The sequence below is a fragment of the Pinus tabuliformis genome, chromosome J (genome assembly GCF_031772625.1).
Source record: "Pinus tabuliformis cultivar Carrire ecotype Pingquan chromosome J, CPIR1, whole genome shotgun sequence".
Taxonomy (NCBI): domain Eukaryota; kingdom Viridiplantae; phylum Streptophyta; class Pinopsida; order Pinales; family Pinaceae; genus Pinus; species Pinus tabuliformis.
This window is the reverse complement of record NC_142295.1, coordinates 1,543,094,117-1,543,382,474: the sequence shown is the minus strand read 5'-3', so window position 1 is coordinate 1,543,382,474 and position 288,358 is coordinate 1,543,094,117. Positions and strand designations below refer to the sequence as shown.

Here is a 288,358-nt window from a genome sequence, read left to right as displayed (position 1 = left end):
GATGATAGGAGAATAAGAAGAAAATACTTGAAAAACAAAGTTTTTTTTTTTCAATTCTTGAATATATATATATATATTCATTTTCAAAGATCATAAGAATTGTATATATCAATTAATCCTAATATCCTTGTACTACAATTCTAAATGGTTTGATAAAAATGGAAATTCCTTCTAAGACTTCTGAAGAAAGCATTATCTTTGGCCAAGGACAATAATAGCAACAAGCCATATCTTCTACACTTAATGAGATCTCCACTTTTGACGAAATCTTAGGAAAGATTCCAAAAGAGTACAAGGAGAAAAACAATGTTTTAGCTTAGCAAAGCTTGGATTTTCTCAAAGCAATTAAGAAACTAAAGGAGGAAAATGAAAAAATAAAAAACCAAAACCAATATATCCCCCAACAAACGAAGACTCTCTAACTCAAAAATAGAAAGTTAAAGACACTCTTTAAGAAGATTTGACAGTTTAAAGGGGCCTAACAACTTGTTTTCATTTTTAGAGGGACCTATTACTTTCATCTTATCAGCTGCAAAGATCATTTGGTAGTGGCAGCATCAACTTCTAAATAAGAAAATTTTAAAATTGCCTTATCTCATGGTCAAAATCAACATTATTTTTTAATTTTGGACAGTTACAAGGGACTTGAAAATTACAATTTAAAGAGGGACATGAATCATTGAATACTTCATCTTTGAAGCACTTGCAATCAAAATTAGGTATCAAAATACAACATCTACAAAAATAACAATATCATCAACAATTCCAAGCTGTGAAATGGTTTGAGGTTCATATTTACAATGTCACTTTTAATTAAGATTTAATAAAAATTACCTTATGCTCTGGGATTTCAGATAATACTAAATTTCATGGCAATAGACCTAAGATTTTGCAAAAACCTTAAATATATCCCTTTTTTCCTTTCTTTCTTTAAATATATCCCTTCTTTCCTGACCATTATCATTCATAGATTTTATGGCTTACTTCACTTTACAGTTTTTAAGCCATAAACCTTTTTACCACTCTACCCTACCATATGCAAGATTTGGTCAACAAAATGTATGAAGTCACAAAGTTCCAAGAAAGTTCAAAAGAGGTTTTTGTAACAATATAAGGTTCAAATGAACGTAAAGATTACTCTTTGAAAATGGAAGGATTTAGTAATTATACAAGAAAAAAACATTTGGTTTCAATCCTATAATGAAAAGATAAAACCACTTACTTGCAATTATGAGAAGGTAGTAGAGTGAGAAGATAGTTTAATCAACCTCATAATATAGCGAAAAGGAAATCAGTTCAATAATGAGATGTCAAAACAACCAACTTTGATCATGACACAAGGAGAAGGTGATCATTAGAAAATATGACAATTGTAATAATAGAATATCATCCTATAAGTACAAATCAAATTCAATCAAGGAAGTTTTCTATACTCTATCTTCCAAGAACTCCATACTATGCATTCCTCTTAGCCCCATTCTAATTCATTTTTTGAGTTATGTGCTGCCAGAATTTGAGACCACATTTTAATATGGCTAATCAAAATTTGAAGTGATGGTTGAGACAAACAGAGTTCATACAAAGACTAGTGGTGCCGCTTTGTTTCTTCAAGGTAAAAGTCATAATAGCTGGTCGTTAAAGAGCATATAGATGACCATTGAATTAAGAAATAAGAGTGGTTTAAAAAATGTGGTAAGCTCAGTCAAACAAAGAATTGCTTCCACGTAGATGCTCTAGCATGCAAGTGTGATCAGGCTTTGGTTTCAACTCAAAAATACATGAGGTATATGTAAGTATTGCATTGAGGAAAAGGCAACATTTCAGTATGCTATAGAACTTAAAAAGAAAAAACTCCAATACAACCATTGAAAAACCAAGTGAAAAACCAAGTTACGAGTCAATATTTGCGTGTCCAGAATCGAATCATCAACATCACTCAATGAGGTAGGGAAACATTGTGAGAATAGGGTTTAACGTTTGGTGAAAATTGTTAGTCACCAAAACACTTAGGAACTTTTAAAGAAAGAATACTTTTATATTTCAGAGCATTTGTGTCAGAATTCGTTGATGTTAAAAGTAAACAAAAAAAATCCACAACTAAATTTTGTTCATGAAAACTGATTGACAAAGAATGCAGTGAAAAATACCTACAGGAGTAAACTGAAGTAGTGATCAGTAAGTAAGGGGGATCCATATCGATTTTTAGTCAGTAAATATAATCCAGATACTATCAAAATCTTGGAGGAGAAGTAGTGGTTGCATTTTCTTCTCAAGTTTAGGGGATAAAACAGAAATGTGTCTAAGGCATTCACATTTACTTTTTATGCCCATTGTGCTTGTGTTGGGATCACTTTATTCATCTATTACAGTATACATTGAACCATATTTAGGACCTCAATAGCAAGGTAACAAATTTTTCAATACCTAACATGCCTTAGATTGTCTATGGACCTATTTTATTAAAAGGAGCATAACTCATCTAGATTTGATAATGGAAATGCCTACTTCTTTTCATACATCATCCATGAGATGAAATTGCAATTATAATCTAGAAATACATTACATGTGATGGAAGGTACATTGTGGCCTTTCTTTATCATGTCAAAATTATGCATTTAAGAGGGAAATTTACTATCAATTTCCCTCATTACTTTCCTAGAAGCTTAACAAAACTGGCCAAAAGAGCCCAAAAAAATACAAATTCTGATAAAATTATATATCATTATGGGTTCATGATTTTTGTTTTGAATGGGAACTCATGAATATAAATGAAACATGGTCATCCTTGTTAAAAGGACTTAGTTTTGTCAGTGGAAAACAATGTGGAACAAGTACAAATAGATGTGGACTAGTACAAGAAATATGGGATAGGTATAAGAAGATGTTGAACAAGTATAAGAAGAGCAATGGGTACATATGGAACAAAAATCACAAATGCAAAGAAGGGTAACTAGATCCATGACAAAATAGTTGAACATAAAACAAGAGGTAGTTCTACCTCTAGGGAGGATCAAGAAGCAGAAAATCCAAAACCCTCTTGCCATTCCAATAGAGGATAATCACATTATTGATGAGGACCCACAAACCTTACATGATTATATCAAATCACTGGAGTTTAAAGAACATGAGAAAAGAAAAGCTAAAGGAAAAGAAAAATTCTAAGCAATATGCATATGTGAGTGAAGAAGAGGAATATACAGTAACCAAAGAATAAGTAAGGGAGTTCCTTAAGAACCAATCATCAAAATAGGTAAAAATACTTAATGTTCCTTTATCATAGAAGGTGATCTCCCCACAGTTGCAAGCTCTTGATAAAAAGAAGAAAATGATAAAGAAGTTGAAGAAGAGCTTAAGTGAAATGAGGGTCCTAGAGGGTTATTTAAACTAACAAAATGATTTATTAACCAAACAAAATCATTCACTTCTCTTAGAAAATCAGAATCTATAGCAACAAATAAGAAATTCCAAGAACAAAATAACATTCTCTTAACTCATGCATACAAAGGGTATACAAAGAAGCAAGAACTTAAGGTAAAATTTCTTTGAAAAAGTCAAAACAGAAGGGGCAGACATTCCAACCGCCAAAAGACAACCTGGACATCCTCCTACAAGCAACAAAGTTAGTTTGAAATATTTTTTGATAAGTAAGACAGTATGAGGACATACCTTATCTTCAATTCATGTGAGTGTTAGTGTTCTTTTTAGACCATGAATCTTGCTATGGTTTTCCCTCGATTTCTTGTTTTTAGAACTTCTTTTTATGGTTATCAACCATATTTCCCCATGTTTTACCCATTAGAGGTGTTTTTGTTCAATTTTATTTTTAAAAATTTATTGAAAATAAAGAGTGTTTAATAGGAAATTGCAAATTGCAGGAGATCTTGCAAATCGACATTCGTTTTCATGGTTACAAATGATGTGAGTAGAAATTGCGACACTGCTTTTCTTAGAGATGTATCGAGATGGAAAACAACCTATCAGTTCATGCAAAAACAGTTCCATAATGGCCGGCCAACACACAGTCAACTCAGCGAGCTGAATTTCTAAAAATAGAAAATGCCCATATTTTCTCAATTCGTATTAGAGCCATGATTTTTGAGATGAAGGAGGATTTCTAGATGATATTTTTCTATTAAGATAGATTATATTTAACGGTGAACAATTTTTGAGTGAGTTTGTTTGAAAACTTTCCTATAAAAGCAAGCATTATGACTTAATAAACATATGTTATGTTAGGTTAATTCCATTTTTGCTATGAATTTAGAATTCAACCTAAGAAATTATGAGTTTATTTTTCGATTTGTGGTGATCATTTTTATCAGTCAATGGTGTTGTGATTAAATATTTAGCTTATGGTTCTTCTTTGGTGTACTTACTTGAGCATGGAGGGACCCTAAATTTCAAGTATGTGCACTGTACTTTATTTTCTCTCATTTAACAAGTATAAGCTTGTAATTTTGTTATTGACTTTATCCTCATATTCATGTCTATATATCTAACTCATGTTATTGTACAATTGTGTTTTCATTGATATATAAATCAATTCACAAGATAGTGTAAAAACAAGTTTTTTTTTTCCAAGCTAGTGTTGATATATTATTGATGTGTTTCTTTCCTTTATTTATTTGGTGTAGCTTTTGATTTTTACAGTTAAAGAATAATTCATTTAGCTAGTAGTTCAAATAGATTAATCACATAAATAATTTAGGGATTTCTAGTTTTAGATAAGCAACCATATATGCTATATTCTAATTTAATGGAATTCATTATTTGTTATAATCAAATGTGTTCAAGGTGTGCAACTCGTGTGACTAGCAATTCATTGAATGTTCCATACTAGTTCTTGCATCTAAGTCACAATTAAACTAGTTTTATTATCTTTTGGTTTTTATTTTTAAGATCTATTGATAGGTTTTTGAGTTTTCATTAGACCTTATTTGAATCTTGATTTTCAAAAGATTAAACATATCTCAAAAATGAAATTATTAATAGACTAGTCCACTAGTTACTATTCCTTGATCTTTTGGAATTATGAGTTCAAAACAAAAAGTAGGCATCAAATTTCTTGCATAAATATATTTGTGAAATATTCCTAAATTATATTGCACAAACAGGACCAAAGTATCAATAAATTAATGAAGTTTTGATTTTCATAAAAACGTCTTGTAATCAAATAATTCCATACCATTAGTATTACATTGCTTCTCATAGATTTAAATTTTCCTGCATTTATTTTATTTTTTCCTAGGGTACTTGACATTATAAGTATCTATGTGTAGATAACTTGGATTTGTGAAAACAATCGGAGTATATGTGAGTTTGAAGTATTTTTAAAGTCAAGTAATAGTAATTTTATTTCAAGCCACTGTGCATAGTTTAAGCATGAACTTATCACTATGTACAGAACCTAGATTTGTGACAAAAATCCAATATATGCTAGTTTAAATTATTTGTAAAGCCGAGTAATACTGGTTTTATTTCAATTTTGAGTGCAAATTTAAGAGTTTTCCATAATTTAGTAGCTAATTTTAACTTAGGAAGTGACAAAAAATCTAATTTAGCCCATTTTACATATTGTACTGTGCTCCAAAGTTTACAAACACCAGATTGATATAAAAGTATGTCCTAGTTTAGAAGTTATAAATTAGACTTGACAAATTGCTCCATGAAATACTTTAAAATGATAGCATATAGGCCTTCCTCATTGCATTATGACTGCTCCCATAACATTACCACTCATATATCTCTACACTTGAAAGGTTGCAAGTTTGGTAATGCTAAAATGAGTGTTTGACTGACCTTGTTCTTTAACTCCTTAAAGGCCCTCTATTGACCCTTCCCCACTAGAACCTCTTTCCACTCACTGTTATGGCATGGACTGGTGTTGCTACTTTTGAAAACAGGGCTATGAATTTCCTTAGTAACTATGCTACCCCAACAAAACTCCTTACCTTAGAAATATTAGTAGGTAATGATAACTTGATGATGGCCTCCATCTTACATTCATCTCTCATTCACCTATCACATATCTCAAATACACCAAATATTGTTGTGCAAACTCACTTTTCTTGATATTTTCCAGCAGATATAACTTCTTAAATGTCTCTAGCACTTGCATTAGACGTGGGATGTGCTTCTCCTAGGTAGAATCGTATACTAATATATCATCCAAATAAACAATAATAAATGAATCTATAAAAGGGCATAATATATCATTCATTAACCTCATGAATGTAGTTGGTGCATTGCATAGGCCAAATGGCATAACTAACCACTCATACAAACCTTGTATGGTTTTCAAGGTGGTCTTCCTGGTATCCTCTTCTCCAAATTGAACTTGGTGATACCCTAAATTTAAGTCTAACTTGGTGAATTATTTTTCTTTTTGCAACTAGTCTAACAAATCATCTATCATGGGCAAAGGGTAACTATTCATGAGTGCAATTTTTTTCAACGCCCTATAATCAATGCACACCATCCAAATACCACACTTCTTTGCAACAATTATGATGGGTGACCTGAATAGTGAGGTACTTGGTCGAACAACACACTCTTCTAGTTGCTTCTGCACCTACTTCTTCACCTTGTTCTCGTATAGAGTAAATTTGTGATGCAACACAATGTTTGGCAACACAAATTCTAACAATAAGTAGAGCTTGTGCTTCACTTCCCTCATGGGTGGTACCCATTTAGGCTCCTTGACCACACACTTGTATGCCTAGAGAAACTCTTCTAGTTGTTTTTTTTTGTTCCTTAGTGCATCTCTCTAGGGATGACTAAGATCGCATGGTTTTTTCTGTTCCTTAGTGCATCTCTCTAGGGATGACTAAGATCTCATGGACTCTTTTACAGACTAATTTTCTCTTAAAAATAACAAAGCATACTTCTTTTGACATCTAATCAACTTTTTTGCCTAGTTGGAACTTACGAGCAAGACATTTGACTTGTCATTATGTGCATTGATGATGAAGGATTTTCTATCCTTGATGAGACAGTACTAGTTATCTCTCTACATGAAATTCACATCCTACATGTACATATAATGACTCTTAGATACAACTCCACATACATCAAGTGGAACTACATCCAACTCTACTTCATTAATAAAATCAACATTGGTAACAAATTTGATTCTAGATTGTTTGGTTACTTTTTATGTGGGCATCCTTGTTGATGCACCCCAATGGATATGGGCTAGGATGGTCTTGAATCTCTAGTCCTAGTTTCCTAACAAGAACTACAACTATGATATCTATGACCTTGAGTTGAACAAAGCATCGATTTTTGTCTTCTTGATTTATATCTTTATATGGAAGAGTCTAGCTATTCCTTCTCTTCCTATTGTTTGAAGACTAATCATATTCACCCATTCTGCACTGATGTACAAACAATCTTCTCATACGTCCCAACTATTTTCCATCTGATTACTTGAATCGGTGGCCATGATATTTTTCTTCTTGGTATCTTTCTTTTGGTTCTTCACATTGAGATTTGAATGTAACTTCCAACAACTCTCCTTTATATGACCATCACTATTACAATGGTTGTAGTAGTTGCCAGGATATTTGCACCAGTGTGTTGTGGCTGTTGTATTTTTTTTTTCCCCCTTTACACTTTTTCTTCCCCTCATTGGAAACTTCTTGGTGCTCCTTCTACTTTGACCCACTTGATTTCCCTTTTTTCTCTCCTATGTTCTACAGGTATTGTTCCCACACATAAGCCTCACCCACCATTATGGGTTTGAATAACATCATTTTATTACGTAGATTGTTGTATAGACCCCTTAGATAGTTAAGGAGTACATCTAGGTTCTTTGGGGGAGTTCCCAACGTTGTTACCATCTTCCTAAATTTGGTGGTGTACTCCTTTACACATTACCCTTGTCTCTACCTGAATTAATGCCACCAGATCTGTTGGTCCTCAACATACCCAAGGGGGTAGAACTATGAATTTATGAGAGTTTCGAAATCCTCTCACTAGTATGAGGGTTTTCGTGTGACATTCCCACTAGGTCAAGGCATGGCCCTCTAATTTGAGATGTGCAAACAATTTTTTTTTTTTTTGTTCTATGTGGTGAACACTAAAGTAAAATTTTGACTGTTGCAATTAGTGATTTAAATTCAAAGCATCAATCTCACCTTAGATGGCTTGATGTCAACCTTCACTTACATATTGAACATTAACTATGAATGGTTCACAACACATGAATTGGTTTGTTCCTTTTTAGTTTCTTTCTTAGGTTTCCTATCTGGTTATTTTGGATCCCTTAATCTCCCCTCTAATATACCCTCTATGTTAGAAGCTCCATCTTTTTTGAATATCCTAATCTCATTCATTAGGGCCTCCATGAGAAGGCTTACATTATGGTTTATATCTATGACTTGTGCTTCTAATTGTACAAACCTCTCCTCTCTGGGATCTTGAGGGTTACTAATAGATTCATTGATCATGGCTAGGGTTTTTTGGCTTTCAGCTACTAATCTAGATCATTTGAAACTCCCCACATTACACCAAAGAATCTTTCTCTAATACCAATATGGTCCATAAACTATTGTGGATATTCCTCTAGATAGTTTGTCACAAAAAATATACTAAAATATATTTGAAGATATGAAACCTACACTATGAGGGTTAATTTCTCCTTACATTTATGAATTCATTAACTATTATGTTATGCATATAGATAAAATATGGCAAATAGAGAACAATGAAATAAAGTCAGAAAACACAATGAACACAATATATGATTTGGGAAACATGCAAGTACAAAGGAATGAAACCTATGCCTTGTGGGATACTACAATGCAAAAAAACTCTTTCTTTTCTCTCTCTCTATCAACTCTCAGCTACTCTTCTCATCTATGGGACAAAATGAACTTGAATAAAACAGAACCCCTTTTCCTCCCAGTGGCCCAATTATAACACAACACAATAGCCTAATAATAGTTAAGTTTGACTCCTTCAACTCTTAACTAGAATTACAATATTGAATCTTCTAGAGTCATATTCATCATCATGACATGGATATCCTATTTTCCATGAATAATATGGGTTTATGTGGAATCATCTTGAATCATGGTGGTCAAAAAGGAAGGTCAATTTCTAGACGACATAACTTTTGCATATAGACTCCATTTGAGGTATTTACTTTTCCTTTGGAAATGTATCTAAGTGTAAAATAGCATTGTGACGTGTGACACTTATAAAAATATTTTTACCCCATAAAATTCCATTTGATGTATCAAACTCATTCTAGAAGGCTTTAGACTCCAATTCACCAAAATGGGAGCCACCAATAAAAATGGTCATGTGAGGTGATTCCTTCATTTTTTTCACTCCAAAAGCATCAACATGAATGAAAAATAATAGAATGATCCAATCTAGATCAAAATTCCTTGACATGAATGTTGGGCAATATAATTGCTTAAATTGACAACATTAAAATGTCAACTTAGGGTCTATAGACTTCGAAGTGGAAACACAAGAAATGCATGATTAAATCCCTAATATATCATAGTCTAAAGTTAGTAATCAAATAATCAAACTTGACACTTGTGAGAAATTAACACTAGAGGAATCTATCACTGGAATGAAAAACAACTAATGTTATGAAGGTTTTGGATCATGGTTTTTGTGATCTTTCTTAGATATCTTATTAGTTATTTATATACTCCAATGTTTTTTCTTGTAGTGGCTATAGAAAATTAAAGCAATGAAAGGCACTATGAAAATGCACTCCTAAATAAAAAATAAATTACATTCTGAAAACCAACTACTAATCATTGCCCTAAATCCCATTACAAAATATAGGATGCAATCTTTCAATTTATGAGATAGTGTTCATGCTACCAAAACAAGGTTGGATTGAAGAATCAAAGGATTCTAGTAATTGTGCTTAATCACACAAAACCAAGCGCTGGAAATTCAAATCAGGGAATTGAAAATATGTGGCAAGGTATCTACATTAAGATAATCAGCACTCAAATAGAGTATCGAACCTAGGTGTAAAGACTATGAACGAAGTTGATGCTAAACAAATACTATGTAATTAGCGTATTGAAATCCCATTGAAATCGATGTTGTTTCCTCTCATAGAGATTTAGAGCATACTCTTTATTTCGAAGCACCATTGTACCAAGGTAATTGATCTTAATCTCAAAGGTTAGTTATCTTCGTTCAAATCTCGTAATGGACTAAAATGAATTAAACCCAAACGAAAGGGAAAAGCACTACACAACACATAACTCAATACAATATGTAACTAATTTCAAGCTTCAGTATAAGCATCAACGTTTCTCATATATAAAATTACACAGCTTCACTTCATCAAACATTTCGCATACACAATTATAAACGTATCATATTATAACACAAATCAAAGAAATGTAGTGAGGGGCCCTTCCCACTATATAGGGTGCTACTTGAGTTCAATCTTGGAGAATAATTCATGATGAAACCATGAATACCAAAGCTAGATATGTATTAATAAAATCCTGATACATTAAGTATATTAATGCATAACACAAAGAAATATAATTGTGTAAAGTTTGCAAGGGAATTCTAAACATTTTCTAACCATTGTCTAACTTCTCGGACTATTGTATAGTCTTTACTTATATGCATGAATTCTTATCTAGAGAGATCGGTTACACAAATAAGCGTGGCTCACATTTTTCAAGAAACAAAGAAACTTGAAACAACTAGAGTATCAAAGAACAAAATCTCCATGCTCTTTGTAGTTTTCACTAGGATGAACATAGGGGTGTATGCATGACTGTATCTAGTTGTATGCAATGTTCTGATGGATATGGTTTGGCTTATCAAGTGATTCTCATTACTGTTATACATACAAGGAAAATGACCACATTTTGACTCCATCCTGCACTTGCTTGGAGAAGTCTAGGTGCTAACCAAAGGAGGTACACCATACTGCCACCTAGGTCTTCAATACCCATGTGGTGGTTCTTGTTTGGGCAGTCACATATGTGTTGCATACATGTTGAACAATGACCTTGGGTACTAGAAGCCCTATGTAGGTACCAAAAATATACTGAATATTCCATCATTATTAATATTTCCTTGAAACCCAATTAAATCTACTAAGAACTTAGGAATTTAACAAGATAAGAAGCCAGTACCTATTTATTCTTGTTAGGGGTAGGGGTATTTTTGCTCAAGAATATAGGTTTTTAGGTCAAGATGAACATAGAAACTATGATAATAATGGAAAAAGGGATAGTTGGTGATGTCAAATTGAAAGACCAACAATGGAGGAGGTGGGGAGGTTCACATGGAGGCTTGCATGCAAATGGCTTGAGCATAGTCTTCATCTTGACTCTTTCATTTGCAAAATTTACCAGAGATCCAATAGGAATTGTGGGAGGCAGACAAAATCATCACAAACCAAAATTTCCTTCTAATTCTGAGGTTATTTTGATCATAGTTGATTGCATGCATGATATAAGCCATATGAGGGTGCATCAAAATTAGTATTTACACATTGTGGATATCTATTAATAGTGAGAGTCACTCTAGGGTGAGGTCTTCCTAGAAATAAATGACCCCAATGATGAAATGCTCTTGAGGTTGGATGAGCTCCCACTGTAATTCAAGGCCATGGGAAACACATGGCAAAGATGGAAGTTGTGATCACATGTAGAAAAGGACTTGCTCTTGATAGTCTAATTGACTCGGTACCCATTGAGGTGGATGTCTCCACCTCATCTTAATCATTTGAATGTTTGGAGCTCTTTTATATGCGTGGTTTTCTAGTTTGTGTAGGCCTATGAAGGAAAATATTTTTTTTGTTTGCATATCTGCGTAGACTCCTTGGTTGGTAAGCCTTAGGAAACCACATGGAAAGGATGGAGATTGTTGTCACATATGGAAAATAACCTACTCTTGATATGTATTGTATCTATTGTATCTATTGTTCTTGGGACAAAATATCTCTTATTTTGCCCATGCTTTGGTTGCCCTAGGTGCTCCCAAAGGCACACAAGGAGTTAGACAATTTGTAATTTCTTAGTGTGAATAGGGGACTCTTATATATATATATATATATATATATATATATATATATATATATATATATATATATATATATATATATATATATCATGTTTATTGGTAAATTAATTTTAAATCACTTAGATGTTAAAATTTGATTTTTAATTAAATAGTAATTAAGTTTACAGGCTCTCCCTATGGGAGATAAATGTCTGTTTTAATCAAAATATTTATCTTATGCCTATAGATAAAAGATGTTGGCATATTCTAGTGGTCTCCACATCAATGGAAGGAATTTCAAATATTAACTAGCTTGTATCTCTAAATCTATGTTTACATTTCACATTTATCTAATATAATTATGAAATTACCATGCAAATTATCAAATAACAAATGACATCATGTGAATATGTAGATTTATATAACACATATTGATTTTACTTGACCCATTAATTTTAAAATGGAGAAAATGGTAATGTATATCAACCACATTTACTAATGACATCGTACTAGTTTATACTAACAACTAATTTCAATTAAAATTATGTTAACACAGCCACTTTTATGTTTTTACTACATATTTTCTAGTTATTTTTTACAAAAATATAATATGAATTTGTGAGAATTGTAAACATGCACTGTGAAATTTACATAAACAAAATATTTCAAAATTTTCCAAAACTCATACTATTTATATATTTAAATATATATTTTAAATAATAAAAAAAATACAACCTTACCAATAATTATATTACTCAATAAAGTGGAAATGAGAATAAATAATATTGCATGCAATGATTTAGTGGGCAAATAAATATAGATGCTAATTATGAACAAATTATACCAAATGTAAATATAATTGGATTTTTTAATTGCTTAAATTCATGGTCACTGCAACAGGATCAAACTCATTCTTACGAAAAGCTCATGCTTGAGCTCATTCGAAAAGTAAATATCAGTGAAAACTAGCTTTCCTATATCTCCTTCAGATTTTTCCTTTCGCAATTTCCAATAATGGAAGCTTCTTTGATCTCTTCAAAGGCTTCAGTGAAACACTTGGACAGCATATGTGCATCGATATAAGGTTTTGTCCCCATCACTTGAATCTTGATGGTGCCCATATAACTCAGAATAGATACATACAGAGACTGCAAAAAAATATTTCAACCGTAAACTATGTTTAATTTCAAAATATTTAAACTTCGAATACCCTACTGTAAATCTCCTACATTAATTGCATACCAACAAAGGGAACTTTAGTGTATTTACTCACCATAGGTGCGCCAGATACAAAGAAGGAAAAGTCTTTTACTGCATTTCCCTCAATTGCAATCTTTTCCATTGGACCGATCATATTTGATATCATCATCGTTGAATTGGCAATAGTATTGTACAGAGATATGGAAGTCACCTGGATTGTGTCATAAATTACAGAATTAATAATCATTTTAATCTATTTAATTTTTTTTAAATTCGGAAGGAAAAAAATGAACTATACCTGGGGTCCTTTTAACTTCGCTAAATATCTCAAGATTTTTGCATTGATGAAGACTCCTAGAGACATTTTATGTCTATCTATAATACACTTTGCCCTTCTGACAAACTCCAGAGGATTGTCCACTTTTCCTGTTAGAGGTACTGGCACCTGCAAGAAACCAAAGTAATTTCCCCATGGCGCTTGAGTTTTTGGGTTTAGCATCTCATCTATGCTCTGCACGAATACAAGTTGTCAGCAGATTTCTCAAAACATCCTCCTCTTATTACCTAACAATAATTATTATAATAAATGAATTTGAAAAGAACTAAACAATCTAATGAGTAAGAGGAGTAAAGTCAAACAATCTAATGAGTAAGAGGAGTAAAGTGAAACAAATTGATGTAGTTCTTTTCATTCGGAAATATTTTTAGAATTTATAATTTAATTAAATTCAGGATTTAAAAAGCTATAGATAAATTAAATAGTTTAATAAGTTATAGATAAATTGTTTAATGTATATAACCTGTAATCCAGCCATGACTCTTGTGTTTAACAAACATAATGCTGTGACTCTTGTTTTCTTCATTTGATTAATAACAATGTCTTTCAGAGGCTCAAATCTCTTTTCATAAGCATCTTGCAAGCTTTGTTCACCAACTGCAGTAGCCAAAAATCAATGATTAGCTCATCACTTTTGAATGAATTAGTAATCCGAAATCAAAGCTGACATTGTTTTCAAAAAAAAAAGTAATCTCTACTAAATTATGATGAGTCATTTTTATTTAGATTGTAGATTTTGAGAATATCTTAAAAAATTAACCTCATTTTCATGATTTCAAATTTTATTTTATTATTGAGCTGGAGGCTCTACAACCCAAGTATGATAGGTTAGGGTGTCCATCCTTCATCAAAGTTGAAATTTTGCTCATATCAATCAAAATAAAAAATTTAAAACATCTATAAAAAAAATTAAATAACTATACAAAACATTTAAATAATACCAGCTCATAACAAAATTTGTACATGAAAAAATTAAATCCCTCAGACTAAATTTATGTTAAATCCTTATTTAAAATAGATCTATACTGGTGAAATATTCAAAAATCAAATTAAGTTAGAAAATAAAAATTGCAATAAGACCATTATTACTAATACCTAAAATCGGAAATCAAATTAAGTTAGATAATAGAAAGTGATTACCAGCTGACAACCGAATCTGCAAGTAACGTTGCATACCATAGAAAATTACTCCAGTTATCACATCATTCACTGTCTGTGTCGAACATAGCAAAGCTATTAGTATACATGTAACCAGACAATATGAATCAGTACTGCGAGCATATGGCTGTGATCACATACCCCTCCTAAATTATTCTTTATCTGTCTGATGTCCTCCAAGTGAATTGTAGCAGAAGAAAGAGCAGTGGGCATGTGTTCGACTCCAGGAGGTCCTCGAATAGGCAGCTGGCTATCGTCAATCCATCCGGTCGTTCTCAGCAAAGAGCTTATTACATCAACAATCGTGTACCATACTAAAAGTATGAAATACCAGAGTGTCTGATAAAAAATAGCTGCAATGGATTGCTTCGCGGAAGCCATGGATGTAGTATAACTACGCCTGATACTAGGAAATGTCGGTGGAAGATCGGGATTGTCGGCTCTGCTGGCCATAGTAAACAATGTGGACATGAAAGAGATGCCATCTCCGAGGGAATGGTGGATCTTGACAATCAGAGTGGCTCCGGCCTTGCTCGTTTTATAATTCAGAAGGTGGAATTCCCAGAGAGGTCGCGACTGATCGAGAGGCTTGAGGGCCAATTTAGAGATATAATCATCCACCCAGTCGTCGTATGATTCCTCGCCAGCAGGGAACTCTGGAACAAATACGTGGTCATCGACGTTCACTGTCGTCCTCTGCCATCTCAACACTCCCTTATTGTCCTCCTTCTGCAAAGCAAATACACAAACAAAAGTAAAAGTATATAAGTGCAGACTTTCTTTGGGTGAAGTTTTGGTGAAGTTACCCTTTGGTAATGAGCAATTCAATTTACAAGGGGATATTAATAGAGATTCAACGCTAATCTAATCTATATCTTATAATTTATTTTTATTATTATCTAATTTTAAGGTCGAGGTTCAGCCTAACACTTTAAAGTAGTAATTTGATTGTTAAATTTACAAAGATATATATACTATATATTTTTTTGAAACTTGTTATTTATATATATATATATATATATATTAGATCTATTTATACTGTATCTTAAAACAATATAAAATAAAATGTCACAAAATAATATAAAAACGAAATTGTATTCTTTCTTTTTGCTTTTCAGTACTGAGGCAACCGAGCTTATGCATATAAAACTTTTTTCAGAATTTTTCATCATATCCTATCATGCTACTAGAACCCAGATAAAAAAAATTATCATTAAACATCCCAACCTCCAGAAATATACATTATTCACCAGAAAGAAAAAATATATCTTAAAACAATATAAGATGAGATGTCACAAAATATACTGAAACACAAGTTATGAAGAAACGGACTATTGATCCTGCAATTTATAACAATAACAAGAGGAGAGCAACTGACCACTATACAAGAGAAAAGGGGGTTCCTTGGCAAGAGCGCATCGGTCATGTTTTTCTTGGCGCGAGAGATTTCTGTAATGGTTTCTTCAAATTCGAATAGGACATTTATGCAGGCAGCCATGGGCGGTAGATACCATGACTGGCTGATTGGCTGTACTGGCTGCCCTTCCCTTTCCAATTCATGGTCATCTCCCCGCAGCTTCGTGTACGACTTGAAAGCCATAATGTGAATTTAGACTTCTTACAAATAAACACAAAACAGAGTGACAGAATTCAGCTGATCACCACTGCAAGGCGTTTTTAGCAGTGCAGGGCTGAAAATGTCATTATATAGGTTTGAACAGTTGGATATCGTCTGTGGTAGTTGACAAGTCATTTAATGATACATGTTCATAGTTTAGGCTGGAGTTAACCAGTCATATATTGGGTATTTAATGTCCTCAAAGCAGCAAGCCACTTACCTCGATAATACTGGAGCGGGCAAATATTATTTAATGCCGAATTTGCCCCACGACATTAAATACTCAATATATGACTGATTAGCGATTTTCCATAGTTTATACAAACCAAAAAAACTGTCACAGTCTTCACCTGATTATTACTATAAAATCATTTTTTTTAGCGGGCTATGGTTGAAACAAGCTTTTATAGGTACGAGCAATTGAATAGCATCCGTTGCAGTTATACATATAATGGCTTTTTATTTTTAATTTGGTAGAAATTTATTGAAGTTGTAAGTTTGAATGAGATTTTTTTTGTTTTTAATGGGTAGAAATTTATTGAATTTGTAAGTTTGATAGAGTTGTTGGGAATTTATTCATATAATTTAAATAAAAATAGTAATTTAAATAAAATTTAATTATAAATTTATAAAAGTAATAGTTATATTATAAAAAGTTTAATTAATAAATAAAATAAATATAATTTTAAATAAGATTGTGAATTATTGTTATTTGAAATGTATATTTGGATCTATAAATATATTGAGTATTGTTTCAAAATAAAATAATTTCGGTGAAATCACATTCAGAAATATGTGGTTGACAAGGTTGATGTTTTTGGAATCACTCACTGTGGTTAGTCTTTAGGATTAAGATGAACCACAGTGGATGATTCCAAAATGCATCCACTATATGTTTCTGAACATGATTTTACCCTGAAATTTCTTTCTTGAAACAATATGATCACAAAACACTGAATTCAGAGATTGAGCATTATGAAAAACTCATGAGACAGTCAAACTCTACGAATTAAGGTGTTGTCTAACTATTTTACTTTTTAGGTCCAAATTGCCTAATTAAATTGTAAAACAAACTCTAAGCTCTAATTTTTTAAAATATATTTTTGACAGCATAAAAAAATTCAACATCCTCAAAATTCAACACCCTCAAAGTATATAAATTACCCATTAAACAACTCAAACATATAATTTTAATAAACATCTACAAAATTAACCCTAAACAATCTTTAAAAAATCAGATAATTAAACTATTTTCCAATTAAAACTTAAAAAACTAAACTAAAAACACTATAGAAACCCTTAAAAAAAATTACTGCGACAAAAAACTACGCTATGCTATAAACACTTCAATTCAAATAAGTACGACCAGTTCAATAACCTAAATAGCGTCTCTATCTTTGTTATTGTAACTCGAAATCAGGAATACTCGCAAACCATGATTAGTCATATTCCATGATCAGTCAGATTCCACTGTCAGAGCGAGATCACGTTTTCCCATAAATTCGAATAAGTACGACCAGTTCAATAACCTAAATAGCGTCTGTCTCTTTATTATTGTAACTCGAAATCAGAAATACTCGCAAACCATGATTAGTCATATTCCATGATCAGTCAGATTCCACTGTCAGAGCGAGATCACGTTAAATTCGAATAAGTACGACCAGTTCAATAACCTAAATAGCGTCTCTCTCTTTATTATTGTAACTCGAAATCAGAAATACTCGCAAACCGATGCCATGATCAGTCAGCTTCCACTGTCAGAGCGAGATCACGTTTTGCCATAAATTCATACATTACTATCTACAATACACCTAACCACTCAGCGGCCCTTTAATCCATACTTTACTATCTACACCGGAGCACAGGCCATCCCCAAATGGGAGTAGTCTAACAAGGCTGAGGAATTGCCGGCGGCCGAGCTGAGGTTTTTTTCTACTCCTACTTTTATTAGTAGACTCATATTTAATTAAAATGATGTGGGCGTTTACCAGTGAATTTGTTTTCATCCATAAAATTGCCTAGCATATGTGACAATCATTTTCGTGTAAGTTATATGTGTTTCTTTACCATCATTTTAAGGTTTACGATCGAAGTAAATATCAATTATTTTTGACAAGAGTTTTTGGTTGTACTATGAGAAACCTATTTTATTTAATAGTAGCAGTTTAAGTTTAATTTAATAAAAATTGTTTTTTAATAAGAATTTTGTAAGCACTGTTTTTTTTTTTAAATAATGGAAATTTCCGTAATATTTTGATAGAATTTGTTAAGATTTTTTGTAAATTCATGTTACAGCATTCAAATTTCAAAATTTTTGGTGCTGGAGAGGTTTTTGATGAGGCTGAATGCATTTCTACCATTTTTTTATTGTTTATAATTAATATATAAATAGATTTGATACTATTTAAACTTTGCAAATTTAATAACATAAATGTATGATCTTAAAAAAATTCTACTAAATTGTCATCAAAGTTAAGTTTAAACATCTATCAAGTAAAATATGTCTAATTTCAATATAACAATTTAGCTATATATCTTATAAAAATATACATATTTTGCTTCTTCAAAATATTTTAAATTTAAGTTAATCTAAATTTTTAAATATATAATAAATATATAATATATATAGCTTTGTTTTTTTTTGGTAAGTAAGGTAGTTCCATTCTTTCTATTCAAACTAAACATAAAGACCACATACATAGTTATGGTGGCTTCAACCTGCCCCGAGGGGAAACCACGTCTCTTGGCCACCTAAGTTTACTGTATGCATTCCAAAACCAAAATTTAATAATTCTGTCCATACTGGCTATATATACCGAACAGCTAAAATACCCATTAAGCTTCTATTCAACATAAGACTCTAAAAGTAGAAAAACAAAAAGAGGCCTTTCTAGTTCCATTATCCTTGTCTGTCTCCATGGGGAAATTCGCCTGATCTTCCTGTTTGGGAGCAAGCCTGCCATCTTGGATAAAGTCGTCTCGGACATCTCCTCCAGCTTATTGTTCTGGTTGATCATAATCACTTGGAAATTTTTCATTTCCTTTTGTAAGTTTGGCAAACCATTGGCAATGTATGCCATTTCTTTTGCAACTTGTTCCAAGGCCTTTGCCAAAAGACTCTTGAGGGTTCAATAAATGTGCAAAGACCTTTGATAGAGAGTGTGTCTACCCCTTGTGTAGCCTGGGTCACTTAACATAGCAGCCCACTCTTCAGTTTCTGAACCCGACTCTTCTTCCAAGACTCTGGACTCTAGGTTTTGAATTATACGACGAATGCCTTCATCAGTTTCTTCCTGATAAGCGCGGGCTCCCTCTTGGGCAATAGTTTGGGTGGACCTCCTCCCTCTGCGTTAGTTCCCTAGTTCCTCCACCGGCCTATCACCCTCGTTATTTTTCCTCAGACGACCTCTACCTTAGTGACCACGCCTCCGGCCGTGTCGAGTCGTCATGTCTTCTATCTTTTCCTGTTCATAGGTATCAATCACAGATGTTAGTTTGTCACCATTTTCATCCCCGTCTTCGCTAACCTCTTGACCTCTCGAGACTTCCCTACCCCTACTGCACTCCCCTTCCATCTTTTTACTCACGTCGTGATAACCCTTCCCCGAATTCAAGAGATGAAGAACTCCCTCGGTCATGCAGGTCAGATACAAAGTTAAAGGATCCAACGTCGGCCTTTCGCTCCTTATCTTCCCCTTTGTTTCAGCCATGGGTGTCGGCATTGGTTTCCCTCATTGCTCCTAAGACTTTGCCCCCAACTGCAATTTCGTTTCTCTTCAGGGTACCCACGCTGGGACCCCTCCACGTGACCCTCGCAATGAGAAACTGTTGGCATTATGATTCTGGTATGGCTTTATGATACATATGTTGTACTTGATGGCAACCCACTCATCTCAGATAATAAATTATAGTGTAGAGAAAAGTTCACACATTTTTATGCAGAGAAAAGTTTATTTCATGTAGAGAAAAAGTTCACGCACTTTCATGCAAGGAAAAGCGTGTATATGTTGGAGAACTTACCTTTGGTCCATGGTAGTTAGTCCTTGGTATTTGAACCTATGAGGAAAATCACGTATATGTTGGAGAACTTACCTTTGGTCCATGGTAGTTAGTCCTTGGTATTTGAACTTATGAGGAAAAGCGCGTATATGTTGGAGAACTTACCTTTGGTCCATGGTAGTTAGTCCTTGGTATTTGAACCTATGGTTTTGGACCATGGTACCTCGTCAAAAGTGTTGATTTCACGTCTTTCATGGTTGGTTCATGGTATTAGTCCAACAGTTTTTTGATCCTATGGTTTTGGCCCGTGGTATTGTGAAAGGCCTAAGACTATATAAAGCAAAGGAGATCACTTGGCTAATTCATTCTTGCAAATCGAATATCTTAAGATCTGAAATATTGGGTTATTGTTTTAAAAGTTTGATCTATGAAAGGGAAGTTGAAAGCGAATCTGTGAAGGGTGATCTCTCAAGCGCTGCAGCTGCGGAAGTGCAGAGGCACCACAGAAGGCGCAGTGCGGAGGCGCCACAGAAGGCGCAGTGCGGAGACGCCACAGAAGGTGCAGTGCGGAGACACCACAGAGGCGCCACAAAAGGCGCAGTGCGGAGGCGCCACAGAAGGCGCAGTGCGGAGGCGCCACAGAAGGCGCAGTGCAGAGGCGCCACAGAAGGCGCAGTGCGGAGGTGCCACAGAAGGAGCAGTGCAAAGGCGCAGTGCGGAGACGCCACAGAGGCGCCACAGAAGGCGCAGTGCGGAGGCGCCACAGAAGGCGCAGTGCAGAGGCGCCATAGAAGGCGCAGTGCAAAGACGCCACAGAGGCGCCATAGAAGGCGCAGTGCGGAGGCGCCACAGAAGGGAGAGGTGCGGTGGTCGCGGCGCCACAGAAGGCGCAGGTGCGGAGGTAGTACAGATATCCGCAAATCTATACCAGTGAAGTTGCGATCCCTGCTTAAAATTTGTTTTAACTGCCTTTGACTATTCTGCAGGGTTTTGGGTGCATAACTGATGTTTAGTTACTGGTATTGAGTTCAGATAACAACATGATTAATGACTTATCTTTATGTACTAGATCTGGTTGATAACTCTCATAATATCATTGTATATGTATGGATCTGGTGATTGGGTGATTCAGAAGGTTGTTTGATTATGAGCTTCAATGTTGTTGTTGGGTCCAGTATGAAAATTGGATGAAAAGTGGCCTTTCACATTATGTGTTGTGCTTCAGTGTATCCAGTCTAAAAATTGATGAAACGTGGTACTTGGAGGAGAGAAGATTGTAGGCCAGTGCCTATGTACTAGTATCTAAGCTAGTACAAAAGCTAAGGGAGATCTTTGGAGCATTGTAGCAGGTAGCAGCCTGCGTACTAGTAAATGGATCGGCTAGTACAAGAGCAAAGGGGGTGGTAGCTCCCGTACTGGTATAAGACTGCACCAGTACAAATATTGTAAAAGGATTTTCTTATTAAGAAGAAGATTGAGATGACTTGCAGCAGGTGGTTTTTCTCCCGCATTGGGTTTCCACCTTATATCATGGTGTTCATGTGTGTGCCTTATGTGTGATGATCTATTCTCTATTACGGCATCTGTTATCTCATAATATGGTTGATAATGTTCTAATGCACTCATTGAAGATCAATTAACTTAATCATAAGAAGTTGTGGAAGTAGCATATATGAATCTGATTATGGAAATGAAAAAGTTTTATTAATGTGATAATACTGATTCACCCCCCCCCCTCAGTATTATTTCCAACAATTGGTATCAGAGCAGGTCCTTTGATAGAAGCTTGATCGCTTGAAGGAGATCCGTGGAACAATGGGAAAGAAGCTTAAGAAGAAAGCACCTAAGAAAAAGAAGTCATCTCAGAAGAACTATGACAGTGGGAGAATCGATTGGGGATTAGGTATAAGAAGCTCTTCAGATTCAGAATCATTATCAGGTATGAATATATTATCCTCTGATGTTCCAGCTATCTTTCCTTTTGGAAGATATGAAAGTGATAGCGAAACTACTGAATTTGCTCTTATGGGTGAACAAGAAAGATATCAAATAGAGGTAGAATTTAAAAGGCTGACAGACAAAATTAGAGATCAACAAGATCTATTGAACAAAAGGGAATGTGATTTCAAAGAAGAAGCTACCAAACTAAAGGCCCAACTAGAAGAAGGAAACAAGGTAAGAAAGCTACTCAAGGACAAGGAAGACTAATGTCAAAAATTGCAGCATGAAGTGACATCATTAAGAAAAGAAGTCAACGAAAGAAGCACAACCATCAAGAAACTCAAAGATAGATCCAGCTACTATGAAAATCTTGAAGCTACAATCCTCTCACTAAAAGGAGATCTTGAAGAATCAAAGAAGCAGAATACAGATCTACTCCAAGCTATTGCAAAACAAGAAAACGAAGTCACCAGCTTAAAATCTCAACTATAATGTGCCTTCCGAGTTCGTCAAATGCAGCAGGATCTGAATGAAGAACAAGAAAAGGAGATTCTCAAACTAAGGGAACAAATGGAAGAAGGAAGGAAAGCTGAAGAAGATTTGAAAAAGCAATCTCTTGAAAAGGAAGAATAGCTTCAGGTTGAGGTAAATATCTTGAAAGGTAAACTAGAAGAAAAGGATAAGCTTTTACGATTTCAAGATAGTTCTAAAGTCATGGATGATATTCTTAGTAGTCAAAGGTCTCCTGCTATAAAGACTGGTCTTGGTTTCCATGAATCTGTTGAAGGTGAATCTAGTTCACAAGGTGAGGAAAGGAACTCTAAAGAGAAATCTAAAGTGATCAACGGAGAAATGAAAGATCAATCTCATCATCAACCAAGAAAAGAGATTCCTCAAAGAAAATCCTTTACTCCTCCTATGAATAATGTTGAATGTTATGTATGTCATAATCTTGGACATGTTGCAACTAGATGTAGAAGAAGAAGGGTTCAAGACCATTATGTAGAAAGATCATCACATTCAAGGTACTTTTATGGATATTGCTTTGCTTGCAATATGTTTGGTCACAAAGCTGCTGATTGTTACAGGAGGAATATGAAACATGTAAGATGTTATGCATGTAACAAGCTTGGACATATAGCTAAGGAATGCAGGAACAAAGTGTGGGCACCATATCAAAAGGAGAAAATGTCATCATCACACTTGAAGATATGGAGGAAAAAGGAAGTACAGTCAGAGAAAGGCGGCACTGCACAACGTACAGACATACCAGAATCAGAGGGAGCTGAAAGTACAAAACTTCAGTGTCCTGAATCTCATATGCAAACTCCATAAAGGAAAGTTGCATATATACGTGAGTTAGTTACTGCACAGTCGCGTATATGATTGTTTGAAGAAAGGCAGTAGGGACAGATTCAAGAGAAGGATCAGTTTTGCTCTAGTTAATAATAATGATGTGTGGATATGATGGTTAGAAGTGTTTTGGTTCTAACTTGATATTGATGATGTCTTGATACTTCTTATTGATATGCATGATCAGACAGATGGCACAGGTTTAGAGGGAGCATATGGACTTAATGCATTATTGGCATTATGGTTAATAGTCCTTGGTGATGATACTTATATGGATAAATGATTCATCTTGCTATGGTTATGAGTTGTTCACATGGTTCTTGGATCAAATTTATGGTTGATTCTCTAATGATGCTTGCATGGGAAGCACTTAGCTTGAATTCACATCTTCTTGATGTTGAGTCACTCATATGCTGCTGTCGTCATATGCATAAAGATCATATATTACAGTTATGATTCCTTTCATTCTTGGCACAAATGGATGAGGATTGCTGGCTGGATACAGGGATGATTATTCAAAGTTGCATTGTTGGAGACATGATGATAATGAGCTCTTATCTATATGATGATAGGATTGTTTCATACATATGTTGATTAATGCAGATATTCCCAATTGATGATACTTGATTCATGTAGATCTGGATGGCTATGATGTTTCTCACATAGAATGTGAAATTCTGTTGATGCGGACATACCTTGATGATTCATGCAAGTTGCTAGTCTAGTTGCTGTTGACAGATACTATGGAGCAGATCATAAAGTGTTTTTGCTGATGTTCATCTTATTTAGGTGATGTCATATCAAGACTCATGATGTAATAGTGTCATCTCTTCAGGTCATGTAACGACCTATGTTGGTTTCCCCACTATGCCTGGGATGAAGATGTAATGTATTTGGTTTTCATTTTCTGATATATCCCCACTTGGTTGGGTGATGGATGTATGTATTGAATCTTTTAGGAAGGTCATTTGTGATGTAGAACATCCTTTTGCAGACCTTGCTTACAGTCAGGGGAGCCTGAGCATGAACAACACTATATAGCAGAGCAGACATTTCAGCTTGTTCTCAGAAAGAGCATGATCAGATTGGTGCACCATGACATATACAAAGGGGGAGCTCATTCAGAGATTTCAACAGGTACTTAGGGGGAGCTTATAATGCATTGTTGGCATTATGGAGGACGTACAGAAGGAGATCTTGGATGCTGGTCTGATTATTGCTGCAATCTATCTCTTTCATGGTCATTTATGGTGTTTGGTGGATTATGTTTCTTCTTTACAGATCTGGTTCATATTCAGGGGGAGCATGCTCTTAGGGGGAGCATAACCCTTTGCCCTTGATGTCAAAGGGGGAGAATGAGCTGAAGATTTTGAGGTTGCCATCAAGTCCAAAGGGGGAGATTGTTGGCATTATGATTCTAGTATGGCTTTATGATACATATGTTGTACTTGATGGCAACCCACTCATCTCAGATAATAAATTATAGTGTAGAGAAAAGTTCACGCACTTTTATGCAGAGAAAAGTTTATTTCATGTAGAGAAAAAGTTCACGCACTTTCATGCAAGGAAAAGCGTGTATATGTTGGAGAACTTACCTTTGGTCCATGGTAGTTAGTCCTCGGTATTTGAACCTATGAGGAAAAGCGCGTATATGTTGGAGAACTTACCTTTGGTCCATGGTAGTTAGTCCTTGGTATTTGAACTTATGAGGAAAAGCGCGTATATGTTGGAGAACTTACCTTTGGTCCATGGTAGTTAGTCCTTAGTATTTGAACCTATGGTTTTGGACCATGATACCTCGTCAAAAGTGTTGATCTCACGTACTTTCATGGTTGGTTCATGGTATTAGTCCAACAGTTTTTTGATCCTATGGTTTTGGCCCGTGGTATTGTGAAAGGCCTAAGACTATATAAAGCAAAGGAGATCACTTGGCTAATTCATTCTTTCAAATCGAATATCTTAAGATATGAAATATTGGGTTATTGTTTTAAAAGTTTGATCTATGAAAGGGAAGTTGAAAGCGAATCTGTGAAGGGTGATATCTCGAGCGCTGCAGCTGCGGAAGTGCAGAGGTGCCACAGAAGGCGCAGTGCGGAGGCGCCACAGAAGGCGCAGTGCGGAGACGCCACAGAAGGCGCAGTGCGGAGATGCCACAGAGGCGCCACAGAAGGCGCAGTGCGAAGGCGCCACAGAAGGCGCAGTGCGGAGGCGCCACAGAAGGCGCAGTGCAGAGGCGCCACAGAAGGCGCAGCGTGGAGGCGCCACAGAAGGCGTAGTGCAGAGGCGCCACAGAAGGCGCAGTGCGGAGGTGCCATAGAAGGCGCAGCGCAGAGGCGCCACAAAAGGCGCAGTGCGGAGACGCCACAGAGGCGCCACAGAAGGCGCAGTGCGGAGGCGCCACAGAAGGCACAGTGCGGAGGCGCCACAGAAGGCGCAGTGCGGAGACGCCACAGAGGCGCCATAGAAGGCGCAGTGCAGAGGCGCCACAGAAGGCGCAGGTGCGGTGGTCGCGGCGCCATAGAAGGTGCAGGTGCGGAGGTAGTACAGATATCCGCAGATCTATACCAGTGAAGTTGCGATCCCTGCTTAAAATTTGTTTTAACTGCCTTTGACTATTCTGCAGGGTTTTGGGTGCATAACTGATGTTTGGTTATTGGTATTGAGTTCAGATAACAACATGATTAATGACTTATCTTTATGTACTAGATCTGGTTGATAACTCTCGTAATATCATTGTATATGTATGGATCTGGTGATTGGGTGATTCAGAAGGTTGTTTGATTATGAGCTTCAATGTTGTTGTTGGGTCCAGTATGAAAATTGGATGAAAAGTGGCCTTTCACATTATGTGTTGTGCTTCAGTGTATCCAGTCTGAAAATTGATGAAACGTGGTACCTGGAGGAGAGAAGATTGTAGGCCAGCGCCTATGTAGTAGTATCTAAGCTAGTACAAAAGCTAAGGGAGATCTTTAGAGCATTGTAGCAAGTAGCAGCCTGCGTACTAGTAAATGGATCGGCTAGTACAAGAGCAAAGGGGGTTGTAGCTCCCGTACTGGTATAAGACTGCACCAGTACAAATATTGTAAAAGGATTTTCTTATTAAGAAGAAGATTGAGATGACTTGCAGCAGGTGGTTTTTCTCCCGCATTGGGTTTCCACCTTATATCATGGTGTTCATGTGTGTGCCTTATGTGTGATGATCTATTCTCTATTACGGCATCTGTTATCTCATAATATGGTTGATAATGTTCTAATGCACTTATTGAAGATCAATTAACTTAATCATAAGAAGTTGTGGAAGTAGAATATATGAATCTGATTATGGAAATGAAAAAGTTTTATTAATGTGACAATACTGATTCACCCCCCCCTCTCAGTATTATTTCCAACAGAAACATGGGATCTGACCAACTTTCTAGACTCTTTTCTACCCCCAGATCCTCCCAATACTGACGGTTGTCCATTCTACTCATAAAAACGGAAACAAGTAAGGTGGATAAAGCAGTATTCACATACCCAAGCTCGCAAATCTCCCTGGTAATGTTTCCAGCCTACTCCTCGATTCATTCCTCCTTCCCTTTGTCCGCATTATCCTTTCCTTTGCCCCACGCCACCTTTATATTATGCCTTCTCTTCATCCTTTACTCCCTTCCATTATCACCGCCATTTTTCCTAATCATCTGCAGTCCTCCATTCCCACTCCTGCCACTTGAACCTTGATCTGACCGACTACTCATTTCTTTTGTTGGGAAGGTAACCTGATCTCTACGGTCTCATCTGACTGTCCTGTCCTTATGATAAATGCACCTGCCCCTCTCACCTCCACGTTTCCTCATCCCGTTCGGGAGAATATATATAGCTTTGTTATTCTTTGCCCTAGTCACAATTGATTTCGATTATGATACTTCCACTCTTATGTGTGTATGCATAGTTATTGGATTCGATGTTGTATGCACTACCTTATTGGGTAAGACCATAAAATCTCTTTACAAATTCAATTTCAATTCATTTTCTATTTGTTTTTGTATTTTAATCTTGCACAACCATATTCGAGATTAATCTCGCATAACCATATCATTAGTTTGGTTGCAAATTTTTATATTCATCTCAATATCGAATATTGAGAGTTGTATTTAAGGATTCTCTAAATTCATGACTTAGTTTTTAAAAATTAGATATTCACATTGGTCACTTTTAAATGTTTTGTATTTTTTATATGATATTTATAAGAGTATCATATTTATTATATATGGTTATTTATTTTTAAATATTTTATCACTCTCTATATCTCATTTGTCACTCTCTCTCTCTCCCCCTTTAACTCCATCTTTCTCTCCCTTCCTCATTCTTCTCCTTCCCCCCCCCTCTCTCTCTTCCAGTCTCTCTCTTTCTACCCTACATATTTGTCACTATATCCGTCCCTCCCTCTCTACCCTCCATATTTGTCACTATATCCCTCCCTTTCTCTCTTCATTCCTTTCTCTCCCTCTCTCTTACACCTCCCTCTCTCTCTCTCCTCCCCGTCACTCTCTCTCTCTTCACCCTCCATCTCTGTCACTATTTCCCTCTCTCTCCCCTCCCCATCACTCTCTCTCTCTCCACCTTCCATCCCTATCACTCTTTCCCTCCCTCTCTTCTACTCCCTCCTCTTTCCCCCCTCCATCCATATGAAGGAGAATTTTCACTCTTTGTAATCGATGTTATATGTTATATTTCAATTTTTGTGTGCCCTTGTAAGAATATTTTTAGGTTAGGGTGCTTATGTGATTTTTGGTTGTATGTTTTGAGGTTAGAGTGCCTAATTTTAGGCGGGTGAGCCTATGTGTTAAAAGGCCAATGAACCTAACTACATAAATATGTAATCAGAGTGAATGCAATCACAATAAAATTATTAAAATACATCGTTCCAATCAAGTGATGGGCTTAGCCTAAAGAAAAATGTGTACATGCTTTTATCAAGTCCTTAAAGCGACTTCCTTAAGTGCAACTTGTCATTTTTGGCTAATGCACATAAATGTGGGAGCTTTAGTGTTATTCCATTACTTTATTCCTATCATTCTAGGGATTATTCTCATTTATTTTTTTCATTGTGATTAGGTAATTTGTTATACAAATTTGGATATTGATGATATTGTTACCTCATTTTCCACTCTCTTTAGGTTGCCTTGGGTTAAGCTAGAGCAATAGAGGGAGAAGTGTAAGAATAAGTTCCCATGGTATGAGGCATATAGGGTATTGTTGTAGCTGCTGCAACAACCCCTCCAAAAATCTAAGAACCTTGAAATTTTCGGAGCCCCTTCACTAGGCCAAGCCACTAGCCCCACTTAGTTCTACTCAAATAGTTCAGCAGTCTCAAGGAGCCTAAGGAAGAATCTAATTTTTCTGCTAAGTAAAAGAAAGTTGCTAGTCCCTGCCTTAGTAGGTCAGTCACAGCATCAGAAGGCGACCAAAACTGATCCTTGCAACCATTGCGATTATTGTGACCTGCCAGGTCGCATAGGTCGCAAAGTCACGTACCAACCCCTCGCAACCTCACATGTGGCACCATCTCTACAAATATGAAGTCACCCTAGTTGCATTTATAAACGCTCCTTTGGTCACACAAATAACTAGGAGGCCCTCTGACTTGAGTTTGCGCGCGCGTCCAGCTCCAGGTAAGTAACCATCCACTATCCTGCAATCATTTTTTTCTTCCAAGTGTCAGTGTCTACTCCCCCAACCTTTGGCATTCCCTCACCTTAGGGTTTATCTCTTTTACTTAAGTTTTCTTTCTCATTTTGTGCCTGAAAGGTTGCCCTAGCTACTTCTCCCTTACCTTGACTCAGATAATGTGTTTGTCCTCGACCCAACTCCCCTTACTTTACTAGTAGGCCTCGATTCAATCATCAAAGGGAGACCCTGACCTCCTAAAGTCATTCAGTAGCTTCCCTGATCTTTTCTAAGCCTAAGTCGCACATCTTGAAGCCGTGATACCCCTTCCCTCGCGACTTTGCGACCCCGCGACCTCCATCTTGCTGCGACCTGTGACCATATCTCGTAATCTGTGACCTTGCGACCCTTTTTTCCACGACCTATGTTACTAGTCGCTTAGTCGCATCCCTATAGCTACGACCGTGCGACTTGTCACCTACTGCCCCCTTTCTATTTTGCAGTTTTAATTGATTTTCATGTCGTCTCTCTCATTGTGGGACTGTTTTTGACATGCCAGGTGACGTCGATCTAGAGTGCATATCCATTTCTTCTTTTGAGGATGAGATGGCTCCCCCTACCACTAAAGCTGCTCAAGGGGCCTTGGGAAGTGGGTCATGGGAAGCCAACCTAGAAGAGGAGCCACCTATCTTCGGGGACACTACTTGCAATATAAGAAAAACCACCAGGCTCTCCTGGTACACCATCTACGAGGAGTTTGCTAATAAAGATATTCTAGAGACCCAGGAGGACTTCCAGGTGTACATAAACGTCAAGAGATCGAAGTTACACAAGGTGGCAGCACACCCCCCAGTCTTCCCATGCTCAGAAACCATTGAGTGGATCTTGCAATGCACAGACACAGAGTCCTGGTTGATCAGAGGCCACGATGGAGCACCCATAGCCACTATCTCCCCAACAGACATCAGTGCTTACTACAGGCTCCCCGAGAGATAGGAGGTCTTCAATACCAAGTGGCTCGCTGGGTTCTCGACTCCCACAAAAGACATCCTCAGGGAATGGTGGCAAGACCCTGCAAAGTTCTGGGTCAAGACAGATCAAGCTTACAAAACAGAGGGATTGCGGAAAGTGTATCAATTAATTGCTGCAATGATGTGTTGGTTGTATGGCAAGCCAAACTGTGACATTTTCTATGGCACCTGGGTCCCCCTCATGTACGTCGTTGCCACCTGAGGGACCATTTTTAATTGGGCAAGCATCCTATGCTCATCATTGAAAACAAACATAATGGCTGCCAAGCTCCCACAACCAGAACAACCTCCAGAATTCTATATGTCATACCTCCTCGATGTTGTTTGCTCGAGATGCTACTTCGAAAACTGGAGTTGCAACTGGGACTCGTCGGCAGCCAACCCTGTGCATAGCCATTATAAAGTTTTTTGGGACACAGGTTACAGAGGCATGCTAGATATCATCTCTGAAACTTTCATCAGCCCATTGTACCAATTACTTTTTGGTGAGGAACCACCATGCATGTCTAAGAGGGCCATGAAGACACTCATCAAGGTAGCACATTGGTTCCCCATTGAAGAGGGGACATTCATTAGGGTGTTTAGTACCCATAAGCCTTTGCATGCCCTACCCAGGTTTGCCACAGATAGGATGCTCCTACGAGAGGTTTTTTACCAGATGACGCAAGGTTTTCAAAGATACTAAACAAAGGAAAAAGGAAACCCTGGCCTACCTTCCCCTCACCATCGGGGCGTACTTGGAAAAAAATTTCAAACAGGTAGAGGCAGAGGTCGATGCATTGAAAGGAAGCCTTTTTTGTAATGCTCAACTACTGAACTTAAATAGTAGCCATCCATTACAAGAAGGGAAAATTCAGTGGGTCATATTCTCATACCCAAAAGGACATTGAAGGCAAGGTGAGGAAATGGTGTAATGCTACAAGGAAATTCAGCCCAAGCGAAGAACATGATGTAGAGGATGAGCCCCAAGACAATTCCTAGGAAGATATAAGCCTCAAAGAAAGATCTTCTGCCATAAAGAAAAAGCAGCTCGGAGCACCAACAGGCACTGGGGAGGCTGAGTAGCGCAAAGGGAAGGAGGTTGAAGACCCCGTGAGCGACAACAAGGAGGAGGATATAATGCTAGAAAAAAGAAATGCCCGCTTGGTAAGAAAAAAGTGAGAGCTCAAGAGGCAAAGGGAGCTGGAGAACAAACAACCTCCAGATTCCAGCAACCAGAGCCAGAACGAGAAAAGGAGAAGGCAGGAGGAACAAGAGAAGGAGAAACAGTTGCAAGAAAAACAATGGGAACAAGAAGAGGCGGAGAGGAAAAAGCAGGAAGAAGAAGAGAGGAAAAGGCAGGAAGAGGAGGAGCAAAAAAAATGGGAAGAAGAAGAAGCCGAGAAGAGAAGGAAAGAAGAAAACAGGAGGTTGGAACAAGAGTTGAAGAACATGGAGGATGAACTAGAGAGCAAATGGGCATTAGTAGAGGAAGAAAAAAGGCAACGGGAAGAAGAGCTTAGGATGGATAAGGAAAAGGAAGCCGAAGAAAGCGAACAAGGGGAGACCAACAAAACAATAGGCTTCAACATGGAGAAAAATGAGCTTCCTCCACTAGACATACTCCCTGCTACTCCCCTCACTAGAAGAAATCTTCCACTCCAAGAGCTGGGCATTGCAGAGGATCAAGATGAGGAGGTCCTAGATCTCACTCAACTCACTTTCGATGAGATAAACCTCAAGATCGTACAGGAAAGGAAGAAGTTTTGTAGTAGGAACCCATAAACCAAATGAGGTAGAAGAACGCAAGGCCTCTACTGGTAGTGGTTTAAATGTAGCCACCAGCCCTAGAACTAAATCTTGAAGTAGTTCCTTAAACAATTCCGAATATCGCTAGAATTTGAAGTCTTCTACTGGTGGAATTGCTCCCTAATGAGGGTTTAAAGATAACCAAAAGTGTTGAAAATGGTGGTTTTAAGTTGACAAAAAATTATGGAACTTGTCTCCAAGGCTGAGTAGTTCCCAAAATTTTTCCTAATATGGAAAGGAGTTATTGTTTTCTATTCATTGGAAGTACTCATAGATGGAAATTTGATGATAAACATGAACTAATGTCAATGTGAAGATGAATGCAAACTGAATGACACTCATCACCTTGATTTTGGCTACAACTTTGATATTGGTTCAGGATTGAGGCTCTAGGTTTGGCTGTTGCTCCTCTTCGAAACTAGTAGTTGATCATCAATTCCCCCCTATTAGATACAAGGAGAGAAGATGATATCACTAATGCTCAGGATCTCTTTTACATTCTTTATTAATAGGGTTTGAAAACTAGAAGCCTCATAGTCAATTCCCTCTTATTCCATACAAAGTGAGAAGATGAATATGTTTCTTGAATGCTCACATGGATGAAGATAAAAAACTATGTTCCTCCTTGTCAAAAACTTGAGAAGGGTATTGGAGGAGCTAGTTGAGTGAGTCAACTAGCCTGGTCGAGTCAGACAACATATAATGTAAAGATAACTATTAAGTTAACTAAAGTCATATTAGTTAAGAGTCTGATCAGACTATTAGACTATTATAATTGTCCTGACATGTTATATATACGTGTCTATGTATCAATGTATTGGTTATACTTAGATTTTAAGAGACATAATATAAAGTGTGCTTCCATTGGTTCTCCACTACTTGTATCTCTTCTCTTTCTCTATGTTATGTGCTTTGCTATGTCAATACTTAATTTCAATGATATTGTTAACTATGTGCACTTTTCCCTAGATTACAATAGTGGTTCCATTTCCAGTAGCTTGGACTCGAGTCATGAAAATGCAAGAATAAACGTTAACATTAGAAGAGATATAATCTTGGTGGGAGACAAAAATAAATAACTACATGAAGAACTATGCGTGAAGGAATTGACTCTTTTTAGTAGAAGCAAGAGCCAATTTTCCACTGAAGTGCATGAGCGGTTCATCGAAGGTGCCTCGACAAAAATCAAGAAATTCCTTGATTGATTCGCTCATGAAAAAACCACAAAATGAATTATATGCTCGAATCTTATTAAATATCTCAAAATATGGTCAGACGAATGTACATGAGTGGGTCAAGTAGATTTTGGATGATTTTTGTGAAGAAAGAGCAATAGAAGAACAAACATCTATTGACCATGTCAAAGCTAGATTCTATGATGACTTGCCCGAAGACTTATTTTGCTCAATTCCCACCCTTTTACATAAGTTCCTCCTCAATAAGGATTTAGGTCATATCATCGAATACCGACCTCCATTGCAGACTCCAATAAATACCGATCGACAAAAGTGACAAACCAATTGGTAGTACTTCCTCGATGCCCATTGTAAAAATACAAAAGCAGCTTGGGATTACTTTTTAAGCAAATAAATATGGTTTTTATGGACTCCCTCTCTCACTGAAACTAAGTTGGGATGGGATGGGGGTGGGTAACGATTCATGAGAAATAAAAGAAAAGAGAAAGAAAGAAGTAAATTTGGAGAAGTAGCTGAGAGTTATAAAGATGAAAGGAAGACAGTGGGCTATTAGAAAACAACAACAAGAGAGTATTTGATGGAAATATATTCAACAATACAAGAAATTGACTAATATCCATAAAATAGCAAGTGACACATGACAACAACGATGGGGACAAATAAGAGAAGAACACTAGGGAATGAGAATACAAAATCATGAGTGTGTGAGTGAAGATGCACTGGACTCCTTAAACGAGTTGAGAAGCATTGCACCACCGGCTCCAATAGATAAGAATGGTCTACTCGTAAGTCTTAGAGGGCAAGTAGACATAATGGAGGTTGATGACTTTGGTCCCTCTATCTGTCAAATTTTGACTGTATCAATAGCAAGTCCCACTGTAATAGAATTCCTTCAGCAAACATTGCAACACTATTCAAATATACCCATTGTTTGGCATAATGGATGTGATCAAAGAATCATCGAGAAGTTATAAACTATGATGAAAATCAACCAAACAGTGAGAATCAGGAAATTGAACAAGTACTTCTCCAAACCACTAATCTCATGATCGTGTCTCCCTGCCACAATCACTATCTCTCGAAGAAGTTAAAAGTAAAAATTTTGTCGGAAAAGAGGCGAGATCTAGAGCTAGTTAGTTTTTACCACATACCTCAATAAAGTGTGCTAGACCAGAAAGTCATTGTAGGGAGACTGTTGGTAAGCAGCAAAGTAGCACGCTCGAGAGAAGTCAACCCACCATCTATCCTACCATAAATGACCAATCAAGTAATAGTGGGACACTTAAACCTTCAATGATAAAATGGAATTAAATCATATTCCCCTTTATGAGGGCAATGAAGATCCAAGAAAACAATGGTTCATTTGTGAAAACATTTGGTCTACAAATGATATTACTGATGAAAATAATAAAATGGCTCAATTCACAACTTCCTTGAGGAAGCGAGCATTAACATGGTTCATGAATCTTACCAAGAAAAAACTAAAATCAAAGGATGAAATCAAGAATAAATTTCTCACCTTCTTCAAGGCTTGGGATGTCAAACACCTTATGGCACAAAAACTAAAAGAAATTAAACAATGACCAAACGAAATAGTGAGAGAATACGATAAAATATTCAAATATCTTTTGAGCCAGATCCCATATGTTATTAATTAAAACTTATTAGTAAAGTGGCATGGGGTTGGTATCCTCTTGAATATCAACAACCCATTGAGAATGTATAGAGTCACACCTTGTGAAGAAGCTCTTAAGTTGGCACAACTCATTGAAACAAATGATGAAGGTCAGTCGACCATCCCATCGACTGATAATAAAATTGAAGATAAAATTGAGCAACTGAAAAATTCGTTGATGGAATTGACACTCCAAAAGAACAACTTGTGGTGCATCAACTATCAAACTGAATGAAATATTAAGGAAAATTGTAAATATGACGATTATTTTGACCAAGATGTCCAATGAATACAGTCTGATATATAGTGTTACATATGTCATGTCACTTCTAATCATACAATTAAAGACTTCCAGTATAATCTTCGAAATGATAAGCCTAAGTGGTGCGCCATTTGTGAAGATAACACACATTCAATGCAAGAATGTTTTCTGAATAGAAAAACAATCCAAATTATCAAGCTGTGTACCACACACAAGTCGTTGATCAGTTAAATGAACCACCATCATATGGTGGATAAGGAAATGGTTGAGGAGGTTATGGTGGTCAACAAGGGGGATACAACGATATAGGTCGAGGCCATGGTTGAGGTCATGGAAGGTTTTATTGTTTTACCTATTATATGGAATGACATACAACCCCTAACAGTCCACTAAAATATAAGACTAACCTGCACCTCTACAACATGTGTGGTCTCGGTGATCATTCATTAGAATATTTCCCCAAAATTATCAAAAATGTTTTAAATAAAAGAACTGTCAATCTCCTGCAAACCATTATGAAATAAGATATATTGAATTCGAAGTATCTTCATGTTGTCACATGGTCAGGCAGCGAAAGAGATAATAATCAACAAGTTATTCGACCAACCAAAAATGTGACTATATACCCATATATGTAGGCACAAAACTATGCAATGGAAAAAACAATTGATTTATTTTCTAAAGAAGTTGACTCACAGAAGCTACTGAAAGATGTCATATTAGAAGAATTTTTAGAAATTTTAAAGAAGAGCATTCAGTCATTCGTCTGGTAGAACTTCTAAACATGTTGAAGGATTTCAATGAAAGTCGAGAAAAATATAAAAATGGCCGACAAAACTCACAAGGAAAATGATTTGAAGACCATGATCCACAAGTTGACCTTGAAATAAATGGATATATGATAAAACAAGTTGTCGTTGAATTTCGATCTCAATTCAATATACTCTCGAGCAGTGATCAAATTTGAAGGGTTGACTTTAATTTCAATTAGAAATATATATATATATATATATATATATATATATATATATCCATACATCCTTTCCATAATGAAAAGTTAAAAAAAAATGCATTTCAATTGACAACAATATATTATCTTTACATTTCATTTTCAATCAAAATTAATCGCACAAAAATTGCTAACACACAGATGCATCACATCTACAAATATATAATCATTCTATATTTTATATATTTTCTCTTTTTTTATATTCTTAGAAGACCGCTACCATGTTGAAAGAGATAAATTAAATGTTCATATTCATTTGAGTATGGTGCACATAGAAAGCATGGATTCTTTCATTAGTCATTATTGTAGCACTTTATTTTGTTCCTAGACTTTGAGTTGTCATAGTGGTAAGCATCTTTGTCTACAAATGCGCCACAATCGGACAAAATATCAATTTCTTAAGGTTAAAACATAATAAATTTGAATAAAATTATTGAAAGTTGCCAAAACATGAAGTAGCTTCGGACCTACTTTTAAAATTGTAAGTATAAACATAAATTAGCTCTAGACCTACCTTAATAAAATTGTGTCGAAAGGTATTAAACCAATCACATAGGTATATTTAATTTAATTTAATTCAAATTATTAGCCACTTTTAAGGATCTTTATTATAAACATCCTTATTATTCTTATATTTTGAAGAATCACTTAATTCTATTGAACAATATAACAAGAATTTCCACCATATGGATATTTTGACACCAAACATTAAGGTGATTACAAGCTGTGCTATGAATTTCATCTCAATAACGTGTTGCCCAATTTCCCATTGCAATAATTATTTTGATGCGTCCATTGTGCTTTACTCTCCTTTTTTCTAATGCTTTGATTGCACTAAACTCTTTTTTATTTAAAATTCTTCCATTACACTTAGCTTATCTACATAAAATGATGTTTCCTTGCAACATATAATTTGTGAAAATAAAATTGGAATGAAGCATAACAAAGCTCCACTTTAACCTCCCAGGCCATTTTGTTTGTTAAAGTGCTCCAAATCCAAATAAAAAACAATTCACCCCTATCCACATAATATTCCAACTAATTCAGTTGAAAAATATACTAGCTAATTCAATTGAAAAATATACTAGCAATTTAGCTTTTGGAATTTTCTTGATATGATCGTTTTTCATTTTATATTAAAGTAATCTGAGTAATTTGCTGGTTAATTTCACTAGGCAACACTTTTTGATTTAATGCTTTCATCGCATATGCTAATGTATGAAACTAGTGGGATTAAGAACATTTTTAACTAAGTGATTTTATGGGCAAAAATGTTGAAAAAGCTTCACCATGTAGACATATTGCACTTAAATCAATTAAGAAATATAAAATCTGGGGAAAACTTAAACATAAATCAATTGAACAATACAAAACTAGAAGAGGCTTAAAAAAAACAGGGCTTTTTCAAGTGCAGAGTAAGGAACCATGTTATTCATTTCATGATGATCAGAGCCCATGTCATGACTTTTGTCTTGAAAAATTCTCAGTATGAATATTTCCTAGCCTTTTTACACTTGGAATGTGCCCATGAGTCAAATTTTAGATCCATTAATAACATGTTTGTTCATGTAGTCATAAGTATATTTTGACTCTCACGATCCCAATCTAATTTTTAATAGTACATTTCTTATTATGCACAGAACCTGCATTTAATTCCAAAATTATGCATTTGGTTCTCATGAATTTTTTATGTCATTAGTTTCATTTTTTAGGAAAAAAAAAAAAGATTAAAACCCATTTCAAACCCCATGAAGCTCATGAACAGGTGACTCATTGCACGCAACTTTAGAAGGTTGATATCTTCAAATCGCTGGAGTAGTGGGTAGGAAACAATATATTGATTCATTTAAAGCATGATGACCAAGTCTGAGAAGCCATAAGACCTTTTTCCTTATCCATCTTCTAAGGGCTTGAATAACCAAGTTATAAAATTTCCGAAGGAGTCCCATGAGTTTTTGGATGACTATTTAGTTTCCTAGTAGGAAACATGACTATAGAGGAGGAATTTCCTACTTACTGAACTCAGCTTAACACATATAATGGTGTAAGAGACGAGACTCGTGCCAATCCCACTTCATGGGAAACATGGACACATATGTAGACAGTTGAGGATAATAGACATGGTGATCTTCATAATATATTTACTTGTCTGGTCGAGTGGACATGAGACAGATTGAATGGGTTTGGAATGGTACAGTCTCTTAATGTTACAAGCATTTTTCAAAGTATTTTCATATTTTTAATATTTTTGCAGCAAGATGTGGGATTCCATTATATTTGTTTACTAGACATAATGCATCCTCGAAGCTTTTTGTAGGATATTTTAGATTTTTAATGATTTTTTTTTTTACTTTAACCTTTTTGACTATTTAGTATTTGGGCATAGAAAATAGTTGCTATCTTGGATTTTTATACACTTCCTTCCAGGAAAGAGAAACATTCATTTACTCTGAGTTGGGGTAATTCAAGGAGTTGACAAAAACTTTCAATCTAAGTTTTCCATTTCTGTCAAAATACACACAACGCGAACTATTTTTAAAACATTAAAGCAGTCGTGTGTCCATCTCTATTATGAAGGGACCAATTTCAATGTACAAAGCTTTCAGCGAAATACTTGATCATCTTCCAGTTTGGCTTCTCTCCAATGGAAGCCCTGATATTTTGAATTCGAGCAAGATGCAATACTAGATCTTCAGGAGTCAGGAGCACGACACAAGTTACACTGCTACATAATACAACCCTCCTCTAGCTTTCCCTTTATACCTGCAAGGATGTAATGGTGTCCATTATGCTATCAATGAAATTTGGCCTCCATTACAATTTATGCTTTATTTATTGCCTCTAGGCTCCATTATATTTGAGAGTGACAACTACTGCAATCAACCCCAGCTTTTATGTCACAATCACTTGAACGTGAAATTATATGAAGATATTTGGAAATCAAAGCTAGCTGAGTGTTTCAATGACAATATGGGAAAGACAATGCTTTCTTATTTGAAACATTCGATTATGGGACTTGTCCTTCCAAATGTTGTTGCTTTCTTCTCACAAATGAAATAAGAAATCTATTTTTTCAATTTTGAAAATAGTATATCTCCAAAAGCCCCTGGATAAATCACGGATCAGTAATAGATTTTCCATTTGGTGGCACCCTACTTATCCCTTCATATAATTCGCTAATACATCCCCAAAATTGCAGAAAACCCCTCGAGGGTTTCAATCCTAATGTCCACAACGCTACAATGGGCTTGTTTTGATGAAACTCATGAGTCTGTTATAACCTCGGATCTGTCAATCACATTCAAAATACATATCGATTCTCGCAATCAATGAAATGTAATGGCGAGTCTATAATCACTGTGTATACGCTTGTCGTATATCAGATGTGTACATGCATATCATGGCTAGATGATTCAATTGTCCCATTCTCAAAATTAGATGGTGTCGAGTCTTTGTATATCTACTTTATAATATTTAGTAATGGCTTTTGTGTGTTCAACGATTACTTTATTTTATAGACCCAACCTGCCAACTTGAAATGATGGCTACATAATTAGCAGTTTAAGTTACAACCACGTGGCATCATGGCAGGATCCAGTCGTCCAAGATATCCACAATCTGGAAACTTATTAGGCAAGTTGCAAACCTTCACTAGCCATTTTATTAAATTATTTGAATTTTTTGAAAAATTAGTAGAAACAAAAATTCACATTTTTTTAAGCATAATTTTATCTTAGCATTGCTTAGATGTGCTAGAGGCCTCTTGACAGGAGCCTGTGAAAGCTAAAAGTTTGAACCATGCTGACGAGGGAGATATGTATAAGCATGGGCAGACCAAATCTACATAAGACGAATAACCATCTTAAACTTGCTAATCACATATTCATAGAAACTATTGGGATGTTAAGGCAAGTGAAAAATTCAATTATTGGCATCCCAATGACAACTCATTTTCAAGTCATTGATTTAGTTGACATAATACCTACATATCATGTTCTAGTCGAAAGTTCATGGGGTCAGAGGATGAAAATAACTATATCATTAGAGAAAGACATAATTAAGCTTAAAGGAAATAACAAGAAAAATATTATTCTTTGAACTTACGTGGAGGAAATTCGTGGATCGAACCTGGCAAAGAGGAAGCATAAATGAAAAGGTTGTACCAAGTACTACATGAATATTGTGATAATGTAGAGCCAAATTCCTTTAGTGACATTTTGACAGAATCACCTCTCTCTATTGGCCAAAATTCTAGCACAAAGCTCTATAAGAGGAAAGTCAAGAACTATGAATCAAAAGATAAAAAGTGTTGGATGATAGAAGCGATTATGACGACGAAAATTTGACCTTGTTACTCCATCAAACCAATGCATATTCTGAAAGAGAATAATTATAGAGAAACACCGTCACTACTTCTGATAGATTAAATGCAAGATTCCAACAATATGATTCACTTTAGCAAACATGCTTCACCTATAAACCACATTGAACAAGTAATAAAATCCATTAGTGAATAGGGAAGGATGGAGAGTTTGGTGCAAACCTTTATGGGTCAACCAACGAGATGGTGGGACACCCACTCATCTCAACTTCAAACATGGACAATAGTGACAACATATTTTATTGAATGTTTTGGAGGTTGGAAAATTTATGAATACGCATATATAACCATTTTCAGCCCGAGACACGATCCCATTTGTCACATACAAAACTATGAGTTGGAATGGTGAAGGCTTAGATACAAAGATGAAAGAGTCTGGCCTCATATGTTCCTGAACACTTTGGATGACTTTCCGAACAAGTGGTATAAAATAGAAGAAGCTTGAGGGGAATCATTGCAATGGAAAGAATTGAGAGAGAACTTCATTAAATATTTTGAATTTAAACTAGAGGAACGAGAATTGAATGACGCGGTTAAAAAAATAAAAGAATTTATAAAAATAAAAATCGATTGAAAATAAAAGTTACGCAATTGATAAATCATTGACCTATAATTTCACATCATATACATTAGAACTGATAATGGCCAACGGACTAGAAATGGAAGAAGAACTTATCCCAGGTCAATTTTTTTACTAGAAGAAAGATCATCTAGAGAATCACAAAAGAATCACCTTAGTGTACAAACTTGATAAACAAGAAATTTAGAAACTAGAAAAACCAGATTTTGCACCTGTCTACCAATAAATAAAATTCGAGCACCAATGACTCGACGTGTTGAAGGCACCTGACTGGATGGATGTGGAAGTGAAAATATGAGAAATGACATATCTAATGACGATTGACCAAAGATCACCCAACTTAGAGACTATTGGTCTGACAAATAGATAGTGGAGTTCATCGACTTGCTCAAGAAGTATGAAGATGTATTTTCCCACGATTACAAAGACTTAAAGGGGCTCATGAAAGAAATGGGGGATATGTAAATAAAACTCTTTCTAGAAGCTTAGCCAATAAAAAAGAGACCATATAAGCTTTCTTATAAGTATTAGGCCATCGTATAAAAGGAAATTGAGGGGATGCTTGTCATCGGTATCATCCACCTAATAGACACATCTGAATGGGAAAGTTCCATGGTTATGCAACCCAAAAGACATGACCCAAATAAGTTACACATATGCTCAAGTATCGTGTGTCAAATAAATTAAGAGTGATCGATTCATTTCCTACTTCGTTTGCAGATGAAATTATAAATGAAGTCAGAGGTAACAAAAGTTATTCTTTTACATAGGGTTTCTTAGGGTACAACCAAGTACATATTGCAGAAGAATTCAGATAAAAGACAATGATCGTCACTAAGTTTGGTTCTTTTCCCTATCAAATAATGCTTTTTGGACTAAAAAATGCACCAATAGTATTTTCATGGATTATCATCAAATCTTTCCAAGAGTATATTTATAAAACAATGGCAATCTATTTTGACGACTAGATGGTCTAAATGTTGCTCAAAGATCACATACAATGGTTAAGACTAATGTTGGAAAGATGCAGACATATTCACTTATCAATGAACATCAAGAAATGTATTTTTGTAACACCCATTAGAATACTACTTGATCATGTGGTTTCAAAGGATGGAATCAAAGTCGATATGGAAAAGATTAAAGTGATCCTAGATTTAAAACCCCGTATAAACCAAAATAAAATTAAAATATTTTTGGGACACACTGTCTATTACAGACAATTCATCGGGAATTACTCAAATATAAAGTTCCCCATAGATGAAATTTTAAAGAAAGATGTGCCATTCATCTAGTCAAAAGAGTGCGACAAATCATTCCAATTACTAAAAAAGAAGTTAGTCGGAGCACCTGTTCTCAAGTTTCTTAATTGGTGAAAACAGTTTCACGTGCATGTCAATGCATTGAATGTGGCAGTCAGAGCAGTTCTGGTGCAAGTTGATCTGATGAAAAGATAGATTATCCTAATGCCTATGCCAGTCATAAAATCAACAAATCCAAGATAAATTATTCAATGGCTAAAAGAGAAGCCTTAGTTATGATCTTCACTTTGTAGAAGTTATTACATTACCATCTAGAAAACCCATTTATATTTTATACGAATTATCAAGAATTAAAGTACCTCGTTAATAAGCCAGTTCGTCAAGGGCATATTTGTTATTTCTTATTACTATTTCAAGAATTTTAATTTGAAGTTATTGTCTGACCAGGAAAGAAGAACATCAGTCCTGATTATTTATCCCAACTAGAATATGGAGAAGAGCCGATGGATATAGAGGATGACCTCCCAAATGCATACTGATGCAGGAGAATTCATCTCAACAATATAATTATATTTTAGTAGACATAGGGGGTCTCATGTTTTCAAGGAAGTTGGTTTCCTCTGTTTTGAATTAATGTAATTATTAAGGTTTTGAGTGATTTTAATGAGAGAAGCTAGAATAGGGATTTAATTAAGTATAGTGAGGCATATTTGTAAATGTTCTCGAATGTAGAAGAACATGAGAGATAGTTGAGATATTGAGAGAATTGAGAATTAATTGTAAAACTTAGATTAGGAGTTAGTTCATGATTTTGTGGTTTAGAAAGGATCCTTAGAGATAAGGAAGAGATTTTAGGATTTTGTTGAGAATGTTATGGATCTAAACTAGGAATTGGTTGTAGAATTCTTTTGTATAAATGTAAGCCTAAAAGGCATAGTCAGGGGTTAGCTGGTTAGTTAGTCATGTCAAGAGTTAGATAGGTTTGATTGTAAGCCTACGGGCAGGTAGGAAAACACAGGCCACTGATTAGAAAATCAGGTTAGAGAGACAGAGAGTCTCATTATGTAATCATTTGTTTATATATATATATATATATATATATATATATCTATATATACAGAGATTCAATTCCTAAATTGTGTAAGTGTGTGGATTGAGTAATTGAATGATAAATTGTGTGTGAATTAGAGTTTTTGCATAGTATATGTATGCAGGTGGAGTTCGGGCAGAACACAGAGAAGAAGTGAGGATGAAGGATCGTGGTTTGATCGTTGAATCCGATCAAAGGATCCAAGTGAAGTTCAGGGATGACAATGATTAAGAGTATAGGGAGTTAAGTCCAAGAGGGAGTTGTATTGCAAAACAACTAAAGACCAGAACCCTCGAAGACACCTGAAACCACAAAAGAACACTAAAGAAATGGCATAAAAAATTGTAAAGGGAAGGACAAAGAAATAAGGTGACAATGCACAGGAGTTGTTGGATCTATAAGATCAACGAATGAGGCTGAAGGCGATGGGTGATCAAGATTAAGTCGCGCAACATAAAGTAAAAGAAATGAACGATAGAGATTAAATTTAAGTGTTGGCGGAAGAAGAATGGCGGCGGAATAGATCTGGATCATCCAACTGACAGATCCATAGATCTACAGTCATCACATGGGTAAAATGCGTGAGCGTTAATGCGCGAGAAAAGTAGTTTCATAATAAGAAATGGTTTATTGCACAGGCTCTAAGTGATACGTGGTAATTCGGGGTGATCACTCGATTCCATTTATCAGTCGACACATAGCACGCCGCAGGAGAGAGAAAACCACTTTATCGGACGGGTAATCCTCGTGTAAGTGGCTCGTCTGATATCGTTGTTAACAATTGGATCAAATGGGTTGATCAACAGTGGAGGATCGCCAATTAGTTCTATTGATCGGGTAATCCAACAACCGTCATATTGAAAGGTAATATCAACGGTGAATATTGAAGCTGATAAGGCTTGGGAAAAAGCGGACCCAATGTGTTATCAATGCCGGTTAAGTTCATTTGAGTTTCTGCAGGTGAATGGATCAAAGTTGGGATACAACGTAACAACCATTGATATGATGGAGTGAAGTCAACGGTGGAGGTTGAACATAATGAGAGAGTATCGATAAATGTACAAAGGCCGAGGAAAGGTGAAAAGGTAAGGTTAAGTGTGGTTTATGTAATATTTCTATTATACGAGTGGATAGTAAAATCAACCAGAGGGTTAAGTTTTAAGGTATAAGAATTAACCAAAGTTTACGAACGTTGGATAAAGTTTCGCTCAAGGGTTAATTAAGGGGTCAGACTATGTATAGTCAAATATAATGTTTCTTGCATGAGATTTAAATTAAGAAGCCTTAAACCTTTATTTGTGAAGTTTTTCACCATGGATCAGGTGATTAAGGCTTGGACCAGTAACATGCAATTTTATTTGCATAATGTGGGTATTGCCAGCTTAGGCTAGCATCATTTTTGGAATTAGAGCAGCACAAAGAAATTTTGTGTGAAAATTTCTTTGAGAAAATTTAGAACAGAATTATGTTTTGAAGGTGTGTATATAGGTGAATGGTGATGAAAGCAAGCAAGAAGAGATCAGATTTTAAATCTGACATACAGACAAGCACAGAGAGATAAAGTATAGAAAAATATTGGGAGAATTGCAGATGCAAGAAATAGAGAACAATCCATTAAAAGTGCAGGAGAATGATAGAAAAATATCATGCAGAGGTCCTGATGATACCAGGTGAGAAAATTGCAGCAACCTAGAGCAAGGAGTGCTCAATTTGTTCTAGAGGAAAGAACCAGAGAGATGCCAAAATATTGAGCTCAGAGGAGAGAAGCTTACTGAGGCATATGTAGCAAGAAGGATACTTGTTACTACAAAGGTATTTTGAAGATCACGAGAAGATCATAAGGGAAATTCCACAAAGTATGTGGGTAGAATTGCTAAGGGATGAAGAAAGCTAGTAAGAGTTTCCGAATGAAATCAGAATGTGGCAGAACCTTGAAGAATTCCAATAGAGATTGGATAAAGAGGACAATTGTGTTCTCAAAAGGTGTAGATGAGTTGAAGCCTAGAAGGAGTAGAGAGAAGTGCTCAAAAGAGGTTCGAGAGATAGAGAACCAAGGGCTTGCCAAAAGTCCAAGTATAGAGGAAAGCTTGGTGACGTAAGTGGTAGCAGGGAGGAGTTGCTATTACAGAGGCTTTAGTTTAGCTCATATTGAGTGAGTGAAGAACTCATAGAGATGGAGAAGCAGATGACTATGAATAGTCATAGTAGAGGTTCTGAGGAAGACCACAACAGAAGAAAAGTAAAGAAGGAGGATGCCAAGGCAAATGGAAAGAGAATGAGTCAAGAGGAGCTTGACAAGGAAATTGCAGAGTTAAAAGAACAACTCGATGTATTAAGGAGGATACTGGAGGAAAGCCAGAGACAAGGTTGGGTCTTAAGGAAAAGGGCAGTAAAGTGGCATAAGTTATAGAGAAAGATACAATAGAGGCAAGTGAAGTGGCTGGTGGAACAACTCAGAGAAGTTGAGTTGTAAATGGAAGTTTCTATTTGTGAAGATGAAGAATGGAGATCAATGAACTATTGGGATAGTTCAAAGAAACATACTGAAATGTTGCCAAAGGAAGAAGAGGCACTAAGGCCTTATGTTTTTAATTATAGTAATTGTTTTGTGTTTGCAGGTTTTGTAGAGGATTGGCCGCCTTATGAAGCTATCATAAAACTTGACAAAAATTACTAGAGTTCAGAGGAGAACTTGGATCAGCATACTGATGTACTGATAGAGGATGAAGAGTACCTTTAAGAGGATAAGTATTCTAGAGCAGAGTATGATGGAGAATGCCTCTTGAATGAGGAAAATATTGAATTGTTTTAGCAGAAAGAAATTATTGATGAATTGATATTTGGAACTGTTACAAAACAAGGACAATTCCTTGTGGAAGAAGGAGATGAATATCAACCTGAATACTGATGAAACATTAGTTGAGGCTATTGAGCCTTACATTTTTTGAACTGACAATTGTTGTGTGAATACAGGGATTATAAGTGTTGAACATGAACTTATTTCTATGGAGATGAATGAGACAGAATTGTCTATGGAAGGCAGTCTAATTGAATCATTGGGCAATAGTGACCATGTAAAGGATGAAGCTGGAAATAAAGAGCATTGTGATAAAACACTTGCTAAATGTAAGGAGGAAATTGAATTGCTGGAGAAGTTGCTAGGAGGAAATGGAAATAGAAAAGAAATGGTTACAATAGTACTTAACAGTAGCAGAGGGTCTTTAAAAGACATGGAGATAGAAGAGTGTTTTGATTCACAAACCAATAGTTTGTTTGCAGGAACAATGCATAGAATGATTGAGTGTGATGTTGTGATCGAAGAAATTGAACAAAGATTATTTGGAGATGAAATGGAAGTTCAGAAGCAACAAGAGGGTAAGGATGTAAGGGTGGCAGTAAGGAACCAACAACTACAAAGTGAAGGTGACCAACAGAATATTAAAGGAAAATTTAAAGAAGAGACTATGTTAGCTAAAAACATAGTAAAGGATCATCATACCATCACGATGATAGGCACAATGGAGATAACCAAGGAATCTGTTGAAGCATTCAATAAAGAAGAAGTACTAAACTCTCATCAAAGGATCAGTGAATGGGAGAAAGAATTGGAGCTACTAGAGAAATGGTTGAAAGCACCAGTAGGGAAGAAAGAACCTGATGAAGATTGCAAAGGATATGCAAGAGAGGAAGAGGAAAGAGTCCAGCAAAGAAATGAGTTGGAAATAGAAATTGAATTGATGATGGATTTGATGAGAAAATTGTCTCAAAGGGAGAAGACAATAGTAAGAAAGCAAAGCAACAACAAGAAAAAGACAACAGCAGATTTTGAGAGCATAGCTAGTGGGGCAATGCATAATAAAGTGTGGAGACTTGGAGAACAACAAAAAAAAACAACAGTAACCAAGGACAGACTACAGAACAAAGTATGGGATCTAGGAGGACATAGATCAGAAGCACATGATCAGGAGATCATGATTATTTTCAACCTTGAGAGTCTGATGCAAGAGCATTCAGCTCAACAATATCATTGTATTTTAGTAGACATAGGGGGTCTTGTGTTTTCAAGGAAGTTGGTTTCCTATGTTTTGAATTAATGTAATTATTAAGGTTTTGACTGATTTTAATGGGAGAAGCTAGAATAGGGATTTAATTAAGTATAGTGAGGCATATTTGTAAATGTTCTTGAATGTAGGAGAACATGAGAGAATCAAGATAGTTGAGAGATTGAGAGAATTGAGAAATAATTGTAAAACTTAGATTAGGAGTTAGTTCATGATTTTTTGGATTATAGAGGATCCTTAGAGATAAGGAAGAGATTTTAGGATTTTTTTGAGAAGGTTATGGATCTAAACCAGGAATTGGTTGTAGAATCCTTTTGTATAAATGTAAGCCTAAAAGACATAGTCAGGGGTTAGCTGGTTAGTCAGTCAGGTCGAGGGTTAGATAGGTTTGATTATAAGCCTGCGAGAAGGTAGGAAAACAGAGGCTACTGATTAGAAATTCAGGCCAGAGATACAGAGAGTCTCATTATGTAATCATTTGTTTATATATATATATATATATATATATATATATATATATATATATATATATATATAGAGAGAGAGAGAGAGAGAGAGAGAGAGAGAGAGAGAGAGATTCAATTCCTAAATTGTGTAAGTGCATGGATTGAGTAATTGAATGATATATTGTGTGAATTAGAGTTTCTGCATAGTATATGTATGCAAGTGGAGTTCAGGTAGAACACAGAGAAGAAGTGAGGATGAAGGATCGTAGTTTGATTGTTGAATCAGATCAAAGGATCCAAGTGAAGTTTAGGGATGACAGTGATTAAGAGTACAGCGAGTTAAGTCCAAGAGGGAGTTGTATTGCAAAACAACTAAAGACTAGAACCTTGGGAGAAACCCGAAACCACAGAAGAACACTGAAGAAATGGCATAAAATCAAAGTAAAGGGAAGGGCGAAGAAATGAGGTGACGATGCATAAGATTCATTGGATCTATAAGATCAACAAACAAGGCTGAAGGCAATGGGCGATCGAGATTAAGTCGCGCAACATAAAGTAAAAGAAATGAATGGCGAAGATTAAAATTAAGTGTTGGCAGAAGAAGAATGGCAATAGAATATATCTAGATCGTCCAACCAACAGATCCATAGATATACAGTCATCACGTGGGTAAAATGCGTGAGCGTTAATGTGCAAGAAAATTAGTTTCATAACAGGAAATGGTTTATTGCACGGGCTCTAAGTGGTAAGTGGTAATTCGAGGTGATCACCTGATTCTATTTATCAGTCAGCACGTAACACACCACATGAGAGAGAAAACAACTTTATCGGCCGAGTAATCCTTGTGCAAGTGGCTTGTCTGATATCATTGTTAACCGTTGGATCAAATGGATTTTGATCAACGATGGAGGATCATCGATTAGTTCTGTTGATTGGGTAATGCAACAACCATCGGATTGAAAGGTAAGATCAATGGTGGTGATTGAAGTTGATAAGGCTTGGTGAAAAGCGAACTCGATATGTTATCAACGCGGGTTAAGTTCATTTGAGTTTTGGTAGGTGAATGGATCAAAGTTGTGATATGATGCAACAACCGTTGATCTAATGGAGTGAAATCAACGGTGGAGGCTGAACACGATGAGAGAGCACCGATAAATGTGCAAATATCGAGGAAACGTGAAAAGGTAAGGTTAAGTGCGGTTCATCTAATATTTATATTATACGAGAGTTATAATAGAAATAACAAAGTTAAAGGTATTTTGGGTTAAGTCGGGTTTAACCAAAGTCTAACCATGGTATGACTAAGACGAGTGGATAGTGAAATCAATGAGAAGGTTAAGTTCTAAGGTATAAGAATTAACCAAAGTTTATGAACATTGGGTAAAGTTTCGCTCAAGGGTTAATTAAGGGGTCAATCTATGTATAGTCAAATATAATGTTTCCGCATGAGATTTAAATTAAGAAGCCTTAAACCTTTATTTGTGAATTTTTTCACCATGGATCAGGTGATTAAGGCCTGGGAATAGTGACATGCAATTTTATTTGCATAATGTGGGTATTGTTGGCTTAGGTTGGCATCACATACCTATTTAGAATCGAATCAGTCCCTGTAGATTTGGTTGAAATAACGGAATTTTTACACATAGGAAAAGCACCTAAGGGACTATGTGAAAAGAAGAAAAATACTCTTACAATCAAAGCAACACCATTTACTTTTATAAATGGACAATCATAAAAACTGCGTATTGACGAGCTATTGCAAATATGTGCCTTGGAACATGAAAGGAATGATATTATTGATGAGGGATATAAAGGGGTAGCAGGAGTTTATTATCAGTTTGACACAACCACGAGAAAAATATTGCAAGTAGGTTTATGGTGGCCAACAATATTCCGAGACTATCAACTGCATGTACAAAAATGTGATATATGCCAAATATTTGGTCATCCAATACCCCAACACCACATGCCACTCCATTCAATTGTCTCATCATCACCCTTTAAGATATCGAAAATCAACTTTGTGGGACCATTTCCCAAAAGAGCTATATGGAAAGGAGAAAAATATATCATAACAATAATGGAATATCTGAAAAAGTGAGCAGAGGTAGAACCGATCGGATCATGTATCAAACAAGTAGTAGCAAAATTCATATATGAAAATAAAGTAACACAGTTTGACTATCCTTCGGTCATCATTAGTGATAGATGGACTCATTTTGTGAATGCTACATTCCAAATACTAATGAAGAACTTCGTGATTGCACAGTAAAAGATGACTACCTATCACCCAAAAGAAAATGGAACTGTCGAATATTGTAATAAAACATTTCACAAGGGATTACAAAATTTGGCAACTTAGATAGAGATGATTGGGATGGTAAGGTAGTAGCCATCCTCTAAGCATATTGCTCTATGTACAAGTAGTTGACATGATCGACACCTTTCAAACTAGTCTATGGATAGGAAGAAGTAGTTCAACTCCAGTGTTTGGAAAAAGAAATAAGTGTATCAACTATTTTGAAGTAAATGCTAAGTTGCATAAGGAATGGCTCCAACAATTACAACAACTAGAGGAAGACTGACACCATGCACTTGTTCACCACCAAACTAGTAAATATCAATAAAAGGAAAGCCATGATAGAAATTTGCAAACAAATAAATTTAAGGTCCATGATTTAGTCTTGTTATACAACACTTGGGTGAATGGTAAACCAAGGAAACTAGAAATGGCATGGCTGGGACCCTTCATGATTGAAGGCATAAGACATTTAGGAGCTATACAGCTGAAGACATTGCAAGGACATATATTCAAGTCACTTTTCAATGGTGCCTGACTCAAGAAGTATTTATCCTAATAACATTGCCATGTTCTTGGTGAAAACCTTTCTAAGGCATCAGGTACATGGGTTAGCTTGAACACCTCTCTATGGCAGGATAATCGACCAAATAATTTTTAAAATTAGTACTTTTTCTTAACCAAAATTTAGCAAGTTATTACAGAAAGAAGTTAAAGATTAGGAATAAAGTAACTGACACGACAGTTGAGGATCTAATAAAAAGAGAAAAGAAAAATCAAGCAGACAATTTTAATAGAAATATGGAACAAGAAAAGGATTTTTGTAATCTCTTAAATAGCAAGGTTGAAAAGAACATGGATCAACATCATTCCAAGGATGATAGATGATAACAACACGAATAAAATTTATAGAACACTCTAAAGAATTTGATTCAATAGAAAAATCAAGAAACTAACTTGAAGAGAAAAAGAATCATTGACAGATCATTGACATAAAGAAAATATCGACAAGATAGATAACCATGATAAAGGCTTCAACCATGTATTGAATGGAAGCTTCATAAAACTAGTTGTAAATAAATTCCAGGCACAGGAGTCTAACAACGTGGTAGACAAGAGACAAAAACGAGAATAAAAAATCAAAATATTTGAACACATAAATTCAATCATGACATGTCACATACCTCGCAAGTCCCATCATTTTCATATATAAGCCATAAATAATTTCAAATCACTCTAAAATCATATACCACTCCATGAAAAAGGTGGAGATTAGGTGGCATGAACGCACTATGTGATGTTGGAGGATCAAATCAAAATTTGACATGATAATTCATGAAAGAGGAAGAAAGCGAAAATGATGGTGCATTAAAATCTAATTCCATAAAAGTCAATAACATGTCGAGTGTGCTTAACATTTTTACATAAATGTCGTTAAGTGTCGATTGCAACCTTGGAAATATTCCAAACATCCTGAGCCCTGTGATTTATGATTTTGAGTTGTTGGATTTCTTAAGGAATGCATAATTCCAAAGTGATTTTGCAATGGCAAAAAGAAAGGTTCTCTTTGAAGATGACGATGTTACAATTGAGCCACGAACGAAAGCAAGGTCTGATATTGCAAGTAAAATAGAGTTGCAAGTCCTTATGAATTACATAAAGCATGCAAAGGTAGAAGAACCTTCTTGGGAGAAGCACTATAAGTCATTTCTTCATTGGGCTAATCCGGATAACCAGTGGAATTCAGACTATGAGCGGTTAGGGAAGGAAGGAATATGTGACATTCTTGGTGCCTTGTTCATGGAAGATATGAACGACATGAAGGAAGAAGCTACCAAATTTTTTATAAGAAGACACCACAATGAGAAGCTTTGGCTTTCCCAACCACAGTCAATTTGTTGGACCACCATCCATTTAATTGCAGGACTGTCATATAAAGGAGAGAAGGTTCCCAATACTGCCGACTATAACAAGTGTCTCACAAAATTGGCTAGTGGAACATTTGCAAAGAATTTATGAGGGTTAGTAATTAGTCAAGTCTAGGAACCTTTGGTTAGATGGACTTGTATGGTTGTTCCCTCTATCTCACACCTGCTAGTTGGGTTTATGATGTCAAATTAAATATGTTATAAGAAAGTGGTGAGATTGTGGCCTCCGAGAAGACGTATAATTGGGCAGAATACCTAGTGGACCTCATAAAGACCAACTATCAGGACTTCTAGAACTTGGGTAAACATATTCATTTCCATTCTTTTCTTATTTGGTTAGCAATGAAATCTAGTTTGCCAATTAGGGAGATAGACTTCACTAGAAAGGATATGGCACCTAGGCATAATTTTAATATTTTTTCATATGGTTGGTCGAGGAAATCCCAGTCTCTAGGCTCCATGAGTTATTCATAAATTGGTTGTTGCATATCAAGACATATTCAAATAAGTGGAGAGTTCCATAATGTGTCACCTCCTTATTCCCACATAGAGTTATGTCTGGATGTCACAAAAGTCTGGTACAATAATACTACTAAGGTGAACCCTCGGGAATTGCCTTATCATCCCATTGTCAAGCAAATATTTGATGAATTACACCGACATCCTAATAAAATTTTTCCTATCCCTCCTAGAGTCCTAGAAGCATCTAAGGAAATTATTATCCCACTCTTTGACATAAAGTAGGAAGAGGAGACAAAAGCTACATTGTATTTGCATCCCTTTAAGGTCGGCTTGTCAGTTTTGTTGGCCAAATCATCACAGAAATCTAGTCAAAAGGAGTCTCAGATTCCTAAGGCCACGAACTCCACCCTTGAAGGAATTTAGTGGGAGGAGGTTTTATCATAAATTTGGCTACATAACCCTCAGTAGCAAAAATAGTTTGACAAAGTTGTTTGACAAGTGGTTGAGTCTACCAAAGCAAAACTCAACGCAGTCAAAAGGCCCCACAAGACAAAAACAACAATGTCATGTGTCGAAGCAGACATACAACAAGTAGTATGGAATGTTAATGATAATTTTGTGGATAATATTCAACAGAAAATGCAATAATTTATAAAGCTTCATTAAATCATAATCATATGCAAAATGGTTCCCCTAACAATAGGAAAAACAACAACTCTAGTAAAAAACACAATGATAATTTTGGCTAGCAACGAGACTAGTCAAAGTGAGTTGCAGGTACACAGATGAAGACTCAAGTGACTAAAACTGATTTAACTAAGGATACCTCACCTAATTCCTTGATTCATATTAAATAAGAGCAACATCATTCAGATGAAAATATGTCAGATCAACAGAATTCTTAGAATAATTCATTAGAGTGCACTCATTCAAATGAAATAGTCTGAACCCAAAATGCACAGACTCAACAAATTTTGATTGTGCCAATAGACCAACATCAAGCAATACCGACTGATATCCCATCAACTAATCCATCAACCACTCAACCTTCTTTTACTGACATAATTTCATCGGAGCTGATCTCAACAAGCACATAGGGAACTCTAGTGAAGAAATAACTTATTGATATCTGCACTAAGTATGCTGACCTAAAGCTTGCTAGTGATAATAAGATTCTTGAAGTCATGGAGCACTCCGTAAAAGTAGCCAAATTTATTTGAAAAAGAGAAAGAAACACAACACTATGCTTCAATAGAAATAAGAGTAATAAAGAGAGATTTGGCTAGAACATTAGCACCACGCAACATAAAAAGTTAATATTGGCATTCCACTCAAAGTTGATGATCATCTCATCACCTTCCAAAAGTTGGTACATTAGTTGATTGGAAAAAAAGAGTAGTTTAGTGGATAGATAATAGACTTACAGATTAGACCAACAGTGGCAGGAAGTGAGAAATTTACTGAAATAATTCAGAAAGCTGATCATGAATTCCTAGTGGTTAAATAAACATTGAAGCAATCACTTGACAAAGGAGCTTCTTTAAAGACTACGCTTAATACATATCCATCGTATTTTTCATCGAATCAAATTCACATCAGAATATAGGAAATAATTGTTTGATATTTACTGTAAGGGAAGTAACAGATGCAAGAGCTAAGTAGGCGTTGGACAGGAATTTAGAACAAGAAAGGGAGCTCTAGGCCCAACTAATGCAACATGAGTGTTGGTGGCTCAAAGAAGGTAACAAATCTATGATTTAAGCCAATAATGCTTCTGGATTAATGCAGGGTATCCTTAATCAAGTCTAGTAGATTGAACAAGCCGAGTTGTTTGAACAAAGGGTATCAAAGGAGAATCCATTGGAAGAAAGAGTTAGGTTCTTTGCATACCTCAAGGAATCAAGTGCTCAAGAAAGGTTAACAATATGGTAATGGTCAATATTCGACAAGAAACTGCATATTTTTGCACCAGTCATTTATCAAACTACATTACCAAACCTACCACCACCACCACTAGTTCATTCTTTGTCTCCGAAATTGTTGCAACCCACTCATCAATTTTATGCACCTAGTACCTCGACTTGTGATGCAGGTTCAGAACAATAATCGCATGAATTCGAAGTGGATCAAGCAGTGCACCAGCCTACAAATTCAGTTCACGAAGATCTGCATGAGCCTTCAGATGCAACTCTCAAAGAAACAACAAAAAAATTGCCTTGATATATATTCTATTTCTTCAATGTATTTTGTACTAAAATTTTGTAAAATTTGCAGCTCGTAGAGAGCTAACAATGAATTGTATAAGTCATATTTTCTAATTTTCAATCACTCCAAATCTCCCCTTCTTTGGGATGAAGAAGGCTTTAGGGATGGGGGAGATATTGGAGGAGCTATTCAACTAAGATCAGACAACATTTAATGTGAATACAACTGTTAAGTTAACTAAAGTTGGATTAGTTAAGAGTCTTTGGAAAATTATACTGTTGTCACTATCCTGACATGTTATATATCTATCTATGTATCAATGTATGGGTTCTACTTGCCTTTTAAGAAACATAATATAAAGTGTGCTTCCGTTGGTTCTCCACTACTTGTATCTCTTCTCTTTTTTATGTTATGTGCTTTTCTATGTGAATACTAAATGTCTATGCTATTGGTAACTATGGCACTTTTCCCTAGATTACAACAAGGGGTGTCAGCTTCTACCGCAATTTCACCCTTTTACAAAGAATTTCATTAATAACCTTGTACAACCAGAAGTACACTTTGCCTTGCCTCTATGGGTTGAAAATCATGCGGAATGGAAACCAAAAGACTAATAAGAGAATAAATAAGGGGCAGTTAAATAAGTACCACATGCATTTTACCTTATGCCTTTTTTTTTGTCTAGGAGGAGGACATGGTTTCAAGCGGGGAACATCACTTGTCAAGCCAAAATCATAATGTAAAAGAGTATCCACTATATAAATACTCTTACGAGAACCAAATATATTAGAAGGTAATGTGATAGGTGGAATTAATGTATTTTTCACCATGTTAACTATCACTTTGCTACAAAGAACATGAAACTTTATAATTTTATGTCCCTTTACCCCATCATATTTGTACCACTTCACTAGCAAATAACACTATCCGACTTCATTCATCTTTCTAAAAATTGTTGTAAAAATCCCTTCACCTGCGTACTTGAATTTTTATTGTAATTCAAGTTCATTCCAATAAACCAAAAATATTCTCACTTAACATCAAATTTTAAATAATTTACAACTGATGGTAAGTTCCATGGAGGAGCCCTACAAAAGGGCCAAACAATCGTTACAATCTCACCACAATACAATCACACCAACATTAGATACATGCTATACTCTTGATTGCTTTGACATTCCCCATGACTTCAACAATAGTGCTCACCAAACCACTAAAGGAACCTTCTTGATCTTTCATAACTTCTCATCCCTACCACACTGTTCAACAGAGAATGTGACAAAGTACTAATTCACGGCCCTCTTTTCCTGAGTGAGAACCATTTTCAATAACAAATGATAATGTTGTTATATGGTCCATAAAACCATTCCCCTAGGTTGACTCAATAGTCACAAAATAGGGAAACGTATAACAAATCTTGAAAAAGAGAGTTTGAACAATGGAAAGCAAGATAAGATGGTAGACGGGAACAAAGATGGGTGTGAGTTTCCTTTTCCATCGAAAATTGTGCCATGAAGCATCCCATCGATTAATTGCAAGAAAAGTTGGTGCTCTACAACATGGAAAAGTACATGTAGGTGAAGCACACAAATGTTACATAAAAACATAACATGGGCACTTACAAATGACCACAAAGGTAAATTCAAGCAAACCCATGGTATTATAAACAAAGTATTCCTTTGCACTTATAAAATTAAACTGTTGGTGCAACATCATCAACACTGATGGAATGTGGGTTGGAAATATATGTTGTTGGTAAATGGAAGCCATGAGTTTACATAACATAGACCATCCTCAAGTTGGAATAGCATTGATGAGGTACTTTGACTAAAATTGTAATGGAGAGCTCTTATCATACATAGGCCAAAGTATACAAGTGCTTAGCAAAACCATAAACCAAAATGGGACTATGTTAGAGTAATGCTAGGATTTTTGAGTAGTAGAGAGTCATTTCTATACAAAGATTTGGTGAGCTGAGAAATATGGGTCAAGAAGAGAAATAGAAGAAAATGGATAAGTAAATTTCAGAGAGAATGCTAGAAATGGCCAAGAGTTCCAATACTTCTTAGAGTGTAAAATCTCACAAATTTAGAGAGGTAGATCTGACATGTTTATGAAAAATACCTTCTCTAATACCACTATTGGAATGAAAAATAAGCATGAATTGCATTTATTAAAGATGATACACATATAAATACAAAATATTGACTATTGGATTCAACTTCCAAGGTTTCTTGGACTTCCAATAATTGTTCACATTCCATCATAACCCTAATGGATTAGGTTTTCAACCGTTATGAATAGATTTTTCGGCCATGGCTACAGTTTCATGACTTTCATCTTAACTGAACTGGATCACATGAAACTCCACGTAATATATTGAGAGAAACTTTCTCTGATACCAATATTATCTATAAACTATTGTGGATATTCCACTAGAGAATTTGTCTGTAACAATTTTATTAAAATATATTTGAAAATTTGAAACCTACACTACGAGGGTTAATTTCTCCTTAGATTTATGAATTAGTTAACTATTGTATTATGCTTATGCATGAAATAGATAAAATATGCAAAATAGAGAACAAAGAAGTAAAAGTCATAAACCAAAATGAAAACAAGATATAATTTGGGAAAACTTTATGGTAGAAAACCCAAGTCGAAGGTGAGGTTTCTCTGCTCTGTCTCTCTTTGAATGGAAATGGTTGCAACTATAACAAAGTGAGACCTATGTCCCATGGGTTTCTACAATGAACACACCATCTCTTTTTACTCTCTCTTTATCCACTCTTAGCAACTATACTCATCTATGAAACAAAATGCACTCGAATATAATGGAACCCATTTTCCTCCTAGTGGAATGGCTATAACATAGATCGATAGCCTACTCATGCTTCATTTTGTACTTATTTAACTCTTAATTAGAGTTACAATATTAAATCTTCTAGATTACTCTTAATCATGATCAGGTGGCTATCCCCTTCTCCATGAATACTGGGAGTTGACATGGAATTCGTCTGAATCATGGTTGTCAAAATGCGAAGGTCAACTTCTAGGTGGACTAAATTTTGCATGCAAACATCATTTGATGTTTCTCTTGCATTGTTGGAAATATGTATAAGTTTATAATAGTGTTAGGAGGTGCATGATAGGGTAGAAAGTTTTAACCCCCAAAAAATTACCATTTTATGCATCAAACTACTTTTGGAAGGTTTTAGACCCCAATTCACCAAATTGGGGCCCACTGATAAAAATGGTCATATTAGCTTATTCATCTATTTTTTTCGCTTCTAAAAGCATCAATATAGATGAAAAATAATATCATTATCCAATTCAAATCATACCCCCCCATTTTTGGAGGATTTTGGTTCCCAAAATATTTTATTGAATGAGGTGAGGGAATTTTTCCTCTACCTTCTCCCTGGAGTACCATTAGCATTTCTTGGAAGATGTCTTATCAACCCAATTTTCCAAAGGTCATGCTACCCCTATCCTGTATTTCTAGACCTATTCTGAAAAATTGTGTCCTCTATCAACTTTTTTTGAGCTTTTGATGTCAAATCATCTACAGAAGGTAGGACCCATTCCTCTCCTTTATCCAGCATGGAAGGCTCATAGAATGCACATGTATAGGTGTAGATTTAGTTTATAGGAATTATACCCCACATACTCTAGTCACTCAAAGAGACCATATAATAGAGCTTTGATTTTATTGCAAGGAAAATGAAGTCTCTCCTTGTTCAACTATAACCATACTATGTCTCCTATCTTAAATGACTTCTCTATTTTGTGTTGATCATACTTGGAATTGTGTTTTTCCTGTCACTTCTATAGGATCTCATGTACCTATAGATGGATTAATATGATCTTCTCCACATTTCTTTTTTCCATTAAGGAATCCCCAGTGAGATCATTTTTTACCCCTCGTTTTATATATGAAATATCCAAATCTGAAGGTGAAAAATCTCTATAATAGGTTTCAAATGAGGATTTACCAGTAGAAGTGTGGATTGACCTATTATAAGAGTGCTCTATATGTACCATATTTTCATTCCAATACTGTGGATGCGTCGATTATAACCCCTCAAATTCTACACCAAAGTCTCGTTGACTACTTTTTTTTTCTCATATGCATATGGATGGAATGTCATAGACTATTCAACTTTGTGTCCATCTTCTCCCACAATTTATTCCAAAATGCATTGATAAATATTGTGTTTCTATTTGAAACAATGCTCCTTGGGATTCCAAAGTGAACCCAAACTTGTATAAAGAATAATTTTGTTACTTTGTTCCCACAAATGGTCATTTTATAAGGCATGAGAGAAAACATTTTACTGAACTTGTCAACTACAATGAGCATGTAGTCATGCCTTTCTGGTTTTCAGTAAACCTCACACAAAGTCCATGAAAATTATTTTTGAAGGAAGAGTGGATATAGGTAAAGGATGGCATAGACCATGTTTCCTTTTGTTTTGTTGAAGCAAGAGTCATGTCTTCTATTCAAATTAAACAAAAAGGATTAATTACATAAATTACAACCAACCCTAAGGAATTGGGGGACATAGAATTAACTATCCCTCCTAGGGTATGGGCCAACAAGCCCAAGGCTAAACAGTTGTGCCATGGGCTCCCCCCCTACGTTCTTCAAAATATAGATGCAATTTGATCTGTAACAACAGAGCGAAAAAAGGCATACAAGTTGGAACTAAAACCGGACCCGAAAAGGAATTAAAAACCAAACTATTCAGATTTCGGGTCCGAAAAGGGGCATAAACATTGCGTATGTGGTCTACCTGAAATTCATTGCTACCCGCCACGAAGCTGAACAAGCATGGATGATAACAATAAGGCATAACTTTGACCTGGACCCACCAACATGCAAAATGATCTTGGGTCATTGATCCGCCTCACAAGATCCAACGGTTGATAAACATATCGAATGGAAAAGAAGCTTGGAGAATACCCACCCGATGAGGGCGGTATTCTCTCTCCTACTAGAGCCACATGTTGCATGTTGGGTGGCATCGAGCTCAAATATTTGAAACCACTTTCTAGAGTTGAGAGCTTCTGATAAGCCAAAAACCACCTTGAGGGTAGTATTGAAACTAAAGGTAGTTATGAGTAAGGTTTCGAGTCCACTGTGGAAGCAAAGACTCTAACCTGAACCAATCAATCTGCAATTTGAATCTCCACCCTTCATCCTTAGCTGTTTGATCCAACGTATGAGAGGAATCTCCATTTGAAGAAAAGCAAGAGCGATTCCCGCCATCCGAGCATCTGAAAACTTGTAGACCAACCCCACTGGTTCATTGTATCCATTGCCAACAGTTATATACCTATGGTGGGGTGTTGTTGTTCCTTCTAACTAAAGACTCTTCACCCCCTCTTCCCACCGAGTAAAACTGAGTTGATCTATGTTAGGAGAAAGTTTTGAAAAAATCCTCAATCTACAGATCATCTCCCACCCAAGAACTTTGTGTCTGAGTTATTCTGGACTGATAAAGCTAACAAAGGCCTGCGTGCCATTTTCAAAATTACCTCTGGAAAACCCCTTCATGTTGATTGTGTATCTACAAACCCAACCTCTGCTACTACTAACATTCTATATTCTGATGTATCTCTCGGTCCTCATTCGCCTGGTTGAGACAGTCATCCCTCAATCTACCCCAAGGAACCTCTTGCCATCTGTACTTATTACTGCTTTTAGTGCAGAGAGCACCTTTGTTGGCAAGTATGTCCGCCAATTTATTGGCCATCCTACGCACATGTGTGAAGCTTAAGGTTCTCATGTTTTGAAGGTAGAGATGGATTCTTTGATAGAACTAAAGAAGCCTCTAGTGTCTCGAGACCTTTTCTGGAGCCGAACCACACCAAATTCACTTGATGATTAGCTCAAAATCTACTTTAATTATGATATTCTGAAGATTGTCATTCTTCAGGATTTCTAAACATTGCTCTAGTGCCATTAGCTCCGCCATATTGTTTGTGGCTCTTCCCAGATTGAAATGAAAAATGTATTGTATGTAGCCCTTTTCATCCCTTATTACACCACCTTAACCAACCATACTTGAATTTCCTTTTGAGGCCCCATCTATGTTACATTTCATAAATCCCTAAGGGGGAGGATCCCAGAAATCTTTATTGGTGACCAGTTGCTTTACCAACCTGTTATTGCCCTGAGGAATAAGCCCCTGCATACCCAACTGAAGAAGTATCTGCACATCAGCATTTGAAGGGAGATTTGTAGGGGGTGTTTGCATTAAAGTTCCAACCGTCTCCTTGAGCTGTCTTAAAATTTGTTCCATGATGGTCTAGGAGGAACTTTTTTTATTTTTGAAAATTCTATTGTTGCGTTCTTTCCACATGTCCCATATTAGGAATCTTGGAGTTAAAACCCAAGCTTTTTTTATCATTTCATAATCAGAGAAGTTCCTCCTCTAGTTTCTTAGGGTATGGGTAATCTGAATATTAAGGCAATACCATCCCACAACCCGGAGGTAAATATGCAGGTGTTGAGAAGGTGCTCCATTGTTTCCTCTTGTGATTCACATAGCTGGCATCTGGATGGGCCCAAAATGCCCCTTTTCCAAATATTCTCCCATGTTAGAATTTTCTTATGATGTACAAGCCACATGAACAGTTTGGTTTTCATCTATCCTTGGTTCTTCCAGAGATTCTTCCAAACCCAATTTAGTTTTGTGGAATCAAGCTCAAGGGCTATGCGTTTTGCCTCTTTAAGGATAAAAGTTCCTTTATTGTTATTTCCCCATCTAAGTTGGTCAGGGTCAGCTGATATCAGTATCTTTCTTTGATCCAGAATGGCCATTAGAGCATCAGCCTTTACTTTCAAGGGGCTATTATCCCTGTATTCCATTTTCTTCTAGGTTCTCCATTTTCCTTCACTATTTGCCTGATCCCAAAAATCATTTACCTAGAGTAACCCTTTGTTATCAGTATCATTCTTGAGATCCACAAAGTCCTCTCTTAACAGCTTAGGTTCCTATTGCCATTTATACTCCCAAAACCATGTCAGGTCTCCTGCTCTAATCTCCTAGAAGCTATTCTTTTGAGCTATGTCTAGATTTTCCCAAGATTTATTCCAGATGTGGGAGCCTTTTATGATGCCAGACATTCTTATGTGGTCCTTGTTTTGCCAATTGCTTGCATATTTCTGGTTCCAAATTTGAGCCGAAGGAGCATCTGAATCTTTTTTCCATCTCCCCCATAATTTTCCCCCAAAACTTTATTTAGCACTTCAGGATCATCTAGTCCTAAACCTCTGTGGTTTTTAGGTTTACAAATCTGTTCCCAGGCTACCAAGGCCCATTTCTTCTTTTCCTCTCTTTTACTCCAAAGGAAATCTCTTTGGATATTTTTGCATTGTTGCATAACTCCTTTTGGAGTTGGAAGGGCTGAAAACATGAAGATGGGGATTGTTCACAGGATAGCTTTTGTAAGCACCAATCAGCCTGCCAAGTTCAAAGATCTGTTAGTCCATATTCGAGTCTTGTCCTACAACTTATTAATCACATACTCCCAAACAGTCTTGTTCAGAGGTTTGTTTATGAGCGGTACTCCCAAATATTTGGAAGGTAGCATATCTCTTTGAAAGCCCAACATCCTAGACATATTTCACTGAATAGTAATGTTAGTATTGAAAAAGAAAATGTTTGATCTAGAGAGGCTTACCTTTGTGCCCACCACCATCACGAAGTCACTTAGGATTTGTTTGTAAGCTAGTGCTTCTTTGACCGTGGGAATTCCCTGTAGGATGGTATCATCTACAAATTGTTGATGGGTCAAAGCCTATCCATTCCCGGATAGTTTGAGATCCTGGATCTTACCTGCTTCTTTAGCGGACTTTATGGCTCGACCTAGTCCTTCCATCATAAGAATAAAGAGAAAGGGGGATAGAGGATCTCCCTACCTCTAAAGGTCTTAGATGGAGAAACATTTACCAGAATTGAAAAACTAGAGGCAGTCACCAGGGCCATTACCCATCTTACCCAATTGTGGTCAAATCCAAAAGCTTGCAGGACCTTCCTGATGTGGGTCCAATTTAACTTATCATACACCCTTTCTAGGTCTAATTGCATAATCATTCCTACCTGCCTTTTACTCATCAATGAGTGAACCACCTCATGTGCTTGAATGATATTATTGAGAATTTGTCTGCCCTCCACATATCCCATTTGCTCCACAAAAGCTAGAGTATGAAGAAGGGGTTTGAGTCTGTTGGTAATAATTTTGGATATTATCTTATACACCACATTGCATAAAGCTATAGGTCTAAATCTGTCTGGTGTCATAGCATTGTCCTGTTTAGGAATCAAGGAGATGAAGGATGTATTGAGTGCCTTCAATATAGTTCTATTTTTCCTAGAGTCCTCCACCACATTCATAATATCTTGCTTGACAATACACCAACATGCTTTAAAGAAATCTACATTGAAACCATCCGGACCTGGCACTTTTCCATTCTGCATTTCTTTGATGACCTCACTAACCTCCTCTTCATTCACCGACCTATTAAGATTATAATTATCTTCTCTTGTTACTATCATAAGGATGTGATTTGTGAAGTCCCTCATAAATTGTGATCTATCTAAGAGAGGTTCCTCTGATATGCTTTGAAAATGTTGAACCAACACAACTTCTATTTCTTTATGGGTATTGAGATGTTGGCATCTGAAGTCCTTGATCATGGAGATTCTGTTGTGAGACCTGTGTTCCATTGTAGATCTATGGAAAAACCTTGTGTTTCTTTCCCCTTCTTTTAGCCATTGTACTCTTGATTTTTGTCTCCAAAATATTTCCTCTAGTTTGCATAAGTCCTCCCAATCCTGTTGATGTTTGTTGGCTTGTTCATTTCTTTCCCCATCAAAGCCATCTGTGATAAGGGTTTGATTAATTTCCCACATTTTTCTTTCATCAACTTTTTTCACTTCAAAAATATTGCCAAACTCATTCTTATTCCAATATTTGAGCCTGAGTTTGATATGTTTCAATCTTTTGTGTAATAGAAACATCCTCATTCCTTGGATCTGCAGATCTTATTTCCACCATTTTTCAATGTTGCCAATAAATTCTGGATGGGTGAGCCAGATGTTTTCAAACCTAAAAGGTCTATTCTTTGGGGTTCCAATGCCGGTTGCCTCAAATTGAACAGGCCAATGGTCCGAGCCACCAAAGGGGAGAATTCTCGCTGTCATATCAAGGCCTGTGAGCATGAGGTCCTATGAGATAATGAATATATCCAACTTTGAGGCTACTTGAGACTCTCCTCCTCTTTTGTTGGTAAAGAGGCCATTACTTGTAACTGTGTCAACTAGCTTCATGTTGTCTATAAAATTTTGAAATACTATAGAGTCTCTGCTTAGTGTTCTAGTCCCACCTTTCTTTTCTAATAGGGTTTTGATCATGTTAAAGTCCCTGCCTAGAATCAATGGTATTCCTAAATGTCTATCTCTTAGATCCTCTAGAGAAGTGACTAGTCTAAGTTTGTCATTAGGTCTCTGAGGGCCATAAACGTTTGTGATTAAATCAGTCTCCCTGTCTCCCACAGGCTGAATAACCATTGATAAATAATTCCTAGATGCCTCAGCATCCATTATGCCAATCTTTTGAGGGTTCCAAAGTGTGAGAATACCTCCTGCTGTTTTGTCTGCCTTGACTTCTAGAAATTCATATCTCTTGAGCCATTTGTTGTGTGTTTCTCTTATTTTTTGAATTGAACATTTAGTTTCCTGGATGAAAATCATATCTAGAGTTTCTTGTTTCATTCTATTGTTAAGGTTTCTTTGCTTCCTTTTACTTCCTAGACCTCTAATATTCCAAGATGTGAGCTTCATTAAGAAAGATTTGTAAAGGAGTAGATGGTTAGATCTTTCATCTTACCTGAATCTATCATCATTTTTCCACATTATATTAGTAACTCATTTTGTTTCTTTCTGCCCCTTTTCCTTCCTAGGTTTTTGGGAGCGAGTCCTGATGTGGTTTTCAAGGTTTTCACCCCTTCGTTGTCCTATCTTTCGAGGTTTATTTTCCCTCTCAGCCCTTTAGCCTGAGTTCTCCATAGAAACAACTATTGCACTCTATTAAACTCATCTTGAGGTAATGAATCCATACCTTCCGTGGTCCCTTGTTTCAGGAATCTTTCCAGATCTAGATGTTCTCTTTCGAGAATATCCTGTAGTTCATGATCCTCTATTTCCACCTCACTCGGGATCATTTCTTGGTCCATTTCAAGTTCCATGTTGCTCAACATAGTCTCATTTTGCTGGTTTTTGTCCTGTATCTTCTCCCTATTTTCTTCCTTTTCCTTCTCCCCTGGGTTGTCCTCTATGGCCTGATTTGCCTTTGTTACCTCTTCCTCTTCTTCTAGTATCTTGTACCTGTTCTGACTTGCCTATTTTTACTCGGTGTGGTTTTTCTTTTGCAACCTTTTCCCTCCATTACCTCTATTTCCCACTTTATGAAAGCTTTCAGTTTCTTTCCCTATTGTAACTTTACTTCTGCTCTTTGTCTTGTTGAGAGGGCAGTCTCTGAATAGATGCCCATGTTCATGGCCTTTGCGACATATAAAAGGAACATGTTCATAATCCACTGTTTGCACCCATTCTTCATCAAAAACTTCCAAGATCACCTCATCCGGTAGAGATCTAGAGAGATCCATCTCCACACATATACGGGAAAATGAGGTGTACTTCCCCCTTCTCATTGCCTTAGATATTTTAACAAAACACCGTAATTTATTTCCTATTGCTGATAAAGATTTTGGTTGCTAGTAATCTAGTGGTAAGGAGTAGAGTCGTACCCAAATTGGGACCGAAGTGAAGGTCTCACGCTCCAGGATAAAATTCATCATCCAAGGCCGCATATAGAGGCCTGCAACATCATAGAAGTAAGGCCCTCCTTCAAACACCCTATCTTTATCCTCGATGTTAGTAAAGACTACAGTAAAGAAACCCTTTGACCCAAGATGTAGGTCTATATCCCCTTTAGGTTTCCAGTGATATTTAATCCACACCTGTAGTGCCTTCTCTGTGGGCCATAACCCCATGAATTTACAAATGATAGCATAAGTCCTCATGTGATCCCTATGCGCCTACAGTCCTGGATCACTTAACACCACTCTCGGTGTGACAGTGGTCTTAGGTTTACATGGAACATTTTATATTTTGTTTTCTACTTGTTGTTTCTTGTCCTCTTCTTCTTTATCTTTTTTTTTGTCTTCCTCCCTCCTATTATTCTACTCCTATGTGTCATCGTTGTCTCGTTTCCCTCCTCCTGAAAGACCTTTTTCAACCTCCAGCAGTTTCTTGCCTCGGCTAGAGACTGCCTGACTGTAGGAGGGAGTTGAGCTCCCCCCTTTACGCCCCTCCATGGCATTCAACGCCTGATTAATTTTTGTAAACCCTAGCTCTTACTAATTGTCGCTCCTTTGCTCGCCTTCCCGGATTCACATAGAACCTGTTTCCTATTACTAGGCTTATTGGTACAATAAAGCATACATCCTCCTATGAACCTAGCTACATCTTCTTATATCTTGGGCTAGGACACATAACTCTACAAGTTGGCCACTATCTTCCCTACATAAAAAATCCCTGTAACCTTGGAGGCATGGGTCTCTATGATTAGTTATAGTTTCTCACATTTAGGAACACATAACCTATCCAACCTATATAGTAATCCATTCTAGAGATAATATTCAACTGTGTTGTCACCATCCTGCACATGACTATGGCTCTACAACTGCTAAAGCACCTCCTTGAATTCCTCATCCTATGTCTATGCCTCTCTATATGCATCATAGATGAAAGGCTCCATATGCATCATAGATCCCAAAGTTGTGATATTTAATGTGGGTCGCCTTGAAATCATGTCAACAACTTGTTTGTGCTACCCTTCATGTACATGACCACCAAATGAAAATGTTGTAAAAACTCCATCCATTTGTAATTCTTGGACTATTGTAGCTTATTTTGGGCATGTAGGTACCGTAATGGCTAGTGACCTGTGTATATTTCTCTCTCCTTTCCCATAAGATATTATGTCCACTTCTTCACAGCTTGCACCAAGATATAGAGCTCCTTGTCATAGGTGAGGTAGTTGACAATTGTGTTAGTGTTCTTTTTAGACTATGAATCTTGCTATGATTTTCCCTCCATTTCTTGTTTTTAGAACTTATTTAATCATTATCAACCATATTTCCCCATGTTTTACCCATTATAGCATTCTTATGAGTTTTTTTTTTAGAATTCTATTGAAAATAAAGAGTATTGTAACAGAAAATTGCAAATTGTAGGAGATATGTCAAATCACCATTCGTTTTCATGGTTACAGGTGATCTAGGAGGAAATGGTGACATGATTTTTAGAGATGTTCGGAGATGGAAAATGACCTATCCGTTCGTGCAAAAACGGTTCCAAACTAGCTGGTCAATGCATAGTAAACTTAGCGAGCTGAACTACTAAAAACATGGAGAACCATCTAGAAAATGCCTAGATTTTCTCAATTCGTGTTAAAGCTGAAATTTTTATATTTATGAGGATTTGTGAATAATATTTTTCTAGTAGGATAGATTACATATAATGTTGAACAATATTTGATTGAGTTTGTTTGAAAACTTGCTTATAAAAGCAAGCATTATGACTTAAGAAACATATGTTATGTTATGTTACTACCTTTTTTGCTATGAATTGAGAATGTGACTTGAGAAATTAGAAGTTAATTTTCATATTTTTGGTGCTCATTTTTATTATTCAATGGTGTTGTGATTAAAGATTTAGCTTTTGGTTTCTTCTTTGGTGTGCTTACTTGAGGTTGGAGGCCCCCCAAACTTCAAGTTTGTGCATTGTACTCTATTTTATATCGTTTAATAAGCATAAGATTGTAATTTTGTTGTTGAATTTTCTCGAATTCATATCCATAAATTATTCATGTTTATATATCTAACTCATTCTATTGTACAATTGTGTTTTCGTTGAGATACAAATTAGTTCACGGGATAGCATAAAAATAAGTTTTTTCTTTTCTCCAAGCTACTGTTGACATATTATTATTATGTGTTTCTCTTCTTTATTTATTTCTGTAGCTTTTTATTTTCATAATCTTAAAGCATAGTTCATTTGGCTATGATTTCAAATAGATTAATCAGAGAAGTAATTTAGGGATTTTTAGTTTTAGATAAGTATCCATATATGCTATATTATAATTTAATGGAATTCATTATTTTCTATAATCATATGTGTTCAAGGAGTGCATATGTTTGTTAGATAGTGAATGCATATTCAATTGGTGTGCATAGAAATTCATTGAATGCTCCATAATGGTTCTTCCATCTAAGTCACAATTAAATTAGTTTTATTATCTGTTGGTTTTTATTTTTTAAGATCTATTTATAAGTATCTAAGTTTTCATTAGCCAGTATTTAAATCTCTATTTTCAAAAGATTTCATCTAATATATATAAAATACAAAATTATTAATATACTAGTCCACTAGTTTCTATTCCTTGATCTTTTAGAATTCTAAGCTCAAAACAAAGAGTAGGCATTAGATTTATTGTATAAATATACATATGAAGTTTTCCTAAATTGGATTGCACAAACATGAGAAGAGTATCAATAAATTAATGAAGTTTTGATTTTCATAAACAAATTTTGTAATAATAAAAAAATTGTATCATTAGCATTACATTGTTTCCCTTATATTTAAACTTCCCTGCATTTATTTATTGTTTTCCTAAGATACTTGACATTACAAGTATCTTTGTGTAGAGAACTTGGATTTGTGACAGAAATCCCAGTATATGCTAGTTTGAAGTATTTGTAAAGTTAAGTAATAGTAATTTTATTTCAAACCCATGTGCATAGTTTAAGAGTGAACACTTGACAGTATAAGTATCTTTGTGTAGAGAACTTGAAATTGTGATGGAAATCCGAGTATATGCCTAGTCAAAGTACTTGTGAATCCAAGTAATAGTGATTTTATTTCAAGCTTTAATGCAAATTTAAGAGTTTTCCAGAATTTAATAGCTAATATTAACTTTGGAAGTGACAAAACATCTAATTTAGCTCATTTGACATATTGTAGTGTTCTTCAAAGTTTACCAACACTCAACTGATATAAAAGTATGTCCTAGTTTAGATGTTCTAAATTAGACTTGACATTTTTGGCATCATCGTTAGGGAAATAGACTATGAGTTAACTAGATTTAAAATTTTCTTATCGAGCTTATTACTAATATATAAATGTTTAGGGTTTGAAGGAGTGGAGGTAGTAAGATGAGATGTAAGAACCTGCTCATTCACTTTAGTTGAATATCCAAAAGTCCAAATCATTTTTATATTTTCTTAATTGCTTTAGAAATAATGTTCATTTATGGATAGACCTAGAGATGAAAAAGGTAGGTATGTTAGATAAAAACCCCCCACTACTAACCAACCCTCAATGGTAGCTGGAACATCAAAAATTCAAAAATAAGGTGAACAAGTTACACTAGTTGTTGGAAAATTTGTTATTGAACAAATTGAACAAAAAGCATCTCAAGTAAAAAGATTAACACTTGTAGAAAGACAGGTACTATTAACTCATCAAACCAAACAAAAAGAACAAGGAACATTCTCAACATAGATATTAAGAAAAGAAAATCCCCAATCAACAATAAAAGTTCAAAGAGATGAAAAACATAAAATTACTAAACCAAATCCTCAACCAATCTTTGAAGAAGTTAAAAAAAAACTGAGTTAACTAGTGAATTAATAGAAGGATATTATGAGAATTTGTCAATTTTGTTTGAAAAAAATATGGCAGATAGAGAATGATAGCAAAGAGAAAAGGAAATGGAGAAAATGAAAACACATTAACAACAAATACTTGAACCAGAAAGAAAAAGAAAAGAAGAATGGGAAATAATTGAAAGAGAAATAAAAACCAAAGCATAACATGATAAAGGTGGAGCATCAAATTCAAGAGGAAGAAGACTTACCGCTGAAAGAGAAGATCAAGAAAAATAAGTCACCATCGGATTCCCTATTTTAGATACACAAAAAATTCAAGGAACAAAGGTAAAAATGAAAAATATTCCTCCATCTGTTCTACCAATATTTTATGGTATGCCTACTGAAGACCTTAACTTTTTCCTATTTGAATTTGATATATTATGTTGTACATATGGATACACACAGTATGCTAAAAAAACTTCATCTTTCTCCTAATATATTAAAAGGATTTGCATTAAAACAGTTTATAAGGCTAGGAGAGTCAACAATTTTGTATCGGGAAGATATAAGAAAAACATTTTTAAGGCAATATCAACCTTATTTTCAATCACAGATTGTTGAAGAAGATATCTTTAAAATGGGTTAGCAAGAGGACGAAACATTGGAAGAATAATTATAAAGATTCACTTATAATTTGTAAAAAACTATGCATGACCTAGAAATATTGAACTTATTTGAACACTCTTCTTAAGAATTTGATATGAATATACATGTCCTCAATCTTATGGAGGCAAAGGATATTTCTCAATTACCTTATGACAAAATTATTGAATTGTGCAAGAAATACTCCGTAGGAAGAGAAAATTCTAGTAAGGGACAAAGAGATGCACTCTCAAAAGTAACTAAGTCAGTTTCTAGAGGAATCGCTAGATTTGAACTTGGCAACCTTTTAGAAAAATTCGAAATTTATCTTCTAAGTACTCTTGGTTCTCAAACAAATACACTTAAAGCTAGAAAGAGACAAGAATAACAAAATGAATCATTTTTTATGTTTTTCCTAAAATTTAGAAAGAAATATCCCTTACGAGAATATCCTTTGGATAATATTGACGTTTGTGGGATTTGTGAAGAAAGACACTTAACATAGAAGTTCCCAACAATAACAGAGCTAGAGAAAACAATCAAGAAATAAGGTGAATCATCATAATCACTTTAGTATGTTGCACCTCAAAGAAGACCTTGGAAACCTCGACAATCATGTATGTCTTCATATCTAAACCCACAATTTCAATGTTATCAAATTTTATACATATATTGTTCCTATTCCATAGCAAGCTTGGCTACCTCAACAACCTCCAATCCAACCTTTTCAATAAGGTTGGTGAGGACAAGCATATGGAAATCAACCCCCATACTAGCAACCATACCCACAGCCATACCAACATCCTTATCAGTAGTGTTTTCAAAAACCATATCCATCATATTTCCGACCATGATTCTGACAACCACCCTTTCAATAATTTCAAAATTTTCAATAACAACCTCCAATACCACAAATAACCCAACCTCAACAACCTCATCTTCCCCCTAATACTCCTAAGCCTAGACGTACTCAATCACCAACCGAGCTAGTGGAAAATCCTAATCTAAAAGTTGATAAACATGTTTATAATTTAGGGGAAACACTTTCCATGTATGCAATTGTTTATATTGATGACATTCACTTAAGTTTAGGCAACGTATTAAAAAGAGAACCCCCTGTAATTATTGAAGAACAAGAAGAGATTGAGGAAATTCCAAAAGAAACTTGCACATTAACAATAGTCATAGAAAATTCTAGAAACATATAAGCTCATAAGAGTCAATATTTAATGATTAAAATATTTCGCTTTCCAGAAAGGTTAATTGTAGAAAAATCAATGCTTCCTATTGAGCAAGATTCTTAGATCAGTTGAAAAAAATAATTTTCAAAATTCCTTTATTGCAAGATATTAAAGAAATTCCAATTTACACTAGAACAATTCAGGAATCTTGTTTTAAATCTAATAAAAGAAAGAAAGATTCGTCTACAATACATGTCATTCACCATTAGCTAGCCTAATGTCAAAGTCAATTGGTACTAAAAAATATTTGGATCCAAGGATCCCTAAGGTTACTATTACAACTGATAATTTCTTAATTCCAAACACTTTAATTGATTTAGGCACAATAATAAATTTTATGACAATGTACACAATGCAAAGTTTAAATCTAAATAATATTTGATCTACACCAACAATAATTAAACTAGTTAATAGATCAAGAATCAAATTGGGAGGTATAATCAAAGATTTAATGGTCTCCCCAAATTCTTTGGAATATCTGGTAGACATTTTAGTTCTACAACCTAAGTCAAACTTGGGTGGATATCCCCTTATCCTTGGAATACCATGGTTGGCTATAATCGATGCATTCATTGGCTGTAGATTACGAAAAATGACAATCTCTAAAGGAAATTAAAAATAAACAAATAATACTATATCCCCCACCTAAATCTTTGAATGAATTAGAGAAATTATCATGGCCTCATAATACAGATCCAAAAAAAAAAAAAAAATTAATAATAATTAAACATAAAAAATAAAATAAAATAATATATATATAGATATATATATAATATATATATATATATATATATATATATATATATATATATATATATATATATATATAAAAGATTCAACTTCTATTTACTATTAATCAAACAATTTCTTTTGGGGAAAAATCAAATGAAACTGTGTTAGATTACTTCATTTCTAATCTTGACATTGTACAAAAATTAAGGGAAATTCAATATGATGCAACAAACAACTTATTATAACAATATTTTCAAGAGAATTGCACGATAAAGTCTTTACAATATTCTTTTGAACAATTTTTTCCTATAAATTCAATGGTCAATTCAAATTCTAAAACTATCAAACTTTAACCAGGAAAAATTGTATTTACTACTTCCACACTAGAAGCATCACAAGAAGATCAATTAAATCAAGTTCTAAAAAGGTATTCCAAGGAATTTTCTAGGGATTGCACTGATATGCAAGGTGTTCACACTAATACATGTATTCACCATATCTATTTGGAAGAAAATACTAGACCTATAATGCAGTGTCAATGAAGGCTGAATCCAATTATGAAAGAGATAGTGAAAAATGAACTTAAAAAATTATTGAAGGTGGATTTTATTTACCCTATCTCTAATAGTTAACGGGTTTCACCCTTAGTTTTAGTGCCTAATAAAACTATAAAATGGAAAGTATGTGTAGATTACATAAAATTAAATAATGTCACTCTTTAAGGTCACTTTCCATTCCCATTCATAGCTCAAGTTTTAGATATTTTGGTAGGAAATAAATATATCTAGTTTTTAGATGGATTTAGTGGCTATAATCAAATAAAGGTAGCTGAAGAGGATGGTGAAAACACTAATTTCACATGTCCTTGGGAAACATATTCCTATGAGATATTACCCTTTGGCTTGTGTAATGCACTAGCCACATTCCAAAGAGTAGTCTTTGTTTTGGAGAATTTAGCATCTACGGATAAACACTAATTCACTAGAAAAGTAGTTGTGCCTAGAACAACAACATAAAGTGTTTTAGAATTTTCCTATAAACAATAGATAAGAAGAGGGGATAGAAGGCCTACTTGTAGTTCTTCTTTCCTCTCGTCTCCCTTGTATCAATTCTGCCACTCCTTCTCGTACTTAATCCGCTTGAGAAGTACCTTGTAAACACAACAGAAGACAAAAACCGATCAAAGCATATGATCCATTGAATATAAATGAAAGGAATCAAAAGCAATTCATACATATAAGCATTATGAAAGAACACAACATATGGAAAAAGGTTCAAACACTTTATTAGATAGAGGAAGGAATTACAACCATTAGTGTCTCATTCAAAGTCATTCCTTCATCTTGGATCCCATCCACATCACATCAAAAGCAAGACAAGCTTGTGGCATCACATCATTTTCTCCAAAGTCAAGTCTCATAGCAGCATTATCTCCTTACAATTCAACATAATCTAGCCCCTGATTTCTTAGATGAGTGGTCAATTTCTAAGAAGATGAAGGAGGTTTTGTCATTAATGGTGATGTTGAATGGCCTTCCATACTTATAATTAGTTCCATGGAGGAAGGGACGAGAGGATAGGATGCTCCTTAACTCATTCCTCATCCATTTTCGAGCTCATAGGAGTTGATAAGATACGGAAACTTCTAGATGACTCCAAAAGATAAGAATATTCCCCAAACCCTATGTGAATTTTCCTCATTCTCGCCCAGTGTAGGTGAAAGGAAGCCTAAGTGCCCTGCAGAGCACGCTAGCAGTGGACTTAATTGCTCTGCAGTGCACCTTCATAAGGGCTTACCTGCACTGGTCCCTCTAGAGGCAATTTCTGGATGTCTTCAAGTCATGAAACTGTCTGGGAAGGAGGCATTCAAAGGGGTGACTTGTTTAGGGCATGAAGTAACTAAAATTAGGGTTGGTGAGCCCTAAAACACTGATCTGGATGTTGAGATTTGATGTTCCCAGATGGATCTGTAACAACTGCCCCCTAAAGCATGAAGTCGGAAAAATGCCAATGTCGAATGAAATGCTTTACAATGTGATGAGGAGGTATCGAAGTGGAAGGTGACCTGCATCAATTACAATACATATATCATTATATTTGATTTTACATGAATTGTTGAGGAATGCATACCCATGCTCAACTATTAAAATTTCATTACATGTACATAAACAGTCGTCTACAAATATAAACCCATGATCGGAATGACCATCAATGTAAAGCCATTGTACATATCATTTAGTGCTCCTGATATCACAACCCGGATGGATGAAACTAGATCCGATGTCTTCAATCTCGTTCAACTGTTCACTCAAGTATGAGTCTAACCATGTAAATATGTGATTGAAGTTGAACATGGGAAGACACCATCTGATTACTAGCCAATGATGTAAGTTGTTAACAGATGCGAGAGAAATCACCGATAATGATAATGATCCTCAAGGTACTGTAGCACATTCTACATGGTGTGAATGGATGATTTCATGTTGAACACCATACAAAGTATTTTGGTCGAAGGCCATTGATGTATGCCTATCGCCGTAAGCGAGAAACCTGCCATTGATGCATGCAAGCCTCAAGGTACTGAATGGGTGTTTCTAAGTCAACTTCTTAGATAATGAGTTGATGTCAAAAAGAAGTGACTCATCTCAGGAGGGCCTTGATGTATCCCACATCAACGACACGAAACAAGTGTAGTGATTTTGGAGATGGAATTTCACTGACGATACAAGGTTCAGGAATGGTGGTCATGAAAATCAAGGTTTATAATACTTGTTATAGCTCCAAATCTCACTCTTATGGTTTGTGATGCTGTACTCATGGCCTAGGGCAACCCCTCCTTCCAAACCTGGTCCTAAAATTTAAAAAACAGTGTTTTATCCCTTATACGCCACATTTCCCTGAGTTAAAGGCGTGTATATGCGGGTATGTGTATAGCCAACCTGCGTGTATGTATTAAAACACTTAAAAAAATATAAAACTCCTCATTTTTGGGCGGAGATCACGGGTTTTACCTGCTGATCACCTGTTAGTTCCCGTGGCCCAACTGTTCCCAACCAACTCCTAACTAAAAAACTACTTTGGAGATGGTATAAAAAGACCTCAAAGGGAAGGCCTAAGGGAGGAGAGAATAGAGAGAAAGGTTATTATGCTGAGATTTTTCCCTTGACCAAGTCTGAAGTTCGTTGTGCCTTCTGCACTTCCCCCATTTTGTACAGGAAACCTTTGTTTCCTTGTGTGTTGATGTTCATCCACCATTTATGACATCATGGAGAGAGGCATGGAAGGAATTTTGTTAGAGGCTTGAGGCTGGAACGGATCCGGAAGGAAGCTTTGCTTGGAGCCTGCTGAAGGTGATTCAGGTGAACATATTCCTTTTTATGTACTTTATTTGTCTATAATAAAAGAAACACATGTCTTGGTTCCCGAAATGAATATTCTTTATGTTAATGATAGTCATGTTTAGAATTCATATGTAAATGGTTGTTTGGATTTCATAACTAACTACCTTTCTTTATAACATGAAGATGGTTTCTTTATAAGTTCTGTCCATGTACTGCTGTGTTCTTTGAATTGGTTGTTTTGCACAACAAAAGAGAAGAAGGGAACTCCAAGAAGGGTTTGGACCCTAAAGGGCTTCTCAAACGTAGGACCAAAGGTACATACCCTTATCATAGAATTTGCTTACTATAGCATAATGGCTATATGAATGTATGTTTCTTTGAATAGATAACTTTCAGTCTGCTAGGGTTTCAACCAAAAAAGCCCTAGGGTAGTAATTCCCTCTATCAGAATTGGCGACTCCGCTGGGCACAACACTCTTGTTGTTCCTAGTTTGGGTATTTTTCAAGCCAATCAGGGCTCGGCTGCCTTGTCTGCTTGTTGTTACTGTCTGGTCTGTTCTTGAACTTTAAGCTTTGCCAGTTTCTTCAGTTTGTTTTTTATTTTTCTTGAAGCTTTTCATACACACTGTTTTTCTTAGATACAGAGGCGTATATACGCTTGTTTCTTTGAGTGAACCTGCATATACACAGGTTTCCTCAAACACAGTCGCGTATACACGCAATTTGTACTTAAGTATAGTCGCGTATATATTGCAATTTTCGAGATTTATAAATCTTTTTAGTCTCTGAAGGCTTGTCTGGTGGTTTGAGTGAGTCTGAAACAGTCATTTTCCAGTATCAGTTATTTGTTTTACAACGAGCATCTCATTTTGAATTCTCTCTGATTATAAGGAGTATTGGTCTTGCTTTTTGTTGATTGCAAGCGTCATCGTTTTTGGCTAAAGCACACAATATTTCTTGTTAGGAATCATGGCTGCTCTGTTTCATCAGGATGGGGAGATTGAATTCAATCTTTGTGTTAATCTTGCTTTTGGTGACTTTTTGTTTGCTTGACAAGATCGCTTTTTGTGACCATCCACTTCTTTGTTTCACGAAAGTTGTTGTTTGGCACTTTCTTGGATTTTGTCTTTTTGATCTTTTTGGTTTTCATTGCCAAGGCTTTCATTGCTACTTTTGATTGTTAAGAGAGATTTCAAACACATTTATTTTTGTTGGGTTTTCATCCATTGAGTGGTGTTGATTCGCAAAAGTGTTTAATTGCCTATTCTTCAATCACAAGTTTCATTGTTATTGAGAGCATTTTTGAAAATACTTTTTTTCTTGTTGCTTTGAAGAAAATCTTTTGAAAATCCTAGTTTTGCTTTCTTGAACTTGATTTTCATTTGGTTTCCTTTTAGTGAAGTGAAAGTGCTTTATGTTTGTCTTAGAACTTGTTTTTAGTGTTTAGACGAAATGAATGGTAACATCCCATATTCCATCTAGACATTGTAAGTGGCAAGATAGAGATTGATAAGCAAGCAACTTTCATTTTTTGTTGCCTCAGCATATAGTTGTTGCATTAGGATAGATTTGCATCCCCTTTTTAGGCATATATAGTTTTGTTCACTTTTGTGAGTGTGTAGTTTGAAAAGAAAAAGAAAAATTTGTTTATTTGAAGTTCCTTTGAACCCTATAGAAATTTCTCTTCATTGAAAAACGAAAAAGTGCATGTGCATGTAGTTAAGTTTTATTATTTTCTTTTGCGTCAAAAAAACACCACTAGTTTCACTTCCCTTACCTTGTGACTTAAAGAACAGCCTAATAAAATCAAGCGCTAACTAAAATTCACTAGAACTTTTTGTTTTATTCAGTTACACCAAGAAGATTAGGATTTTAGGGCCTTGGATTAGGCGAGTGGAGAGTTAACTCTCCAAAGCCATATAAACGTCAAACGTAGGAGTCTGAATAACGAGAGAAAATCCAATAGCGTTAGGAAGACCAGGAAAGCTCCGGATCTGGGAGTTAAGCACGAGGGTCTGTGAAGACAGGGAAGAGAGATAACCCCTCTCCTACTTGTCTGAATTTACCTCACGACTGTTCCGCCTGGCTTCTGCGACGAGTTGGTATCCATAGTTGCTACTCCTAGCGAACTACACAGGTGGCTGCGGAGGGGAATCTCGTGGCACCTAAGGTTGACGTTGCATCACTCTCGACAGTACTACTGGAGGGCACCCTTGTGAAGCTTGGGGGCTTGCACCGGCGCAAGCTGTTGTTAGGAGGTCAGCGTAACTTCCTCTGATACCTTCGCTGATAGGACTGGGCCTTCATTATCCCAGACTATCTTCGGAAGGCCCCTTACTCCACTTTCTTGTATTTTGGTGTCCGGTCCTCATCACCCGGAGCAGAAATAACTGGAAGTTGTTTGACTGGCTGTTATCTTTAGGGACTTTCTAGTGTGTGCTCTTTGTTCCTTGTATATAGTTGGCTTTAGGTATTTTAGTCTAGTCATGTTTGGACTTTGTGTTCTGAGTGACCGGCTTACCACTCTACCGATCTTGAAAGGCTTTTGGTCATTATTTCAAAAGTTGTGGAGTTGCCTCCTCAAGGGCAAAGGTTTTGATTGCTTATCCATATTCCTTGAAAAGTTATTTCTATATTCCCCTAGAGGAAGGGTCTTTGGAACAGTTAGATATGGCCAATATTCCTGTGGAAACCAGCCAAGGTGCCCTCCCAAAAGGGGATCCTTGTGTTTTTCCTTTCTTTGGAAACGTTGGTACTCCCTTGATGGCCACTTTGAATATTCCTGGGTTGAATGTTGGACTACCCGTTTGGCTGTGGTCCACTCTGAATATTCCAAATGCTCTTGAAGCTTCTCAATTGAATGCTTTATTTCAAGGGCATCACATGGGTGCTAATTGTTCATCTTCTTTCAAAGAGAAATCTGTGATTCCTTCTTCTCCTCCTTCTTGTAACACGAAATCTAAAAAGAGGAGAAAGAGGACGTCAAAGAAGAAGAATAATTCTATCCTTTCATCTTCAACCTCTGCAAGTCATGTTGGAGATGAGCCTTCAGCCACTGCTAGTCATGCTGGGGGCACAAGTCTAGTCACTGCGAGTCACACTAGCACTTCATCATCAACCTCTGTGAGTCATGTTGACGATGAGTCTTCAGCCACTGCAAGTCATGTTGGGGGCACAGGTCTAGTCACTGCGAGTCATACTAGCAAAGAGTCACCGACCTCTGCAAGTCATGTTCAGGACTCTCTGCAACCCACTGCTAGTCATGTTAGCGGAATGGAGGTTGATAAGGAACCTGGACATAGAAGTTTTAAACCTAAGTTCCCTTGTAAGATATGCAAGGGAGACCATCTTACTCATTTATGCCCTAGTATTCCAGAGGTTCAAAAGATATGGTCCGAGTCTGAAGGTACTTCTACTCCTAGACCAGATATGGTTTCTCATCAATCCCATCAACCATTGGTTGATAATGTGGTTGAGCCAGTACAATCGCTGGCTGATTACACTCCTCTTTTGGGGGGTGATGTGCCTAACAAACGAGTCTATTTGATCTCTAGTACAGAGTCTTATGGTATAGGGGGCATTCTGATTTCTTCAAATGTTCCCCCTCCAAGTTCTAAGAGTGTTTCCTTTGACTGGGACAATCTTGTTGAGCCTCGTCTTCCTTCCGCTGTACCTTTCCAAATAAAGGTCAGAGTTAATTCCACAAATGTCTATCGATGTATGGTGGATGAAGGATCCTCTACAAGCATTATATCCTCTTTAACTTGGAAAGCTTTGGGTTCCCCAAAGTTGTTGACAACTCAGAGTCAGTTGTTATCCTATGATAGAAAACCTAGTGAATCTATGGGTGTTCTTCCTTAATTGCCTATCACTTTAGGTGGGAATACTGTCTTAATCGATATGATGGTGGTTGATAGCCCTTTAGACTTTAGTATGCTACTTGGGCATGATTATGTCTATGCTATGAATGCTGTGGTGTCTTCACTCTTTCGAGTAATGTGCTTTCCACATAACGGGAATATTGTCACTATTGATTAGCTTGCATCTGATAATCACCACCCTAATTCGACTTTACTACAGAATGCCCCTTGGTTTGTTCCAAGTGTTCAAGTAGACTCTACCCCGCCACGGGTCAATTATGTGGCATTGAATCCTCAATGTTCAATCGCTTCTAAGAAGGATCCTTTGACCTATTATTCTCCTTCTTGGGACTTGGTCCCAGCAGTTGACCGAGAGATTCTTCCTATAGGGACATGGGACCCTTTAATTCCCTCTTTTAATCCTTGTAGTTCTCATGATTTCTCAGATCTTGTTTTGCCTTCACAGGAGGAACTCTTTGAAGCCATGAGTTATGACTACAAAAGGAGTCCTTGGCCTGAGCCCTGCAAGGGGTATGTTCAGCAGAACTATTATGCGTAAGCCGCAAGGCTGCGTGGTTCCCTGTACCATATTGTATATATGAGGTACACATTTTCAAGTTTTGTATTCTATAACACAAAATTTTATATGAATTTTATAAGTGGGATGTATTAACTTCGTGTCTAGTGTTACTATTTATGTTTACAGAACTTGGAAGATTTCTCCTTTGGAAGTTTATGGTTGGTCCGTTCTGACAGGTATTGGTTCTCGAAACTGGCATATAGGTTAGGTTTTTCCACCTGCATTGTGCACTTATGAGTTTCCTTTCCCATTTGGCCTTAGGATCGACCCCACCAAGTTATGGTGCGGAACCTTCTCATTGCTTAGAAGTATCATGACTTGTGTGGTAGAGCCTACCTTATCATGGGTGCCCTAGTTAGTACCTTTTTGTCGCTCGGCACTCATGCTGATTTTTCATCCCTAGGCTCGGGAGTCCTCTGTAGTTCCGCCATGACTTATGCGTTGAAGACTCATTCTTCTTATCTTCTTTGCTTCGTTCTGGCCATATACCCTAGAGGCTCCTTTGTGTTGAGTTGTACTATTGCATTGCATGTTGACCACTTGCACCTTTTGGCCTAGAGCCAGCTTCACTTGGACTCGTATTTAAGCCAACTTTTGACCATGACATCTGCAAAATCAACCTTGCATACCCTTGACTTCTGCAGCTTGACACACCTTGACCCATGGAAGGAACATACCTTTGAGTGTCACTGACCAGTTTTCACCTCCCTGCATTGAGCATAGGAATGTTCCTTTCCTAGGAACTAGATCATCTGTTTCACCGACACTCATTCTTTCCACTGTACCATAGCATTCTTTCATTCTTTTTCCGGCTTAACAGAAAAAGACAAAAAAATTAAATATTCCAAAAAGAGCGGGAACGAGATATTATTTCCATTTATTGTTGGCAGCTAGAGTCAGTCGTGTCGCCCTTGAACAAAGCACTCAAAGCAAAGTCTCCTCCACATGGGTGGGATTTAGTTTGACTTAGGTACGCCATAACCTTGTTGTTGAGTTTGTTCTCCACCGATTGGTTATCTCTTCCAATCATATGGAGGGTTCGTTCGTGCCTCCTGCATGGCAAACTTATACAGAGTCATCATATGTTGCCACATAGTCACATTGAGTCATGCTTTTGTTCAAGGGAAGTTAGCCTGAGTCGGCCTCTCTGCGGTGTCCCTTGACTCATTTTTCAATCGGCCATCCCTGGTTGTCAGTGTCATGTCTATCATCACAACAATTATATTGGTCCTTTACTCGTGCCAGTTTGAGAAGGTCTCCATTGACTTCTTGCTGGCGGGTCTTGTCCTTATCGACGACGACATCTTGCTCTGAGGACAGGCCTAGAGCTGCACCCTGGCCCTATTTTCATTATTGATAGGTTACCTTGTGCTCAGCATCGATCAGTATCATGGGTCTTTGACTGAGTGGTTTCCCTTGTGTTCGACATCAGCATACATTATCACACATTGGGATTTGTGCACTACCTTGGTTTCCATTTGACCCTATTGGTGGATACCTCGCCTCTGTGTCAGTTTTCATTATTGGTTGGTTCAGAGGGTTTCTACCGTGCGCTAGCCACATCTTGTGTACGCCGGAAATGTACTTCAGTTGGGTTACTACATCTTTTTTCGTCCGATTCCTTCCACATTATTGGCCTACGGGTTACACTCGCGCTAGATTGATGAAGGATGCCTTAATGCCTTCCTTATAGCGGATCTTTCCCTATCGACTCTGACTCATTGCTCTGGGGCAAAGATCTAGAGTCCATTTGGCAGTACCTTGGGGTTTGCAGTCATTAGTGGCAGATCCTTCGCTATCGACAGTGGGAAACCATCATTGTCTCCTGATCGATAGATTCTTACAGGTATTCGACTCCAGCTCATCTATTCACACTTGTTAGATTGTACTGGGTACCTTGACGCTCGTTATCATTATCAGTGAGTAGTCTCGCGTTTGTTAACAGTATACATTAATAACCGGTAATCAAACGATTTCTCACATGGTCAACTTCAGATCATTTATTCCCATGTTGTAGAAATATACCATGGCGGTCGGTGAAGACCTCAGGTTGTATCAGCATTCATTGGTTCACTTGACAGTTGCTCCTGTTGCTGCTAGTTGATACCACTCCACTTTATATGTTGCAGTCAGTCATGGCGACATTCTATATGCAGGCACCTGAGTTTGCAGTGTAGTACCATCCTATTCCATCATGTTCAGTTGGTACCTTTTTGGGATCAGTCTTTGATATCAGTGATCTGTTGCATCTTTCAGCATCATTGACAGTCTTATATGTGATATTCAGACATGTACTTGTTCATTATGATGAGATGATCCATTATGTATCTTTCAGTTATCTATACTTGTATACTTAGTGGATCCGCTTGTACTTGATATGCGGACATGCTTCACTTTTTTCTGAGCATGGGTATGCCCGCCTCAGACAGTGTTTCTTTTTGATCTCCTTTGGTGGCTTGGTAGGCTGAATTCTGGTGAATTCCTCCTCGGTTTTTGACAGACTTCCTTTCCATGTACTCGCGTAATATATTTCGGCCATCATGTACCCCTTCTAACCTCATATATTAGGGGGCATCTGTTATAGCTCCAAATCTCACTCTTATGGTTTGTGATGCTGTACTCATGGCCTAGGGCAACCCCTCCTTCCAGACCTGGTCCTAAAATTTAAAAAACAGTGTTTTATCCCTTATATGCGACATTGCCCTGAGTTAAACGCGTCTATACGCGGGTATGTGTATAGCCAACCCGCGTGTATGTATTAAAACACTTAAAAAAATATAAAACTCCTCATTTTCGGGCAGAGATCGCGGGTTTTACCTGCTGATCACCTATTAGTGCCCGTGGCCCAACTGTTCCCAACCAACTCCTAACTAAAAAACTACTTTGGAGATGGTATAAAAAGACCTCAAAGGGAAGGCCTAAGGGAGGAGAAAATAGAGAGAAAGGTTATTATGCTGAGATTTTTCCCTTGACCAGGTCTGAAGTGCCTTGTGCCTTCTGCACTTCCCCCATTTTGTACAGGAAACCTTTGTTTCCTTGTGTGTTGATGTTCATCCACCATTTATGACATCATGGAGAGAGGCATGGAAAGAGTTTTGTTAGAGGCTTGAGGCTGGAACGGATCTGGAAGGAAGCTTTTCTTGGAGCCTTCTGAAGGTGATTCAGGTGAACATATTCCTTTTTATGTACTTTATTTGTCTATAATAAAAGAAACACATGTCTTGGTTCCCGAAATGAATCTTCTTTATGTTAATGGTAGTCATGTTTAGAATTCATATGTAAATGGTTGTTTGGATTTCATAACTAACTACCTTTCTTTATAACATGAAGATGGTTTCTTTATAAGTTTTGTCCATGTATTGTTGTGTTCTTTGAATTGGTTGTTTTGCAGGACAAAAGAGAAGAAGGGAACTCCAAGAAGGGTTTGGACCCTAAAGGCCTTCTCAAACGTAGGACCAAAGGTACGTACCCTTATCATAGAATTTTCTTACTATAGCATAATGGTTGTATGAATGTATGTTTCTTTGAATAGATAACTTTGAGTCTGCTAGGGTTTCAACCCAAAAAGCCCTAGGGGAGTAATTCCCTCTATCAATACTGTAAAGGATGACTTCTCTTGAACATATCAGCGACATTGAATGAATTGGCAGCATTGACCCAAAACCATTGTAATGGATGGTGTGATAGACCATAGGTATGATAACCATCAAGCAGATAACCCAACCCAGATAGTCACGGTGATGAAGTGAAAGTGTCATGTTCAAGAGAGACTTGCTACCATAAAGTGGTTTTCCATTTTTTCCATTTTCCCCAGTTATTGCTGAGCAATACCTCTTTATTTTTATCAAGATTGAGGAGGATAACATATGCTTGTTTTATAATTCCACCCTTTGGGTGAATCCATCACTATTTGATGTTTTAACGAGTCTAGCAAAGGCGAAACTCGGTCTTGTCTAGATGAACAAGTTTGTCGCTATTTGATGTTTTAATGAGTTTAATGACAAAGATAACACGGTCCTTTTAATGTTTAGAGAGTTTGAAAAGGTACAAAAAGAAAACTCCACAATTTATTTTTCATAAATTAATCTCTCAAGCCCAAAAAAGTGTAAAGCTATACAAGAGAGATGTCGTTTCCAATCCGTTAAATGGACGAAAAGGACAAGCGCTCGATAATATTTTCATATTTAGAGAGTCTGAAAGGAGCTTAAATAGGACTCCACTTTGAGGAACGAGTGGTGTCTAGGGTAGCAATTGGTTCTAGTGATGTTGGAACTTCTCAAAACATATTGATTTATGTGAAGAGGCTAGCTAATAAGACCACTCATTGCAACTGTTCCTCAAAAAGGGTAAAACAACCAAGTGAAAGCATATGATTTGCCAAGGAACTATTCTCATAGGAGCTGTATCATTTTTTAATGAGGTTGACATAAGACAAGGAACTGTCCTTGTATTCCTTGATCACGACTCATAAGATGTCATGAAGGAGAGATTTGGTTCCAGTTCCCCCAGTACATGATGTACAACATCACTGAATTGATCGTAAGTTGATGTAGGTATGGAAAGGGTTGCCACATAATTAACCCATGGCGGGGATGATATCATTAGTACAAAAGGACCATTTAGGGAATATGGTTTACTTGAAACCATATTTGGACCAAGAAATGAAAGCTGGTCAATGGTGACAATTCAACCTTCATGCCGGAAACAAATCACTCGAAAGAGTATTGAAACAATAGCTCCCATGTCATAAACATAGTCATGTCCAAGAAGTAAATTGTAATCTAAAGGTCCTGGGACTACCATCACATTCAGAAAAATGATTTTTCCTCCCAAAGTAATAGGTAACTGAGGGAGGATCCCTAATGGTTGAGTGGTTCTTGATGAGCCCCAAAAATGGACAATTATTTGGGCTCATTCAACCTCCTAATTTGACTTAATCCACCATTCTCATTAGTTTATTGCATGTTTTTGATTATATTTATGTTAATAGAGTGAATTTGGTTAGTCATTATGCCAACAAGTCTAATGGGTGCTTTGTGTAGCCTTTTTGGTCAACTTGGAGACAAAATTGAAGGTCTTAATGAGCACTTGGCAGCCAAATTCGTGGGAGAACAAGCTAGAGGATTTGTAGGAAGGTGTCCCCTTCATTTATGGGCCCTTACCTCGAATTCTCCACCATCAGCTCGGAGTTCAAAGGCCACCAAATCAATGAGCACAAGGGCAGCCAAGCAAGTCAAGTAGGACTGCTGTTAACTACAAGTCTTGGGCAACCAAGTCCCTAAATTTTAGGAGGACTGTTGGGTCCTCAAATTGTATAAATAAGAAGGCTTAGGGCCTCATTTGGGTTAGCTAGTGGTTAGTCATTTTGTAGCTAGTAGTTAGCCAATGGTTAGTCATTTTTGTAGGCAGAAGTTAGCTAGTTTGTATTTCTATTTTGAGGCAATAGATTAGCTTTTCTTTCAGCTCATTTTCAAGTTCTCCTTGTGGACAGTTTTGATGTAACTCTTCATTTCTTGATCAATAAAGATGAATCCAGCTTTGCACCAGCTCTAAATCTCTCTTAGGAGGCTGTAGCTCTTGGGGTTGGGCCCATCTCAAGCGCCCAATACCTCCTTTGATTATCTTTATGTGTTCTGCTGCATTCTTAGAATAAACTCTGTTATTTAGAGCTAAATCTCGTTTTGTTATTTAGTTTGTTTTTCTTGATGAGTAAAATAGCTTTTCATGCTCAGATTTAGTTGATAGGTTGTTAACAGAAAAAGCTTCAAGAAAAGGGCCAACAAACATCTGTGGTTTCACCTCTCCCTCAGTGGGATCAGGAGCTGTGACTAGGATGACTTTGCTGCCCACAAAAACACTGATTTTGCTTTGGCATGCAATCACTAGTGTTTGATTTTCATGTGTAGAAGTTGGTTACAAGTTCAAACTTTCATTTTCTTATTTGCATGAGTTAAAATACATGGTTTCATTGCAGGTCACACTTCTATTCATTCTCTTTACTAACAGCTAGCAAATTAGGTCAACGTAACTAGGTCTTTGAATTCATAAGTCTTTGTTGGTTCAGATTGGAAAAACGACTTGCAGAGTGCCTGTACCACTCCTTCATCTGCTTATTCTCCATCAGCACCATCCACTTCACCCTCTACTTAGAACCCTTGCTTCACGTTTGCCATTCGCTCCCAAAACCCTAATTTTTGTGCAACATTGCTTCACTCTCCCTTGAACAAATTGAACCATCCTCGCCATTCCTTAGCTCCATCCATCAGTTCCTAGGCCACTTCAGACCCCTATCCTACCTCCATATCCACTCATGCATCTTCCCTCACTCACCCATGCTCCAAAATCCCATTTCAGAACATCCTGTAGAAATCTCTGAACATCCCGTAGGATCCCCTACAGACATCCTGTAGAAGCTCATAAACGCGGTTTCTTGGCAACCAAACTTTGTGAAACTCTCTGGAAGGGTGCTAGGGACCCCTTAGACCCTCTCTGAACCTTCCCAACCTTTCCCAAGAATTTCTCCTCCTTGATCCACCTCTGCACAGTGGAAAACTAGTTAGAAGCACAGGCATGATAATTTCAACAACTTAAGCAAAAATACAAAAAGATGTTTTCTTCAGATAGTGATAACTTAGACACATGCATTTTACCTTCCTAGAAGTAATGGCATCTCTTTTCGTAGTTTGCATTCTTTCCTTTGCATCAGTAGGACTAGTTGGTAGAATTAGGGTTTTCTAGGGTTTGCGTTTCTTTTTGGCTTTCAGTTTCTTTCCGCAAGTAGATTAGCTTCCTTTGAGTTAGCTTTTGTCCATTAGTTAAAAAGCTTCTTCTAAGAGCTCATAGAAGTTGGCTTGAGCCCCTAGCGGACTTGTGCCAGCTGACCAAGTGACAGCTGCGACAAGAGCTAGTACTTGTGCATACAGCACCGTCGCTTCCATGTTTGTTACGAACTACCGGGTTGATAAAATTAAAGAAGGGAGTTCTAGGAGTTGTAGCATTATTGCTACAATACTGGGGCTCACCATCTTTTTGGCGCCGTTGCCGGGGAAGCGTCAGAGTATTGGTGATTGTCGCTTTTCTTCTATTTTCCACTACAATCTTCTGCTAAGTAGTTTATTTCATTTCCATTATGCAATTTCGTTTATGCAAAAGTAGATTAGCATTTCCCACTTTCATAGATTAGCATTTCAATTCCGCAATTTCATTTCTGCAAGCGTAGATTAGCATTTCAATTCTGCAAGCGTAAATTAGCATTTCATTCCTGCAATTTCATTTGAGCAAAATAGATTAGTCCTTTCCTGCTTTCATTTCAATTCCACATTTTCATTTTAGCAAGATAGTTAGTTGCAGTTCAATCTATTTCAGTTTTGCAAGTAGAAGTAGAAAAAAGCAAAAATCAACCAAAAAGATTTCATTTCATGCCTTGTAGGAGTAGAGATAAGTTAGAAAAATGATTGCACAACACCCCCACTGCTTCACACAGCCAAGATTCTCTCTTCTTCGATGGTTGTGATTGAAGGACCCCTGGGTGGACATCAAGGCATATTTAAAGAACCTCTAGGGGAGAAGAAGAAGAAAACATTTCTCTAAGCGAATGGCTACAAGCAGAAATGTTGGGAGCAACATCTTGTCCAAAGATGAATTTGAAAATCACATCAAAGATTTCAAGAGTGATATGAGGCAGTTTCTTGCCATGCAACTGGATACCTTGCGGATCCAACAGAAGCAAGAGGAAGCCAAGAGGGCTTTGGTCATTTTTTGTCCTAGGTGCACTAGAAAGCATCCTAGGAACGAATGTCCATTGTACTCCATAGAAGTGTGTTTTGTCTGTGAAGAATACCATCCTACAAATCAGTGCCCTTCCTTACCCAGATTCAAAGCTGCATATCAGAGAGCCAAAGGAGCCACTGAATCACTCTATTACATGAACCATAGTTGGCCGCATGGACCTAGATCTTACCAGCAGGAACTGCAAGGGACACCCGAGACCTATTATGACCCCTATCAAGCCACTTTCATGCCTTCTTGGGGTCCCCCTGCTCATCCTTCCTGGTCTACACCTCCTCCTTGGTCATATCCTCCTTGTTCCTTCACAGATCCATATTATGCCCTACCAGTTGCTCATTCATTTCACTCTTATGCTCAGCCACAGCCTCAGTGGAATGCACCTTATCAGGAGTGGAGGCCCCAGTACAATTCTCATCCCGCTCATTTTCCTCCACCACCTGCTCATCCACAACCATCGCCTCCTCCTCCACCAAGGCAACCCCAAATGCCTACCCAACCACAATTCCATCCATCTCCATCTCAATTTCACACCTCCACTCAACTACCCGTACCATTTCCAAAGCCATACAATGGAGCAGCTCAACCCCATTGCAAATCTGAGGCACAACATGTGCAAATGACTCCTTTTGAGCTCAATGATGTTCACCAAAGCTCAGGAAGAGTGTTACAAAACAGAGATTATATTGACAACCTTGAAGGACCAAAGGAAAAAGAAAATTCCAAAGAGGAGATCAAAGAACCATGGGCTGCACTTGATGAAGAGAAGAGATCAGAATCATAGATCGAGAGAGTTCCCTCATGGTTACCATCAAATCTTCCATGTATTCAAGAGAAAGATCAGCAAAAAGAGGAAGATGAGAAAATCATGATAGAAGGTGACGTGAAGAATGATCCAGATCAGCAAAAGGACCAAGGATATCAAAGCTATATTGAGACATGGTTCCAAATAGTCACTAAGTTGCAGGAGTACTCTCTTCCTTAGCTATGTTTGATCCATTCAAAGTCAGATCATTTTGTCTCTGAAATCTGGATCGTTGTCAAAGCATGTATTTCGAGCCTTCACATCATCTTGTCTCTAATCTTGATGTGCACATGGATCCATTGGAAGTATTCTTATACTTGAAAATGATTTTGTTCTTCAAGTATGGTAGGGTAGAAAAAAAAAAAAAAAAAAAAGAGAAAAAAAGAAAAAGAAAAAGTGAAAAAAGAAGAAAATAGAAATCTAAGGTGAAAACCTCCTCGGAGGCGCCTTAGATTGGCTCATTGATTGAAAACCTCCATGAGGCGGTCAATGGGTTGGAAAAAAAAAAAGAGAAAAGAGAATAAGATCTTTGGGTGAAAACCTCCCTTGGAGGTGCCCAAGGCAGGCAATTAGGCTGAAAACCTCTATGAGGCGCCCTAGTTGTTTTTCAAAAAAAAAAAAAGAGAAAAAGAAAAAGAAAAATAAAGCTAATCTCCATTGAATAATTTCATGTTGCAGCAATGACATTGCAGGTTGCAAGAAGGACGTTTCATGACAGGAGGAGCACTCAAATCAAGATCAAAGGAATTTTTCTTGTGCCTTCTAAAAGAAGCTCTGTATGAACCTTTGGACGAGCCAAATCCAATTTCAAAAGTGAATCTAATGGTGGGAATCTGTTGATTAGGCCTACAAGAACTTGTGTGTCCATCCCTTGCCTTTCTCCATCATTTTTTCCACCTCAGTGTGCTTCTCATTGTGCCTCTACAGGAACTTCCTGTAGAAATTGTGGGAAACTAGACATGGATCTCAAAAAGTGGTTTGGCGAACATGGTAGCTTCCTCAAGGGTTCAGAAGTCCTCATGCAATCTTCCAACTCCTCCTCCATCATCTCCATACCTGCATCACAGCCCAAGCTCAGTTTTCCCTTCCATGCAAACACATGCAAAGTGCCTTGAAGCAAAAACACATAGAACATAATTTGTTTTTGCCATAACTTGAAAACCATGCATCCATTTGACAAACTATTTTATGGGGAATTGTACAAGGGTGACGACAACACGCCTGTGCAGTTTTAGCCAATTCCGGTGAACAGTTTCCAAGAAATCAACCTCCATCACCATCAGCCATTTTTGCATTTTCTCCATAACCGTGCATCTGTTTCAAAACCTGCTTCATGGGGATATGCATATGAGTGATGGTAACCTACCCAAGCAGTTTCAGCCGATTCCGATGCATGGTTTCCGAGAAATCGATCTCTGAAATCTTCATCCATTTTCCATTTTTCTCGAAATCCGTGCATCCATTGATCACGATTTTGCTATGGGAGATGCATAATGATGATAGGAACATGCTCACCGAGTTTCAGCTCAATCTGGGTTATCGTTTGAGAGCACTGGCGAAAACAAGTTCTGATTTTGTGACCATGCAGCAGCAGCAACTTGAAGGTGCAGATCTGACCGTGAAAACAATTGCATGCAGCTTAGATCCGGCCAGAGGACACCTGCACAAGGAAAAGCAATCAAGATCATCAGCCAAGCCTCATGCAATGAAAGGATCCAAGCATGCAGCAGCAAAATCAGAGCATGCAGCAGCAAAAAGCTTCGCAAGCAGCCAGTTGACTTCAGGTACGTGACTAAACCTTGTTCATCTATTGCATGAATCTAGTCTAAGCATTGCATGAACGAATGGAATGGTGAAATTAAGCCATGAATGTAGCAAGACACTCAGTTCTCTAGCACTCACGAGAAAATCACGCAGCATGCGTGGATAGTCATTCACGTGGAAGTTGAGAAACGCAGGCAATGGAAGATTTGTTGAACTTCAGTGCACAGGGCATCAATTGATTAACAAATAGAAGAAGACATGCAGTTCATGATAGCACAGCAGTTCATCCGGGCCAGCACACGTTTTGCCACCTCACTCCAAAAATCACGCAGAAATCTGAGCGCTCAGCTGAAACTCATAGACTGCTGTTAACTTGCACTTGCATCCTGTTCAACTCGAAGTATACATCCTCTGCTTCCACAATCGGCTTAACCTATCGTCCTCCGCTGAGTTTCCTACCTGTTCTCGAATTTCACTCGTGCATCGGGCTCACTCAAAGGCAGAATCACACTCTACAGGAAACAGGTGGGGTCTTCTACAGGAAAGTGCAGCAGAGACTTCCAGAGCAGAGAAGCCTAAGGTTCTTCATCAAGTTTGGAGCTTGAAGAAAGAGAGATCTGTGGACTGAAGAAGAAGAAAAATTATTGGTGAAGGCTCACGCAGAAGTGGGGAATAAGTGGGCAGAAATTGCCAAACGTCTTCCGGGCAGAACGGAGAATGCCATAAAAAACCACTGGAATGCAAGTAAACGCAGGCAAACTGCTCGCAGAAGATCAAGGAGAACTCTGGATGGCTCTATAGATGACAGGAAACACAGAAGTTCGATTTTAACAGACTACATAAGGAATTTGAAAGAAGCCGAGAAGAAGGAATTAGTGCCCTGCAATGAGGATAGGAAAGAGGTACCAATATCAGATGCAATGTCATCTAATTCAGATCAAGGGGATCGGCAGCGACATGAGCAGCTGCTACAGGTTCAGGTTCAACTGCAGCAAGAAAACTACAATGCGTTTCATTGCCTGGCCTCTTCTCCCAACAACTGCAATAAGGTAAGTATCCCTGTATGGAAACCCTGGGACGTAGAAAATGTTCATACAACTTCCTCCTATTCCTGCAATTCTTTGTTTTTCAATATGCAGAAAATGGAAAGAGGTGAACTCATCATGAACATGCAAACTGAAGAACAAAAGGATCACCATCATGGGGATATGCAGAAAATTGAAAGAGGTGATTCCATCATGAATATGCAAACTCAAGAAGAACTGCATCACCATCATGGAGATCCTAGATCAACTATCTCAAGTACCCTGCATTTGATTCAGGATGATGGATCTCCACAAAGAGATGATGGGCCATTTACATTCAACCCAGAAAACTATCCTAACCCTTTTCCCATGAACAACAACCATAGCATTCCTCTATGGGAATTTGTAATGAATGGTACTGGTAATGGAAAGGGTTCTGGATCTGCCAATGCAGTCACATCTCCAGACAAGACTGACTACTCTGAGGTAGTAGTAGCAGGAGGTGGAGCTTTTCAAATGGAGTCTGATGCTGACATCAACTTCCCATTTCTGTTAGATGGTGATTCATCTAATCAAAATATTGACCTTGATATGTTATTGGGTTGTAACATAGATGATAATATGAGTGATAATTCTATTAATTCTAACCAGGCTGAGATCAAAAGGGAGATTGACCTCATTGAGATGGTTTTTTTGGATCCCAAAGTCCACCAAGCTCCATCGAGAATAATAACTATGAGGATCAAACCAGAAGCACAGTTCAAGGAGAAAACACCCCCAGCCAAGCAAGCAAAATCAGAGAAAATTGGTTCAGCAGGAAGTTAGCAGACTGTTTCTACAGGAAGACAGAGAACTGTTTCTACAGGAAGTTTGGAGAAAGGGAAAAAGAAGGAGAAATTGGTCGAGGTTTTAGCCAAGGAGGCCACCAGGGCCATCAAAGATGAGGAGAGAGATTGGTTGCTTACAGGATGAGCAACACTTTCAGTAGGGGGTGATGATGAGCCCCAAAAATGGACAATTATTTGGGCTCATTCAACCTCCTAATTTGACTTAATCCACCATTCTCATTAGTTTATTGCATGTTTTTTATTATATTTATGTTAATAGAGTGAATTTGGTTAGTCATTATGCCAACAAGTCTAATGGGTGCTTTGTGTAGCCTTTTTGGTCAACTTGGAGACAAAATTGAAGGTCTTAATGAGCACTTGGCAGCCAAATTCGTGGGAGAACAAGCTAGAGGATTTGTAGGAAGGTGTCCCCTTCATTTATGGGCCCTTACATCGAATTCTCCACCATCAGCTCGGAGTTCAAAGGCCACCAAATCAATGAGCACAAGGGCAGCCAAGCAAGTCAAGTAGGACTGATGTTAACTACAAGTCTTGGGCAGCCAAGTCCCTAAATTTTAGGAGGACTGTTGGGTCCTCAAATTGTATAAATAAGAAGGCTTAGGGCCTCATTTGGGTTAGCTAGTGGTTAGTCATTTTGTAGCTAGTAGTTAGCCAATGGTTAGTCATTTTTGTAGGCAGAAGTTAGCTAGTTTGTATTTCGATTTTGAGGCAATAAATTAGCTTTTCTTTCAGCTCATTTTCAAGTTCTCCTTGTGGACAGTTTTGATGTAACTCTTCATTTCTTGATCAATAAAGATGAATCCAGCTTTGCACCAGCTCTAAATCTCTCTTAGGAGGCTGTAGCTCTTGGGGTTGGGCCCATCTCAAGCGCCCAATACCTCCTTTGATTATCTTTATGTGTTCTGCTGCATTCTTAGAATAAACTCTGTTATTTAGAGCTAAATCTCGTTTTGTTATTTAGTTTGTTTTCTTGATGAGTAAAATAGCTTTTCATGCTCAGATTTAGTTGATAGGTTGTTAACAGAAAAAGCTTCAAGAAAAGGGCCAACAAACATCTGTGGTTTCACCTCTCCCTCAGTGGGATCAGGAGCTGTGACTAGGATGACTTTGTTGCCCACAAAAACACTTATTTTGCTTTGCCATGCAATCACTAGTGTTTGATTTTCATGTGTAGAAGTTGGTTACAAGTTCAAACTTTCATTTTCTTATTTGCATGAGTTAAAATACATGGTTTCATTGCAGGTCACACTTCTGTTCATTCTCTTTACTAACAGCTAGCAAATTAGGTCAACGTAACTAGGTCTTTGAATTCATAAGTCTTTGTTGGTTCAGATTGGAAAAACGACTTGCAGAGCGCCTGTACCACTCCTTCATCTGCTTATTCTCCATCAGCACCATCCACTCCACCCTCTACTTAGAACCCTTGCTTCACGTTTGCCATTCGCTCCCAAAACCCTAATTTTTGTGCAACATTGCTTCACTCTCCCTTGAACAAATTGAACCATCCTCGCCATTCCTTAGCTCCATCCATCAGTTCCTAGGCCACTTCAGACCCCTATCCTACCTCCATATCCACTCATGCATCTTCCCTAACTCACCCATGCTCCAAAATCCCATTTCAGAACATCCTGTAGAAATCTCTGAACATCCTGTAGGATCCCCTGCATACATCCTGTAGAAGCTCATAAACGCGGTTTCTTGGCAACCAAACTTTGTGAAACTCTCTAGAAGGGTGCTAGGGACCCCTTAGACCCTCTCTGAACCTTCCCAACCTTTCCCAAGAATTTCTCCTCCTTGATCCACCTCTGCACAGTGGAAAACTAGTTAGAAGCACAGGCATGATAATTTCAACAACTTAAGCAAAAATACAAAAAGATGTTTTCTTCAGATAGTGATAACTTAGACACATGCATTTTACCTTCCTAGAAGTAATGGCATCTCTTTTCGTAGTTTGCATTCTTTCCTTTGCATCAGTAGGACTAGTTGGTAGAATTAGGGTTTTCTAGGGTTTGCGTTTCTTTTTGGCTTTCAGTTTCTTTCCGCAAGTAGATTAGCTTCCTTTGCGTTAGCTTTCGTCCATCAGTTAAAAAGCTTCTTCTAAGAGCTCATAGAAGTTGGCTTGAGCCCCTAGCGGACTTGTGCCAGCTGACCAAGTGACAGCTGCAGCAAGAGCTAGTACTTGTGCATACAACACCGTTGCTTCCAAGTTTGTTACGAACTACCGGGTTGATAAAATTAAAGAAGGGAGTTCTAAGAGTTGTAGCATTATTGCTACAATACTGGGGCTCACCAGTTCCTCTGTTGAAAGCCAACAGATTCTGGGTAACAGGGACAAGCGGCGGGGAACCGAGCGCTTGCCAACATGGAAAATTTTTGGGGCAAATGTTCGCCCTTTGGCGAAATTAAGGGGTTTTAAATTTTTAGTGGGTGAATATTTTGTATCATAGTACATTTTTACAAATTGCTTCAAATATCCCACCTTATTTTAAGGGAGAGGCTAAAAAAGGTAAATTTAATGAGGTAGAAGAACACAAGGCCTCTACCAGTAATGGTTTAAGTCTAGCCACCAACCCTAGAACCAAATCTTGAAGTAGTTCCTTAAACAATTCCGAATCTCGCTAGAATTTGAAGTCTTCTATTGGTGGAATTGCTCCCTAATGAGGGTTTAAAGATAAAAAAAAGTGTTGGAAATGGTGGTTTGAAGTTGACAAAAAATTATGGAACTTGTCTCCAAGGCTTAGTAGTTCCCAAAATTTTTCCAAATATGGAAAGGAGTTATTATTTTCTATTCATTGGAAGTACTCACAGATGGAAATTTGATGATAAACATGAACTAATGTCAATGTGAAGATGAATGCAAACTGAATCACACTCATCACTTTGATTTTGGCTACAACTTTGATATTGGTTAAGGATTGAGGCTCTAGGTTTGGCTATTGCTCCTCTTCGAAACTAGTAGGTGATTATCAATTCCCCCCTATTATATACAAGGAGAGACGATGATATCACTAATGCTCAGGATCTCTTTTACATGCTTTATTAATAGGGCTTAAAAACTAGAAGCCTCATAGTCAGTTCCCTCTTATTCCATACAAAGTGAGAAGATGAATATGTTTGTTGAATGTTCACGTGGATGAAGATAAAAAACTATGTTCCTCCATGTGAAAAACTTGAGAAGGGTGTTGGAGGAGCTAGTTGACTGAGTTGACTAGCTTGGTCGAGTCAGACAACATATAATGTAAAGATAACTATTAAGTTAACTAAACTAATATTAGTTAAGAGTCTGATCAGACTGTTAGACTATTATAATTGTCCTGACATGTTATATATACGTGTCTATGTATCAATGTATTGGTTCTACTTAGATTTTAAGAGACATAATATAAAGTGTGCTTCCATTGGTTCTCCGCTACTTGTATCTCTTCTCTTTCTCTATGTTATGTGCTTTGCTATGTGAATACTCAATTTCAATGATATTGGTAACTATGTGCACTTTTCTCTAGATTACAACAGTGGTTCCATTTCCAGTAGCTTAGACTTGAGTCATGAAAATGCAAGAATAAATGTTAACATTAGAAGAGATATAATCTTGGTGGGAGATGAAAATAAATAACTACATGAAGAACTATGCGTGAAGGAATTGACTCTTTTTAGTAGAAGCAAGAGCCAATTTTCCACTGAAGCGCATGAGCAGTTCATTGAAGGTGCCTCAACAAAAATCAATAAATTCCTTGATTGATTCGCTCATGAAAAAACCTCAAAATGAACTATATGCTCAAATTTTATTAAATCTCTCAAAATGTGGTCAGACGAATCTACATGAGTGGGTCAAGTAGATTTTGGATGATTTTTGTGAAGAAAGAGTAATGAAGAACAAATATCTATTGACCGTGTTAAAGCTAGATTCTATGACGACTTGCATGAAGAATTATTTTGCTCGATTCCCACCCTTTTACATAAGTTCCTCCTCAATAAGGATTTAGGTCATATCATTGAATACCGACCTCCATTGCAGACTCCAATAAATACCGATCGACAAAATTGACAAACTGATTGGTAGTACTTCCTCGATGCCCATTGTAAAAATACAAAAGCAGCTTGGGATTACTTTTTAAGCAAATAAATATGGTTTTTATGGACTTCCTCGCTCACCGAAACTACGTTGGGATGGGATGGGGGTGGGTAACGAGTCATGAGAAATAAAAGAAAAGAGAAAGAAAGAAGTAAATTTGGAGAGGTAGCTGAGAGTCATAAAGATGAAAGGAAGACAGTCGGCTATTAGAAAACAACAACAAGAGAGTATTTGATGGAAATATATTCAAAAATACAAGAAATTGACTAATATCCATAAAATAGCAAGTGACACAAGACAACGACGATGGGGAAAATAAGAGAAGAACACTAGGGAATGAGAATACAAAATCATGAGTGTGTGAGTGAAGATGCACTGGACTCAGACGAGTTGAGAAGCATTGCACCACCGACTCCAATAGATAACAATGGTCTACTCGTAAGTATTAGAGGGCAAGTAGACACAATGGAGGTTGATGACTTTGGTCCCTCTATCTATAAAATTTTGACTGTATCAATAGCAAGTCCCACTGTAATAGAATTCCTTCAGCAAACATTGCAACACTATTCAAATATACCCATTGTTTGGCATAATGGATGTGATTAAAGAATCATCGAGAAGTTATAAACTATGATGAAAATCAACCAAATAGTGATAATCAAGAAATTGAACAAGTACTTCTCCAAATCACTAATCTCATGATCGTGTCTCCCTGCCACAATCACTATTTGTCGAAGAAGTTTAAAGTAGAAATTTGGTCGGAAAAGAGGTGAGATCTAGAGCGAGTTAGTTTTTACCAAATACCTCAATAAAGCGTGCTAGACCAGAAAGTCATTGTAGGGAGACTATTGGTAAGCAACAAAGTAGCATGCCCGAGAGTAGTCAACCCACCATCTATCCTACCATAAATGACCAATCAAGTAATAGTAGGACACTTAAACCTTCAATGATAAAAATGGAATTAAATCATATTCCCCTTTATGAGGGCAATGAAGATCCAAGAAAACATTGGTTCATTTATGAAAAAATTTGGTCTAAAAATGATATTACTAATGAAAATAATAAAATGACTCAGTTCACAACTTCCTTGAGGAAGCAAGCATTAACATGGTTCATGAATCTTACCAAGAAACAACTAAAATCAAAGGATGAAATCAAGAATAACTTTCTCACCTTCTTCAAGGCTTGGGATGTCAAACACCTTATGGCACAAAAACTAAAAGAAATTAAACAATGACCAAACAAAATAGTGAGAGAATACGATAAAATTTTCAAAGATTTGTTGAGCCAGATCCCATATGTTATTTATTGAAACTTATTAGTAAAATGGCATGGGGTTGGTCTCCTCTTGAATATCCACAACCCATTGAGAATGCATAGAGTCACACCTTGTGAAGAAGCTCTTAGGTTGGGACAACACATTGAAACAAATGATGAAGGTCAGTCGACCATTCCATCGATTGATAATAAAATTGAAGATAAAATTGAGCAACTGCAAAATTCGTTGATGGAATTGACACTCCAAAAGAACAACTTATGGTGCATCAACTGTCAAACTGAAGGAAATATTAAGGAAACTTGTAAATATGTCGATTATTTTGACCAAGATGTCCAATGAATACAGTCTGATATATAGTGTTATGTTAGGTCACCTCTAATCATACAATTGAAGACTTCCAGTATAATCTTCGAAATGATAAGCCTATGTGGTGCCCCATTTGTGAAGATAACACACATTCAATGCAAGAATGTTTTCTGAATAGAAAAAACAATCCAAATTATCAAGTTGTGTACCACACACAAGTCGTTGATGAGTTAAACGAACCACCATCATATGGTGGATAAGGAAATGGTTGAGGAGGCTATGGTGGTCAACAAGGGGGATACAACGATAGAGGTTGAGGCCATGGTTGAAGTCATGGAAGGTTTTATTGTTTTACCTATTCTATGGAATGACATACAACCCCTAAGAGTCCACTAAAAGATAACACTAACCTGCACCTCTGCAACATGTGTGGTCTGGGCGATCACTCATTAGAATATTGCCCCAAAATTATCAAAAATGTTTTAAATAAAAGAACTGTCAATCTGTTGCAAACCATTATGAAATAAGATATATTGAATTCGAATTATCTTCATGTTGTCACAAGGTCGGGCAGCGAAAGAGATAATTATCAACAAGTTATTCGACCAACCAAAAATGTGACTATATACCCATATATGTAGGCACAAAATGATGCAATGGAAACAGAAATTGATTTATTTTCTAAAGAAGTTGACTCACAGAAACTATTGAAAGATGTCATATTAGAAGAATTTTTAGAACTTTTAAAAGAAAAGCATTCAGTCATTCGCCTGGTAGAACTTCTAAACATGTTGAAGGATTTCAATGAAAGTCGAGAAAAATATAAAAATGGCTGACAAAACTCACAAGGAAAATTATTTGAAGACCATGATCCACAAGTTGACCTTGAAATACATGGATATATGATAAAACAAGTTGTCGTTGAATTTAGATCTCAATTCAATATACTCTCGAGTAGTGATCAAATTTGAAGGGTTGACTTTAATTTCAATTAGTAATATATATCCATACATCCTTTCCATAATGAAAAGTAAAAAAAAAATACATTTCAATTGACAACAATATATTATCTTTACATTTCATTTTCAATCAAAATTCATCGCACAAAAATTCCTAACACACAGATGCATCACATCTACAAATATATAATCATTCTATATTTTATATTTTTGTTCTTTTTTGATATTCTTAGAAGACCACTACCATGTTGCAAGAGATAAATTATATGTTCATATTCATTTGAGTATGGTGCACATAGAAAGCATGGATTCTTTCATTAGTCATTATTGTAGCACTTTATTTTGTTCCTAGACTTTCAGTTGTCATAGTGGTAAGCATCTTTGTCTCAAATGCACCACAATCAGACAAACTATCAATTTCTTGAGGTTAAAACATAATAAATTTGAATAAAATTATTGAAAGTTTCGAAAACATGAAGTAGCTTCGGACCTACTTTTAAAATTGCAAGTATAAACATAAATTAGCTCCAGACCTACTTTAATAAAATTGTGTCGAAAGGTATTAAACCAATCACATAGGTATATTTAATTTAATTTAATTCAAATTATTAGCCACTTTTAAGGATCCTTATTATTCTTATATTTTGAACAATCACTTAATTCTATTGAACAATATAACAAGAATTTCCACCATATGGCTATTTTGACACCAAACATTAAGGTGACTACAAGCTGTGCTATGAATTTCATCTCAATAACGTGTTACCCAATTTCCCATTGCAATAATTATTTTGATGCGTCCATTGTGCTTTACTCTCCTTTTTTCTAATGCTTTGATTGCACTAAACTCTTTTTTATTTAAAATGCTTCCATTACACATAGCTTATCTACATAAAATGATGTTTCCTTGCAACATATCATTTGTGAAAATAAAATTGGAATGAAGAATAACAAAAATCCACTTTAACCTCCCAGGCCATTTTGTTTGTTAAAGTGCTCCAAATCCAAATAAAAAATAAGTCACCCCTATCCACATAATATTCCAACTAATTCAGTTGAAAAATATACTAGCTAATTCAATTGAAAAATATACTAGCAAATTAGCTTTTGGAATTTTCTTGATATGATCGTTTTTCATTTTATATTAAATTAATCAGAGTAATTTGTTGGTTAATTTCACTAGGCAACACTTTTTGATTTAATTCTTTCATCGCATATGCTAATGTATGAAACTAGTGGGATTAAGAACATTTTTAACTAAGTGATTTTATGAGCAAAAATGTTGAAAAAGCTTCACCGTGTAGACATATTTCACTTAAATCAATTAAGAAATATAAAATCTGGGGAAAACTTAAACATAAATCAATTGAACAATACAAAACTAGAGGAGGCTTAAAACAAAAACAGGGCTTTTTCAAGTGCAGAGTAAGGAACCATGTTATTCATTTCATGATGATCAGGGCCCATGTCATGACTTTTGTCTTGAAAAATTCTCAGTGTGAATATTTCCTATCCTTTTTACACTTGGAATGTGCCCATGAGTCAAATTTTAGATCCGTTAATAACATGTTTGTTCATGTAGTCATAAGTATATTTTGACTCTCACGATCCCAATCTAATTTTTAATAGTACATTTCTTATTGTGCAGAGAACCTGCATTTAATTCCCAAATTATGCATTTGGTACTCATGAATTTTTTATGTCATTACTTTCATTTTTTAGGGAAAAAAAAAAGATTAAAACCCATTTCCAACCCCATTGAGCTCGTGAACAGGTGACTCATTCCACGCCACTTTAGAAGGTTGAGATCTTCAAATCACTGGAGTGGTAGGAAACAATATATATTGATTCATTTAAAGCATGATGACCAAGTCTGAGAAGCCATAAGACCTTTTTCCTTATCCATCTTCTGAGGGCTTGAATAACCAAGTTATAAAATTTCCGAAGGAGTCCCATGAGTTTCTGGATGACTATTTAGTTTCCTAGTAGGAAACATGGCTATAGAGGAGGCATTTCCTACTTACTGAACTCAACTTAACACATATAATGGTGTAAGAGATGAGACTAGTTCCAATCCAACTTCATGGGAAACATGGACACATATGTAGACAATTGAGGATAATAGACATGGTGATCTTCATAATATCTTTACTTGTCTGGTCAAGTGGACATGAGACAGATTGAATGGGTTTGGAATGGTACAATCTCTTAATGTTACAAGCATTTTTCAAAGTACTTTCTTATTTTTAATATTGTTGCAGCAAGATGTGGGATTCCACTATATTTGTTTACTGGACATAATGCATGCTGGAAGCTTTCTGTAGGATATAATAGATTTTTAATGATTTTTTTTTTACTTTAACCTTTTTGACTGTTTAGTATCTGGGCATAGAAAATAGTCACTATCTTGGATTTTTATACACTTCCTTCTAGGAAAGAGAAACATTCATTTACTCTGAGTTGGGGTAATTCAAGGAGTTGACAAAAAATTTCAATCTAAGTTTTCCATTTCTGTCAAAATACTCACAACGCAGACAATTTTTAAAACATTAAAGCAGTCGTGTGTCCATCTCTATTATGAAGGGACCAATTTCAATGTACAAAGCTTTTAGCAAAATACTTGATCATCTTCTAGTTTGGCTTCTCTCCGATGGAAGGCTTGATATTTTGAATTTGAGCAAGATGCAATACTAGAGCTTCAGGAGTCAGGAGCACGACACAAGTTACACTGCTACATAATACAACCCTCCTCTAGCTTTCCCTTTACACCTGCAAGGATGTAATGGTGTCCATTATGATATCAATGAAATTTGGCCTCCATTACAATTTACGCTTTATTTATTGCCTCTAGGCTCCATTATATTTGAGAGTGACAACTACTGCAATGAACCCCAGCTTTTATGTCACAACCATTTGAACATGAAATTATACAAAGATATTTGGAAATCAAAGCTAGTCGAGTGTTTCAATGACAATATGGGAAAGACAATGCTTTCTTATTTGAAACATTCAATTATGGGACTTGTCCTTCCAAATGTTGTTGCTTTCTTATCGCAAATGAAATAAGAAATCTATTTTTTCAATTTTGAAAATAGTATATCTCCAAAAGCCCCTAGATAAAGCATGGATCAGTAATAGATTTTCCATTTGGTGGCACCCTATTTATCCCTTCATATAATTCACTAAGACACCCCCAAAATTGCAGAAAATCCCTCGAGGGTTTCAATCCTAATGTCTGCAATGCTACAATGGGCTTGTTTTGATGAAACTCGTGAGTCTGTTATAACCTCAGATTTGTCAATCACATTCAAAATACATATTGATTCTCCCAATCAATGGAATGTAATGGTGAGTCTATAATCACTGTGTATACGCTTGTCGTATATCAGATGTGTACATGCATATCATGGCTAGATGATTCAACTGTCCCATTCTCAAAATCAGATGGTGTCGAGTCTTTGTATATCTACTTAATAATATTTAGTAAATGCTTCTGTGTGTTCAACGATTACTTAATTTTATAGACCCAACCTGCCAACTTGAAATGATGGCTACATAATTAGCAGTTTAAGTTACAACCACGTGGCACCATGGTAGGATCCAATCGTCCAAGATATCCACAATCTGGAAATTTATTAGGCAGGTTGCAAACCTTCACTCGCCATTTTATTAAATTATTTGATTTTTTTGAAAAATTAGTAGAAACAAAAATTCACATTTTTTTAAGCATAATTTTATCTTAGCACTTTTGAGATGTGCTAGAGGCCTCTTGACGGGCTGTGAAAGCTAAAATTTTGAACCATGCTCATGAGAGAGATATGTATAAGCATGGGCAGAACAAATCTACATAAGACGAATAACCATCTTAAAATTTCTAATCACATATTCATAGAAACTATTGGGATGTTAAGGGAAGTCAAAACTTCAATTATTGGCATCCCAATGACAACTCATTTTCAAGTCATTGATTTAGTTGACATAATACGTACATATCATGTTCTAGTCAAAAGTTCATGGGGTCAGAGGATGAAAACAACTATATCATTAGAGAAAGACATAATTAAGATTAAAGGAAATAACAAGAAAAATATTATACCTTTGAACCTATGTGGAGGAAATTCGTGGATCGAACCTGGCGAAGAGGAAGCATAAATGAAAAGGTTGTACCAAGTACTACATGAATATTGTGATAACATAGAGCCGAATTCTTTTAGTGACATTTTGATAGGATCGCCTCTCTCTATTCGCCAAAATTCTAGCATGAAGCTCTATAAGTGGAAAGTTGAGAACTATGAATCAAAAGATAAAAAGTGTTGGATGATAGAAGCGATTATGACGACGAAAATCTGACCCTGTTACTCCATCAAAGCAATGCATATTCTGAAAGAGAATAATTATAGAGAAACACCACCTCTACTTCTGATAGATTAAATGCAAGATTCCAACAGTATGATTCACTTTAGCAAACATGCTTCACCTGTAAACCACATTGAACAAGTAATAAAATCCATTAGTGAATAGGGAAGGATGGAGAGTTTGGTGCAAACCTTTATGGGTCAACCAACGAGATGGTGGGACACCCACTCATCTCAACTTCAAACATGGACAATAGTAACAACGTATTTTATTGAATGTTTTGGAGGTTGGAAAATTTATGAATACACATATATAACCATTTTCAGCCCCAGACACGATCCCATTCGTCACATACAAAACTATGAGTTGGAATGGTGAAGGATTATATACAAAGATGAAAGAGTCTAGCCTCATATGTTCCTGAACACCTTGGATGACTTTCCGAACAAGTGATATAAAATAGAAGAAGCTTGAGGGGAATCACTGCAATGGAAAGAATTGAGAGAGAACTTCTTTAAATATTTTGAATTTAAACTAGAGGAATGAGAATTGAATGATGTGGTTAAAAAAATAAAAAAATTTATAAAAATAAAAACCAACCGAAAATAAAAGTTACGCAGTTGATAACTCATTGACCTATAATTTCGTGTCATATACATCAAAACTGATAATGGCCAATGGACTAGAAATGGAAGAAGAACTTATCCCTGGTCAATTTTATTACTAGAAGAAAGATCATCTAGAGAATCACAAAAGAATCACATCAGTGTACAAACTTGACAAACAAGAAATTTAGAAACCAGAAAAACCAGATTTTGCACATGTCTACTCGAGCACCAATGACTCGACGTATTGAAGGCACCTGACTAGATGGATGTGGACGTGAAAATATGAGAAATGACATATCTAATTACGATTGACCAAATATCACCCAACTTAGAGACTATTGGTCTGACAAATAGATAGTGGAGTTCGTCGACTTGCTCAAGAAGTATCAATATTTATTTTCCCATTATTACAAAGACTTAAAGGGGCTTATGAAAGAAATGGGGGATATGTAAAGAAACCTCATTCTAGAAGATTAGCCAATAAAAAATAGACCATATAAGCTTTCTCATAAGTATTAGGCCATCATATAAAAGGAAATTGAGGGGATGCTTGTCGTCGGGATCATCCACCTAATAGAGACATCCGAATGGGAAAGTTCCATGGTTGTGCAACCCAAAAAGCATGACCCAAATAAATTATGCATATGCTCAAGTATCGTGGGTTAAATAAATTAAGAGTGATCGATTCATTTCCTACTTCATTTGCAGATGAAATTATAAATGAAGTCGGAGGTAACAAATGTTATTCTTTTACATAGGGTTTCTCAGGGTACAACCAAGTACATATTGCAGAAGAAGTCAGATAAAAGACAATGATCGTCACTAAGTTTGGTTCTTTTCCCTATTGAATAATGCTTTTTGGACTAAAAAATGCACCAATAGTATTTTCATGGATTATCATCAAATCTTTCCAAGAGTATATTTATAAAACAATGGCAATCTACTTTGACGAGTAGATGGTCTAAACGTTGCTCAAAGATCACATAAAATGGTTAAGACTAATGTTGGAAAGATGCAGACATATTCACTTATCAATGAACATGAAGAAATGTATTTTTGTAACACCCATTAGAATACTACTTGATCATGTGGTTTCAAAGGATGGAATCAAAGTCGATATGGCAAAGATTAAAGTGATCCTAGATTTAAAACTCCCTATAAACCAAAAGAAAATTAAAATATTTTTGGGACACACTGTTCCCCTCTCACTCTGGCCCTTACCCCCTCAAATTTTTTACCCAGGGTATTTGTTAACCTAACATCCCCCTATCACCTAGGTCTAGCCCAAAGTTTACCATTGATTTCCCAGGGGTACGCATGCCTTACCAAGTGTTACAGCAAAATGCCCATTTACATAAAATTTGACTCCATTGTAATAATTTTGTTGTTGTTGTTATTGTTGTTTTTGCTAAATTAACTTTCATCATCTCACCATTGCAATCTCTTGGTTAAAAATTATAATCTCATAGGCCATTTTCAACTATCTCGGAGCCTAACACCTAACACCATGATCTCATGGTCATCATCTCTATTGTATTTGAGGCTCTAAGGCTGACATGGGCAGTCGTTGCACTAATTTATGGTTTCTAAGTGATTTTACAACTTCATCGTTGCTTAATGCATAAACTGATAACTACCACCACAACCTTCACAACCACAAACTCATATCGTTTAGAGCTTGTTGGGAATGGGATCCCCCAAAGGACAGTTTTGGGGTTAAAAGCCCATGTTTTGGTCAAATTTTGTAATAAACTTGTAAAGACTCCACATTTTGTGGTCGCGGAGCATGAAGGTGTCATAAGTCATAAAGGGTTGTCTGCCCTTAGTTTTGTTAAGTAAAGTCAGTTGTAAGAGATCTACCCACGGTCTGCAGACCATGGGATTATATAAAAAGAGCTAAGCTCTAGGTAGTTTAGAATGGCCGATAGGTAAGAGGGTCATAGCTCTGAAGTAAGAAGTCTAAGTTTCAGGTCGTAGCTTAGGTAAAGGCTCTGCAGCTGAGTGCGCAAAGGCCTAGGGTGGAAGTCTGCAGCTAAGTGTGTGGACCCCTGCAACTATGTGCGCAAGGTGAATAGAGTTTGTAATCACTTGGAAGATATCAATAAAGAGAAGTATTTTACAATTTTTGTGTCTTTGTTCTGATTAATGCATCTTATCAATTTCTGTATGAATTTCATTTATAATGGTTATGTGATGCATGAATGTGTATGATTATGTTGGATAACTGAATGCATATAAGAATATATGTTTGCATGGTGTTAACTGTGAGTATCAAATAAGCTATGTAAGACACTTAGATTAGCTTAGGAATCTACACGGTATGCTGCTTTAGCAGCACAAAAGTGTCTAGATCGAGGGTTAGGGCTACACGAAGGTCAGCCGTACCCTTTTGTGGAGGTATTGAAGGATGAAATAGAGGGCTCATCTAGCAAGCCCTAGAGCGAAGTGACCTGCACAAAGGAAAGAATAAAGGGAATAAAACGACATCACGACCATCTCAGGGTGTAGAAATTTGGTTCCAACATCCTCCCATACTACTTCAAGTGAGACTTCGGTCCGCGCTCCACGGGCTAATGCCGAAAGGGCCAATAGTGTAGGGATTTGTTTGGCTAATTAATGCTGAACCTGGGTTAGGCCCCCTCAAGCCAACAAATGGTTTCGTTACTAAGACCAGAATTTGCATAGGAGATATGTGATGTCGTATCACTGGAATCCAACTAAGAAAGAGATTGGAGATTGGTTGGATAGGAAGATCCATGAATTCACGGCGTAGGAGAATAGAAACCCATGACTAACAAAGGAACAATGGCTAGATAAGTACATGTATACAAAGATCCGTGAAATATTTTTCTGCTCCTTTCTGGTTGAGCTATATGAGTGGATGGCGAAGCTGGCAGATAGCCAAGGAAGGTGGATACTTGACAGTCCTATTGTGTGGACCCCAGAGCTAGTGCGAAGGTTGGAAGCATTGGAGGATAAGATCGCCCGCGTTATCGATCATTGTCTTGATCGTGTCATAGGAGGATTTTTAACTGAATTTGTGATCAACACCTCAGTCAGCTACAACGAGGTAGAGCGACACTTTTTCAAAGGACCATGATGTAAGTACGTGAATCTTTGAATACCAGGATTAAAATATTATGGTACAAAAAATAGGTTATGCAGCTACCTTGATGTTTGGGGCTATGTGAAGTGGAAAAGATTATAGAAATTAAGGAAAAAAGGGTCCTGAATATAGTCTGTTGATTTCACCTTCGCGAGGTGACGAAGAGGGAATAGTGCAGGTTTCTCCACAAAGTGCTACTCAGTTAATAAGGCAAGGATTCCTATGAATACCAGCTCCACCCACACCACCTCCAACTTCACCACCATCGCTTACAACTTAACCCGTACCACTTCCACCTCCACGGCAGTTCAATATGGTGAATTAAGTGAAGCTGCCTTTGTTCAAAGGCTTGGGGAATGATGACTCAGACAAAATCTAGTTCATTGTAAGAGTTGTAAGGGAAGCACAATGCATTACAAATGATAACATAAGGAAGGAAACCCTGTTTAGTGCTTTGCAGGATCACACGCTAACCTGGTACATCAAGTACTCTAATGATAACCCAAATGCTAGAGTGGCAAACATCCAGACAGCACTCAACAAAGAATTCAGTAGGCCTAAATCTGAAGCATAGTCTATTGTGGGGTTCAAGGAAATCATGATGCAGCGAGGTGAGAAAACTTGGGAATTAGATCAAAGATTGAAGTGTAATATCTGCGAAGCCAATATGAATTTAACAAACAAACAACATCGTGAATGTTTTATGGCTTCGCTACTGCCACACTTGATGGTTTTGTTGTCACAACAGAAGATAACGACTTGAGCAGAGGCTTTGGACATTGAATTGAGACTGCATGAACCCTGATGTAAGATCCAAATATGGGGGTTCAACAGGTCCATGCGCAGTTGAAAAATCTTTGCCTTGAGATGCAAAGTCTAGAGTAGAACAAAATGGTTCGACCAGAGGTGCGTGAAGACGTATGGCATCCAAAATGCAAGAGCCAAGGGCATGAAAAATACCATTTTCTGATCTTTGTGAACTACCTTACAGGAGGAGGAACACTGCCTTTGAGGCCAGAAGCTCAAGAAGGACCAAGCGCGGGGCCTGCATTGTGGTGCATGAAAACATGCCATAGATAACTATCATCTATTGCAAAATCTTTTATAGACACAACAATAATTGTTTTGCAACTTTTGTAGGTCAGTAGGGCATGATGAGCATAATTGCAGGAGTTATGAATTTGATGGATAGAACTCCCACCTATAGGGTTCAAACTGAAACGCATCACCCTGAACAAAGCGCAGGGATGGTGCAAACATGATTTCAAGGGCGCAGACGAGGTCAAGGCGAAGAAGGACCTGGTATCTGCTACGATTGCAGAGGAACAAGACATTATTATTGCAATTTTACTAATCCAACACATCTGTCGTGCAAGTATTGTGCCTTGTTTGATCATGAAATGGAAGACTAACCTATGCTAATAGTAAGGATACATGACAAAGGGGCACTACCACCGCAGTGTTATCAGGAAATCTAGTGTCTATGCAGAGCTTCTAGTCCCACTAAGACTGGTAGCTATCTTAGAAACAAACAAACTAAAACTACTTTCGTTTTCCTTTATGAGAAGTAGATAAGAGGGGAACAAAGGAGACCAACCTCTGTCTTGCGCTTGGTTCCTTACTTGATTCCTCTCCCTTCTGACAGATCTTTACCACTCACTTCCTCGTCTACCCAGCTTCAAAGAGCACCTGTGGAATCAAAGCAGCATAATACTATCCAAGAATAGAGATCTACTATCATAAACAATATAGGACCAGATATATATTGACCACACAAATGCATATATCAATAATCATATAAGAATGTGGAGGAAAAATTGAATAGATTTATTAATAATCAAGAATAGCAAAGAGGATTACAACCAATTGTTCTGACCAGCATCATCCTCTCAGCAAGAAAGCCCTTCTTCACCTCATGAAAAGCTTAGATCACCCAACACTATGATGTTACACCAAGAAACCAACAGCACTTCCTTACAAGATACAAAATTCCAGCCTCTGGATCTCTGGGATGAGGGATCCATATATAGATGTTTGCAAGGGGGGTGAGTTAGCTTCTAAGATTTGATTAGTGTCCTCTCTCTGATAGTTCTTGATTCCACTTGGAGATTGATGATCTCTTACTCATCCCTGGGAGAATGCAGAGAGGCAAGTGTCACAGGAGAAGTTTCTGGAAGATTCCATGATCCTCCACCTTGCAAATTGACTCTGCCATTTGTCCACTCTCGCCCATCGCACCCCATAGAAGGGCTTTTTAGTATGCATCGCACCTCCCGTGTGCATTTAGGTGGGATGCAGCGCACTTTGACCATGGAGCAGGTGAGATGGTCCAACTTTGACTAGTTCTGAGTAGTTTTTCATGGAGAACTTCTGGAAGATGATGTAATCAGTTGACCTTGTTCTTTTAGGGGTTGGAACAACACTTTTAGGGACTTAGGAGCCCTTGTTTTATGGACATATATGATTTGGGTTGCAATGCCCAAAAATTTCTATAACAGTTGCCCCCTAAAGCATGAGGTTGTTAATCTTTTGATGTCGGGTAAAATGATTTATTGCGAGGATCTGAAGTTTTTTTTCGAGCTGGAAGGAGACCTGTAATAAGATACAATACAATACATTATCTTCATAATATTTTCATGATCTAGCTGAGGTGGGCATTCCCATGCTCAGCTTTATAAATTCATTTACATGTACATAAGACAGACAATTGTCTGAGTGCAGACTGATGATTCTGGTAGAGCCATCATCCCTTTGATTGGATGATTATTTGTGCAGCAATGATGTACATTTGATGTCTTTATTTTCCTAAATATATATTGTAGCCTGTATGGATGAAACTAGATCCAGGGTCTTCAATCTCGTTCGATCTTCACTCAAAGTAAAAGTCGATCCATGTGAGAGATGTTCTTGAGTCGAACACAGAAAGACATCGCCTAATTACCAACCAATGATGTAAGTTGTTAACAAGCGCGAGAGGAATCACCGATAATGATGATGACCCTCAAGGTACTACAGTACGATTCACATGGTGTGAATAAGGGACTTGGCATCGAACACCATGCAAAAGCTTTTGGTCGAAGGCCATTGATGTAAACCTATCGCCGGAAGTGAGAAACTTGCCATTGAGGTATGCAAGCTTCAAAGTACTGAAAGGGTTGTTCCTAGATCAACTTCCTGGATAATGAGCTGATGTCGACAAGAAGCGATCCGTCATAGGAGGGCCTTAATGAATCCCACATCTATGACATGGAACGGAGCAAATGATTTTAATGGAGGTGAAAACGATCTGATGATATAAGGTTCAGGGTGGTGGTCATGAAATAATGGAGCATAAATGTATTGCAGTGGATGAGACACAGGTGAATTCTCTGAGCGACTTCTCTTGAACATATCGGCCACACTGACATGATGGATTGGTACCGTTAACCCCAAATGTGGATGGTGTGATGGACCAATGGTGATATGACCAGTGAACGGAACAACCCAACCCGACTCAGATGCAGAGTGAAAGTGTCATGTCCAAGAGCGACTTGCTACCAATAAAGTTTCTTCAAGTTTTCTTCCCAATTTTTCCCCAGTCATTGCTGACTAGTACCTCTTTACTTTTTTCAAGCTTTAGGAGGATAACATATGATTGTTCTATATTTTTCCCTTCCGGCAAACCCATCGCTATGTTTTAATGAGCCTAGCGATAGTGGAACTCGTTCTTGTCTGTATGGACAAGTTTGTCGCTATTCGTTTTTAACAAGTTTAACAACAAAGAAAACTCGGCCCTTTTCAATTTTAGAGAGTTTGAAAGGGACATAAAGAAAACTCCAACAATCCTTTTTCGTCATATAATCCCTTAAGTCCGAAAAGTATAAAATAATACAAAAGGGATGAATTTTCAGTAATTTTAACGAGCCGAACAAAACAAGCGCTCGATCTTTTTGTGTAATAATCCCTCAGGTCCAAAAAGATTAAAATCTAAAGGAGGGATAACACTTCCAGTCACTTTAACGAGCTAGAGAGGCCAATTGCTCGGAAATAATTTCATATTTTACGAGTCAGATGAAAAGAGCTTAAAGGAGACTCATTTTTTGAGGAACGAGTGATAAATTCGGGTAGCAACTAATTCCAGGTAAGGTTTGGAATTTTCCAATCATGGCAGTGTCACAAGGATGGCTAACAGGATCACTCTTCGCAGTTGTTCCTCAAAAAGGGTAAACAATCAAATGGAGGTGAATGATCAGCCAATACAGAGTGGAGGTGATGATGAGAACATGATCAAGGCTTCAAAGGCTGATGATAATGCATTCATGATGGTTATTTACCAGAAATTGGTTCATTTTTTAATGAATGAGCTTAAACTCTGGGGGAAACATTTGCTCACTGCTTATGTTTAATTTTTAACAAGCTTGAACTCCACATAAAAACTGCTCGATATAATGGTCATTGATTACCTTGATTTTACCACTGACAACTTTTTTCCTTCAAAGGTTATACTGCCTATTCAATTGCTTCATCAAACTAGTTAGAAATGAATAATATATGCTTGAAAAATGAGTTAAAACACTAATATTTTACTTGAATTACGTGAAAAGTAATTTAAAAGTAGTTTTTACCTCTCATTTTACCATTTCATTTGAACTTTGGTTTGTTGGAGCTTTGGAGGTGCTTTCCCCCTTGATTTTCACCAGCTGATTCTGGGAGATTCTATGGACGATTCTTGGCGCTGCCTGGACCAGGTAAGAGCTAAACCTGAGCTCTTCAGTTTCATTCTTTCCTTTTTGAATTCTAAGCATGTTTCCTAGTTTTTCTGAGCCCCTGGGGTTTGAAGAATTCACCCTGGCTCCATCGCACCTTTCCTATATCAAAAGGTGAGATTCATGTTGGCTTGGCCATTGGCCAATCAGCATGCATCCCACCCAATACACTGTTGGGGGTGCGATGGGCGCAAGAAGGGAAACTTGTGCATAGTATTTCATGGAAATTTTTGTCTGTTTTTCACGAAATCAGGATCCAGACTTTTCTCTTGTTTGTTTTCAGAGATTCATTGGAGCAAAATGCCTGTTACATGGTAAGAACGTGAGCATGTTCAAGTTTTTTCGCACCTCTAGCATGAGGTAACAAATCAACTTGTTGCAATATTTTCTTGATGCATGGGATCCTACCAACCAGGTGTTCCAGATTAGGTGCAAATCCATCCCTTTGACTATCGTGGACATCTATTTTTTGACTGGCTTATCAAGGCGTGGTGCCCCTATCTCATTATTAGGTTCGGCCCGTGGGGGTGAATCTGTGAGAGATTACATTCGCCGGTATTGCAGAGAGGTATCTCAACCGAGTAAGGACAGTAATATCAATATTCGAGTTGTCACTGACAGGTCTTTGAGGACCATTCTATTCACTTTCTCTAGACTGGCTAGTAGTGCGGCTCTTCATGTGGCCAACAGTTCTTATATGTGGTATGCCTTCGAATGCCTTGAACCAAAGGTATTCAACTGGTGTGATGCGGTACTCTCTGTGATGAAAGAACAACTGACCAAGGTAAAAAATGAAAGATTGAAGAACTTTGGATATGGTTCTATTTTGACCGCTTTTGCCTTGGAAAAGATCCCGCTGATGCAACCGCAGTATGTTTCACTTGGTTTACCTGCACTGACTGAGCCACGGATGCAGAGATGGGTCGACCTTATGGCAAGACATGCTGGTCAGTCCCAGGTTTCCATTTCTGATACCTTCTTCGAGTCGTTCAATCGTCAGGAGATGGTTTTTTCTGAGTATCCATATGCCGGTATGGATTTCCGGGGTGACCCGGATTCGGTACTGCCGGTTGGCGAGCAGTTGGGTGTCATAGGTAAATTCTCTGACCATATCTCTATTTATAGTTTCTTTTTATAATGTTCTTGTGCTTTCTTCTATCAGGACTAATCAAAACTCATGTGCTCATGCAGATGTTGGACTAGTTTGGCCAATAGTACGCCTGAGAGTGCCAGCTGCCGCTCCAGCAGGAGAGGTTGTGGGAAGGGCTATCCTTCGCGACCTTGATGTGGCCGAGACTCTTTCAGAATTGCAAGATCAGATTGAAGGCCTCATTCTTGGTATTCCGGATGTGAGGACCAACGAGCTGCCTCTGAGTTTGTAGCGACATACTACCGCCATGCCGAGTCGATGGACTAGGCTTTTACACATGATTTCACAAGCGGTGACTTGTTATCACCAGCATCATTAGACTAGGGTGCCCCCTAGCGTTTTGAGTTTTGGGTCATCTGACCAATTTTGTCTTGGTTACAGAAAATTATGTGTAAACCATAAATAGTTATATATATATTTTTGGTTTTCGGAGTTTTATTTTGGTTGAGTTACATGATCTTGATGCAAATATTGATGAAATGCTTCCTTTTATAAATTTTGAAAATGTCTATCTAACACATAATTTGCCAATGAGTCTATTAATGTGTTTAATTTTATGGAAATATGCTGATATTGAATAAAATCAAATTGCCTTTCCAAAATCTTGACCCTTAGAAACATGCGATAGATAGCTGGATTTCGGACGGAGTAGATACCATTGAGTTGTACTATGATGAGTTGTGAGTCTAGCCTGACGACAAGTTAGCATATGCCGTGTGTGATGGCATCATAGAGGAGTTCTATCAACGCGCTATATTCAACAATGTTATTTGTTGACCGACCAACACATACCCCTATGAAACTTACTAACTCGCTGCTTGGATCAAACATGGCCCAGGCTGTAGAAGATAGGTTCCGCGAACTACGACTCGCTCCGTCGGCATATCCAATAAATGATTCCAATAGGCTTGACATCTGCAACAAATGTAAAAAGTGGATAACTTGACCAAAACAATTACCCTTAGCGAAAACAAAAATGTAACAAAAGCATAGGGGTTACTGCACTGAATCATGCGTAGTAATGCTTAAGGTACAACCCGTTACGGGGTTGCACTAGCGGAATCCCGTCATAATCCACTAACTCGTAGGCCCCTTTTGCTAATACACTTTTAACAATATAGGGGCCCATCCACAAAGACTTGAATTTACCTTCTCCCAATTTATCGGATCCCTGGTCGTAAAGTAAGACCAAGTCACCTTCTGAGAAGACACGAGGTTTGACATTCTTGTCTAACTGCACCTTGACTCGTTTATTATGGGCTTCATTAGCCAAAGCGGCATCACAACGGGTTTCATCTAATTGGATTAGTTCCAAGAAACGAGCCTCCTCTTCTGAAGTTCTGGGGAGAAGGTCGACTGCGAGTTTGAGGGACGAGATTTCACACTGAACTGGTAAGATTACTTCTAGGCCATACACCAATTGAAAGGGTGTAAACTCGGTTGCATTCCTTATCGATGGTGCCCACAAGGCTGAGTATAGGATCAGGTGCCAACACCTTTTGTGGACTCCAATCATCCTTTGCAGCATCCGCTTCAGGACTTTGTTGATTGCTTCAACTTGTCCATTGGCCAGCGGGTAATATGGAGTGGAGCTGTCGTGGGACAACCCCAATTTGGCAGCCAATTCAACCATCATGTGATTGCGAAAATGTGATCCATGATCTGTGACTATGGCCTGTGGAATGCCGAATCTGGCGGTTACATGATTGAAAAAGAAAAGGGCAGTTGTTTTGCTGGTGTTGTTTAATGTAGGCATCGCCTCTGCCCATTTGGTAAAATAGTCTACTGCGACTATGATATACCCATGCCCCCCGATCGAGGTGGGGTTACATGTCATGAAATCTATGCCCCATCTAGCGAATGGCCCAACAACAACTATTGGTTGCAGGGGTGCAGGTGGTCCTCTAGTTTTGCTATCGAAAATTTGACATGCATGGCAACTTCTGACTGCGGTTATGCAATCTTTGAACATTGTTGGCCAGAAGTATCCTACTCGTAAAAAATTTTGCGCCGTAGTGTAACCAGATTGATGCCCCCCACACGCACCTGAATGGCAATCATTCAGGACTTTTTCGGCCTCCTCATGGGTGAGGCACCTCCTCAGAACTGTATCGACACCATGACGATAAAGCGTATCACCGACGATCATGTAGTCTTTTGATTGGTATCGAATACGTTTTTGTTTCGAGCGAGAAGTATTAGACCTATATTTTTGGGTTTGGAGATAGATGATTATATCTCCATACGACAGATTGCTTAAAGATATCAGAAACAATGATTCATCCACGATGGTTTCTTCGGATGTTTCATCGTTGGACGATGATGGGAGATGGCATAGTAATTCCTCGAAAACCAGGGATTTATTCGACTTGGATTTTACAAATTCCAGATCAAACTCTTGAAGAATTGTTATCCATTTTGAATATTTTCCCCCCAGCATTGTCACGATAATATATAAGTCATGGGGTTGCAATCTGACAAAATGGTAGTTTTTCGAAAGAGGACATAGTGTCGAAATCGTTATATCGCTTGAATAGCTGCGAGAGCCAGCTTTTCAACGTAGGAATACTTTCTTTCTGTATCATTTAAGTTTCTACTCAAATAATATATAGGATCTTCAATTCCATTGTCTTCTTGAACTAAAACCATTGCAATGGTTGTATCTGCTGCAGCCAGATACAGGTTAAAGTCTTTTTGATAATCGGGAGCGTACATTAATGATGCTTTCATTAGGGATTCCTTTAAAGCATCAAAGGAAGCTTGCGCAACCTGATCCCAGACGAAGGGTACTTCTTTTTTCAATAGACGTGTATAACCTTTAGCAAGTTCGGCGTAATTTGGAATGAACCTCCTCAGAAAGTTTGCTTTCCTTTGGAGTTTCTGAATCTTAAGCAAGTTTGAAGGTGGAGGCAAATTTATGATTGCATGAACCTTACATGGGTCAAGACGAATCCTGTCCTTGGAGACTACAAAGCCAAGCAAACGACTAGAAATGACAGAGAACACACATTTGTGCGGATTGAGTCGTATCTTGTAGTGTCGGCAACGTAGAAATATCACTCTTAAGTGTTGCAGATGATCGGTCCGCTTTCGTGAATGAGCCGGAAGATCGTCGAGATATGGTTGAATGATGTTTTTGATGTCATGGAAGGCATAATTCATTACCCTCTGAAATGTTGCCCCTGCGTTCTTTAAACCAAAGGGTAACTTGCGATATGAAAATGTTCCCCACGGACAAACAAATGCAGTCTTTGACTGGTCCTGTGGGCGGATATTTATTTGATTATACCCGAAGAATCCATCCATAAATGAAACGATTTCACATTCGGTGCATTCATCGATTATCTGGTCAATAAAGGGTATAGGGTAGTTGTCTTTTGGACAAGCTTGATTTACATCCCTATAATCGATGCACACTCTAATCGTTCCTTGTTTTTCATTACAGGAACAATGTTCGATACCCAATCGGTTAGGGGAACCAGGTAAATAAAACCAGCATGGAGAAGTTTTTCAACTTCTGCCTTGATGGCAACGGTTTTCTTGGGGTGCACCTGCCATAGCCGTTGTCATACTGGTTTGACATCTGGATACATATTTATTTCATGTTCAACTATACTCGATTCAATGCCTGGCATTTCATCGTATGACCAAGTAAAGACATCTCTGAATTCGTGAAAATGAATTTTGTATATTTCAAGTTCTGAAGGAGAACAACATTTTCCAACATAAATATTCTCTACAACATCCATTTTAGTCGAGATATTTATGGTAATAGTCTCTTCGATATTGGACAATTTTTGCTCGGAATCCACCGTGTTTACAGTATTTGATAGGAAATCAAAAACTGAAGGATGATGAAGGTTATCAGGAGTATCTATCCGGAAGATGGGAATGATGGTGGTAATCTTCCCATGGTGCCCTGTCAATTACCATTGACTAAACAATTCCTTCGTTGGTGTAATGCACTTGCAACCAAGGATTTAAAGGGGTGCCATATTCCATAGACCTATCTATCCAAATGCTTGATGAGCGTTGATTTGGGTTTGCCTCCCATCCCAGAAACATTGATTGCTACAATATTTATATTGAGCTTGGAGGTAATACCTGCAGATTATCCATGTTAATATCGTTTTCTGAGATGTTTTGAATAGAAGATATCATATTGCAGGTTCCTACCGTTTCCACTTCCGCCAGATTGATTGGAGGTGGGAGGGAAAAAGTCCCCATTAATATAGGGCCTTTTAATAGGTCTACTCCGATATTTTGAAGCAAATGGGGGCTTCCATGGATCATCGGAATGCTTCACGTAACTTGGGAACGATTGGGGAGAAATGTTTGTTGGTCGACGATTGTAATTCCCCTTTGAAAGGGAAATGCAATCTTCCTGAAGTAGGTCGACACAACCACAGACATAGCATATATCCGGGGTCTTCCTAGTAGGATGTTGTAATCGAGGTTTCCGTCGATTACTTCAACATCTATTTCTACTGTTTCCCCCCCAGTTCAACTTGCAAGTTACTTAAAATCCCATATGGGGTATATGTTTGTCCATCAAATTCTTTTAATGTCGTCGAACATTGCGACAAGGTTGGAGATCCTAAAGTTTTCCAGCAACTCATCAACATAATACATGTAGATGCCCCCTCATCAATAATTGCTCAATGAACGGTTTTGTTGAGGGCTTTCACTTGAATGAGGAAAGCTAGTTGAGCTGGTAACTGAGGATCATATCCTTTGTGATTAAAGGACACAAGATTGGAATGCTTTGGGTCAATCACACCTATTGTTGATAATAAAGCCTGCTTTTGGGAGGGGCAATTTTGCAGTACCTCAAGTGTCGACATAGCGGATGGCGATTGGGCCAGATATTCCACTATATTATAATGTTGTGCTGCTCTGGCACGAGCATTAAACGTTGACTTGTGTACTACTCCCTTTGGCAGTTTTATTGTTAGCTCTGGAATGATGGGCGGCGCAACTTCTGTCGAAGTTGTTGTCGAACTACTAAGTTGATCTTTATCCTTGTTGTTCGACAGCTGTGGATTCTCGTAATCTTTATTCCTTGTCGTTATTAAAGCACCATTTTGTTGTTTCAAAACCGACAACATCAGCACTTGGGACGGGGAAGCATTATCACTGGCAACCAGATTTGTTCCTAGATTTGGAAACGGATCAGTTAATACCGCCGAGGTTTTCGAATTCTTGAAGAATTTTCTAAGCTCAGCTTTATATGGACTCTCTCTTGTCCAATGATCCTCATCACATATAAGGCATGGATGATTTGGTTTCCTATCTCCAGAAGGGTTTGCAGAAGATTTTTCAGGTGATGATTCCTCCTATTTCTTCTTCTTCCCTTTGTTTTTCTTCTTGCCTCCTGGTTGCTTGGTTTCTTTGCCTTTGTCAGTTGAGATGACATTTACTTCTGAGGTGAGAAGTTCATCTTTTGAATTTTGACTAGAAATATTATGAGCCTTTTTAGATGTAGCCTTTGTTGATTTCGTGTCTGTCGTACCAATCATGCCATCGCCGACATGAGAGTCATTGTTCGATTTAGGAGGAGGAGGAACGGAAATTTCCGGTCTGGGAGCGTCAGGGATTTTATCGTAGAGCATGCCAGACTGAGTATAAATCAAGTCTAAATATTGCGCACGAGCAATAACTTGCTCTTTAGTGACGACTCCTCCCTTTTCCACATCTTCTGTAATGGAAGGTAATAATGACTTAATAAACCATTCGGCTAGAAGCTGATCAGGAACATACGTTTTTACCATTCTACGATGACGTTGCCACTCATGAATATGATCGGATATGTGAGTGGCCGTTGTTTGCTTAAAATTGGTAAGAAGTTTTGTTCCCGTTTCATACCTTATGGGTAACTAAAAATGGGTTAAAAAGGTTGTGGATAGGGTACTGAAGTTATCAAACGAAGCTCTAGGTAATTCGATATACCATTTTGCTGCCAGACCAGTTCACGTTCTCTGAAAAAGGCGAAGCCTAATCGAACCATCATTTAGGGTGTTTGATGAACACCATAGATGAAAGGTCATCACATGATTCGATGGGTCTTCACCCGGATTTCCATTAAATTTAGGAATATCTGACGTAAGTTTATGCGGAATCGTTGGCCACCAAGGGGCGTAAGCAATTGGATCGTTCGTTAGCCGATTTAGATCCGGTAACTCTAAAGTCAGCACAAAGGGTAACTGTTGATTCAGGTTTGGTGAAGCATACCCGGGATAAGATGGAATCACTTGGGCAGTTGGTCTTTGCATACCAGCATAATGCATTTGATGCTGGTAACTTTGGTAAGGTTGATGGGCATAACCATTGTAGAATGGTTGATTTTGACCATTTTGAATATACGGCTGCCCATTATTTGCAAAGATTTGTTGCTCAGATCCTTGGCAAACTTTTTGGAATTACGGTTGTTGATATTGCACCAGCCATGGTTGCGAAGCCATGTGCTGTTGTCCAATACTGGCTGTTTGACCAAGATGAGGGGTAATTGTACCCGTTTGGGCCTGTGTCATTCCACTAGTTGGCGATTGTGGTTGAGTCGTTGGGATAAGAGGCTGTTGCATTATGACCTGAGAAACCTGAGGTTGGCATGCAACAAGCAACACTTGTACTTGCGACACTGTCACAATAGTCGGCGTAGTTGGTATATTTGACATAGGTAAACATTGTTGCATCGAGTATACAACTCTTGGTTGTTGAGGCAGTATTGGCACCCAACCGCTAGATGTAATTCCAGCATAACTTGAATTTTGTTGTGAACTCTCGTATGGTTGTCCTCCCGGAGGAGACAATGAAAGGGTATATTTCCCCCCATACGGCGGTAATCCGGTACTTAAAGGAATGGTTTTCCCTTGAGGACCGGACTGCCCAAATTGACACCGTGAAGGATCAATTTGCTGAGACTCAACATAAGAGTTCCCAGATATTATTCTGGATGAACAAACGGGAACGGACCATACTGTTGAAATAGCCCCTGAGTGGGCCCCATCTAGCGATTGAGAGCTAGTTGGGACAGATGGTATGCCGGTGAACATTGTTGGAGTGACACCAGGGAGTTCTGTCGTTGCTGTGTCGGATGATTCAGTCCTAGATGTCGACGATTGTTGAGACATTTCTAGTCTATCCAAAAGATTTCCTAGCGATTCTACAGGAGCTTCTGATAACGGTAGAATAATTTCTGATGAAGAAGGATATAGGGTGATCCCAACCCCAAATTGCGATGGAGTACTAGATGGAGGATCCTCCACAATCTCTTCTATAGCAATCAGACCAGGTGGAAGAGGTAGACCATCAGGTCCGTAAAATAGTTTTGGTGTCGAAGAAGGTATAGATTCTGCAGTGACAGATTTTTGGGGAATAACACCTTCCAAATCAGCCATAGATGGAGCTGGTTTAGTAATACAAGTGTTTACCTTCACAATAGGATCAACCCTACTGTCCTTTGGTGGTTTCGGAACTTCTTCTATAAAGGTAGGGATACCAGAAATGTTTGGAGTAACCGGAGCCTCCGATGATGTCGGAACACTTGTTCCAACTTTACCAGGGGATTTGGAACCGGTTAAATGAGTTCGCTTCATCCGTAACAGTTTTGATTCTGGAGACAAAGACGGTTGACTCATAAGCCTCCGCGAACGACGGTGTTTCAATTGACCTTCTTCCACGGTTGCGGATTACTTGATCAACTAAAAATCAATGGGAAATATGTTTCCAAATTAAATGAATTTTAGACGCTTTGACACAACTTGTTTTTTCAATTTTTAAGAGTCGAGAAAAAACAAAAGATGACTCTAGTCGCCTTCGATTTTTAATGAGCTTGAAGTGACAAGTGCTCAGATGGACCTTTTCCTTTAAGGAGTCTGAAAAGGAACGAAAGAGACTACTCTGGAAATCTAGACAGAGGGATTACCAAACCAATCACAAAACTGCAGAATACTTTTTATGGTATGGCAGTCAATCTTCCCAAATGTTGTGTTCAGTGCATTGCTATCGATAGGGTAGCAGAAACAGCTTCCTATGGATAAAGGATATAGCCTATTGTGGTCTCCCAATATATACATGACGGTACGTGGGAGCACAAGTCCATACTGGCACTTATCGTCTCAAAGTGGAGGAATAGTCCAACCAGCAATGAAAACAACAGTTACCAGGCCTTACGACACCGGAATATGTCTCTAGCCTAGACTTCTGAATGTTGTGCGTTAGGTTCCAAAGCGTTTTTAGATTCATTAAATTTATTTTACATTTGATCTTGCTTAAGAAATTTTCCTTTCAGGTTCACCGCGTGATGTAGATATACAATTCCTAAAATGAAATATAAGATGATAAACAATCGTTTAATCTTATTTTTGCAATGAAAATCCTAGCTACTAAAGAAAGAGAGATGATATTCTTTCAACATAGAGAAGAGAGCACACACTATATGCACTGTCCTAAATCAAACCAACAAACAGTCTAAATGCAAATGCACATGCATGTATTTGTTTTCAGCCTTCTTAATGTGTGAATGATAAAAAGAAAGCTAAGCGCAAATCTGAATTATTTTTCAAAGCGACATTACTAACTGTGGAGTACTAAAAAGGTATGTTTTTAATGATCATTTTAGTGGCTTTTTAGTAGGACTTATGAATCTTTTACATCATGAATGAGAAGAACAATAGTGAATTGTGGTAGAATACGTGGAATTAGTATGCAAAGACTTATCCGCTGATAATTGTCATTTTCCTGTGCAGGAAAGGGTAGAAACGAGGAGATGCTGTTCCAAAGAAGAAGATAAGAACAGGGTAACTGTTGTCCCTTTGCCGAAGGACTGAGTGCAGACGAGGCAAAGCAAGCTGAAGCAAACCGGTCTAGAAAAGGAGGAAAAGGCAGCAGCTCGGCGGAAGAGAAAGAAGTGATTAGGGATTAACAGTTTTGCGGATCCCTCAGGATCTTCGATCCTGAGGGATCACTGCTTTATTTATCTTATCATTTAGACATCTCCGCCATTATCCTTATATAAAGGGATGGCACTATTAGTCTAGAGAGAGACTTTTTATGTAACTTTTTGTTAAGACTTAACTTTGATCATCGAGTCTCATTGAACTTGGCTCATTGTATTTTCTGTTTTATGCATTAATATAAACTTGGTGATTATCTCATCTTCGCGTCTGGATTAGCTTAAAGCAGTGTACCGTTGAGGATAAGGGCTCGGCCCTGGAGGACACTTGCCTCTGTATCACTACGATTTGATTTCTGCGTGGTTTGCTTATCGTCACTAGTTGGTAATCTGATATGCTTTATAAGTTACATTACATGCTCTGCTAAGATTCGTTCATTAATGTTCTTCCCATTAACTCTGCATTATATTATAAATACTTTCAGAGTGGATGAAATCTTATTAGATTCAACAGTGTTATCCTTGTGTTATGAAGCTTCTATGCTGAGTATGTGTGTTAAGGTAATTATCTGAAAGGTGTGTTCTTTATGATTCAAAGTTCATGCTGTTCCATTTGGAAACACAATTATAATTCCTGTTGATGATTGGGATTAAATTCAGATTACTTTCTTAGAATATTATGTTTGTATGACTTTCACATGCTGTTCCATAATTGAGAATTATTGTTGTTCCTTTAGTGGATTGCGTAATTTGCTTGGAGAATGAAAGATTGGAGTTTTGATTATGATAGGAGATTTTGAGTTGATAGTATAAATTTTGATTGTTACTCGCGAGGTTTAGTTATAGTAATTGATGTTCCATTTCAGAATTGTTGTTCCATTTTAAGCATTGTTGTTCCTTTCTAGATTTACTGTTTAATTTCCTATTTTCCGTTCCATTTCTATCTGTTGTTTCATTTACTCTCATTTGGTGTGAGAGACGATCTGTGGCTGTAGTGAGCCTCTGCATTTACTGCCTTGCTCCCAGACCCGTGATCCATGCTCTAGCTTCCTTTTCCATCAGTTTCTAAAGGGATGGAAAACTGCTATCAAACCCTTGACTGATACTTTGAGAGTGTGTGTTTCAGTCATTTGAAGGAACTCAGTTACAGACAAGCATCAGTTTACTCTTGTGTTTTGTAGGACATTGTACTACTTGCATTACTCTGACAAATAGCCTCGGATTGAGTCACTCTTTGAAATAACCAAACGTTCCCGGATTGACATATTAATGTGAGGTAATTAGAGGTGAAAGAGACCCCTTTTATAGCTCTACATTTTGGCGCCGTTGCCGGGGAAAGAGTGTAGCCATTTGTTTCTTTAGCGTGGTGTACGAACCTGCTGGGAAAGAGTTGGATTTTAAAAACGAAAGGTAAGAACCTGCGTACGGAGCACGTAAAAGCCCAGCTCCATTGTCCGCTTTCCTAACATATTTGCTTTTGCTTTTATTGAATAGAACTTAGCAGTTTATTTGAGTGCATGACTAAGCAGAAAAAACCAGAAAAGAATATCAAGCTTCCATCCAGACCTGAAAAAGCCAAGGGGCCGGTGACCCTTGGCCGAACAACTTTCATTGACGAAATCTATAAGAAAACAAAATCTTAGCCATCAGTAGGTTTCAGGAAAACCATTTCTAAGTAGCCTACTAGCTTCCTTCAGGCCACAGGATCACCATCTGTAGCCTTTGCTGAGGTGCATAGTCAAACTGAAGAGCAGGACTTTCAGGAAATTGAAAATTCTACTCCAGAACTATTGCAGGAAGGAAATTTCAGTAACTTTTGTGAAAGAGAAGGGGAAACAGGGAAACAGAAGAACCAAAATCTCTCATTGGAACAGATCAGCCATTAAACAGCCCAGATAAGGGGAGTGCTATGAAAATCATTGTTGAAGGAATTCAATCTCCTCAAACATCAGGTATTCCTCTTATCCCAGATAAAGGAAGTGTTGTTAAAACTATCCCTGCTAAAATCGTTCCCTCTCAACCTAGGAATACCCTCCTAGATATCCCAGAAGTTTATTGGCACATATTTGATCCTATGGCTCAGAATCAGCCAAATACTCAAACCTCAACATTACAATATAGTGGATTCTGCAGCAAATGCACCCATAAAAGTTATCCCTCTTCAACATATCCCAACCTTTCATGGTCTTACATCAGAAGATTTTGATGCATTTTTATTCGAATTCGATGTGTTGTGTAGGGGATATGATTACACCATCGATCCCCAGAAATTGAAATTATTCCCCTCAACATTAAAAGGGGCTGCTCTAAGATGGTTTATGGGACTAGGTGGTGGGGTCATCAACAATTGGGATCAGATGAAAGAATCTTTCTTAAAAAAATATCAGGATTATTGTAGGTCTAGAGAATTGAAAGATGAAATATTTCAAATGACAGCCAAACCAAATGAAACATTAGAAGCATATGTGAAACGTTTTCAATATAATTTACAAAGATCTCCTTATGCATCACTACCTTTACCTGATAATGTGTTAAAAACTGCATTGATAAGGGGCATGAAAGAACAGTGGATCGAAACATTAAACATTATGGGAAAAGGGGATATTTATGAAGAGAATTTTGCTGACATTATTGATCTATGTATCAGGAGTTCGATAGGTAGCACAGGAATAAAACCAGCAGAATATGATCGGTTTGCAAGAGACAATAAGATAACAACAAAAGGAGTAACGCGTGTGGAGATTGGAAATTTATTAGAAAATTTTAAAACTGATATTCTAGGGACACTAACTACACAACTTGATATTTTGCAGGCCAAGCAGAAGCAGATGGAGGCAGAACAGAATTTGGTAATCTTCTGCCCCCGATGTAGAAAAAAACATAGCCACAAGGAGTGTCCACTGGATATAGTCCAAACATGTGCCATCTGTACAAACAATCATATTACAGAAAGCTGCCCCTCACTTCATGGATTAAAGGCAGTATATAAGGAAGCAGAGGAAGAACCAGAATCAGCGTACTTGATCAACCAGCACCGCCAATGGCAGCAAAGACAATCTGGTATGTTTTCAGACCCAACCTCTTCTTTTTAGCCTCCACAATATAGCGCTCAACAATATAATATGTGGCAAAATCAGCCCCCACCCGCATTCCCAAATTGTTCACCACCACCATTTCCTTCTTCAAACCCATGGCTGAATCATCCAAATCAATCTAGTTGGCCAAATTTCCCTTGTAATTCACCATATTGGAAAAATAGCCCATATCCTCTGCAATGGACTCCCCCTACTTCACAAGGTTCATCCTAGCAGACAAACTAGAAAAGATCAATGCAACAGCGAGTAGGAACTATTCCACTCCCTCAACCTACTCTACCAGCTCTACAACAAAATCCCTAGTCTAATTTGAGACCGCAACTCCCAGCCCAACCCAACCCCAATCCAAATAACAGACCGGTCCAATCTCTTCAAATCATTAAATTACAAGAAATAGGACCTGATCTGTGGGAGTGTAATGATCTTCAATTACGATCTGGATGGATCATTCAAAATGAGGGAGATAAAACAGTTCATAATGAAGATCAGATAGTAAGAGAACATCAATTGCAACGAGAGGATGTAAATAATCAACAGTTTCATAATCAAGCAACCACATCCTCTCCCCCATTCCCAGAACGATTAGTCATATCTCGACCTTTACAGTACCCTGACTTTGACATTCTGGGGGAATTACAAAATTTGTACATAAAAATCCCGTTCCTCCAAGCCATTCAAGACATTCCTATATATGTAAAAACTATTAAAGAATTGTGCATAAAGAAACCAAGGAGGAATGTAACAACTAATCCAAGAGTCCAAGTAGTCGGTACTTTATCTGATCTCTTATCCGGGAAAGAAACACCCATCAAATATGAAGACCCAGGAAATCCAATTGTAACTGTTCAAATTTATGGTCAGACCTTGTCTAATGCCTTAGTTGATCTAGGAGCTGCAATCAATATTTTAACAACCACCACCTGTCAAAAGCTCGGCATTACATCTATAGAACCTACCTCTACTTTGTTAGAATTAGCTGACCGATCTATGATTAGACGGAAGGTACTCTACACGATGTCATGGTCTCTGTAGACTCCTGGGAATATCCGACCGATTTCCTGATAATTAATCCAAAAACCCGACTTGATGGACACCTGCTAATCCTAGGAAGGCCTTGGCTTGCCACCGCCGATGCTTACATTGGTTGCCGGCAAAGAAATATGACCATAACTAAAGGACCCGATATTAAGAATTTGGTTCTATACCCTCCAGCGCAGCCAAGTCTCACAATAATTAAAACGAACAAGTATCCTGTATCATACCTTACTGACAACATTAGATCTCCATTGACGTTGCAAGAGGCACTTGATTTTAAAGATCAAACAGAAGATGATGCCATTCATAATTTCATCTCTCAAACTGAAGCTGAATCCTGCACACAATGTCACATGATAGAAGAAGCATTTGATAATGAATTAGAGGAAGATCCTCTGAAAGACAAACATGATCAAACAATACCTGTTACTTCTGTCGCAAATAGTAAAATTGTGGAAATTGAACCGGGAAAAACTTTAAATATCAATGTCAACCTCACACCTGAACAAGAAACTAAGCTCATCCACGTATTAAGAAAATATCGACAAGAATTTGCATGGGATTACCCTGATATGAAAGGAATCGACCCACATTTGTGTACACACCACATTTATATAGAAAAAGATGCTAGACCTGTCCGTCAACCGCAAAGAAGACTCAATCCTCATTGAAAAGATGTGGTTAAAGCGGAGCTTCAGCAACTGTTAGATGTTAATTTTATTTATCCTATTTTTGACAGCAAATGGGTCTCTCCACTTGTGGTTGTACCAAAAAAGAATGGGAAATGGAGAAATTGTGTGGATTACAGGGAACTCAATAAAGCAACACAAAAAGACCATTTTCCACTTCCATTTATAGACCAGGTGCTAGATACTTTGGCAGGGAAAAAATTCTTTTCCTTCCTGGATGGCTTCAGTGGATACAATCAGATTCAGATTACCCCTGAAGATGAGGACAAAACAACTTTCACTTGTCCTTGGGGGACATTTGCCTACCGAGTCCTACCATTTGGCCTATGTAATGCTCCTGCCACATTCCAAAGGGCTATCCTTAGCATTTTTTCAGATTTAATAAATGATGGACTTGAAGTGTATATGGATGACTTTACACCCTATGGAGATGATTTTGATCCAGCACTGAATACCCTAGAAAAAGTCCTACAACGCCATATAGCTACCAGGCTCTGCTTAAGTCACGAAAAATGCTACATGATGATGACTGGAGGACTTATTCTAGGAAATTATATTTTAGCAGCCGGCATTCAGGTACACCCGGCCAAAATCCAAATACTTTTTCTTATTCCCACTCCTACTACTCAAACAGAGGTACGCAACTTTCTTGGATTTTCTGGATATTATAGACGATTTATAGAACATTATTCACATATTGTTGCACCTTTATATGCACTAACTAGTAATGTTGATTTTCTTTGGATAGACAAATGTGAACGTGCTTTCAAGGATTTAAAGAAGTTTGTATCTACAGCCCCAGTCCTGCGAGGACCAAACTGGGACCTGCCATTTCAAATATCAGCTGATGCCTCAGATACAGCCATTAGCGCAGTCCTTGGGAAGGAAGAAGATAAAAAAACCATATGCTATCTATTATATCAACAAAAATTTATCCCCTGCTGAATTAAATTACACTATTACTGAAAAGGAATTCCTGGCTGTAATACATGCTGTCAATAAATTTAGACATTATATTACAAGCTATCCTGTTATTTTGTATACGGATCATTCCGCCATAAAATACTTAGCAAATAACCCTGTCACAAATGCTAGAATAACTAGATGGTTGATTTTATTGCAGGAATTTGATATCACAATCAAGGACTGACCTGACAAAGAGAACCCTGTAGACGATTTTCTCTCAAGAATGCCAATGCCAGTTGATGCAACAGCAGTTGAAGATCAATTTCCGGACAAACAACTGTTTGATGTTGCTGTTCGAACACCCTGGTATGCCGATGTTGCCAATTACCTTGCAGTAGGTAAACTACCAAAACATTTAACCCCTAATGAGCGAAAACAGATTGTTCAAAAGAGTACTCGATTTTCCTAGATTGGGGGCTACTTGTTTCATACAAGGGCAGACATGCATATTCAGAGACATGTTCGAGAAGATGAAATCTTTGACATCCTAAAAGCCTGTCACGACAGACCATGTGGGGGACACTTCGCTGAGCGTAGAACGCGACACAAAGTATTACAGACAGGATATTACTGGCCCACAATTTTCAGAGATGTAAAGAAATTTGTCCAAGCCTGTGACAGCTGCCAGCGAGTAGGACGTCCTGGTCAAGCTGATGAGATGCCCCTTAAACCTCAGTTAGTCATCGAACCATTTGAGCGATGGGCTCTTGATTTCGTTGGACCCATCAACCCCTCATCAAATCAGAGAACATATATCTTGGTGGCAACAGAATATGTCACCAAGTGGGTTGAAGCAGAAGCATTGCCAAGGGCCACAAAGGACTCTATTATACAGTTCCTCTTCCATCTATTTGTACGTTATGGCCTTCCAAGGGAAATAATCACAGACGGAGGACCACAATTTGCTGGCCATAAATTAGTAGCAACACTTAATAATTATCATGTCCAGCACAAAATTACTACTCCATATCACCCGCAGGCGAACGGACAAGTAGAAAGCAGCAATAAGATAAGAGAATCGATTCTAAGAAAAACCATTGCCCCACATAGGCGTGATTGGGCTGCTCGACTACCTAAAGCACTTTGGGCCTATAGAACAACATGGAGAAGCAGCACTGGTTACTCACCTTATCAATTAGTCTTTGGAAAACAACCCATCTTCCCTATAGAATTTGAAATCCAAACATTACGAACAACACAAGAAGTCGGCTTAGATTTAACTAAGGCACAGATTAATAAACTACAACATATCAATGAATTGGACGAAATCAGGCTCTCCGCACTGCAAAATACAACATTGATTCAACAGCAACGAGCTAAATGGCATGATGCCCTTATCAAAAACAAAGTCTTACATGAAGGAGATTGGGCCTTATTATATGACTCTCGGTTTCAGGATTTCCCTAGGAAACTCCAGACTTGTTGGTTAGGACCATACGAAATCCAGAAGGTACATGACAATGGGACCATCACTTTAACTACCATTGACGGGTCTCGATATACCTTCAAAGTGAATGGCCACCGGGTTCGTCTCTATCGTAAGCCACTCACTCGGGAATCCTTCTGCCAACAGCTATGCAGAGACGCTGATATGGAGATCTTAGGAGAGGAAGAGAAATCTTCCTCACCCGTAATTCATTAACCAATTCATTTCTTTTCACAATTTGTACATAATCTTTTTTTCAAACTTGTTGTGCATACATAGATTTCAATTTTTTTGCCGTTCCTGAAACGAATGGCATTTGCATGTTTCTGTTGTTCCTTTTCAAAAGGAACAACACTTGTTTACTTTCTGCTGTTCCTTTTCAAAAGGAACAACACTTGTTGATTTTCTATTGTTCCTTTTCAAAAGGAACAACACTTGTTGATTTTTTGTTGTTCCTTTCCAAAAGGAACAACACTTGTTGATTTTTTTGTTGTTCCTTTTCAAAAGGAACAACACATTTTTGTTTTCTGCTGTTCCTTTTCAAAAGGAACAACACGTTTTGGTTTTCTACTATTCCTTTTCAAAAGGAACAACACGTTTTGATTTTCTGCTGTTCTTTTTCAAAAGGAACAGCACATTTTGATTTTCTATTGTTTCTTTTCAAAAGGAACAACACATTTTGATTTTCTGCTGTTCCTTTTCAAAAGGAACAACACATTTTGATTTTCTGTTGTTCCTTTTCAAAAGGAACAACACATTTTGATTTTTGTTGTTCCTTTTTCAAAAGGAACGGCATTGCTGTGTTTTGTTGTTTCTTTTCCAAAAGGAACGACATTTGCATTTTTTTGAACTCATGCTCCTTTATTCATCTAGTAGACTTCTTCTCTCTTTGTGACACAGCTAACCTCTTGCTGGTCCATGTAAGGATGCTTCTTGCCCCTATTCTTTCAAATTCTTTTAGAAACAAGCAATGCACTTATGCAATGAATCCAAATCACAACACACTGAAATCAGGCAATTATAAATCGCTATCTTTATAAGGCTATGTATTGGTAAGAGGACAGAAGGTAGGATGTACTTATCTTTTTGCTATCATTGTCTTACTAATCTTGTCGTGATTGGTTATCTTTTATCATGCCATTCTTTTATTTGATTTTGTTCAGGAATAAGAGAAAAAGGTTTATATCCTCCTATTGAGATGATAAGACTTCTTCCACCATTCCTACTCTTAAGGAGTGTTGAACCACCTTTTGTGCATATATAAGGAATAATGCTTTATCAAACAAAAAAAAAGACAAAGAAAAAGCAAATGAATTATAAAATGTCAAATGCAGGATAGGGGGTCTCATCAAGAGACAGCCTACCATGATCATGAGGATGGAAGTGAAGTGGCATTCCCACTATGGCCACCACACCAGGGATATGGTCCAAAAGGTATAGTAAAAGAAAAAACCTTGGAACAGGAGGTCTCATCACGAGCCGGCCTGCCCACTTTTCGCCCCCTCCTCGTGAATGACATTATGGCTACCTAGTTACCAAGCCAGCATAATGACCTACATTTTGACATCGCATTCCCTAATATGCACACAAAGGATCATGGTTCTGCGGGTGAAATAAACAACTCTGCCAAGGTTATGGACACCTGTCGGCAGCAGATCACTGTTAATGGTATCGAGGTCACATTAATTACTGTTGGGTCCCTATAATACTAGTGATTACCCAATTAATATTGTAGTTATACCCCTTATTTATATTTTTGTGCCCCCATATTGTTATTAATGTGCCCATAGAATCCCTCTATTGTTATTTTTGTGGCTTTATATTATTATTGTTAGGTCGGCTAGATTATATTGTGACTCCTTAGACTCCTATATATAGAAAGGAGGTTTTGTCATTTGAATCATCCAAGAATTGTTCATTTATGTAATGTAAAGGAGGTTTCCCCCTTGAAGAGGCTGAATTCTAAGGCTTTGATCTATCTTTTCTATCTTTTCTTGTGCTGGTTTCATAACATTTGGTATCGGAGTTTTGGATTCTAGGGTTTCGCTGCTCCAAACAGGTCATCGTGTCATTTTTGATATAACTTATTTTCTGTGACGTTGCAGAAGTTACAAAAAAAACCCATTTGAGAAGAAATCATGCTGAACCTTGGGTTCGAATTTCAGAGCATTTCGCGTGACAGTTTCGGAGATATGATCTGAGAAATTTGGTGTTTTTGCAGACTCCTGAATTACATTCAAAACAGGTGACCTGGGTAAAATCTTCATAACTTTCTTTCTGAGCATCAGACTGAAATTTCGTCAGAACGTAGAGAAAGAGGACGGATTTTAGTTTTCTTTTATATAGTTTTCAGAGTCAAAGGTTGAAACAGTGACACGTGGCACTTCATACAAGTTCGCTCTATTGAACTAGTCTATAATCCGGTCACTGCGGGAGATTGTGCATAACTCTTTCTTGGAGAATCCAAATTGGATAAGACTAGTGGCATTGGAAAGAGGACATAGAAGGCTACTAGAGGTCACCATTTTAGAACTATATGATTCAAAATTACAGAGATACATCAGATTCAATATCAGGCGTCTACAAAGTAAAAAAAGGTGTGTAGTTTATTTTTTATTTTTGCATAAGCTTGGTTTGAAGGAATTCACAGGGCATAGTAAAGCATTATTATCGGTAACTGATGCCCCGAGGAAAGAAAATTCAAACACCTAGTAAGGAACCTGAAAAATCTAGCATGACTCATGAAGAAGAGGAAGAAATGCTACATGATATATCAAAATTACATGAACAAGTGCAACAAATGTCACGCTCACAAAAGCTAACAGATGCTAAGATAAATGGCGTGGAATCTAAGATAAATAGCGTGGAATCTAAGATAAAGGGCATGGAAGCTAAGATGGATGATCTGAAGACAGATTTGAGGACAGATTTGAAGACAGACATGGCAGATTTGAAGACAGATTTGACAAATTTTCTACAAGAAATACTTACTAATGGTGAAAAGGTTGTAAAGGAAACTCATGATGTGAACAAAAGAAATGTTAATCATGATTCCATAGACTCTAATGCTGGATCGAAGACCCACCATATTCCAAAAATCGATATGAGGAAGTTTGATGGCAAGGATCCCGCCACATGGATATTACAGATGGAGCAGTTCTTTGATCTCAATAATGTGTAAAACACACAAAAGGTACGTATGGCAACTTTATATTTGGAACCAAATCAGTTTGTATGGTATCAATGGCTTTGCTCTCGTAAACAATTTATCACTTGGGCAATTTTTATAGAAGAATTGATAGCACATTATGAGGATACAAAAAGCAACATTTTTTTTAGCCAATTGATAAGTCTCAAACAAAAGGGTTCAATAATGGAGCACATTGAGGAGTTCCAAAAATTGAACATAAGGGTAAAAGATATTCCAGAGGAGCATAGGATTGATGTGTTCATAGGGTCTTTAAAGGATAATATCCAACATGATGCTCGCCTTTGGGAACCTGATTCATTAGAGAAGGCATTCAGGTTAGCAAGAAAAATGGAAAGCAAAATTATGGCAACCAGGAAGCATACCACTCACCACTATAAAGACGGAAGTGCAGCTGCCCCTAGTCTTCCTCAACCTATAAGGTTGACACCACAACAATTGGAAGAAAAAAGAGCAAAAGGGCTTTGTTATAGTTGCGATAGCAAATACACTAAAGGTCATAAGTGTGCTGAGAATAAATTATTCTACATAGATTATGAAGAGGAAGAAGAAAATGAGAAAGAAAGGTCAAAAGAACAGGATATGCTCCAGGAATAAAGCCTAGATGAAGAACAAATAAATCCGACCATATCTTGTAATGCATTGGCGGGAATTACCACTCCTCAAACCATCAAGATAGAAGGACAAATCAATAAGAAAAAGGTAATAGTGTTGATTGATTCAGGAAGCACCCACAATTTTATTCATTGTAAGGTAGCAAAAGAATTGAATTGCTTCCTATATCCAGCACTAGAGTGTCAAGTGATTATTGCAAATGGAGGAACAATAAATTGCTCTGGAAAGTGCCATAATATCAAGCTATCCATGGGAGAATATGTATTGACTAGCCCAATGCTTTCCATTCCAATGGGAGGTGCCGATGTTGTACTAGGAGTCCAATGGCTACAATCCTTGGGTACAATAGTTTTTAATTTTCAAGAACTTTTCATCAAATTTCCTATGGAAGGAAAGGAAGTTGAATTAAGGGGTATTGCAAGGAAACCAGGAAAGATAATCAGCTCTAATGCTATGACAAAGCTTCTAAAAAAGGAGCAAAGAGGTGTAATTGCACAATTATGTTCACTAGATGTTTCCACATTAGAATCATCTATTTCTCCAGATCTTCAAAAAGTCCTGGACAATCATTCCAAGGTATTTGAGACTCCCAAAGGTCTCCCACCTATGCGTGATCATGATCATGCTATTCATATGATTCCAGGAAGTGTTCCTCCAAACATCAGGCTGTACAGATATCCCTATGTCCAAAAAAGTGAAATTGAACGTATGGTTGCAGAAATGCTAGAGGCTGGTATAATTCAACCGAGTCAAAGTTCTTTCTCTGCTCCAGTAGTATTGGTGCACAAGAAGGATGGATCATGGCGCATGTGTCCGGATTATAGGGAGCTCAACAAGCTCACTATTAAAGATAAGTTCCCCATTCCTGTCATTGATGAATTACTGGATGAATTGCATGGATCAATTTACCTCACCAAGTTGGATATTCGTTCAGGATATCATCAAATCAGAATGAAGATTGAAGACATTCTCAAAACGGCATTTAGAACTCATGAGGGTCATTATGAATTTTTGGTCATGCCTTTTGGCCTTACCAATGCACCTTCAACATTTCAAGGTATGATGAATTCAATTTTCAAACCATTCCTTAGAAAATTTGTGTTAGTATTTTTTGATGATATACTTATCTACAACAAGTCTTGGAAGGATCATGTTGAACATGTTGACAGGGTGCTACAACTATTGGAGGAGAAACAATTATATGCCAAAAGTTCCAAATGTTTCTTTGGAGTCCAGGAGGTGGAATATTTGGGTCATATTGTATCTCATGAAGGAGTTAAGGTAGACCCTAGCAAAATTAAAGCCATTAAGGAATGGAAAATCCCCACATCCATAAAGCATCTGCGCGGATTTCTTGGGTTGACAGGGTATTATCACAAGTTTGTTAAGAATTATGGAGAATAGCAGCACCTCTAACGACATTATTGAAGAAAGATGCATTTTCATGGACTCCAGAAGCAACAAAGGCCTTTGAACATCTTAAAGAGGCAATGTGCCAAGCATCAGTCTTAGCTACACCGGACTTCACAAAAACCTTTATTGTGGAATGTGATGCTTCAGGAAATGGAATTGGTGCTGTTCTAATGCAAGATGAAAGACCCATTGCTTTTGAAAGTCGTCCAATCAAGGGAAAGTTTCTAAGCAAAGCTATTTATGAGAAGGAAATGTTGGCAATACTCCATGCACTTAAGAAATGGCGAGCCTACCTAATGGGAAGACACTTCAAGGTAAAAACGGATCATGATAGCCTTAAATACTTTTTAGAACAAAGATTATCCTCTGAAGAGCAACAAAATTGGGTCACAAAGATGTTGGGTTATGACTTTGAAATCATCTACAAAAAAGGGAAGCAAAATGTGGTGGCAGATGCACTCTCAAGAAAGGATGAGGATGTGGAAGCATTGTTGTGCGCTATTTCTATCATCCCACCAGATTGGATAAATGAAGCAAGGGAGGAATGGAAGAATGACGAAAAAGTGTGGGCACTTATTCGAAAGATACAACAAGATTCCAGTACGTTTGATACATTTAGCTGGAAAAATGATTCGTTATGGTACAAAGATCGCTTATACCTCTGTAAGAATTCCCAGCTAAAACAAAAGATTCTTATGGAATTGCACAATTCTCCCTTAGGAGGGCACTCGGGATTTTTAAAAACTTACCACAGGGTTAAGAAGGAATTTTTTTGGGATGGCCTTAAATCAGATATTCAAAAGTTTGTGGCAGAATGTTTGGTTTGCCAACAAAATAAAGTTGAAACAGTTAAGACACCGGGTCTATTACAACCTTTATCCATTCCAAGCCAACGTTGGGAGGTATCAATGGATTTTATCACAGGTTTACCCAAGTCTGAGGGAAAGAGTGTCATCATGGTGGTAGTTGACAGACTTACCAAGTATGCACACTTTTGTGCATTATCACATCCATTTAAAGCCAGTACAGTTTCTACTGCATTTATGGAAACAATTCAGAAGCTACATGGAAACCCATAGATTATTGTAAGTGGCAGAGATCCCATTTTCACTGGATATTTTTGGACAGAATTATTTTCTTGTCTTGGTACTCAGTTAGCTCATAGCTCATCTTATCATCCTCAATCTGATGGCCAAACTGAGATAGTAAACAAATGTTTGGAAGGATATCTTCGTTGCTTTGTATCTGATAAACAGACACAATGGGTCAAATGGTTGCCTGTGGCTGAATGGTGGTATAACACTTCCTTTCATACAACAACAAAAATGACCCCATTTATGGCACTTTATGGGTATCAACCACCATCCATCACATCATATTTAAGAGAAAATTCTAAGGTTCAGGTAGTGGAACATCACATCGAACATCAACAACAAGTCCTCCAACTCTTAAAGGATAACCTCGTGTTGACACAGAATAGAATGAAACAACAGGCAGATCAACATCGCAGTGAAAGAAGTTTTGATGTAGGTGATTGGGTATTCCTACGGCTACAACCATATAAGCAAATGTCCCTCAAGCAAGCTAAGAAGCATAATAAATTATCACCAAAGTATTATGGTCCGTACAAGGTGTTGCAAAAGATTGGTACTATGGCATACAAATTGGAGCTTCCTGCAGCTTCTAGATTGCACACAGTTTTCCATGTTTCATGCTTAAAGAAGGTTATAGGCGACAAGCTCCCAGTTCAAACAATATTTCCAGAACTTGACGAGGAAGGAAAAATTATATTGGAACCGGAAGTAGTTATAGAAACAAGAACTCGACAGCTACGAAATCGATCAATTTCAGAGTACCTTATCAAGTGGAAGAAATTATCCGCTGAAGATTCCACATGGGAGGATGAGAATTTTATGCAGAAGTATCCAGAACTACTCAAGCGTTGAGGACAACACTTTTTTGAAGGCGAGGGGCATGTTGGGTCCCTATAATACTAGTGATTACCCCATTACTATTGTAGTTATACCCCTTATTTATATTGTTGTGCCCCCATATTGTTATTAATGTGCCCATAGAATCCCTCTATTGTTATTTTTGTGGCTTTATATTATTATTGTTAGGTCAGCTAGATTATATTGTGACTCCTTAGACTCCTATATATAGAAAGGAGGTTTTGTCATTTGAATCATCCAAGAATTGTTCATTTATGTAATGTAAAGGAGGTTGCCCCCTCGAAGAGGCTGAATTCTAAGGCGTTGATCTATCTTTTCTATCTTTTCTTGTGAGGGTTTCATAACAATTACACCAATAGGTAGGATACTAATACTCTTTTGTTTCTTATATCCTAAGCACTAATCATACATTATCTCCCGACTTATATACCGCATGGAAATTTATTACACCAATCATGGTGAAGGAGGTGACAATGACCACTTGAGATTTGGAAAGTACGACAGACGTCCTATCCCTGGGCTCGCATCATATCATAGTAGCCTCTTACGTAATATGTGATCTAACTCTACGCCTCGATTTCGGCAAACCGTTGTTTTTCTAAACATGGAATATTTTCATACGCTGTTCCTTTATGACTTGGTTATAGATCGGGGTGTCGCTCCTTTCTTTGATGGTTGGGGCAGCCTATCGCATTGCGGGGAGGAGGTTCACCTCATGATTCCCTGGGTTATGTGTCAGCTCATTATTCAGGAAAGATAGCATACCAGGAAATGGCACGGTTTAACGGCATGACATTTCTATTTTTTCTATACAAGTTGTTGTTCATAACTCATTTCTGTTGCATACTCTGTGTTTTTTCCAAATCCGATGATCACTACTCTCTCTGTGTTTCAAACAGCACAAGCAATTGTTGTTCCATTGAATCCACAGTGAAACCATGGGAGGCAGGGCAGTTCGAAGTGAACCACAAAAGTTGACAGTCTCCACTGCTGCTCGGTAGATCCTGGAAAGAGCAGGGTGGCTGACTTATCTCAGTCGTTTGAAGGAATCCAATGAAACAGTAGCAATGGAATTTCTGCAGAATCTGCAGGAGGATCACTCCACGGTTCGGGGGAAGCAAATAGTAGTCACCGACAACATAATTGCCAAAGTCTCGGGACTACCAGCCACCGGACCTGTATGGAAATTGAAGAAGGAAAGACTCGAGAAGATTATGGAAATTTTCTAGGACGAAGGCCAGAGCTTAACAGTTAAAGGGAAGGGAGTCCTGCCAGCCACGCTAGGAGAACCCTGGGCAGAACTAGCGAGAACAGTGCAAAGCTACATCACCTGCGAGGGGAGAAAAGACGTGGTAAGGCCACGACACCTTAAACTCTTAGCTATTTTAAAACAGAAATGCTCTGTAAACCTTCCTGCACTTTTGAATTCTCTACTCCATGATGCCGCACAAAGCCTGAAAAAGGCATAGCATGTAGAATCAGTTGTCAGCCACCATGGATTAATCTGATTAATAGTTACTCATAGTCTCACCCGGCAGAAAAGTAGCTAGAAAGAATTAATTGCAATAATTGAGGGGAGAGCGACAGCACCTTCCCCAAAATGTAAACATACTTTAAGCACACCAGAACATCTAGAAAAACGCAGAGAATTAAGAAAACAAAAACCTGTTGCAAGCACATTCGAACGACCAGAAACCCGCCAGGAGTCAACAAAACAGAAGCATGACACTGAGACATCGGAACAGCCAGAGAAACCCAGAAAATCAGTCTGATTAGCCCGAATAAGGGGAAGGCTGGAAAAACTCCAGGAAAGCACTAGCCAGCCAGTGGTAATTGAGGATGAACAACCCACACGACCAGAGATAGAAGAAGAGCAAGTTGAAGGAGAAAAGGAAGGGGAGGCTAAGAAGGCTAAACGATCTGAAGAAGAAAACGATGAAGTAGCCGAGCCCTCTGAGACAGAAGTTGAACACCCTGAGACAGAAGCCGAGCCCCCTGAGAGAGAATTTGAACATCCTGAGATAGAAGCCGAGAACCCTGAAATGGAAATTGAGCATCCTGAGGTAGAAGATGGACAATCCAGGCAGGAGGAGGAAATGGGACAGCAGGTAGGTAGCCCACCACAGGACCCAGTAGGAGAAGAGGAATTGGCCGTAATCTTGGCCAATATGGGTGAGTATGGTCAAAATTCCACTCCACCATACCTCCGTGACAAGCCCCAGGAAGAAGATGCACCTGAAAAACCACATGCAGAAGAGGCAGAGGAAGGAAATCTGCCCGTTCATGATGAAAAAGAGATAGGAGATACTGAAAGGGAACAATCTGTTCCCACGGCACGAGAAGAAATTCCAGAAGAAGTGAGAATAGAAAGCAAAGCCACGGAATCAGCTAGGGTTCTTACCCCGGAACAGCCAGCACAACATAGTGAAGAAGTACCCCAGGAGAAAGATCAAGGGACTAGTCATGGCCCAGAACGCAGCAAAAAGCCTACTGTTCCTTCTAACAAAACATTGGAAATTAGAGAATTACGTAGGGAACAACAGGGGTTATTGAGCATAATAGCTCAGCTCCACCAGTAGATCAGGATTCTGAAAGCAAGGCAGAGGACAAGGAAGACCGCCAGTAAGAAAAAGATGACCACTACAGTAAGAAACCGTAGGATAAAACGGCGAAGGACTAAAAATCGCTCTGTTGATCAAAACCCTGCCCAAAATCCAACTGTTGTTCCAAATGAAGCCGAAGGCCCAGCTGACATTCCAAATCAAGCTGAAGGCCCAACTGCTATTCCAAATCAAGCTGAAATTTTAGCTACTATTCCAAATGAAGTTGAGGGACAGACTATTGTTCCATTCGAAAAGGAACAACTCCCAACCGGTATTTGTGTTAAAAAAGAAAAAGACAACAAGGAGATTCAAACAGAGGCACCACCCTCAAGGGTGATAAGGGTTCTGAACTCAAAGCAACAAAATAAGAAAGTTCAGGTAAAACTCCCGGCCTCCACTGATGCGTGGAAAAGAGATCCAAAGACAAGGACCCTGCACAAAGGATTGGAAGAGGCTCAACAGGTGATGGAAAGGCTTAGAGAGCAGGCAGTCCCTCGTGAGAAGTATGAAGAACTCCAACAGCAACTACGGAATGTCAATCAATCTGAAAGCTAGGCCTTTGAAGGGTGGCAAAAGGAACAGGAGAAAGTTACAAAGGTAACCCGTAGGTTAGATACTGTTATCAAATAGATGGATACCTTGTGTTCTTTATACAATGATGTTTTAGCATGTAGGGCCCCTGCCAAAAACTATGCTTTGTTTTTATTGGAACGATACTTGCAATTAAAGATAAAGGCTGTTAAAGCAGGTGCCGCGATACAAATTAATACTGTCAATGACTTTATAGATTGTTGTAAACATTATGGAGTGAAGGTCCAGAGATTGCTATGTGAATTCTATTTGCATAACCTCATGCTAGATCAGGAAATTGAATTGAACCCTGACCCTTTTGTTGGGGACATTCAATTGCAAGCATTCATCTCATTCGGGGTCAATCAGATTAAATGGCTCAAAGCCTATAACACTTTTCAGAGATAGGAAAATGGCCTAGACCTGTGGGTAAGGGCTAAGCCTAGGGACCCAGCACAGCTATGGAGAGCACATAGAAACCTTATGAGAACTCTGGGTGTCATTGAAACATTAGGACCCATGCACAAGGCACTCATTCGACAAAGTTTAGAATATTTTCTTTCTATCAAAGACCTCGCCATTGATGCAGCTAAATTTCGGTACCGAACCTCTAATCCAAACATCCAGCTCAGGGAGCCATTTAAGTATGAGAATTTTCAGTTAGCCGCCAATCATTTGAACCTCTATGGCGAAAGCATCTTGAGGGCAGGGCCATCCTGGTTAGAATATAGATTCCGTAATCCAATTATCTAGCACCCTGCACCCGGATATCAAGCCCTATATGAAATGCCTGAGGGTCAAACAGGCCAGTTCTTTGACTACCTAGTCACTCACCATGGTAGTAGGCCTCCACATGAGATTCATTCTCCAACCTACTCTCTCACTACTTTTCATGTCAACTACAACGTTTTCATGAGGGCATGAAACAAGGTAAGCAGGGGGCTGTGTGGAGTACTAAAAAGGTATGTTTTTAATGATCATTTTAGTGGCTTTTCAGTAGGACTTATGAATCTTTTACATCATGAATGAGAAAAACAATAGTGAATTGTGGTAGACTACGTGGAATTAGTATGCAAAGACTTATCCGCTGATAATTGTCATTTTCCTGTGTAGGAAAGGGTAGAAACAAGGAGCTGTTGTTCCAAAGAAGAAGATAAGAACATGGTAACTATTGTCCCTTTGACGAAGGACCGAGTGCAGACGAGGCAAAGCAAGCTGAAGCAAACCGGTCCAGAAAAGGAGGAAAAGGCACCGGCTCGACGGAAGAGAAAGAACTGATTAGGGATTAACAGTTTTGCGGCGAAGATCCTAAGGGATTGCTGCTTTATTTATCTTATCATTTAGACATCTCCGCCATTATCCTTATATAAAAGGATGGCACTATTAGTCTAGAGAGAGACTTTTTATGTAACTTTTTGTTAAGACTTAACTTTGATCATCGAGTCTCGTTGAACTTGGCTCATTGTATTTTTTGTTTTATGCATTAATATAAACTTGGTGATTATCTCATCTTCACGTCTGGATTAGCTTAAAGCAGTGTACCCTTGAGGCTAAGGGCCTGGCCCTGGAGAACACTTTCTTCTGTATCACTACGATTTGATTTCTGCATGGTTTGCTTATCTTCACTAGTTGGTAATCTAATATGCTTTATAAGTTACATTACATGCTCTGCTAAGATTCGTTCATTAATGTTCTTCCCATTAACTCTGCATTATATTATCAATACTTTCGGAGTGGATGAAATCTCATTAGATTCAACAGTGTTATCCTTGTGTTATGAAGCTTCTATGCTGAGTATGTGTGTTAAGGTAATTATCTGAATGGTGTGTTATTTATGATTCAAAATTCATGTTGTTCCATCTGGAAACACAATTATAATTCCTGTTGATGATTGGGATTAAATTCAGATTACTTTCTTAGAATATTATGTGCGTATGACTTTCACATGTTGTTCCATAATTGAGAATTATTGTTGTTCCTTTAGTGGATTCCGTGATTTTCTTGGAGAATGAAAGATTGGAGTTTTGATTACGATAGGAGCTTTTGAGTTGATAGTATAAAGTTTGATTGTTACTCGTGAGGTTTAGTTATAGTAATTGTTGTTCCATTTCAGAATTGCTGTTCCATTTTAAGCATTGCTGTTCCTTTCTAGATTTACTATTTAATTTCCTATTTGTCGTTCCATTTCTATCTTTTGTTTCATTTACTCGCATTTGGTGTGAGAGACGTTCTGTGGCTGTAGTGAGCCTCTGCATTTACTGCCTTGCTCCCAGACCCGTGATCCATGCTCTAGCTTCCTTTTCCATCAGTTTCCAAAGGGATGGACTACTGTTGTCAGACCCTTGACTGATACTTTGAGAGTGTGTGTTTCAGTCATTTGAAGGAACTCAGTTACAGACAAGCATCAGTTTACTCTTGTGTTTTGTAGGACACTCTACTACTTGCATTACTCTGACAAATAGCCTCGTATTCAGTCACTCTTTGAAATAACCAAACGTTCCCGGATTGACATATTAATGTGAGGTAATTAGAGGTGAAAGAGACCCTTTTTATAGCTCTACACTAACAAGCTTCTTTTCAAGACAAAATGAAGACAATGACAACACTTTGTGATTTGGAATTGAAAATTTGCTTTCGACACTTGAAAAAATACTAATTCAAATCAAATACAAGAGTAGCAGTGTAATCGACTATCAAGAACAATCAGATTCTCTTCTATGACTGAAAACGACACTTCCGACACTTCCAAATCAAGAAACTACAATTCAATTACGCTACTTCTTTGTAAAAGAGAACTGAAAATGGCTCAAAATACATAAAAACATTTATAGTTCTTTGCACAATGGAGGTAGAATAATGGCAAGGAAGGGGGTTTCCAACAAAGGTATACTGACTACAAACAGCAAAAATCCTGAATAGAGCTGAAAAGAGTGAAGAAAAACCAAAGTCTGGAGGCAAAATTAGCCTTTTCTGATCAGCGCACCTGTTACACAGGGATTCCAGTATGCATCTCACCTACAGCACATGGGAAGTGTGATGCATACTGATGTCCTTGAAGAGAGGGTGCGATGGTACAGTGCGAGACTTTTGATCTAGTTCTTAATCATAGTTTGCAGCACAGTTCAAGGATTTAGGCCGAGCAAGTGGTAATAAGTAATTAAATCACAGGGGTAGATCTAAGGAGGTTACTAGAGCCACCACAAGGGAAATTAGAGAGTTTGTAAATCGATTGTTCAGCTCATAAACAAAACCCAGAGATAGACTAAAGCAGCATTGATCTACTTTGCACTTGCATAGCAAATTCAGTTTGAAGGCTAGCTGGCTTGACTTCAGGCTCCATCTATAAGTTTATAAAGCAAACAAATATAGACAAACAAACAATCTATTCATTCCCCAGTGGAGTTGCCATTTTTTTATTGGGAAATATAGTGTCTATGCAGAGCTGCTAGTCGCACTAATACTGGTAGCTATCTTAGAAACAAACAAACTAAAACTACTTTCATTTTCCTTTATGAGAAGTAGATAAGAGGGGAACAAAGGAGACCAACCTCTGTCTTGCACTTGGTTCCTTGCTTGATTCCTCTCCCTTCTGATAGATCTTTGCCACTCGTTTCCTTGTCTACCCAGCTTCAAAGAGCACCTGTGGAATCAAAGCAGCATAATACTATCCAAGAATAGAGATCTACTATCATAAACAATATAGGACCAGATATATATTGACCACACAAATGCATATGTCATCAATCATACAAGAATGTGGAGGAAAACTTGAATAGCTTTATTAATAATCAAGAATAGTAAAGAGGATTACAACCAATTGTTCTGACCCAGTGTCATCCTCTCAGCAAGAAAGCCCTTCTTCACCTCATGAAAATATTAGATCAACCAACACTATGATGTTACACCAAGAAACCAGCAGCACTTCCTTACAAGATACAAAATTCCAGCCTCTGGATCTATGGGATGAGGGATCCATATATAGATGTTTGCAAGGGGGGTGAGTCAGCTTCTGAGATTTGATTAGTGTCCTCTCTCTGATAGTTCTTGATTCCACTTAGAGATTGATGATCTCTTACTCATCCCTGGGCGAATGTAGAGGCAAGTGTCACAGGAGAAGTTTCTGGAAGATTCCATGATCCTCCAGCTTGCAAATTGACTCTTCCATTTGTCCACTCTCACCCATCACACCGATAGAAGGGCTTTTCAGTATGCATCGCACCTCCCATGTGCATTTAGGTGGGATGCAGTGCACTTTGACCATGGAGCAGGTGAGATGGTCCAACTTTGACCAGTTCTGAGTAGTTTTTCATGGATAACTTCTGGGAGATGATGTAATCAGTTGACCTTATTATTTTAGGGGTTGGAACAACACTTTTAGGGACTTATGAGCTTGGTTTATGGACATATATGATTGGGGTTGTAGTGCCCAAAAATGTCTATAACACGCAATTGACTCAGAGCCTGTAGATGATGAGGTTAGAGCCACATGAAGAGGATCCAAACGTAAATATAGTGCTCAGAAGTGGAATCGCAATAGGATATGACAAGGGAAACAGCCCGAAGACATTACATGGGTGTGCAAAGCTCCGATGAAGGAGGTCGAGTTCGATTTGGAGCGTGCATGAGAAACCTTCATGGAAGCGAAGAAGAGCTTCGCTGAGGCCTCCACCTCAGGAAGCAAAGATAACCCTGATTAGGAGGTGGACCCTTCTATGCTTACAACCTTCTTGGAGACCTGCATGAAGCTATTGCATGATAGTAAGGCTGTGAAGGGGTTGTAGGAGCTCATAAATAGATGCACTAGAAACACTCTTGTTGAGTCACGCATAGTACGAAAGCTTGGTAAGTATAAAACAAGTATGGGACAGACGATGAGACTGACTGCACAGATAGGAGAGTATGAGATGGATTAAGTTATCTTGGACCTATGGTCAGATGCAAATTTCCTACAAAAATAGACTTGGGAACGGATGGGAAGACCTGCGCTATAATGGTCTCTGATTCAGCTAAGGATGGCGAATCAACAGAAGATCATCCCCATGGGGTGGTTGTAGGGGGTGACCATGGATATTGAAGGTGTGAGCACGTTGGCTGACTTTGAAGTAATAAAGATATTGGAAAACAACAACCCCTACCCCACACTCCTTGGAATTTATTGGGCTACTGATATGAATGGGGTAATCAATCTAAAAAAACGAAAGATGATATTTTAGAAGAAATTGTTACGCCTAATTGTACCCCTAGATCCTGCTAAATGATGACACTATAATGAGCCAATCCGCGATTATGGGAGAGATGATGATTTGGACTGTATCTATAAGATAACAGCGCGAGACCAAGATTGGGTGAATCCAATAGTGGATGGAGGAGTTACCTAGAATCACGAGAGTTCATGCACCTCAGACTCTAATGAAGAACTAGAGCACTGGCAAAATTGGTTACACGAAGTAACCACGCTGAGCTGTAACATGATGACTTGATCGCTGCACTGTGTGTCATCAGAGGAAAGAAAGCTACCTATTTACGATGGCCTGAATGATGTAGATATGTTTCTGCATGCATTTGAGAGGGAGGTACCAGAAAAGTAGCACTTCCAGGCGTTAGACTGGGCACTATGTGCTACACCCACAAGGTGGCAGGGTACGCACAATGGAAGCTTCAATGATTGGTGCGAATGTAGGAGAATGATGAGAACTTGCTTTGGGAATCCAATGATGCAAACACAGACAGGTATGATGAGTAGGATGATCCGTGCGCACACTTGGCCAAATGGGCTTAGGCTTATGGAGAGAAGCTCCAACCTGAATAGGTGCACTTGTTCTGTCATACCCTGGATATTGTCCCGATGAACTGGTACGTAGAGACAGAGCTCCACGATGAGACAAGTGAATGGGATATTCTGCGTAATGGATTCATGATGACATTCAGTTTTTAATACGGGTTTGACAGTATTGATGAAGCACTACAAGAGGTGAAAGCAACAATCTTTAGGATACTGCAGGATTCTTTAGACCTAATTCAGCTAGAATGGGCTACTTAGCTGAGTCACATGCTAGAGTGTTATAACATAACTGTTGAAGAAGAGGATGAGGATCCGTGAAAGATTAACATCCCTAAAATAGAAGGTCAATTTGAGGTTGAAGGACCACAGGTAGAGAATCCGAATATAATCGCGCCACTAAAAACGAAACAAATAAACATTGGTACGCAGGCAGAGCCAAAATTCGCGAAGATTGGAGACTATTGGGATGACGCAACGGTGGATAAGTTAGCTGAATTGCTTCACAAATAATAGGATTTTTTCCCTATCAAGTTTACGGATCTAAAAGGGATAATTGGGGACCTAGGTGTTATGAAGATCACGTTGAACCCCGATGCAAAACTAGTTAAGAAAAGGTCTTACTGTCTCAATCTGAAGTATAAGGAAAAGGTCCGCTTAGAGCTAGACAAAATGCTCGCGGCAGGCATTATTGAGGCTATGGAAGAATCTGACTGGGTAAGCCCAATGGTGGTATAGGAGAAAAAGCAGAAGGATGAAATAAGGATATGTTTGGATCTCAGAAAGATGAATTATGCTTGCGTACATGATCCTTTCCTGACTCCATTCACTGATGAAGTTTTGGAAAATGTAGGTGGCAAGGAGGCATATTCCTGCACTGATAGGTTCTCTAGGTACCACCAGATCAAAATCACGTTGGAAGATAGGAGCAAGAAAACCTTCACGACTGGGTGGAGTTGTTTTCAGTACACTGTAATGCCATTTGGATTGAAAAATGCACATGCGATCTTCTCGTGCGTAATCGTTGTTGCGTTTAAGGAGTTTATTCATAAGTTCCTAGAAGTATACTTTGATGATTAAACTGTGTTTGCGCTGGTGAAACACCATGTAGCAAGCTTGTGCCTGATGCTGGATACCTATCAAAGATACCAGATCGCACTTAATTAGAGGAAGTGCTTGTTTTGTGTTCCTTTTGGGACCCTGCTGGGTCATGTGGTTTGTAGACAGGGACTGATGGTAGATCCAGCGAAGATCGCTGTGATATGGAATTTGGAGGCACCCAGGAGTGTGAAACAGTTGCGCGCTACCCTAGGACATATGGAATATTACATAAAGTTTATCAAAGGCTATGCCCAAATCACCGCGTCTATGAAGAAATTGTTGAAGAAGGATGTCATGTTTTGTTGGAACGAAGATTGTAAGAAGATACTGGATGTATTGAAAGAAAATATGGTCACTACGCCGATCCTAGTCTTCCTGAACTGGAAGAAGGAGTTTCATGTATATCTCGACGCATCATGTATAGCACTGGGAGCAGTGCTGACACAGGCTGGTGGAGAAGACCTAGACCACCCTATCGTCTTTGAAAGAAGAAGGTTATCCAAGGTGGAGAAGAACTATTCCACCACCGAGCACAAAGTTTTAGCTATGGTATATGCGATCTAGAAGTTTAGACACTGCTTGCTGGGAGGCCATTTTAAGATGTACACAAAGCATTCCACGTTGAACTACTTGGTCAATAAGCCTGTGTTGGAGCGGAGAATTTGCAGATGGTTGTTATTATTCAAGGAGTATGATTTTGAAGTTATTGTGAAGCCTTGACGATTGAACGAGGGACCAGACTATCTGTCGTGCATCGATACAGGGGAAGAGCCCACTAATTTGGAAGAAGGATTGCCTAATGTGCAACTATTTTCACTGGGCATTATGGATGGTCATTTTGAGCATATAACACACTTCCTAACGACAAGAACTACCCCAAAAGGATACACTATCAAGAAGAAGAAGGAACTAGTGGTGCACACAACAAATTTCTCTGTCATTGCTAGGCATCTATAGAAAATGGGGTCTGATAAGATATTGGAACGATATGTACCTAAGTTTGAAAGAAGTAGAATCCTCCCGGATGATAATGGGGGCGCTACGTTTAAGGAGTTTATTCATAAGTTCCTGGAAGTATACTTTGATGATTGGATTGTGTTTGGGCTGGTGAAATTCCATGTAGCAAGCTTGAGCCTAATGCTGGATACCTATTGAAGATACCAGATCACGCTCAATCTGAAGAAGTTCTTGTTTTTTGTTCCTTTTGGGACCCTTCTAGGTCATGTGGTTTGTAGATAGGGACTGATGGTAGATCCCATGAAGATCATTGTGATATTGAACTTGGAGGCGCCCAGGAGTGTGAAATAGCTACGCGCTACCCTAGGACATACAGGATATTACATAAAGTTTATCAAAGGCTATGCCGAGATCACATGGCCTGTTGTTCCTTAAGAAACCGATTTCCTGGCTGTGGGGAAATTGTGCTTAAGACATTATTAAATATTATTTAGTGTGTCACTTACTGTTTGTTGTGTTCTCAAATGAAGTACCTGGAAACTTGGTCTTTAACTCTTAATACATGTATGACCAGAACATCTCGCAATGCCATTTATTGCTAGATATAAAGGATGAATGAAGAAAATTTGAAGGAGAATCTAAAGATAATATGTTGATCTTTCACAGGAACTACTATCTGTAACTTAGAGTAATTATGATAATGAGAAATGAGTCATAGACAATACGCTGATCTTTCACAGAAACTATTAGCTATAACTCAAAAAGGAAGTGAGGACTTCAAATATAGGAGCGCTATTTTAAGGAATATTAACCTGTAGCATCATTACTATACTTGAAAAGAAGAAAACATAGCATGACACATGAAAGAAAAACTTACAAAATTTTATGTAACAACTGATGGAAACCTCTAATTCTTTCATTAATCAACGATGATATCAGGAATACAGTGGCCTAGTCTCTGAGTTCTCCAAAATTCCAACCCTCTCTTAGTAAATTTTCCCATTTTTATACATTGTAGAACAGTTGTTGATCTCTGAAATTGCCCAAATTATTTAACTATTTCTCTAACTATATGAATTAAAACTATTACAAAATTTTACAGAGGTTTAAAGACACCTCAAAGAACATAAAACAAAAAACCACTGAACAATGACAATAATTGCTGGCCTTTTGGCTTTGTTAATCTGCTACCGAATTCCTTTGTATGTGCCTCAATGATAATTAATCTTCTTTAATCATACAAACTATGTTTAACTTGTGCATAACCTGGCTTACACATGTATCAAGCACATTTCAATTGGCTAGAATAGCAAGAAATTCGACCAACTACCCTCTTCTTTAAATCTGGCTTTAACACTGATTTTTCTGTTCACACAGCAAAATCAACGAAAAAGAGGCAAAGCATAACTAAAAAGGAATTAACATGATTTAATAAACTTATCAGGCCCGCCTGTTCAGTTCTGCGTTGACTTCCCCTTATAAATCACAATCGACACATATAAGCAGTGTAACAGCCCAAATATTAATAATATACGATATGGCAGACCTGACGGTAGAATAAAACGTAGCATATATAATATCGCGTTTGGCCATCACAATCGCAATGGGTAGAACCAACCCATATGCATAAAGGCTTGGCAGACCCGTCGCAATTATAAAACGCAATATATATTATATCAGGTCTAGCTTATCAATATCACAATCGGTGCTTATATAATCCATTTATAATAGAAATATATTAAAAATGCATAATCATAATGTATATGAGACGATATAGCAGACCCGCCAAAACTTTAGAATAGGATATATATATATATATATATATATATATATATATATATATATATATATATATATATATATATATATTTTAGGTCCGCCATATCAAGTCGCAATAGGCGGTTCTTAACATTCGAAACTCTATGGTGTGGCAGACCCGACGAGACTTTAAACCATGATGTATATACCTTTCGGGTCTGTCATTTCAAATTGCCATCGACAATCGTTGAATGAACCAATGCATATGCATTTGCCGCTTTATGGACCCGCCAAATTTTAAAACATAATATATATATTTCAGGTCCGATGTTAATCACTTTAACACATGTTTCCTTTGTAAATCTGCTACAGTTATGCTTTGCGACTCCTTTGTAAATCCGATAGAGTTATGATTTGCGATATATATATATATATATATATATATATATATATATATATATATATATATATATATATACTTGTACACCCATATAACCATTGGCTTTCGATATACCATTATTGGTTCTTCCTTTTGCTTTATCTTTTTTTTTTATGTATTTTCAAAATATTCTTGAATGAAAAATGAATGTTATAAACAATAAAAAAATTCATGTTACAACATCTGGCTCCACCTAGGGATAGTGCTTTTGCCACAGAAGCACTAAGAACCACAGATTAGTGCCTTCACCTCAAGCATGGATTCATATATTGCTTCGCATAAACTGAAATGCTATAGCATTTGTACACTGATTTCACTCTGATATTTACAATGAAATAATGCTTATTCTTTAGAACTAGAAGTAGTGCTTTAAGTATTGCCCATTAATAGGCAGCTGTAGAGTTTCACCATCAAGATTCTCAAGGATGAAGGTATTATTGTATCTCACTTCAGAAATTCTAAAAGGACCATACCAGAGAGGGTCAAACTTCCCATGCTTACCCTTATCCTCACTTTTGGTATCCCATCTCAATAATAAATCTGCAACTTTAAAATCAAATTCCTTGGCTTTCCTGTCAAAAATATTTTTCATTTTGGATTCATACATAATCAAGTTGTCTCTTACATTGTCCCCATCCTCGCTTAGCTCCACCATTTTGTTCATTCTTCTTACCAACACATTTTGTTCTTCTTTAGCTTCCTGAATCATTGCAATTATTGGATTCACAAGTTGACTTGGAAACAAAGCCTGAGCTCCATATACTAATTCAAAAAAGCGATTTCCTTGTAGATCTTCTTGTAGTTACTCTAGTAGCCCACAGAGCAAACTTTAACCTAGAATCCCAATCTCTTTGATTTTCTGCAATGGTTTTCTTAAGGTTCTTCATAAAAGTTTTATTAGTAGATTCATCTAATCCATTTCCTTGACGATGGTAAGCTATTGAATAGGAAAAAATAACATTGTACTTGTGACAAAAAGAAATGAACTTACTTGAATTCAAGACTTGAGCATTGTCTGTTATAATTTTAATGGGACATCCAAATCTGCTAAAAATATTTTCTTCCGGGAACTTCATTACTATCTGTTCATTTGCTCTCTTATTAGGAATTGCCTCTACCCATTTGGTGAAGTAATCTATTGCTATGAGAACCCACCTGTGTTGTCTGCTTGAAGGTGGATTAATTTCTCCAACAAAATCCAATCCCCATTGCCTAAATGGCTCCTCTACGAAAACTGGAATCAAAGGTAAAGGAGCTAATCTCTTTCTGTCAGCAAAAAGTTGACATTTCTGACAACTTCTAACAAACTTATATGTATCACCAAATAAAGTAGGCCAATAAAATCCTGCCTGAAGAATCTTACGTGCAGTAACTTTCCAACTGTAATGTCCTCGAAAAAACCCTTCATGATAATCTTTGATTGTTTCTGTAAATTCATCTTCCGTTAAGCATAGCAATAAAATTCTAGCCAGATCCCTCCAGTACAATCTACCTTCCACAATCACGTATGGTTGTGCCTTGATCTTTAGTGCCCTATACTTTGTTCTATCCAAGGATTGAGGACAAGAAAGAAAGCACAAATAATGAATTATATGCGTATACCATTCTGAACACAAAAATTTATACCTGATCTTCATTCCTGGATCTTGCTCTCCTTCACTTTCTTGAACTACTTTTTCATTTATAGGTGCCAACAAGTTAATTCCCAATGCCTGAAAGTTTGATTCTGTTAACATTTTTTCCAATCCTTGTCCTTTTACCAACTTTGTGGGTTTTATGTCCAGATCATATTCTTGGATCTTGGCAATCCACTTTCCTCTTTTTCCTTCTACATCTCCCTGTAATAATGCATCTTTCACTATAGCATTTGGCACATAAGAAATGATTTGGGACTGCAGCACATAAGTTCTAAAAGCTTTCAAGGCTTTTACCAAAGCATACACCTGCTTCTCAAGAATATTATATTTCAGTTCAAAATCCCTAAGAATCTTATTGAAGAATGCGACTGGCTGCTCTCTCTCTTCATCATTCTTCTATAGTAAGACAATAGCTATTGAACTCGGTGATGAGAATAACAAAAATTGGAAAGGCTTTTGATAATCAGGGCTGATTAAGACTAGAGCTACCTGCAATGCCCCTTTAATCTTGGAAAATGATTCTTTGGCTTCCATAGTCCAACGCACTTCATTTTCCTTCTTCAACATATTAGTGATTTCTTTCAGGATTTCTGCATAATTGGACACAAATCGTCTTAGGAAGTTAATCTTTCCCAGAAATTTTTGAATATCCTTTTTACTCCTAGGCAATGGTACTTTTTGCACATCTTGTACTCTAGCTAGATCTATCTTCACTCCTTCTCTGGAAACAATGTGTCCCAATAATTTTCCTTCTTCCAGAGCAAAAATCGATTTCTTGGGATTTAAGGAAAGTCTAAATCTTCTACATTTATAAAAGGTCCTTTTCAAATGGTCCAAATGTTCCTCATTAGACTTTGAGAAAATAGTAATATCGTCCAAATATATTACTACAAACTTATCTCCAACAAAAGCAATGTCCATAGCCCTTTGAAATGCAGCACCTGCATTCATCAATCCGAAAGGCATTCTGTCATACATAAATGTTCCCCAGGGGGTTGTGAACGTATTTTTCTTCTAGTTCTCCTTATCCAGAGCCACCTGGTTATAACCAAGAAATCCATTTAGCATTGACATTCTAAAAGATCTCGTTACCTTTTGTAGCACATGATCCATTTTAGGCAAAGGATAATTATCTTTCAAAGAAGCCCTATTGAGATTTTTCAAGTCAATGCACAAGCTTATTTCTCCATTTTTCTTTCTCACGGGTACTAGATTAGCCACCCAATCAGAGTACCTAAGTGGGACTATGATTTTGGCATCAAGCAACTTCTTGACCTCCTTTTCAATTGATGGTAGAAGCGGAGGATTTATCTACCTAAGCTTCTGTTTTCCTTCAAAGGAATCTTATGCTGAATAATATTCACATCATAGGTTTTGAGATCTTCATAGGACCATGCAAAGACATCAACATAATTCTTGAAAAGTTTAATATATCTTTCTTGAAAATTAGGTGAAACTCTAGCATATAATTTGACTAACCTGGGATTCTCTTGAGTTCCAATGTTGTGATCCTTAATATTTTCATGTTGTGAGATTTTCCCTGAGTCCACAACCACATCATTGGAATTAAAAATCCTTTCAAGAGGAACAAGTCCCTTTGGCTGAATTTTATCTTTCAATTGAAAGATCTTCTAATTTGCTATTGAATCTTTTAAACCATTGACTCCTACAATTTCTGTTGTCTCTTCTTCGTCCTGATCAATTTCTGTGCCCTGCAACTCTTCAACCATAGTCAAAAACTCCTTAATATGTTGGTAATCTTGAAAAACATGCCAGTTCATAACATTATCAGGAACAGAAGGTTTGTGTCTCATTTCTACCTCATATCTTAATCTTGGATTAATAGGAGGCTTGAAAGTGCTAGCAGCCACAGCCAATGAATCTGCCAGCCTATTTTCATCTCTAGGAATGAATTGAATGTTAAAATCCCATACCTCATTTCTGTATGCCCGGATTCTAGGATGCTTTGTTTCGCAGTGATCTTTTATCTGCTTAATAATTAGCTCCGAATCTCCAAAAGTATAAATTGACTTGACTCCCATCTGTTTGGCTGTTTATAGCGCAATAATCAAGGACTCATATTCTGCCACATTGTTAGTTGTCTCGAACTCTAATTTGAAAGAAAAAGGAAACATATTACCTCCAGGTGCAATTAGAAGAAAACCAGCACCTGTTCCTTCCTTGGAACAAGATCTGTCAAAGAAAAATTTCCACACTTCTTCTGTTTGCAGCTCTATAATTACATTGGCTGAAGCAAGTTGCTTCTGATTATCTTCAGCCAACTCTACATTATCATGCAGTGTGAAACAAGTGAAATCATCCTTCTCCTGACTATATACAGGTGAATTCCTTGCTCCGTTTTTTGTAATTGTTTTTAAAAACCTAGTTTCTCTGTACAATCTCCTCTCCTCCCCACCAAAAATCAGTATAACAACATATGTAAAATATAACTCCAAAACACCTCCCAATTTAGGCCCCCAGGACCTAGATAGAAGCATTCCAAATCTAGTAGGAATATCTACTACTACAACATCCATGACTAAACTTCTAGTTGGAATTTTGGCTAGTGACATTGCCAGATCCTTAATAACCCCCAGACACTTGACCTTGTTTGAATCGAACGAATACAAATCCCTATAATGTTTAGTCACTTGTAAATTCAGTTGCTTCATCACTGACAAATGCATAAGATTATGTGAAGCTCACAAATCAAACATACAATTATGTAGGAGGAAATCATGAACCAATAGGGAAATATAAAAATGAGGTATTGAAGAATCTACTTCCTCTACATGTGGACCAAAAACCACTACTGGTTTATCCTCTTGTAGATTTACAGTGTCACTCTCATTTTCTTTTAAATTAATAAACTCAACAATCTCCTTTTGATAAGTAGATGTTTTTTCCAATTCTATAAGGGCAACTTGTATTCTTACCTTTTCCAACTCCTTGGTAATACTAAATAAGTGACCCTGTTTAGCAATTTTTTCATTCTCATCTTCACCTTTCTTCATGACTGGAATTATTTGAGGAATTGAAACAAGTTTTTCCAAAGGAATTTTCCCAGTTTGATCTTGAGAAGACTCACCTCGAAGTATCTATGTTTTTCCATTTGCATTTTGCTGCTGCTTTCCTTTATTTACTTGTTTTGCAGACTGAGATTCTTGTGGAGTCTCCTTTGATGAGGAAGTTGAAACTTGCTCCACAATTTCATTTTCTTGATTTTTTGATCTTTTCCTAGATCTCAGATCATATTTCTTATGTAGTTCAACCTACATAAGATCAGAAAATTGTTTCTAATATTCATCAATTTCATTTTCATTATGAATAGCATCTGCTTCATCATACACATACTCTTCTCCTTCAATGCCGAGTTCATCTTCATCAATTGCATATAATGTGGAAATTTGATCTTCAGGTTGTTCTTCACCAGGATCTACTTCTATATATAATGGTGCTTGAATTTGATTTTGATCTCTTCTTTCCTTTTACAAAATTTGCAAAGGTTGCCTTCTGAAATGGGGATTAAAATTCTTATTATACTGTGTTTGTCTCTAAGATTTCTTATTTTCTAACTCTAACCTATTTAACTTATCTAACAAAGTTTTAATTACATTACACATTTCCTCCAATGATTGACTTTGAGAGGATTCTATATTTTCCTTTCCCTTGTCTTGGGTAGGCTGTGTTTTTGGTGCTTTTCCTACAGCCACCAGATTCACCTCTATCTCTAATGCATATGATGGATTTGATCAATGGTTGGAGCTCTTCTTTCCCTTAATGTAAATCCAAAATTTGATTCAAAAGCCCCTGCAAAAGTTATTTTTGTACCAGCAAGAGGATGCTTAATTTCTGCTGGGAGACTATTGTACAATTTGTTAAATCTTCTGACAAATTTGGCCACAGTTTCATCAGACTTCTTCTTTATGGCATTGAACTCTATTAATGAATATTCATGGTCTATTTTTTCTCCCCATCTCTAAATAAACACATGTTCCATCTCTTCCCAAGAAGGAATAATATTATTGGGAATTCCTTTGAACCATTTCCTTGCTTCTTCATCCAGGGACTAAACAAAAAGTCTTAGAACAACATCTAAATGTTCAACATTTAGGATTTTTGAAAAGTTACAAAATACTACTTCACGATTCTCTGTTGTCTGTTCATATTCTCTTGAAAAATGTGGAAGAGTTTTAAGTTAATCCTGTGGAATTTGATTGAAAGGTTGTGGTAGTTGAAGAGGTGCATACCTATTCACTAAGAATACAGGTGCTGCCATGTTTACTGAACTTTGGTTACCAACAGATGTGGAACTTGATTGAGATGTAAATGGAATGTGCAAAGGTGGTAATGTGGTTATTGGTTGAGGCTGAATAATTACAGCAGGTAAATGAAAAATAACAAACTCAAAAGATTGATCTTGACAGCTAGGTTCTTGAAGTGAAGATGATGAAAAAGATGAGTCTCTATCAGATGAATGTTCAAATAAGTGGATGCTTGATGCAGACAATGTAGGACTTGGTCTAATTGAGATCTTAGTCTTCCTAACCCTCCTTCAAACCAGCCTTTCAGAATCTAAAATAACTTGAACCTTCTTTTGTGACGTGTCTGATCTTGTTTGGGGCCTTCTTGAAGCTAGATTTATTGCTTTGATTCAAAAAAACCAAATATTTCCTCCTCCCTGAGCAACTAGAGGCAAATATTGAAACCCAGGGAAAAATCTTCTTGTCCTCTCTCCCCGACAATGACGCCAATTAATGTTGTTCCTTAAGAAACCAATTTCCCAGTTGTGGAGAAATTATGCTTAAGACATTAATAAATATTATTTATTATGTCACTTACTGTTTTTTGTGTTCTCAAATGAAGGACCTGGAAACTTGGTCTTTAACTCTTAATACATGTATGACCAGAACATCTCACAATGCCATTTGTTGCTAGATATAAATGATGAATGAAGAAAATTTGAAGGAGAATCTAAAGATAATATGCTGATCTTTCATAGGAACTACTATCTGTAACTTAGAGGAATTATGATAATGAGAAATGAATCATAGACAATATGCTGATCTTTCACAGAAACTATTATCTATAACTCAAAAAGGAAGTGAGGACTTCAAATATAGGAGCGCTATTTTAAGGAATCTTAACCTGCAGCTTCATTACTATACTTGAAAAGAAGAAAACATAGCATGAAACATGACAGAAAAACTTACAAAATTTTATGTAACAACTCATGGAAACCTTTGATTCTTCATTAATCAATGATGATATCAGGAATAGAGTGGCCTATTCTCTGGGTTCTCCAAAATTCCAACCCTCTCTTAGTAAATTTTCCCCTTTCTATACATTGTAGAACAGTTGTTGATCTCTGAAACTGCCCAAATTATTTAACTATTTCTCTAACTATTTGAATTAAAACTATTACAAAAATTTACAGAGGTTTAAAGACACCTCAAAGAACAAAAAACAAAAAACAACTAAACAATGACAATAACTGCTGCCCTTTCAGCTCTATTAATCTGCTACTATATTCCTCTGTATGTGCCTCTATGATAATTAATCTGCTTTAATCGTACAAACTGTGTTTAACTTGTGCATAACCTAGCTTATGCATGTATCGAGTGCATTTCAATTGGCCAGAACAACAAGAAATTCGACCAACTGCCCTCTTCTTTAAATCTGGCTTTAACACTAATTTTTCTATTTACGCGACAAAATCAATGCAAAATAGGCAAAGAGGAACTAAAGAGGAATTAACCTGATTTAATAAACTTATCGTATCCGTTTGTTCAGCGCTACGTTGACTTCACCTTATAAATCACAGTCAGCGCTTATAAACGGTGTAACAGCCCAAATATTAATAATCTGTGATATGGCGGACCTGACAGTAGAATAAAAAGTAGCATATATAATCCCTTCATAATAGATATTAATTATGCGTATATAATATAATGTATATATATATGCGGACAATTTACAATAGGATATATATATATATATATATATATATATATATATATATATAGATATATATATAGATATATATATATATATATATATATATATATATATAGATATAGATATAGATATAGATATAGATATAGATATAGATATAGATATATATATATATATATATATATATATATATATATATATATATATTATATATATATATAGATATAGATATAGATATAGATATAGATATAGATATAGATATATATATATATATATATATATATATATATATATATATATATATATATTTCGGGTCCACCATATCAAGTCGCAATCGGCGGTTCTTAACGTTCAAAACTCTGCGGTGTGGCGGACCCGACGGAACTTTAAACCATGATGTATATACCTTTCGGGTCTGTCCAAACCATCTGTCGTGCATCGAAACAGGGGAAGAGCCTACTAATTTGGAGTAAGGATTGCCTAACACGCAACTATTTGCATTGTGCATTGTGGATGGTCATTTTGAGGATATAATACACTTCCTAATGACAAGAACTACCCTGGAAGGATACACTATCTAGTAGAAGAAGGAACTAGTGGTGCGCATCGCATATTTCTCTGTCATTGTTGGGCATCTATACAAAATGGGGTTTGATGAGATATTGAGACGATATGTACCTGAGTTTGAAAGAAGTAGCATCCTCGCAGATGCTAATGGGGGTGCTGCGGGAGGGCATTATGCAGGAAGAGAAACTGCGCAGAAGATTCTACGCGCAGGGTTGTGGTGGCCAACCCTCCATTAGGACTCCAAAGTGTACTGCAAGGCATGTGATGTATGTCAAAGGATTGGAAAAACCTCCTTTAGGCTGGTTTATGGCATTGAAGTAGTAATGCCTATGGAATATATTGTGCCTAGTTTACGCATAGCAGCGCTCATAGATATGACGGATCACAGAGCCCCAGAGGAAAGGCTTGCATAGCTAGATGAGCTCAAGGAAAATATATTTCTTGTTGGATTTCACCAACAAGTCCAAAAGCAGCGCGAAAAAGCCTGGCATGATTGACATATTAAGCAGTGCACCTTTAAGGTAAATGACCTAGTTTTGTTATATGATAGTAAGTTTGATAAATTTCCAGGGAAGTTCAGGATGCATTTGTTAGGGCTCTATGTCATTAAGGAAATTATCGACGGAGGAGCAGTACAGCTGGTCAAATTGAATGTAGAACCCTTAACAGGAAAGCTGAATGGCAGTCGCTTGAAGCCATACACTGGTAGTTCGGCCATGTGACTGGATGAAGGCAACACAGTCTTAACACTCCATGTACCTGAAAGGAGGCGTGGGACTATAAACTACACTGCCCAGGTTGGGGATCTGTGCGATTGGAGAATTGTTCGAATAAAGAAAGTGTCACAATGTTTGTGGCAGTGCGAAGGGAGTTATGCTACCCAGGGAGAAATCGCGTAGGTCGGCCAAAAAGTGACCGTTAAAGTCACTGTTCATGATTTGACAGTTGAAATGCGTCCAAATGGAGCTGGCAGCTGACATTTAAGACACAATTTATGGCTTAGATCCTTGAAAATATGTCACCAATCTAGCGTTAGTGAACCGAATTTGGGGGGGGACGGTCAGATTTGAATTCAAAATGCCCTATAAATTACAAGTGAATGTCCAGTGAAAAACACTTGGCATTTTGAGAATAGAGTTTTTAAGCTCTTAGGTGCACATGAATCGTGAGCACTATGAGCTTCTGATAGCTAGTAAAGTATTTGAGACATTACCAAAGGAGACACAAGAGTTCATACAAAAAATCATGTTGACGCCCACAGAAGTTGTAGATACCGAAGGAGAAGAATCGGTGCCGAAAGTTGAGATGGAGACAGAAGTGGCTACTCCAGAGGTCGCCGAGGTGCTCGTTGAAGTCCCTAAATCACCGAGAGTGCAGAGACCAAAGCCGACCCCACCAAAGAAACTGTGAAAGATAAGAAGGGCAAGTAACCCGTTATACTGATGTGCACATCACCAAGGAGAAACCCACAAAACCCCACCGAATAGGAGAAAGGCAAGGCCATAAACTTAGAACCAGAGGAGAAAGACATTGAAGACATCCCTATGGAAGATGAGGATGTGGGAGTTGAAGTGGAGGAAGTTGAATCCCAAGGTGCAGACCCTATTACTCAGTTTCTAGAGTATTTCCCTCGACGCAAGCCTATGACCAAGATACCAAAGGACATTAATAAGAGCAAGAATCCCCTACAAACCCCTCTGCTGCTGGATGAAATTGTTTTCGACGGCCCGCACTTGGCACGAGTGCCACTGTTGAAACTTGAAGACTGGGACTTGGCAGACCATGAGAAGTTCACACACCTGACGACCGAGCAGCTAATGTGCCGCATCATTGATACGAATACGGGAATGACCGTATTGGAGCCACGGAGGTGGCTCAAGGGAGTAGAGAAAGCAAGGTTTCTCAACCTTATCTGGGTGCCACACTAAACCATACCCCAGTGACAGTTTTGGTCATGAAGCAACTCTTGTGCTTGGTGCATGATGGGTGTCTGTGGCTGGAGGAGTCAATACCCGTCATAGATAGGTTGATTCATCGGATAATGTAGCTGCCATATCCATGAGAGAATTGGCCATGATCTTTGGCGAAAAAAGTGATGAGCAGGCTCTCACCGAATCGATGAAAGAAAAATTTAAACTAGTGAAGAAGTCACGCGGATATTCTATATCTAGTATCTGTGACCCCACTATGAAGGTATTCACATAGATCCTCATAGGGAAGGTGATGAGGAAGTGTCGCGTCGATGAGTTGTCAGTGCCTGTGGTCGCGCTAGTAGCACAATGTACTAAAGGAGTCCAGTTCAGTTGGTCAGAATACCTTAGCGGAGAGTTCTTGGCGAACTGTCGTGAAGCGCAAGAGCTCAGTAAGACGTTCCACTACACATGGCTCTTGCTGTCAATTGCGTTGGTAGTGTGGGATCTACCCGAGGATAGCCAGTTCCCTTCGGTTGCACTAGAATTCCTTGAAGCAGCAAAGTACACTTCGTTGTGGGTGACCAAAGATGCACAACGAGTTAGGGACAACAAGATCTTTTGGATCTTGATGGAAGTGAACATCCAGATGGCCATCAATCACAAACTGCGATTGTCACCTATGGTGTATGCCAACCTGCAGGGCCACGTCGAATTTGAACCAGACTTCTATCAAGTATCCATCAGGGCACAGAAAGACCTTATGTAGAAATGGTACAACTTGTTGTATTTGGCAATGGATGATGCCATTGATGCAGTGCTTGATCAATGGTCGTCAGAGTGGCGCTCTAGAAAAGATTTGGCGGTGGGCAGAAGCAAGTCCGCTGCGCAGAAGAAAAAGGAGGAGGCCAAGCTGAAGATGACACAGTTGGCCAAGAAGAGGAAAAAGGAGGCCGTTGATAAGGCCCAGGCGGAGAACGAGGCTGCGCAGCAGACAAGAAAGTAGACAGGTGGGATAAAGCGAGGCTCTAACAAAGGTGCAAGGTCGCCCTCACCTGAGATAAAGGAAGACAAAGAACAACACATCGTGGACCCTCAGGAGACATTCGCCCACATCAAACACCCAAGGGAGCTGGAGAAAGGAGGGCCCAGGAAGAAATCAAAGGTGACAAATACCTCACTGGACCCAATCACATTAACAGAGGGTGACTTGCATGATATCGGTGACACAGTGAGGGATGTCACCACAGAGGCCCTGCAACAATTTGAGTAGTAGGAGAAGATCATCTTGGGGGCTATCTAGACAGGGTTGCAGGAGTTGCAGATCCACACGTCGCAGGTGTTGGTTGATAATAGGTGCCTTTTAAAACTCATAATTATCCTCACATTAATTATCAACCCAGGCAAGTCCTCTTATTTCAAGAGTGTACACAATATGTGGCTTCTATTTAATTCAGAGAGTAATGTTTCCTAAATTGCAGTATAGATCTTTAAATACAAGAGTAAACGGATGCATCTAATAAATTCCAACAGCAATCATTAAAGGGAATATAACAACTGAACTTCAAGACTCAAACTTCTACTGAAATTGTAATCAATCCTTACTCAAGTAATTCGAAATGGCATCAGTTGAGAGTATAGTAACAATAACTCATCTCTTCTTAACTGATTTAATCTAAATCAAACCCAATCTCCAGTAAATAATCCAAACAACAATGATATCAATCTGAGAGTCTGACAGCGATAGTTAAACTCTTTACAGTTGATTAAATCAAGTTGAATATTTATCTAAGTAACTCAATCTGAAATGAATGTGAATTGAATCAACGACAAGGCTATAAGTCGTAGAAAGCGAAGATATTCTGTCAACATAAGAAAGTAATAAACATCGAAGGAAATAAAATCACAAAAATAAAGAATACTATCAAACCATCACACTTGCGAGAATTAGAAATGTATGACATAAATAAAGCAGTTGAATCCACCAGAGGCCGGGCCCTTAACCGCCAGCGAAGTTACTTCAGGTAGCTTGAGGGAACAACAACTTCACTTATGTATTAATCATCAAATATAAGTAGCATTACAATATCACCGTGTTCTCTCAACAACAAGAGTCTGTAATTAAAATGTTAGGCCCCTATAATACTAGTGTAAACCCTTATTGTTATTAGTAAAACCCACTTATTATATTGATGTACCCATGTAGTGCCCATATTGTTACTAATGTGCCCCATAGAAGCCCACTATTGTTATTATTGTTCCCTTACATTATTATTGTTATGTCGGCTCTGATTATGTTATGACCCCTTAGACTCCTATATATAGAAAGGAGGTCTTTTCATTTGTATCATCCAAGAATTGTTCATTTATGTAATGTAAAGGATGTTTCCCCCTCGAAGAGGCTGAATTCTAAGGCGTTGATCTATCTTTTCTATCTTTTCTTAAGCTGGTTTCATAACATTTGGTATCAGAGCTTTGGATTCTAGGGTTTCGCTGCTACAAACAGGTCATCGTGGCATTTTCGCGATAAAGTTTTTTCTGTGACGTTTCAGAAGTCGCAAAAAAAACCCATTTGAGAAGAAATCGTGTTGAACCTTGGGTCCTAATTTCAAAGCTTTTTGTGTGATATTTATGGAGATATGATCTGAGGAAGTTGGTCTTTTGGCAGACTCTGGAATTACATTTCAAACAGGTGACCTGGGGAAAATAGTCATAACTTTCTCTTTGAGCATTCGATTGAAATTTCATAAGAAGGTACAGAAAGAGGACGGAATGTAGTTTCGTGTATTCCTTTTTAGAGCCAAAGGTCGAGAAAGTGACACGTGGCACTTCATACAAGTTCGCTCTTCTGGAAAGGTATATAATCGGGTCATCTTGGGAGATTGTGCATAACTCATTTTTGGAGAATCCAATTTGGATCAGACTGGTGGCATTGGAAAGAGGACATAGAGGGATATTACAGGTAGCCATTTCAGAACTTAAATATCCATAAGTACAAAGTTACAGCCGTTTCAAGATCAAGATCCTAAAATCAAGAAAAAGCAAGATGAGGAAGTTTGAAGGCAAGGATCTGGTAAATTGGATACTTTAGATGGAGCAATATTTTGATCTACATGGTGTACCACTGTTACAAGAGGTATGTATTGCATCTTCATATTTAGAACCGGATCAATTTTTATGGTATAAAGGGCTTTGTTCTCGTAAACAACTTGTTACGTGGTCAATTCTCACGGAGGAAAAATAGCACATTATGAGGATACAAAGAGCAACACCTTCTTTAGAGCAACACCACAACAATTTGAAAGAGTAAAAGGGCTTTGTGACATATTTGAAAGTAAAATTATGGCAACAAGGAAGTTTACCCCTCACAACTTTAAAGATGGACACGTTGTTTCTCCTAGCCTTCCACAACCTACAAGGGTTACACCACAGCAATTGGAAGAAAAAAGAGAAAAAGGGCTTTGTTACAATTGTGATAGCAAATGCACTAAAGGTCATAGGTGTGCTGAGAAGAAATTATTTTACATAGAGTATGAAGAGGAGGAAGAAAAGGATCAAGAAACATGAAAAAAAGAGGATATATGTCAGGACCCGACCCCAGAGAAAGAAGAAATGAATTAGAACATATCTTGTAAACTATTGGCAAGAATGACCACTCCTCAAACTCTCAAGATAGAAGGAAATATCAAGAAGAAAAAGGTGCAAGAAGTGAAATATCACATCAAGAAAGCAGAAATGAATCCAACCATATCTTGTAATTCACTGGTCGGAATTACCACTCCTCAAACTATCAAGATAGAAGGACATATCAAGAAGAAAAATGTTCAAGAAGTGAAAGATCACATCGAGCGTCAAGAAATGAATCTGACCATATCTTGTAAAGGATTGGAAGAAATTACCACTCCTCAAACTCTAAAGATAGAAGGACATATCAAGAAGAAAAAGGTTCAAGCAATGAAAGATCACATCGAGCATCAACAACAAGTTCTCCAACTTTTAAAGGATAACGCCACTTCAGTGAAAAATCAAATGAAACAACAAGTAGATCAACATCATAGTGAAAAATGTTTTGATGTAGGTGACTGGGTATTTTTACTGCTACATCTAAAGCAAGCTATTTATGAGAAGAAAATGTTGGCAATACTACATGCACTTAAAAAATGGCGACCTTACCGAATGGGAAGACTCTTCAAGGATGAGGATGTGGAAGCATTGTTTTGCGCTATTTCTATTATCCAACCAGATTGGATAAACGAAGAAAGGGATGAATGGAAGAAGTACAAAGAAGTATGGCCACTTATTCAAAAGTTGCAAAAAATCCCAATTCAAACAATATTTCCAGATATTGAAAAGGAAGGAAAAATCATATTGGAACATGGAGCAGTCGCAGAAACAAGAACCCGAAAGCTACGAAATCGATCAATTTCAGAGTATCTCATCAAGTGGAAGAGCTTACCCGCTGAAGATTCCACATAGGAGGACAAGAATTTTATAGAGAAGCATCAAGAACTACTCAAGCGTTGAGGACAACGCTTTTTGAAGGAGAGGGGCATGTTAGGCCCCTATACTACTAGTGTAACCCCTTATTGTTATTAGTAAAACCCACTTATTATATTGATGTACCCATGTAGTGCCCATATTCTTACTAATGTGCCGCATAGAAGCCAACTATTGTTATTATTGTGCCCTTACATTATTATTGTTATGTCGGCTCTGATTATGTTATGACCTGTTGTTGGGAAAAGTATCCAATACGGAATGACCCTATCCCACTCTAAGGGTGATAGTACCTCAACAACAATCAAAGCAAAGCTATTCGAGATTACTTCTTTATGAGATGTAAGAGAGAGGAGGAAGAGATCCACTAACCGATGTCTTCCGCTAATGATTGATCCAATCTTCTCTCTTTGCTGCTTGCTCCCAACTCCTTGCTCTTTCACTGGCCCAGCTACACCAAGATCCTGCGAAATCACAAGAAAGGGAAACTACAAGAAGCATACATTCATAATTGATTCAAGGATTAGAATATATCAAATATACAAGTATAACAATACACCATTGAGACACATGTATATAGAAGAACCTCAAATGCTTTATTAATGGAAGAAGTAAAGTTCAGGAAGTGATACAACCATAAAAGGCCCAATCCAGCATCACCTCCCAGCAGAAAGAAATCTCCTCTTCACCTCCTTCAAAGCAAATCACCCAATAGTTCTATACTCAAACCAACAACACTTCCTTACATTCACAAGATTCCAGCCTCCCTAGACCTCATGAGAGAGCTCTATATATAGGAGTTTTGGAGAAAGGATGAGTCAGCTTGAGCTTGGCATGAAGCTGACTAGTGTCCTCTCCCACTTTAGTTATTCTTTAGTTCTTGAGTCCACTTGGAGGTTCTTGCTTCCACTTGGAGATCTAGACCCTCTTACTCATCACCAGTCGAATTCCCTGATCCAAGTGTCATTTTGGAAGCTTCTTGGGCATTGACACCTTGAGGAATGACTGTGCCACTTGGCCAAACTCGCCCAGCGCAGGTAGCCTTCTTTGCAGTTGACATTCAGCGCAGGTACATAGTGGAGCAGTTGACATTCAGCGCAGATGCTCAGTGGAGCAGTTGACATGATCCAGAATTAGCTTGTTTTTGAGTGTTTTCAGGTGGAGAACTGATATTCAGTGCTGTGGTTTGCTGACCTTGTTCCTCTAGGGGTAGGAACAACATGTTTAGGGACTTTGGATCCCTTAGATTATGGACATTTCATGCTTCATGCTGTAAGGCACAAAAATGTCTATAACAGTTGCCCCCTAAAGTATGAGGTCGTTTATCGGGTTAAATGCTTTATCAGGAGGATCCGAAGTTCATTCAATCGCTGAGAGGTGACCTGTAATAAAATACAATACAATACATTATTTTTCATTCTGCTTTCATGATCTAGCTGAGGCGGGCATTCCCATGCTCAGCTTTATAAATTCATTTTAGTACATAGAACAGACGATCGTCTGATGGTAGACTGATAATTCTCTGCTGAAATTATCATCCTTTGAGTAGGATGATCATCTGCTGCAATGATGTACATGTCAAATGTTTTTATATTTCCTGAATATATATCGCAGCCCGGATGGATGAAACTAGATCTAGGGTCTTCAAACTCGTTCGATCTTCACTCTAAGTACAAGTCGATCCATGTGAGAATTGCGTTGAAGTCGAACATGGAAAGACATCGCTTGATTACCGGTCAATGATGTAAACCGTTAACAAGCGCGAGAGGAATCACCGATAATGATAATAACCCTCAAGGTACTGCAGTACAATTCACGTGGTGTGAATAAAGGACTTGGCGTCGAACACCACGCAAAATCTTCTGGTCGAAGGTCATTGATGTATACCTGTCGCCGGAAGTGAGAAACTTGCCATTGAGGCATGCAAGCTTCAAAGTACTGAGGGGGGTGTTCCTAGATCAACTTCTTGGATAATGAGTTGAAGTCGACAAGAAGCGATCCGTCAAAGGAGGGCCTTAATGAATCCCACATCAGTGACACGGAACGGAGCTAATGATTTTAGTGGAGGTGAAAAACAATCTGTGAAATATGATTCAGGGTGGCGATCATGGATGGATGAAGGATAATGTATGGCAGTGGATGGGACACGGTTGACTCTTTCTGAACAACATCTCTTGAACATATAACGACACTGATGCGATGGATCGGTAGCATTACCCCAAATGTGGATGGTTTGGCGAAGACCATGGTGATGAGACCGGTGAATGAAACAACCCAACCCGATGTGATACGGAGGAAAAGTGTCATGTTCAAGAGCGACTTGCTACCATTAAAGCTTTGAGGTTCTCCCAATTTTTCCCCAGTCATTTTTGACCAGTACCTCTTTATTTTTGTCAAGCTTGAGGAGGATAACATATGCTTGTTCTATAACCTGCCCTTCGGGCAAGCCCATCGCTATGTTTTAACGAGCCTAGCGATAGGGAAACTCGTTCTCGTCTAAAGACAAGTTTGTCGCTATTTAATCATTTTAACGAGTCTAACGACAAGGAAAACTCGGTCCTTTTCATTTTTAGAGAGTCTGAAAAGGTACAGAAAGTTAACTCCAAAATTCCTTTTTCGTCATCTAATCCCTTGAGTCCGAAAAAGTATAAAACAATACAAAAGGGATGAGTTTTCGATAATTTTAACGAGCCGAATAAAACAAGCGCTCGACCTTTTTGTGCAATAATCCCTCAGGTCCAAAAAGATTAAAATCTAGAGGAGGGATAGCTCTTCCGGTCATTTTAACGAGCTGGAAGGCCAAAACTCGGCAAACTTTTCATATTTTACGAGTCAGATGAAAAGATCTCAAAGAAGACTCGTCTTTTGAGGAACGAGTGATAAACAGGGATAACAGCAGATTCCAGGTACAGGTTGGAATTTTCCAATCACGGCAGTGTCACAAGGATGGCTAGGTGAAATCACTCTTCGCAGCTGTTCCTCAAAATGGGTAAACAATCATATGGAGGTGAACGATCGGCCAAATGGAATGGAGGTGGCAGGTGCAAAACACGACCAAGGCTTTTTATGGCTAATAAATTTACGATCACGATGGTTATTTACCGGGATAGGTTCATTTTTTATTTAACGAGCTTGAATGCACCAAAAACACTGCTCAATCTTATGTTTATTTTTTAACGAGCATGAACTATGTTTTAAGGGAGTAGAGAAAGCAAGGTTTCTCAACCTTATCTAGGTGCCACACTAAACCACACCCCAGTGACAGTTTTGGTCATGAAGCAACTCTTGTGCTTGGTGCATGATGGGTGTCTGTGGCTGAAGGAGTCAATACCCATCATAGATAGGTTGATTCATAGGATAATGTAGCTGCCATATCCATGAGAGAATTGGCCATGATCTTTGGTGAAAAAAGTGATGAGCAGGCTCTCACCGAATCGATGAAAGAAAAATTTAAACTAGTGAAGAAGTCACGCGGATATTCTATATCTAGTATCTGTGACCCCACTATGAAGGTAGTCACATAGATCCTCATAGGGAAGGTGATGAGGAAGTGTCGCGTCGATGAGTTGTCAGTGCCTGTGGTCGCGCTAGTAGCACAATGTACTAAAGGAGTCCAGTTCAGTTGGTCAGAATACCTTAGCGGAGAGTTCCTGGCGAACTGTCGTGAAGCGCAAGAGCTCAGTAAGACGTTCCACTACACATGGCTCTTGCTGTCAATTGCGTTGGTAGTGTGGGATCTACCCGAGGATAGCCAGTTCCCTTCGGTTGCACTAGAATTCCTTGAAGCAGCAAAGTACACTTCGTTGTGGGTGACCAAAGATGCACAACGAGTTAGGGACAACAAGATCTTTTGGATCTTGATGGAAGTGAACATCCAGATGGCCATCAATCACAAACTGCGATTGTCACCTATGGTGTATGCCAACCTGCAGGGCCACGTCGAATTTGAACCAGACTTCCATCAAGTATCCATCAGGGCACAGAAAGACCTTATGCAGAAATGGTACAACTTGTTGTATTTGGCAATGGATGATGCCATTGATGCAGTGCTTGATCAATGGTCGTCAGAGTGGCGCTCTACAAAAGATTTGGCGGTGGGCAGAAGCAAGTCCGCTGCGCAGAAGAAAAAGGAGGAGGCCAAGTTGAAGATGACACAGTTGGCCAAGAAGAGGAAAAAGGAGGTCGTTGATAAGGCCCAGGCGGAGAACGAGGCTGCGCAGCAGACAAGAAAGTAGACAGGTGGGATAAAGCGGGGCTCTAACAAAGGTGCGAGGTCGCCCTCACCTGAGATAAAGGAAGACAAAGAACAACACATCGTGGACCCTCAGGAGACATTCACCCACATCAAACACCCAAGGGAGCTGGAGAAAGGAGGGCCCAGGAAGAAATCAAAGGTGACAAATACCTCACTGGACCCAATCACATTAACAAAGGGTGACTTGCATGATATCGGTGACACAGTGAGGGATGTCACCACAGAGGCCCTGCAACAATTTCAGTAGTAGGAGAAGATCATCTTGGGGGCTATCTAGACAGGGTTGCAAGAGTTGCAGATCCACACGTCGCAGGTTTTGGTTGATGATAGGTGCCTTTTAAAACTCATAATTATCCTCACATTAATTATCAACCCAGGCAAGTCCTCTTATTTCAAGAGTGTACACAATATGTGGCTTCTATTTAATTCAGAGAGTACTGTTTCCTAAATTGCAGTATAGATCTTTAAATACAAGAGTAAACGGATGCATCTAATAAATTCCAACAGCAATCATTAAAGGGAATATAACAACTGAACTTCAAAACTCAAACTTCTACTGAAATTGTAATCAATCCTTACTCAAGTAATTCGAAATGGCATCAGTTGAGAGTATAGTAACAATAACTCATCTCTTCTTAACTGATTTAATCTAAATCAAACCCAATCTCCAGTAAATAATCCAAACAACAATGATATCAATCCGAGAGTCTGACAGCGATAGTTAAACTCTTTACAGTTGATTAAATCAAGTTGAATATTTATCTAAGTAACTCAATCTGAAATGAATGTGAATTGAATCAACGACAAGGCTATAAGTCATAGAAAGCGAAGATATTCTGTCAACATAAGAAAGTAATAAACATCGAAGGAAATAAAATCACAAAAATAAAGAATACTATCAAACCATCACACTTGCGAGAATTAGAAATGTATGACATAAATAAAGCAGTTGAATCCACCAGAGGTCGGGCCCTTAACTGCCAGCGAAGTTACTTCAGGTAGCTTGAGGGAACAACAACTTCACTTATGTATTAATCATCAAATATAAGTAGCATTGCAATATCACCGTGTTCTCTCAACAACAAGAGTCTGTAATTAAAATGTTAGGCCCCTATAATACTAGTGTAACCCCTTATTGTTATTAGTAAAACCCACTTATTATATTGATGTACCCATGTAGTTCCCATATTGTTACTAATGTGCCCCATAGAAGCCCACTATTGTTATTATTGTGCCCTTACATTATTATTGTTATGTCGGCTCTGATTATGTTATGACCCCTTAGACTCCTATATATAGAAAGGAGGTCTTTTCATTTGTATCATCCAAGAATTGTTCATTTATGTAATGTAAAGGAGGTTTCCCCCTCGAAGAGGCTGAATTCTAAGGCGTTGATCTATCTTTTCTATCTTTTCTTGAGCTGGTTTCATAACATTTGGTATCAGAGCTTTGGATTCTAGGGTTTCGCTGCTACAAACAGGTCATCGTGGCATTTTCGCTATAACGTTTTTTCTGTGACGTTTCAGAAGTCGCAAAAAAAACCCATTTGAGAAGAAATCGTGTTGAACCTTGGGTCCTAATTTCAAAGCTTTTTGTGCGATATTTACGGAGATATGATCTGAGGAAGTTGGTCTTTTGGCAGACTCTGGAATTACATTCCAAACAGGTGACCTGGGGAAAATAGTCATAACTTTCTCTTTGAGCATTCGATTGAAATTTCGTAAGAAGGTACAGAAAGAGGACGGAATGTAGTTTCGTGTATTCCTTTTTAGAGCCAAAGGTCAAGAAAGTGACACGTGGCACTTCATACAAGTTCGCTCTTCTGGAAAGGTATATAATCGGGTCATCTTGGGAGATTGTGCATAACTCATTTTTGGAGAATCCAATTTGGATCAGACTGGTGGCATTGGAAAGAGGACATAGAGGGATATTACAGGTAGCCATTTCAGAACTTAAATATCCATAAGTACAAAGTTACAGCCGTTTCAAGATCAAGATCCTAAAATCAAGAAAAAGCAAGATGAGGAAGTTTGAAGGCAAGGATCTGGTAAATTGGATACTTTAGATGGAGCAATATTTTGATCTACATGGTGTACCACTGTTACAAGAGGTATGTATTGCATCTTCATATTTAGAACCGGATCAATTTTTATGGTATAAAGGGCTTTGTTCTCGTAAACAACTTGTTACGTGGTCAATTCTCACGGAGGAAAAATAGCACATTATGAGGATACAAAGAGCAACACCTTCTTTAGAGCAACACCACAACAATTTGAAAGAGTAAAAGGGCTTTGTGACATATTTGAAAGTAAAATTATGGCAACAAGGAAGTTTACCCCTCACAACTTTAAAGATGGACACGTTGTTTCTCCTAGCCTTCCACAACCTACAAGGGTTACACCACAACAATTGGAAGAAAAAAGAGAAAAAGGGCTTTGTTACAATTGTGATAGCAAATGCACTAAAGGTCATAAGTGTGCTGAGAAGAAATTATTTTACATAGAGTATGAAGAGGAGGAAGAAAAGGATCAAGAAACATGAAAAAAAGAGGATATATGCCAGGACCCGACCCCAGAGAAAGAAGAAATGAATCAGAACATATCTTGTAAACTATTGGCAAGAATGACCACTCCTCAAACTCTCAAGATAGAAGGAAATATCAAGAAGAAAAAGGTGCAAGAAGTGAAATATCACATCAAGAAAGCAGAAATGAATCCAACCATATCTTGTAATTCACTGGTCGGAATTACCACTCCTCAAACTATCAAGATAGAAGGACATATCAAGAAGAAAAATGTTCAAGAAGTGAAAGATCACATCGAGCGTCAAGAAATGAATCTGACCATATCTTGTAAAGGATTGGAAGAAATTACCACTCCTCAAACTCTAAAGATAGAAGGACATATCAAGAAGAAAAAGGTTCAAGCAATGAAAGATCACATCGAGCATCAACAACAAGTTCTCCAACTTTTAAAGGATAACGCCACTTCAGTGAAAAATCAAATGAAACAACAGGTAGATCAACATCATAGTGAAAAATGTTTTGATGTAGGTGACTGGGTATTTTTACTGCTACATCTAAAGCAAGCTATTTATGAGAAGAAAATGTTGGCAATACTACATGCACTTAAAAAATGGCGACCTTACCGAATGGGAAGACTCTTCAAGGATGAGGATGTGGAAGCATTGTTTTGTGCTATTTCTATTATCCAACCAGATTGGATAAACGAAGAAAGGGATGAATGGAAGAAGTACAAAGAAGTATGGCCACTTATTCAAAAGTTGCAAAAAATCCCAATTCAAACAATATTTCCAGATATTGAAAAGGAAGGAAAAATCATATTGGAACATGGAGCAGTCGCAGAAACAAGAACCCGAAAGCTACGAAATCGATCAATTTCAGAGTATCTCATCAAGTGGAAGAGCTTACCCACTGAAGATTCCACATAGGAGGACAAGAATTTTATAGAGAAGCATCAAGAACTACTCAAGCGTTGAGGACAACGCTTTTTGAAGGAGAGGGGCATGTTAGGCCCCTATACTACTAGTGTAACCCCTTATTGTTATTAGTAAAACCCACTTATTATATTGATGTACCCATGCAGTGCCCATATTCTTACTAATGTGCCGCATAGAAGCCAACTATTGTTATTATTGTGCCCTTACATTATTATTGTTATGTCGGCTCTGATTATGTTATGACCTGTTGTTGGGAAAAGTATCCAATACGGAATGACCCTATCCCACTCTAAGGGTGATAGTACCTCAGCAACAATCAAAGCAAAGCTATTCGAGATTACTTCTTTATGAGATGTAAGAGAGAGGAGGAAGAGATCCACTAACCGATGTCTTCCGCTAATGATTGATCCAATCTTCTCTCTTTGCTGCTTGCTCCCAACTCCTTGCTCTTTCACTGGCCCAGCTACACCAAGATCCTGCGAAATCACAAGAAAGGGAAACTACAAGAAGCATACATTCATAATTGATTCAAGGATTAGAATATATCAAATATACAAGTATAACAATACACCATTGAGACACATGTATATAGAAGAACCTCAAATTCTTTATTAATGGAAGAAGTAAAGTTCAGGAAGTGATACAACCATAAAAGGCCCAATCCAGCATCACCTCCCAGTAGAAAGATATCTCCTCTTCACCTCCTTCAAAGCAAATCACCCAATAGTTCTATACTCAAACCAACAGCACTTCCTTACATTCACAAGATTCCAGCCTCCCTAGACCTCATGAGAGAGCTCTATATATAGGAGTTTTGGAGAAAGGATGAGTCAGCTTGAGCTTGGCATGAAGCTGACTAGTGTCCTCTCCCACTTTAGTTATTCTTCAGTTCTTGAGTCCACTTGGAGGTTCTTTCTTCCACTTGGAGATCTAGACCCTCTTACTCATCACCAGTCGAATTCCCTGATCCAAGTGTCATTTTGGAAGCTTCCTGGGCATTGACACCTTGAGGAATGACTGTGCCACTTGGCCAAACTCGCCCAGCGCAGGTAGCCTTCTTTGCAGTTGACATTCAGCGCAGGTACATAGTGGATCAGTTGACATTCAGCGCAGATGCTCAGTGGAGCAGTTGACATGATCCAGAATTAGCTTGTTTTTGAGTGTTTTCAGGTGGAGAACTGATATTCAGTGCTGTGGTTTGCTGACCTTGTTCCTGTAGGAATTTACAGGGTAAGTTCCACAGAAGAATACCAAAAGGACACCGCTCACAACCAGATCTCAAATCAATACACCAGTATTTTTGACGTGGTTAAAACCCTCAGAGTGCAAGGAGGGAAACAGTCCACGGCCTGTCCCAACGTGGGTACAGACAATTTATTAATCAAAGAATGAAAATTTACATAAGCTTCTCTCATGCACGGATTACCCGAACAATGACCCTCCATGCGCTTTAAATAGAACTCATGGACCAATCGGGTGTCAAGCCACGGATCAAGTGTCGGTAATACCGAGGTGAGAGTGAACCGTCGGATCACTACATATCGTGACCGTCGGATTGTAAGTTACAAAATGTACAACGGTAAAGAAACACACTTTACCTAACTCTAACCTAACTCTATACTAGACCAAGTTGAACTTAACTATATCCTATGTGTCGGAATATCCTAACATCCCCCCTTAAGAACAACTTGGGATAGGATTGAAGGATTTACAAATATGACACAATAGGAGAAGGAAGGAGGCACTAGAGCCTATCCCCCCTTAGTGACAACTTCCTGAACTCCAAGCATATATCGAAGTTTAGTGAACTTCGCCTCTGTGAGAGCCTTTGTGAAGATGTCTGCAACCTGATCATCCGTTGGACAATATTGCACTTCAAGAACATGGTCAAGAATGAGCTTTCTGATGAAGTGCATGTGTAGTTCAATGTGTTTGCTGCGCTGATGCTGGACTGGATCTTTGCATAGCTGAATGGCACTTTGATTATCACACCAAAGTGTGGTTGGATGCTGCTGCTCAAAGCCAAACTCTGATAGGATCTGACGAAGCCACAAGGCTTCCTTACTAGCTTCCACGACACCACGATACTCTGCTTCTGCTGACGAAAGAGAAATGGCAGCCTGTTTCTTACAAGCCCATGTAATAGGTCCTGAACCAAGAGTGAAGACATAACCGGCAGTAGACTTCCGATCATCAAGGTCACCAGCCCAATCAGAATCAGTGAAACCAACTAACAGAGGAGCTGCTTTGGCACTGTAATGAATCCCAAACTGTATTGTACCTCGAACATAACGAAGTATTCTTTTAGCTGCTTTCCAATGACTTTCACGGGGGTTTTGCATAAAACGAGCAACAAGGCCAACAACAAAGGAAAGATCAGGACGAGTATGGGTTAAATACAAGAGTTTTCCGACAAGTTGACGGTATAAGGTAGCATCAACTTCAGGAGAAGTACAAGAGACTGAAAGTTTGACTCCAGACTGAAAGGGAGAAGGGGCTGGCTTACAGTCTTCCATGTGAAAATGACGAAGAATATCACAAGCATACTTGGACTGGGAAAGGAAAATACCCTCTTGGGATTGCAAGACTTGAAGACCGAGAAAATAGTGTAAGTGTCCTAAGTCTGTCATTTCAAATTTCTTTTTAAGGCTGGACTTCACATGGTTTATAAGGTTGGGATCACTACCAGTAAGAATAAGATCATCAACATAAAGAACAAGGATGATGAGAGAGTTGCCCACTTTCTTGGTGTAGACAGTATTGTCAGAATGACACCTAGAAAAGCCAGATTCTAAAAGAAAGCTATCCATTTTGGCATACCAAGCTCGAGGAGCTTGCTTGAGGCCATAAAGGGATTTCTTAAGGCGACAAACGAGGCTGGAGTCTGTTTGTATGAAGCCAATGGGTTGTTCCATATAGATTTCTTCCTGCAAGTCCCCATGCAAGAAGGCAGATTTAACATCCATTTGATGTACTTCCCATTTTAAAGAGGCAGCAAGGGAAAGAACAAGGCGGATAGAGTTCATTTTGGCAACTGGAGAGAAGGTTTCAGTGTAGTCAATGCCTTCAACCTGTGAAAATCCCTTAGCAACTAGACGAGCTTTATGTTTGTTAACTTTCCCATCTGGTCCATACTTGGTTCTGTAAACCCATTTGCATCTAACAAGTTTGCGTCCCTTTGGTAGAGGAACAAGATCCCATGTATCATTTTTCATCAATGAATGATATTCTTCATTCATAGCTGTTTCCCAATGTGGATGGCCTGAAGCTTCTGCAAAAGTGTCAGGATCATGATTCACTGGAGCTTGAGCCAGTAAAGAAGAGGCTCTTTCAAACTGAGAACGTGTACGTCGCTGATCTGTAGGATCACCGGCAAGATCACCTGCTGCATCCCGAGTAGCACGGACCCATCTTGGAAGTTGAGGATCCTGAGAAGGTGGGGAAGGATTATCATCCTCGCTTTCATCATCAGAAGAAGAAATGTTCTCAAAGATAGAAGAGATGGGAAGAGGTGGCACATCCGCCGGACTAGGCTCGCAGGCCGATTTATTTTCATCAAATTTTACATCTCTTCTAATGATAACATTTTTGGACTTAAATGGAATAAGTCTATAGCCTTTTACATCTTCAGAATATCCAACAAAAGTACATTTCTCACTCTTAGGTTCTAAGGCTTTATGCTTTTCATCTGGAATATGGGCCCATGCTTCACTTCCAAACACACGAAAGTGACTTACATCTGGTTTAATGGAACTCCAAGCTTCTTCTGGAGTGATATTCTCTAGAACCTTAGTAGGAGTGCGATTGATTATATAATTTGCACAATTAATTGCTTCGGCCCAAAAACTAAGACTGAGTCCTTTAGATTGCAGCATACAATTAGCCATTTCCTTTAAAGTGCGATTTTTCCTTTCAGCTACACCATTTTGTTGTGGAGTGTATGGAACAGTATGTTGCATTTGAATGCCATTTTCGGTGCAAAAGGTGATGAATGCATTTTTAACATATTCTCCACCATTATCAGTTCTTAGCTTAAGAATTTGATGTCCAGATTGTTTTTCAACGAATGCTTTGAAGGCCAAAAAGGTGGTAAATACTTCGCTCTTGAGTTTTAAGAAGTATACCCAAGTGCGTCGAGAGAAATCATCAATGAAAGTTAAGAAGTACTTGCAGCCAGAGAATGAAGCAACAGGAAGAGGACCACATAAATCACTGTGCACAAGCTGTAAAGGGGCTGAGGCGTGCCAAGAGGCACGTTTGTCAAAACTGTCCCGATGATGTTTTCCGAGTACACATCCGGAACAAACACCATCTTTGCAAGATACCATAGGAAGACCTGTCACCATGTTTTCTTTACAGAGATGCTGAAGGGAGCGATAGTTTAAGTGACCATACCGCTCATGCCAAAGTTTGCTCACTTCATCATTATGAGCAACAAATACTGAGGGAAGATGGGATGACCCAAAGTTGTGAAACTTATACAACCTTTTGGAATCATCAGCAAGACCAGTAGCTAGAATCTGTTTAGGATCTTTTAGATCCTTGATTACAACATCATGAGGTGAAAATTCAACGATTTTACCTTCACCTGAATGAGTTATCTGATAGACAGATAGAAGGTTGCAGGATAAGTTTGGAACACATAATACATCATTGAACTGACCATTGTCTAGATGAACAGTTCCAGTCCCTACAACATTAAGAGATCTATCATCACCAACATATATATTTTTGGTGTTACAATCATTTAAAGAAGAAAACATGGCTTGGTTTTTGGCCATGTGACAAGAGGCTCCAGAATCAATGAGCCACTCATGAGAATGAGAAGAAGAAGAAGATACATTTAATGCATAACTAGACTGAGATGATTGACGATGACATGCAGAAAATGCCGTTCCGGAAGTTGAAGTTGAAGTAGGCTCCAGATGGATGTTATGTTTCTTCATTGCGGCTTCCAAGGCTTCCATCTTCTTAAAGCATTTAGATTCTAAGTGGCCATCTCGATTACAAAAGTTACAATGTCTTTCAGTCTTCTTCCATTTGTTTTTATTGGGCTTATCATATTGCTGAAATGATCTTTCATCTTGAGGCTGAGTTGGTTTAGGACCATTCCTTTGAGGATAAGACTTCTTAGGATTCTTTGAATTTGGATACTGCTGGGCGGCTAACGCTTTTGTGGAAGAGTTTCCAAGATTAAGAAGACCAAGGTGTAAGAGTTTTTCTTGTTCTCTTATTAAGGAATCACAAAAGGAGTCAAAGGAAGGGGGCTTGTAGTCTTTGCCTTGACAAATGAAAGCTTCCCTGGTAGAATGGAAAGTGGAAACAAATACAGAGTAGGCTGGCCCTAACTTAGTGAGGATGGAATAAATAAGGTTACCATCATCTTTCTTAACTTTAACACCTTCCAAGAGATATCTAAGGTTCTTGAATTTTGACAAGAAATCTTCAATGCAAGAAAAATTATTAGGATCCAAAGTAAGCAGCTCATTTTCAAGTTGATGGGATCTAATTTCATTTTTAATCCCAAAAACTTTAGCAAGTTTTTCTAATGCTTCATGAGGAGTTTCAATTTCTGCAATGTGGAATCTAAGATCAGGAGAAACAGACATTCCTATCAAGCCACGTGCTTGATCTTGTCGATTTTCCCATTTTTCGGCCTTGTCTTCATCTTTGGGTTTCTTCTCTTGGTCTGTGGCTATTCTGAAGAGACCTTTACTTCTAAGTAAATCTCCCATGTAGGCGACCCATTGGAAGTAGTTAGTGCTGTCAAGAATGACTTGGCATGGACTTTCCATTTTTGAAAAACAACTGAAGCTGAAGATGCTGAAAGTGAGTGGTCCAATGGATAGATCTCGAAAAAATAGGCGGTTTTAAAAAAAACGGCTCTGAAAAAGGCTTCCGGATGAAGAAGTTATGGCTTTTTGAAAAAAAATTGTTGACGTTGCCGGCAAAGTGCGCGAATGTGCGGGAATGAAAAAATCCGCCCCCACAAAATGGAGACTTGAACCCAAGACCTCTACTCTCTTAAAAGGTCTTTGAACCAATTGATCTATACAAAAGATTTGAGAGAGAGAGAGAGAGAGAGAGAGAGAGAGAGAGAGAGAGAGAGAGAGAGAGGGGGGGGGCCTCGATTTGCGTGCTTGCCTTGGGAAGACTCTTTTCCCCTACAAAACACAAAACACAAAACCCAACACGAATATCCAAAGAAAAACGAACCTTACGGCTCGAAGTTAGCTTTAGCCAAAAAACTAGAAATTTTAAAAAAAAAATCTCAAAGTTAGCTTTTAGCCGAAAAACTAAATATTTTCCTCAATGTTTCTGATTTTCCGAGATCACACTAAGGTGCAGGGAAAAGAGCATACGCATGAGAAAAATCCTTTCTTTCTGTTTCTGATTTGCCCAGATCGCACAGAGTCGCAGGGCAAAGAGCATACGCAGAAATGAAAGGTATAGATCCGGGAAAAAAAAGGCTAAATAAACCGAAACCGAAATAAGCAGAGAGAAAATGACAGTAAACTGCAAAAAAAAACACTGTATACCTCCCGATCTGAAAAATGACGCAGCTAGGGCTACCGGAAACCTTTTCGCGTGAAACGAAAGGGGTTCCTCACTGAAACAGATGCTCCGAATGCAACAGAGCAGTCCTCTCGGCCCGAAAGCAGTCAGAAACAGCAGATCTAGGAAACGACAGCCGCATGCAGTTCTACCGGCTTCAGATTTGGATCACCAACGGACGCGGCCCTCAAATAGCTCTGATACCATGTAGGAATTTACAGGGTAAGTTCCACAGAAGAATACCAAAAGGACACCGCTCACAACCAGATCTCAAATCAATACACCAGTATTTTTGACGTGGTTAAAACCCTCAGAGTGCAAGGAGGGAAACAGTCCACGGCCTGTCCCAACGTGGGTACAGACAATTTATTAATCAAAGAATGAAAATTTACATAAGCTTCTCTCATGCACGGATTACCCGAACAATGACCCTCCATGCACTTTAAATAGAACTCATGGACCAATCGGGTGTCAAGCCACGGATCAAGTGTCGGTAATACCGAGGTGAGAGTGAACCGTCGGATCACTACATATCGTGACCGTCGGATTGTAAGTTACAAAATGTACAACGGTAAAGAAACACACTTTACCTAACTCTAACCTAACTCTATACTAGACCAAGTTGAACTTAACTATATCCTATGTGTCGGAATATCCTAACAGTTCCTCTAGGGGTAGGAACAACATGTTTAGGGACTTTGGATCCCTTAGATTATGGACATTTCATGCTTCATGCTGTAAGGCACAAAAATGTCTATAACAGTTGCCCCCTAAAGTATGAGGTCGTTTATCGGGTTAAATGCTTTATCAGGAGGATCCGAAGTTCATTCAATCGCTGAGAGGTGACCTGTAATAAAATACAATACAATACATTATTTTTCATTCTGCTTTCATGATCTAGCTGAGGCGGGCATTCCCATGCTCAGCTTTATAAATTCATTTTAGTACATAGAACAGACGATCGTCTGATGGTAGACTGATAATTCTCTGCTGAAATTATCATCCTTTGAGTAGGATGATCATCTGCTGCAATGATGTACATGTCAAATGTCTTTATATTTCCTGAATATATATCGCAGCCCGGATGGATGAAACTAGATCCGGGGTCTTCAAACTCGTTCGATCTTCACTCTAAGTACAAGTCGATCCATGTGAGAATTGCGTTGAAGTCGAACATGGAAAGACATCGCTTGATTACCGGTCAATGATGTAAACCGTTAAGAAGTGCGAGAGGAATCACCGATAATGATAATAACCCTCAAGGTACTGCAGTACAATTCACGTGGTGTGAATAAAGGACTTGGCGTCGAACACCACGCAAAATCTTCTGGTCGAAGGTCATTGATGTATACCTGTCGCCGGAAGTGAGAAACTTGCCATTGAGGCATGCAAGCTTCAAAGTACTGAGGGGGGTGTTCCTAGATCAACTTCTTGGATAATGAGTTGAAGTCGACAAGAAGCGATCCGTCAAAGGAGGGCCTTAATGAATCCCACATCAGTGACACGGAACGGAGCTAATGATTTTAGTGGAGATGAAAAACAATCTGTGAAATATGATTCAGAGTGGCAATCATGGATGGATGAAGGATAATGTATGGCAGTGGATGGGACACGGTTGACTCTTTCTGAACAACATCTCTTGAACATATAACGACACTGATGCGATGGATCGGTAGCATTACCCCAAATGTGGATGGTTTGGCGAAGACCATGGTGATGAGACCGGTGAATGAAACAACCCAACCCGATGTGATACGGAGGAAAAGTGTCATGTTCAAGAGCGACTTGCTACCATTAAAGCTTTGAGGTTCTCCCAATTTTTCCCCAGTCATTTCTGACCAGTACCTCTTTATTTTTGTCAAGCTTGAGGAGGATAACATATGCTTGTTCTATAACCTACCCTTCGGGCAAGCCCATCGCTATGTTTTAACGAGCCTAGCGATAGGGAAACTCGTTCTCGTCTAAAGACAAGTTTGTCGCTATTTAATCATTTTAACGAGTCTAACGACAAGGAAAACTCGGTCCTTTTCATTTTTAGAGAGTCTGAAAAGGTATAGAAAGTTAACTCCAAAATTCCTTTTTTCGTCATCTAATCCCTTGAGTCCGAAAAAGTATAAAACAATACAAAAGGGATGAGTTTTCGATAATTTTAACGAGCCGAATAAAACAAGCGCTCGACCTTTTTGTGCAATAATCCCTTAGGTCCAAAAAGATTAAAATCTAGAGGAGGGATAGCTCTTCCGGTCATTTTAACGAGCTGGAAGGCCAAAACTCGGCAAACTTTTCATATTTTACGAGTCAGATGAAAAGAGCTCAAAGAAGACTCATCTTTTGAGGAACGAGTGATAAACAGGGATAGCAGCAGATTCCAGGTACAGGTTGGAATTTTCCAATCACGGCAGTGTCACAAGGATGGCTAGGTGAAATCACTCTTCGCAGCTGTTCCTCAAAATGGGTAAACAATCATATGGAGGTGAACGATTGGCCAAATGGAATGGAGGTGGCAGGTGCAAAACACGACCAAGGCTTTTTATGGCTAATAAATTTACGATCACGATGGTTATTTACCGGGATAGGTTCATTTTTTATTTAACGAGCTTGAATGCACCAAAAACACTGCTCAATCTTATGTTTATTTTTTAACGAGCATGAACTATGTTTTAAAACTGCTTGGATCTCGCTTTTCTATTTTTTAATGAGCATAAATTCCGCGGTAAAACTGCTCGATGGTAAGTTTGCATGCCCCCAGCATAATAATGCAAATCGAGGTGCATGCCCCCCAAGCTTCATTGCATTCAACTCGGTGGTTGGAATGAAGGTTTACCTCGGGGATTTGTTTTATTTTTTAATGAGGTTGACACAAGATAGGAACTATCCTCGAAGTCCAAATCCATTAGATATAGAAGGTTTCATATTCCACCGTGGCCACTTCCTCCAGATTACTCGGAGGCGGTAGGGAAAAAGTACCCATTAAAGCAGGGTCTTTTAGGAGACCTACTCTGATATTTTGGAGCGAATGATTCCTTCCATGGATCACTGGAATGCTTCCCGTAACTTGCGAACTGTTGGGGAGAAAAGTTTGTTGGTCGACGATTGTAATTCTTCCTTGGAAGGGAAATGAAATCTTCCTGAAGTAGGTTGACACAACCGCGGCCATGGCATAGATCCAGGGCCTTCCCAGTAGGATGTTGTAATCGAGGTTTCCATCAATTACTTCAACATCAATTCCTACTGTTTTGCCCCCCAGTTCAACTTGCAAGTTACTTAAAATCCCGTATGGAGTGTATGATCATCCATCAAATGCTTTTAACGTCGTTGATGATTTCGACAAGGGTGGTGAGCCTAAATCTTTCCAGCAACTCATCGACATAAGACATGTAGATGCCCCCTCATCAATAATTGTTCGATGAACAGTTTTGTTGAGGGTTTTCACTCGAATAAGGAAAGCTAGTTGAGCTGGTAATTGAGGGTCATATCCTTTATGATCAAAGGCCACAAGATTGGAATCTATTGGGCCAATCCCACCTATTGCTGATAATAAAGCTTGCTCTTGGGAGAGGCAATTTTGCGGTACCTCAAGTGTCGACATAGAGGACGGCGATTGGGTCAGGTCCTCTACTATATTATAATTTTGTGCTACTTTGGCACGAGGATTAAATGTCGATTTGTGTACTGCTCCCTTTTGCGACTTTATCATTGGCTCAGGAACGATGGGTGGCACAAATTTGGTCAAATTTGTTGTCGAACTACTAGGTTGTTCATTAGCCTTGTTATTCAACAGCCGTGGATTCTCGTAATCTTTATTCCTTGTCAAAGCATCGTTTTGCTGCTTCGAGACAGAAAACATAAGCACTTGGGATCGGGAAGCATTTTGATTAGCAACCAGATTTTGACCTGGGTTGGGCAACAGATCAGTCAATACTGCTGGGGTTTTTGAACCCTTAAAGATTTTCTTAACTTCAGCTATATGTGGACAATCTTTCGTCCAATGATCCTCATCGCATGTATGACACCCTGCCGGGGGTTTCCTTTTTCTCCCTTTCTTTTTCTTCTTGCCCCCTGGTTGCTTTAGTTGTTTGCCCTTGTCGGTCGACATGGTATTTACTTCCGAGGCAAGAAGTTCTTCATTTGCATTTTGACTAGAAATTTTATGTTTTCTAATCACGCCATCACCGGCGTGAGAGTCATTCTTTGATTTAGGAGGAGGAGGAATTGAGAATTCTGGTCTAGGGGCGTTAGGTATTTTGTCGTAGAGCGTGCCGGACTGAGTATAGACCAAGTCCAGATATTGCGCATGAGCGATAACCTGCTCTTCCGTTACGACTCCCCCCTTTGCCACATCTTCCGTGATGGCAGGAAGTAATGACTTGATAAACCATTCAGCTAATAGCTGATCGGGAACGTATGTTTTTACCATCCTACGACGACGTCGCCACTCATGTATATGATCAGATATGTGGGTGGCGGTCGTCTGTTTGAAGTTGGTAAGGAGTTCTGTTCCCGTTTCATACCTTATCGGTAATTGAAAATGGGTTAAAAAGGTTGTGGCTAAGGTACTGAAGTTGTCGAACGAAGCTCTAGGCAATTCAATGTACCATTTTGCCGATGGACCCGTTAACGTCCTCTGAAAGAGGCGAAGTCTTATCGAATCATCATTCAGGGTGTTTGATGAACACCACAGATGAAATGTCATCACATGATTCGACGGATCTTCACCCGGATTTCCATTAAATTTAGGAATGTCTGACGGAAGTTTATGCGGAATCGCTGGCCACCAAGGGGCATAAGCAATTGGATCATTCGTCAGCCGGTTTAGATCTAGTAGTTCTAGAGTTGCTACAAAGGGCAACTGTTGGTTCAGGTTACGAAGCATATCCAGGATAAGATGGTATCGCCTGAGCAATGGGTCTTTGCAGACCAGCATAATGCTGACAACTTTGAAAAGGTTGATGGGCATAACCATTATAGTATGGTTGCCCATTACTTACAAAGACTTGTTGCTCAGGTCCTTGATATGATTGCTGGAATGGCGATTGTTGAGATTGAACCAGCTCTGGTTGTTGGACCATTTGCTGTTGACCAATACTGGACGATTGACCAAGATGAGGAGTGACAGTACTTGTTTGAACCTGAGTCGCTCCAGATAAGGAGGCACTACCCTGAGATCGTGATTGAGTCGTTGAGACAAGAGGCTGTTGTATTGCAACCTGAGAAAAATGGGGTTGACATACAACAGGTATCGCTTGTACTTGCGACGCATTCACCATAGTAGGCGTGGTGGGAATATTCGACACAGGGTGTACTGGTTGCATTGAATATACAACCCCTGCTTGTTGAGGCAGTATTGGTATCCAACCGCTGGATGTAATTCCAGTTTGACCTGAACTTTGTTGTAAACTCCCATATGGTTGTTCTCTGGGAGGGAACAATGAAAGAGCATACTGCCCTCCATATGGTGGAAATCCAGTACTTAAAGGGTAAATTGGCCTTTGAAGACACATTGGATCAATTTGTTGAGTTTCAACATAAGAAATACCAGATGATAATCCAGATGAAGAAATAGGAACTAACCATGTCGTCGTCCCTGATGGGACTCCGGCTTGTTGTTGACAATTTGCCGGGACAGATGGTGTACCAACGAACATCGTTGGAGTAGCAGCAGGAGGCTCTGTTGCTGCTGTGTCGGACGACACAGTCCTAGATGTCGACGGTTGTTCAGACATATTGAGTCTATCCAATAGATTGCCTAGCGATTCTACAGGAACTTCACTGGTGATAGACTAACTTCGAAGATCAACGAGGGAAAGGTGATGATTATTCCGCTTAAAATAAATTTTATAACGACGCTTTAGACACAACTTGCTTTTTCACTTTTTAAGAGTCAAGAAAAAGCTAAAGATGACTCTAGTCTCCTTTGATGTTTTAACGAGCCCGAAGTGACAAATGCTCGGATGGACTTTTTCAGTTATAGAGTTTGAAAAATGCCAAAAGAAACTACTCTGGAGTTCTAGGCAGAGGGTGTGCCAAACTTTTCGCAAAACCACAGAATACGTTTTACGGTACGAGTGGTTGATCTTCGTGAATGCTGTGTTCACTGCATTGCGATCAGTAGGGCGGCCGACACGGCTTCCTATGGATAAAGGCTTTGTTCCTATAGGGGTCTCCCAATATATACGCGATGGTACGTGGGAGCACAAGTCCGTATTGATACTTATCGCTTCACCGTGGAGGAATCACCCAACCACTCAATGCTAAGATATCACGTTTAACGACGCCGGAACACGTCTCTAGCTTAGACCTCTATGTGTTTGCGTTATGTTTCAATGCGTTGTTATGTAAATTCAATTTATTTTAAGGTTGATCTTGTTTAGCAGTTTGCCTTTATGGATCACCACGAGATGTATGATAACACTCCTAAATGCAGTCTAAGATGATAAGCAAGCTTTTCAATCTTTCAACTTTGAAAATCTTAACTACTGAGGGAAAAGAAAGACATCATCTTTTCACACAGATCATAGAGCACACACTAATTCACTTTTTCCTAAATCAACATGCAAACTGTCAAAATGCACATGCACAATGCAGGTATTTCTTTTCTCTTTCTTAATGTTGATGTAATACAAAAAAGAAAGTTGTTGTATAACTTTGAATTCAATTTCAAGTGAAAGCAAGCAAGCTTGTCCAAAATCAAAAGACACCTTAAGATTTACTTGTTTCGACACTAGAAATATATAAATTCAAACCATATGACGAAAGCAAAAGCTCAATCAGCTATGAACAGCAAACAAACTAACTCTTAAGATCAAAATGACACTTATCACAGGTCTAGATCTAAGAGGCCACAGCAAGACTAGTTCACTTTCCTTATGGGAAACTGCAAATGATATAAGAAATACACAAAGAACAAATACAGTTTCTTTATACAACCGAGGCGGAATAGTGGCAAGGAAGGTTGGTTTCAGATAGGTACATTGACTGATAACAGGCTGCAAAAACAAGGGTGAAAACATGGCAATAAACAGGAGGGAACCCCAATAACACTAGTCAAAACTGGTTCAGCGCAGGTAGTACACTGGCAGTTTGACCTTCAGCGCAGGTAGCCCCTTCGGGAACTGCGCTGAAATGCAGACTGCCTTCACAGTGCCTGCACTGAAGAGATAAACTTTCGTTTTTCTCAGTTTCCGGGTCACAGATTGCTCAAACATTCACAGTTTTTGGCCAAATCAGAAGCTATCAGTCAAGTACACACTAAGGGATGAAAAGGAGGATGAAAAGCTATCACTAAGAGCTATTTAGAGTCCTTGTGGATCAGCTCTTCAAATCATAAACTTGCCCACAAACTGAGCTAGAGTAGCTGCCCTCTACTCTGCATTTGAAAGATCCAAATGCAGTTCGATTCGGTACTCCCTGTGTTTATGAAATGAATAGAAAAAACACAAACAACCAACAAGATACGATCCCCAGTGGAGTCGCCAATTTGTTGTTGGGAAAAGTATCCAATACGGAATGACCCTATCCCACTCTAAGGGTGATAGTACCTCAACAACAATCAAAGCAAAGCTATTCGAGATTACTTCTTTATGAGATGTAAGAGAGAGGAGGAAGAGATCCACTAACCGATGTCTTCCGCTAATGATTGATCCAATCTTCTCTCTTTGCTGCTTGCTCCCAACTCCTTGCTCTTTCACTGGCCCAGCTACACCAAGATCCTGCGAAATCACAAGAAAGGGAAACTACAAGAAGCATACATTCATAATTGATTCAAGGATTAGAATAAATCAAATACACAAGTATAACAATACACCATTGAGACACATGTATATAGAAGAACCTCAAATGGTTTATTAATGGAAGAAGTAAAGTTCAGGAAGTGATACAACCATAAAAGGCCCAATCCAGCATCACCTCCCAGCAGAAAGAAATCTCCTCTTCACCTCCTTCAAAGCAAATCACCCAATAGTTCTATACTCAAACCAACAACACTTCCTTACATTCACAAGATTCCAGTCTCCCTAGACCTCATGAGAGAGCTCTATATATAGGAGTTTTGGAGAAAGGATGAGTCAGCTTGAGCTTGGCATGAAGCTGACTAGTGTCCTCTCCCACTTTAGTTATTCTTCAGTTCTTGAGTCCACTTGGAGGTTCTTGCTTCCACTTGGAGATCTAGACCCTCTTACTCATCACCAGTCGAATTCCCTGATCCAAGTGTCATTTTGGAAGCTTCCTGGGCATTGACACCTTGAGGAATGACTGTGCCACTTGGCCAAACTCGCCCAGCGCAGGTAGCCTTCTTTGCAGTTGACATTCAGCGTAGGTACATAGTGGAGCAGTTGACATTCAGCGCAGATGCTCAGTGGAGCAGTTGACATGATCCAGAATTAGCTTGTTTTTGAGTGTTTTCAGGTGGAGAACTGATATTCGGTGCTGTGGTTTGCTGACGTTGTTCCTCTAGGGGTAGGAACAACATGTTTAGGGACTTTGGATCCCTTAGATTATGGACATTTCATGCTTCATGCTGTAAGGCACAAAATGTCTATAACATGACCCCTTAGACTCCTATATATAGAAAGGAGGTCTTTTCATTTGTATCATCCAAGAATTGTTCATTTATGTAATGTAAAGGAGGTTTCCCCCTCGAAGAGGCTGAATTCTAAGGTGTTGATCTATCTTTTCTATCTTTTCTTGAGCTGGTTTCATAACATAAAATTACAAATTCAACAACAATAGAGATTCCTCCCTTTCTTTTTAGAATCATCTACTTTTATAATCAGAAAAGGTAAAAGATAAATGGTAAATTTGATCCCTCAGGATCTCCTGATCCTAAGGGGTTCGCAACTGATTTCCAACTTCAGACATCCTTTCCTTTCTCACGTTGATTCTCCTGATTCATCTTTAGCCTTGACCGTAATTGCTGTGTTCCTTCCTTGGCTTGTTGATTTTTGCTGTTCCTTCATTAGGGAACATAATTTGTCCCTTTTTTTGTCTTCCTGGATAAAGAAGGGTAATAATTAGCTAAGTTGTAACTACAGATAATTCCTTCATTTCTTACCATAATTTTTTAATATATTAACACATTAGGATATAGAAAAGATAATATTAAAGGAAAAGAATGATGAGATTAATAGTAATTACATACCCATTTCATTACTCAACATACACCCCTGCTTACCCTGTTTCATGTCCTCATGAAAATTAAGTAATTTGTCAACAGAGCAGGTAAAGAATCAGTTGGAGAAGGAATGTCGTAAAGTGGTCTAAAACCATTGGTCTTGGCCAAGAGTTAAAAGATGAGCCTTGTCTGTCCTTCAGGAAATTCGTATATAGCCCGATAACCTTCAGCAAGATATGAAATGATAGGGCTACAGAACCAACATCCTAGCCAATAAGGACCTTCTCTCAAAATGAGATTGCTATATGTAACAAAACGGTCTGCAACTAGCTTAAAATTTTTATAATTAAAAGGCTCTCTATTTTGTATATTACTAGTGGAGACTGTCCACTTGAGCTTGGTTGCAGCCATGGAGCTTTCTTGAATGGAGAGGAAGTATTCTACTCCCTTCTGTACAATCTCTTTCTGAATAGGCTCCAAATTTTTTATCACTCCTCCCCTTGTCATTAGACTCTTGTGATTGGCTAGCATTTGTAAAGGGTGCTTGGGTTCACTTCTAACTGAAAGATCTAGCCCATGCTCTTGTCTTTGGAACACGTTATGAGCCTTGAACCACTTCAGTTGATTGACAACAAATGAGATAAACGCTTGGAATTGAACGTCCCCCACAAAAGGGTTGGGGTTATTTTCCACCTTTTCTTTTAATACAAAATTGTGTAAGTAAAATTCACAAAGAAACCTTTGAACTTTTACCCCCTGTTGTTTGAAACAATTTATAAAATCCTCAATTGTTTTTAATTCGATGGGCTTTCCAGCTCTCATGGCTTTAATTTTTAATAGCAAATATCGTTCTAACAAAAATAAGGCATAATTATTGGCAGGAGATCTACATGCCAAGACATCAGTGTATAATGAGCATATACTGTCTATTTGGCTCATGACCTTCTCTAATCTGAGCTTCATTTTCTCAATTTTCTCTTATGCTTTTCGATATTTGTTGAAGGTCTCACTTTCTGATGTATTCATGTCCTGAAGCTGCCTCTATAATTCTTGGTATTTTTGCTGGGAGACAGTTTCTTGTTCAAGCCATTCTACGGCAAGCCGAGTTTGTGCTAAATCTTCTTGAAGATTCAATATACTGGGGTCATTTCTCGTCATGATATCTTTGGCTTGAATGGTTGTCTGAGTACTTCTGCTATGAGAAGGAATGCCTACTGTCTATGTTTCTTTATTATGGGAGGTCCAAACCTGTCTGGGTGGCCATGCTACAGGAGGGTACCATCTCCATCTGAATAGCTATGTTATAAAAGGGTACAACCTCTGTCTGGGTAGCTACTTCTGTAAGAATTGCATGATGTTCCTTAACAGGTTGAGTCAGTATGGGCTCCATTTGAGTCCCTGTCACTCTTCTTTCGTATAATTCAGTTTGAACTAACGCGTTTACTGTCTTCAAGGTTTTGTCTGGAGCCGTCCTAAGATTTTTAATTTTGGCTCTTCACTTTTTGAGAGGAGCAACTATTCTATTAATAGTCTCTGCTCTTAACGAACCCGGTTGCTCATCCTGACTCTGTTCTACAAGAACTGTGTCCCCAGATTGGTAGTCGTCTTCCTGGTTTATTTCCACTTCTTCTGTTTGGCCTATATTCTCCATGTTTAGGCCTACCTAGTTGGGTTCTCCTATAGGCGTGTCACCAGGTTGCTTCAACTCTTCTTGTATGGCATCTGTGCCTGTTTCTTCTTCGTGGATTGCATTTTTTGATAATTCTGTCATGGCCAGAGTCCTCCATAGATTGAGTTTCTCCCAAATTAAAATTCAGCGGGATTTTAGGCTGTAGGAAATCATTGATATTGGCCAGGATCTGGGCCAATTCGATATCATGCAATAAATCTCCTAGGGGACTTGTATTTGATGTTGAGGGGAGTCCCGATTCATTTCTTTCCTCATCTCCAGAATGCCATGTTTCTTCCTCATGGTCTAATTTAGGGTCATCCCATCCTTCTAATTGCAAATACGGCTCACTTCCTAGACTGAATAGTTCTATATGCTGGCTAATACTGCCCTAGAGATTTTCAACTACTTCTAAGTCTGTCCTCAGCCTGGTGGAATGTCCGTGGTTTTGGGGAATGTTCACTGCAAGGGTAGTCCTCTTCCTTTTTGGAATAGGATTAGGTGCAGGCAGGGCCAAACTTGCTTCGAGAGAAAATATTAGTTCCTCCCATCTTGATTGTTGTTGGGCGAGGTTGTAGCTAACTGTCAGCCTAATCAAACAGTGGTGGCTTACTACGGTCTCAAATGTTGGGACCGTCTTAGCCTTTCGGCGGTGTCATGCACTAAAAAGTTTAATAATGCAGGTAAATTTACAGAACATTTTTGCTTCAGAACTGCTAAGAGTTTAAGTTGACGCGACCTTACCATGTCTTTGCACCTGTTGGATGTGATGTAATTCTGAATGATCCTTGCTAATTCTCCCCGTGGTTCTCCAAGCAAAGAACCATGGTTGGCATCCCAAATACTTCTGCTATCACAGTGTCTGATACTGTGATTTGTCTGCCCCTTACCATGGACTGTCCATTCTGTAAATTTCATAGGAATTCAATGGCAATTTCTTCGTTGGGTGGCTGAAATCGTGTAAAGTATGCTATCCACCCAGCTCGGGCTAAAATTTCTCTGGCTGCATCAGAAACAACCAGTATTAGCGGCTCCCTACGCACTGTTCTTCCTCCCATACTGCCTGAATTCTACAAATGGTTAGTGTAGTAGAGATGACACAACAATAGACAGAGCCGAGTGATGGAACAACAATTTGTTATAATGGTTATATCGGATGATACTTTACAAGCATAAATACCGTTATCTCGGACTTGTTATTATACCATATACTCCATGATCATGGAATGTTGTGTTGCCATACAAAATCAAATAAAGAGCTGACACGCATGCATAAGTACATTGGAGGTTGTTCCTCGCCCCCCTTTAAAATAATAGGTCGCCTTTGACTGAATAAGTGAAGGGATAATGTGCTGGTAGCGAAGTACAGGGGTGATGAAAGTGGCAAGGTACACATATTAATGAAAGGATCCGAAAAGATATCAGATTGCTGAAAGCAATGCATATAACGAGAATTATCTATAAGTGAGGAGATGTCATGAGGTGATTCGAAAAAGAAAAAGGACAACTGATGTAGGAAAGATACTTTACCATCATCATTCCATTTAAAGCTATTATAATTAATTTTTAAAATATATCGCATGCATAAAGGTTCAAAATAAATTAGGAACATAATCTCTCTGTAGTAAAGATAAAAAAATAAGAAAAGGGAATTATAATGACTATTGATGTTGAAAATACGACTTCAATGCCATCAGCAGAGCTTCTGTTGCCTGCAGGCGTCTATAGACTCGACAAAGTTGCTTTCTAACCCTTTGGAACCATAGTCCTCTATGTATAATTGGGGAAGTGCATTATGATATCAAAATAGAGATCAATGTGCTAGCTTGGTAAGCAGATGAACACATTGCCATTCACTACGAAGGAGCGAAAGGTGCGCAGGCCAGCTTGTAATGTGACCTTCTATTCCAAGGACTTTATTTCTTGATTCATCCATTGGATCATATCCCTGGTGTGGTGGCCATAGAGGGAATGCCACTTTGTTGTTTCCTTATGATCATGATAGGCTGGCTCATGATGAGACCCCCGATCTTCCATTTGTAAAAATCATAGAGTTGTTAGTAAACATATGTATATGTTTCTTTTTATTATTATTATTATTATTATTATTATTTTAACAACACTTCCTTTTATATATAGAGGGTGGCTCAACACTCCTTAGGAGTAGGAATGGCGGAAGAAGTCTGAACATATCAATAGAAAAAAAAAAAGTATGCCCTTAACCTTATTTGATGATAATGAATAAAGAGAATTATAGGGGTTATGGGAGAACTAGCATGGTACAAATAATCAATCAATTTGATTTATAGTGGAAATGAGGACAGTCAAGTGATATAGATGGTTGTGTTATTTCTTTTTCGATCAATACAAAGTAATCTTGTTAAAGATGATAATATTTAATATATTTTCTTGTTCCAGTAAACTTCAGATTTGTATCCTTACATATATATTTGTACACTTGTTCCCTATATAGGATCATAAAGAGTGATCAAAGGAAAGAAAAGGTGCTCTCAAACAAATATTCACAAGGTGCTATTTCATAAAGGAAACAGCAAAAGAAAACCTCACACAAAAAGTGTTGTTCCTTATAGGGAACAAAAAGGAAAGATGCGAAAAAAAAGTGTTGTTCCTTAGAGGTAACAACAGTTGTTCCCTGTAGGGAGCATCAAAGAAAATACATACGAAAATTGTTGTTCCTTAGAGGGAATAGAAGTTGTTCCCTATAGGGAACAACAAGGGAAATACACACCAAAAAAAAAAAAATTCCCTATGGGTAACAGTGAAGAAAATGCACACAAAAATTGATGTTCCTTATAGGGAACAACAACTATTCCCTGTAGGGAACAAAAAAACAAAATTCTCGTCAAAACTGTTGTTTTTTAGAGGGAATAGCGGCTGCTCCTTAGAGGGAACAACAGTTGTCCCTTAGAGGGAATAGAAAGAAGAAAAAAAATTACACACTGAAATTGTTGTTCCTTAGAGGAAACAACAGCTATTCCTTAGAGGTAACAGCAGTTGTTCCTTAGAGGGAACAATAGGAAAAAAGAATTACACACCAAAATTGGTGTTCCTTAGAGGGAACAATAGGAAAAAAGAAAAAAATTAGACGCGAAATTACTGTTCCTTAGAGGGAACAGCAGCTGTTCCTTAGAGGGAACAGCAGTTGTTCCTTAAAGGGAACAGCAAGAAAGAAAAAATTGCACATGAGATTGCTATTCCTTAGAGGTAACAACGGCTATTCCTTAGAGGGAAAAAGACTGTTCCTTAGAGGGAGCAACAGTTGTCCCTTAAAGGGAACAACAAAAAGAAAAATAAGTAAAATAATGCACACGAAATTGTTGTTCCTTAGAGGGACCAACGACTGTTCCTTAGAGGGAACATCAAGAAGAAAAATTGCACACAAGAATGTTATTCCTGAGAGGGAACAACGGTTGTTCCTTAAAGGGAAAAACAAAAAAAGGTAAAAATAAAAAAGAAAAAATTGTGTACAAAATTGTTGTCCCTTAGAGGGAATAGCGGTTGTTCCTTAGAGGGAACAACAAGAAGAAAATCCACATGAGCATTGTTGTTCCTTAGAGGGAACAACAAGAGAAAAAATAGAAAAACAAACTTATATACAATTTATTATACAAGCAAACTCAATCAAACGGAAAATTTATGTACAAATTTCAAAAACAAATAAATTCTTCTGAGGACCGATGTTGTCGACGAGTTTCCCTCCCTAGTAAGAATTTGTATAGTGGAATCGTCCAGTAACTGTTGGAAAAAGGACTCCCTGGTAAGCGTTTGTGATAAATGTTTACTCGATGTCCATTCACTTTAAAAGAGTAGCCATATCCATCAATGGTGGCTAATGTGAGGGTGCCATTATCATGCACTTCTTGTATCTCGTAGGGGCCTAACCATCTGGTATGGAGTTTTCTCAGGAAGTCCTGGAACCTAGAATCATACATAAGTGCCCAATCACCTTCATGGAAGATCTTCTTCTTGATAAGGACATCATGCCATTTCGCTCTTTGTTGTTGGATCAGTGCAGTATGCTGAAGAGCTGATAGCTGGATTTCATCAAATTTATTGATTTGATGTAGCCTATTAATCTGTGCTTCATTTAAGTCCAAGCCTACCTCCTGAGCTATCCTCAATGTTTGAATTTCAAATTCGATTGGGAAGATAGGTTCTTTGCCAAATACTAGCTGATATGGGAAATATCCCGTGGTATTTCTCCATGCCGTGCAGTATGCCCACGGGGCTTCTGGAAATTAAGTAGCCTAGTCACGTCTATGTAATGTGACTGTCTTTGTGAGTGTTGCCTCGATTAATTTATTGGTTCTTTCTACCTGGCCATTTTCCTACGGGTGGTATGGAGTTGTGATTCTGTGCATGACATGATGATTTTTTAATGTCGTAGCAATCTTATGGCCTACAAATTGTGGCCCTCCAATCGTGATTATTTCTCTAAGCAAGCCATACCACACAAAAAGTTGGAAAAGAGAGTGGATTACTAAGTCCTTCATTGCCCTTAGTAATGCTTCTGCCTCCACCCATTTAGTCCCATATTCTATTGCGACTAGTATGTATGTCTTTTGATTAGATGATGGGTTTATTGGACCAATGAAATCTAACACCCATTGCTCAAAAGGTTCAATGACAAACTATGGATGGAGGGGCATCTCATCAAACTGCCTAGGGCGTCCCATTCTTTGGCAACTATCACATGCCTAGACAAACTTCTTGGCGTCTTTAAAAATGGTGGGCCAATAATAGCCCATTTGTAAGACTTTGTGACCAGTCTTGCGGTCTGAAAAATGTGCACCGTAAGGCCCATCGTGGCAAGATTTCAGGATGTCAAAGACTTCGTCTTCCCTAACACATCTTCAAATGTATATATCAGCCCCTGTATGAAGTAAATATCCTCTGATCCAAGACAATCGAGTGCTACGCTGTACTATTTGTTTTCTTTCATTGGGCGTCAGGTGCTTGGATAATTTTCCCACTGCTAGGTAGTTTATGACATCCGCGTACCATGGTGTTTTCACGGTGACAGCAAATAAGTGTTCATTAGGGAACTGGTCTTCTACTGCTGCCGAGTCATCTGTCTTTGGCATACATGAAAGGAAGTCTGCTACTGGATTTTCTTTTCCTAGTCGATCTTTGATTGTTATGTCGAATTCCTGCAAAAGGATCAACCATCTTGTCACTCTTCCATTTGTAACAGGTTTATTAGCTAGATATTTAATAGCAGAGTGATCAGTATACAAAACCACAGGGTATCCTGTTATATAATGTCTGAATTTATTAATAGCATAGATTATAGCCAAAAATTCCTTTTCGGTCATAGTGTAATTCAACTCAGCTGGAGATAGATTCTTGTTGATGTAATATATCGCATAAGGTTTCTTATCTTCCTCATGGCTGAGACTACTCCAATGGCCATATCTGATGTGTCAGATGAAATATGGAATGGCAAATCCCAGTTTGGACCTCGTAATACTGGGGTTGTTGATATAAGCCGTTTTAAATCTTCAAAAGCAATGTCACATTTGTCAGTCCACATGAAATTGATATTTCTTGTTAATGCATATAATGGTGCAAAAATTTGAGATAATTTCTTTATAAATCTTCTATAATATCCAAAAAATCCCAAGAAATTGTGTACCTCAGTTTGTGTGGAAGGGGTAGGTATTAAAAGAATTATCTGAATTTTTGCTGGATCTATGTTAGGTCCCTATACTACTAGTGTAACCCCTTATTTTTATTAGTACAACCCCCTTATTATATTGTTTTGCCCATGTAGTCCCCATATTGTTATTATCGTGCCCCATAGAAGCCGACTATTGTTATTATTATGCCCTTACATTATTATTTTTATGTCGGATCTGATTATATTATGACCCCTTAAACTCCTATATATAGAAAGGAGGTCTTGTCATTTGTATCATCCAAGAATTGTTCATTTGTGTAATGTAAAGGAGGTTGCCCCATAGAAGAGGCTTATTTATAAGGCATTGATCTATCTTTTCTATCTTTTTGTGAGCTCGTTCCATAACATTTGGTATCAGAGCTTTGGATTCTAGGGTTTTTGCTGCTCCAAATAGGCCATCGTGGAATTTTCGCTATAACTTTTTTTTTTGCAACGGTTCAAAAGCTAAAAATTTTACCAATTTGAGACGAAATCTCTCTGAACCTTGGGTCCTAATTTCAGAGCTTGTCTTTCTACATTTTCGGAGATATGATCTAAGGAAGTTATAGATTTTTGCAAGTTCCAGAATTTCATCTAAAACAGGGCATCTTGGAATTTTCGCTATAACGTTTTCGCTACGAAGTTTCAGAAGCTAAAACAAAAACCCATTTGAGAAGAAATCGGTCTAAACCTTAGGTTTGAATTTTAGATCTTGCCTCCCTATATTTTCGAATATATGTTATGCGAAAGTTATGATTTTTGCAGACTCCCGAATTACATCCTAAATAGGTGACCTTGGGAAAATCGTCATAACTTTTTCTCTGAGCAACAAATTGAAATTTCGTAAGAAGTTATAGAAAGAGGCTAGACTGTGGTTTTCTGTACATAGTTTTTAGATCTGAAGGTCAAAACTGTGACATGTGGAAGGTCATACAAATATGCTACTCTAAAAAGGGGTATAATCAGGTCATCTTGGGAGATTGTGTATAACTCTTTCTTGGAGAATCCAATTTCGATTAGACTGGTGGCATTGGAAAGAGGACGTAGAGGAATACTGCAGGTCGTGATTTTAGAACTGGATGATCTGAAATTATAGAGTTACACTCGTTTCAAGATCGAACTCCTAAAATCAATAAAAAGAAAGATGAGGAAGTTTGATGGCAAGGATTCGGTAAATTGGATACTACAGATGGCGAAATATTTTGATCTACGTGGTGTACCACTGTTACAAAAGGTATGTATTGCATCTTCATATTTAGAACCATATCAATTTTTATGGTATAAAGGGCTTTGTTCTTGTAAACAACTTGTTACGTGGTCAATTTTCACGGAGGAAATGATAGCACATTATGAGGATACAAAGAGCAACACCTTCTTTAGAGCAACACCACAAAAATTGGAAGAAAAAAGAGAAAAAGGGTTTTGTTACAAAGTGGAAAGAAAAATTATAGCAACAAGGAAGTCTACCCTGTTAACGGGAAAAGTGTCTACTCAGAACGACCCTATCCCACTAAGGTGTGACAGTGACCTTAGAAACAAACAGAGAAAACTACTTTCGTATTCTTCTTTATGAACTATAAACGAAGAGGAATAGGATGAACCAACCTGTGTCTTGCGTTAGTCCTTTGATCCAATCTCTCTCCTCTTTGACAGCTTCCAACTACCTGCTCCCTTACTTGCCCAGCTTCACCAAGTTCCTGTAAGATCACAGAAGAAGAAAACTACACAAAGACATGGATTTATATTCATAAATAGCTTAGGATCAGATTTAAGCTAAACATACAAATGTAACAAACATCAATGATACACAAGCATGTAGGAGAAACTCAAATAGTTTTATTGATATAACAAGAAGATCCAGGAGGAGTTACAACCGATGATTCCTGATCCAGCATCAACCTCCCAGCATAGAATCTCCTCTTCAACTCCAACAAAGCATAAATCACCCAATACTCTGATATCTATCTCAAAACCAACAGCAATTCTCTGCAATGTACCAAATTCCAGCCTCTGGATCTCTGGGATGAGGGATCCATATATAGATGTATGCAAAGAGGATGAGTCAGCTTATGATTTGACTAGTGGCTTCTCTCTGTCAGTTCTTGTTTCCACTTGGAGACTGAGAGCCTCTTACTCATCCTTGGTTGAACTCAGTGAGGCAAGTGTCATTGGGGAAGATTCTGGAAGCTTCCATTGTCTGTCCACCTCGCGGAATGACATTGCCATTTGTCATTTCCCACTCAACACACCATGGTAGTGCATTTAGGTGCATTGCAACGCACCTAGCTAGTGTACTTGGGTGCTATGCAACGCAGCTAGCTAGTGGAGCAGCTGAAATGATCCTGATTTGACTGATTTTGAGCAGTTTCTGGTGGAGAACTTCTGGGAGAAGTTGTAATTTGTTGACCTTGTTCCTTTAGGGGCCAGAACAACACTTTTAGGGACTTAGGATCCCTTGGTTTATGGACATTTCATGCTTAGAGCTGTAAGGCACAAAAATGTCTATAACATACCCCTCACAACTATAAATATGGAAGTGTTGTTTCTCCTAGCCTTCCACAACCTACAAGGTTTACACCACAACAATTGGAAGAAGAAAGAGAAAAAGGACTTTGTTACAATTGTGATAACAAATGAACTAAAGGTCATAAGTGTGCTGAGAAGAAATTATTTTACATAGATTATGAAGAGGAGGAAGAAAAGGATCATGAAACATTAAAAGAAGAGGATATACACTAGGAACCAATCCCAGAGGAAGAAGAAATGAATCCGGCCATATCTTGTAAAGCATTGGCAAGAATTACCACTCCTCAAACTCTCAAGATAGAATAACATATCAAGAAGAAAAAGGTTCAAGAAGTGAAATATCACATCGAGAAAGAAGAAATGAATCCAACCATATCTTGTAATGCATTGGCTGAAATTACCACTCCTCAAACTATCAAGATAGAAGGACATATCAAGAAGAAAATGTTCAAGAAGTGAAAGATCACATCGAGCATCAAGAAATGAATCCAACCATATCTTGTAAAGCATTGGAAGAAAATACCAATCCTCAAATTCTAAAGATAGAAGGACATATCAAGAATAAAAAGGTTTAAGCAGTGAAAGATCACATCGAGCATCAACAACAAGTTCTCCAACTTTTAAAGGATAATGCCACTTTTGTGCAGAATCGAATGAAACAACATGTAGATCAACATCGCAGTGAAAAATGTTTTCATGTAGGTGATTGAGTATTTTACGGCTACATTTCAAGCAAGCTATTTATGAGAAGGAAATTTTGGCAATACTACATGCACTTAAGAAATGGCAACCTTACCCAATGGGAAGACACTTCAAGGTAAAAATGGGTCATGATAGTCTTAAATACTTTTTAGAATAAATATTATCTTTAGAAGAACATAAAAAATGGGTCATGAATATGTTGGGTTATGACTTTGACATCATCTATAGAAAAAGGGAAGCAAAATTTTTTTGCATATGCGCTCTCAAGAAAGGATGAGGATGTGGAAGCATTGTTTTATGCTATTTGTATTATCCAACCAAATTGGATAAACGAAGCAAGGGATGAACGGAAGAAGGACGAAGAAGTGTGGCCACTCATTCAAAAGTTGCAGAAGATCCCAATTCAAACAATATTGCTAGAACTTGAAGAGGAAGGAAAAATCATATTGGAACCTGGAGCAGTCATAGAAACAAGAACCCGACAGCTACGAAATCGATCAATTTTAGAGTATCTCATCAAGTGGATGAACTTACCTGCTGAAGATTCCACATGGGAGGAAAAGAATTTATATAGAGGTATCAAGAACTACTCAAGCGTTGAGGACAACACTTTTTGAAGGAGAGGGGCATGTTAGGTCTCTATACTACTAGTGTAACCCCTTATTGTTATTAGTACAACCCCCTTATTATATTGTTGTGCCCATGTAGTCCCCATATTGTTATTATTGCGCCCTTACATTATTATTTTTATGTCAGCTCTGATTATATTATGACCCCTTAGACTCCTATATATAGAAAGGAGGTCTTGTCATTTGTATCATCCAAGAATTGTTCATTTGTGTAATGTAAAGGAGGTTGCCCCCTCGAAGAAGCTTATTTATAATGTAATGATCTATCTTTTCTATCTTTCTGTGAGCTGGTTTTATAACAATCTACCTGAATTCCATCTGCTGAGTTGTAGTGACCCAGGATGAGGCCCTCAGTCGTCATCATGTGGCATTTTTCATGGCTTAAACAGAGCCTGGTAGCAATGCATCTTTGCAAAAATGTCTCTAGCATTTGTAATGCCAGCTCAAAGTAATCTCTGTAAGGTGTAAATTGATCCATGTACACCTCGAGCCCTTCGTTTATCAAGTCTGAAAAAATGATGAGTATTGCCCTCTGGAATGTGGCAGGTGCATTGCACAATCCGAAAGGTAAGACCCTGTAAGCAAATGTCCCCCAAGGGAAGGTAAAGGTAGTCTTATCCTAGTCTTCAGGGGAAATTTGAATTTTATTGTAGTCACTAAAGCCATCTAGGAAAGAAAAGAATTTTTTTCCTGCCAATATGTGCAAGACCTATCGATGAACAGAAGGGGAAAATGGTCTTTTTGGTTTGCTTTATTCAACTCTCTATGATCATCACATATACACCACTTTCCATTCTTTTTCGGAACCACTACTAATGGAGAAACCCATTTTCTATCAGATATGGGATAGATGAAATTTACATATAACAATTTTTGTAGTTCATCTTTAACAATATCTTCAAGGCGAGGGTTTAACCTCCGTTGAGGTTATCGAATGGGCCTGGCATCTTTCTCTGTATAGATGTGGTGCATGCATAATTGGGGATCAATCCCTTTCATGTCTGGGTAATCCCATGTGAAAACCTCTTTATATTTTCTCAAAAGTTGAACAAGCTTCTGCTCCTAGCCATCAGTCAGGTTTTTGTTGATATTTAAGGTTTTCCATGGCTCAATTTCTATGGTTTTGCTATTATAAATAGAAGTTGTTGGTATTGACTAGTTGTTAATATCTTTTAAGGGATCTTCTTCAATTTCGTTATCCAGGGCTGCTTCAATCACATGACATTTTGGATGGGATACGACATTTGGTTGCTTAATGTAAGTGTTAATGATGTCATATTCTGTTTGATCCTTGAATTTGAGAGCATCTTTTATAGTCAGTGGTGATCTAATGTTTTTAGTTAGATATGATACAGGTTGTTTTCTAGTTTTTATTACTGTTAAACTTGGTTGAGCTGGAGGATATAAGGCTAAATTCTTCACATTACTTCCTCTTGCTATAGTCATGCTACCTGTTCGATAGCTTATGTAAGCATCTGCAGTTGCTTGCCAAGGTCTTCCTAGAATTAGGGGATGTCTGTCTAGCCGGTTTCTAGGATTGATGATCACAAGATATGCTAGGTATTCCCAAGAATCTACAGACACCATTACATCCTGTAATGTACCTTTTGGTTTGACTATCAATCGATCATCTAGTTTCAACAAGGTCGTGGTTGGATCCAAGGATGTAATGCCAAGTTTTTGACAGGTTGTTGTTGTGAGAATGTTGATGGCTTCTCCTAGGTCAACTAATGCATTGGGGAAGGAGCATCCATTTATTTTCACCGTTACTATAGGATTTCCTGGGCCCTCATATTTTACTAGTGTTTCTCTGCCTGATAATAAATCAGACAAAGTACTGACTACATGGACAGTTGGGGTTGTTTTTATTTTCCTCTTCGGTTTTTCGTACAATTCCTTAATAGTTTTTTCATAAATTGGAATGTCCTAAATAGCCTAGTGTTGTTGGGAAAAGTATCCAATACGGAATGCCCCTATCCCACTCTAAAAGGTGATATTGCCTTAGCAACAAACAGGTAAACTTATTCAAGTATTCTCCTCAATGAAATGCTAGTGAGGAAGAAGGATCTAACTAACCTGTATCTTCCGCTAGTTTGTCAATCCAGATCACTCCTCTCTTCGGTAGCTCACAGCTTCTTGCTCCTTCACCGGCCCAGCTTCACGGAATTCCTGCAAGATCACAAGAAAGAGAAACTACACAAAGATACAGATATACATTCATAAAAAGCTCAAGATCAGATTAAGCTAAACATGTAAGCATAACAAAACATCATTGGTATACAACATGTAGGAGAAACTCAAATAGTTTATTGATAAGATAATAAAGTCTGAGAGGAGATACAACCAAGTGAGTTCCGATCCAGCATCTACCTCCCAGCAATGGAATCCCTTCCTCTCCTCCAACAAAGCATAAATCACCCAATGTGCTAATGTCAATCTCAAACCAACAACAATTCTCTGCAAAGTACAAAATTCCAGCCTCTTGAACCTCTGGGTGAGAGATCCATATATAGATGTGAGCAGAGAGGATGAGTCAGCTCATGTTTTGACTTGTGGCTTCTCTCTGTTAGTTCTTGCTTCCACTTGGAGGTTGAGAACCTGTTACTCATCACTAGTCGAATTCATTGAGGCAAGTGTCATTGGAGAAGATTCTGGAAGCTTCCAGGGTCTTTCCACCTCGTTGAATGAACTTTCCATTTGTCATTTCCTGCTCAGCGCACCCTGGTAGTGCTTCTACCTACGTTGGAGTGCACCTAGCCAGTGTAATCTCTGCATTTCAGCGCAGACAGCTAGTGGAGCCTCTGAATTGATCCTGAATTGACTGTTTTTGAGTGGTTTTTGGTGGAGAACTTCTGGGAGAAGCTGTCATTGGTTGACCTTGTTCCTTTAGGGGTAGGAACAACTCATTTAGGGAGTTTGGATCCCTTGGATTATGGACATTTCATGCTCAATGCTGTAAGGCACAAAAATGTCTATAACAGTTGCCCCCTAAAGTATGAGGCCGTTTATCGGGTGAAATGCTTTATTAGGAGGATCCGAAGTTCTTCCAATGCTGGGAGGAGACCTGTAATAAGATACAATACAATACATTATTTTTCATACTGCTTTCATGATCTAGCTGAGGCGGGCATTCCCATGCTCAGCTTTATAAATTCCTTTTTCTGTACATAGAACAGACAATCGTCTGATGGTAGACTGATAATTTTGATGAAATTATCATCCTTTGGGTAGGATGATTATCTGCTGCAATGATGTACATGTCAATGTCTTATCTTTCCTGAATATATATCGCAGCCCAGATGGATGAAACTAGATCCGGGGTCTTCAATCTCATTCGATCTTCACTCTAAGTACAAGTCGATCCATGTGAGAAATGTTCTGAAGTCGAACATGGAAAGACCTCGCTTGATTACCGGTCAATGAGGTAAACCGTTAACAAGCGCGAGAGGAATCACCGATAATGATAATGACCCTCAAGGTACTGCAGTACAATTCACGTGGTGTGAATAAAGGACTTGGCGTTGAACACCACGCAAAATCTTTCGGTCAAAGGTCATTGATGTATACCTGTCGCCGGAAGTGAGAAACTTGCCATTGAGGCATGCAAGCTTCAAAGTACTGAGGGGGTTGTTCCTAGATCAACTTCTTGGATAATGAGCTGATGTCGACAAGAAGCGATCCGTCAAAGGAGGGCCTTAATGTATCCCACATCAGTGACACGGAACGGAGCAAATGATTTTGATGGAGGTGAAAATGATCTGATGATATATGGTTCAGGGTGGCGGGCATGAAAGGATGAAGGATAATGTACGGTAGTGGATGGAACACGGTTGACTTCTCTGGATGACTTCTCTTGAACATATCGGCGACACTTGTGTGATGGATTGGTAGCATTTACCCCAAAGATGGATGGTATTGGCAAGACCATGGTGATGTGACCGGTGAATGAAACAACCCAACCCGACTCAGGCACGGAGTGGAAGTGTCATGTTCAAGAGCGACTTGCTACCAATAAAGTTCTTTGAGTTTCTCCCAATTTTTCCCCAGTCATTGCTGACCAGTACCTCTTTATTTTTGTCAAGCTTGAGGAGGATAACATATGCTTGTTCTATAATTTGCCCTTCGGGCAAACCCATCGCTATGTTTTAACGAGCCTAGCGATAGTGAAACTCGTTCTCGTCTAAAGACAATTTTGTCGCTATTTAATGTTTTTAACGAGTCTAACGACAAAGATAACTCAGTCCTTTTCATTTTTAGAGAGTCTGAAAAGGTACGTAAAGTCAACTCCGAAAGTCCTTTTTCGTCATCTAATCCCTTAAGTCCGAAAAAGTATAAAACAATACAGAAGGGATGAGTTTTCGATAGTTTTAACGAGCCGAACAAAACAAGCGCTCGATCTTTTTGTGCAATAATCCCTCAGGTCCAAAAAGATTAAAATATAGAGGAGGGATAGCACTTCCGGTCGCTTTAACGAGCTGGAAGGCCAAAACTCGGCAATCTTTTCATATTTTACGAGTCAGATGAAAAGAGCTTAAAGAAGACTCATCTTTTGAGGAACGAGTGATAAAACGGGTTAGCAGCTGATTCCAGGTAAAGGTTGGAATTTTCCAATCACGGCAGTGTCACAAGGATGGCTAGTAAAATCACTCTTCGCAGCTGTTCCTCAAAATGGGTAAACAATCATATGGAGGTGAACGATTGGCCAATGGAAAAGTGGAGGTGACGGTGCAAACACGACCAAGGCTTTAATGACTGATAATGTTACATTCACGGAGGTCATTTACCGGAAGATAGTTCATTTTTTAACGAGCTTAAACCCGGAAAAACACTGCTCAATCTTATGTTTATTTTTTAACGAGCATGAACTATGTGCTAAAACTGCTCGATCTTATGTTTATTTTTTAACAAGCATGAACTATGTGCTACAACTGCTCGATAACATGGTCTAATTTTGATTTTTTACCATTACTAGCTTTGGCCTTTTCAAAGATAGTACTGTACCTTCAATTGCTGCATCAAACTAGTTAGAAATGAATAACATTTGCTTGAAAATGAGATTAAAACCCTAATATTTTGCTTTGAACTATGTAAAAAACAATTAAAAAGTGTTTTTACCTCTCATTTTACCATTTCATTTGAAATTGGTTTGTTGGAGCTTTGGAGGTGCCTCTTCCCCCTTGATTTTCACCAGCTGATTTCAAGAGATTCTGTGGACAATTCTCGGCGCCGTCTGGACCAGGTAGGAGCTAAACCTGAGCTCTTTCATTTCATGGTTTCCTTTCTGCATTCTGTGCTTGTTTTCCTATTTTTCTGAGCACCTGGGGTTTGATGAGGTCGCTCTGCCATCAGCGCACCCAGTTCACTCGAAACCTGCGCTGAATGTCAAGCTGTATGAAGGCAGTTTGACCTTCAACGCAGGTGGAACACTGGGCAGGTGCGTTGGGCGCAGAAAAAGAGTTTTGTTGCACAGTTTTTGATGAAAATTTTTGCCTGTTTCCCATCAAAAACAGGATCTAACTCATCTCATGTTTGTTTTTTCAGAGATATTGGAGCAAAATGACCCTTACATGGCGAGAACGAGAACATGAAGAAGAGGACATGATTGCCCTACATGATCCTGTCACGGTGAACGCGCTGCGGAACTGTGGCCTGCTGAAGTTCTTCCGCATCTCTAGCATGAGACAGCAGATCGCCCTACTGCAGTATTTGCTCGATGCTTGGGATCCTATCAACCAAGTGTTTCAGATTAGGGGTAAATCTATCCCCTTGACCGCAGTAGACATTTACTTCTTGACTGGCTTGTTGAGGAGGGGTGCCCCCATTTCTTTGTCAGGTTCGGCCCGAGGGAGTGACTCTGTGAGAGATTATGTCCACCAGTATTGCAGGGAAGGATCTCAGCCGAGTAAAGACGGTAAGATTACTATCCATGAGGTTGCTGACAGGTCCCTCAGGTCTATCCTGTACACTATTGGTAGGATGGCCGGTAGTGCGTCTCTTCATGTGGCCAACAGATCTTATATGCAACATGCCTTGGAGTGCCTCCAACCGAAAATATTCAACTGGTGTGATGCAGTACTTCTTCAGATGAAAAGTCAGTTAACCAAGGTAAAGGACGGGAAGTTGAAGAACTTTGGGTTTGGTTCTATTTTGACCGCCTTCGCCCTAGAGAAGATCCCACTGATGCAGCCACAGTACATTGCACTCGACCTGCCTTCTCCTACTGAACCACGCATGCAGAGATGGGTTGATCGGTCATCTCAGATTTCTTTCTCTTATACCTTCTTCAGGTGGTTCGAGCATCAGGAGATGGTCTATTCCGAGTATCCATATGTTGGCATGGACTTCCGGGGTGATCCGGATTTGGTACTGCCGGACGGCGAGCAGTGGGGCGCTATTGGTAAAATCTTCGACCATATCACTGTTTACTGTTTTTATTTATAATGTCCTTGTGCTTTATTCTATCAAGACTTTAATCAAACTCATGTGTGCATGTAGATGTTGGTCTTGTTCGTCCAGCAGTTCGCCAGAGAGCGCCAGCCGCTGCCCCAGCAGGGGAGACTGCTAGGAGGGTTATTCTTTGTGACCTCGATTTGGCCGAGACCCTTACAACTGTGCATGAGCAGGTTGAGAGCCTTACTCTCGGCATTCCAGATGTGAGTATCGATGAGTTACCTTTACAGTTGCAGCGGCATACTACTGGTGTGCCTAGACGATGGACTCGTCTCTTATGCATGATCCCACAGGCCGTGACGTGCTATCATGAGCATCACTAGACTAGGGTGCCCCCTAGCATTTTTGAGTTTTTGGGTCATGCGACCGATTTTGTCTTGGTTACAGAACATTATATGTAAACCATAAACAGCTTATATATATATATTTTGATTTTCGGGGTTTTATTCTGGTTGAGTTATATGATCCATATGTACAACATTGATGATGTGCTTCTTTTTATAAATGTCGCAAATGTCTATCTAACACATAGTTTGCTAATGAGTCGGTTAATGTGTTTAATTTTCTGGAAATATGCTGGTATTGAATTAAATCAAACTGTCTTTCCAAAATCTTAACCCTTAGAAACATGCGATAAATGGCTGGATTTCGGACGGAATATATACCATTGAGTTGTAGTATTACGAGTTGTGAGTCTAGCCTGACGATTAGTCGGCGTATACCATGGGTGATGGCATCAGAGAGCAGTTCTATCAACGCATTGTACTCAGCGATGTTATTCGTTGATTGCCCAATACATACACCTCTGAAACTTACTAACTCGCCGCTTGGATCAAAAATGGCCCAGGCTGTGGAGGACAGGTTCCGCGAACTACGACTCGCTCCGTCGGCATATCCAACACATGTCTCCAAAAGGTTCGACATCTGCAATAAATGTAAAAAGGTGGATTACTCGACGAAAACAAACACTTCAGCGAAAACAAAATACAACAAAAGCATACTGGTTACTATTTAAGAATAGTAACGCTTGAGGTACAACCCATTACGGGGTTGCGCCAGTGGAATTCCGTCATAATCCATTAACTCGTAGGCTCCTTTTGCTAACACTCGTTTAACAATATAGGGGCCCATCCATAAAGAATTAAATTTACCTGCTCCCAATTTATCGGATTCTTGGTCGTAAAGCAAGACCAAGTCGCCTTCTGACAAGACACGGGGTTTGACATTTTTGTCGAACTGCGCCTTGACTCGTTTCTTATGGGCTTCGTTAGCCAACGTGGCATCACGACGGGTTTCATCCAATTGGATTAATTCCAAGAAACAGGCCTCTTCTTCTGAAGTTCCAGGGAGGATATCAATTGCGAGTTTAAGAGACGAGATTTCACACTGGACTGGTAAGACTGCTTCCAGGCCATATACCGGTTGGAAAGGTGTGAACCCGGTCACATTCCTTACCGACGTTCAGTAGGCCCACAAGGCTGAGTACAGGATTAGGTGCCACCTTCTTTTGTGAACTCCGATCATCCTTTGCAACATATGCTTCAGGACCTTGTTGATTGCTTCAACTTGTCCGTTGGCTTACGGATAATACGGGGTAGAGCTGTCGTGAGATAGCCCTAGCTTGGCAGCTAATTCAACCATCATGTGATTGCAAAAATGCGATCCATGATCCGTAACTATAGCCTATGGTACGCCAAATCTGGCGACTACATGATTGAAAAAGAAAAGGGCATTTGTTTCACCAGTGTTATCTAATATAGGCATCGCCTCGGCCCATTTGGTAAAATAGTCAACGACGACTATAATATACCCATGCCCCCCGGTTGAGGTGGGGTTACATATCATGAAATCGATGCCCCATTTGGCGAAAGGCCCAACATAAACTATTGGCTGTAAAGGTGCGCGTGGTCTTCTGGTTTTGCTATCAAAAATTTGACAAGCGTGGCAACTTCTGACTGCGTTTATGCAATCTTTGAACATGGTTGGCCAGAAGTATCCTGCTCGTAAGATTTTTTGTGCTGTAGCATATCCAGATTGATGCCCCCCACACGCGCCTGAATGACACTCATTCAGGCTTTTTCGGCCTCCTCATGGGTGAGGCACCTTCTCAAAACTGTATCGATACCACGACGGTAAGGCGTATCACCGACGATCATGTAGTCTTTTGCTTGGTATCGTATACGTCTCTGTTCTGAGTGAGCGGTGTCAAGCATAAACTTTTGGGTTTGGAGATAAATTATTATATCTCCATACCACTCATTGCTTGTAGATATCAGAAACAAATTCTCGTCCACGATTGATTCTTCGGATGTTTCATCGTTGGACGAAGATGGGAGATCGCATAATAATTCTGCGAAAACTAGAGCTTTCTTTGATTTGGATTTTACAAATTCCAGATCAAACTCTTGAAGGATTGCTATCCATTTTGAATATTTTCCCCCCAGCAACTATCGCGACAATATATAAGTCATGGGGTTGCAATCAGACAAAATGGTAGTTTTCCGAAAGAGGACATAGTGTCGAAACCTTTGTATCGCTTGAACAGCTACAAGCGCTAGTTTTTCAACATAAGAATATTTACTTTCTGTATCATTTAAGTTTCTACTTAAATAATATATAGGGTGTTCGATTCCATCGACTTCTTGAACTAAAACCATTGCGATGGTCGTATCTGCTGCAGCCAGATACAGGTTAAAGCCTTTTTGATAATCGGGTGCGTACATTAATGATGCTTTTATTAAGGAATCCTTTAAAGCATCAAAGGAAGCTTGCACAACCTGATCCCAGACGAAGGGTACCTCCTTTTTCAAAAGACGTGTATAACCTTTAGCAAGTTCGGCGTAATTTGGAATGAACCTCCTTAGAAAGTTTGCTTTCCCTTGGAGTTTCTGAATCTGAAGCAAATTTGAAGGTGGAGGCAAATTGATGATTGCCTGGACCTTGCAAGGGTCGAGATGAATCCCATCCTTTGAGACTACAAAGCCAAGTAAACGACCAGAACTGACGCAAAATACACATTTGTGTGGATTGAGTCGTATCGTGTTGTGTCGGCAACGTAGAAATATCGCTCTTAAATGCTGCGGATGATCAGTCCGCTTTCGCGAATGAGCCGGAAGGTCGTCGAGGTATGGTTGAACGATGTTCTTAATGTCATGGAAGGCATAATTCATTGCCCTCTGAAACGTCGCCCCTGCGTTCTTTAAACCAAAGGGTAATTTTCGATATGCGAATGTGCCCCACGGACAAATGAATGCAGTCTTTGACTGGTCCTGTGGGTGGATATTTATTTGATTATACCCGGAAAATCCATCCATGAATGAAAAGATTTCACATCCGGCGCATTCATCAATTATCTGGTCGATGAAGGGTGTAGGGTAGTTGTCTTTTGGACAACCTTGGTTTACATCCCTATAATCGACACACACTCTAATTTTCCCTTGTTTCTTCATAACAGGAACAATATTCGATACCCAATCGGTTAGAGGAACCGGGTAGATGAAACCAGCATGGAGAAGTTTTTCAACTTCTGCCTTAATGGCAGCGGCTTTCTTGGGGTGCACCTGTCTGAGTCGTTGTTGTACCGGTTTGACATCTGGATACATCTTAATTTCGTGTTCAACGATACTCGAGTCGATGCCTGGCATTTCATCATATGACCAAGCAAAGACATCTCTGAACTCGCGAAAAAGAGAGTTATATATTTCCAGTTCTGAAGGAGAACAACCTTTGCCGACATAAATATTCTCTACAACATTTGTTTTAGTCGAGATATTTATGGCTATAGTCTCTTCAATATTGGATAAGTTTCGCTCGGAATCCACCGTGTTTACAGTATTTGATAGGAATTCAAAAACTGTAGGGTGATAAAGGTCATCTTGAGTATCTTCTTCATAATCTGGAAGAAGGGAACGATGGTGGTAATCATTCCATGGTGCCCCCTCAATCAACATTGATTGTAGAATTCCTTCATCGGTTCCATGCACTCGCGACCAAGGATCTAACGGGGTACCATATTCTCTAGACCTATCTACCCAAACGCTTGATGAGCGTTGATTTGGGTTCGCTTCCCATGCCAGAAACATTGATTGCTACAATATTTCTATTGGGATTGGGGGTAAAACCATTGCATGATCCATGTCGATATCGTCTTCTGAGATCTTCGTGGAAGATATCATATTGCAGGTATCTATCGACGCTACTTCCGCCAAGTCTATTGGAGGTGGAAGAGCGAAAGTTCCCATTAGTATAGGATCTTTTAGTAGGCCTACTCCAATATTCTGAAGCAAATGGGGGCTTCCATGGATCATTGGAATGCTTCCTGTAACTTGTGAACCATTAGGGAGGAAGTTTTGTTGGTCGACGATCGTAATCTCCCCTTGAAAGGGGAATGCAATCTTTCTAAAATAGGTCGACACAACAGCTGCCATGGCATATATCCACGGTCTTCCTAGTAGGACGTTGTAATCAAGATTCCCATCGATGACTTCAACATCTATTTCTACTGTTTTTCCCCCTAGTTCAACCTTCAAGTTATTTAGGATACCATACGGGGTATATGTCCTTCCGTCGAATGCTTTTAATGTTGTCGAGGATCGTGACAAGGTTGGAGATCCTAAAGTTTTCCAGCAACTCATCGACATAATACATGTAGATGCCCCCTCATTAATAATTGTTCTGTGAACAGTCTTGTTGAGGGCTTTCACTTGGATAAGGAAAGCTAGTTGAGCTGGTAACTGAGGATCATATCCTTTGCGGTCAAAGGATACAAGATTGGAATCCTTAGGATCAACCCCACCAATGGCTGATAACAAAGGCTGCCTTTGGGATGGGCAATTTTGTAGTACTTCAAGAGTCGACATAGCGGATGGCGATTGGGCCAAATCTTCCACTATGTTATAATGATGTGCTGCTCTGGCGCGAGGATTAAATGTCGACTTGTGTACAACCCCCTTTGGCGGTTTTATTGTTAATTCAGGAATGATGGGTGGTACAATTTCTGTCGAAGTTGTTGTCGAACTGCTTGGTTGATCTTTTTCCTTGCCGTTTGACAGCTGCGGATTCCCGTAATCTTTATTCCTTGTTGAAATCAAAGCATCATTTTGTTGTTTGGAAATCGACAACATTAGCACTTGCAACGGGGAAGCATTTCCACTATCAACCAGATTTGTGCCTGGATTTGGAAACGGGTCAGTTAACACAGCTGAGGTTTGTGAACTCTTAAAGAATCTTTTAAGCTCAGCTTTGTATGGACATTCTCTCATCCAATGATCCTCATCACATATCTGACACCCTGAGGGGGGAGGTTTCCTATTTCCAGGAGGGTTTGAAGAAGTTTTTTCAGGGGATGACTCACCCTGTTTTTTCTTCTTCCCTTTGTTTTGCTTTTTCTTGCTTCCTAGTTGTTTGGTTTCTTTTCCTTTATCTGCTGATACGGCATTTACTTCCGAAGCAAGAATTTCGTCTTTTGCATTTTGATCCGAAATCTTACGGGCCTTCTTGGAGTTGGCCTTTGTCGATTTCGCGTTTGTCGTGCCAATCACGCCATCACCGGCATGAGAGTCATTGTTTGATTTAGGAGGAGGAGGAATTGAGAATTCCGGTCTAGGGGCGTCAGGTATTTTGTCGTAGAGCGTGCCAGACTGAGTATAGACTAAGTCTAGATACTGCGCACGAGCGATAACTTGCTCTTCCGTTACGACTCCCCCCTTTGCCACATCTTCCGTTATAGCAGGAAGTAACGACTTGATAAACCATTCAGCTAATAGCTGATCGGGAACGTACGTTTTTACCATCTTACGACGACGCCGCCACTCATGTATATGATCAGATATGTGAGTGGCTGTTGTCTGTTTGAAGTTGGTTAAGATTTCTGTTCCTGTTTCATACCTTATCAGTAATTGAAAATGGGTTAAGAAAGTCGTGGCTAAGGTGCTGAAATTGTCGAACGAAGCTCTAGGCAATTCAATATACCATTTTGCCGCTGGACCCGTTAACGTCCTCTGAAAAAGGAAAAGCCTTATCGAATCATCATTTAGGGTGTTTGATGAACACCATAGATGAAATGTCATCACGTGATTCGATGGGTCCTCACCTGGATTTCCATTAAATTTAGGAATATCTGAAGGAAGTTTGTGAGGAATCGCTGGCCACCAAGGGGCGTAAGCAATTGGATCGTTTGTTAACCGGTGTAAATCGGGTAACTCTAAAGTTGCCACGAATGGTAACTGTTGACTCAGGTTAGGTGAAGCATACCCAGGATACGATGGAATTGCCTGAGCAGTTGGCCTTTACATACCAGCATAATGTAATTGATGTCGGTATGACTGATACAGTTGGTGGACATGACCACCGTAAAGTGGTTGATTTTGACCATTTTGAACGTACGGTTGTCCACTGTTCGCAAAGATCTGATGCTCAGAACCTTGGTATACTTGTTGGAATTGTGGTTGTTGATATTGCACCAGCCACGGTTGCGAAGCCATGTTCTGTTGCGCTATACTAACCGTTGGACCAAGGTGTGGGGTAATTGTACCTATTTGGACCTGTGTCGCCCCACCAGTTGGCGATTGTGGTTGAGTCACCGGGTCAAGGGGTTGTTGCATTACAACCTGAGAAATCTAAGGTTGATATACAACAGGCAACGTTTGAACTTGTGACACTGTTACAATAGCAGGTGTAGTAGGAATGTTCGACATAGGCACACATTGTTGCATAGAATACACAACCCTTGGTTGTTGGGGTAGTATAGGTACCCAACCACTTGATGTAACTCCAGTATAACCTGAATACTGTTGTGAACTCCCGTATGGATATCCTCCCAACGGGGGTAATGAAAGGGCATATTGCCCCCCATACGGTGGCAATCCGGAACTCAAGGGGATTGTCTGCCCTTGGGGACTGGATTGCCCAAATTGACCTCCAAACAGATCAATTTGGCGAGCTTCAACATAAGAGTTGCCGGATATTATTCCGGAGGAACAAACAGGAACGGACCACACTGTCGAAATAGTCCCTGGGTGGACTCCTTCTAGCGGTTGTGAGCTAGTCGGGACGGATGGTATGCCGGCAAACATTGTCGGAGTGACGGCAGGGAGTTCTGCTGTCGCTGTGTCATTTGACACAGTCCTAGATGTTGACAATTGTTCAGACATTTTGAGTCTATCCAAAAGATTACCTAGCGATTCTACAGGAACTTCCACTGGTGGTAGACTAACTTCTGATGTCGAAGGAAATAGAGTGACCCCGACTCCAAAATGTGTTGGAGTACTTGCTTGCGGATCTTCTACAATTTCCTCTATCGCAATCAAACCAGGTGGAAGGGGAAGACCATTAGGTCCGTAAAATATTTCTGGTGCCGAAGAAGGGGTTGAATCAACAGTGACAGATGTTTGAGGAGCAAGACTCTCTGAACCAGTTACAGATGGAACTGGTTCAGTAACACAAGTGTTTGTTCTCAGACTAGGATTAGTGTCACTGTCCCTCTGTGGTTGTTGAACTTCTTCTGTAGAGGCAGGGTTTCCAGAAATGTTTGGAGTAACCAGAACCTCAGATGTTGTTGGAACACTTGTTCTAACTTTGATAGGAGATTTTGAACCGGTTAAACGAGTTCGTTTTGTCCGTACTGTTTTCGATTCCGGAGACAAAGACGGTTGACTCGTAAGCCTCCGCGAACGACGGGGTTTCAATTGACTTTCTTCCACGATTGCGGATTACTCGATCAACCAAAATACAGAAGGGGAAAGTATGTTTCCGAATTAAATGAATTTTTAGACACTTTAGACACAACTTGCTTTTTCACTTTTAAAGAGTCGAGAAAAAGCTAAAGATGACTCTAGTCTCCTTCGATGTTTTAACGAGCCCGAAGTGACAAATGCTCGGATGGACTTTTTCTGTTATAGAGTCTGAAAAAGGCCAAAAGGAACTGCTCTGGATTTCTAGGTAGAGGGTGTGCCAAACTTTTCGCAAAACCGCAGAATACTTTTTAAGGTACGGGCGGTCAATCTTCTTGAATGCTGTGTTCAGTGCATTGCGATCAGTAGGGCGGCCGACACGGCTTCCTAAGGATAAAGGTTTTATGCCTATAGGGGTCTCCCAATATATACTCGATGGTACGTGGGAGAACAATCCGTACTGGCGCTATCGTCCCTCAGGAGGAATCACCCAACCATCAGCAAGATCGACAGTCACCAGGTTTTACGACGCCGGAACACGTCTCTAGCCTAGACCTCTATGTTGTGCGTTAAATTACAAAGCGTTGTTAAGTTCATTCAATTTATTTTAGGTTGATCTTTCTTAGAAGTTTACCTTTTTGGATCACCACGAGATGTATGATACAATTCCTAAATGTAGACTAAAGATGATAAGCAAGCTTTATATCTTTTCAACAATGAAAATCCTAGCTACAAGGGGAAAAGGAAGATACAACTTTTCTCAAAGAGCATAGAGCACACTGTAATGCACTTTTCCCTAAATCAAAGCATGCAAACTATCAAAATGCAAATGCACAAATGCATGTATTTGTTTTCGCTTCCTTAATATTGATGCCTAAAAAGAAAGTTGTTGTACAAATTTGAATTCGATTTCAAGTGAAAACATAAACAAGTTCCTTTTTCAAAATCAAAAGACGATTACGACACCTTATGATTTACTTGTTTCGACACTAGAAATGCATAAATTCAAACCAAACGACAAAATTAAAAGCTAAATCAACTGTGAACAGCAAACAAACTCACTCCTAAGATCAAAACGACACTTACGACAGGTCTAGATCTAAGGGCGACAGTATGACTAGTTTACTTTTGTGATGGGAAACTGCAAATGATGTAACAAATACACAAAGAACAAATACAGTTTCTTTATACAACTGAGGCAGAATTGAGGCAAAGAAAGGGGGTTTCAGATAGGTACACTGACTGATAACAGGCTGCAAAAAACAGAGATAGAACTGAGCAAAAGGAAGCAGGGAACCACAGCTACACAAGGCAAAGACTGTTCAGCGCACTCCCAACACAGAGGTTTTGACATTCAGCGCAGGTAACCTTCACGGGACCTGCGTTGAAATGCAGAACCTCTTCACAGAGTCTATGCTGAAGCAGAAACGAGAGTTGTTTCTGGGTTCTAGGTTACGGTTTGCAGTTAAATCAACATTTTTTGGCCAAATCAAAGCTATCAATTAGGTACAATTAGGAGGATGATTTATAGGAGGACTAAGATCTATCACAAAGGGCTGTTAGAGCACTTGTGTATCAGTTTGTTCAGATCATAAAAACAAGCCCAGTGAGTGGGCTAGAGTGGCAGATCTCTACTTTACACTTGAAAATGGCAAGTGCATTTCGATTCAGCACTTCTGAGTTTATGAGAAGAACAAGACCAGAAACACAAATAAACCAACAGGATACTCTCCCCAGCGGAGTCGCCAATTTGTTATTGGGAAAAGTATCCAATACGGAATGCCCCTATCCCACTCTAAGAGGTGATAGTGCCTTAGCAACAAACAGGTAAACTTATTCAAGTATTCTCCTTAATGAAATGCAAGTGAGGAAGAAGGATCTAACTAAACTGTATCTTCCGCTAGTTTGTCGATCCAGATCACTCCTCTCTTCGGTAGCTCACAGCTTCGTGCTCCTTCACCGGCCCAGCTTCACGGAATTCCTGCAAGATCACAAGAAAGAGAAACTACACAAAGATACAGATATACATTCATAAAAAGCTCAAGATCAGATTAAGCTAAACATGTAAGCATAACAAAACATCATTGGTATACAACATGTAGGAGAAACTCAAATAGTTTATTGATAAGATAATAAAGTCTGAGAGGAGATACAACCAAGTGAGTTCCGATCCAGCATCTACCTCCCAGCGATGGAATCCCTTCCTCTCCTCCAACAAAGCATAAATCACCCAATGTGCTAATGTCAATCTCAAACCAACAACAATTCTCTGCAAAGTACAAAATTCCAGCCTCTTGAACCTCTGGGTGAGAGATCCATATATAGATGTGAGCAGAGAGGATGAGTCAGCTCATGTTTTGACTTGTGGCTTCTCTCTGTAAGTTCTTGCTTCCACTTGGAGGTTGAGAACCTCTTACTCATCACTAGTCGAATTCATTGAGGCAAGTGTCATTGGAGAAGATTCTGGAAGCTTCCAGGGTCTTTCCACCTCGTTGAATGAACTTGCCATTTGTCATTTCCCACTCAACGCACCCTGGTAGTGCTTCTACCTGCGTTGCAGTGCACCTAGCCAGTGTAATCTCTGCATTTCAGCGCAGACAGCTAGTGGAGCCTCTGAATTGATCCTGAATTGACTGTTTTTGAGTGGTTTTTGGTGGAGAACTTCTGGGAGAAGCTGTCATTGGTTGACCTTGTTCCTTTAGGGGTAGGAACAACTCATTTAGGGACTTTGGATCCCTTGGATTATGGACATTTCATGCTCAATGCTGTAAGGTACAAAAATGTCTATAACATAGAGGAGAGGTAATTTTACACACAAATTTTTTAATTCTCCCAAAAGATCAAAATCGGGATATTCAATTGAGCGGGGTATAATTAATCTCTTTAGGAATGGTGGAGAAGAAGTGATAGTTTGATCGTGAGTTTTTTGTCTAACGATATTCTCCACTTGTGGTGCTTGTTCTACATGTAACTGATCTTCAATTTGTATATTTTTATCCCCCTCTAACTCTATTATCCATCCAAACCTTAATTTAAGCTCATTACACTCCCTCAACTCAGTTTCTATCTCCGGTCCTTCAATAAGTTGCATAGATTGGATTGTTCTATTGTTGGGGTTCGGGCTTGGGCTGGGCTAGAGCTGTGGTCGTAGGTTGGTTTGAGGGCTCTGTTGCAATGTGTAGGGTGTTGGCAGTGTATATTGAGGTAGGGGGATTGTTCCTGCTGGTTGGTTGTTAATTCTTTTCCAGCTTGACTGCCAACTGTTGGGCCTCAAAATAGTCCCTATTTTCACTCCATTATTCACCAATATTTTCACATTTTACCTTCATGTCACCTCCATTCCACCTCCATATCATTACATTTACCTCATTGTTGGGTTCTAACAATACTTTTCCAAAGTTTATTAATTCTTAACATTTCTAAGTGAATTTATGGCTAAAACTTAGAAAATAATATGCTTAAACTTATACCTAACAATTAGCATGAGTTTGTTGACATGTGTAGGCACAAAGGAAGCTTCCAGGGCATCTTTATGTGGCCTTGAATGATCAAATTCGAATTTGATAAGATAAGCTTCATGGAGAAGATCATGGACCTCATGGAGGAGATCATGGAGGATAGGGTTATGTGTCATCATTGGTTGAGAAATATGTGGGTCAAAGGAGAGAATAGTGGGTCTACATTTATGAGGTTGTTATCATAGTTTTTGTATAAATAGGAGCACCTCCTCCATTCCAAAGGAGAGGACTCTTAGAGCATTGTATCCAATTGATGATGGAATAGAATAAGGCTTCATGTTTCATACATTTCCATTATGTAGTTTTATTTCCATTATGTAGTTTTTAGATATAAGTTTGCTTAATGTAGTATATGGAATAATTTGTCTTGTTCTTAGGAGAATTGAGCTCACTCTAAAAGGATGAGAGAAACATGTTATTTCATATTAGATTTTATTTCATTCAATTGCTTAGATGTTTGAGGATTTGATTGGTGAATGAGTTTTGAATTAAAATCTTATCAGCATATGAGAGAACAACCAAGAGTCTAAGTTAGACTCTCTCTCTCTATGTGATTTGCATGATAATTGAAATTCATTCTTTTGCTTGTATGTTTCAAGTATCATATGAGGAGATACCAAGAGTCTAAGTTAGGCTCTCTCTCCAATGATTTATATGGTAATTGAAATTCATTCTTTTGTGCCTTTATGTTTCAAGTCATTTAATTTCTTATGCTCATGAATGACTCTTAGTTTAGTTTGGATTAGTACATGAGAGGACAATCAAGAGACTAAGTTAGTCTCTCTCTCTACTTGAATCTAAACAATAACTAAGTTCATTCTCTTGTTTTCATTTTAAGTTTTTAGTTTCATATGATACTGTAGGGAAGGACAACCAGGACCTCCTTAGTTAGGAGCCTCTTCCCTTGCATATTGTATTGAATCTTAAATAATTTAGTTAGACATAGAGTTAGTTGCCTACTCCTGCATATATTGTGCTAGCATCATCACAAGCTTACGAGTTTCCCTGGTCGATAATTTATGCAGCAATTTAAGTCCAATAAATTGCCCAACACCAACTCTAGTTTTGTGAAGTGGAGGGTGGCCATTGAGATGGATATGCATTATTCTGCCAAAATGGTGGGACGTAAAAAGAATTTGGCCAATTCTTGTTTTGATTTGATTGGTTAGACCAAGGTGGCATAGATAATGGTTTTTGTGACCAATTAGGAAAAGGTGGCTAGTTTTGCCACACAGCTCTTGGGTATTGTTGTGAATTGTATTGCGAGGGTTGAAAGAAGGAAGATGGGTCAGTAGGTATGCCTGTTTGTCATGGTTGCCATTGGCGATGCTGATTTAGCAAGTAAACTGGTTCTATTTCTTCTTTTGCCTCCTTATATACTGTGTTTAACCCTGCGAGTGATGGGCGGCTTTTTGTGGCATGATCTTTGGTACATATGGCACATTTTTGTACCATATCCTGTGGGCATTCTTTATGACTATGCTTTTTCCTGCATTTAGGACAAAATATCACCAAGTTTTGTTCTGCTTCAGCCTGCTTATGCTTGGCTTGCATGATGTCTAGTTGCGTCGTCAATGTTCCTAAGATATCTATTTTGAAATCCTCTAGCAAGTTACCAATTTCTGCACGAGTAATTCTCCCGACAGAGATTTTGTTGTCCCTGGTGGTCATGTCGCGTTCTGCTAGTTTCAATCTTGTACTGCCTCTTGAGGACCTGATACACAAATTAATAATATTAGCATATTCTTCCTAATATATCACCTTTAAACATAATATTTAATGTCTTTATCCATTGGTCTTTCATTCCTTTAATCAATGTAGTTTTTAACACATTACATATTCTTCCAACGTTTCACTAGGTCTTGCTACCATTTGGAATATTTCATCTTTCAATTCCCTATATCTGCAGTAGTCATGATATTTTTTGAGGAAAGTGGTTTTCATTTGATCCCAATCATTTATTGTGCCCCCACCTAGTCCCATAAACCAACGCAGGGTTACTCCTTTTAACGTAGAGGGAAATAGTTTTAGTTGCTAGGGGTCGGTGGTACAATCATAACCCCGACATAATACATCAAATTCAAATAGAAATGCATCTGGATCCTCTAATGTGAGTCCATGATAGGTGGGAATGTTTTGGAGAGGAATAACTTTCATGGGTGCGTTGAAAGCTCTGTCAACAATGGGATATAGTAATGTAGAGGTCTGTGGTGCTTGTGGGTTGTTGACCACTTGATCAAATATATGCAAGTACCCTTCTGGGATCTCTAGAAAGTTGTTCCTAGGGTTACTAGAAGGGGTGGGAATGATCTTAATATCACTCCCTTGATCTAAGATACTAAGTGTTCCTTGTTCGATTATTCTCTGAGGGGAGCTTGGTTCCTTTGTTTTCGCTGTTTTCCTCCTCCTTCACGAATATCACAAGAATTCCCTTCTTGTGAGGGACTTGGGCGTGAATTTTTAATATCTCAAAAACTCTGCTCAGTTCCTTCTGTTTTACTATGGACCTTAGCGTAGGCTACAGATGGTGAGCCTGTGGCCCGAAGGGAGACAATATGTTGTCTGGAAGCAATTGTTCAAGGACCTACTGATGGCTGAGATTAAGCTTTCTTTAAGATATCATCTATGAAAGTTGATCGTCCAAGGGTCACTGGTCCCTTGGATTTTTTAGGTTTGGGTAGTGGAATTGGATTGTTTTCGGGTATTTTCTTCTTAGTAATTCATGCAAACAATTCAAATGTTTATCTCTACCCTAAGTTCCTAACAGCTCTGCTGGAAAGTGGGCGAGGGAGAAGGCATTTTACTTGCTTCGTACGCAGGTTCTTACCTTCCATTTTTAATACCCGATTCTCTCTCAAGAGACAAGCATCAAATACCTACTTTAGCTTTCTGTAAGTGTGCTGAAAAGCAGGCAGAGGAGCAAGCACTTTACTTGCTCATTACGTAGGTTCTTACCTTCCGTTTTCAATACCAAATTCTTTCTCAAAAGCAATTATCAGATGTACATCACTCTTTATAAATGGCTACACTGTCCTTGGCAACGATGCCAAAATGTTGGTTGATAATAGGTTCCTTTTAAAACTCCTAATTATCCTCACATTAATTATCAACCTGGGAAAGTCCTCTTATTTCAAGAGTGTACACAATATGTGGCTGCTATTTAATTTAGAGAGTAATGTTTCCTAAATTGCAGTATAGATATCTAAATACAAAAGTAAACGGATGCATCTAATAAATTCCAACAAAAATCATTAAAGGAAATATAACAACTTAACTTCAAAACTCAAACTTCTACCAAAATTGTAATCAATCCTTACTCAAGTAATTTTAAATGGCATTAGCTAAGAGTACAGTAATAATAACTCATCTCTTCTTAACTGATTTAATCTAAATCAAACACAATATCGAGTAAATAATCCAAACAACAATGATATCAATCTGAGAGTCTGACAACGATAGTTAACCTCATTACAGTTGATTAAATCAAGTTGAATATCTATATAAGTAACTCAATCTAAAATGAAAGTGAACTGAATCAACGACAATGTTGTAAGTTGTAGAAAGCAGACATATTCTGTCAACACAACAAAATAATAAACAATGAAGGAAATAAAATCACAGAAAGAAAGAAGACTATCAAACCATCACATTTGTGAGAATTGGAAATGTATGACACAAAGAAAGCAGTTGAATCCACTAGAGGTCGGGCCCTTAGCTGCCAGGGAACACTACTAAGTTACTTCAGATAGCTTGAGGGAACAACAACTTCACTTATGTATTAATCATGAAATATAAGTAGCATTACAATATCACCATGTTCTCTCAATAACGAGAGTCTGTAATTAAAATTACAAATTCAACAACAATAGAGATTCCTCCGGTTCCTTTTACAATCATCTCCTTTTATAATCAGAAAGGGTAAAAGATAAATGGTAAATGTGGTCCCTAAGGATCTCCCAATATTGAGGGATTCGCAACCAATTTCCAACTTCAGACATCCTTTCCTTTCTCACGTTGATTCTCCTTATTCGTCTTTAGCCTTGACCGTAACCACCGCGTTCCTTCCTTGGCTTGTTAATTTTTGTTGTTCCTTCATTGGGGAACAACATTTGTCCCTTTTGTTATTTTCCTGCATAAAGAAGGGTAATAATTAGCTAAGTCGTCACTACAGATAATTCCTTCATTTCTTACCATAATTCTTTAATATATTAACACATTAGGATATAGAAAAGATAAGAATAAAGGAAAATAATGATGAGATTAATAGTAATTATATACCATTTCATGACTCAACAACAGGATGGTACCGTATCTACCAGCCTGGCTATCGACAATTTAGAGGCTACTGATATGCTATGCATGAAGGCTTCCAATGCGATAGTGTTACCTGATGGAGCACTGACCACAAAGAATTAGGCTCACAGGCCCACTGTCGGTGCTCTGAAGGGAGTTGGGTTGAACCTGGCAGCGCTCCCACAAGAAGCACTCCACCTCTTACAGGATGGATTAATTGCAGAACTAAGGGCCCAAGAGCACCGCGCCCTCAAGGTGATTAGTGAATAGAGGATCAAAGATGAGTAGATGGCCCTACAGATAAATGTTTCCATCGCCGCTGAGACCGAGGCGACCAATCAATGCAAGCAGATTATTGTGGTGAAGTAAAATTATAAGTGCGGACACAAACAAATTCCTCTAGCCCGATAATGGGTCTAGCCACAACAGATACATTCTATCAAAGATTTCCTTAGGTTATAACCAATTAAGAGGGCCTGACTGTTAGTCCACTTATCCCATTTGATGATTTCTTTGCTTTCTCGCTCCAACTCTCTCGCTTCAAGCACCTGAAACAAGTAAACAACAGCGATGATAATAGACAAATTGTACTTCAACCTACTTAACAAGTCAAGAAACATTAAGCCATGAACATGTAAGATGACAAATAATGTAGGAAATCAACCGATAGTTGCATATATTAATATCAAAGAGAGATTACAACTATTGTCTTGACGTTGCAGTCCTCCTATGACAAGACCAGGTTCCCACACACTTCTGTTAGCATCCCATGATGGCCTCAATCCACAATATTTTTAAGGCTCTTCCCTTTAGGATTCACTCCAAACCAAATCACACCTCTCCCTCACACAACTAGATAGCTACAACTAGTAATAGCCTGTTGTCTACTCCAAACCAAAATAGAACTAACACACCAACATTAACACTAGCTTGTGCTTGGGAAGAAGGGAGGTTTATATAGGATGAATGGATGCGAGATGGATCCTCTTCTCATGGGAGAAGGGCTTATCCTTTGAGGTAGTTCCATCATTATAGGGGAAAGGAGCCCAAACTGACATCCTTGACCCCATCCAGCCAAACCATTTACCAAACTTCCGTTATGAAGCTTCTAGAATTGGCAGCTTCGCCTCCTAATTTAAAAAACTTTCCATAACAGGACCGGTGTGACTGGAACACAACTCAATCACTCTGGTTGATGCTAAGGATAATGTTAATATCTGCACATCGGCATAGGGGATAAAAAGGCCATTAGCACCGGTCTTGTAAACTGGGAAAAATAGAAGTTTTTGGGGAAATGGTGCAAAAGGGAATTGATCTGCTCATGAAGAGGGACACAATGGGAGTTTCTTCACGAAGGAAAAGGATGTGGGTTTCACAGTAGAGGTCCTATATGATCAAGGAATGGCAAGTACAGGGATAGTGACAAAATGTTGTGTAACAAATGCCCCTTAAAGCCTGAAGCCCGAGCTAGAGTGAGCGATGAAATGCTTTATGAATCAGTGCGGGGAACTGTAGTCTATCATTAGAAAACCTTCAAGCAAGTACATATACATATACATAACTGAGAACTCTGTCAAATGATACATGAATCGTGGCATGGACACAACCATCAAGAGAATCATCATGTAAATGGATCAAGGTATAGGCGCAGCCATCTGTCAAAGAGGATCATAACGAAACCAAGGTATGGTCACAGCCATCCCATAATGAGAAGGATCACATATGATAACTCATGGTATGGTCGCAACCATCCATCTGAAAGAGAAATGTATATCAACATAACCATGTCACATCACTTCACAACCTAGAATTTTGTGATCTGAGCCCAAGGTATTTTGCTCCACCACGACCCAATCAAAGTACAAATTATAACATGCGAACAGATGTGTTGATGTCGAAAATGCTAGAAAGTCGCTTTATTTCCAGTCAATGATGTAAACTATTAACAAGCACGAGAGAAACCACCAATAATGAAAATGGTCCTCAAGGTACTATCAGCATAATCCATGGAATGTGAATAGAGAAACTAAAGTTGAACACCCGTGAAATCATTAGATCGAAGGCCAATGATGTGACCTTGCCCTCGAGTGCAAAGAACTTGCCATTAGGGTATGCAAGCTCTAAGGTACTGGAAGGAAGTCTCTCAGTCAACTTCCCGAATAATGAGCTGAAGTTGACGGGAAATGACTGTGTAGAAGGAGGGCCATAATGTTTCCCACAACATCGACACGATACAAAATGATGCAAAATGATTTTGGATGATACAGAGAATCAAAGGTAAATGTAACTGTAGAAGGACAACTCTTGAACATATCGGTGACACGACTGGAAGTTTGGCAGCTTTTGGATCCATAGGATCGGTGGTCATGATGACGTGGCAGAGATCATATGGAAGGAAGAAATGAATGACCCAACCCAGGAAGGTCAATGATACAAAGGAGGATATCCCAACCTGACATGAAGCAGAAAGTGTCATGTTCAAGAGTGAGTTGCTGACGAAACTGATTAGATTTAAAAATTCCCCCCCACCATTTCTGGAAGGTACCCCAATTATTTTTTAATCGCAAGCTTGAAGGGGATAGCATATGCTTGCACTATAAGTTCATTCTTTGGACGAATCTGACCTAGTAAGTTTAGTGAGCCCTAGAAAGGAGAAGCTCATGTTCATCATGCTCACGAATTCGATGTCGTTTAATATTTTAACGAGTCCGGAAAAGGTGTAACTCAATATATTTTTCATGTTTAAAGAGTTTTAAAAGGATACGTAAAATACAACTCCACATGGTCCCTTTTCATACATTTGTGTCTCTCGAGCTCTAAAAGGTAGAAAACGATACTTGAGAGAACCGCTTGACCATTTCAGTGAAGGAGCACCTTTTTCTTAAATAGTGCCTTCGAGCCCGAAAAGGGGTAAACTTATACTAGGCACACGATGTTTCGCATCCGTTAACGAGTTCAAAATGACAAGGGCTTGACCATATTTTTGCTTTTAAAAGGTCAAAAAAGAGCTGAAATCAGGCCCCCCATTTTATTTTCTTTTACGAGTCAAAAGGGAAAAACACTCGACAATATTTTCATATGAGCTTAACGAGTCAAGAAAAGAGCTGAAACGTGACTCGTCATCATCATCAAACATCCATCACCTGTCACAACACAAACAAGGTAATTTTTATTATCCAGTTCTTGAGGCAAAAATAGGTTAAAATATTTACAAAAACCTGATATTTTCATGAAAAAATGAATAAAAAGGAGAAAAGTAAATATATTTTTACCATTTACCATTTTACCTTGTTGTGAAAACTTTTTACTCACTTTTTCCCTAATTGTTCCGGAGCAGATTGCGGGAGATCCGGGAGGTTAGTTGATGAGCCACTGGTTCTAGGTAACACCTAAAGCCCTGAGCTCCATTTTCATGTCCTTTATTTACTTTTTTAACCACTTTTTTAGTCTTTTTTAGGGGGTTTTCGAAGAAAAAAAAAAGCCCTCGGTCGGCACGACTTTCAGGCACGGAATCACGCCGTCTGAGGGTGATTAACAAAGCCAGTCGCAACATTCGATGCAACTATTTTTAAAACAGGTGCACTGGCGCCGTGAATAGGGAAAAACCCTATTTCCTCAAAAATCACCGTTTAAACTCAAATTTTAGGGGCCAAGCATGATTTTTGACTCCAATTAATGGCTTTTGCAGGAAAGAATCGTTGAAAATGGTGGACTGGAAAGAATGGGAACATAAGGATGTTGACACCCAGACAATGAATGATCCAAATTTCCTGGAAGTTTTGAGGGCTTGCAGGCTCCTTAAATTCTTTCTCATGCTAGGGATGCGAACGCAAACCCGAGTTGCTTTGGTACCTAATTAGTATTTGGGACATTAATAGAGTGATTTTTGTCATTGGAGACCAGGAGATGGAGTTAGAAACTTTAGATATATACTTCATCACTAGACTGTCCCGCAGAGGGGAGCCAGTGAACTTGTACAGGTCATGACCGATTGGGGCAAGCATATCTTCCTTGCTTTCCAAACACTTCCCTGAGGCCCTGAAATCCAAAAATGGGAAGATAGAGATTTCCAATGTTCGAGATCTGACACTGAGAGTTCTTCTATTGAATATCAATAGAGTGGTGGGGTCCCAGGCAGAGCATGAGACTAACAAGTCAAAGTTCCTTTATTCTATTGACTATACAACTCCTGAAATCTTCAACTGGGCAGAGGCCATGAATATCAACATCAAACGTCAGTTGTCCAAAGCTAAGGGGGGGAATCTAAAGCAATTTTTCTTCATATTTGTACCTGTGACCTTCTTCTTAGAACGAATACCATTGTTCTAATATCAGCTGACTGAGGTAGATCCTCCAATGCCACGTGATCTGTGGATGGCCCGTTGGAGCTGTTCGATGGCCAGGATCACTGGGGGTCAGCACATTTCATACCAACCTACATTCTTTTCATGGCTACAATGACAGAACATCATCGTAGAGGACGAGCACTACAATGGCACCAATTTCCATGGAGATCCAGATATGCCCTTGCCAAATGGAGAGGAGTTCGATGATGAAGGTCAAAATTCAAATTTTTAATTTTGAAAATTTTTAATTGTTTTTGGTATATATGTGCTTATAACATTTCTTTTGTTAATGCAGACTTTGCACCAGAGCAACCTATTTGGATGTCCCCAATAGCCGGGCGTGTCCCTCGCCCTATCAATGTTGTCACTCCTTATCAGGAAGGGAGTGAAAATGAGGAGGAGATCGCGAGGAACCTTGAGGGCTTGACTCATGGTATCCTAGAGTATGCTCAGGTAGGAGACATTCCTTGTCAGTACCAGAGACACATGGTGGGAATCTCGGATCGAATCCGCCGATTGCTAACCCGTGTTGCGCGAGCCATATCATGCTACTATGATCACCATGTTGATTAGTTCCTAGGTCCAACACTTACAAATTTTGAGGCCTACGTGCCACAGATATATGAGGCTTGCGAGCCGTTGATGTTGTTTTGGACACAAATATTATTTTTTGGGGTTCTGATGTATCAAAAATTATCACCATATATATATATATATATATATATATATATATATATATATATATATATATATATTGTATTTTTTTGTCTACTATGGTACAAATGGTTTGTTTTATCTTTCACATGTTTCGTAAATGTCTATCCAATACATGATTAGCTAATGCATCTGTCAATGTATTCATGCATTTAGGAATATGATGATATGTAATGTAATAAAAATTTCTTTCCTATAGATGGATACAAAGATACATTCTCATTATTTGAGGGTTTCTGATGGAATATTTTCTGTTGATTTGAAGGATGACAAGCTATGAATCCAGGTTGACAACTAATTCTTTGATGCCTAGAGCGATGGTTTTTGACAACAGTTTGATGACCACACTGTATTCAACAATGTTGTGAGTTGTGCAACCTAGATAGATACCTTTAAGGTCGATCAACTCACCATTATGGTCATAAATATCCCATGCCACAGATGATAGGTTCTGGGTACTACGGCAAGCACCATCAGTGAAACTAATTTGGGGAGTCGCAGACATCTGCAAAGCAAGAAAAGCATAGTAAACAGGAAAGTTGTTTGAAAACTACCACACAAAACCACACTGCAAAAAAATGAATGACACACTAATGTACACATGTAACCATGCAAGATGACCTAAGCATAGTACTTCTTGAGGTAAATCCCATTTCGATTCTTATCGAGAGGATTTCCTTCATAATCAATAAGCTCATATGCTCCTTTCTACAAAACACATTTCACAATGTAGGGCCCATGCCACATGGGTTCGAGATTGATTGCCCCTAGCTTATCATTAGATTGGTCATATAGTAAGACCAAATCACCCTCAGAGAATGCGCGAGGGGAGACCGACTGAGAAAAATGGGATTTGACCCGTTTCTTTTATGCTTCGATGACTAAGGAGGCGAGATGGAGAGTCTCATCTAGTCATTATAAATATAAGAGGTGTTCCTCTTGAGGTGAAGTTTCATGGAGGAGTTCAACAACTAACCTAAGTGAAGGAATCTTGCATTCGATCGACAATGTTTCTTCCAGACAATAAACCAGCTAGAATGCTGTGAAACCAGTTGCGTCTTTGGTTGAGGTTCGGTAGGCCCATAGAGATGAAAAGAGCATGAGATGCCAATTTGACTTGTGCATCCCAATAGTACGCTGAAGCATTGTGACCAAGACTTTGTTCATGGATTCAACTTGGTCGTTGGCCTGAGGGTAATATGGGGTCAAGCCATAGTGGTGTAAACCGAATGCAGATGTCAGCTCAGCCATCATGCAATCTTTGAAATGAGAGCCATGGTCTGTGACAATGGCTTGAGGTACGTCGAACCTAGAAATAACATGGTTGAAAAGGAATTGAGCCATCATCTTCCCATCTGCAAAGTATGTAGGCATCACTTTGGCCCATTTGGTGAAATAATCCACAGTGACGATAATATAGCCACGACCCCAGATCGAACGAGGGTTACATGTCATATAATAAATGCCCCATTTGGAAAAAGGACCAACAGTAATGACGGGGTGTATGTGAGCAGGTGGGGCATGCATCTTGCGTTGGTAAATTTTTCATTCGTGGCAATTGTGAATAGCAAGAATGCAGTCCTTAAAGATAGATGGCCAGAAATAACTAGCACGAAGGATTTTTTAAGATGTAGCATAACCATACATATGACCACCACATGCCCCAGAGTGGAAATAATTGAGAACTATTTCAGCTTCCTCGATCGTAAGGCATCGGCGAAGAACTGAATCGACATTGACACGGTATAAAGTATTGCCAATAGTACAGTAGGGTTGGGAATGATGTTGAATCCTTTGGCAATCATCCTTGGTCAATGCGAACTGGAACGTGGATGTCTAGAGATACACGATGATATCACCGTACCACAGATCAAGGGTGCTAATCAGAAAGAGGATATCATCTGGAAGTTGTTCATCTGCACCAGCAGGGAAAGACTTGGAGGGAAGGGAACAAATCAATTCGGTAAAAGCAAGTGACTTCTTAGATTTTTCCGTAGTAAATACCAAATTGAATTCTTTCAAGATCATGATCCATTTAAAATATTTTCCCCCCAGCAACTCTCGAGTCAGGATATAGGTCATGGGGTTTCATTTAGAAATCATTGTAGTCGTGCACAAAAGGATATAGTGCTGAAAGCATTGAACAACTTGGATAGTAGCCAAATCCAACTCCTTGGCATGTGCATCATGTGTTTGAGTGTCGAGGAGATTCTAAATAAGGTAGTAGATCACATGTTCATTGCCTTTGTTGTCGTATTGGATGAAAACCATAGCAATGGTGCTAGGGGCGAAACTAGGTAAAGCAGGTAATCTCGATAATAGTCCGGTGGGTGCAACATAGGAGCATTTACAAGGATGACCTTGAGATCATAAAAATATTTTTGGGCCACCTGGTCTCATACAAAGGGCGTTCCTTGTTTTATTAACTGGGTAAATCCTGCAGCTAGCCTGGCATAATTGGGTATAAAATGACAGAGAAAGTTTTCCTTTCCTTGCAAGCTCTGGAGTTTGTGCAGTGAGGATGGAGGGGGTAAATTTACAATGGACTCAACTTTTAGCAGATCAAGGTGAATACCATCCTTGGAAATGATGAAGCTAAGGAGTCATCTTGATTCTACGCAGAAAACACATTTGTGTGGGTTTAACTAAATATTATAGTGTCTACAGCACAAAAAATTTATCGAAGATGGTCTAGGTGATCTTGGCACTTACAAGAATGAGCAGGAAGGTCATCCAAGTAAGGCTGGACAATGTTTCGAATATCATGAAACACATAGGACATTACTCGTTGAAACGTGGTTGTAGCATTTTTTAGGCCGAGAGGGAGCTTCTTGTATGCAAACGTAACCCATAGACAAATAAAATATGTCTTTTCTTGATTGGTCGGTGCAATGTTGATTTAGTTATAACTAGAAAAATCGTCCATAAAGGAAAAGATCTCGCTCCCAGCACATTCATCAATGATTTGATCAATGAAGGGAGTAAGATAGTTGTCTTTAGGACAGGCACGATCGATATCTCAATAATCAACACAAACACGGACCGTGCCCTATTTTTTAGTCACCAAGACAATATTGGACACTCAGTCTGTAATGGGGATGGGATAGATGAACCCAGCTTTGAGAATCTTTTCAAGTTCACTCCTAATAGTGGCGACTTTCCTAGGGGGCACCGGGCGAAGCCGTTGGCGAACGGGCTTTGTGTGCGCATATGTTGGTATTTCGTGCACTATAATGCTAGGATCAATGTTGGGTATTTCTTCATAGGACCACACAAACACATCACGAAATTCATGAAATAGACGAGTATATCTCTTGATCTCATCTGGAGAACCATATACCCCAATATGAACGTGTTCAACGATACTGGGTTTGAAAGAACTGTCAATCGGCATCGTTTGGGTAATATTACCCGGATTTCCTTCCTACCATACTTTGTGAGTAACAATCGTTGGAGGAAATGGGGAAAAGGATTCTTCAAAAATGTTAGACATGACCATCGGGTGAGGAATGAGGAGTGATGATGAGTATCGATCCAAGGTGGTTCCTCGAGAGACATGACTTCCATGATACCTTCATAAGCAAGGAAGTTCTTGGCTAAGGGATCAGGTGATTCCAAAGTGCCAAGCCATGGGGATTGAGAGTACATGTTGAGAGAGGTTTTCGACATAAAAGAATCAGAGGATATAGAGTTCGAAGACGAAATAATTTCCATGTAATTGACTTTGGTTGGACTAAGCGACATAAACTCGCCCTATGCATCAACAAGATCTGGTGAAGGTATGACCCAAGGATCAGATTTAACCAAGATAATGTTGAAAGAGGCAACGTGAGGTGCTGGGAGTGGAAAAATTCTCATTAAGGCAGAATCTTTGAAAAGCCCTGCCCCTACACTCTCATAGGGAGCACCAGTGTGCTTGACGTATGGAACATTGCCATCTGAGGAGGTATAGGCAAAGAAATACAATTGGTTGACAGTGACAATCTTCCCTTGATGGGGAAAATGAATGGCATGGGTCCACGACATGCATGGCATGGATCCAAGTTCGGCCGAGTAGAAGATTACAGTTGAGATTGGCGTCAACAATTTCTACTTCAACTTGCACTGTCTTACCTTCCAGGGTGATGGTAAGGTTATGTAATACACTGAAGGGTCGCGAATCGCACCCATGGAAAGCTTCCAAAGTGTTCAAAGATTGGTTCAAAGCAGGAGAACCAATAGCCTTCCAACATGCAGTCGACATGATGCAGGTGGAAGCACCTTCATCGATGACAGTTCGGAGGATGGTCTTCTCATTGATGATTACCTAAATAAGAAAGGCAATTTGATGAAGGAGATGCAGAACATGGTTCTCTAGATCAAAACATATCAAATTGGAATCGGTGGGATCAACGCCCTCGACAGCTGACAGAAAAGATTTTAACTATGATGGGAAGCTTTGGAGTACCTCGAGAGTTAACATGGCTAATGGCGCTTGAACAAAATCCTTAACAATATTATAGTGTTGAGCAGCGCGAGCGTTGGGATTATACGAGGATTTATGTAGCACACCTTGAGAGGGTGGTCACATAACAGAATCAGGGGTAGGATGCTCAATATGAAGAGGGCCAGAACTAGGGGTAGAAGAAGAAGGTGTGGCTTCCTTCTCTTTCCCAACTGTCGAAGAAGGAGTTTGATAATCTCTTGATCTAGTAGCCACATTAATAGGCATGCTCATCATGAACACTTGAGATCCGGAGGAAGCAGATTGGGGCTAGTCTACCATTTGTGTCTGCTGGGACAAAAATAACTCTTTGAGGATAACAGGGGTCCCTTTGAGCAAGTGACTAACTTCAGATCGTCGACGACAATCCTTAGTGTAGTGATCTTCCATGCAAATGAGGCAAGCATACTTAGGTTTCCGTTGCGAAGATTCACCAACAGAAATTTTGGGAGGACCCTGTTTCGGGGCATTAGCTTTACCCTTGCCTTTTCCTTTATTCTTTCCTTTCGAGGATTTGTCCACCGCGGTAGACTGGAAAACATGGACCTTGGAGGTTTTACCAAGGACAGGTGGATTCTGGGATGAACTATTAGGAACAAAATTTGAGATCGACTTCTATTTGGAAGAAGATTTAGCAGGGGTCTGGGATACTGAACCAATAACTCCATCAACAGGAGGTACAATTGGTGACTTTGATGCTGCAGGATCGGATAATGGCTGTGGAGCATTGGGTAATAACTCATACAAGGTGCCAAACTGAGAGTAAACTAGATGCAAGTATTAGGCCTTCTCTTCAATGACGCATCCACCCATAGGTATATCACGAGAAATTGGGGCCACGAATGATTTGGTGAACCATTTAGTGAGAAACTGATCAAAAATCTTGAATTTGATCAGGTGACATCTACGTCTCCATTCATGGTTGTGATCAGAGATGTGTGTCACAGTATCTTGCTTCAGCGATGTGAGCAGATAGGGGCCAGTTTCATAGTGAAAGGGAAACTGAAAATGCGTGAGGAAAGCCATGGCTAAAGAGTTAAAGTCATGGTAAGTACTTTGAGGTAGCTCGATGTACCAATTTTCTGCAGCACCCATGAGGGTTCATTGGAAAATACAGAGATGAATGGAATCATTCACATATGAGTTCGACGAGCACTAGAGGTGATATGTCATCACATGGGCCTAAGGATCTTCTTTAGCTTTCCCATTGAACTTTGGATAATCACTTGGTATCTTGGATGGCACCGGAGGCTAGTACGGCGAATGAAGGATCGGATCATTCATAAGGCGAGATACATCTGGCAACTCGAGTGTAGCCAAGAATGGCAATTGGGTGTTAAAAGGCATGGGAAGTTGATAAGAGGGTCCATACGGAGGAGCCCATCCCTGATGGTAAGGATTTTGGCCCCACAGTGGGGGATTTGGCCATATGGAATCTGAGGCTACCCCCATTGCAGATTACCTTGACCATATGGAGGATTTTGACCTTGAATACCTTGGAATTGTCTAGCCATAGGTTGTTGATAAGCAACATATGGGTTAAAAGGTTGTTGAGCATGCTGACCTTGGACATATGGATATGGGACCTGTTTTCCTTGAACATATGGGTGATGAACCTGTTGTCCCTGAACAAAAGGGTCTTAGACCTACTGCCCTTGGGCATAAGGTTGATACACGTGTTGCCCATGGACATAGGGATTCCGTACCTGAAGCCTTTGACTAGTGGAATCTAAACCTATTGACCTAGGGCATGAGGATTTTGAGCTTATTACTACAGGACTTGACCTTAACCCTGCCCTTGCAAGGGTTGACTCTGTTGATATGTATACAAGGGTTGTTGCTGCCCTAGTTGGTTTTGTTGTTGCAAGGGTTGACCTTGTGGTTGCAAAATTTGTCCCCAAGGCTATAGAGGTTGGCCTTGGGAGGAAGTGGAGGTGTGCGGAGCATATTGCATCTGCTGCTGCATAGTTTGTTGCAACTGTTGCAAGAGTTGACCTTGCTATAGGATCATTTGCCCTTGTATTTGTGCTAAGAGTCCTTGCTCCAACAAAGGTTGCCCTTGCAGTAATAAAGGTTTCCCTTGTTGTTGTAGAGGTTTTCCTTGCTACTGCAAGGGTACTTGAACAGTGCCCAGGAAATTTCCGAACTGAATCTGGCCATAGCTAGGCTAGATGTACTACCCATATTGGAGGTGTAAGGTCGATTAACCATCCTTGAGAACCATATGGAACGTAAGGATTTTGGTATTGGACCTAAGCCCCATAGGGCTATTGATACTAAACATTGCTCAATCTAGACGGACCAACGGTATTTTGAACCTGTTAGCACTAGACATTGCTTCATCTAGTAGGATCAACAGGGTTATGAATAATACCAGAAGAAGGCTGGTTTATACCAAGCATGTGAGGTTGTGAGCTGCTCACATTAGTGGCACCTATAACCATAGAAACATTCATGTTTTGTCCCCTAGGTGGTGGCACATGTTGGCCACTGACTAGAGGGATGAAGGAATTGACAGAAACATTCTTTGAAACTGTCGGTTGTGCTTGACAGGTAACTTGGATTGATGATACAAGGGTATTCGGAATAGTGGGTTGCACCAAGACTGAGGTAATAGCCTATTGGGAAGTCATGTTCATAATGAACATACCTAAAGTAGGCATGGTGCCTGACGCCCAAACAAGGTTATGGTAAAGTGATGAGGCACTAGGTGTACCTAAAACCAACTCTACCAAAGACACATAGTTGGGTGGAAAACTAACAGCAATACCCCGTGAATAGGGGAAACCCTCGGGAGGAAAAGGAAACTCTTCCCCCTCAACAGTGCATGGAGTAGAAACTTTGAAGTCAAGTATGGGGGATTTACGCAGTGCATTATATTAGATATCATTTTTGGGATTCAACTGCGTTAAGTAAGTCATTCAAACGTATGACCATTTCCATGAGAGGTAGTCGTAACTGACTAATTTCTCATTATTTTTGAATAGTTCACTTAACACTCATTGCATCGGGTGATGCTCACAGGGGTGAAGAAGTGGGATTGAAACTAGTGAAATGTGGAGAACGAATCACATAGCATCAATCATCACTTCCGGGGCTTGCACCCGGTAACCAGGACTTCCCAGGAGGTCACCCATCCCAGAACTCCTCTGGCTCAAGCGCGCTTAACTGTGGAGTTTTTCCCCACAATCAAGCCCACTTAGCTTGCTACCCCATTTGCAAAACCTTAGCAAGTATTGTGCCTCATGAACCATTCAAGTAGAGATCCCTTGACTCTTTTTGAATTTAAGTATGGGGGATTTACGCAGTGCATTATATTAGATATCATTTTTGGGATTCAACTGCGTTAAGTAAGTCATTCAAACGTATGACCATTTACTTAACGCAGTTGAATCCCAAAAATGATATCTAACTTTGAAGTCATCTGGAGAGGTGCCTGGAGCATCACCTACGGGTTCCATGTCTGGAAACAAACGACAACGAATGGACGAAGAAGTACGAGGGGACAGTTCCAAAGGAACACTCGCCTGGTCATACAGACTATAAGGACACTGTGGTGATATCACAATAGGGTCAAATAGAGGATTCAGAGGGTAGATAACCAGTCCAAGATGACCGTTGGTGGTCGGCGAGTTCTCTGGAGTTTGAACGAGATTGTCCGGAGATTCCGGGCCATGATGAGCAGATGACCCAGTATTGAAAGTAGGCGGAGGACAAGATGACAAAGGTTGAATGCTCAGAACAATTTTGAGTTCAACACCTTGGTCCTCGAGTGACTTTGGTAACTCAGGAAACGGCTCCTCAGACAATATTTCAGACGGAGGAGAGGAAGAGGAACTAGGTGAACCAGATGGTCCAGCCACGATGACCTTATCTTAGGCGACAGAAAAATTAACTTCAAGGCTTTAAAAATTTCATTTTAAGGAAACTCATGATTTGGTCTCAAATAGGGTGTTTTTGGATCGTGGGCAATCAATTATTAAGACGCATAAAAGACTGATGCTGTTTCATTTTTTAAGAGTCGAGAAAGAAACAAAGATGACTCGATCACTTTCGATTGGAAACGAGCTTGAAAGGACGAGTGATCGAATGATCTTTTAAGTTTAATAAGTCAAAAAGATCAAATGACTCCTCTAGATGATCTAGGTAAACAAGATTACTAGGCAATCGTGAACTGTAGAATACCTCCTGGCGAATCGAGAAGTACGAGCAGGCAATCTCCATGAATGTTGTGTTCGGTGTATCATGTTTGCAAGGTAGCCGACTCGACTTGCTAAGAATAAATGGATTGCAGCCTAGAGGGATCTCCCATTATATACTCGATGGTATGGGGAGTTCAGATCCGTACTAGTGCTTTCTAATTCCGAGCTAACAACAACTTCCAGGTTTAAAGATGAGAAACACGTCTCTAGCCTAGACCTTCTAGATATGATTGTTAATGTCAAATGTGCCTTACATTAATTGAATTCATTTTAAAGTTTATCTTGAGTTATGTTTCAGTTTTCAGGTCTTAGCGATGTGACTCGAAAAACCTTAAATGTAACTAAATGAGACAAGACCCTTTCAATTCGATGAAATGCCTACACTAGAGAGGGTAGAAACTACTCAATCAAATGCAAACAATCAAGCACCTGAAAATGAAATGATCTTTCGCTACCTTACTTTTTCAAAAAATAAACTAATGAAAAATGCATTCCAATTCCTAATTTCTTAATAGGCACTTATCTATTAGTCCTTTCAAAAGCAAAAGAGTTCTCTTCATTTTCCAAATGCCAATCCAATTCTAGTCTTTTAATGATGCAAGCTATCGTAGCACAATGATGCAACAAGCTAGAATTTCATATTTTTTCCATGAAACAATGAAGCAAACCTTTCGTATATAATTCTTCAGTGAAAAATTTCTCAAGACAATAAGCTCTTCAAGAAAATGAACACATGAAAAGAGAAACTCATTCAGACTAATGAAACACCGACTTTACTAACCACAAGATAAGCAATGTGATCCATTCCGAAAAAGAAACGTTTAGACAAGCAAATGAAAACTTTTCAAACTTGTGTAAAAGAGGTCAAAGTCGTAAAAGGACCAAAAAACGAAATGCGAGTAAGTACACCTACAACCCGACTTACTGAGTTCACAAACTATTGAATGGACAACAAACTAGATGCCCTAGTGTCACTAACCACTCAATGAATCAATAAATCAAGCAGAAAGATGATAAGTCAACAAGCAAACACAACCAGATGAAAAGAAACTTTCTAGTCGGAGAGAAAATGGTCCAAAAGGCTTATAGGGTCAAAATCACAAGAGCAGAACACACTAGCCAAGATTGGGGTTAGGCCCTAATCTTCACTTATAGGCATCAACGCAACTGCCTAACTGACAACAAGTTCCAGAGGCTAGTCGGTGCAACTGTTTCCCAATAACTCGCGCTAATCGGCGTGACTGTCAGCGAATTAAGCGCGCTGATCGAGGGAGCTAAGGAAAAAAAATAAAAAAATTTGAAACAAGGACCAGATCTGCTACTATGAATTTTAGACTCAGTGCAGTAAGTAGGAGAAAATAAGCAAAACCAAAGGGAAAAAGTGGAACTAGAAAAGTCCTCACGAAATCATGAAATCCAAGACAAACAAAAGGATTGGGATCCCTAGTGGAGTCGCCAATTTGTGGTGAAGTAAAATTATAAGTGCGGACACAAACAAATTCCTCTAGCCCAATAATGGGTCCAGCCACAATGGATACATTCTATGGAAGAATTCCTTAGGTTAGAACCAATTAAAAGGGACTACCTCTTAGTCCGCTTATCATGTTTGATGATGTCCTTATTTCTCACTCCAGCTCTCTCGCTTCCTTCTTCAAGCCCCTCAAATAGGTAAACAACAGAAAACAACAACCATGATAATAGAAAAATTGTAAATCAACCTACTTAACAAGTCAAGAAACATTAAGCCATGAATATGTAAGATGAAAATTCATGTAGGAAATCAATCGATAGTTTCATATATTAATATCAAAGAGAGATTACAACCATTATCTTGACGTTGCAGTCCTCCTATGACAAGAGCAGGTTCCCACACACGTCTACTAGCATCCCATGATGGCCTAAATCCATAATAGTTTTAAGGCTCTTCCCTTTAGGCTTCACTCCAATCCAAATCACACCTCTCCCTCACACAACTAGATAGCTACAACTAGTAATAATTTGATGTCTACTCCAAACCAAAATAGCACTAGCACACTAACATTAACACTAAATTGTGCTTGGGAAGAAGGGAGGTTTATATAGGATGAATGGATGGGAGATGGATCATCTTCTCATGGGAGAATGGCTTATCCTTTGAGGTAGTTCCATCATTATAGGGGAAATGAGACCAAACTGACATCCTCGACCCCATTCGACTAAACCATTTACCAGACTTCCATTACGAAGCTTCTAGAGCTGGAAACTTCAGCTCCTATTTTAAAATTTTTTACATAACAGGACTGGCGTGACTGGAACATAGCTCAATTTCTCTAGTTGATGCTAGGGATAATTCTAATCTCTGCACATCGGTGTGGGCGAGACAAAGTCTATTGGTGCTGGTCTTGTAAACTGGGAAAAACAGAAGTTTTTGGAGAAATGGTGCAAAAGGGAATTGATTTTCTCATGAAGAGGGACACAATGGGTTTCTTCATGAAGGCAAAGCATGTGGGGTTCACTGTAGAGTTCCTCTAGGATAAAGGAATGGGGAGTGCAGGGACAGTGACAAAATGTTGTGTAACAATTATACAGGTCATTAAGGAGGAATGCCGAATGGTCCCAGAGCTGGCCATTCAGGAGGAGGAGCCAGTCGAGGTATGCATCTGCAAGTTGGCCACAGTGGTGCATGACACTTAGATTTAGATGTCGCGGGTTTAGTTGGAGTTTAACCTACAAATTACAGAGTTATAGTTGAGGGCCTAGCCTTCAAATCCATCAGAAGTGAAGGAAAAATGGGTGACTGCTGTCACAAAAGCAGTAGCGGTGGTGGATAGTGCAGTAGCAGACTGCATGCAGTTGTTTGAGCAGTAATTTGAGGTCCTGACAAGCTTGCGGGAGGACCCCAATGTACAAAGGATATAAATGGAATCGTGTGAGCTACAACAACACTACGATGAGGTTAAGGGCACAACGCGAACCATCGCGCTGACATAGAGACTAGCCAAGCTGCAGGAGGCCAAGAAACTGAAGGAATAGGTGGACGTAGCGTTGCACAAGGAAGCAGTGCATAAGGTGAGATTAAAGCCCTGGCTAGATGAGGCTTATGTAGTGACAGGAAATATCCAAGGCAAGCTTGCGGCTCTATAGGTAACACAACAAAAGCTTTAGGCTGAAAATGCAGGAGTAGTAACTGAGCAGACAGTGGAAGACACGAAGCAAGCGGCAGCTCAGTGCCCAGCCAAGGTTGCAGTCATACAGGTCAAGCTATAAGAGCTTCATGCAAATATCTTCACGCCTACCGAGTGACTCGAGGGCGAGTCACGATTTTTGTGTTGGGGGCTATTGGGAACGTGATCCCCCAAAGGACAGTTTTGGGGCTAAAAACCCATGTTTTGGTCAAATTTTGTAATAAACTTGGAAAGACTCTGCATTTTTTGGTCGTGGAGCGTGAAGGTGTCAAAAGTCATAAAGGGTTGTTTTCCCTTAGTTTTGTAAAGTAAATTAAGCTATAAGAGATCTACCCATGGTCTGCAGACCATGGGACTGTATAAAAAGAGCTAAGCTCTAAGTAGTTTAGAATGGGCGATAGGTAAAAGAGTCATAGCTCTGAAGTAAGAAGTCTAAGTTTTAGGTCATAGCATAGGTAGAGGCTCTACAGCTGAGTGCGTAGAGACCTAGGGTGGAAGTCCACAACTGAGTGCGTAGACCCTTGCAGTTGTGTGTGCAGGGTGAATAGAGTCTGTAATCACTTGGAAGATATCAATAAAGAGAATTATTCTCCAATTTATATTTCTTTGTTCCGATTAATGCATCTTATCATTTTATGTATGGATTTCCTTTATAGTGCTTATGTGATGCACGAATGTGTATGATTATGTTGGATAACTGAACACATATAAGAATATTTGTTTACGCGGTGCTAACTGTGAGTATCTAATAAGATAAGTAAGACACTTATATTAGTTTAGGAATCTGCATGGCACACTGCCTTAGCAGCATGAAAGTGTCTATATCGAGGGTCAGGGCTATGCGAAGGTCAGTTGTACCCATTCGTGGAGGTATTGAAAGACGGAATAGAGAGCTCATTTGGCAAGCCCTAGAGCGAAGTGACCTCTGTAGGGGAAGGAATAAAGGGAATAAAATGACATCACGACCATCTCAGGGTGCAGAAACGTGGTTCCAGCATCCCCCCATACTAGCTCGGGTTAGACTTTGGTCCGTGCTCCATAGGTTGATCCCAAAAGGGCCAGTAGTGTATGGATTTGTTTGGCTAATTAACATTGAACCTGGCTCAAGCCCCCTCAAGCCAACAAAGCTCAAATCTTTAATTTTCCTAAACATTGACACTGAGATGAACATCGACAAAGCCATCTGCCACCCTATCGGAGTTAATTCTTCCTCTAATGGATTTCCCCATCTCTCTTCCTATTTTCAAATGAACCATTTACCACTTCCTTTATTCTTAGCAAATTTGAAATCTACCTCTCAACTCCTTTCTTGAAATTAGTAATCTCACCACCTTCTCGATCTCGAAGTTTCAACCTTGTTTTACTTCATGACAAACATATTGCAACCACATTTTACTAGTAGCCATGTTTCCACTTTGCAGACCCTTGATGATGGTTGGAATTTCTCCTTCCTCTAAGAGGTCATCATTCATTATCTTGTTATAACTCTCTTCAATAGCCTTTTTCAATACCTGTGCATCTCCACCACAATTAAAACTCATCACCATGTTTGGCTCGGCACTCGATGACATCAGACCATCTCTCGTGGGCACATTCCTGATCTCCACCCTAGTTTTCTTTTCACCTAATCCACATTGTTGCTTTGATTCTATGATTCATCAGTGAATGATGAGGCCACCTCTCATAATCATCAGATTTCATTCCCATGGTGCATGACCACACAATGAAAGATTCTTGTGTGTCATTCAAGCCTCCCGGTTGAATCCCTCGACCCTCTCACATCACCCATATTGTAGAAGTCTTTCTCCTTCTATGCCCAAACTCACACTTCTGCCCACATTTCATCGTCGCTACCAAGTCTAGGAGTGGTCAACATAGCACCGAGCCTGACATAACCTGTTGCCTACCTATGACTTTCCTCACAGGACGAGTGTTTTAGTATTCTTGAGGCCCATTATTCCTTTAAGTATAGGCACTGAGGGTAGCACTTCTGTAGGATCCTCTGAGCTACACATTACATGTTTCTCCAACTGTTCAATAAACATGGCTTTCATGGGACCCCAGGAATTAAATTAGTCTCTACTATAGATAAGGTTTTTCACTTCCTTTTTCGTGGACCGTAGGTCATATAACATTTGAACTTAGCTTTCTCTTTACTGTGATGCACAACCATATTCAACAAGGGAAACAAAGGGAAAAAATCAAGCCTCGTGATATTTTTCTCTATGGATCCTTCGAGGAGATATAGCACAGGCAGACAATGAACATTGCCTCTTTTGGCAGCGAGAGAACCCATATTTGCTCGTCTAATCTTCTCCTTGGATGAGAATCATGGTTGCTTCTCTCGACTGATCCAATCTAATCCATGACCTTATAGTGTGTAGCTTTGCTTCACAATCTATGGCTTTTGATCTAGATCTGCAAGAAAACTCAGTTATCTCTGAAATATGCAAGAAAAAACAGTTATCTCTCTATCTATGAGGCCAATACAAACCCTTGGAAATAGAAATGTCCCTCTAAAGCCAGAATGGATCTGATACAAATTGTTAAGAATTTACTGCAGAGAGATAAATTATTGACCAATATTTACTGAGATGAACAAACATAAAATTAACTAGTAAAAATCATAAACCATAAACACAAATGTTTATCTAGGAAAACCCAAAATCTGGGGAAAAACCCAACGTAATGAAATTTGATTAGCCTTAGCCAAACTCTAGCTAAGATGGCCAAGTGAGCCTTCACCACTTGCCTCGTAGGCCTATATTACAATGAAGTCCTCCCATCCTTTTATAGGCTCCATTACATGCAATACCATAGGAAGAAAACCATGGGTACACAATACCATGTGCCCCAAACCCATCATTGTTTAACCTGGTCAATCTTGACTCTAAACGCGAGTCAATTTTTACCTAGCTCTTCTCTTGAGAGTGAATTGATAATCCTCTATTGTATGGTATCCTGACATGGATGTTCGTAATTCATGAAAATTCTAAGAGGAATGAGGGAGAAGCTTAAGCTGTTGATGGATGAAGGCAGAGTGGTCTTGAGACATCTGGTTTCAATTATTTCCTTGGTTGAAGTTCCATCTAAAATCACTCCACCTCAAGCTTTAGAATCTCGCTCTTGAGTGATAGCTACAAGTAAATGTGGTTGTAGCTCATCTATGGTTGGGTGGAGAGTTTCGGTCCTGATCTCAGTCACCAAATCTAGTATCAATCCAAGATAAATCTTTGTATATGTCACATGTGTTATTGAACAAATATTTACATATGTTTATGTTTAGTTGTTAAGTTAACATTGGGTTGGTCGCTTGAATGATGCATGGTTCTTTGTGAATGAAAGGCATGATACTTTGTTGGTTAGTCAAAACTGAAGGCATGAATGTAAAAGGGTAAGAACCTATCTGTCATTTGATTATAATCCTAGTCTAAATTATTTGTATGTGATGAATGGGTCAACATAGTAATTTCACAATTGTTAAAGAGATGGTTGACTCTCTACAAAATTAACACTATGTCAAGAAAGTGGTGGTGACAGATGGTTGATTCGTGGGGATAGATGTACCAACTCTTATTCGTGTGCTATGTATTATTTATATCAAATTGTCACAACGTTGATAATTTCTTGAGGTAATCCTTAGGATCAGGTTACTCTTGGAGTCTCATGAGTATTCAATTTAGTCTAATTGGCTATGTCCAAAGGAGATCGTTAAATCCCTGTTAGATGGAATGAGTTCCTGAGCCAAGGATAGCATGGTCATCAGGCCAGTAAATACCCATAAATCGCAAGAGGGATATCCTGCTACAAGCCTGTATTTACATAAATCTATCAGATGGGCAGAGTCTAGTATGAAGCTAAGAATAACAAACAAATGGATGGCTTATTGAGGTGTTTTATGCTAAACCAATCCTTCTGAAATATTTTTATTTTCTCATGAGCTTCTATGTTGTATATATATTTCATTTCTATGTTATGTTTACTTTAGCATAAACCCCATAATCCTTGATAGAGGTACCCTGTTAATGTATATTGGCCCTTGAAAATAATTCCATGTTGAAACAATACACAAAGTTAGGGCCAGAGTATACAGGGGAAGCCACCCTTATTTTATTTAAGTCTTATTGTTGGGCCACACAATGCACATAAATGAAGGAGCTTGGGGTGATGTGACTTAGAGGCCTCATCCCTAGAAGCTCAAACGAAGTTGCATGATGGGAATTCCTAGGATGATAAGGACCAAGATGAATTGGTAGAGCGGGAACAGTGGAAAAAGAAAGGGTGAGTTGGAGCCCTCACATTGGATAGTGGGAGATAAAATTACCCATTTGAAAGTCATATCACATCATTAAAAGGATTTAGGTGGGGTCTTCATAGATGAGATATTTTTGAGCTGGTGACAAGAAAATTTCTTGTCCCAGACTCTGTCACCAGAGGTAAGCCTTGGCACATTGAAGAGGAAGGGTTGAGTAATGAGGCCCGAATAATGGGATGGTTAGCAACAATTGATGACCTATCAAGTGGAATAGATATATATATATATATATATATATATATATATATATATATATATATATATATATATATATAATGGTGCATATATGTATAAGCATTGCATTTCAATGCAAGGCATGAGGTTGTGGAAACTAAAACAATGAATGGTTTAGAAGCCAATAAATAAATTCAAAGTGGTGTTGGGATATTAGTTAGGGCGTATAGCCACTTGGATGAGACGATGATGTGGCACTAACTAATTTACTAGAACTATAATGGGCACATCTCTATAAAGATTAATATCATCAGAATCACCTTAACAAGGCGAACATAATGGTAACGTCAAACTAAGGCTTTAAGTGAGTTGAAAGGATCAAAATGTTCAGATATCATTTCCATACTGACACCTTGGATATTAGATCAACATAGTAATTGTCCTCCTCCTAACTTGTGTTTTGTATGGGATTAGGAGGGAGGGATGTTACAACTTTTACATAGTCAACACTTTTGTTGTTAAGTCTCCATTTGAAACTTGTTTTGGATATTTTCCACCTTCACCTTTAGATATTACATATCGGAAACAAGGATAAGTGAGGGAGGACCTTACAAGGGATGCCTTAATAAGGGCAGGAAGATTTGAAGAAAAGATGAAGAAAATCCATATAAAAGTACAAGAGACATTGTAGAAGTAAAAAAAAAAATGTAATGCAAGGCATGATCACCACATAATAGAGAAGTCATTCAATATGGGAGACATAGTATGGTTAGAGTTGAAGGAGAGGCTACAGGGTCCTGGTAATAAAATCGAGACTCTATGATATGGTCCCTTTCAGATACTAGAAAAGGTAATAGATAATTCCTATAGACTTAGTCTACCCCGATACATGAACATTTAATCAGTTGTGCATGTAGAGAATCAGAGACCCTATGATCCTTCAAGCAAGATTAGGAAGAGGAATATGTTTTTCATTCTATAGAGGATTTGGCAGCAGATGCTTAGACATAGTTGATAAAAGATACAATTTTGCAGAAGAGGTACCTAAATACAAGATAAAGGCAACATGACCTTCAGAAAAATTGGTTGAATGGACAACTTTTAGGCAAGGCTACCTGGTACACCCGATAGATATTGGATGTAATCCTTCCATGACTTCCAAGTTGTCGTGAGTTTTATTGTATGAATTCTTAGGTTAATAGGTGTGCTAGCTATTTTTAGTAATATAGATCCACCATTCTCGGATCTAGAAACATCATGTATTCTTAAATATGTAATATTTGTGAGATAAATAAAATTATAGTGTGTTTTATGTTGTGTGAACAATCTCTTACTCTCTCTCTATTTTCTAACATGGTATCGGAGCCAGTTCTGGCTTGATTCCCTAATGGGAAGGCCAGGAAAATGTGAGGGGCTTTGACTTTATTGCTATGCAAATAAATCAGGTTAGGATTGTTTTTTTGTGAGTGGTTGTTAGATTTATGCCTTTTTAAATATTTTTTTGTGTGGAGTGTGTGTGAGAGTTTATAACCCATTATCTTGTTTTTTTGCTGCATTAGTAAAAAGAATAAAATAGCTGCTAAATTGAGAGGAACTTCATATGATAAGATCTGGAATGAATGTTAAATATTTTAAGAAGAACCGAAGGTTTAATTAATATATCGATTCCTTCCACTCATTTTGTCAAAAAATATGGCTCCATCTGACGAGGCAGAATTGATGCACATGCTTGCAACTATTGCAACAGATCAACAGAAGTAATAGAAATTGTGTAGTGTGTGGATCTGGATCTGTGATCCATTTATACTCATTGCTCTATATGGAGGACTTTCAAAGGAAGTTGAGCTCTAATTCCAACATGCCTAAAATATTCTTCAAAGGTCCAGAGATCGAATCCACTCGCCTCTCATCCTCGTCCTCGTCTCCGATCTTCCATGCCCAGACATGAATAGTAAAAGACCTAATTTGTAGCCAACCATGAGTCTTCTCTCACTTGTTTTTATCCCCGTGTTCTATTAAAAGCGGGAAACCATCCAACATCAATATAATGTGGGTTATCTCTATCTATGTTGGTTGTCAAAAGTAGTCTTTCAAAAGGTTCGATCGGATCAGGCACGGGCTTGCTACTTGAGATGGAAATAATTGGTCTCCTATTTTGCATTGCTACTGGCCTTAAATTGATCAATAAAAGTGGATTAGAGGTTAGGTTCTCAAGGAAATCAATGGTTCTCTATGCTTTCTACAATTTAGTTCACATTCCATCTATTCCATAGCTAGTTTCAAAGCACAGTGCGTTTCATGTTTTTTTTTGGCATTGATAGAATCGTTTGAACCTCCACAAGGAAAGAGATGTGAGACTGCAAGAATTTAGAAGCTACGTGGGAGAATGCGATTTTCCTGCCTTTGTAAGGTAATAATGAATCATTGATGGATTGCTTGAAAGAACTATGTTGAATAAATTTGTATCTCAAAGTGGCAGCATTTCCAAAAAATGGCATTATATTTTATGAAGTGTCAAGTTTCTTGGTTTATAATATCTGAATTTTGAATATATTAAAAAATAAATTTGAAAAGGGGAAAAAAGAAGAAGATGTTGGTAATGGTGCAGTTTTAGTATGTTATTATATTGTGTAATAATTAAATGATGCAGAACCACAAAGAACATGTCAACTATTTAACATACTAATGTGACTTGTCATGTTCTAGGAGAATTTGTCATAGGTAATTCTTAATAAGGTCAAGTTAGTGTGACTTTTCATGCTCCAGGAGCATCAGTACAAGCTATTTATACAAGGTCAAGTTGTAGAATTGTCTACGGAATACATTCTATACCCAAAATGCTATCCTAGATAACTGATGAAGGTTGTGGAGGTTCATGGAATCAACAAATGGTGGCACTTCCATAGGATGGTTCAGTATTGAGAAGCATCAATTCTGCAAAGCAGGTCAATGATGGTATGAATAGTTATGTCTTAAATGGATCAAGTGGGAAGCTCAAAAGTGTGGTGAAGAAAAGAGCGGAAACCATGAGATTTCAAAGTGGATATGAGTGCTAGTGATGATGATATCAGACAAATTTTACAGAGTTTCATTTATTGCCATAAGGTCTACTTTCTAGTTTTGTTATGTAAGCATTAAGGGATGATATTAGAAGTAATGCTTCCATGACTTCTAAGTTGTTGTGAGTTGTATTGTATGAGTTCATAGGTTAATAGGTGTTCTAGCTATTTTAGTAATCTAGATCCACTATTCTCGGATCTAGAAGCATCATGTATTCCTATATATGTAATCTTTGTGAGATCAATAAAATTATAGTGTGTTTTATGTTGTGTGAACAATCTCTTTCTCTCTCTCTCTATTTTCTAACAATAGAAGGATTTATGTCTTACCATGCTATGACAATTTCATTGTATGTATATGAATACATACACACTCTAGATCATAGAGATATCAGGTACAAACATTTCAAGGACCACTATATGAAATCAACACATGAAATATAGGCTTTATATAGCTACAAAGTGTGTATCACTTGACAAAATGTTCATGAGTCTGTTTTATTCAACACACTATTCAAACTTTTTCGTCTGTTCTTCCATCATCACTTAATCAGCTACTATTATAACCAATATTTGCTACTGCCACAATGCTTTCAAAAGCACTATATTTCTTGTCTTTTCCACATAACTACAAATATATCTATGTTTTTGATCTAGATTAGATCATTATATTTTTTTTCATCCATCTCGATACATTTAGAGTCGAAAAAGTGGAGGAATCAGCTCACGGGACAGTTTTTACTGGTAGGACCTAGCTTGGCAAAATGGGGTTTGAAACCTTCAGGAGCATTTTGAGGCATCAAACGAAATTTTTTGAGGGTAAAAATTTGCGGCTATAGTGCAATGCCTTTTCACGCTATTCTACACACAAAGATCTTTCCAACGAGACAAGTGCGTCAATCAGAATATGTATGCAAAAGTATGGCACTAAGAAGTTGACCTTCCTATTTTCACACCTATAGTTTGGGAGGATGGTGCATCACCCCCCATTATTCATGTAAAAGGGGCTAGCCATGTGTTTTGATGTCAAAGAATCTAGAAGAGTTTATATTGTAACTCTAGTTAATAGTTGATGCAGTCAAACTTAACCACTTGTAGGATATCAAGCTGTGTTATAACCAGGCCACTAGGAGGAAGATGAATTCCATTATTTCGAGAGAATTTCGCTCCATGGTTGAGAAAATATAGATATGAGAGATAGAAGGTAGAGTAAACAAAGAGGATTTTTACACTACAGTAACCCACAAACCACAACCATTACTTCTTTGTACTTGCAGCCTTATTTTCCGAATATAGAAAGAGAGAAAAGAAGCCTCACCTTCTAGCTGGGTTTCTTCCTAAAAGGGTTTCCTAGAGAATACCTTGTGTCTTATGTGTGTGTGTGAGCTAATTTTTTCATTCTCTACTTTTCTGCATAATTTCCATTCGCATGCATGCACTAATTATAGTTAAATTTATAGATCTAGAAGTTTAATAAAACTATAATAGTGTAAAGATTCAAAATTTTAATATATTATTATCATATATTTTGTGAAGAACTATCTAGTGGAATATCCGTGGAAGTTTACAAATGATTTGGTATCAAATTCGGTTTCTTTGGGTATTTTTTGGATATTGTAGGGATCTAGGTCAGCAAGGCAAAAATTGTAAAACCCTAATCATGGCCGACAAAACTATAAAAAAACCTCATGATCCTATAGAGGTGAGTTTTACGTAGCTGGAACAACAAGTCACAGATACCAACTGCAATGTAAGCCTCCTCATTGTAGCCTTAAATAGAAATTTGGGGATATTTGGAGAAGATGCGGGTTTGAATGCAGAGGAAAAATTGGAATGGGGATTAGAAGATCGCGGAGAAATGGGGAATCAGTTGAAGGAAGAATCCAAAAAAGATGAAATTGGTTCAAGTGTCGTGAATTGAGCACATAAACTTGCAAATTTGGGGAGGCATGCATGCAGGAAATACAAGAGGTGGTCACGCTTATTGGACTCCCTTGTAACCCCTATGTGTACCCCTTCGAGTAGTAGTGCATTAGACAGAACCACGCATGGATTGTCTTCCAAGTACCCTCTGGGTATATCAGAAGCCCCCTAGCTCCCTTGAAACCTCGCCATAGATAAACCATCGGCCATATTGCTGCTACAGTACACCAAGAACAACACTCGGAGAGATTACTCGCACATAGAATAGGGTAGTCGGGTTGTACAACTAAGGGTACGGTTGATCCTCCTTGGTTAGTGCCCTGAAAAATTGGGCTGAGTACTACTGTCAAACCCTTATGTATATTGCGATCTGCAGCACCTGACACTCCTGTAGACCATATTTCCCTTTTCTATCTCTGGTTCATGTATAATCTTTGCCAGATCAGATCTCACAAGTGGGGTTTTGTCATAGTAGTGGTAATCAGTTCCACTTTTCAGATCTATCAGATCAACCATTCAGATCCATCAGATCAGTACTACTGTCAGCCATTCAGATCCATCAGATCCGTAGTAGCAATCAGTTCCACCAGCTCCATCACATCCGCCATCCAGATCTAGCAGTTTGGGATCTGTAGCCGTCAGAACAATCAGATTTGCCATTTAGATCTGACTAATTGTGGGGGTTCCTATATCTAGGTGTGATTTTCGCAGGACTTTGGGTAGCATTGACATTGTTGGGATTTGGCTACTGCAGTATTCCTAAGCAAGGAGTAAAACTCTGTTCAGAGTAAAATCAGGTCAACGAGCTGAGCAAGGTGGTACCATTCAATTGTTAGTGCCAAAAATTTTGGGTGGTCCGAAATTTCCAATATAGTAGATCAGTGTATGGTACAAACTAGAGCTCAAGATATGGCCAATGATAGGATTGACAGCATGGAATCACAATTGAACGAGGTCATGTTGCAGCTGAAGACCTTAAATGAAACAATCTCTAAGGGCAAGGTGGTGTAACGTGTGGAGGCATATATTGGCAATGAAAATAGTGAGGATGAGTCTAGCCAGTCTCTTCACCTCTTTGGCACCCACCAACAATCCCATCCGCGATCACCCAAGCTGGACATGTATAAATTTGATGGCTCTCACCCGGCCACATGGATAGCATAAATGGAGCAATATTTCACATTGAATTACATCTTGGATGATGCGACTCAACTTAGTGTGGGTATCATGTACATGGACAATGAAAGATGGCAATGGTGGAAATGGCATCAATATTGCTATGGAAGGCCCTTGACTTGGTAGACATTCAAAAAATATCTTACGGATCGCTTTGACCATGAATCAGATTTTTTGGGTCGTATCACTAAGCTCCGACAGACAGGAATAGTGAACGAATATATTACAGCCTTTGAGGCCTTAGCTTTTGGCACTGGAGGTCTACAAGATGAGTTCTACACTGAATGTTTTGTCAGTGGTCTTAAAGAAGCTATAGAAGCCCACGTCCAACTGCACCACCCTAGCTCATGGTTGCATGCTTGCAGGATAGCTCGTGAACTAGAATGTTCGTTAGCGGCCGAGTCCAATCGTCCAAATTTCATCACCAAGGGTCACCCCACACAGGCTCAAATCACCACCCAAACACTCAAGGTTCAAAAGGTGTTACCAGTAGAAATGGCGAAAAGAAGAAATCAAGGATTGTGTTACTACTGTGATGAGAAATACTCCCCTGGGCATAAATGCAAGGAGCCCAAATTCTTTCAAATTGATGCTATTGGTCACAGTTCATCAGAGGAAGCCCCACCACTTGAGGAACCAGAGGAGGAAGAAGAGGACAACCAGCAAGACAATGTACCTGAAGAACATGTTATCTCGCTACATGCTTTGGCAGGGATTTCTTCTCCCTAAACTCTCAAAATCAGAGGTTTTATTAAGCATCACCCAGTAGTAGTCTTGATTGATAGTGGAAGTACACATAATTTTATCCATCAGAGAGTCGCAGAAGCAGTGCATTGTTTTGTCTGAGCAGTTTCTAACTTCCAGGTCCAAATTGCTGATGGGGGGACAATGAAATGTGAAGGCTGTTGTGAAAATGTCAAACTTCAAATGGGGGATTATTAGTTAAAGATCCACATGATTTCCATACACATGGAAGGGTGCAACATTGTCCTAGGTGCTGAATGGCTTCTCACACTTAGTCCAATCACAATGGATTTCCAGGAGTTATATATGAGCTTTAAGCAGAACAACCACACACATACCCTTCGTTGACTCCAAGCAGGAGCTCCCTCTATCATCAGGTCAGATCAGATGGAAAAATTGTTGAAAGTGGGCCACCATGGATTTATAGCCCAATTTAATGCCATCCAGGCCTACGAACCCAATTCTCTTCATATTCATCCTGAGATGCAACAAATCTTAAACAACCATCTGTCAGTCTTTGACAAGCCTCATGAGCTTCCACCCTCAAGAGGGGAACATGATCATAGCATTACTTTGCTCCCAAGAGCCCAACCACCAAATGTGTGCCCATATAGATATCCATTCACCCAAAAGAATGAAATTAAAAAAATAATTAAGGAACTCTTGGAAGCAAGCGTCATTCGTCCCAAAATTAGTCCTTAGTCATCGCGAGTGGTCATGGTGCTCAAGAAAGATGGGGAATGGCATATGTGTCCAAATTCCAGGGCCCTCAATAAGTTGACAGTCAAAGATAAATTTCCCATCCTGGTTGTCGATGATTTGCTGGATGAACTAAATGGGGCCCAATTCTTTACTAAGCTCAACCTTCGCTCAGGCTACCACTAAATTCGCATGAAAGAAGTAGACATTCCAAAGACTGCTTTTTGAACCCATGAAGGCCATTATGAGCTCCTGGTCATGCCATTTGGTCTTCGTAATGCCCCATCCACTTTTCAGAGCCTTATGAATCACCTACTGAAACCATATCTCGGAAAATTTGTCCTTGTTTTCTTTGATGACATCCTCATCTATAGTTGCACCTGGACCACACATCTTCAGCATGTAGATCTGCTCTTGCAACTGCTCTGCAAGCATAAATTATTTTCCAAGGTGTCCAAGTGCTCTTTTGGAATGGAAGAAGTTGAGTATTTGGGCCACATTGTGGGGCGTGAACGTGTCAGGGTGGACCCCAAAAAGATCCAGGCAATGCAAGATTGGCCTCAACCAAAGACCTTGAAGAGCTTGAGAGGATGGGTCTCAAAGGCTACTATCAAGAATTTGTCTGCAATTATGGTCACATTGCTAGGCTCCTCACTCAACTCCTCAAGAAAAATTCATTTCTCTGGAATGATGAAGCACAACAGGCCTTTACAGCTCTCAAACATGCCATGTGTTCCACTCCAGTCTTAGCACTACCCAACTTCACCAAATCTTTTGTGATTGAATGTGATGCTTCTGGTACGGGTATTGGGGTGGTCTTAATCTAGGAAGGTCGACCCTTAGCCTTCACAAGCCAACAACTAAGTGGAAAGAATCTGGGGCAATCTATGTATGAGAAGGAGATGTTGGCCATCTTACATGCACTAGACACCTAGAGACCATAATTATTGGGGCGACATTTCGAAATCCGCGCAGACCATCAAAGCCTTAAAGATGGCTTGCCAAGATGTTGGGATATGATTATGAGATGATTTACAAGAAAGGTCGTGAAAATATTGTAGCAGATGCGTTATCCCTCCAATTTGAGGAGGAAAGTACCCTTCTCATAATTTCCCTTCCCATTCTAGAATGGATTGAAGAGGCTCGCAAGGAATGGTTTTCACATCCCTGGCTCTCCCAACTCATTAATCAATTGTAGACGGATCCAAATTCCACAACAGGCTACTCGTGGCAGGATGAGATTTTTCGCTACAAGGACAGAATCATAATATCACCAACATCCACCCTCGAAAGCCGCATTTTGGTGGAGTTGCACTCATCTCCCACTGCAGGACATTCAGGCTTTCAAAAGATGTATGCTCACACTTGAAGATCATTTTTTTGGATAGACGTAAAAAAGGAAATTCTTACTTTTGTAGCAGAATGCAACGTTTTTCAGCCCACAAAGGAGAAATAGTCAAATCCCCAGGCACATTACAGCCATTGCTCATCTCGTCCTCAATTTGGAAGAAGGTTTATATGGATTTCTTTACGAGTCTTCCAAAGTCAGAAAACAAGTTAGTCATCATGGTGGTTGTGGACAGACTTTCTAAGTATGCTCATTTTTTTACCCTACCCCACCCTTTTACACCGACTTTGGTTGCTCAATCTTTCATGGATCAGATCTTCAAATTGCATGGCATGCCCACTTCCATTGTGTCTGATCGTGACCCGATCTTCACCAGTAACTTTTGGCAGGAACTCTTCTGGCTACAATGTACCCAACTACACCTTAGTACTTCCTATCATCCACAAACTAATGGTCAAACTGAAGCAATCCAAAATTGTCTGGAGACCTACCTTAGGTGTTTCACTTAAGAAAAACAACACCTCTGGGTATAGTGGTTACCTCTAGCCAAATGGTGGTATAACACCAACTATCACACCACCACCAAAATGACTCCATATGAAGCAGTTTATGGTCAACTCCCTCCTTCCCATACTTCTTATACCATGGGATGCTTGTAGAAATTTTGAATAATATGACACATATTCAATGGAGATTATCCTGATCATGTACTAATGCGGAAAACATACACAATACATAAGCTCCTCTACGTTGATCAAGAATATAGCAGCATCAATAACAATAAAACATCAAGAGCATTCACACATTAACACAGTATGTATCACGGGGAAAGCATCTCGCTAAAAACCCCACACTATCTGTATATTAATGATTGAGTCATGTAACATTACACAGCATAATACTTCTCACAAGTATCTCCACCTCTGTTACACACAATACAGCTCAGATCTGATCTCCAAATCTCTTCCACTGCTTGCCTGCCTCCACTGCTCAATACCTGCTCAAGAACTGATGAGAATTGCTTCCCAAACTCGATTTTCACCTGCAAAATAGTCACTCACTCTTTGTGGACGTGAGCAAAGGCTAAAATACGGGCCAAATACGTGAGCAAACTCATTGGCATACTCAATCCTTTGATTGTGCAAGATCTGGTGCACAACTATAGTCACAACTGATAGCAATCTGATTCTCTACCACCTGTCCCTGTTGAACTGAACATGCACTGACATGCAACTGAGTTAACTGATGTATTCTTTAGTTGTATTATGAGTTAATAATTAGTTTAACAACTCATCATTAGTCTATCTGCAGTTAGACTAACTACAACCAGTTTAACTAAGTTAAACTGAACACAACTCCATCAACTGTACCTCCAGTCCACTAAACTCAACTCACTTGAGTTCTAACTGAAGTCATGCATGCAACAACTCAACTGACTCATAAGAAAAATGAATTTCCTTCTGATAGCTGCATGTGCCACTTCCGTAGCTCAAACTGAAGTGCTCCAAGAGAATAAGATTAAGTTTATAGTCCAAATATTATTGTGAGATAATAATATTTGACTTTTCTATTTTTGACAGCCAGTCTAAAAATAGACTTGATCACTCACACTGTGATCACTCACACTTTCATCAAAAATAGAAGTCCATCTATTTTCCCAACTTGATCAATCATCCATAAACATAGACATGATCCATATGTCTAAAAATAGACATAGTCTAAAAATAGACTTGCGCCAAAAATAGCCTGCGGGCCCACTTAGTGAAGGCGACTCTTTTCACTAAGCTCCATCATCTTGTTGCAATCTCAACACTCCCTCTCGACAAGATATGGATTATCAGCAACCCCTATCCTGCCTCGGTGGTACTCGAATTTGCTCCTGGTGAGAGCCTTCGTTAGAATATCAGCATCCTGATCCTCCGTTGGAATGTACGAAAGTAACATGATCCTCCGCTGCACACAATCTCTGATATGATGGTACCTGATGTCAATATGTTTAGATCTATCATGAAATACAGGATTAGCCGAGAGTTTAATGCAACTCTGGTTATCACAGTAAATCACAGTAGGATCCAAATGAGAACCGAACAAACCAACCAGGATCTTCCTCATCCATATAGCCTCGCATGCAGCCAAACTTGCTGCCATATACTCGGCCTCCGCTGAACTGAGTGCCACAGATCTCTGCTTCCTGCTGTACCAAGAAACTGCTGTCGATCCGATACTGAAGACCCCTCCTGATGTGCTCTTTCTGTCTGTTGGGCTCCCTGCCCAATCTGCATCCGTGAAGCCACATAGCTTCACCTCATCCTCCTGTCTGTACCACAAACCATATCCCGATGTGCCTCTCAAGTAGCGCAATACATGCTTGCCCGCCTTCCAGAAGAGCTTGGTAGGCTTAACCATAGCTTGTGAAAGCTGGTTAACTGCATAGCATATATCAGGTCGTGTATTGACCAAATACATCAGCGACCCCACCAACTGTCGATAAACAGTGGCATCCACTTCTTCTCCCGAAGTGGCATCCTCCTTCCTCCAACCTCCAGGAAGAGGAGTATCAACAGGCTTGCAGCCATGCATGTTGAACTTCTCCAGTATCTCTCGAGCATACTTGCCCTGAGAAACAAACAGTTCACCACTGCGCTGCCATATTTCCAATCCTAGGAAATAGTGAAGGAGGCCCAAATCCTTCATCTCAAACTCTGTAGCAAGATCCTTCTTGCATGACAGTATCAACAGCTCATCACCCGTTAGAATCAAATCATCAACATACAGTACAATGATAAGCAACTTACCCTCCACCACAATCTGGTATAGGTTCGGATCCGCCTCGCTCTTGGAGAATCCAAGTCCTGTGAAATAGCTGTCTATCCGTGTGTACCAAGCACGTGGTGCTTGCTTCAACCCATACAGCGCTCTCTTGAGCCTGCACACATGCGACTCGCTGCTGAAGACTTCAAAGCCTTCGGGTTCCTCAATGTACACCTCCTCCTCAATGACTCCGTTGAGGAACGCAGTCTTCACATCCATCTGATGAATGTGCCATCCCATCTGCGTTGAGAGAGCAAGAATCGTCTGTATGGAAGAATACCTTGCGACAGGTGCAAAGGTCTCCTCATAATCGATCCCCTCAATCTGTGAAAAGCCTCGGGCAACAAATCTTGCCTTGTACTTCTCCACACTCCCGTCAGCTGCCTGCTTAACTTTGTAGATCCATCTCGAACCTACCACTGATTTCCCTTCCGGTCTAGGAACAATCTCCCATGCACTGTTTCTGACAATAGAATCATACTCTTCCACCATGGCGTCTACCCATGCGGGATCCTCCACAGCTTCCTCGAAAGAGGATGGCTCAGTCACAACACACTTGCTCATAAGAGCCATGTATCCAGTGTACCGATCAGGTGACTGTCTCTGCCTGCGTTGGGCTGTAGGTGGTCCTACAACTTTCTCTGCATCTTGAGCCAGTCGCTCAGCTTCTGTCAAGCGCTTTCGCCCTCTGATGGTTGGCGCTGCATGAGTGGTCTCTTCCACTCCATGAACCTCGTCCTGTGGCTGATCCACGTCCTGAAGCTCATCCTTAGGAACTAATAGCTCCTCATCTGCATGCAAGTGTAGCTCCCTCTCAAGCGAACACTTCATGGCTTTCTCCTCCTGAAATTTTATATCCCGTCGCACAACAGTTTTACCACTGTCTGGCAAATACACACGATAGTTGTGGGGCGTATCAGTGTACCCCACAAATATCCCAACCTCTGCAGTCGGCTCCAACTTCTTTCTGGCATCCTTCGTCACATGCATGTAAACGTTAGCACCAAAAATCCTCAAATGAGAAAGATCAGGCTTCTTACCAGAATAAGTCTCCTCAGGTGTACTCATGCCAAGTATCCTATGAGGACAACGGTTCTGCACATACACTGTTGTATTGCATGCTTCCACCCACAAGTGAAGGGGTAGGCCCTGAACATGCAACATTGCCCGTGCAGCACCCACAATCGTTCTGTTCTTCCGCTCAGCTACCCCGTTCTGCTGTGGGTTATGGGGAGCTATGAGCTCTCTACGAATCCCTTCTGCCTTGCAGAAATCCTTGAACTCGTCCGAGATGTATTCACCACCATTATCGCTCCTAAGAGCCTTCACCTTCTTCCCCGACTCCTTCTCGACCAGTGCTTTGAATTCACAGAACTTTGAATATGTCTCGCTCTTCTTCTGCATGAAGAAGATCCAGCACTTACGAGAGAAATCATCAACAAAAATCACATAATACCTGTGTTTTGCTGTCGAAGCAACTGAGAAAGGTCCACACACGTCTGTGTGAATTCTCTCAAGGATCGCCGTGGCGTGACTATCCTTCTCGTGAAAGGTGGCTTTCACAAACTTCCCCAAAGTACACCCCTTGCACTGATTTGACTGCGCAAGTGTGCCTTTAGGAAGCCCTGTAGTGATCTGCTGCAGTATCTTCAAGGCTCCATGGTGAAGGTGACCCAATCTCCTGTGCCACAACTCGCCATCATCCTGGCTCACCAATCCTTCTGCCTTGCCTGCCATTGCTGCGCATCCATCTACATGCAACTGATAAAGGTTCCTAACTCGAATCCCTATCTTCCGGGTCTCACCAGTTGTCTTGCTGCGCAGGAAGGCCTTTCCCTCGCTGAAAACAACATCATACCCCTTGTCTTCTAACATTGCCACTGAGATGAGATTCTTCTTCAATCCTGGAACATGCATGACTTCCTTCAATACAAAGGGTTTACCAGACTCCTTCTCAAAGGAAATGGTACCGATACCGGTCGCACTGGATCTACCATCATCGCCCATCTCGATGTGCACTCCAAGATCTTTGTCCTCCAGATCAGAGAAAAAATCTCTATCTCCCGTCATGTGAAAAGACGCACCACTGTCCAAGAACCACACTGATCCCATCACACTTGAAACCAAGCATGCGATCAATGAAAAATCAAGCTCAAACTGAGAAGCTAAGGCCTCTCCCCCTGCAGATCCAGCAGCTTGCTTGTTCTTCTTCTTCTGCGGACAATTTGTGGCATAGTGTCCATGCTGGTGACAGTGAAAACACTTCACTTTGGACATATCCTGCTTCTTGCCTTTCGCACCAGACTGAGAAGCTTTCTTGCTCTTCCCTTTCTTTGCTTTGGCAGCCAAAGCACACTTCTCTTCATCAGCTCCCTTTGACGAAGATCCGTCCCTGGTACTCCGCCTGATCTCCTCCTGCACAAGATCTGACCATAGTCTTTCCCATCCTGGCAACTTCTCCCGACCATTGACAGAGTCCTGATAGGAATGTCAACTCTTCGGAAGACCAAGGAGAGCCAAGCTCACCAAGTCCTCATCATCGACAGTAACCCCCACACTTCCCAGCTCATCTCGACACTGAGTGAACTTCGTGAGATACTTGGGAATACTGTCTCCCTTCTCGCATTTGATGTTTCTGAGTTTATCTTTGAGCGCCAGCTTCCTCTGATCGCTCTTGCTTTGGAATAATTCTGTTAATGATTTCCACATCAAATATGGAGTAGCCTTTCCATGGAGGCTAGACACAATGTGATCCTTCACGCCCTCCAACAGAATTCTTCGACATTTTGCGATCTTCTTTTGCCAAGCATCAGCTTGAGTAGCATCAGTAGGCTTTGGGATATCCGTATCTATGAATTCCTTCAGCCCGTTATCATCCAATACTGCCTCCATCCTGTCCTTCCATGCAATATAGTTTGAGCTGCCCTCAAGAGCATACTCCAATCGCAATCCGTTGAAAGACATTGCTGCGTTGTCACCAAGAAAACACTGCTGCAAATTCGAATTCCACCAGCAACCAACTCAACTGCTTCCGATCAACCCTCGCTTGATATCCTGTAAAAATCTCTTCTACAAATCAAGCTGCTCCGATACCATGTTGAAATTTTTCTACAAATCATCTAGCTCCGATACCATGTAGAAACTTTTTCTACAAATCATCTAGCTCTGATACCATGTAGAAATTTTGAATAATATGACACATATTCAATGGAGATTATCCTGATCATGTACTAATGTGGAAAACATACACAATACATAAGCTCCTCTACGTTGATCAAGAATATAGTAGCATCAATAACAATAAAACATCAAGAGCATTCACACATTAACACAGTATGTATCACGGGGAAAGCATCTCGCTAAAAACCCCACACTATCTGTATATTAATGATTGAGTCATGTAACATTACACAACATAATACTTCTCACAAGTATCTCCACCTCTGTTACACACAATACAACTCAGATCTGATCTCCAAATCTCTTCCACTGCTTGCCTGCCTCCACTGCTCAATACCTGCTCAAGAACTGATGAGAATTGCTTCCCAAACTCGATTTTCACCTGCAAAATAGTCACTCACTCTTTGTGGACGTGAGCAAAGGTTAAAATGCGGGCCAAATACGTGAGAAAACTCATTGGCATACTCAATCCTTTGATTGTGCAAGATCTGGTGCACAACTATAGTCACAACTGATAGCAATCTGATTCTCTACCACCTGTCCCTGTTGAACTGAACATGCACTGACATGCAACTGAGTTAACTGATGTATTCTTTAGTTGTATTATGAGTTAATAATTAGTTTAACAACTCATCATTAGTCTATCTGCAGTTAGACTAACTACAACCAGTTTAACTAAGTTAAACTGAACACAACTCCATCAACTGTACCTCCAGTCCACTAAACTCAACTCACTTGAGTTCTAACTGAAGTCATGCATGCAACAACTCAACTGACTCATAAGAAAAACGAATTTACTTCTGACAGCTGCATGTGCCACTTCCGTAGTTCAAACTGAAGTGCTCCAAGAGAATAAGATTAAGTTTATAGTCCAAATATTATTGTGAGATAATAATATTTGACTTTTCTATTTTTGACAGCCAGTCTAAAAATAGACTTGATCACTCACACTTTCATCAAAAATAGAAGTCCATCTATTTTCCCAACTTGATCAATCATCCATAAACATAGACATGATCCATATGTCTAAAAATAGACATAGTCTAAAAATAGACTTGCGCCAAAAATAGCCTGCGGGCCCACTTAGTGAAGGCGACTCTTTTCACTAAGCTCCATCATCTTGTTGCAATCTCAACAATGCTCACAGGTAGAAGCAGTGGATCAACTCCTACAGAACCACACAACCATGCTAGCCCACGTTAGAGAGAATCTTCACCAAGCTCAAAACCGCATGAAACAACAGGCAGATCAACATCACTCAAAATGCCAATTTCAAGAAGGGGACCAGGTATTTTTGAGGCTACAACCATATAGGCAAACATAACTCAAAGACAAGGGTTGTCAGAAATTATCTCCAAAATTCTATGGACTGTATCAAGTACTTTAGCACATTGGAGAAGTCGCCTACAAGCTAGCTTTGCCACCCACTGCAAAAATCCATCCAGTCTTCCATGGCTCGTGCCACAAGAAAGTGATTGGGAACCATTGCAGAATTCAAACCAGTCTACCTGAAGTGGATGAAGAATCGTCAATCTGGCTCCAACCTGAACAGGTTCTTGGAACACGAGAACGGCACCTACGTGGCCAAACGATCAAGGAAGTCCTCGTCAAGTGGAAAGACACCTGTCCGGAAGTTGCAACCTGGGAACAAGCCACTATCATTCAACAATTTCCGCATCTTCAGCCTTGAGGAAAAGGTTATTCTTATGGGGGAGGGCATGTTACGGTGAAACCCTAACCCCCTTATTTATGTAATAGGATCAAGTCATAGTTATAGTTAAGTAAAGAGTCAATAAAACCCATATTAATAACTGTAAGTGGTTAACCCACATTTAAAGAAGGGACCATAGTTAGTTGCAAATGGGCCATGGTATTAGATAGATGGTATTAATAAGAACCATGGTATTGCATGTATGAATCCTATATAAAGGATAGTGACTCCCCTCGAGGAGAATCGTGTCTTATTTTGTAATTGAGCTTAGCTCTATTGTAGGTTGCCTCCTCGAAGAGGCAAGTGAACATTACTTTCTGAATAATAAAATACTTGCTATTATTTCTCATTGTTCTATGTTTTGGGTATATTACTTCGCATATTTGGTATTTTGGTATCATCTTGCAGGTTAAGAGCATAACACTCACAGAGTAATAGTTGTATCCCACTGGGTACATGGAGGACTAGTGGATCCAATGGCATTACTTCAGATAAAAGTTGGGCCAAAGTGTGTAGGAGTACACCACGAAATTCAAGAAGATGGCTATAATGTTGGGTATCTATCCAAAGAACCCAGATGTACTCAAGTATTTGCGGGGTATGCATCGCGCATCTGCGTGAGAAAAGTGATGTTGTTCAAGCCCAAATTGATGGATGAGGCTTGGGTACAGGAACAATACCTAGAGAACATAGGCCTAAAGAGAGTGCAATCAAGTGAATCAAAGCAAAAGGAGCAACATGAAGCTTCTAAGGAGGGGAAGAAGAAGAAAAAGGGGGAGAAGATAAAAGAACGATAGCCACAACACATGAGTGCAAATATCCTAGTAACCACTACAACATTAATGGCCTTACAGAGGAGAAGTGTTTGAAGTTGCATCTAGAGCTAAACCCAAAGAACAAGAAAAAATATAACAAGAAGAAAACTCTTATGGTCACAGATTTAAGAAACCAAGTTGAAAGCATCTTGAACGTGGATGAGAAGATTGTGTGTGCATCGATGTAGAAGGAGGTGAATCTGAGTAGCCTTGAGCAACAGGAAGAGAGAGATGACCAAACTCTTCCATAGAAAGATATAGGTCAAGGAGAGGAATATTGACGCTCTGTTTGACTCAAAATCACAGGGAAATCTCATTACAGTAGATTTGGTCAAGAAGTTGGGGTTGGAAGTTCATGATCATCCAAACCCATATCCACTGGGATGGGTAAATAAGGATGCATAGCTGAAGGTAACAAAATAGTGTAAAATTAGATTTGTTATCAGTGTTGATTGTATTTATGAAGTAGATATAGATGTGGTTCTCCATGATGTATGTGGAGTCGTGTTTTGGAGTCCATACATGTATGTGTGATATGCAATATTCATGAGTAGAGACAATCAGTATCGACTCGTTAAGGATGGAAAATAATTTATAATCAACGTGCACAAATGAAAGTTGAAAATTTCACTAGTAAGTGCCAACCAAGCCAAGAAATTGATCAGTTCGAGCAAGAAGCATGTCCTATTATTTTTAAGAGAAATTCAATCTCAAGAGGAGTCAATACAAGGCAAGGAATCCTTGGAGGGGTGTACTAAGAAATAGAGACAATAATTGGAGGAGTTGTTACATGCATACAATGATGTGTTCTAAGAGCCTAAAGGGTTAGCACCTAAGACAAAAGTGGAGCATGTGATCTAGCTATTTCAAGACTCCCCATTGCCAAATATTGAGTTGTATAGGCAGTCCGTTATAGAAGAAAGGGAAGTGAAGAAACAATTGTGGCAACTATTGGAACATGGTGTCATTCAATCGAGTATATCACCATGTGGGTTACCCATCATCATTGTGCCAAAGAAGGATGGGACTTGGTAAGTGTATATAGATTACAAGGCGTTGAATCAAATCACACTCAATAATAGATACCCACTTCCTAGGATAGATGGTCTACTATATCATTTATAGCAAGCAAAGTACTTCACCAAGCTGGACTTGAAGATTGGATATCACCAGGTTCGAGTCAAATAAGAAGATACATGGAAGACCACCTTCAAAAATAGACAAGGTTTGTATGAGTGGCTAATTATACCATTTGGCCTATGTAATGCACCAACTACATTTATGAGATTAATTAATGATGTATTGTGTAGTTTTATAGATTCATTTGTTATTGTTTATTTGGATGATATACTGGCATATATTGTTACCTGGGAGGAGCATATTTCACATTTGACGCAAGTGCTAGAAACATTGAAGAAGCACCAGCTTCTATAAAATCTCAAGAAGTGTGAGTTTGCATAGTAGTCCTGGTGTATTTCAGGTATGTGATCGGTGGAGGAGAATTGAGGACAGATCCTTCCAAGATGGAGGCCATCATGAAATGGCTTGTGCCTACTAATCTTTCTAAGTTTAAGAGTTTCATTGGGTAATCGCAGTACAAGAGGAAGTTCATAGTCTCATTTTCAATGGTAGCATCACCACTCCATGCCATAACAGCAAGTGGCAATAGTTTCCAGTGAGGTAGAGGTCAACAAAAGCCTTTTTAGGAGCTAAAGATGAAGATCTGTCAAGCAATAGTTTTTGCATTACCAAAATTGTAGCAGCCCTTTGAAGTGGAGACATATTCCAGTGGGTATGCAATTGGAGTTGTCTTGATCCAGGGAGGAAGGCCCATTTGCTACCATTCTAAATTATTTCATGGGGCAGTTGTTAACTACCCCACCTATGATAAGGAGCTCTATGCGATAGTGCAATATATGAAGAAGTGGAAGCATTATCTGATGGGAAAGGAGACAATAATCAACACAGATCACAAGTCATTATAGTACTTGCAGTCCTAGAGTAAGATACAATAGACCAGGCATTACAAGTGGATAGGGTTTTTACAGTAGTTTCATTTGGTGATCAAGTATAAGAAGGACATCACAAAAAAGTTGGCTGACATGCTTTGAAGGCAACCCACATCAAATATGACATCTTTTGGTACTCTTGTGCACATGGAGCCATTCATGCATGATGCATATAGAGAGGCATATTCAAAGGATGAGGACTTCAAGGAGGTGTATCAACAGTTGCAGAGCCAGTTTCATGTGCACGATGGTGACAACACCATTGACTACTATCTCCAGGATGGGTTACTCTACAAGCTGGATATGCTATGTGTTCCCAAGGGTGAGAAATTGTAGCGGATTAGAGAGGCTCATACCTCCAAGGTTGCATGGAACTTCAGTGTAGGGAAGACCATGGCTAACTTGCATAGGTATGTGTGTTGGCCCAAGATGCAAGAGTGGATGTCTAGGTTCATAATATGATGCATGCTTTGTTGTACCAGCAAGCCTAGAAACAAGAAGCATGGTTTATATCATTTCTTACCTGTACCTACTTGTCCTTGGAAAGTAATTTCCATGGACTTTGTGGGAGGTTTACCTACAACCAAGAAGGGGCATGACTACCTATTCACGGTATTTGACAGGTTCAACAAGATGTGTGTTCTGATGCCATGTAAAAATATCATCAATGGACAAGAAGCAACAAACTTGTTCTTTGGATAGGTTTACGTGCACTTTGGGATACCAAGGAGCATCATTTCAGACAGGGATACAATATTTCTCAATGCATTCTGGACTACATTGTGGGAGAATATGGACAAAAATTTAAAGAGATCTACAACATTCTATCCACAGAAAGCTCGACAGACCGAATTAGTTAACAAGACTTTGATGCAGCTTTTCAGGGGATACAAATAGAATAACACAAAGACCTGGGATGAAAATATATTATATATACAACATTCTTACAACAAATAAGTCCAAACTTCTATAGGAAATTCCCCATCTGAGACTTGTTTTGGATATTTTCCACCTTCGCCTTTGGATATTTCATATGGGAAACAAGGAGCGAGGGAAGATCTTCTAGGAGATGCTTTGAGGGATGAAAAATTTATAGAGAAGATAAGGCATATCCAACTACAGGTACAAGACACATTGTAGAAATCATAAGAGAAGTATAAGGCCAAGCATGGTCAACACAAAACAAAGAAATCGTTCAAGGTGGGAGACAAAGTATGGCTATAGTTAAAAAAGGAGAGGCTACAAGGGCCTGGTAAGAAAATCAAGGCTCTAAGGTATGGTCCCTTTGAGATACTGAAAAAGGTGGGTCATAATTCCTATCGACTCAGTTTACCACTATATATGTGCATTTAATTAGTTGTGAATGTAGATAGTTTGAAACTTTATGAGCCTTACATGCTAGATCAAGAAGAGGAACATGTCCTATGTTTTGTAGAGGATTTCACACCAAATGCTCAAGCATGGTTGACAAAAGATAATTTTTTATAGAAGAGGTCCAAAACTACAAGACAAGGGAGGCATGATCTTTGGTAGATTGGGTTGAAGGGAAAAAATCTAGGTAAAGCTAAAGGGTACACCAGAGAGAAGGTGGGGGGAACTTGTACTCACCTCATTCAATAAAATATTTTGGGGAAAAAAGCCTCGAGGTGTGATACAAATTGGATCATTATATTTCTTTTCATCCAATTACCCTCTCACTTTGGCCCTTACCCCCCCCCCAAAAAAAAAAAATGTTTTACCCAAGGTATTTGTTTACCTAACATCCCCCTATCACCTAGGTCTAGCCCAAAGTTTACCATTGATTTCCCAGGGGTATGCATGCCCTACCAAGTCTCACAGCAATATCCCCATTTACATAAAATTTGACTCCATTGTAATAATTTTTTTGTTGTTGTTGTTGTTTTTGCTAAATTAACTTTCATCATCTCACCATCACAGTCTCTTGGTTAAAAATTATAATCTCATAGGCCATTTTCAACTATCTTGGAGCCTAACACCTAACACCATGATCTCATGGTCATCATCTCTATGATATTTGAGGCTCTAAGGCTGACATGGGAAGTCATTGCGCTAATTTATGGTTTCTAAGTGATTTTACAACTTCATCGTTGCTTAATGCATAAAATGATAACTACCACCACAACCTTCACAACCACAAACCCATATCGTTTAGAAATTTTTGGAAATGGGATCCCCAAAGGATAGTTTTGGGGTTAAAAGCCCATGTTTTGGTCAAATTTTGTAATAAACTTGTAAAGACTCTACATTTTGTGGTCGCAGAGCATGAAGGTGTCATAATTCATAAAGGGTTGTCTACCTTAGTTTTGTAAAGTAAAGTCGGCTGTAAGAGATCTACCCATGGTCTGCGGACCATGGGATTATATAAAAAGAGCTAAACTCTAAGTAGTTTAGAATGGCCGATAGGTAAGAGAGTCATAGCTCTGAAGTAAGAATTCTAAGTTTCAGGTTGTATCTTAGGTAGAGGCTCTGCAGCTGATTGCGCAGAGGCCTAAGGTGGAAGTCTGCAGCTGAGTGCGTGGACCGCTGCAACTATGTGCGCAAGGTGAATAGAGTTTGTAATCACTTGGAAGATATCAATAAAGAAAAGTATTCTGCAATTTTTGTGTCTTTGTTGTAATTAATGCATCTTATCAATTTATGTATGAATTTCCTTTATAAAAATGCTTATGTGATGCACGAATGTGTATGATTATGTTGGATAACTGAATGCATATAAGAATATATGTTTACATGGTGTTAACTATGACTATCAAATAAGCTATGTAAGACACTTATATTAGTTTAGTAATCTACACGGTATGCTGCCTTAGCAGCGTGAAAGTGTCTAGATCGAGGGTTAGGGCTGCACGAAGGTCAACCTTACCCTTTTGTGGAGGTATTGAAGGACGAAATAGAGGGTTCGTCTAGCAAGCCCTAGAGCGAAGTGACATGCGCAAAGGCAGGAATAAAGGGAATAAAATGACATCATGACCATCTCAGGGTGCAAAAATGTGGTTCCAACATCCTCCCATACTGCTTCGAGTGAGACTTCGGTCCGCGCTCCACGGGCTGATGCCGAAAGGGCCAATAGTGTAGGGATTTGTTTGGTTAATTAACGTTGAACCTGGTTTAGGCCCCCTCAAGCTAACAAATGGTTTTGTTACTGAGACCATAATTTGCATAAGAGATATGTGATGTCATATCACTGGAATCCTACTAAGAAAGAGATTGGAGACCGGTTGGATAGGAAGATCCATGAATTCATGATGTAGGAGAATAGAAACCCACGACTAACAAAGGAATAATCGCTGGATAGGTACCTATATACAAAAATCCATGAAATATTTTTCTGCTCCTTTCTGGTTGAGCTATATGAGAGGAAGGCAAAGATGGCAGATAGCCAAGGAAGGTGGATACTTGACAGTCCTATTGTGTGGACCCCGGAGCTATGTAGGTTTTAACCCTGTAAAGAAATTACCTGCATACAAATTCTTAAACAAAGAAAATAAACAATGCGAGAGCACAACCCATAAAACACATATGCACAGAGATTTTTCCCTGGATCCAAAAACCGGGAATACCAGCTTTATTTTTCATTATGTTCCTTTCAATGTTACAATACATATTTATACATGCCGAAGCATCCAATACCATGGACCGAAAAACCATCGCGTCCAATACCATGGACCGAAAACCATCATGTCCAAAAAACATGTGCGAAAATCATGCACAAAAACATAGGTGGGTCCACCCAACCTAACATATGGTCCAAAACCAAAATTTTCCGGGGCACTGCCCCGGACCCCATAAAGTGGGGTTACGGGTGCCCTTCAAACCCCCTATTAAATATGTGGAAAGAATATAACACAACCCAACAATCTCCCACTTGTTGTTTTCTTTCCACAGGAGAGCTTAGTCATTTTTTCAGCCCTGAGATTCGCATTGCTTCTCTTCACCAAGAGAACTTCTCAGAGCTCACATATTTTTTCAATGCATCTGCAGTATTCTTCAAAGTGTCCACCTTTACTAGCAACACCTTTCTGTCTTCTATCATATCCCTCACAAAGTGATACTGAACATCAATGTGTTTTGTCTTTGAATGATAGGCAGGGTTCTTTGCCAAGAAAATTGCACTTTGGGTGTCACAGTCTATTCTTATAGCTCCCTGTACTAACCCCATACTTGAACACAATCTCTGCAACCAAACTGCTTCCTTGCTTGCATGAGTGGCTGCCATGTATTCTGCCTCTGTAGTTGATAGTGCCACTACAGATTGTTTCTTACTCATCCAACTGACTGCACCTCCAAATAGGTTAAACACATACCCACTTGTATATCTTCTCTGATCCAGATCTCCAGCCCAGTCTGCATCAACAAAGCCATGAATATCCAACACTCTGTCCAATCCTGGTCTTCCTTGGTAGCACAAACCATAATCGCTAGTGCCACGCAAATACCTGAAAACCCGCTTCACTGTTGTCCAGTGCTCCTTCCCAGGTTTTGACATAAACCTGCTCAATACTCCCACTGCATGTGCAATGTCTGGTCTAGTACAGACCATTGCATACATCAGGCTACCCACTGCACTTGCATATGGAACACGGGACATGTCCTCTTCCTCTTCTTGTGTCTTGGGACACTGTTCAGTAGATAACCTCACACCTACAGGAATAGGAACCTTCACCGGTTTACTATCCTGCATATTAAACCTCTGGAGTATTGTCTCGACATACTTCCTCTAGTTTAACCAGAGCTTCCTCTTTGACCAATCTCTTTTAATTTCCATGCCCAAAATATAGTTTGCAGCACCAAGATCTTTCATGTCAAATTTGGAGGACAATTGGGCCTTCAAATCCTGGATAATTTCTTTGTCATTTCCAACCAGCAACATATCATCCACATACAAGACCAAATAAATAATACGGTCACCAATTAATTTAAAATACACACAATGATCTTCTTTGCTTCTGGTGAAGCCAAGTCCCCGTATAAATGTATCAAATTTCTGATACCACATCCTGGGTGACTGTTTTAACCCATACAAAGACTTCTTTAACTTGCATACCAATTCTTTCTTACCCTTCACCGCAAAGCCTTCAGGTTGCTTCATGTAGATTTCCTCTTCCAAATCGCCGTGAAGAAATGTTGTCTTCACATCCATCTGTTCTACCTCAAAATCAAAAGCAACAACAACAAATAAAAGTAATCTAATAGAAGTTACCTTGGGAACAGGAGAAAAAATATCACCAAAATCAATTCCCGGCACCTGGGAATAACCTTTTGCTACCAACCGAGCTTTGTATTTCTCCACCTTTCCTTCTGCATTTGTCTTCTTCTTGAACACCCATTTGCTGCCAATGGGTTTCCTTCCAGCCGACAACTCCACCAGATCCCAAGCCTCATTTTTGTGCAAAGATGCCATTTCATCGACCATGGCCTCTTTCCAGAGTTTTCCATCCTCTGAATCCACTGCTTCCTTCACAGTTCTGGGATCATTATCAGTAACAGACAAAGCAAAATTTGAACTGAAAGTAGATGGACTATACCTTTCTGGCTGCCTTCTTTCTCGAACTGATCTTCTCACAGCCGGAGTTTGTGGCCCTTCATTTTCTGATTCCTGCTCTGCTGTAGAGTCTGATTCTTCCTCCTTTGGCTCAAACTCTATCTTCTCAGGTTCCTTTGGTTGGACTTCATGTTGAATAACATCTTTTACCTCTCTGAACAACACATCTTGGCTGTACACAACCTTCCGTGTGACTGGGTTCCAAAGCTTATAACCCTTTAAACCATCCTTATATCCAATAAAGATGCACTTTTCAGATTTACTATCCAACTTAGTTCGTTTCTCCTTTGGAACATGTACATATGCATCACATCCAAATACCCTTAGATGTGAAAGAGAGGGTTTCTTACCAGTCCATACTTCTTGTGGAGTCTTATCCTCCAACGCTGATGAAGGTGATCTGTTGATCAGGTAACATGCAATATCCACCGCCTCTGCCCAGAATTCCTGTCCTAACCCGGCACCACTGAGCATGCTTCTTGCCCTTTCAATCAACGTCTTGTTCATTCTTTCTGCGACTCCATTTTGCTGAGGTGTATATGAAGTAGTCTTCTGCCGTGCTATACCACACTTCTTACAAAATTCTTCAAATTCCTTGCTGTAAAATTCTCCACCATTATCTGTCCTCAGCACCTTTATCTTCTTCTCTGTCTGATTTTCCACCAGAGCCTTAAATTCTTTAAACCTGTCAAAGACTTCAGATTTATTCTTAAGAAAATATATCCATGTATTCCTTGAGAAGTCATCTATGAATGATACATAGTACACAGATTTACCCAGTGATGGAACCTTCACAGGTCCAAACACATCACTATGCACAAGCTCTAATATCTGTTTCGTCCTCTTACCACCAGAGGGGAAACTCACCCGATTCTGCTTCCCATATACACAATTTTCACAGAAATCAAAATCCAGAGAGCTATTATTCATACCTTCTACCATACCTTTACCATGAAGTATTCGAAGGCCCTTCTCTCCAATATGTCCAAGCCTTTGATGCCACAACATGGTCTTCTCTCCAGAGACCACTAGATTCTCTACTCCATTTTCAGGAACCATAGAACTATTGCACCCATCAACAACAGTGCTACCTTGCAGCTTGTACAGAGTTCCAATCCGAACTCCCCGCATTAATATCAGTGCTCCTCGAACCATCTTGTAGGTATCTTTCTCGAACACTGTCTTTACACCTGCATCATCCAACTTGCTTACAGAAATCAGATTTCTGGCCAATGCAGGAATATGTAGAACACTCGGAAGTGTTCTAACCCTTCCACCTTGCAACTTCAACTTTACTTTTCCCCGACCAATGATTCTAGCCTTCCTATCATCTCCTAAGAAGACATCACCACCATCGTATTTCTCATACTCACAAATCCACTCTCTATGGGGAGTGAAGTGAAAGGATGCACCTGAGTCAATAAACCATGCCTCATGATCTACATGTGTACTTGAAGAAGCCAAGTACACATCCCTACCTTCATCTGAGGTGGTTTTCACCTCTGCAGAAGGAGGATCATCATATCCCTTTCCTTTATTAGGAGCTTTAGATTTACAATCCATTCTGAAGTGCCCTTCCTTTCCGCATTTCCAGCACACCACCTTTGTAGGTTTTCCTTGAGATTTAGATCTCCCTCTAGATTTAGATCTCCCACTCGATGACTTATTTTTGTTTCTGTTCTGGGACCATCCTCGTACAGACAAGGCATCACCATTCTGGTTGTCCATATTTTTCCGTCTCATCTCCTCCGTCAGCAAGGCTGAGACTATTTCATCAAACTCCAAAGCAGTTGCATTGCTACCTATTGCAATAACCTGACTATCCCACGAATCTGTTAGAGAACACAACAGACTTATGCACTTATCTTCATTTGAAATTTTAATATCAACAAATAATAACTGACTTACCACAGTATTAAACGCATTCAGATGCTCTGTCACCGAGTCTCCATCTTTCATCCTCAGGTTATACAGCTTTTTCCGCAGGAATAGTTTATTCACCAGAGACTTAGATTGGTACAAAGTCCCTAACTTGACCCACAAAGCCTTTACCGTAGCTTCCCCTGATACATTCAGCAATACTGAATCCGAGACACACAATCGTATTTTGCTCTTTGCCTTCCGATCCAACTTCTTCCATTCTTCATCGGTCACTCCCGATGGTTTAGTACCCGGATCTACCGCGATCCACTGATCTTTATCCACCAACAGATCCTCCATCTTGAGTTTCCACAACTCAAAATTCTGACCATTGAACTTCTCAATCTCTATCTTTCCACTGCTCGCCATCTTCTTTCACCACCAGAATCGATCTCGCAGATCTCCCACTGAACAGGGTCTACCACAGGCCCGAGCGAAACCCCTCAGCAACAAAGGCATCCCCTTGAAGCCAAAACAACTCTGATACCAAATGTAGGTTTTAACCCTGTACAGAAATTACCTGCATACGAATTCTTAAACAAAGAAAATAAACAATGCGAGAGCACAACCCATAAAACACATATGCACAGAGATTTTTCCCTGGATCCCAAAACCGGGACTACCAGCTTTATTTTTCATTATGTTCCTTTCAATGTTACAATACATATTTATACATGCCGAAGCATCCAATACCATGGACCGAAAACCATCGCGTCCAAAAAACATGTGCGAAAATCATGCACAAAACCATAGGTGGGTCCGTCCAACCTAACATATGGTCCAAAACCAAAATTTTCCGGGGCACTGCCCCAGACCCCATAAAGTGGGGTTACAGGTGCTCTTAAAACCCCCTATTAACTATATGGAAAGAATATAACACAACCCAACAAGCTAGTGCGAAGGTTGGAATCATCAGAGGATAAGATCACCCGTTCTATCGATCATTGGCTCGATCATGTCATAGGAGGATTTGTAACTGAATTTGTGATCGATACCTCAGGAAACTACAGTGAGGCGGAGCGACACTTTTTCAAAGGACCGCGAGGTAAGTACGTGAATCTTTGAATGCCCGGATTAAAATATTATGGTACAAAAAATGGGTTATGCAGCTACCTTGATGTTTGGGGCTACACAAAGTGGAAAAGATTATAGAAACGAAGGAAAAAATGGTCCTGAATATAGTCTGTTGATTTCACCTCCACGAGGTGATGAAGAGGGAATAGCACAGGTTTCTCCACAAAGTGTTATTCAGTTAATAAGACAAGGATTCCTACGAATACTAGCTCCACCCACACCACCTCCAACTTCACCACCATCTCTTACGACTTCACTCGTACCACTTCCACCTCCATAGCAGTTCAGTATGGTGAATTCAGTGAAGCTGCCTTTGTTCAAAGGTTTAGGGAATGAGGACCCGGACCAATTCTAGTTCATTGTAAGAGTTGTAAGGGAAGCACAAGGCATTACAAATGATAACATAAGGAAGGAAACCCTATTTAGTGCTTTGCAGGATCACGTGCTAGCCTGGTACATCAAGTACTCTAATGATAACCCAAATGCTAGAGTGGCAGACATCCAGACAGGCTCAACAAGGAATTCAAAAGGACTAAATCTGAAGCACAGTCTATTGTGGGGTTCAAGGAAATCATGATGCAGCCAGGTGAGAAACCTTGGGAATTAGATTAGAGATTGAAGTGTAAGATCTGCGAAGCCAATATGAATTTAACGGACGGACAACATCGTGAATGGTTTATGGCTTCGCTATTGCCACACTTGAGGGTTTTGTTGTCACAATAGAAGATAACGACTTGAGCAGAGGCTTTGGAGATTGCACTGAGACTGCATGAAACCCTGATGCAAGATCCAAAATGGGGGTTCAATAGATCCATGCGCAGTTGAAAAATCTTTGCCTTGAGATGGAAAGTCTGGAGCAGAACAGAATGGTTAGACCAGAGGTGTGTGAAGAGGTATGGCATCCAAAATGCAAGAGTCAAGGGCATGACAAAGACCATTTTCCGATCTTTGTGAACTACCTTATAGGAGGAGGACCACTGCCTTTGAGGCCAGAAGCTCAAGAAGGACCAAACACGGGGCTTGCATTGTGGTGCATGAAAACATGCCATGGATAACTGTCACCTATTGCAAAAGCTTGTATAGACACAACAACAACTATTTTGCAACTTTTATAATTCAGTAGGGCATGATGAGCGTAATTGTAGGAGTTATGAATTTGATGGATAGAACTCCCACCTATAGGGTTCAGGCCGAAACACAGCCCCCTGAACAGAGTGCAGGGATGGTGCAGACATGATTTCAGGGGCGCGGATGAGGTCAAGGCGGAGGAAGACATGGTAGAGGTCGGGGACAGTTGATCTGCTATGATTGTGAAGGACTAGGACATTATTCTTGTAATTGTACTAACCCAACACATATGTCGTGCAAGTATTGCACTTTGTTTGATCATGAAATGGAAGACTACCCTATGCTAATAGTAAGGATACATGACAAAGGGGCGCTACCACCACAGCCGACTCAAAACCTGTAGATGATGAGGTTAGAGCCACACGAAGAGGATCCAAACGTAAATATAGTGCTCAGAAGTGGAATCGGAATAGGATATGACAAGGGAAACAACCCAAAGACATTACATGGTTGCGCAAAGCTCTGATGAAGGAGGCTGAGTTCAATTTGGAGTGTGCATGAGAAACCTTCATGGAAGCGAAGAAGAGCTTTGCTGAGGCCTTCACCTCAGGAAGCAAAGATAAGGTTGATCAAGAGGTGAACCCTTCCATGCTTATAGCCTTCTTCGAGACTTGCATGAAGCTATTGCGTGATAGCAAGGCTGTGAAGGGGTTGCAGGAGCTCATAAATAGATGCGCCAGAAACACTCCTGCTGAGTCGCACGTAGTACGAAAGCTTGGTAAATATAAAACAAGGATGGGACGAGCGATGAGACTGACTGCACAGATAGGAGAGTATGAGATGGATTAAGTTATCTTGGAGATGTGGTCAGATGCAAACGTCCTACGAAAACTAACTTGGGAACAGATGGGAAGACCCACGCTACAATGGTCTCTAATTCAGCTAAGGATGGTGAATCCGCAGAAGGTCATCCCCATGGGGTGGTTGTAGGGGGTGATTGTGGATATTGAAGGTGTGAGCATGTTGGCTAACTTTGAAGTAATAGAGATAGTGGACAACAACAAACCCTACCCTGCACTTCTTGGAATTGATTGGGCTACTGATATGAATGGGGTAATCAATATAAAGAAACGAAAGATGATATTTTAAAAGAAATTATTACGCGTAATTCTACCCCTAGATCCTGCTAAATGATGACACTATACTGAGCCAATCCGCGATTATGAGAGAGATGATGATTTGGACTGTATCTATAAGATAACATCATGAGACCAAGATTGGGTGAATCCAATAGTAGATGGATGAATTACCTAGGATCACGAGAGTTCATGCACCTCAGACTCTGATGAAGAACTAGAGCACTGGCAGAATCAATTACATGAAGTAACCACGCTGAGCTGTAACATGATGACTTGGTCGCTGCACTGTGTGTCGTTAGAGGAAAGAAAGCTACCTATTTACGATGGCATGAACGATGTAGATATCTTTATTCATGCATTTGAGAGGGAGGTACCAGAAAAGCAGCGCTTCCAAGCGTTGCACTAGGCACTACACGCTACACCAACAAGGTGGCGGGGTACGCACAACGAAAGCTTAAATGATTGGCGCGAATGTAGGAGAATGATGAGAACTCGCTTTGGGAATCCGAGGATGCAAACAACAGACAAGTATGATGGGTAGGATGATCCATGCGCACACTTGGCCAAATGGGCGTAGGCTTATGGAGTGAAGCTCCAACCTGAAGGGGGCATAGGCTCTAGTGCCTCCTTCCTTCTCCTATTGTGTCATATTTGTAAATCCTTCAATCCTATCCCAAGTTGTTCTTAAGGGGGGATGTTAGGATATTCCAACATAGGAAATAGTTAAGTACAACTTGGTCTAGTATAGAGTTAGGTAAAGTGTGTTTCTTTACCATGTACATTTTGTAACTTACAATCCGACGGTCACGATATGTAGTGATCCGACGGTTCATTCTCTCCTCGGTATTACCGACACTTGATCCGTGGCTTAACACCCGATTGGTCCATGATTTCTATTTAAAGTGCATGGAGGGTCATTTGTAGGGTAATCCGTCTATGAGAGAAGCATATGTAAATTTTCATTCTTTTATTAATAAATTGCCTGAAGTGGCCGCGTTGGCTCAGGTCGTGGACTGTTTCCCTCTTTGAGGGTTTTAACCACGTCAAAATACTAGTGTATTGATCTGTGATCTGTTTTTGAGTAGTGTCCTTTGGTGTTCTATCTGAGGAACTTGCCCTGTAAATTCCTACATGGTATCAGAGCTATTTGAGGGTTGTGTCTGTTGGTGATCCAAATCTGAAGCCGGTAGGGCTGCATCCGACTGCCGTTTCCTAGATCTACTATTTCTGACTGCTTTCAGGCCGAGAGTACTACTCTGTTGTGTTGGGAGCATCTGTTCCAGTGAGTAACCCCTTTAGTTTCACGAGAAAAGGTTTTCGGTAGCCGTAGCTGCGTCATTTTTAAGATCTGGAGGTATACAGTGTTTATTTGCAGTTTACAGTTATTTTCTCTCTGTTTATTTCAGTTTTGGTTTATTTAGCATTTTTTATTATCGGATCTATACCTTTCATTTCTGCGTATGCTCTTTTCCCTGCGACTCTGTGCGATCTGGGCAAATCAGAAATAGAAAGGAAGGATTTTTCTCATGCGTATGCTCTTTTCCGTTGCGCCTTAGTGTGATCTCGGAAAATCAGAAACATTGAGGAAAATATTTAGTTTCCGGCTAAAGCTAACTTCGAGCTGCAAGGTTCGTTTTTGAAAATATTTAGTTTCCAGCTAAATCTAACTTCGAGCCACAAGGTTCTTTTTTTTGTATTTCCATGTTGGGTTTTGTGTTTTTTGTTTTGTAGGGAAAAAGAGCTTTCTCAAAGCAAGCACGCAACCCAAAGCATCAACCCCCCTCCCCCCCCGCTCTCTCTCTCTCTCTCTCTCTCTCTCTCTCTCTCTCTCAAACTTTTTGTATAGCTCACTTGGTGCAAAGCTAAATTATGAGAGTAGAGGTCTTGGGTTCAAGTCTCCATTTTGTGGGGGTGGATTTTTTCATTTCCGCACATTCCCGCACTTCGTCAGTGACTTCGTCAATTTTTTTCTTCAAAGAGCCATAACTTCTTCATCCGGAAGCCGTTTTCAGAACCATTTTTCTGAAACTGCCTAATTTTTCGAGATATTTCCATTGGTACACTTAGTTTCAGCATCTACAGCTTCAGTTTCTGTTAAAAATGGAAATTCCATGCCAAGTCATTTTTGATAGCACTAACCACTTCCAATGCTAGTCCTACATTGTGGATTTACTTAGAAGTAAAGGTCTTTACAGAATAGCCACAGGCCAAGAGACCAAACCGAAAGATGAAGATAAGGCAGCTAAATGGGAAAATAGGCAAGACCAAGCACGTGGGTTGATAGGGATGTCTATTTCTCCAAATCTTAGATTCCATATTGCAGAACTTGATACTCCTGATGAAGCTCTGCAAAAAATTACTAAAGTCTTTGGAATTAAAAATGAACTTAAAGCCCATCAACTTGAAAATGAAATTTCTTACATTGGACCCCAATAATTTTTCTTGCATTGAAGATTTTTTGTCCAAGTTCAAGACCCTTAGACTTCTCTTGGAAGGTGTTAAGGTTAAGAAAGAAGATAGTAACCTTATCTACTCCATTCTTACTAAGTTGGAACCAGCCTATTCTGTGTTTGTTTCCACTTTCCATTCTACAAGAGAAGCCTTCATTTCTCAAGGACAAACCTACAAGTCCCCTTCCTTTGATTCCTTTTGTGATTCCTTAATAAGAGAACAAGAAAAACTCTTACACCTTGGTCTTCTTCATCTTGGAAACTCTTCTAAGAAAGCGTTAGCCGCCCAGCAGCAACCAAATCCAAAGAATCCTAAGAAGTTGTATCCTAAAAAGAATGGTCCTAAACCAAACAAGGGTCCCAAGCAATTTCAGCCTCAAAATGAAAAATCATTTCAACAAAATGATAAGACAAATAAAAACAAAGAGAAGAATACCGATAGACATTGCAACTTTTGTAATCGAGATGGCCACTTAGAATCCAAATGCTTTAAGAAGATGGAAGCCTTGGAAGCAGCAATGAAGAAGCATAACATCCATTTGGAGCAATCTTCAACTTCAACTTCATCTTCAGGAATGGCACTTTCTGCATGTGGTTGTCAAGCATCTCGGTCTGGCTATGCACTAAATGTATCTTCTTCTTCTCATTCTCATGAGTGGCTCATTGATTCTGGAGCTTCTTATCACATGGCCAAAAACAAAGCCATGTTTTCTTCTTTAAATGATTGTAACACCAAAAATATATATGTTGGTGATGATAGATCTCTTAGTGTTGTAGGGACTGGAACTGTTCATCTAGACAATGGTCAGTTTAATGATGTATTATGTGTTCCAACCTTATCATGCAACCTTCTATCTGTATATCAGATAACCCATTTCGGTGAAGGTAAAATCGTCACATTTTCACCGCACGATGTTGTAATTAAGGACCTAAGAGATCCTAAACAGATTTTAGCTATTGGCATTGCTGATGATTCTAAAAGGTTGTATATGTTTCACAACTTTGGGTCATCAAATCTTCCCTCAGTATTTGTTGCTCATAATGATGAAGTGAGAAAACTTTGGCATGAGCGATTTGGTCACTTAAACTATCGCTCTCTTCAGAATCTATGTAAAGAAAATATGGTGACAGGTCTTCCAATGGTATCTTGCAGAGATGGTGTTTGTTTTGGATGTGTACTCGGAAAACATCATCGGGACAGTTTTGAAAAACGTGCCTCTTGGCATGCCTCAGCCCCTTTACAGCTCGTGCATAGTGATTTATGTGGTCCACTTCCAGTAGCTTCATTCTCTGGCTATAAGTATTTCTTAACTTTCATTGATGATTTCTCCAGATGCACTTGGGTATACTTCTTAAAACTCAAGAGTGAAGTATTTAACATGTTCTTGGCCTTTAAGGCCTTTGTTGAAAAACAATTTGGACATCAAATTCTTAAGCTAAGATCTGATAATGGCGGAGAATATGTTAAAAACACATTCATCAACTTTTTCACTGAGAATGGAATTCAAATGCAACATACTGTTCCATATACTCCACAACAAAATGGTGTAGCTGAAAGGAAGAATCGCACCTTAAAGGAAATGACTAATTGTATGCTTCAATCTAAAGGACTTAGTCTTAATTATTGGGCAGAAGCAATTAACTGTGCAAATTACATACTAAATCGCACTCCTACTAAGGTTTTAAAGAATATCACTCTAGAAGAAGCATGGAGCTCAATCAAACCAGATGTAAGTCACTTTCGTGTTTTTGGAAGTGAAGCATGGGCCCATATTCCAGATGAGAAACATAAAGCTTTAGAACCTAAGAGTGAAAAATGTATTTTTGTTGGATATTTTGAAGATGTCAAAGGATATAGACTTATTCCACTTAAGTCCAAAAATGTTATCATTAGAAGAGATGTAAAGTTTGATGAAAATATATCGGCCTGCGAGCCTAGTTCGGCGGATGTGCCACCTCTCCCTATCTCTTCTACTTTTGAAAATATTTCTTCTTCAGATGATGACAGCAAGGATGAAACTCCTCCCCCACCTTCTCGGGATCCTCCTTCAGCTCCTCAGCTTCCAAAATGGGTCTGTGCTACTCGGGATGCAGCGGGTGATCTTGCCAGTGATCCTACAGATCAATGACATACACGTTCTCAGTTCGAGAGAGCCTCTTCTTTACTGACTCAAGCTTCAGTGAATTATGATCCTGACACCTTTGCAAAAGCTTCAAGCCATCCAGATTAGGAAGCAGCTATGAATGAATAATATCATTCATTATTGGCAAATGATACATGGGATCTTGTTCCTCTACCAAAGGGACGAAAACTTGTTAGATGCAAATGGGTTTACAGAACCAAGTATGGACCAAATGGGAAAGTTGATAAACATAAAGCTCGTCTTGTTGCTAAGGGTTTTTCACAAGTTGAAGGCATTGACTATACTGAAACCTTCTCCCCTGTTTCCAAAATGAACTCTATCCGCCTTGTTCTTTCCCTTGCTGCCTCTTTCAAATGGGAAGTCCATCATATGGATGTTAAATCCACCTTCTTGCATGGGGAATTTCATGAAGAAATCTATATGGAACAACCTATTGGCTTTATACAACAGACTCCAGCCTTGTATTTTGGCTTAAGAAATCCCTTTATGGTCTCAAGCAAGCTCCTCGAGCTCATTCTGACAATACTGTCTACACCAAGAAAGTTGGCAAGTCTCTTATCATTCTTGTTCTTTATGTTGATGATCTTATCCTGACTCGTAGTGATCCCAACCTTATAAACCATGTGAAGTCTAGCCTTAAAACGAAGTTTGAAATGACAGAATTAGGACACTTACATTATTTTCTCGGTCTTCAAGTCTTGCAATCCAGGGAAGGTATTTCCCTTTCTCAGTCCAAGTATGCCTATGATATTCTACGCCACTTTCACATGGAAGACTATAAGCCAGCCCCTTCTCCCTTTCAGTCTGGAGTCAAACTTTCAGTCACTTGTACTTCTCCTGAAGTTGATGCTACCTTATACCGTCAACTTGTAGGAAAACCTTTGTATCTAACCCATACTCGTCCTGACCTTTCCTTTGTTGTTGGCCTTGTTGCTGGGTTTATGCAAAACCCATGTGAAAGTCATTGGAAAGCAGCTAAAAGAATACTTCGTTATGTTCGAGGTACATTTCAGTTTGGGATTCATTACAGTGCTAAAGCATCTCCTTTATTGGTTGGTTTCACTGATTCCGATTGGGATGGTGACCCTGATGATCAGAAGTCTACTGCAAGTTATGTGTTCACTCTTGGTTCAGGACCTATTACATGGGCTTGCAAGAAACAAGGTGCCATTTCTCTTTCTTCAGCAGAAGCAGAATATCGTGGTGCCACAGAAGCTAGTAAGGAAGCCTTGTGGCTTCGTCAGATCCTGTCAGAGTTTGGATTTCAGCAACAGCATCCGACTACACTTTGGTGTGATAATCAAATTGCCATTCATCTATGCAAAGATCCAGTCCAACATCATCATAGCAAACACATTGAACTGCACATGTACTTCATCAGAAACCTCATTCACGACCATGTTCTTGAAGTGCAATATTGTTCAACAGATGATTAAGTTGCAGACATCTTTACAAAGGCTCTCACAGAGGCGAAGTTCACTAAACTTCGATTTATGGTTGGAGTTCAAGAAGTTGTCACTAAGGGGGGTAGGCTCTAGTGCCTCCTTCCTTCTCCTATTGTGTCATATTTGTAAATCCTTCAATCCTATCCCAAGTTGTTCTTAAGGGGGGATGTTAGGATATTCCGACACATAGGAAATAGTTAAGTACAACTTGGTCTAGTATAGAGTTAGGTAAAGTGTGTTTCTTTACCATGTACATTTTGTAACTTACAATCCGACGGTCACGATATGTAGTGATCCGACGGTTCATTCTCTCCTCGGTATTACCGACACTTGATCCATAGCTTAACACCTAATTGGTCCATGATTTATATTTAAAGCGCATGGAGGGTCATTTGTAGGGTAATCTGTCTATGAGAGAAGCATATGTACATTTTCATTCTTTTATTAATAAATTGCCTGAAGTGGTCGCATTGGCTCAAGCCGTGGACTGTTTCCCTCTTTGATGGTTTTAACCACGTCAAAATACTGGTGTATTGATTTGTGATCTGTTTGTGAGCAGTGTCCTTTGGTGTTCTGTCTGAGGAACTTACCTTGTAAATTCCTACACCTGGATATTGTCCCGATGAATTGGTATGTAGAAATAGAGATCCACCATGAGACAGGTGAATGGGATATTCTGTGCAATGGATTCATGATGACATTCAGTTTTGAAGACGGGTTTGACAGTATTGATGAAGCACTACAAGAGGTGAAAGAAACAACATTTAGGATACTGCAGGATTCTTTAGACCTAATTCAGCCTGAATGGGCTACTTAGCTGAGTCACATGCTAGATTGTTATAACGTAACTGTTGAAGAAGAGGATGAGGATCTGTGAAAGATTAACATCCCTAAAACAAAAGGTCACCGCGAGGTTGAAGGACCACAAGTTGAGAATCCGAATATAACCGCGCCGCTAAAAACAAAACAAATAAACATTGGTATGGAGGCAGAGCTCAAATTCGTGAAGATTGGAGACTATTGGGATGACGCGATGGTGGATAAGGTACTTGAATTACTTCGCAAATACTAGGATTTGTTCCCTACCAAGTTTGTGGATCTAAAAGGGATAATTGGGGACCTAGGTGTTATGAAGATCACGTTGAACCCCGATGCAAAACCGGTTAATAAAAGGCCTTACCGTCTCAATCCGAAGTATAAGGAAAAGGTCCGCTTAGAGCTATACAAAATGCTCGTTGCAGGCATTATTGAGCCTATGGAAGAATCTGACTAGGTAAGCCCAATGGTGGTATAGGAGAAAAAGCAGAAGGATGAAATAAGGATATGCGTGGATCTCAGAAAGATGAATGATGCTTGTGTACATGATCCTTTCTCGACTCCATTCACTGATGAGGTGTTGGACAATGTAGGTGGCCAGGAAGCATATTCCTTCACTGATAGGTTCTCTAGGTTCCACCAGATCAAAATCGTGTTGGAAGATAAGAGCAAGACAATCTTCACGACTGGGTGGAGTTGTTTTCAGTAGACTATAATACCGTTTGGATTGAAAAATGCGCATGTGATCTTCTCATGCGTAGTCGTTGCTGCATTTAAGGAGTTTATTCATAAGTTCCTAGAAGTATACTTTGATGATTGGACTATGTTTGGGCTGGTGAAACACCATCCCACCTACAGCACACGGGAAGTGCGATGCATATTGATGTCCTTGAAGAGAGGGTGCGATGGTACAGTGCGAGACTTTTGATCCAGTTCTTGATCACAGTTTGCAACACAGTTCAAGGATTTAGGCCGAGCAAGTGGTAATCAGTAATTAAATCACAAGGGTAGATCTAAGGAGGTTACTAGAGCCATCACAAGGGCAATTAGAGAGTTTGTAAATCGATTGTTCAGTTCATAAACAAAACCCGGAGATAGACTGAAGCAGCATTGATCTACTTTGCACTTGCATAGCAAATGCAGTTCGAAGGCTAGCTGGCTTGACTTCAGGCTCCGTCTGTAAGTTTATAGAGCAAACAAATATAGACAAACAAACAATCTATTTTTTCCCCAGCAGAGTCGACATTTTTTTATTGGGAAATCTAGTGTCTATGCAGAGCTACTAGTCCCACTGAGACTGGTAGCTATCTTAGAAACAAAAAAGCTAAAACTACTTTTGTTTTCCTTTATGAGAAGTAGATAAGAGGGGAACAAAGGAGACGAGCCTCTATCTTGTGCTTGGTTCCTTGCTTGATTCCTCTCCCTTCTGATAGATCTTTGCCACTCGCTTCCTCGTCTACCCAGCTTCAAAGAGCACCTGTGGAATCAAAGCAGCATAATACTATCCAAGAACAAAGATCTATTATCATAAACAATATAGGACCAGATATATATTGACCACACAAATGCATATATCATCAATCATACAAGAATGTGGAGGAAAACTTGAATAGCTTTATTAATAATCAAGAATAGCAAAGAGGATTACAACCAATTGTTCTGACCCAGCGTCATCCTCTCAGCAAGAAAGCCCTTCTTCACCTCATGAAAATCTTAGATCACCCAACACTATGATGTTACACCAAAAAACCAGTAGCACTTCCTTACAAGATACAAAATTCTAGCCTCTTGATCTCTGGGATGAGGGATCCATATATAGATGTTTGCAAGGGGGGTGAGTCAGCTTTTGAGATTTTATTAGTGTCCTCTCTCTGATAGTTCTTGATTCCACTTGGAGATTGATGATCTCTTACTCATCCCTGGGCGAATGCAGAGAGGCAAGTGTCACACGAGAAGTTTCTGGAAGATTCCATGATCCTCCACCTTGCAAATTGACTCTGCCATTTGTCCACTCTCACCCATTGCACCCGATAGAAGGGCTTTTCAGTATGCATCGCACCTCCCATGTGAATTTAGGTGGGATGCAGTGCACTTTGACCATGGAGCAGGTGAGATGGTCCAACTTTGACCAGTTCTGAGTAGTTTTTCATGGAGAACTTCTAGGAGATGATATAATCATTTGACCTTATTCTCTTAGGGGTTGGAACAATAATTTTAGGGACTTAGGAGCCCTTGGTTTATGGACATATATGATTGGAGTTGCAGTGCCCAAAAATGTCTATAACATGCAACCGACTCAAAACCTGTAGATGATGAGGTTAGAGCCACATGAAGAGGATCCAAATGTAAATATAGTGCTCAGAAGTGGAATCACAATAGGAGATGACAAGGGAAACAGCCCGAAGACATTACATGGGTGTGCAAAGCTCCGATGAAGGAGGCTGAGTTTGATTTGGAGCATGCATGAGAGACCTTCATGGAAGAGAAGAAGAGCTTCGCTGAGGCCACCACCTCAGGAAGCAAAGATAAGCCTGATCAGGAGGTGGACCCTTCTATGCTTATAGCCTTCTTGGAGACCTGCATGAAGCTATTGCATGATAGCAAGGCTGTGAAGGGGTTGCAGGAGCTCATAAATAGATGTGCCAGAAACACTCCTGTTGGGTCATGCATAGTATGAAAGCTTGGTAAGTATAAAACAAGTATGGGACGGGCGATGAGACTGACTGCACAGATAGGAGAGTATGAGATGGATTAAGTAATCTTGAACTTGTGGTCAGATGCAAATGTCCTATGAAATAGACTTGGGAATGGATGGGAAGACCCGTGCTACAATGGTCTCTGATTCAGCTAAGGATGGCGAATCTGCAAAAGATCATCCCCATGGGGTGGTTGTAGGGGGTGATTGTGGATATTGAAGGTGTGAGCACGTTGGCTGACTTTGAAGTAATAGAGATAATGGAAAAAAACAACCCCTACCCCACACTCCTTGGAATTGATTTGGCTACTAATATGAATGTGGTAGTCAATCTAAAAAAATGAAAGATGATGTTTTAGAAGAAATTTTTATGCATAATTGTACCCCTAGATCCTGCTGAATGATGACACTATACTGAGCCAATCCGTGATTATGAGAGAGATGATGATTTGGGCTGTATCTATAAGATAACAGCGTGAGACCAAGATTGGGTGAATCCAATAGCGGATGGATGAATTACCTAGGATCGCGAGAGTTCATGTACCTCGGACTCTGATGAAGAACTAGAGCACTGGCAAAATCAGTTACACGAAGTAACCACGCTGAGTTGTAACATGATGACTTGGTCGCTGCACTATGTGTCGTCAGAGGAAAGAAAGCTACCTATTTACGATGGCCTGAATGATGTAGATATGTTTCTGCATGCATTTGAGAGGGAGGTACCAGAAAAGCAACGCTTCCAGGCATTGGACTGGGCACTATTCTCTACACCCACAAGGTGGTGGGGTATGCACAACGGAAGCTTCAATGATTGGCACGAATGTACGAGAATGATGAGAACTCGCTTTGGGAATCCAAGGATGCAAACGACAGACAAGTATGATGGGTAGGATGATCCGTGCGCACACTTGGCCAAATGGGCTCAGGCTTATGGAGAGAAGCTCCAACCTGAATAGGTGCACTTGTTTTGTCATACCCTGGATATTGTCCCGATGAACTGGTATGTAGAAACAGAGCTCCACCATGAGACAAGTGAATGGGATATTCTACGTAATGGATTCATGATGATATTCAGTTTTGAAGACGGGTTTGACAGTATTGATGAAGCACTACAAGAGGTGAAAGCAACAATCTTTAGGATACTGCAGGATTCTTTAGACCTAATTCGGCCTAAATGGGCTACTTAGCTGAGTCACGTGCTAGAGTGTTATAACATAACCGTTGAAGAAGAGGATGAGGATCCGTGAAATATTAACATCCCTAAAACAGAAGGTCACTGTGAGGTTGAAGGACTGCAGGTTGAGAATCCGAATATAACCACGCCACTAAAAACGAAAAAAATAAACATTGGTATGGAGGCAGAGCCCAAATTCGTGAAGATTGGAGACTATTGGGATGACGCGACAGTGGATAAGGTAGCTGAATTGCTTCGAAAATACTAGGATTTGTTCCCTACCAAGTTTATGGATCTAAAAGGGATAATTGGGGACCTAGGTGTTATGAAGATCACGTTGAACCCCGATGCAAAATTGGTTAAGAAAAGGCCTTACTGTCTCAACCCGAAGTATAAGGAAAAGGTCCGCTTATAGCTAGACAAAATCCTCGCGGTAGGCATTATTGAGCCTATGGAAGAATCTGACTGGGTAAGCCCAACGGTGGTACAGGAGAAAAAGAAGAAGGATGAAATAAGGATATGCGTGGATCTCAGAAAGATGAATGATGCTTGCGTACATGATCCTTTCCCAACTCTGTTCACTGATGAATTTTTGGACAATGTAGGTGGCCAGAAGGCATATTCCTTCACTGATAGGTTCTCTAGGTACCACCAGATCAAAATCGCATTGGAAGATAGGAGCAATACAACCTTCACTACTGGGTGGAGTTGTTTTCAGTACACTGTAATGCCATTTGGATTGAAAAATGAGCATGCGATCTTCTTGTGTGTAGTCGTTGCTGCGTTTAAGGAGTTTATTCATAAGTTCCTAGAAGTATACTTTGATGATTAGACTGTGTTTGGGCTGGTGAAACACCATGTAGCACGCTTGTGCCTGATGCTGGATACCTATCGAAGATACCAGATTGCACTCAATTAGAAGAAGTTCTTGTTTTGTGTTCCTTTTGGGACCCTGCTGGGTCATGTGGTTTGTAGATAGGGAATGATGGTAGATCCCGCGAATATCACTGTGATATTTAATTTGGAGGCACCCAGGAGTGTGAAACAGTTGCGCGCTACCCTAGGACATATGGGATATTACATAAAGTTTATCAAAGGCTATGCCCAAATCACGACGTCTATGAAGAAATTGTTGAAGAAGGATGTCATGTTTTGCTGGAAGGAAGATTGTAAGAAGACATTGGATGTATTGAAAGAAAAGATGGTCACTACGCCAATCCTAGTCTTCCTGAACTAGAAGAAGGAGTTTCATGTACATCTCGATGCATCATGTATAGCACTGGGAGCAGTGCTGACACGGGCTAGTGGAGAAGACCTAGACCACCCTATCGTGTTTGCAGGAAGAAGGCTATCCAAGGCAGAGCAGAACTATTCCACCACCGAGCACAAAGTTTTAGCTATGGTATATGTGATCTAGAAGTTAGACACTACTTGCTGGGAGGCCATTTTAAGATGTATACAGATCATTCTGTGTTGAAGTACTTGGTCAGTAAGCCTGTGTTGGAGCAGAGAATTTGCAGATGGTTGTTATTATTCAAGGAGTATGATTTTGAAGTTATTGTGAAGCCTTGACGATTGAACGAGGGACCAGACCATCTATCGTGCATCGAAACAGGGGAAGAGCCCACTAATTTGGAAGAAGGATTACCTAATGTGCAACTATTTGCACTGGGCATTATGGATGGTCATTTTGAGCATATAATACACTTCCTAACTACAAGAACTACCCCAAAAGGATACACTATCAAGAAGAAGAAGGAACTAGTGGTGCACACAACAAATTTCTCTGTCATTGCTGGGAATCTATATAAAATGGGGTCTGATAAGATATTGCAACGATATGTACCTGAGTTTGAAAGAAGTAGAATCCTCGCGGATGCTAATGGGGGTGCTACGTTTAAGGAGTTTATTCATAAGTTCCTGGAAGTATACTTTGATGATTGGACTGTGTTTGGGCTGGTGAAATGTCATGTAGCAAGCTTGAGCCTAATGCTGGATACCTATTGAAGATACCAGATCACGCTCAATCTGAAGAAGTGCTTGTTTTTTGTTCCTTTTGGGACCCTTTTGGGTCATGTGGTTTATAGATAGGGACTGATGGTAGATCCCATGAAGATCATTATGATATTGAACTTGGAGGCGCCCAGGAGTGTGAAACAGCTACGCGCTACTTGTTAGCCTCCTGTTGCAACAGGGTTTCATTTTTCATGATTGACATTTTTACATTCCAAATATGTCATACTTTGCAGGCTGCAGTGTTCCATATTTCCACAGGATGCCATGAAGTGTGCTAGTTCAAAGGCACTGCTGTATTCCAATTTTGATGAGTCATTCCATTTTTGGAGAGTTTTCATTTAAGGGAGGTCCAAACATTTTAATCTTGGTCTCCCTAGGTTTCAATTTCCTGTTTTAGAATGTAGAGAATGCATCTGACCAAATAGTTTAATCTTGGCAGATCTGTAGATAGGTAGAGAATCAAAGGGACCCAACTACTTAATCTGGGCCCCTGGCAGAAATAAGTGTATATCTAGATAGGAAGCATTCAAAATAAAAATTGTAAATCTGGGTCTGCAAGTCTAAGTGCACCCAAACCAAAAAGAAGAAAAAATGTTAGGTGAGTAGGCTGGGTAGGTAGCTGTGAGGTTGCAGAATGATGACTTATGATCAATTTTGTGTTACAAGTGTTTTATCTCTTTAGATCACACTGCAGATAGTTTTTCATCTAAAGGAGATCGAGGTGGACATCACTAACTCCCCCTTCTTCTAATTCCCCAAGTCACTTACTAATTTCCCCAAAGAGGTCAAGATCTGCTTGGTTCCTCTTAGCTCATCATTTTCCATGTCATTTGTCTTGGTGAAGATCTGCTTCACTCAAGGATTTCTCATCTATGAGTCACTTTTCCCCAAAATTAGCCTAAGGTCCCCCACCTTAGCACTTTCTTATCATCTCCATATTAACTACTAACTCTAGTATATAACTCCCCATCAGCTTTTCCCCTTCCCCTACTAAAAATATGTATATAAAACTTCCCTATGTAAATATCCCCTCCCTGGCAATATAGCCATATTTCTTCTAAGTCTAGGGAAAAAATAGTCCATCTGGGGCTATTTTTAGCCCATCTGTGTCATAGTAGGAGTTAGATGACACCTGGTCATGCTAATAACCTCTCCCTTGCCCTAAAAACCCTAAAAAAACCCACATTTTCTTCCCTTATCCTAATTTTTTATGCACAAATCGCTATACCCCCACTCATTAAACCCTAAAACCCATTTTTCCTAAGTCTAAAAAACCCCCGCTGCGTTGTATTCAAATCAGAATATTCCTGCGAATATCCCCGCCCACTAACCTGCCATCGCCCCGTCCTCCCCGCCAGCCGTCCGATCGTCCTGCGCCCAGATCAACGGCTGGCAGGCCTTCCCATCTCCCAACGTGCCCGAAGGTTAGCATCCGGGAGATGGGTGGTATTGCCACTGTACTCCCGCCACGCGTCGCCTTCTGGGTTGTGACGGAGCCCCTCCCTCCAAAACCGCCAAGACGCTAAGGCGGTGCGCCCAAACCTGTTTACCACTCCTGTGCAATGACATCACCTGCCTGCGTCACCCCCCTGCCTAGTCACCATGACACGTCACCCGCTTGCGTCACCCCCTGCCACTGTACTGCCGAGTCACCTTGCTACGTGCCCTGCCACTGCGTCACCTCCCGTGCTGCCACGTCACCTCCGTACATGATGACATCATCATGCTGAAGTCATCCCACCACGTCATCTTGCTGACGTCATCACTGACGTCACCCGTCATACAACGTCCCATCATGTTGACGTCATCATCAGTTTTAGCGCAAAGGGAAAAAATCGCACTCCGGAGCCCCAGAATCATTTTTTAAGGCAGTTTCTGACTCATCGCTGGATAAAATAGGCCGAAGTGGGGAATCTTTAGGGAATCTTTTCATTATGCAGCCCCCAACAAGCACGAAAGGCATCGAATGACCCGTTTTTCTTCGCGAAGCATTCAGGAAGGAGCCGAAGACAGTTTTAATGAAGTCAAAGCCGAACAATGGCCATTAAATGCTGATTTAACGCATAGCACATCAGAACAACATCCCAATTTATTGTCAGAGAGTATCAGAGACGAAGAAGAGCCAGAGAATATCAGCCGAAGAGTTTTTTAGGGGCTCGAAGCACTTGAACATTGATGAGCCCCCCAGAAAGTCAAATTAAGAGGCGTAAGGCCATCCTTACCCTCAAATCACAGTTAAAGCTTTAAATGCATACCAACAGCAAAGAAGCAGAAACCCATACACATTTATTGCATAAAACACTGCACCAAGCCACCGAGGACTACATCATTTACTCAGTTTTGATACGGCCGCCCTCAGCACAGCCCGAGATATTTTCATGCATTTATTTCTGATAGAATTAGGTCAAATTAATCATTTTTTATGACTTGTTTTAGGTCAAGATGTAAAAAAAGCAGTTGTAGAGAGTTTTTCCCCTATATATACCGCTCTCTTCATTGTTTCAAGGGTGGATCTATTGAGAATTTTCACTAGAGACTCGCATTGTATACCTGAGTTTTTCTATAACCAAAGATTGCTGAAAGCTTGGAGAGCAAACTGCCTATTGTTAATGAATATTTTGAAGAAATGAATATGGAATTCTTGTGCTGCAGCCTGAAACAATAAGTGCATCTTACCTCTGTTTTATTGTTTACCACTATCTAAATAACAGAAAGAAAGAATAGCTTATAATTTGTTTAAATACACTCTATGCTCAATTTCTGCTATTTCCTTATGTTTTCCTCTGAATGAATTGGTTATGAATATGAATTCCTCCTGGCTCATATTTACCCCTATTCACCTATGTATGCCAATTATCTAGGGATTCTTAAATGCCCCTAGGTATAGCTCTGTTACCTATATCTGTTAAGCTGATTGAGAGATTCTTAACTGCCTCTCATTACTTAGCATTCTTTCCATCATTTAAACCTGAAACATTGTTTCATGCGCAGCTATCTTGCTCCATTTTCCCTTATTGTGATCAAGGAAATGCACCAGCAGTCCTCCTCCTCGACTCCACGCCCAATGGTTTGAAACACTCAGACTGTGCTATGCCTCTCTACCTGAGACATCAATTTTCCCACCAAAGCAAAACAAAAACCCTCTGAACTCAATTCCTAGCCTAGAATCCTTTTAAACATAGCTAAATCTGAAAGAGAGAGCCCTCTCTGATTGCAGGTGGGCTAGAACCTGCAGTCCAAAGTTGGTTTGTGGTTACCTTGGCCGTATCCCTTACTCCAACCTGGGGACAAACTGAGTGATAACACTACCCTAGGACATACGGGATATTACATAAAGTTTATCAAAGGTTGTGCCGAGATCACAGGGCCTGGTGTTCCTTAAGAAACCAATTTCCTAGTTGTGGGGAAATTGTGCTTAAGATATTAATAAATATTATTTAGTGTGTCACTTATTGTTTGTTGTGTTCTCAAATGAAGGACCTGGAAACTTGTTCTTTAACTCTTAATACATGTATGACTAGAACATCTCA

General features: G+C 38.9%; 1 protein-coding gene across 1 annotated transcript; it reads right to left on the bottom strand.

Moving 5' to 3' along the window:
* Positions 1-12,885: 12,885 nt before the first annotated feature.
* Positions 12,886-16,363, bottom strand: LOC149233387 (wax ester synthase/diacylglycerol acyltransferase 11-like). The gene is made up of 7 exons (XM_089376724.1): positions 16,083-16,363; positions 14,846-15,433; positions 14,687-14,759; positions 14,010-14,143; positions 13,508-13,720; positions 13,283-13,420; positions 12,886-13,157 (listed from the first exon to the last, which is right to left on the bottom strand). The coding sequence occupies exons 1-7, from the start codon at positions 16,302-16,304 to the stop codon at positions 12,984-12,986; spliced, it is 1,542 nt and encodes a 513-aa protein (XP_089232850.1). The 5' UTR covers positions 16,305-16,363; the 3' UTR covers positions 12,886-12,983.
* Positions 16,364-288,358: the final 271,995 nt, after the last annotated feature.

What these genes read in the sequence shown, in the direction of transcription:
- LOC149233387 (XM_089376724.1), bottom strand. Translation starts at nt 16,304, where the DNA reads ATGGCTTTCAAGTCGTACACGAAGCTGCGGGGAGATGACCATGAATTG. An exon ending in GCAGATTCGGTTGTCAGCTG is followed by an intron (nt 14,144 to 14,686) that starts GTAATCACTTTC and finishes TGGCTACTGCAG; the next exon opens with TTGGTGAACAAAGCTTGCAA. An exon ending in TTGTATCTGGCGCACCTATG is followed by an intron (nt 13,158 to 13,282) that starts GTGAGTAAATAC and finishes ATTTTTTTGCAG; the next exon opens with TCTCTGTATGTATCTATTCT.